Source organism: Oncorhynchus keta, chromosome 35, assembly GCF_023373465.1.
Source record: "Oncorhynchus keta strain PuntledgeMale-10-30-2019 chromosome 35, Oket_V2, whole genome shotgun sequence".
In the NCBI taxonomy this organism is placed as follows: domain Eukaryota; kingdom Metazoa; phylum Chordata; class Actinopteri; order Salmoniformes; family Salmonidae; genus Oncorhynchus; species Oncorhynchus keta.
Window position 1 is genome coordinate 37,462,922 of NC_068455.1, and position 210,432 is coordinate 37,673,353.

At 43.7% G+C, this 210,432-nt stretch overlaps 4 protein-coding genes and 5 long non-coding RNA genes across 12 annotated transcripts; 4 read left to right on the top strand and 5 right to left on the bottom strand.

Moving 5' to 3' along the window:
* Nucleotides 1–6,664: 6,664 nt before the first annotated feature.
* On the bottom strand, nt 6,665–8,221 carry LOC118369265 (uncharacterized). The gene is made up of 2 exons (XR_004822535.2): nt 8,073–8,221; nt 6,665–7,441 (listed from the first exon to the last, which is right to left on the bottom strand). It is a non-coding gene; the product is annotated as an uncharacterized LOC118369265 (long non-coding RNA).
* Nucleotides 8,222–34,119: 25,898 nt separating this feature from the next.
* Nucleotides 34,120–35,639, bottom strand: LOC118369266 (uncharacterized). Its single transcript, XR_004822536.2, has 2 exons — nt 35,491–35,639; nt 34,120–34,890 (listed from the first exon to the last, which is right to left on the bottom strand). It is a non-coding gene; the product is annotated as an uncharacterized LOC118369266 (long non-coding RNA).
* Nucleotides 35,640–55,021: 19,382 nt separating this feature from the next.
* LOC118368465 (uncharacterized) lies at nt 55,022–56,639 on the bottom strand. The gene is made up of 2 exons (XR_004822340.2): nt 56,477–56,639; nt 55,022–55,858 (listed from the first exon to the last, which is right to left on the bottom strand). It is a non-coding gene; the product is annotated as an uncharacterized LOC118368465 (long non-coding RNA).
* Nucleotides 56,640–58,408: 1,769 nt separating this feature from the next.
* Nucleotides 58,409–59,589, top strand: LOC118368466 (uncharacterized). Its single transcript, XR_004822341.2, has 3 exons — nt 58,409–58,892; nt 59,098–59,203; nt 59,324–59,589. It is a non-coding gene; the product is annotated as an uncharacterized LOC118368466 (long non-coding RNA).
* Nucleotides 59,590–61,715: 2,126 nt separating this feature from the next.
* Nucleotides 61,716–91,019, bottom strand: LOC118368464 (rab3 GTPase-activating protein non-catalytic subunit). The gene is made up of 34 exons (XM_035752587.2): nt 90,605–91,019; nt 89,653–89,735; nt 85,522–85,642; nt 85,307–85,388; nt 84,727–84,774; nt 84,554–84,629; nt 84,361–84,462; nt 84,154–84,253; nt 83,086–83,184; nt 81,942–82,090; nt 81,697–81,776; nt 81,317–81,406; nt 81,003–81,142; nt 80,644–80,833; nt 80,413–80,556; nt 80,197–80,279; nt 80,023–80,087; nt 79,835–79,925; nt 79,625–79,752; nt 77,108–77,321; nt 76,582–76,679; nt 76,242–76,347; nt 75,771–75,931; nt 75,515–75,689; nt 70,853–71,020; nt 70,657–70,763; nt 70,413–70,479; nt 70,264–70,334; nt 69,874–69,909; nt 69,673–69,747; nt 68,363–68,578; nt 67,975–68,277; nt 66,055–66,219; nt 61,716–65,883 (listed from the first exon to the last, which is right to left on the bottom strand). The coding sequence occupies exons 1-34, from the start codon at nt 90,711–90,713 to the stop codon at nt 65,731–65,733; spliced, it is 4,095 nt and encodes a 1,364-aa protein (XP_035608480.1). The 5' UTR covers nt 90,714–91,019; the 3' UTR covers nt 61,716–65,730.
* On the top strand, nt 85,659–89,606 carry LOC127915964 (uncharacterized). Its single transcript, XR_008093149.1, has 3 exons — nt 85,659–88,700; nt 88,793–89,045; nt 89,299–89,606. It is a non-coding gene; the product is annotated as an uncharacterized LOC127915964 (long non-coding RNA).
* Nucleotides 91,020–98,040: 7,021 nt separating the features above from the next.
* On the top strand, nt 98,041–117,246 carry LOC118368467 (mitogen-activated protein kinase kinase kinase 7-like). The gene is made up of 15 exons (XM_052496945.1): nt 98,041–98,314; nt 98,421–98,515; nt 98,924–99,034; nt 99,299–99,364; nt 99,598–99,643; nt 103,782–103,920; nt 104,195–104,323; nt 104,490–104,614; nt 106,340–106,470; nt 111,641–111,728; nt 111,918–112,045; nt 113,570–113,720; nt 113,887–113,948; nt 114,192–114,307; nt 114,627–117,246. The coding sequence occupies exons 2-15, from the start codon at nt 98,450–98,452 to the stop codon at nt 114,796–114,798; spliced, it is 1,530 nt and encodes a 509-aa protein (XP_052352905.1). The 5' UTR covers nt 98,041–98,314; nt 98,421–98,449; the 3' UTR covers nt 114,799–117,246.
* A 6,613-nt stretch (nt 117,247–123,859) lies between these two features.
* LOC118368468 (transcription regulator protein BACH2-like) lies at nt 123,860–174,800 on the top strand. 4 transcript variants are annotated; one of them, XM_035752589.2, is made up of 5 exons: nt 123,860–124,131; nt 154,013–154,294; nt 165,127–166,677; nt 170,336–170,542; nt 170,781–174,800. In XM_035752589.2, the coding sequence occupies exons 2-5, from the start codon at nt 154,025–154,027 to the stop codon at nt 171,282–171,284; spliced, it is 2,532 nt and encodes an 843-aa protein (XP_035608482.1). In that variant the 5' UTR covers nt 123,860–124,131; nt 154,013–154,024; the 3' UTR covers nt 171,285–174,800. The 4 variants fall into 4 exon arrangements, with proteins under 4 accessions (XP_035608482.1, XP_052352903.1, XP_035608483.1 ...); XM_052496943.1 differs by lacking the exon at nt 123,860–124,131 and adding an exon at nt 126,821–126,948; XM_035752590.2 differs by lacking the exon at nt 123,860–124,131 and adding an exon at nt 144,418–144,736.
* A 1,908-nt stretch (nt 174,801–176,708) lies between these two features.
* LOC118369102 (gap junction alpha-10 protein-like) lies at nt 176,709–179,171 on the bottom strand. Its single transcript, XM_035753586.2, has 2 exons — nt 177,607–179,171; nt 176,709–177,228 (listed from the first exon to the last, which is right to left on the bottom strand). Exons 1-2 carry the CDS (start codon nt 179,128–179,130, stop codon nt 177,190–177,192), a joined length of 1,563 nt encoding a protein of 520 aa, XP_035609479.1. The 5' UTR covers nt 179,131–179,171; the 3' UTR covers nt 176,709–177,189.
* Between the last annotated feature and the right edge of the window lie 31,261 nt (nt 179,172–210,432).

Consider the following 210,432-nt stretch of genomic DNA (forward strand, 5'->3'; position numbering starts at 1 on the left):
CGAAACAAACATGTTAAAGAGTAAGTCATCTTAAAACAGTTCTTACGTGTGATAAAAATTGAACGGCAAGGAGAAGGAATCCAATATAAGCCATAACAATTTTAGTCATTTTGTTAATGTTTTTTTTTTCTCAACCTCAATTACGCGTAGTGTGACTGTCCTGTCTTTTCTCACCTCGAATGTCAAGAGGACAAATCCAGGGGATTTTATACCCCCATATAGTGTGACGTCAGGTCAAAGGGCACATCCCCAAAACCAACTGTCTGGCCTACCCCTCAAATAGAAACCTACAGTTTATCAGAAGCCTCCCATAAACCAAAGGGCTGAGACCTCTTCCTATATATATCATCTTAGGGGGTGACTGTCAGCAATACAAAATATCCTTTGTGTTTTTAATTATTGTCTTTCTTTATATAATGTCAGTGAATATTAGGCAAATTCACAGGCAAATCATTTGAAGTTCGAGACTATTTTTCTCTAAACCTTCCTCAGAGAAGGTGGACCTCAATGAGCATGATGGGGACATCTACAATACTACTCCTATAGGTAGTTTAGTTTATGGTGCTCAACATATATTTATGGAAGATGTTTTGCCTGGTAAATGGCAAAGAAAAGTTTTACACGTAAACCGGTTTTATAGCGACCTCTTGAGGTAAATCAAATTAAATCAAAGTTTATTTGTCACGTGCACCGAAAACAACAGGTGTAGGTAGACCTTACAGTGAAATGCTTACTTACAGGCTCTAACCAATAGTGAAAAAAAGGTATTAGGTGAACAATAGGTAAGTAAAGAAATAAAAACAATAGAAACTACTTACCACAATACAATTCGATTCATACATTATGTCCCTTCCCCATCCGTAATAGTAGGCATACTGGTCTCACATGGTAGCAGTGGCGGTTCCAGCTTGTATGGCTCCCTGGGCGAACCCCACCTTAAAATGGCAAAAATATGTCTGTGAAACTATATATTCACAGTAAAATGAATGAATTGTGGTTTAATTTGGTAGCATTTCATAGTGTGACTGATTTTACTAATTGCATTAGTCATGTACAAAGTTAGAGGTGCACTATTTGATAGATTCCCCGCTCCCCCTACCTCGGGCTTCCAGTGGGGAGACCTGAGGTCAACCCATTTTGTACTTCTGAGTGCGAGACCTTCCCAAGCAGTAGCCTGCCCAGCTCACAAACTAGAATCAGGGCGCCCACTGTTAATTGACCAACAGTCCCACACGGTTACATGATATCATTGACGTAACGTGCAAATGAGCGATAGAAAATCAATTGTGCAAATGTCACAATTCCACATTTTTTTTTGCGTGGGCGCCCGTGCCGCCCCCAGCAAGATGACGCCCTGGGCAGCTGCTCATGTCGCCTATACCTAAATCTGCCACTGCATGGAAGCAACACTTCACTGGTGGGAACTAAGGTCAAGTAAAATCAGTTGAAGAGCATGTATTTAGTTTGACTTGCATTTAAGAGCATTTGTAGGCCACGGAATGAGAGTTGTATGGCATTGAAGCTCGTCTGGAGGTTAGTTAACACAGTGTCCAACGGGCCAGAAGTATACAGAATGGTGTCGTCTGCGTAGAGGTGGATCAGAGAATCACCCACAGAAAGAGCGACAACATTGATGTATACAGAGAAAAGTCGGCCCGAGAATTGAACCCTGTGGCACCCCCATAGAGACTGCCAGAGGTCCGTGCAACAGGCCCTCCGATTTGATACACTGAACTCTGTCTGAGAAGTAGTTGGTGAACTAGGCAAAGCAGTCATTTGAGAAACCAAGGCTATTGAGTCTGCCGATAAGAATGTGTTGATTGACAGAGTCAAAAGCCTTGGCCGGGTCATTGAATACGGCTGCACAGTATTGTCTTTTAACGATGGCAGTTATGATATCGTTTAGGACCTTGAGCATGGCTGAGGTGCACCCATGACCAGCTCGAAACCAGATTGCATAGCGGAGAAGGTACGGTGGGATTTGAAATGGTTGGTGATCTGTTTGTTAACTTGGCTTTCGAAGACTTTGGAAAGGCAGGGTAGGGTAGATATAGGTCTGTAACAGTTTGCGTCTAGAGTGTCTCCCCTTTGAAGAAGGGGATGACCGCGGCAGCTTTCAATCTTTGGGGATCTCAGGTGATATGAAAGAGAGGTTGAACAAGACTTGTAATAGGGGTTGCAACAATTGCGGCAGATAATTTTAGAAAGAGAGGGTCCAGATTGTCTAGCCCAGCTGATTTGTAGGGGTCCAGATTTTGCAACTCTTTCAGAACATCAGCTATCTGGATTTGGGTGAAGGAGAAATGGGGGAGGCTTTGGCTAGTTGCTGTGGGGGTGCATGGCTGTTGACCGGGGTAGGGGTAGCCAGGTGGAAAGCATGGCCAGCCTTAGAAAAATGCTTATTGAAATTCTCAATTATCGTGGATTTATCGGTGGTGACAGTGTTTCCTATCCTCAGTGCAGTGGACAGCTGGGAGGAGGTGCTTTTATTCTCCATGGGCTTTACAGTGTCCCAGAACTTTTGGGAGTATGTGATACAGGATGCAAATTTATGTTTGAAAAAGCTAGCCTTTGCTTTCCTAACTGCCTGTGTATATTGGTTCCTAACTTCCCTGAAAAGTTGCATATTGCGGGGGCTATTCGATGCTAATGCTGTACGCCACAGGATGTTTTGGGGAGTGGAGCTAGGCGCTGCAGGGCCTGGATTAATCCCCACATCACCAGAGGAGCAGAGAAGGAGTAGGGTAAGGGTACAGCTAAAGGCTATAAGAACTGGTTGTCTCGTGCGTTCGGAACAGAGAGCAAAAGTAGCGGGATTCTGGGTGCGGAAGAATAGATTCAAGGCATAATGTACAGACAAGGGTATGGTAGGATGTGAATACAGTGGAGCTAACCTAGGCATTGAGTGACGATGAGAGAGGTTTTGTCTCTAGAGACATCATTTAGACCAGGTGAGGTCACTGCATGTGTGGGGGGTGAAACAAAAGGGCTAGCTAGCTAAGGCATATTGAGCAGGGCTGGAGGCTCTACAGTGAAATAAGACAACAATCACTAACCAAAACAGCAATGGACAATGCATTTAGACTGCAGTGATACTGCTACCGAATCTTGTCCCAAGCTTAAGCTACTCATCACATAAGGAATTGGATTTTGTTAGACTGCACAGATGCATCATGCATGCAGTGCTTTATTATAAAGGTGATCCTTTTTTCAGTCAGCACCCCTGCTCAAAACTACTTCCCGCGGCTATGCCACCTTCTCCTTGACTCTGTCCTCTGTCCTTGACCGGGAGGATAGAATCCTCCCAGCGTCTAGCATGGACAGTGGCGTCATGCTCATAGGGGCACAAGGGCATGTGCCCACTCAGATTTGTCCTGTTTATGTTAAAATAATTACTAAACTAAATTTTTAAGTTTATAATAATTCATCAGAATTATTGTGGAGGGGGCACACTAACTGGACCCCCTATTCTCCCTAGTAAGTGATATTTCCAAGTTGCACTGAGCAAAGAAATGCTAGGCAGACCATTGGATAGACTCTAGTGTGTGCAGTATCATCAGTGGAGGAGGAGAGGGAGTGTAATGTCGCGACTTCCGCCAAAGTTGGTCCCTCTCCTTGTTCGGGCGGCATTCGGCAGTCGACGTCACCGGTTTTCTAGCCGCCACCGATCCACTTTTCATTTTCCATTTGTTTTGTCTTCATTGTACACACCTGGTTTCTCTTCCCATAATTATATTCCTTATTTTACCCTCTAGTTCCCCATGGTTTTGTGTGTGTTTGTTCATTGTAAGTTGGTCTCATTTGTGATCTTGTTTATTTTTCCTTCTTGGAATATTCGTTGTTTTGAGTAAAGGTACGTTTATTACTCATCTCTGTGTGCTGCGCCTGACTCCGCCTTACCTGCTACACCTAGACGCCTTACAGTAGAGTGTCACACACAGCGTTTGATTTGATTTTAGCTGCCGGTGATGGGAAGGACTTTGCAGGAGGTATGTTTGTAAATTGATTTGATTAAGCTATTGATTTCTTCTTGATGAATAAATACAACAAAAAAAGTGTTTCTCTGTAATACCAGCCGCATAGCAATTTCATGAAGTTGGCTTTAGCTAGCCAGCTAGATAATTTGTTTGGAAGATTGGGAACCTTTGGATCTAATAAAACTCAAAAGGAAACTCAAAAGGTTTTCATTAATGGAAGCTTCTCTAACGCAGACATGTAAAGCGTGGTGTACCACAGCTCTCTAGGCCCTGTACTCTTTTTACTAATGACCTGCCACTGGCATTAAACAAAGCATATGTGTCCATGTATGCTGATGATTCAGTTATTAACTGACTTGCCTAATTAAATAAAGGTTAAATAAATGTAAAAAAAATCCACTATATACACATCAGCAACCACAGCTATTGAAGTCAAATGAAACCCTTAAGAGTTGCAGTCTGTTTAGGAATGGGTGGCCAATAATTAACTGGCGCTGAACATCTCTAAGAGCATTGTATTTGGTATAAATAATTCCCTAAGTTCTAGACCCCAGCTGAATCTGGTAATGAATGTGTAATGGGTGCGTGCTGGTGGCAGGGAAGTCAGACGCAGGAGAACAAACTTGGTATAAACGGAGTCGTTTAATAAGTGCTCACAAAACTCAGAATACCAAAATATACATAATTAAAGCGGGTACAAAACCCGTCGCGCACTAGAACATAACTTACACATGACATACAATCAAACAATCACCGACAAGGACATGAGGGGAAACAGAGGATTAAATACACATGTAATTTATGGAATTGGAACCAGGTGTGAAGGAAGACAAGACCAATGAAAAATTAAAAATGGATCCGCGATGGCTAGATGGTCGGTGACGTCGACCTCCGAACACCGCCCGAACAAGGAGGGACAGACTTCGGCGGAAGTCGTGACAGAATGGTGTACCTGTTGAACAAGTTGAGACTAAATTACTTACCTTAGATTGTCATGGTCAAAACATCTTAGATTCAATGGTTGTAAAGATGGGGAGAGGTCTGTCCATAATAAAGAGATGCTCTGCTTCTTTGACACCACACTCCCAAAAGCATGTCCTGCAGGTTCTAGTTTTGTCTTATCTTGATTATTGTCCAGTCGTGTGGTCGAGTGCTTCAAGGAAAGACCAAGTTAAGCTGCAGCTGGCCCAGAACTGAGCAGTACGTCTTGCTCTTCATTGTTAGAGAGCTGATATAAATACTATGCATGCCAGTCTCTCTTGGATAAGACTTGACTGCCTTATTTTTACAAGAAACAGTGTTGAAAATTACAAATAGTTTGTATAGTCAACTTACATACAGCTCTGACACACACTTATCCAACCAAACATGCCTCCAGGGGTATTTTCAATGTCCCCAAATTTAGAAGAAATTCAAGTGTACAGTATTATATAGAGCCATTATTGCATGGAACTCAGTTTCATCTCATATTGTTCAAATGAACAAACATGGTTTAAAAACAGATTAACACTTCATAACAATGCCTCTCCCCTATTTGACCTAGATAGTTTGTATGTATTGATGTGTAGGCTTTTGCAACAGATAATGGGGATCCTAATACAATACCGCAACTAGCTACCAAGCCATTTCAGGCTATCAAGTTAGAGTAGGTTGTCTAACTATTTTAGTTGGTATGCCTGCTGGCAAGGTTGCTTGACTAAACAGAGCAAGCAATTAAATGTTCCGAGTCACACTCAATATTTTACCAGATGCAGAGAAGCATATTTAGTATGAACCACCAGTCAGACAGCTAGCGCAAGGTGAATGCTTAAATAGGTGGAAAGATACTTGGTTTAAAATGGAATCTGGCATCTGATGAGTATCCTAGCAACAGTTCCATTTTGGAATCTCAATGACAGGTGTTTGAAGATAAAGGGAAACGGGTTACTAAAACAGCGCTATCTTGAGATTGGTACATATGATACAAAGCATGGGAATGTTTTGTATCTTTGAAAATGTCTAACTTGTTGCGTTAGTGGTCAAAACGGCAGTTGTTCAGGAAAAGTTGGAAGATGTGGTAATGCAGTTACTAAAACAGCTGTGCTGCAAGTTCCATGGTTAATATTGAGAGTCGGTGAACAGACAAAGTAGACAATTACATACCCTGTAACTTTGTCTAACTTGAGGTAGTGGTCAAAACAGCAGCTGTTTGCAAAAATTAGAGATTGATGCTGTTACTTTATCAAAATACATTTTCTTCCAACAGCAGATTTGAGTAGTGGAGAATTAGACTGTAATGAGCTGATGTGAAACACCGTACAAAACACAGCACCCCCACAGTGAAACACCAATTAGTGACAGCAGAAAGGGTTCAAGCACAGCGTGACACTACCACAGTTGACTTTTACAATGTGTGAATAAAAATAGATATAATTCTACAAATGTATTGTTGTAAAAGCCCATCAATGTGTGCAAAACTGAGGCAAGAACAAGAAGTCATCTGCGAAGACGGTTTAAAGTTCAGTAGCCTAGTCAAGGATGCGTCATGAAATATTGGGACACTACACCTTGTATTTTAGGTAATCATTTAGCACTGGAGGAAGTGGAATAAGTATTACAGAGCAGCAAAGCTTTAAAATACTAAGGACTATGTTCATTTCAAATGTTATTGTAGCCTATGAGAAAGTGGAAACATACATTGACACAAGTACAAGTCAAAACTTTATTGAACAATCTATGAGCATATTAGGCTGCAACAGTTATATGATGTTTTTACAATAAACGTTATACTACACTAAAATCACAAGTGTACATGAACCCTATGACAAAGTATCCTTTGCAGTTGCAGGAATAGAAATACCACTGTATGGACACATGCAACAGGTCAGATAAATGGATGCGTAAGCATCAACCAAAATTGTCCCCTAAGCACAACAAAAATGTACACTGCATAAACTGCAAAACAATCACTAACGACCCCTGTCGTCTGTACACAGGAACCAAACAAGTAAGGAGTTTCGTACATCCTCAGCCTGCCTCCACAGAGTGGACCACACGTTAGGCCATATGTGCTTGGGGCCAGTGTCCACGGAATGGGTAGGCCTACTGGTTTAAGCGCAAATATGAATTCCCATGCGTGAAGTAGAGAGGTGTTCTCGTCCAGTACTTCCCAATTTGACAGTCCAACGAAATTGTTTAAATTAGTTTGTGAAACAGTTTGCCCAGCTTGGCCGCCGATGTTAATCCTGGCTGTGTGTTCAGTGCACATGAGTACTCTAGAAACGGCCCTGTATGAGCGAACCCACCACCGCAATGTGGATGAGGAGCGTGACGGGGCTGTACTGCAAGGACGCACTGGCTCCTTTGGGAATGGTGATGTTCTTGGTAGTGACATCGGGCATCTTGGTAATGTTAGAACTCACGTCGCCAGGTTTGATCGGAGCAGTCATGGCAGTGGACTGTGTGGTAGCGTTTTGCGCGTGGACCTAAAACAGGAGAACAGAGGGTCGCGTCATTGAGGATTGGCGACAAACTTCACATGTTACAAACAAGTCAAGCATAAGCAATTGACGAATCAGGACAATTCTCAATAGGCCTACATAACTTCCGACTATTTCCAAGCGGCAAAAACATGGCAATATGTTCTCCGAACATAATGCACATGCGCCTTACAAAACTTGACATGTCATAAGTGCCATCATCTTGTGGGAATGTTAATTGCCAATACCCTGCATTTGAATTGTGCAGCAGAAAAACCGTCGCGCTCAAGTTACATTAGCCTATGCATATTGAAGTAACTTTATAGTAAGGATTCAGTATTTGATGGGAGGCGTCACCGTTTCATATCGCGCTCGCACCCTAGTTTTCGCCAGTCAGACAGGAAACATCCGATACCAATTATACGCGACATCATTAGCTTGTCAATGAGAAAACCCGTCGATAGTCTAAATAAATCCTACATTGATTCATTTATGGTTCATCAAAAATAACCCATATTGAATGTTGCAGCTGTACTGTTGAAATGCCTTTACTCTACAGAATGGATAGCCTAATTAAATACTTTGTTCAACCGAAACAAACATGTTAAAGAGTAAGTCATCTTAAAACAGTTCTTACGTGTGATGAAAACTGAACGAGAAGGAATCCAATATAAGCCATCACAATTTTAGTCATTTTGTTAATGTTTTTTTTCTCAACCTCAATTTACGCGTGGTGTGACTGTCCTGTCTTTTCTCACTGCGAATGACAAGAGGACAAATCCAGGGGATTTTATACCCCCATAGAGTGTGACGTCAGGTCAAAAGGGCACATCCCCAAAACCAACTGTCTGGCCTACCCCTCAAATAGAAACCTACAGTTTATCAGAAACCTCCCATAAACCACAGGGCTGAGACCTCTTCCTATATATATAATCTTAGGGGGTGACTGTCAGCAATACAAATATCCTTTGCGTTTTTAATTATTGTCTTTCTTTATATAATGTCAGTGAATATTAGGCAAATTCACAGGCAAATCATTTGAAGTTCGAGACTATTTTTCTCTAAACCTTCCTCAGAGAAGGTGGACCTCAATGAGCATGATGGGGACATCTACAATACTACTCCTATAGGTAGTTTAGTTTATGGTGCTCAACATATATTTATGGAAGATGTTTTGCCTGGTAAATGGCAAAGAAAAGTTTTACACGTAAACAGGTCTTATAGCGACCTCTTGAGGTAAATCAAATTAAAGTTTATTTGTCACGTGCACCGAAAACAACAGGTGTAGGTAGACCTTACAGTGAAATGCTTACTTACAGGCTCTAACCAATAGTGAAAAAAAGGTATTAGGTGAACAATAGGTAAGTAAAGAAATAAAAACAATAGAAACTACTTACCACAATACAATTCGATTCATACATTATGTCCCTTCCCCATCCGTAATAGTAGGCATACTGGTCTCACATGGTAGCAGTGGCGGTTCCAGCTTGTATGGCTCCCTGGGCGAACCCCACCTTAAAATGGCAAAAATATGTCTGTGAAACTATATATTCACAGTAAAATGAATGAATTGTGGTTTAATTTGGTAGCATTTCATAGTGTGACTGATTTTACTAATTGCATTAGTCATGTACAAAGTTAGAGGTGCACTATTTGATAGATTCCCCCACTCCCCCTACCTCGGGCTTCCAGTGGGGAGACCTGAGGTCAACCCATTTTGTACTTCTGAGTGCGAGACCTTCCCAAGCAGTAGCCTGCCCAGCTCACAAACTAGAATCAGGGCGCCCACGGTTAATTGACCAACAGTCCCACACGGTTACATGATATCATTGACGTAACGTGCAAATGAGCGATAGAAAATCAATCGTGCAAATGTCACAATTCCACATTGTTTTTGCGTGGGCGCCCCGTGCCGCCCCCAGCAAGATGACGCCCTGGGCAGCTGCTCATGTCGCCTATACCTAAATCTGCCACTGCATGGAAGCAACACTTCACTGGTGGGAACTAACTTCAAGTAAAATCAGTTGAAGAGCATGCATTTAGTTTGACTTGCATTTAAGAGCAGTTGGAGGCCACGGAATGAGAGTTGTATGGCATTGAAGCTCGTCTGGAGGTTAGTTAACACAGTGTCCAAAGGGCCAGAAGTATACAGAATGGTGTCGTCTGCGTAGAGGTGGATCAGAGAATCACCCACAGAAAGAGCGACAACATTGATGTATACAGAGAAAAGTCGGCCCGAGAATTGAACCCTGTGGCACCCCCATAGAGACTGCCAGAGGTCCGTGCAACAGGCCCTCCGATTTGATACACTGAACTCTGTCTGAGAAGTAGTTGGTGAACTAGGCAAGGCAGTCATTTGAGAAACCAAAGCTATTGAGTCTGCCGATAAGAATGTGGTGATTGACAGAGTCAAAAGCCTTGGCCAGGTCGTTGAATACGGCTGCACAGTATTGTCTTTTAACGATGGCAGTTATGATATCGTTTTTATTTTTTATTTTTTTTATTTCACCTTTATTTAACCAGGTAGGCTAGTTGAGAACAAGTTCTCATTTGCAACTGCGACCTGGCCAAGATAAAGCATAGCAGTGTGAACAGACAACACAGAGTTACACATGGAGTAAACAATTAGCAAGTCAATAACACAGTAGAAAAAAATGGGCAGTCTATATACAATGTGTGCAAAAGGCATGAGGAGGTAGGCGAATAATACAATTTTTGCAGATTAACACTGGAGTGATAAATGATCAGATGGGCATGTACAGGTAGAGATATTGGTGTGCAAAAGAGCAGAAAAGTAAATAAATAAAAACAGTATAAAAACAGTATGGGAATGAGGTAGGTGAAAATGGGTGAGCTATTTACCTATAGACTATGTACAGCTGCAGCGATCGGTTAGCTGCTCGGATAGCTGATGTTTGAAGTTGGTGAGGGAGATAAAAGTCTCCAACTTCAGCGATTTTTGCATTCGTTCCAGTCACAGGCAGCAGAGTACTGGAACGAAAGGCGGCCAAATGAGGTGTTGGCTTTAGGGATGATCAGTGAGATACACCTGCTGGAGCGCGTGCTACGGATGGGTGTTGCCATCGTGACCAGTGAACTGAGATAAGGCGGAGCTTTACCTAGCATGGACTTGTAGATGACCTGAGCCAGTGGGTCTGGCGACGAATATGTAGTGAGGGCCAGCCGACTAGAGCATACAAGTCGCAGTGGTGGGTGGTATAAGGTGCTTTAGTGACAAAACGGATGGCACTGTGATAGACTGCATCCAGTTTGCTGAGTAGAGTGTTGGAAGCCATTTTGTAGATGACATCAAGCCAAAGTCGAGGATAGTCAGTTTTATAGGTAGGATAGTCAGTTTTACTAGGGGTAAGTTAGGTCGACACAGTAGAAAAAATGGGCAGTCTATTACAATGTGTGCAAAAGGCATGAGGAGGTAGGCGAATAATACAATTTTTGCAGATTAACACTGAGTGATAAATGATCAGATGGGCATGTACAGGTAGAGATATTGGTGTGCAAAAGAGCAGAAAAGTAAATAAATAAAAACAGTATAAAAACAGTATGGGAATGAGGTAGGTGAAAATGGGTGAGCTATTTACCTATAGCTATGTACAGCTGCAGCGATCGGTTAGCTGCTCGGATAGCTGATGTTTGAAGTTGGTGAGGGAGAAAAGTCTCCAACTTCAGGTTTTACAAGTTCCAGTCACAGGCAGCAGAGTACTGGAAAGGCGGCCAAATGAGGTGTTGGCTTTAGGGATGATCAGTGAGATACACCTGCTGGAGCGCGTGCTACGGATGGGTGTTGCCATCGTGACCAGTGAACTGAGATAAGGCGGAGCTTTACCTAGCATGGACTTGTAGATGACCTGGAGCCAGTGGGTCTGGCGACGAATATGTAGTGAGGGCCAGCCGACTAGAGCATACAAGTCGCAGTGGTGGGTGGTATAAGGTGCTTTAGTGACAAAACGGATGGCACTGTGATAGACTGCATCCAGTTTGCTGAGTAGAGTGTTGGAAGCCATTTTGTAGATGACATCGCCAAAGTCGAGGATCGGTAGGATAGTCAGTTTTACTAGGGTAAGTTTGGCGGCGTGAGAGAAGGAGGCTTTGTTACGGAATAGATAGCCGACTCTAGATTTGATTTTCGATTGGAGATGTTTGGTATGAGTCTGGAAGGAGAGTTTACAGTCTAGCCAGACACCTAGGTACTTATAGATGTCCACATATTCAAGGTCGGAACCATCCAGGGTGGTGATGCTAGTTGGGCGTGCGGGTGCAGGCAGCGAACGGTTGAAAAGCATGCATTTGGTTTTACTAGCATTTAAGAGCAGTTGGAGGCCACAGAAGGAGTGTTGTATGGCATTGAAGCTCGTTTGGAGGTTAGATAGCACAGTGTCCAAGGACGGGCCGGAAGTATACATAATGGTGTCGTCTGCGTAGAGGTGGATAAGGGAATTGCCCGCAGCAAGGGCAACATCATTGATATATACAGAGAAAAGAGTCGGCCCGAGAATTGAACCCTGTGGCACCCCCATAGAGAATGCCAGAGGACCGGACAGCATGCCCTCCGATTTGACACACTATCATTTAGTACCTTGAGCGTGGCTGAGGTGCACCCGTGACCGGCTCGGAAACCAGATTGCACAGTGGAGAAGGCATGGTGGGATTCGAGATGGTCAGTGACATGTTTGTTGACTTGGCTTTCGAAGACCTTAGATAGGCAGGACAGGATGGATATAGGTCTGTAACAGTTTGGGTCCAGGGTGTCTCCCCCTTTGAAGAGGGGGATGACTGCGGCAGCTTTCCAATCCTTGGGGATCTCAGACGATATGAAAGAGAGGTTGAACAGGCTGGTAATAGGGGTTGCGACAATGGTGGCGGATAGTTTCAGAAATAGAGGGTCCAGATTGTCAAGCCCAGCTGATTTGTACGAGTCCAGGTTTTGCAGCTCTTTCAGAACATCTGCTATCTGGATTTGGGTAAAGGAGAACCTGGAGAGGCTTGGGCGAGTAGCTGCGGGGGGGGGGCGGAGCTGTTGGCCGAGGTTGGAGTAGCCAGGCGGAAGGCATGGCCAGCCGTTGAGAAATGCTTGTTGAAGTTTTCGATAATCATGGATTTATCGGTGGTGACCGTGTTACCTAGACTCAGTGCAGGGGACAGCTGGGAGGACGTGCTCTTGTTCTCCATGGACTTCACAGTGTCCCAGAACTTTTTGGAGTTGGAGCTACAGGATGCAAATTTCTGCCTGAAGAAGCTGTCCTTAGCTTTCCTGACTGACTGCGTGTATTGGTTCCTGACTTCCCTGAACAGTTGCATATCGCGGGGACTATTCGATGCTATTGCAGTCCGCCACAGGATGTTTTTGTGCTGGTCGAGGGCAGTCAGGTCTGGAGTGAACCAAGGGCTATATCTGTTCTTAGTTCTGCATTCTTCGGTAGAAGGTGGCAACAGTGAGAGACTTATTTCTGGAGAGAGTAATTTTTAAAATTAGTAGTTCGAACTGTTTGGGTATGGACCTGGAAAGTATGACATTACTTTGCAGGCTATCTCTGCAGTAGACTCCAACTCCTCCCCCTTTGGCAGTTCTATCTTGACGGAAAATGTTATAGTTGGGTATGGAAATCTCCAAATTTTTGGTGGCCTTCCTGAGCCAGGATTCAGACACGGCAAGGACATCAGGGTTAGCAGAGTGTGCTAAAGCAGTGAGTAAAACAAACTTAGGGAGGAGGCTTCTGATGTTGACATGCATGAAACCAAGGCTTTTTCGATCACAGAAGTCAACAAATGAGGATGCCTGGGGACATGCAGGGCCTGGGTTTACCTCCACATCACCTGGGGAACAGAGGAGGAGTAGTATGAGGGTGTGCGGCTAAAGGCTATCAAAACTGGTCGCCTAGAGCGTTGGGGACAAAGAATAAAAGGAGCAGATTTCTGGGCATGGTAGGGGTATGGTGGGGTGCGGGTACAGCGGAGGTAAGCCCAGGCACTGGGGTGATGATAAGAGAGGTTGTATCTCTGGACATGCTGGTTGTAATGGGTGAGGTCACCGCATATGTGTGGGAGGTGGGACAAAGGAGGTATCAGGGGTATGAAGAGTGGAACTAGGGGCTCCATTGTAAACTAAAACAATGATAACAAACCTGAACAACAGTATACAAGGCATATTGACATTTGAGAGAGACATAGAGCGAGGCATACAATAATCACAGGTGTTGATTGGGAGAGCTAGCTAAAACAGTAGGTGAGACAACAACAGCTAATCAGCTAGCACAACAACAGCAGGTAAAATGGCGTTGACTAGGCGGGTCGGATTAACTAAAACACAGAGCCTGAGTGCGGCTGGGGCAGACAGATAAAACATAAACAAGCAGAATGGAGTACCGTGACTAATGGACAGTCCAGCATGCATCAGCTATGTAGCCAAGTGATCAGTGTCCAGGGGGCAGCGGTGGATGGGACAGGGAAGCTAGACTGGTGAGTATTATCCAGGTTTTAAAAAACTGGCTGGCTGTACAGAAGGTAAAAGCCGCTAGCAGTGGCTAACAATGACTAAATAGCTTGTAGCTAGTTAGCTGGTTAGCTTTTGGAGGTTCTTGAATGTGTTCTAAAAATTAAAAATAATAGCGATTCCATATCACATTGGGTGAGGCAGGTTACTGGAAGGTATAATCGAATTAAAAATCGAAAAGAGATTGAAAGTAAATATGGGTCCAGTGAGTGGTTGGGCTGACTGGGGACGCGGCGATTCAGACAGTTAGCAGGCCTGTGCTAACAAGCTAACGGTTAGTAGGCCGGGGCTAAACAAGCTAGCAGTTAGCAGACCTGGGCTAAACAAGCTAGCAGTTAGCAGGCCGAATTAGCAAGCAAGCAGATAGCAAGGGCTAGAAAGTTAGCCTTTGGGGGACGTCGCGATGGGGTTAAGTCTGTTTATGCCTCTTCATGCGGTGATATCGATAGACCGGTCGTGGGTCCGGATATCCTCATAGAACTCCCCATCCCGGATCCGGGATCGTGACTACTGCTCAAGCTCATTACCATAACGCAACGTTAACGATTTCTGAAAATCGCAAATGAAATGAAATAAATATGCCTGTTCTCAAGCTTAGCCTTTTCTTAACAACACTGTCATCTCAGATTTTCAAAATATGCTTTTGAACCATAGAAAATCAATAATTTGTGTAAGAGTGTTGATAGCTAGCTTAGCATTTAGCGTAGCATTTAGCACGCAACATATTCACAAAAACCAGCAAAGCAATCAAATTAAATAATTTACCTTTGAAGAACTTCAGATGTTTCAATGAGGAGACTCTCAGTTACATAGCAGATGTCCAGTTTTTCCTGAAAGATTCTTTGTGTAGGACAAATCGCTCCGTTTTGTTACTACACATTTGGCTACCGAAACGAACCGAAAATTCAGTCACCTACACATCGAACTTTTTTCCGAATTAACTCCATAATATCGACCGAAACAATGGCAAACGTTGTTTGAATCAATCCTCAAGGTGTTTTGTCAAATATCTCTTCATTGATATGCCGTTCGTGGAAGCATGGTTTTTCTCAGAATCCCATGGAAAAATACCAGCAGCTGAGTTTTGCGCACCAATTTCCACGCAGGACACCGTGCGGACACTTGGCAAATGTAGTCTCTTATGGTCAATCTTCCAATGATATGCCTGCAAATACGTCACAATGCTGCAGACCCCTTGGGGAAACGATAGAAAGGGTAGGCTCATTCCTGGGGCATTCACAGCCATATAAGGAGACAATGCAAAACGTAGCTTCAGAAATCCTGTTCATTTCCTGGTTGCAGTAACATCTTGGTTTTGCCTAAAGCTTGTGTTCTAGGGCACTCACAGTGAAAATCTTTGCAGTTCTGGAAACGTCAGAGTGTTTTCTTTCCAAAGCTATCAATTCCATGCATAGTCGAGCATCTTTTCGTGACAAAATATCGCGCTTAAAACGGGCACGTCTTTTTATCCAAAAATGAAATACTGCCCCTAGAGTCTTAAGAGGATATTGTAGCCCAGGAGTATGCTTCGGTGGTAGCACAGGAGCTCTGGACGGGCTAGCTTCAAGCTAAGTGGATGGAAAAACTAGCCAGGAGTAATCATCCGGGGTTGCGGTTAGATAGTTAGCTAGTTGTGAAGATCCAGATGAAAATGTTCAGTTTGCGGTGGGAATCCGGGGATAAAAATAATAGGTCCGTTATGCTCTGGTTAGAGTCGCGTTGTTCTACCTGGCGAGAGCTTTCCGAGCTAAAGGTTAGCTGATGACCGCTAGCAATGGTTTGCTGCCTGATAGCTGGTAGTAAGCTGGCTAGCTTCAGTTGAGGGGTTCCGGATCCGAAGTAAATATAAATACTTTAGAAAAAAAAAGCAGATCCACGCTACATTGGGTGAGGCGGGTTGCAGGAAAGTATTTAGATTATGAGGTTTAGCTAAATGTTTTTTTAAAGATATGCGAAGAAAAATATGGGGAAAAAACCATATATACAAGGGACACGACAAGACGTCTGACTGCTACGCCATCTTGGAAAGAAATGGTGGTATAGAAATGTTTAAACATATGAAATGAGTAATGTACGATATGTAAACATTATTAAAGTGGCGTTATTTAAGGTGACTAGTGATACCTTTATTAAGTCCATTTGTTAAAGTGGCCAGAGATGTGAGTCTGTATGTTGACAGCAGTCTCTCTATGTTTATGGTGGCTGTTTAACACTCTGAAGGCCTTGAGATAGAAGCTGTTTTTCAGTCTCTCGTTCCCAGCTTTGATGCACCTGTACTGATGCACCTGTACTGACCTCGCCTTCTGGATGATAGTGGGGTGAACAGGCAGTGTCTCGGGTGGTTGTTGTCCTTGATGATCTTTTAGGCCTTCCTGTGACATCGGGGCTGTAGGTGTCCTGGAGGGCAGATAGTTTACAACCGGTAATGTGTTGTGCAGACTGCACTACCCTCTGGAGAGCCTTGCGGTTGAGGGCGGTGCAGTTGCCATACCAGGCGGTGATACAGCCCGACAGGATGCTCTCGATTGTGCATCTGTAAAAGTTTGATTAATATAATATATAATAATAAATAATAATAATAATAATAATAATATAATAATAATAATAATAATATAATATTATATTATTATTATTATTATATATTATTTGATTAATGAATGATTAATACAAATTGGGGGCATATTTCTTGGCAATCCCAAAAATATTGCTATCAGGTTGTAAATCACAGATGGCCTGGTACATTGTTTGCTGCCTCCATTCAGGTTACACTGTTTCAATTTCAATTACAGAATATTCTGGACAAAAATGTCAATACAATCAAACTAGCAAGGGCAATTATCACAAGTCAGTCATAATGTGGCTAATAGGCTAGCATATCTATTTATGTAGCAAGCTAAAAACAGCATAATGTTAGCTAGCTAGCTAATAGGAGGATATCATGTCATACCATTGGAGGAGTGGGTGAGGATCCGACGCAAGTACACAGGACACAGAGCAGAGTGCCTAGTAAGGATCCGCAGAATGCGAGTGAGAAAGCTGCCATCACCGTCAATATTACTCACCAAAGTGCAATCATTGGACATTAAATTAGATGAGGTACAATCATGAATATACTTCCAACGGGACATAAAAAACTGTAACATCTTATGTTTCACGGAATCGTGTCTGAATGATGACATTGATATTGGGCTAGCGGGATATATGCTGCACTGGCTAGATAGAACAGCACACTCCGGAAAAATGAGGGGCGACGGTCTGTGCATATTTGTAAACAACAGCTGGTGCACGAAATGTCTAGATTGCCTAAAGTACAGTGCCTTTTTTAAATTTAATTTTTCACCCCAATTTCGTGGTATCCAATTGTTTTTTTAGGAGCTACTATCTTGTCTCATCGCTACAACTCCCTTACGGGCTCGGGAGAGACAAAGGTTGAAAGTCATGCGTCCTCCGATACACAACCCAACCAAGCCGCACTACTTCTTAACATCCATCCAACCCGGAAGCCAGCCGCATCAATGTGTCGGAGGAAACACTGTGCACCTGGCAACCTTGTGTTAGCGCGCACTGCTCCCGGCCCGCCACAGGAGTCGCTGGTGCGCGATGAGACAAGGACATCCCTACCGGCCAACCCCTCCCTAACCCGTACGACGCTAAGCGAACCCAGAGTCTCTGGTACAGCTGGCGCTGCAGTACAGCGCCCTTAACCACTGTGCCACCCGGGAGGCCTACAGTACCTTATGATAAACTGCAGACCACACTATTTGCCAAGAGAGTTTTCATCTATACTTTTCTTGGCTGTTTATTTACCACCATAGACGTATGCTGGCACGAAGACCGCACTCAGTCAGCTGTACAAGGAAATAAGCAAACCGGAAACCGCTCACCCAGAGGCAGCGCCCCTAGTGGCCGGAGACTTTAATGCAGGGAAACTTAAATCAGTTCTGCCTAATTTCTATCAACATGTTAAATGTGCAACCAGAGAGAAAAAATCTAGATCACCTGTACTCCACACACAGAGACACATACAAAGCTCTCCCTCACCCTCCATTTGGTAATATGACCACAATTATATCCTCCTGATTCCTGCTTGCAAGCAAACATTAAAGCAGGAAGCACCAGTGACTCGGTCTATAAAGAAATTGGTCAGATGAAACTGATGCTAAACTACAGGACTGTTTTGCTATCACAGACTGGAACATGTTCTGGGATTCTTCCGATGGCATTGAGGAGTACACCACATCAGTCACTGGCTTTATTAATAAGTACATCGAGGACGTCGTCACCACAGTGACTGTACGTACATATCCCAACCCGAAGCCATGGATGATAGGCAACATTCGCACTGAGCTAAAGGCTAGAGCTGCCGCTTTCAAGGTGCAGGACTCTAACCCGGAAGCTTATAAGAAATCATGCTATGCCCACCGACGAACCATCAAACAGGCAAAGCATCAATACAGGGCTAAGATTGAATTGTACTACACCGGCTCCGACGCTCGTCTTATGTGACAGGGCTTGCAAACTATTACAGACTATAAAGGGAAGCACAGCCACAAGCTGCCCAGTGACACGAGCCTACCAGACGTGAGTAAGACCTTCATGGCTTCAAAGGTCTTACTCACGTCGGCCATGGAAAGCGTGATCACACAGTCGTCCGGAACAGCTGATGCTCTCATGCATGCCTCAGTGTTGCTTGCCTCGAAGCAAGCATAGAATAGGACGTGTGCTCCGGGCATGTGCTGACCAACTGGCAGGTGTCTTCACGGACATTTTCAACATGCCCCTGATTGAGTCTGTAATACCAACATGTTTCAAGCAGACCACCATAGTCCCAGTGCCCAAGAACACGAAGGCAACTTGCTCTAATGACTACAGACCCGTAGCACTCACGTCCGTAGCCATGAAGTGCTTTGAAAGGCTGGTATTGGCTCACATCAACACCATTATCCCAGGAACCCTAGAACCACTCCAATTTGCATACCGCCCAAACAGATCCACAGATGGTGCAATCTCTATTGCACTCCACACTATCCTTTCCCACCTGGACAAAAGAAACACCTATGTGAGAATGCTATTCATTGACTCCAGCTCAGCATTCAACACCATAGTACCCTCAATGCTCATCACTAAAGATCATCACTAAGGATCCTGGAACTAAACACCTCCCTCTGCAACTGGATCCTGTACTTCCTGACGGGCCGCTCCCAGATGGTGAGGGTAGGTAGCAACACATCTGCCACACTGATCCTCAACACTGGAGCCCATCAGGGGTGCGTGCTCAGTCCCCTCCTGTACTCCCTGTTCACCCACGACTAAGTGGCCAGGCACGACTCCAACACCATTATTAAGTTTGCAGACGACACAACAGCGATAGACCTGATCACCGACAACGACAAAACAGCCCATAGTGAGGAGGTCAGAGACCTGGCCGGGTGGTGCCAGAATAACAACCTATCCCTCAACGTAAACAAGACTAAGGAGATGATTGTGGACTACAGCAAAAGGAGACCCGAGCACGCCCTCATTCTCATCGACTGAGCTGTGGTGGAACAGGTTGAGAGCTTCAAGTTACTTGGTGTCCACATCACCAACAAACTAGAATGATCCAAACACACCAAGACAGTCGTGAAGAGGGCACGGCAAAACCTAGTCCCCCTGAGGAAACTATAAAGATTTGGCATGGGCCCACAGATCCTCAAGGGGGTCGACAGCTGCAACATCGAGAGCATCCTGACTGGTTGCATCACTGCCTGGTACTGCAAATGCTCGGCCTCCGACCACAAGGCACCACAGAGGGTAGTGCGTACGGCCCAGTATATCACGGTCAAAGACCCCAGCCACCCCAGTCATAGAGAGAAATTCCTACTACCGCATGGCAAGCGGTACCAGAGCACCAAGTCTGGACCAAAAGGCTTCTCAACAGTTTTTACCCCCAAGCCATAAGACTCCTGAACAGGTAATCAAATGGCTACCCGGACTATTTGCATTGTGTGTGTCCCCCAACCCCTCTTTTATGCTGCTGCTACTCTCTGTCTATTATATATGCATAGTCACTTTAACTATACATTAATGTACATACTACCTCAATTAGCTTGACTAACCAGTGCCCCCACACATTGGCTACCCGGACTATCTGCATTGTGTCCCGTTTCCCGCCACCCCCTCTTAATATCATATATGCATAGTCAATTTAACCATACCTACATGTACATACTACCTCAATTAGCCTGACTAACCAGTGCCTGTATATAGCCTCGCTACTGTATATAGCCTATAGCCTCACTACTGTATATAGCCTATAGCCTCACTACTGTATATAGCCTATAGCCTCACTACTGTATATAGCCTATAGCCTCACTACTGTATATAGCCTATAGCCTCACTACTGTATATAGCCTATAGCCTCACTACTGTATATAGCCTATAGCCTCACTACTGTATATAGCCTATAGCCTCACTACTGTATATAGCCTATAGCCTCACTACTGTATATAGCCTCACTACTGTATATAGCCTATAGCCTCACTACTGTATATAGCCTATAGCCTCACTACTGTATATAGCCTATAGCCTCACTACTGTATATAGCCTATAGCCTCACTACTGTTATTTTCCACTGTCTTTTTTTACTGATGTTTTTATTTCTTTGCTAATCTATTGTTCACCTAATACATTTTTTTACTTAAAAATTGCACTATTGGTTAGAACCTGTAAGTAAGAATTTCATTGTAAGGTCTACTACACCTGTTGTTTTGGGGGCACGTGACAAATAAACTTTGATTTGATTTGACTGACTTTTTCCCCTCGTATCGTTTTTCTAGGAAGGAAGTACAGTGGGTCAAAAAAGTATTGTCAGCCACCTCTCAGATGGACACTACTAATGCAACTATGGCAGCACCAAAGGTGCTTTAATTTTCAAGGTCTCCCCTCCCCACGAGTGACAGAGCAGAGATAATCATGGTGCAACTAGAGAACATTTCCGACACGCACTACATATTTCCGCTGGCTACCCCACCACAGAAAGCACTGAGCTAGGCTGAAACACCTGCGTTTTGGATCTGCCTTACTCAAGAAAGCAAAAGAGACAGTTTGTATGCAGCTTATTTAAATATTTATTTTTACAAACCGACACAATGACCGACATGCAAAATAGGTAAGCCCAAAAAAACAAATTGAAAACAACCAATCTACAACATCGTTTCAAACCCCCTAACGTCAATTAGTATTAAATTCCCAAACTCAGTTTAGGATGTTTTTTTGCATTGAATGCATCTCAGTCCACCGCATCTGCCTGTGTGTAAGGTGTGTTAGTAAGACCATGAGACGCCCCAAAAACCAGTCTACTCGCTTCACTAGCAAACACATTCATTTTCTCTACAACCATCTTGGGACTAGTCTGAAATTCCTAACTTGTCTGTAGCGTATGAACAGTCTACACACTACAACTCCTCTGGAAAGGACATCGCTTGAAGGTCCCACAGATTCAGTTGAATAGACTTATGACAGAAAAGTATCCTGATCTCTCAGATCTAGCTAGGACAGACAGAACAAACTATGGGCTAATCGTAAATAATTAGTTGAGTCAAGGGAGGTGAGAAAATTGATAAATATCATTGGTATGACCTTATTAAAACCACACAATATAGCTTAGAAACCCCTGGTTTATATTTACGGGATTATCAGTCTAAAAAGTTAAGCATCCCTTTGGCTGAGAGCCAACTAGCAAGACCCAGTGTCAAGAAACTAGTGTTAGTTCAAATATGCTTTACAGCCAGCCTTCCCCTGAACATCTTTGTAGGCTAGTTAGTAAATGACTGGTCACAGGTCAATGTAGCTAGGGTAAAGTAAATCTAATTAAAGCAGCCTGCAAGTGAGCCAACTGTTTTGGCCACAAGGAATTAAAGACAAGACATGTCCTAGTTGACATGGCATAAATGCTACAACTCAAAGGTGAACATTCCTATACCCCATTCTAAAATAAGGATTTAATTTGTGGCACATCAAACCTAGTCTTCCTTAAGAAATCCCTGGGTTTAGCAATGTGATCAATGAAGGGGCTGGACACAAGTGGAACAGAGCAAATTACTTGTCAGGTCAAGCTTTAGAATTTAGAGACAGGAGAAGAAACATGTTAAAGTATTTTTATTATACAAGAAAATTGTCACAAGTATGCTACATTTTAAAGTTTAATTGAACCTGACCTTAAAAACACATCTAAGCAGATCACATCATGATTTAAACAATTAAATCTCACATGCTAACCCATACAATTCCATATTCTATAAATAAATCACAAGTGTACATCAAGCCTCTGACAAAGTACTCACTGCAGGTGCAGAAATGCCACTATTCATGCATGTGCCACAGATTCATTTATACCTTATTTTCAAAGTGCCTCAACCAACATTTCTTTAGATATTTTAACTTCTTAACAAATGACTAAACTACCGCCTGGTGTCTTACACAGGAACAACGGGACCAAACGGTTTGACCGTACCGTTCGGTCTATGGGCATGGGGCCAGTGTGCGAGGTGTGAAGGCCTACTGGTTTGAAGTGAGTTCTCGTCCAGCACGGAACTCCATCGAATCTCTTCGGTTAGGTGCGCACATGACTGCCTTTCTGAAAAGTATATACAAAATGTGCTCTTAGTAAAAAAGTTCGCCCCATCTTAGCCGCTGAGGTTCAGTCTTGCCGGTGTCAGTTCACTGCGTAACAGCCCTCTAGAAGCGCCCCTGTAGTGAGCCCCCCACCATGATGGGTATGATGAGCGCAACCGAGCTGGACTGCAAGGATGCACTGGCTCCTTTGGGAATGTTGTTGTTCTTGGTGACATCGGGCATCTTTGTCATGTTGGAACTCGCACCGCCAGCTCTGGTCGTAGCATTCATGGCAGGGGACTGTGTTGTAGCATTTTGCGCGTGGACCTGAAACGGGAGAGCAGAGAGGCTTGTCACATGTGAAACCGGTAAACCTGAAACATTTGACGAATCGGGACAATTATCAATAGGACTTCACTTTCGTCCGACTAATTTTTAAAAGGGCAAACGTTCATCTAGGCACACAGTAGCCTAGGTAGTAAAAACACAATAGCTCTTTGGAAATATATTCCAATAATATGCACCTTAATTTAAGACAGGTTGTAAGTGCCATCACCTTGTGGACAACGGTTTCCATAGCCTATAGGATAATGGGCAACGTCCTGCATTTGAATTGCGCAGGGTAGAATTTTAAAAAAATACCGTCGCGCTTAAAATACAATTAGCCAGCCTACCCATGACGTAGTAACGTCAGATCAAGGACTCAGTATCTGAAGAGGCGTCACCGTTCCACATTGCGCTGGCACACTAGATTTTGCCAACATGTTGGTAATCATACTGACTGAAAACATCTGCGGTCAATTATACGCGCCATCATTCGATTGTCAATGTCGAAAATCATACATTTATGGTAAATGCCTGATTAATAAGCCACAATGAAAGTTGCACTGGTCCTGTTGAAATACATTTGCTCTCCAGAATAATGGGTAGTCTAATGAAAATCTGGGTTAATCTGAAACAAAACATGGTAAAAAAAAAGTACATATTAGAAGACAAATTCCTACCTGTGATGAAAAATGCATGGCAAGGAGAAGAAATCCAATGTAAGCCATCAACATTTTAGTCATCTTGTCCCAGCAACAATTGCTCGTAATGTAGTTATCCTGTCTCAGGCTTTTCTCAAGATAAATGACTGGAGGACAAACCCAGGGGGTTTTATACCACCACCGAGTGTGACGTCGGGCAACACTGCGCATCTCCCAAACCACCTGTACAGCCTTCCAATCAAATGGAAACCTACAGTTTATCAGAAACATCCCATAAACTACACCTCTGAGACCTCTTCTTATACGATTTTGGGGTGTGACTGTCAGCAATACAAATAGCCTTTGTGTTTATAATCAGTGTCTTTTGATATGAATTCACTGTGGTTTACAATTTGAAGAGTTTGAGACAATTATTCTCTCTACCTTCCTCCTCAGAGAAGGTTGATTCCATGAGCACGATGGGGACATTTTTCAAACAATAATAATTATACAGTTAGTCTAGTTTATGTTGTTCAGAATATATTTACGGGGATATTTTGCCTGGTAAATGGCAAAGAAAAGTTTTACAGATAAGCAGCTCTTATAGCGACCTCTTGCGGTAAATATAAGCTTTTAACCACAACGCAATTCGGTTCAAATGTCCATTCCCCGTCCGTAGTAGTAGACCTATTGGTCTTACAGGGAAGCTATAATTCACCCGCGGTGACTAAGGTCAACTGAATACTCGAAAAGTACATTTCCTAAAGAAAATATGTGTGCTTGCTAGCTTGTCTTGAAGTAATATGGTTGATAGAAAGGATAGCTGGAACTGGTGAAATTTGGTTGGGTTTCTCTAGCTTGAACGGTTCTAGAGTTAGGCCTAATTCTGCTAATTCATGAAAATTTAAATAGTTATCATTTTTGAAAATGTTGAAGTTGTTTTAATGTTTGTAGCTGAAATGGTGAAAGAGCAGTAGCATTTAAAATGTCTATCACTGTGTTCTTATGGTTGGCATTGGGAGATTCTCTATTGGTCTAAAGCCCATCCTTCATAGCCGCAGGAAGTAGGGGTGCTGGTGCTGCGGTGGAGATGGAGTTGAAATCAAATCAAATTTTATTAATCACATGCTTCGTAAACAACAGGTGTAAACTGACAGTGGAATGCTAACTTACGGGCCATTCCCAACAATGCAGAGAGAAAGAAAATAGAGAAATATTGGAAAAGTAGTAACTTTATTATAAAGGTGATTTTTTTTCAGTCAGCACGCCCTACTCAAAACATCTTCCCACAGCTATGACATCCTCTCCTTGACTCCTCCGTGCTCCTCTCTTCCGTAACTCGTAAACCACTAAGTAGTCAAGGGGTCTAGGATAGTGTAAATGATTGTAGGTGAACAGAGGAGTGTCCTCCTCCCATTAATGACCTACTTCAGCAGAGGATGCACAAGAGCATCCTCCCAGTGGCTAGAGTGGACAGTGGCATCATGCCCATATGGGGCACAAGGGTATGTGCCCCCTCAGATTTGTATATTTTTTCTACCAAATCTCTTCAGAACGGCTTACTATGTCACCTAAAAAAAACGTCCCTTCACTGACCATCCTGGGCTGATAGACCTAGAGAGGGTCAACGGTGGTAACATGGGTCGAGTCCTACATTCAAACGTGACATGTTCAGACAATATACATTTCATTTCAAAAGAGATGAGACAGGCTTTGGTGGCCAGTATCAAAAGCACTAGGCCAAAACTCACTGTTCTCATCAATGAGAGCACTTATCTTAGCAAGAGGTCTTGTTTGGTTGTCTACCTTAGAACATCCACACACAACTCAGAACCACTGACCTTTTTCCCAGATGTTCTGGAACTGGAGAGTCACAAATGCAACGCTCAACTGGAAACTGATATATGGCCAGTTTCCACATCTGATTGGCTGGCATTGTTTAAATTGTCGAAAGAGTTGTCTGTTAGGGATGCAGTGAAGTGTTGTACAGAAATCAATCACTTAACATGTTTTATTGACAAGTTGTAATGTCTTTATACAGTGTTTAATGTCAAGTATAATGTCTTAGGGGTACGATGGGTGGCGTCATCATATAGAACTGCTAAAGCAGTCTGGTCGATGCATGGTGCACTTTACAATGACTTGTGTACTGCCAGTGAAGATCAACACTGCTGCTACTCGCTGTTTATTATCTATGCATAGTCACTTTACAAATTACCTTGACTAACCTGTACCCGCCGGCATTGACTCGGTACCGGTATCCCCTGTATAGAGCCTCGCTATTGTTATGTAAATATCTTGTGTTACTTTTTGATTTTTTTAACTAGTTTATTTTGTCAATATTTTATTAACTCTGTTTCTTGAACTGCATTGTTGGTTAAGGGCTTGTAAGTAAGCATTTGTATTCGGCGCATGTGACAAGTAACATTTTATTTTATTTGGTCATTTTATGAAGAATATGGGTCTCATGATGGATGTGTGAAAGGAGTTGAAAGAGTTATCAGACACTTTACGGTCAAGAGACATTTGTTTGACAAACACGGTGAGTCCCACAATAAAATAACAATAATTAGATGATGTACAGGGGGTACTGGTACCGAGTCAACGCGCAGGGGTACAGGTTAGTCGAGGTTATTTGTACATGTAGGTAGGGGTAAAGTGACTATGCAAAGATATTTATGCTCTTATCTATTCAGTTGTGGGGGTTTGAGTTGAGTCATGTCTCTTTCTCACCCTCCTCTCTCTCTTTTCTCTTCTCTCCCCAGTGCTCGCAATAGTCTCACTTTGATTTTCTATGAATTTACTATTCTAAACTTGGAGAAAAGGGAATGGGAATAATATCAAGTAAGGAACATGGCATTCTCTTGCCCTCAGCTCTCCATGCATTTAGACTGCAGTGATACTGCTACCGAATCTTGTCCCATGCTTAAGCTACTCATCACATGAGGAATTGGATTTTGTTAGCCGGCATAGATGCATCATGCATGCAGTGCTTTATTATAAAGGTGATCATTTTTTTCAGTCAGCACCCCCTGCTCAAAACTACTTCCCGTGGCTATGCCACCTTCTCCTTCACTCTGTCCTCTGTCCTTGACCGGGAGGATAGAATCCTCCCAGCGTCTAGCATGGACAGTGGCGTCATGCCCATAGGGGGCACAAGGGCATGTGCCCACTCAGATTTGTCCTGTTTATGTTAAAATAATTACTAAACTACATTTTTAAGTTCACGTTTTATCATAATTCATCAGAATTATTGTGGAGGGGCACACTAACTGGACCCCCCTATTCACCCTAGTAAGTGATTATTTCCAAGTTGCACTGAGCAAAGAAATGCTAGGCAGACCATTGGATAGACTCTAGTGTGTGCAGTATCATCAGTGGAGGAGGAGAGGGAGTGTAATGTCACAACTTCCGCCAAAGTTGGTCCATCTCCTTGTTCGGGCGGCATTCGGCAGTCGACGTCACCGGTTTTCTAGCCGCCACCGATCCACTTTTCATTTTCCATTTGTTTTGTCTTCATTGTACACACCTGGTTTCTCCTCCCATAATTATGTTCCTTATTTTACCCTCTAGTTCCCCCATGGTTTTGTGTGTGTTTGTTCATTGTAAGTTGGTCTCATTTGTGAGCTTGTTTATTTTTCCTTCTTGGAATATTCGTTGTTTTGAGTAAAGTTACGTTTATTACTCATCTCTGTGTGCTGCGCCTTACCTGCTACACCTAGACGCCTTACAGTAGAGTGTCACACACAACGTTTGATTTGATTTTAGCTGCCGGTGATGGGAAGGACCTTGCAGGAGGTATGTTTGTAAATTGATTTGATTAAGCTATTGATTTCTTCTTGATGAATAAATAAAAAAAAAATGTTTTTTTGTTTCTCAGTAATACCAGCCGCCTAGCAATTTCATGAAGTTGGCTTTAGCTAGCCAGGTAGATAATTCGGTTGGAAGATTGGGAACCTTTCGATCTAATAAAACTCAAAGGAAACTCAAAAGGTTTTCTTTAATGGAAGCTTCTCTAATGTTAAACATGTAAAGCGTGGTGTACCGCAGCTCTCTCGGCCCTGTACTCTTTTTACTAATGACCTGCCACTGGCATTAAACAAAGCATATGTGTCCATGTATGCTGATGATTCAGTTCTTAACTGACTTGCCTAGTTAAATAAAGGTTAAATAAACGTAAAAAATTCCACTATATACACATCAGCAACCACAGGTATTGAAGTCAAATGAAACCCTTAAGAGTTGCAGTCTGTTTAGGAATGGGTGGCCAATAATTAACTGGCACTGAACATCTCTAAGAGCATTGTATTTGGTATAAATAATTCCCTAAGTTCTAGACCCCAGCTGAATCTGGTAATTAATGTGTAATGGGTGCGTGCTGGTGGCAGGGAAGTCAGACGCAGGAGAACAAACTTGGTATAAACGGAGTCGTTTAATAAGTGCTCACAAGACTCAGAATACCAAAATATACATAATTAAAGTGGATACAAAACGCGTCGCACACTAGATTCCAAGAACACAGGATGAGATGTTACTATCCTTTGTGCAAGCACTTCCAAGAGTTAATGAACAGTGAGCGTGGTGAAATTTGGGGAGCGCATCGTCAGTAGTGTACCTTTGGTTCCTAGGGTGTTTCGGCCTTTCACACTATACACCCTCCCCAAAGGCGGCCAGTGACAGGGGGATCAATCCTACGCTTGCGTCCCATTCCCAATTAGTCATAGGAGTTGCCTTGTTGTTGATAGCCAACATCCCATGGGACTATGCATCGCAGGGGCGTCCTCCTCCCTGAGTCAAGCATTGTTGACCGCATACCTCCTGGCCCTCTCACTTCGGGGCCCAGCTGGGGTCTTTCCTCTTCATCCAGAGCCACTGACTGCTGCCTTCTGCCGCCTCTGATACAGCTTTGATTGCCGAACGCTGGCTCTGGCCCTTAATTCCCAGGTCTCTAAGCAGTCTGGTTGTAGATGTTGCCACAACACCTCTGCAGCCCACCTCCACTGGTCGGACTTCTGTGTTCCAGCCATGATGCCGTGCTTCGGCAGCTAGATCAGCATAGCGCAGATGTTTTCACTCATAAGCCTCATCTACTGAGTTTTCCCAGGGTACTGTGAGCTCAATGATGAAGACCTTATTGAGTGAACGGGACCAGAGCACCATGTCAGGTCTTAGGGTGGTGGTTGCGATCTCCGGAGGAAACACAAGTTGCCGGCCAATGTCAGCTAGCATTTTCCAGTCGCGGGCCAAGCGCAGCTGGTCTCGCTCTAATGGTGTAGAGCCGCTCTTCGGTGGCTTAGCCCCTTCGCGGACAAAGTTTGTCCGTAAGGAGTGTGATGCTGCTGTGGGTGGTAGGGAGTTGGTGGCAGCTCGCTTGTCCTCCAGGGCGGGCGCAAGGTTTTTAAGGACTTGGTTGTGACGCCAAGTGTAGCGTCCTTGGGTGAGGCTTGTTTTACACCCTGTGAGAATGTGCCTGAGGTTGGCTGGCATGGAACAGAGGGCACAGTCCGGATCTTCACCATACCATTGGTGAAGATTAACTGGTGTTGGAAGGACGTCATATGTTGCTCTGATGGAAAAGCTCAACCGCCTCGCTTCCATGGCCCACAGATCCTTCCAGCTGATCTTCCTCTTCTCCACACTGTCCCATCGAGTCCACTGTCCCTGTTTGGCAAGAGAGACTGCCTTGGCCCACCTTGCAGCCTCCTCCTGATGGCGTACTTCCTGCACTACCATCTTCCGCCGCTCTGGTGCAGTGGCCTTACTCCAAGCAGCACGGCTAGTTAGCCCAAGTCCTCCTCTCCCTTGCTGAACATGACCCACAATGTCAGCATGTCTGAGGGTTGCTGTTGCCTCCTGGACTGCTTTTCCTGGCCTCCATTTGCGCCCAGTTGCCAAGGTCGGCGCGTTGTTGCTCACCACTGGGTCTCGAGATTCATTCAGTGTCATCTGGAGCCTGGTTTTTGCACACTTGAATTCCTCTGTTAGACTGGTGAAGGGCAGCTTGAGGACACCATCTCCATAGAGGCCTATGGTGGTAAGGCATCGTGGAACTCTGAGCCACTTCTTTAATTTGCCTGTGACTCCTCTTTCCATCTTCTCCACTGTTGAGATTGGAACCTCATACAGTGCTAGGGGCCACAACACCCGGGGTAGGAGACCAAACTGCAGACACCATGCCTTTAACTTTCCAGGTAGCTGGGTGTTGTCGATGGACTGTAGACTACTACTGATGTCTTTGCGCAGCTGTTGCACCTGGTCTTCGTCCTTCAGGCTTGCATCATACCACCTTCCAAGGCTTTTTACCGGCTGCTCAGACACTGTTGGGATTTGGTCATCTCCGATGAAGAATTTCAGGTCAGAGAGTACTCCCTTCACAATCGAGATGCTTCGTGACTTGGATGGTTTAATCTTCATACGGGCCCAGCTGATGTTCTCCTCGAGTTTTCTGAGCAGTCTCCTGGTGCATGGGACAGTGGTGGTCAATGTTGTAATGTCGTCCATGTAGGCTCTGAGTGGAGGGAGGCGGAAACCAGAGTCGACTCGCTGTCCACCAGCAACCCATTTTGAGGATCTGATGATAACCTCCATTGCCATTGTGAATGCCAACGGAGAAATGGTACATCCCGCCATTATACCTACATTCAGGCACTGCCATGAGGTGGTGAACTCTGTGAGGTGGTGAAGCAGAACTGCAGATCCTGGAAGTACGACTTCACCAGGTTTGTGATGGTGTCCGGTATGTGGAAAAATCTGAAGGCAGACCACAGGAGTTCATGGGGCACAGAGCCAAATGCATTGGCGAGGTCGAGGAAGACTACATGGAGGTCCCTTTTCTCCACCTTGGCCATTTGGATCTGGTGCCAGATCATGCTGGAATGTTCCAAGCAGCCAGAGAACCCTGATATTCCTGCCTTCTGTACAGATGTATCGACGTACGCATTCCTTTGCAGGTACTCGGCCATCCTCTGGGCAATGACCCTAAAGAAGATTTTACCCTCGACATTCAGTAAGGAAATTGGGCGGAATTGGCTGATGTTCACAGCATCCTTCTCCTTAGGGATCAGGACCCCGCCTGCCCTACGCCACACTTTGGGTATTATCTTCTTCTGCCAAGCTGTTCTCATAAGACTCCAGAGGAACCTCAGGACGTCTGGTGTGTTCTTATACACTTTGTACGGGACTCCATTTGGCCCCGGGGCTGATGCTGTTCTTGCCCGTCGAACTGTGTTTTCCACCTCTTTCCATGTCGGAGGGCTGGTCTCAATATGATGTTCCGGGGGTTCAATGGGTGGGATATCTGATGGGATGGCCAGATGTTCATGTCGCTTTGAGTCAAAGTTTGTTGTTCTCAGGTGCTCCTCTAGGTCTTTCTTTGTTGTTTTTAGAGCTCCACTTTTTTCCTTTGTGAAGAGACTTTTAAGGAACTTGAAGGGATTTTTATAGAATCGAGTTCTAGTTTGTTCTTTCTTCCTTCTGCGTTTCCGTAGGTCCTCTGCTCTACGGAGGGATGCCAACCGGGTTTTGATGTCAGCCTGAAGTGCCTCTATGCCCTCCTTTTCCACTTCCGAGGCCTTCTTCCACTGTTTCTTAAGCTGCCACCTTTCTTGAACGAGGCGCTTGATTTCTTGTTGCCTCCTGGAAACTGGTGAGGTTGGAACCTTTCTCCCGCCTTTTGCCTCTTCCACTCCAAATCTTTCTGTCCCGTACTCATAGATGATGTCCCCCATCCTCTCCAACTTCTTCTCCACTGTGCCTCGATGTTTCTCGAGGGTCAAGGTAAGGTCAGTATTCACTGTTTCCCACAACTTCTTGTCACTGGCGCCAGGCCACTTCACATACGGTCTGTGCCCTGGTAGTCTCCTCTCGACTGCAGGTCTGGGAGGCTGGGTGAGTTCCACTCCTGTTGTTGGTTCCACCTCAGTTGCTACTTCGGTGCTTGAGTTTACGTCCTCCATGACAGTGGTACTGATGCACTGCAAACTATGGTTTGCGTCCAGTTGCTGTGCTTCATTAGCCTGATTTGATCGCTTTCGCAGAAAGTAATCAATGCGAGTTCTCTGTCTCTCTTTACCCAAACACCCCTTCTTCCCCTGGTGGATCCTCAACCCATGGTGTGATGTAACTTTCCTCCAACCACAGACACATACCTGCATCTGTTTGTGGCCCACTGTTGCAGCAGAACTTGTGACAGTTGCTGTGGTGTTCTCTTGTGCTGTGCTCTCATTACTCGTAGTCGTTTCCAGTCCAGTCGTTACCATGTTGTCAGCTGATGAGTCATCTTCCGCCCCCGCTCTCGCAGACTCTAGGGGTATTCTCGTATGTTGACTTTCTGTAGCTAAAACGGGTGTTTCCAACATACTGCGAAGCATGGGAAACTACAGAAATGGGAAGCTACCCCATGACTGTCCCAGTGGGGTGTATTCCCTCCTGTCAGCCGTCTCTCCGTGCCGCCACAAGGACTTTCCCCTGTTGTCAGCTGATCTTTCTCAGCAGTCACTGGACAAGTCCAGATATTCAGATTCCAAGAACACAGGATGAGATGTTACTATCCTTTGTGCAAGCATTTCCAAGAGTTAATGAACAGTGAGCGTGGTGAAATTTGGGGAGCGCATCGTCAGTAGTGTACTAGAACATAACTTGCACATAACATACAATCAAACAATCACCGACAAGGACATGAGGGGAAACAGAGGATTAAATACACATGTAATTGATGGAATTGGAACCAGGTGTGAAGGAAGACAAGACCAATTAAAAATGGATCAGCGATGGCTAGAAGGTCAGTGACGTCGACCTCCGAACACCGCCCGAACAAGGAGGGACCGACTTTGGCGGAAGTCGTGACAGAATGGTGTACCTGTTGAACAAGTTGAGACTAAATTACTTAGCTTAGATTGTCATGGTCAAAACATATAGATTCAATGGTTGTAAAGATGGGGAGAGGTCTGTCCGTAATAAAGAGATGCTCTGCTTCTTTGACACCACACTCCCAAAAGCAAGTCTTGCAGGTTCTAGTTTTGTATTATCTTGATTATTGTCCAGTCGTGTGGTCGAGTGCTTCAAGGAAAGACCAAGTTAAGCTGCAGCTGGCCCAGAACTGAGCAGCACGTCTTGCACTTCATTGTAATCAGAGAGCTGACATAAATACTACGCATGCCAGTCTCTCTTGGATAAGACTTGAGACTGACTGCCTTATTTTTATAAACATTGTTGAATATTCCAAATAGTTTGTATAGTCAACTTACATACAGCTCTGACACACACTTACCCAACCAAACATGCCTCCAGGGGTATTTTCACTGGCCCCAAATTTAGAAGAAATTCAAGTGTACAGTATTATATACTGTACTATATACTATTATATTATTGCATGGAACTCAGTTTCATCTCATTGTTCAAATGAACAAACATGGTTTAAAAACAGATTAACACTTCATAACAATGCCTCTCCCCTATTTGACCTAGATAGTTTGTATGTATTGATGTGTAGGCTTTTGCAACAGATAATGGGGATCCTAATACAATACCGCAACTAGCTACCAAGCCATTTCAGGCTATCAAGTTAGAGTAGGTTGTCTAACTATTTTAGTTGGTGTGCCTGCTGGCAAGGTTGCTTGACTAAACAGAGCAAGCAATTAAATGTTCTAAGAGTAACATTCTCAATATTTTACCAGAGATGCAGAGAAGCATATTTAGTATGAACCACCAGTCAGACAGCTGGCGCAAGGTGAATGTTTAAATAGGTGGAAAGATACTTGGTTTAAAATGGAATTTGATGAGTATCCTAGCAACAGTTCCATTTTGGAATCTCAATGACAGGTGTTTGAAGATAACAGGAAATGGGTTACTAAAACAGCGCCATCTAGAGATTGGTACATATGATTCCAAATCCAGATATGAAAAGCATGGGAATGTTTCTTTGAAAATGTCTAACTTGTTGCGTTAGTAGTCAAAACGGCAGATCAGGAAAAGTTGGATGTGGTAATGCAGTTACTAAAACAGCTGTACTGCAAATTCCATGGTCAATATTTTGAGTCGGTGAACAGACAAAGTAGACAATTACATACCCTGTAACTTTGTCTAACTTGAGGTTAGTGGTCAAAACAGCAGCTGTGTGCAAAAAAATATTAGCTTGATGCTGTTACTTTATCTAAATACATTTTCTTCCAACGGCAGATTTGAGTAGTGGAGAATTTGACTAATTAGCTGGATTGAAACACCGCACCCCCACAGCTATGCTTCCGCCATAGTGAAACACCAATTGACAGCAGAAAAGGTTCAAGCACAGCTTTGACACAACCACGGTTGACTTTTACAATGTGTGAGAAAAAGTAGATATAATTCTACAAATGTATTGTTGTAAAAGCCCATCAATGTGTGCGAAACTGAGGCAAAAACAAGAAGTCATCTGCGAAGACGGTTTAAAGTTTAGTAGCCTAGTCAAGGATGCATCATGAAATATTGGGACACTACACCTTGTATTTTAGGTAATCATTTAGCACTGGAGGAAGTGGAATAAGTATTACTGGGCAGCTAAGCTTTAAAATACTAAGGACTATGTTCATTTCAAATGTTATTGTAGCCTATGAGAAAGTGAAAACATACATTGTCACAAGTAAATGTCAAAACTTTATTGAACAAGCTATGAGCATATTAGGCTGCAAGTTATATCATGATGTTTTTACAATAAACATTATACTACACTAAAATCACAAGTGTACATCAACCCTATGACAAAGTATCCTTTGCAGGAATAGAAATAACACTGTATGGACACATGCAACAGGTCAGATAAATGGATGTGTAAGTATCAACCAACATTGTCCCCTAGCACAACAAAAATGTACACTGCATAAACTGCAAAACAATCACTAACGACCCCTGTCGTCTGTACACAGGAACCAAACAAGTAAAGAGTTTCGTACATCCTCAGCCTGCCTCCACAGAGTGGACCACACGTTAGGCCATATGTGCTTGGGGCCAGTGTCCACGGAATGGGTAGGCCTACTGGTTTATGCGCAAATATGAATTCCCATGCGTGAAGTAGAAAGGGTTTCTCGTCCGGTACTTCCCAATTTGACAGTCCAACGAAATTGTTAAAATTGGTTTGTGAACCAGTTTGCCCAGCTAGGCCGCCGATGTGAATCCTGGCTGTGTGTTCAGTGCACATGAGTGCTCTAGAAACGGCCCTGTATGAGCGAACCCACCACCGCAATGTGGATGAGGAGCGTGACGGGGCTGTACTGCAAGGACGCACTGGCTCCTTTGGGAATGGTGATGTTCTTGGTAGTGACATCGGGCATCTTGGTCATGTTAGAACTCACGTCGCCAGCTTTGATCGGAGCAGTCATGGCAGTGGACTGTGTGGTAGCGGTTTGCGCGTGGACCTAAAACAGGAGAGCAGAGGGTCGCGTCATTGAGGATTGGCGACAAACTTCGCATGTTACAAACAAGTCAAGCTTAAGCAATTGACGAATCAGGACAATTCTCAATAGGGCAAAAACATGTGCATTATGTTCGGAGAAGATATTGCCATGCGCCTTACAAAACTTGACATGTCATAAGTGCCATCATCTTGTGGGAATGTTAACTGCCAACACCCTGCATTTGAATTGCGCAGCAGAAAGATACCGTCGCTCTCAAGTTACATTAGCCTATGCATCTTGAAGTAACTATAGTAAGTATTCAGTATTTGATGGGAGGCGTCACCGTTTCATATCGCGCTCGCACGCTAGATTTCGCCAGTCAGACAAAACAGCGGATACCAATTATACTCGCAATCATTAGCTTGTCAATGAGAAAACCCGTCGATAGTCTAAATAAATCCTACACTGATTCATTTATAGTTTATCAACAATAATCCATATTGAATGTCGTAGCTGTACTGTTGAAATGCCTTTACTCTACAGAATGGATAGCCTAATTAAATACTTTGTTCAACCGAAACAAACATGTTAAAGAGTAAGTCATTTTAGAAAAGTTCTTACGTGTGATGAAAACGGAATGGCAAGGAGAAGGAATCCAATATAAGCCATCACAATTTTAGTCATTTTGTTATTGATTTCTTTCTCAACCTCAATTACGCGTAGTGTGACTGTCCTGTCTTTTCTCACCGCGGAGGACAAATCCAGGGGATTTTATACCCCCATAGAGTGTGACGTCAGGTCAAAAGGGCACATCCCCAAAACCAACTGGCCTACCCCTCAAATAGAAACCTACAGTTTATCAGAAACCTCCCATTAAACCAAAGGGCTGAGACCTCTTCCTATATATATCATCTTAGGGGGTGACTGTCAGCAATACACATATCCTTTGTGTTTTTAATTATTGTCTTTCTTTATATAATGTCAGTGAATATTAGGCAAATTCACAGGCAAATAATTTGAAGTTCGAGACTATTTTTCTCTAAACCTTCCTCAGAGAAGGTGGACCTCAATGAGCATGATGGGGACATCTACAATACTACTCCTATAGGTAGTTTAGTTTATGGTGCTCAACATATATTTATGGAAGATATTTTGCCTGGTAAATGGCAAAGAAAAGTTTTACACGTAAACAGGTCTTATAGCGACCTCTTGAGGTAAATCAAATTAAATCAAAGTGTATTTGTCACGTGCATCGAAAACAACAGGTGTAGGTAGACCTTACAGTGAAATGCTTACTTACAGGCTCTAACCAATAGTGCAAAAAAGGTATTAGGTGAACAATAGGTAAGTAAAGAAATAAAAACAATAGAAACTACTTACCACAATACAATTCGATTCATACATTATGTCCCTTCCCCATCCGTAATAGTAGGCATACTGGTCTCACATGGTAGCAGTGGCGGTTTTAGCTTGTATGGCTCCCTGGGCGAACACCCACTTCAAAAATGCAACAGTATGTCTGTGAAACTATATATTCACAGTAAAATGAATGAATTGTGGTTTAATTTGGTAGCATTTCGTAGTGTGACTGATTTAACTAATTGCATTAGTAGTGTACAAAGTTAGAGGTGCGCTATTTGATAGATTCCCCCGCTCCCCCTACCTCGGGCTTCCAGTGGGGAGACCTGAGGTCAACCTACCGCTGCCCCCCTCCCCATCTCGTACTTCTGAGTGCGAGACCTTCCCAAGCAGTAGCCTGCCTAGCTCACAAACTAGAATCAGGGCGCCCACGGTTAATTGACCTTCAGTCCCACACGGTTACATGATATCATTGACGTAACGTGCAAATGAGCGATAGAAAACTAATCGTGCAAATGTCACAATTCCCCCCAAAAATGTGTGGGCGCCCTGTACCGCCCCCAGCAAGATGACGCCCTGGGCAGCTGCTCATGTCGCTTATACCTAAATCTGCCACTGCATGGAAGCAACACTTCACTGGTGGGAACTAAGGTCAAGTAAAAACTCATAGTACATTTCCTGAACTAAATGTGTGTGCTTGCTAGCTTGTCTTGAGGTAATATGATCGATAGAATAGGATAGCTGGAACAGGTCAAAGTTGGTTGGGTGTCTCTAGCTTGAACGGTTCTGGAGTTCGGCCTATAATATTACTGTGTGTTATTTTATGCTAATTCATGCAAATTTGAATAGTTCTAATTTATAGAAGTTTATCAATTGTTTATGTTGTTTTAATGATTGTACCTGAAATGTTAAAGAGCAGTAGCATTTAAAATGCCTATCACTGTGTTCTTGAAATTGGCATTGGGATAAAGTCCATCCTCCAATACCCTCTGTGGTGACTTGACAAAACGCCAGCACCCCCTGCAGAAGAGGTAAGAATTTGTGTTGTTACATTAAAAAACATTGTAACTATTTTTCTGTTGCATATTTGATATAAATAATAATGAGATTGGAGTAGGGGAGAGAGAAAAACATGGGAGTTCTTTGAAGCAGTGGATGTGGTGCAATCAGAAGCGGAGAGAAGATTCGACCAGGAAAGGCTTGGGATATACTCAAAATAAGAGACAACCATAATTGCCGCAGCAAAAGGACGCACAACTCAACTGCATGCACAGTCCCTTGACTCCCTTCACCTCCCCATGCAGCTAGACATAGGGCGCCTGCTGCTCCAACTCCACATGTTGGGAGAAATTACAAAAAATATCCCTTGCAGCACTGTCCCATGGGTTACTTCAACTCGCCCAACTTCACCCACAAACAAGAGGTCTCTTCAGAGAAGTAGAAACCCTAATTAAACTTTGCCTCCATATCCTGATCTCTGTCGTGTCCTCAGAGAGGACGTTCTCCACCTTTCGCCGCCTAAAGGCGTGGATGGTCTGCTTAGTTCATTGACTGTATATGAACCACAAAAAGGAGGGACTGGGATGTCTCGCTTCCTATTCAGTATCTGGATGGACATGTTCAAAAACTTTTCCATGAGAGCAGAAGTCATGTTCTGATAATCACGCCAACTAGTAGGGAGTTTCAATACAACTCTGAAACTCTGAGTTAAAATGTACATACGTTTTTTGCGTATTGCTTCCTATTGGTCGATTGTGATATTTTCCAAGTAGGATATTTCAGAGTTTCTGAGTTCTGGGTTGTCTTGAAAAGGGCGTTAATCACGTGTTTGACTGGATGATCATATACAGTTGAAGTCGGAAGTTTACATACACGTTAGCCAAACACATTTAAACTCAGTTTTTCACAATTCCTGACATTTAATCCTTAATTCCCTGTCTTGGGTCAGTTAGTATCACCATTTTATTTTAAGAATGTGAAATGTCAAAATAATAGTAGAGAGAATGATTTGTTTCAGCTTTTATTTCTTTCATCACATTCACAGTGGGTCAGAAGTTTACATACACTCAATTAGTATTTGGTAGCAATGCCTTTAAATTCTTTAACTTGGGTCAAATGTTTTGGGTAGCCTTCCACAAGCTTCCCACAATAAGTTGGGTGGATTTTGGCCCATTCCTCCTGACAGAGCTGGTGTAACTGATTTAGGTGCTTTTTCAGTTCTGCCCACAAATTGTCTATAGGATTGAGGTTAGGGCTTTCTGATGGCCACTCTAATACCTTGACTTTGTTGTCCTTAAAGCCATTTTGCCACAATTTTGAAAAGTGCTTGGGGTCATTGTCCATGTGGAAGACTGATTTGCGACCAAGCTTTAACTTCCTGACTGATGTCTTGAGATGTTGCTTCAATATATCCACATAATTTTCCTACCTCATGATGCCATCTTTTTTGTGAAGTACACCAGTCTCTCCTGCAGCAAAGCACCCCCACAACATGGTGCTGCCACCCCATGCTTATATGGTGTTTTTCGACTTGCAAGCCACCCCCTTTCCCTTCAAACATAACAATGGTCATTATGGCAAAACAGTTCTATTTTTGTTTCATTAGACCAGAGGACATTTCTACAGAAAGTACGATCTTTGTCCCCATGTGCAGTTGCAAACCGTAGTCTGGCTTTTTTATGGCGGTTTTGGAGCAGTGGCTTCTTCCTTGCTGAGTGGCCTTTCAGGTTATGTCGATATAGGACTCATTTTACTGTGGATATAGATACTTTTGTACCCGTTTCCTCCAACATCTTCACAAGGTCCTTTGCTTTTGTTCTGGGATTGATTTGCACTTTTCGCACCAAAGTACGTTCTCTAGGAGACAGAACAAGTCTCCTTCCTGAGCGGTATGATGGCTGTGTGGTCCCATGGTGTTTGTAGTTGCGTACTATTGTTTGTACAGATGAATGTGGTACCTTCAGGTGTTTGGAAATTGCTCTCAAGGATGAACCAGACTTGTGGAGGTCTACAATTATTTTTGGCTGATTTCTTTTGATTTTCCAATGATATCAAGCATTGAGGCACTGAGTTTGAAGGTAGGGCTTGAAATACATCCACAGGTACACCTCCAATTGACTCAAATGATGTCAATTAGCCTACCAGAAGCTTCTAAAGCTCATCATTTTCTGGATTTTCCAAACTGTTTAAAGGCACAGTCAACTTAGTGTATGTAAACTTCTGACCCACTGTAATTGTGATTACAGTGAATTATAAGTCAAATAATCTGTCTGTAAACAATTGTTGGAAAATTACTTGTGTCATGCACAAAGTAGATGCCATAACCGACTTACCAAAACTATAATTTGTTAACATGAAATTTGTGGAGTGGTTGAAAAACGGATTTTAATGACTCCAAGTGTATGTAAACTTCCGACTTCAACTGTCGCTCACTGTGTAGAGCACCGAGCTCCTCATAATTGTTACAGATTGTGGCAAAGGTCCCAGTTATTATGTCTATCTCTGATAAGCTAATCAGGAAAGGGCTGAAAATAGACAATATGTAGCCATAGATTTTTTTTATTTTATTTTTATTTCACCTTTATTTAACCAGGTAGGCCAGTTGAGAACAAGTTCTCATTTTCAACTGCAACATGGCAAAGATAAAGCAAAGTAGTGCGACACAAACAACAACACAGAGTTACACATGGAATAAACAAACGTACAGTCAATAACACAATAGAAAAAAATCTATATACAGTGTGTGCAAATGAGGTAACATTAGGGAGGTAAGGCAATAAATAGGCTATAGTGACAAAGTAATTACAATTGAGCAATTAAACACTGGAGTGATAGATGTGCAGAAGTTGAATGTGCAAGTAGAGATACTGGGGTACAAAGGAGCAAAATAATAAATAACAATATGGGGATGAGGTAGTTGGATGGGCTATTTACAGATGGCTATGTACAGGTGCAATGATCTGGAAGCTGCTCTGACAGCTGATGCTTAAAGTTAGTGAGGGAGATATGAGTCTCCAGCTTCAGTGATTTTTGCAATTCGTTCCAGTCATTGGCAGCAGAGAACTGGAAGGAGAGGCGGCCTAAGGAGGAATTGGCTTTGGGGGTGACCAGTGAGATATACCTGCTGGAGCGCGTGCTACGGGTGGGTGCTGCTACGGTGACCAGTGAACTGAGATAAGGTGGGGCTTTACCTAGCAAAGACTACGATGACCTGGAGGCAGTGGGTTTGGCGATGAATATGAAGCGAGGGTCAGCCAACGAGAGCATACAGGTCGCAGTGGTGGGTAGTATATGGGGCTTTGGTGACAAAACGGATGGCACTGTGATAGACTGCATCCAATTTGCTGAGTAGAGTGTTGGAGGCTATTTTGTAAATGACATTGCCGAAGTCAAGGATTGGTAGGATAGGCAGTTTTACAAGGGCATGGTTTGGCAGCATGAGTGAAGGAGGCTTTGTTGCGAAATGGGAAGCCGTTTCTATATTTAATTTTGGATTGGAGATGCTTAATGTGAGTCTGGAAGGACAGTTTACAGTCTAACCAGACACCTAGGTATTTGAAATTGTCCACATATTCAAAGTCAGAACCGATGGACGGGCGGGCGGGTGCGGGCAGCGATCAGTTGAAGAGCATGCATTTAGTTTGACTTGCATTTAAGAGCAGTTGGAGGCCACGGAATGAGTGTTGTATGGCATTGAAGCTCGTCTGGAGGTTAGTTAACACAGTGTCCAAAGGGCCAGAAGTATACAGAATGGTGTCGTCTGCATAGAGGTGGATCAGAGAATCACCCGCAGTAAGAGCGACATCATTGATGTATACAGAGAAAAGTCGGCCAGAGAATTGAACCCTGTGGTACCCCCATAGAGACTGCCAGAGGTCCGTGCAACAGGCCCTCCGATTTGATACACTGAACTCTGTCTGAGAAGTAGTTGGTGAACTTGGCAAGGCAGTCCTTTGAGAAACTAAGGCTATTGAGTCTGCCGATAAGAATGTGGTGATTGACAGAGTCAAATGCCTTGGCCAGGTCGTTGAATACGGCTGCACAGTATTGTCTTTTAACGATGGCAGTTATGATATTGTTTAGGACCTTGAGCATGGCTGAGGTGCACCCATAACCAGCTCGGAAACCAGATTGCATAGCGGAGAAGGTACGGTGGGATTTCAAATGGTTGGTGATCTGTTTGTTAACTTGGCTTTCGAAGACTTTGGAAAGGCAGGGTAGGGTAGATATAGGTCTGTAACAGTTTGCGTCTAGAGTGTCTCCCCCTTTGAAGAAGGGGATGACCGTGGCAGCTTTCCAATCTTTGGGGATCTCAGGTGATATGAAAGAGAGGTTGAACAAGACTAGTAATAGGGGTTGCAACAATTGTGGCAGATAATTTTAGAAAGAGAGGGTCCAGATTGTCTAGCCCAGCTGATTTTTGGGGTCCAGATTTTGCAACTCTTTCAGAACATCAGCTATCTGGATTTGGGTGAAGGATAAATGGGGGAGGCTTGGGCTAGTTGCTGTGGGGGGTGCATGGCTGTTGACCGGGGTAGGGGTAGCCAGGTGGAAAGTATGGCCAGCCTTAGAAAAATGCTTATTGAAATTCTCAATTATCGTGGATTTATCGGTGGTGACAGTGTTTCCTATCCTCAGTGCAGTGGGCAGCTGGGAGGAGGTGCTCTTATTCTCCATGGACTTTACAGTGTCCCAGAACTTTTGGGAGTTTGTGATACAGGATGCAAATTTATGTTTGGAAAAGCTAGCCTTTGCTTTCCTAACTGCCTGTGTATATTGGTTCCTAACTTCCCTGAAAAGTTGCATATTGTGGGGGCTATTCGATGCTAATGCTGTACGCCACAGGATGTTTTGGGGAGTGGAGCTAGGCGCTGCAGGGCCTGGATTAATCCCCACATCACCAGAGGAGCAGAGGAGGAGTACGGTAAGGGTACAGCTAAAGGCTATAAGAACTGGTTGTCTAGTGCGATCGGAACAGAGAGCAAAAGTAGCGGGATTCTGGGCGCGGAAGAATAGATTCAAGGCATAATGTACAGACAAGGGTATGGTAGGATGTGAATACAGTGGAGCTAACCTAGGCATTGAGTGACGATGAGAGAGGTTTTGTTTCTAGAGACATCATTTAGACCAGGTGAGGTCACTGCATGTGTGGGGGGTGAAACAAAAGGGCTAGCTAAGGCATATTGAGCAGGGCTGGAGGCTCTACAGTGAAATAAGACAACAATCACTAGCCAAAACAGCAATGGACAAGGCATATTGACATTAGAGAGAGGCATGCGTATCCGAGTGATCATAGGGACCAGTGGGTAGCTAGGCGAGCTGGAGACACGGCGATTCAGACAGCTAGCGGGCCGGGGCTAGCAGAAGGGCCTTAGGGGGACGTCGCGATGGAAGACTCTGTTGTAGCCCCCTCGGACGGTTACGTTGGCAGACCAGTCGTGTTGGATTGGCAGGGCTCCGTGTAGGCAGTAAAAGGGTCCAGGCCAATTGGCAAAATAGGTATTGTAGCCCAAGAAATTGTCTGATGGTCCTTTTCAGCTAGCAGTCCGATATGCTCTAGACAGCTAGCCGGCCGCGACTAGTAGGCTTGCGGATGGGCCTTCATGGAAAGTCGCAACGGAGGAGCCTGTTGAAACCCCTCGGGCAGATTACGTCAGTAGACCAGTCGTGATGGATCGGCGGGGCTCCATGTCGGCAGTAAAAGCGGTCCAGGCCAATTGGCAAAATAGGTATTGTAGCCCAAGGCGTGGCTGATGGACCTCTTCAGCTAGCCGGGAGATGGTCCTAGCACGAGGCTAGTTCCAGGCTCACTGGTGGTTGCTTAGGGACAGAGACGTTAGCCAGGGGGTAGCCACTTGAATAGCAGCTAGCTAGCTGTGATGATCCAGGCAAAAAGATTCAGAGCTTGCAATAGGAATCCGGAGCTGTGTAGACTGCCAGGGTTGACCGAGCTAAGGTTAGCTGATGTCAGCTAGCAGTGGCTAATTGACTACTAGCTAGTTAGCTGGCTAGGTTCTGTTGGGGGTTCCGGTGCTAAAGTATAGAAAATAGCAGATCCATACCACATTGGGTGAGGCGGGTTGCAGGAGAGTATGTTGAAACTGAGGTTAAAAATATTTGTAAAATATATAGAAACTTTACGCATTCAAGCGCCTGTCTCCCGAATGTCTTCATACCAATGTGACAACAATTCCTTAATAATCTTGACACAGGTCAGTGACCTCCTGCCTATATGTTGTCTCATCGTCGTTGGTGATCAGGCCAACCACCGTCGTGCCGCCAGTAAACTTCATGATGGTGTAGGAGTAGCGCGTGGCCACGCAAAAATGGGTGAACAGGGAGTACAGGAGTGGACTAAGAGCGCACCCCTTAGGAGCCCCCATGTTGAGTGTCAGCTTGGCGGATGTGTTGTTGCCTACCCTCACCATTTGGGGGCGGCATGTCAGGAAGTTGAGGATTCAGTTGCAGGGGGAGTACCAGGGTCCTGAACTTAGTGATGAGCTTGGAGGGTGTGGGGGAAATTCTAAAGAAGAGAGAGAATGTAGACTCTTCCAACACACTTAATTATAAGATTAGCAAAAATGGAGTAACCAGCATCACTCAAGTAGTTCAATGCTGAAAGCCCATCGAACAAGAGTTGGGTCTCAGCTTTTATAGAAAAGTACATCCTCTTTTGTCTACGTGGCAGTTTAGCAGATGTGTGGAAACAGGTTCAAAACATAGTTTCAACAGCGATTGGCTTGTCTGTGCACATCAAGATAGAATGAGGTTGATAGCACGAGAGCTCAACAGTATAACTGCGTTTTGTCACAGTTCACACTAGTCAGTGCTCTTTCCTGCAAGGTTCCATACAGCTGACCTGCAGATAATAAACCCATGGGATGTCACAACTTTGCTAAATTAAATCAATTAACTTTCTGATTAATCCACATCTCTGTTTCCTTAACTCAGAAGCCCTCTCAATCACCATAACCCGGTACATGTCGTTTCCACTCTAACACTTGTTTCCCTCTACAATCTCTACTATACTCTAACTCTGGCTTTCCGTCTATCGTTACTTAACCATGTGAACAAAAAGTTTTAAAATGACAGACAAAACATGATCATTTCTGTTCACATGGATTCCACTGTCCTCCCTCCACTCATTAATCATTTTGGTCTAAAATGTAAAAGGTCATTTTAGGCTTGGCAACCCCAATGCTGGAGCCTGACCCAATTGCTCCTTTAGTTTGACAAAACGCTTCCTCACACTATTAACTCCACTCTAACGTCTCGTGACCCCTCCTCCCTTTCGTCAATTCTATAAAGCTATTTCAGAATAATGAATAAAGTGTCTCATAAGATTTTTAAAAAACCTAGGGTTTTCCTGAGTCTGCAAGGATTGTTCGTAGGTCCAAAGAATACATTGTTCCTACTCGATCACTTGTAATGTGCTTCGTGACGTCCAAAATCGAAACCCCCAAATATGTTCTCTTCTTTCGCTGGTTGTACTTTCCCATATGATGCCTTGTGACCCTGCTCTGCCAAATAGTTTACTAATGTGGTGACATCTGGCATATGACTTTCTTTGTCTGTTATTGCCAATAACCAATTAACTACATACTGATCCAACACAGAACTCTCAAATTTTCCCCCTTTAGCGATTGGACTATTTGTAAACATCATTCGTGCTCTCGCGCCCATGTATACTGCCAATGTTTACTTGTTGCCTTTTAGAATCCCCTTTCTTTGATTCTGGCAAGGATTATCAAAGCCCAAAATTGTCTCCACCTCCGTCATCGTGTAAAATGATCTGGGTTTTGGACCTATGTTCAAAGATATAGGTAGTAGCTGTATCGCTTTTGATTCTTCCTGTAACCCCACTAAATATAATACTTATCCTGTCGTAATTTAAGCCAATTTCGAGCTCTACTGCCACTACACTCATTTTTGCAATGACCAACGGCTCCACACCTAAAACAAGGTGACTTTCATTGTGGCTGTATTTGATTCCATTCTCAAAACCTCCTTTACTATTTCATCCCAATGAAAAATGTTGGTCCACTAACCCCGCAATATCCATTTTGATAACAGGTTTCAAACCTGCAATCAAAGCATATGTACACATTTTATCAACATACTCAAATCAAATTGTATTAGTCACATGCGCAAAATGCAACAGGTGTAGGTAGGCCTTACAGTGAAATGCTTACCTACAAGCCCCTAACCAACAATGCAGTTTAAAAAATAAAAGGAACAAGTAATTGAAGAGCAACAGTAAAAAGCAGCAGTAAAATAACAATAGGGAGACCATATACAGGGGGTACCGGTACAGAGTCAATGTGCAGGGGCACCGGTTAGTTGAGGTAATTGAGATAATATGTACATATAGGTAGTGACTATGCATAGATAATAACAGAGAGTAGCGGCGTCATAAAAGAGGGGGTGGGGGGGAGCAATGCAAATAGTCTGGGTAGCCATTTGATTAGATGTTCAGGAGTCATATGGCCTGGCGGTAGAAGCTGTTTAGAGGCCTCTTGGACCTAGACTTGGCACTGTTACCACTTGCCGTGTGGTAGCAGCGAGAACAGTCTATGACTAGGATGGCTGGAGTCTATGACAATTTTTAGGGCCTTCCTCTGACACCGCCTAGTATAGAGGTCCTGGATGGCAGGAAGCTTGGCCCCATAGATGTACTGGGCCGTCCGCACTACCCTCTGTAGTGCCTTGCGGTCGGAGGCCAAGCAGTTGCCATAACAGTCAGGATGCTCTCGATGGTGCAGCGTTGGAACCTTTTGAGGATCTGAGGACCCATGACAAATCTTTTCAGTCTCCTGAGGGCAAATAGGTTTTGTTGTGCCCTCTTCACGACTGTCTTGGTGTGCTTGGACCATGTTAGTTTGTTGGTGATGTGGACACCAAGGAACTTGAATCTCTCAACCTGCTCCACTACAGCCCCGTCGATGAGAATGGGGGAGTACTCAGTCCTCCTTTTCTTGTAGTCCACAATCATCTCCTTTGTCTTGATCACGTTGAGAGAGAGCTTGTTGTCCTGGCACCACACGGCCAGGTCTCTGACCTCCTCTCTATAAGCTGTCTCATCGTTGTCTGTGATCAGGCCTACCACTGTTGTGTCATCGGCAAACTTAATGATGGTGTTGGAGTCATGCCTGGCTGTGCTGTCATGAGTGAACAGGGAGCACAGGAGGACACTGAGCACACTTTTGTCCAGGTGAGAAAGGGAATTTTTATCAATGATGACTAATTATGTATACATTTCAATCAGGACTGACTAATCAGAATACTATTATGTTACTGTATATGTATGAAATTTCTTTTTAATCCTAGTACTGAATATAATGTGTGTAAATATAATCAAGAATTAGAACAATGACAGTCTGTACCATGGTAGAAATGAATGAACTTATAGCCAGACTGGCTAGAAGGCTTATCTACACAAGCTGGCCTTGGCTCTGTCATATATTATCTTAATAGGGAGAGACATGTGAAAACCATATAGCCATTGTACTATAGCGGAGATGACACGGGCTAGTACTAAAACTAATGACGTCATTTTCAGTTTATAACCTGTGTTAAAATGTGTAATGGGCAGTACTCTCGTGAATAAAAGCTGCTGGTTGACTTTAAGACTGGGCTCTGTCCATTTTATACAAATAAGGGTCATACAAATTCTTATGAATTGACAGAGTGTTTGATTTTAATTGGGTATTAAAAACAGAGGAATTTAATTCCTTTAACAAAAGGGCAGTGTGGATACAATTGAGATTGCATCATCTGTGGATGTGTTAGGGCGGTATGCAAATTGGAGTGGGTCTAGTGTTTCTGGGATGATGGTGTTGATGTGAGCCATGACCAGCCTTTCAAAGCACTTCATGGCTACAGATGTGAGTGTTACGGGTCGGTAGTCATTTAGGCAGGTTATGTTGGTGTTCTTGGGCACAGGGAATATGGTGGTCTGCTTAAAACATGTTGGTATTACAGACTCGGACAGGGAAAGGTTGAAAATGTCAGTGAAGACACTTGCCAGTTGGTCAGCGCAGGCTCGCAGTACATGTCCTGGTAATCCGTCTGGCCCTGCGGCTTTGTGAATGGTGACCTGTTTAAAGGTCTTACTCACATCGGCTGCAGAGAGCGTGATCACACAGTCGTCCGGAACAGCTGGTGCTCTCATGCATGTGTCAGTGTTATTTGCCTCGAAGCGAGCATAGAAGTAGTTCAGCTCGTCCGGTAGACTCGTTTCACTGGGCAGCTCTCAGCTGTGCTTCCCTTTGTAGTCTGTAATGGTTTGCAAGCCCTGCCACATCCGATGAGCATCTGAGCCGGTGTAGTACGATTCGATCTTAGTCCTGTATTGACGCTTTGCCTGTTGGATGGTTCGTCGGAGGGCATAGCGGGATTTCTTATAAGCTTCCGGGTTAGAGTCCCGCTCCTTGAATGCGGCAGCTCTAGCCTTTAGCTCAGTGCAGATGTTGCCTGTAATCCATGGCTTCTGGTTGGGGTATGTAATAACTGTCACTGTTGGGACGACGTCATCGATGCACTTATTGATTAAGCCAATGACTGATGTGGTGTACTCCTCAATGCCATCGGAAGAATACTGTAACATATTCCAGTCTGTGCTAGCAAAAACAGTCCTGTAGCTTAGCATCTGCTTCATCTGATCACTTTTTATTGACAAAGTCACTGGTGCTTCCTGCTTTCATTTTTGCTTGTAATCAGGAGTCAGGAGGATAGAATTATGGTCAGATTTGCCAAATGGAGGGCGACGTCTCTGTGTGTGGACGACACGTGGTCGAGTTTTTATCCCCTCTGGTTGCACATTTAACATGTTGATAGAAATTTGGTAAAACGGATTTAAGTTTCCCTGCATTAAAGTCCCCGGTCACTAGAGCGCCGCCTCTGTATTAGCTTTTTCCTCTTTGCTTATGGCGGAATACAGCTCATTGAGTGCGTTCTTCGTGCCAGCAACTTTTTGCTAGCATAATCAATTAATAAAATGTATTTATAAAGCCCTTTTTACACCAGCCTGTGTCACAAAGTGCTATACAGAAACCCAGCCTAAAACCCCAAACAGCAAGCAATGTAGATGTAGAAGCATGGTGGCTAGGAAAAACTCCCTAGAAAGGCAGGAACCTAGGAAGAAACCTAGAGAGGACTCAGGCTCTGAGGGGTGGCCAGTCCTCTTCTGGCTGTGCCGGGTGGAGATTATAACAGTACATGGCCAAGATGACTTAAATGTAAATGTAAATGTAATGTTCAAACGTTCATAGATGACCAGCAGGGTCAAATAATAATAATCACAGTGGTTGTAGTGGGTGCAACAGGCCAGCACCTCAGGAGTAAATGTCAGTTGGCTTTTCATAACCGAGCATCCAGAGTTCGAGACAGCAGGTGCAGTAGAGAGAGAAAGCCGAAAACAGCAGGTCCGGGACAAGGTAGCATGTCCAGTGAACGGGTCAGTGTTCCATAGCCACAGGCAGAACAGTTGAAATTGGAGCAGCAGCACGACCTGGTGGACTGGGGACAGCAAGGAGTCATCAGGCCAGGTAGTCTTGAGGCATGGTCCCAGGCTCAGGTTCTCCTGGAGGGGAGGGAGAGAGAGAGAGAATTAGAGGGAGCATACTTAAATTCACACAGGATACTGGATAAGACAGGAGAATTACACCAGATATAACAGACTGACCCTCGCCCCCCCAACACAAACTATTACAGCATAGATACTGGAGGTTGAGACAGGAGGGGTCAGGAGACACTGTGGCCCCATCCGACGGTAACCCCGGACAGGGCCAACCAGCCAGGATATAACCCTACCAACTTTGCCAAAGCACAGCCCCCACACCACTGGAGGGATATCCGCAAACCACCAACTTACTACCCTGAGACAAGGCTGAGTATAGTCCACGAAGATCTCCCCCACGGCACAAACCCAAGGAAGATCACAGGAAGATCACGTTAGTGACTCAACCCACTCAAGTGGCGCACCCCTCCTAGGGATGGTATGGTCTGCAGCTTATCATGAGGTATTCTAACTCAGGCGAGCAAAACCTTGAGACTTCCTTAAATTAGAGATCACGCACTAGCTGTTGTTAAGCGACACACACCTCCCCCCATAACTTAACCTTACACAAAGCTGCCGTTCGGTTTTTACGATGCATATAAAACCAACTAGATATATATTATCCATGTCCTTGCTCAGCCACGACTCTGAAAAACACAAGACATTACATTTCTTCAGGTCCCATTGATAGTCTCGAACGGAGCTTGACCTGATTGTTCTCAGTGGTTGTACGTTCACCAACAGAATGGAGGGTAGAGGCGGTTTATTTTCTCACCTGTGTATTCTCGTCAGGGAGCCCACTCTTGCAGCGATTAAAATAATGTTTGTGAGTATAACAGAACTCATATTGCAGGTGAAAACCTGAGAAAAATCCAACCAGGAAGTGGGAATTCTGAGATTTGTAGTTCTCAAGTGAATGCCTATCGAATATCCAGTGTCTGTGGGGTCAGATTACACTTCCTAAGGCTTCTACTATGAAAGGGGAGCGAATAAGAGCTGTTTGAACCAGTGGTCTGGCTGAAAGCCTTTAGCTAAGTCTCGAGAGTGGCCGTGAGCCCGAGCTCCGTTCCTTTTCCTTTCTAAAAAGACAAAGGCATTGTCTGGTTGGAATATTATTGAAAATGTATGTTAAAAAACATCCTACGAACTGTAATGGAACTTTTTAAACTTTTCGTCTGGACTTTGTGCCCGCGCTTTGTGCATTTGGATTACTGGACTATACGCACAAACAAAAAGGAGGTATTTGGACATTAAGATGAACTTTATCGAACAAAACAAACTTTTGTCTAACATGGAGACCTGGGAGTGCTACCAGATGAAGATTATCAAAGATTAAAATTAATCACTAACGCTATTTTTGACACCTCTCCTTCTTTGGAAAATGGCTGTATGGTTTTTGTGGCTAGGCGCTGTCCTAACATAATAGCATGCATGGTGTGCTTTTGCCGTAAAGCCTTTTTGAAATCGGACACTGGTTGGATTAACAAGAAGTTTCTTTAAAATGGTGTATAATACTTGTATGTTTGAGGAATTTTAATTATAAGATATCTGTTTGAATTTCGCGCACTGTAATTTCACTGGCTGTAGGCCAGGTATTCCGCTAGCGGAACCCCCTTCCCAGAAAGGTTAATGAGCCATTTGGGACAGGCACTACAAAGTCAGCCCAATTCCCTTTGCTCAGGTCCTTATCCAGCATACCCTGGAAGCTGCAGATATGGAGAGAGAGAGAGAGAGAGAGGAACAGAACAAACACGCTCATCCATAACATCGATAAGTAAATACACATTGCCTATATTAACTATGAACATTGACATAAGTGTGAAATGTATGTACTAAGACAGAGAAGTTAACTTGTGTCGACCCACATTGTTACCTTGTCTGATAATGGAGCAAGGAGGAGTGATGAATGTGCGTGCGTTAAGGAACCAAATGCTGCCCGCAGCCAGTGACAGACTTCTACGTCACATTACCTTCCTCCTCTCCTGAAGTGACCAGGTTCGGATATATATATATATATATAAATATAGGTAGTCCGCCGTGACGTTCATCATTTTCATGCCTTGAACATTGACGGACACAGAACCTGAAGGGCTGGAGCTCCAGATACCACCTGGTCACACAAGAATTCCGGTCCTTCATGTTCTGGATCCAGGTCAGGGCTCTGTGGTCTGTGTGCAGGTCAAATTCACTCCCAAGAAGATAGTCTCCTTTACTATCTAGGGCCCACTTTATAGCCAGGCACTCCTTCTCGATTGTAGAATATCTGGTTTCCCTGGGCAACAGCTTCCGACTCCAGTACAGCCCAGGAAGCTCTTCTCCTGGCTCCCCTTTGGCCAGTACAGCTCCAATTCCCACAGCCGAAGTGTCCACCTGCACGAGAAATCTCTCGGCCACTCACACTTCAGGAGGTTAAGCGTGAGGCCTGCATCATGGATCTTCCCCAGGACTCTGCTAAGATGCTGTATGTGCTCCTACCAGGGGTGGCTGTAGATCACCACGTCGTCCAAGTAAGCAGCACAGTAATCATCACAGTCCTGGAGGACCTTGTCCATCAGCCTCTGGAAAGTCGCAGGGGCCCCATGAAGGCCAAACGGCATGACCTTGAACTGGCTCAATGGCGTCTGGAATGCAGTGTAGGCCTTGGCTTGTTCATCCAGGGGCACCTGCCAGTATCCTTTGCAGAGATCCAATGTGGTGATGTAATGAGCTCTACCTATTCTCTCCAGTAAGTCATCAATGCGGGGCATGGGGTAGGCATCAAACTGGGAGATGGTATTCACCTTACGGAAGTCCATGCAGACGTGCAATGATGGGACAATGACAATAGGGCTGCTCCATTCACTTGAAGATGGCTCGACAACATACCTTTCTATCATGGTGTGGACCTCTTCCTTGATGGCTACCACCAGCCTCTCAGGCACACGGTAAGGATGCTGGGGAACAGGGTTCTGGCCAGGCTTCAAACGAATGATGTGTTTTAGGACTTTGGTTCTTCCTGGTCTCTGACTGAAGGGGGCCGGATACTTGCCAAACAGCTGCTTCAGCTCATCTTGCTTGTTTTCTTCTAGGTGAGCCAGTATGGCTTCTGCTCGTCCTTTCCATGCCTCTGTGACACCATCCGACTCGTCCTCTGTGGACCTTCTTCTTACCCTTGTCCGGGTGCAGCACCTCGTAGGTCACCAGGCCCATCTTCCTCCCGATTAGGTACAGTCCTTGCCATTGCGCAAGGAGCTTGCTGGTAGATGAGGGAAGGAGGAGCAGGACTTTCTGTCTTGGCTCAAACTCTCTGTGGCGAGCGTGCTGGTCATACCCTCTCTTCTGGGCTTGCTGAAGATTTGCCCTAGCTTCCTCTCGGTACCACTCCAACCTGTCTAGCATCTGAAGGAAGTACGGGACAATCCCCTGTCCTGGGGTAGCTACTGGGGAACCTTCTCAGCACTTCTTCAGCAGGTCCAGTGGTCCCTGCACAGGCCATCCATAGAGGAGTTCGAATGGTGAGAAACCTGTCGATGCCTGAGGCAAGCAAAAAGCAGAAAGGGTAACCACTTAACCCAGTCTTTACCAGTGTCAGCCACAAACTTCCTCAGCATGTTCTTGGTTGAATCTCTCTACGAGCCTATCAGTTTGGGGACGATAGGGAGTGGTCCTGAAGCCTTTAATGCCCAGCTGTCGGTGGAGTTGAACCATCAGTCGCGAGGTAAAGTTTGTCCCTTGGTCCGTCAGGATTTCATCTGGGATTCCTACACGAGAGAAGAGCTGAACAAGAGCACTGATTATTTTTTGAGTGGTTATGGAACAGAGTGGGAAGGCTTCTGGGAACCGGGTGGCATAGTCACAGATCACCAATACATACTTGTAACCTGCGCTACTCTTCTCCAAGGGTCCAACCATGTCCATTGCAATTCTCTTGAATGGGGTAGAGATAACTGGCAGTGAACATAGAGGAGCCCGGTCAGACAGCACTGACACATGGGGCATGATTTGCAGTAGGTTTTTACATCAGTATACATGGAGGGCCAAAAGGAACAGGAGCCTAAGATGGGTCTTATGTTGCCCTAGATGACCTGCCCATGGAACTGTATGTGCAAGGTTGAGAACAAGTAGTCTACAGGTAGATGGCACCACCAACTTCTTGCTATCTGCCTCTGACCCAAGGTAGAGTATGTGGTTGTCTACCATGTAAATCCCCCCACATGAAGATTGACTGTCCCCAGCTAAGGCCTTGTCAAACATTTCAAGGTTGCGTCAGACTTCTGCAGCGTAGCAAAATTTTGCTGAACATTCCATTGCACCTCTAACCCAGACACATCAGCAACAGGTACAGGGGTTCCCACATTCTTCAAGACACCGCTGGTGGCGTGACTTTCTGGACCATTTGGTTCCCCCCTCACACAGACTATCACACAAGTCAGGCAGAGGTTGTAAACCAGCTTTGGCCTGGGCACGAGTGACAACTGAACATGACATTTGAACATCAGACTGGCAAACTGACTGCTCACATAGCTGACCCCCCACACTTCCCAACAGATCAGAGAGTGCAGGCACATCCATCCCCAAAATCATCTCAAAAGGCAGTCCGCTGTGCTGCTGTTCCAGTTTCAACTGTTCTGCCTGCAGCTATGGAACCCTGACCTGTTCACCGGATGTGCTACCTGTCCCAGACCTGCTGTTTTCAACTCTAGAGACAGGAGAGGTAGAGCTGACCTGTTGCACCCTTGACAACTACTGTGATTATTAATTGACTATGCTGGTAATTTATGAACATTTGAACATCTCGGCCATGTTCTGTTATAATCTCTACCCGGTACAGACAAGAGGATTGGCCACCCCTCAGAGCCTGGTTCCTCTAGGTTTCGGCCTTTCTAAGGAGTTTTTCCTAGCCACCTTGCTTCTACACCTGCATTGCTTACCGTTTGGGGTTTTAGACTGGGTTTCTGTACAGCACTTTGAGAAATCAGCTGATCTAAGGGCTATATAAATCAATTTGATGATTGTATCACCATCATATACAGTTACTGCTAATATGACCCCATTTTCTCCAAAACAAGGCAGGATACTTGTCCACATGATTAAGCAAGTATTTAATGTAGCATTTGACCAAATGAGCAGTTACTGCCTTTTTGATTGGCAGGGCAGTATATGCATCTAAATAAATGTCTTCACAAAAATGAGTCACAATTGGGTTAAATGTCAAGGTTACCTTTTGTATTTGTACAAATGAGCCTGTGAAAGCAGTTGCCCGTGACAGGTGAAGGTTGCTGGTCAACATGTGGCAGATTGTTCCATTCACAGGAATGCTCACAGCGAAGGCATGTCTGCATGATGCTGATAAGGGCCCCCTTGCAGCCTAGAGAAGACCAGCATGTTGGGCTGCAAACTGGACATTTTGAATAACTGCAGCAGGCAATCTGGTAGGTCCCGGCCTCCGTTCAGAAATAGGGGGATCAGACTGGCACCCAACTGTGCACTAACAGAAACAATGGTCATCACTCAATTATAAAAATAGCTCAAGAAACAATTGTTTGGAAGCCAATGTGACACTTTACAGATGTAGACTGGTTCCTGATTGGATTAGATTCAGGCCAGTGACCATCTGACATATTTGCTATGGCCCTGGGTTGGTTTTAGTTTTGCTTCTCAGTACACTTCTCGGCCATGAGTACCACAACTGCATTCAATTTGTGCCCTAGACATTGTTGCACCCCAGGCTAATGTGACAGTTGTCAAATTACACATAGTGGCATGGAAACACAGTACGATGACATTGCTAAAAGCAAGTTAGGAAACTGCCATGTGATTTTCTGGAGATGGCAATGTTAATTACTAGCAAATTGTCTTAACTAGCAATGCTAATAGTCACTAGCTAAAATAATTCCAATCTTAAGGTTGTGTTCAAGCCTCACGGTACCCGTTTGTTTTAACCCCACCAAACCTTATCCGTTTAACATTTAAAATTAATACCCAAGTGTTACAACCACATCCAAAGCCTTAACTTCAAAAGGTGACAGAAACTGAATACTGCACAGGAGTGAACCCAGGGTGTCAAACACTGACATTGAAAAATGTGGCACAACGTCAGTCAAATTGGTGAAACCAAGAGATCGTTGCATAAAGTATCAAACGAGGTGTTCAGTATGCACCGTTCCTACTAGGCCACGATAGCCTAGCCAGGTTTGGAGACAAATGAAACAGAGCCAATTAGTTGGCACGTCAAGCTTTAGACTACAGAGACACAAATCAGTTAGGCCCATGTCATTTTATTGTAGCCTACAAGAACAAATACATTTTGTCACAAGTACATCTCAAATAATTAGTTAACACATGACAATTTAAACTAAAAATGATACTTCAAATAGTCAAGCTTCAGTGTCCTTTGCAGTTGCCGGTTTAGAAACACTTCAGCTATGCATGCCAAAGATCAGACTAATGGATACATTATGTTCCACAATGCACCCCAACTTCCTTATATTAGTAGACTACCCAAACACTGCGCAAATTTACACTTCATACATTTAAAAACACAACCCTGCCATCTAAACAAGACCAGTGGGACCAAACGAGTCAAAGAGTCCAGTTTCACACATCCTCGTCATGGCCTGCCGCCATGGAGGGGTCCACACCATAGACCCGATGGCCAGTGCACAAGTTGTATAGGCCTACTGGTTTGAAGTGGCCAGGGAGGTGTGAGCCCAAATAAGAAATCCCATCAGTGAATTAGTAAGGTGTTCTGCAGCACTGCAACAGCCCAATTGCACTCAATCTATGGTTAGGTGAACACAACTGCCTTTAAGTTATAAAAGTGTGCTCTTCCTAAAAATATTTCCACATCTAGGCCGCTAATGCTGTTCCGTGCACAGGAGCCTTCTAGAAGCGGCCGTGTAGGAGAGCGCCCGTCAACGCAATGGAAAAGAGCGTGACCGAGCTGGACAGCAAGGACACACTGGCTCCTTTGGGAATGGTGATGTTCTTGGTAGCGACAACATCGGGCATCTTGGTCATGTTAGAACTCACGCCGCCAGCTTCGGTCATAGCAGTCATGGCAGGGGACTTTGTGGTAGTGTTTTGCGCGTGGACCTAAAACAAGCATGGGAGCGTTACTGACTGAGCATTGGCAACAAAGTTCACATGTGAAACTATTTAAAAATGAAATATGAAACATTTGACAAATCCGCACAACTCCCAATACATCATACTTTCGTCAGACTAATTTCAAGCTGCAAAAAACGCATGCGTAAAGTTAAGATCTAGCCTACATAGGGTGTAGGTAGTCCTGTGCCTAAGAAAATAACCAAGGAAAATATGTTTCCCAAACAAAATGCACTTCAAATAAAATGTCATTAAATTAAGTCGAGCCCTCACCTTGTGGGAAATGTGTTCATAGCATAGAGGTCAATTGTCATTCCTGGATTCAAAATTGCGCCTGCTAAGGCACGTTAGATTTCGAATACATTTTGGCGTTCTCCTCAGATGAGTCTTATTATAAAGTATCCACGCCATCATTAGGTTCTCAATGAGAAAACCCACCAATTGCCAATAACCCCTAAATTGAGATTCAGTATGATCCATTTATGGTTTCAAAAGCCAATGTTACACCTGTTAAATGCATTTATTATACAAAATGGACACCCTAATTAAAACAGATTAGAAAAAAACATGGTAAAGAGTAAGTCAATTTATAAGATATTAATCTACCTGTGATGGCATGGCAAGGAGAACGAATCCAATGTAAGCCGTCAACATTTTAGCCATGCTGTTGTCGGGTTCTTTCTCAGCCGCGTAGTGTCACTGTCCTGTCGATGGCTTTTTCACAGTGAATGACTGGAGGACAAATCTAAGGGATTTTATACCCACACCATGTGACGTCAGGTCATAAAAGGCGCATCCCCAAAACCACCTGTCTTATCCTCCAATGGAAACCTACACTTTATCCAAAACCTCATGATAAACCACACCACTAAGTCCTCTTCTTTGACAAAATATAAGAGTGTGACTTTCAGCAATACAAATACTTGCCTATGTTTTATTAATAATGGGCTTTTTTTTAGGCCTATATGCCTGTAACGGTCAATGAATATCCCTATTAATTCACAGGTTTATAATTTGAAGATCTTGACATATTAGGCTCGGGTCTCCCTTCCTTCTAAGATGTATCACGGTTGTTCTCCCTGAACATGATGGGGGAATTTTCTACAATACTATTATAGGTTATAGCCTATGGTTTTCAAATTGTTGGCTATTATGAAAGACATTCTGCCTTAAATGGCAAATAAATGTTTTTAAACATAAACAGTTCTTATGGCCACCTCTTACGCTAAAAAATAAACAAATTACCACAACGCAATTCAATTAATTTGTCCCTTCATAGTGTCCGTAGAATTCTCTTCTGGAGGACCTTATCACAACAACAAACCAACCAAACAGTCTCTTTTTTAAAATGTTGGTAGCTAGATCTGAATATTACAAAGTGCTTGCCTCTCCATGCTGCGGTGCCGCATCTTATCAGTGAGCCTGACCGTAGTGAGATGGTGACCAAGTGCTCGGAGAGGCGCCCTACTCCACGCACCGTTCAGTCTGCAGCCGCCGTTCATCTCAGGATCGGACTGTTTGTTCTTGTGTTGTCATTTCCAGGGGCTGATCGACCGGGACTATACACCAGTGTTCTGGTCTCCTTCCTCCCCGTAGGCAGCACTGTAGGCAGCACAGCACAAGTCTTTGCTACACACCTTTGGTGGCTTTCTCTGTCCCTCCTCATTCTTAGCCCCCCTCTCACCCCTCCCTCCATTCTCCACCTCCATTTCTTCCTCTACCTTCTATCTCTCCAGGATGGCTCTTTCGGAGGCAGAACTAGAGTATAACCCCCAGCATGTGAGCAAGGCAATCTACACCACCTTCGCCCTGGTCAACCTGCCCCCTAAGATGGCAGAAGCTGAGGGGGAGTTGGGCAACATTTCTGTGTTGGTGTGGACCACCCAACCATGGACCATCCCAGCCAACCAGGCTATCTGCCATTGTCAACAGACTACCTCCAGACTGCACGTTCACTAGAATCACTAACATGATACGGTATATCTCCTATCTGTTGTAAATGTTGGGGCTCCCAAGTGGCGCAGCGGTCTAAGGCACTGCATCTCAGTGCTAGAGTTGTCAACACATACCTGGTTCAATTCCAGGCTGCATCACAACTGGCTGTGATTGGAAGTCCCATAGGATGTCCCAGCGCACAATTGGCTCGGTGTTGTCCAGGTTAGAGTTTGGTCGGGGTAGGCCTTCAATGTAAATAAGAATTTGTTATTTTAACTGACTTGGCCACAGAGTGCGTTTCGAGCCTGGCAACTGCTGGGCACAGAGCTGGAGAGTGTTGGCACCTTCACAGGTAAACTATACAAATACTCACCTGTCATTGTAAAACGTTTTCTTCCCATCCCCACCTCTAGGTGCAGAACTTGAGGGCACAGTCTGTCAGCATCCCACCATCCCACCTTTTGACCATGGGAAAAGGAACAGGATTGGTCCACACAGCTCCTGCCCATGGGATGGAGAACTACAGTGTAGTCTCACAATTTGAACTAACAATGGTGCGTTCTTTTAGTTGACTGATATAGCAGCTAGATTGACAGAGCTGAGTGAGTTCACCAGCTTGGATGCCAGTTAGTTTCTGATGAGTCTCCTCCTGAAACAGTCTGGCGTCCAGGCTAATACAGTAGGTTGTAAGTCTTTATGAACTTCCAATGATATATGTACGGCTGTGTGTTTTTCTCCTGTTCCAGGAGTGTATGGCGGATGAGGAAGGTAGGTTCAATGAGCTAGCTGGGCCTGAGCTACAGAATCTGTCTGTGATGGGGGAGGGAAACGACACGGGTAGGAAGAAACTATGTGTGTGAGCGACAAAGAGTTCTAGTTCAGCTTCTGCTACTCTGTACACGCTTTTGTTTGTTTTCTCTGTGTGTGTGTGTCAGTGATTTCCATGCTGAAGGCGGTCGGTGCTCTACTGAAGGAGGAGGAGTGTGTCCACAGCTATCCGGATGCCCGGGGGAGTAAACAGCCTGTCGTCATCAGACCCAGCAAATAGTGGTTCATCAACACCGCCAGCCTCGAAGACAATGCCAAGGTAGGAGTCGCACACTGGGAGTAACTCTTATAAACAGCGAATGATTCTCAGTTCTCTGGGATATATTTAAGAAATATTATTTCAAACAGGCGATGACTCTAACTCACATAACTTAGAACAAGTCCCACACAGTTAGTTGGACTCTTAGAAATTGATAATGTGTCTTTCTCTAGGATTAAGAAACTCTTTCTGACTGTGTGTGTAGGACGGGCTGGCAAAGATGCGTGTAATGCCAGAGTCAGCGAGGGGCCGTCTGTTTGCCCAGCTGGACAGGAGACCGTCCTGGTGTATCTCTCACCAGAGAAGCTGGGGTATGCCCATACCTGTTTTCTACCACATAGAAACAGGAGAGCCTCTCATGAACAAGTAATTACATACACACACAAACCACGACCCCACTCTGACCCCTGCACTCTCCCCATGTGGCCCAGTTGTTCTCAGAGAAGGGAAGTGAATGCTGGTGGGAGCTGCCCCTGGAATCTCTACTGCCCCCTGAGGAGCTCAAGAAGGTGAATCACTGCAGTGCAGTGCAGAGCAGGGAACAGTATATATACAGTGCTTTCGGAAGGTATTCACACCCCTTGACCTTTTCCACATTTTGTTGTGTTAAAAAGTGGGATTAAAATTGATTGAATTGTAATTTTTCTGTCAACGATTAACCCAAAAGTAAAAAAAAAAAAGAATGCATGAATTGAAAAAAAAAAAAACACTTATATATCTTGATTATATAAGTGTTCAACCCAGTGAGTTAGAATCACCTTTGCAGTGATTACAGCTGAGAGTCTTTCTGGTTAAGGCTAAGAGCTTTGCAGACCTGGATTGTACAATATTTGCCCATTACTCTTGAAAAAATGTGTCAAGCTCTGTCAAGTTGTTGATCATTGCTCGACAGACATTTTCAAGTCTTGCAATAGATTTTCAAGCCGATTTCAGTCAAAACTATAACGAGGCCACTCAGGAACATTCAATGTTGTCTTGGTAAGTAACTCCAGTGTATATTTGGCCTTGTATTTTAGATTTGTTTTCCTACTGAAAGGTTCATTTGTCTCCTAGTGTCTGTTGGAAAGCAGATTGAACAAGAATACCGTCCAGGATTTTGCCTGTACTTAGCTCTATTCTGTTGACTTTGTCCTAAAAAACTGCCTAGTCCTTGCTGATTACAAGCATACCCACCACCATTCTTGAAAATATGAAAATACCCAGTGATGTGTTGTGTTGAATTTGCCCCAAACATAATGCATTCTGTTCAGGATAAAAAAGTGATTTTCTTTGCCATATTATTTACAGTATTACTTTTGTGCCTTATTGCAAACAGGATGTATGTTTGGGAATATGTTCCTTCTTTTCACTCTGTCATTTATTTTAGCATTGTGGAGTAACTTCAATGTTGTTGAGCCATCCTCCGTTACCTCCTATCACATCCATTAAACTCTGTAACTGTCTTTAAAGGTCCCAAACAGTCATTCTGATTCCCATGTAAAATAGCCTTTTTAAATGACTAAAATATCACCCATAATATTTTGGGGGGATGTAAATGCTCAACATTTTTGAAAAAGTACTCTTTTTATCTCATGGCTAACTACCAGGAAGTATGAAAAGACAGGCTGAGTGGGAGGGGAGCTTATTTTCATGAGCTCGCCTTGACTGACAGATCTTTGAAACGCCTATGTTAAGAAACGTGGATGCAGTGAGCAGTGTTGCAGTAATATCATCTCAAGCATATTTGGTGATGAACAAAGCAACTCAAACCAAATTGATGGCTTTTTTTGTTGTTGCACAAAGCAACTCAAACAAAATTGATAGCTTTTTTTTGTTGCACAAAGCAACTCAAACAATATTGATTGCATTTAAAAAAATATACATCTCCCATTTGGCATGTCTCTTGATAGCACTGACGGGTGTGTTGGCATGACAACTGCGTCAGAGTTTTGAATGACCCTCCCCCTATTGTTCCATGCCGACTGAAGACCTAGCTCGCCAATAACTAGCTAACACCAGACACAGACAAAAGTATATTTGCCAAAGATGAATAGTGTAAACGTAATTATATTTGCTAACATCCTAAAGTAACATTTTGGCACCAGTAGAGTAGATATCTAGCTATAAAAACCATGCACATCCAAACACACCTTTTCCACTGTTGGTTACAAGGGGGTACTTATTGAGATTAGGTAAGAGAATATCATGTTACCATTGGTGTATTAAAATGAGAGTTAGGGTGATGTCACCCTGTCCCCTTAAAAATCCTGCCTCCTAAATCCAAATGTTTGAAATGAGAGAGTGAACCAGTAACTTTATCATTGTAGAAGCCAGTAATGTTTAATATTTTGATATGGTTTCATCCAAATATCACCCAATTTCATGAAAAACAGGATTTTGACTGTTCATGACCTTTTAAATCGCCACTGGCCTCATAGTTTAATCCCTGAGCTGTTTCATTGCTCTCTGGCAACTGATTTAAGAAGGGCGCCTGTGTCTTTGTAGTGACTGGGTCTATTGATACACCATCCAAAGTGTCAAATTAATAACTGCAACATGCTATAAGGGTATTCATTGTCTGCTTTTTTTATACCCATCTACCCTTTGCAAAACATAGGAACACTTCCCTGGTCTTTGAGGTTGAATCTGTGTTTGAAATTCACTGCTCGACTTAGGGACCTTACAATTATCTGTATGTGTGGGGTAGTAGATTTAATCATGTTAAACACTATTATTGCACACAGTGAGTCCATGCAACTTATTATGTGACCTGTTAAGCACATTTTTACTCCCAAACCTATTTAGGCCATAACACAAGGGTTAAATACTTATTGACTCAAGGCATTTCAGCATTTAATTTTTAATTCATTTGTAAACATTTGTAAAAACATAATTCCACTTGGATGTTATAGGGTATTGTATGTAGATCAGTGACACAATCTTAATTTAAGCCATTTTAAGTTCAGGCTGTATAACACAACAAATGTGGAAAAAGTCAAAGGGTTATGAATACTTTGAAGGCACTGTAACGGCTGCATTCACTCACAAGTCAGTGATACGGTTGTATCATTCGGAGATGATTTTAGCGCCGTGTGTGAAGGTTAACATGTTGTGTGTTTATCAGAGTAAAGCAGGAGTAGGTAACAGACTATGAGCGTGGAGAAAATGTGTTGGACATCTGGTTTGACAGTGGAACCTCCTGGGCTGCTGTTTTTGAAGGTGTTAGCAACCCTGGAAAAGCTACGTACTACTGCTGCCAAGTATTCTTACACTAGCGATTACTTTAATTTCTTAGAATTCAAGGTTGTTTCTGAAGGTTGCGTCATCTTAGCTAGGGCTAGCTAAATCCCAATTTGGTAAGTGCCTACCTATACTCACACAGCCAGTAATGCTAAGTCTCCTTACTGCACTACGCAGTTACTGAAGACTTACAAACTGCCTGGTAATGCTCTCTCTATTTGCCACATTGATCATTGTGAATAGCAATTACTTAAACTCTATCTCTACATAGTATGTAGCAGCTTAGTCCTCTTACGTCAACAACTAGCTTAGTCTCCCTGTGGAACACAAACTGTGACACCGTACATAAGTATTTATTGTTGATGGTGAGGATGATTGTACAAAACATGAGGAACTGCTCTTTCCATTACAAAAATGTGTATATATTAGTAATTTCTCTCTCTCAGGGCTCTAGTGGTACATGACTTTGTGGTCAGTGAGAAAGGAGAGAAGGTTTTAGGCAACTTAGTAGACCCAGATTCAGCCATCCACGTTGGGAAGGTGAGAGGCAGTGGATATTATTATTATTTTCTTTTCACCTTTATTTAACCAGGTATGCCAGTTGAGAACAAGTTCTCATTTACAACTGCGACCTGGCCAAGATAAAGCAAAGCAGTGCGACACAAACAACAACAGTGTTACACATGGGATAAACAAACGTACAGTCAATAAAGTTGGGTAGCTGATATTCAGAGCTTAAATAGGCAAATTGATTAGTCACAGGAATCAGGACTAATGCCAATGCAACGGCCTGTTTAACAAATGGTGGGCCTACCACATGGATGGGCATTCGTAAAATTCCATTGGGTGTCGACATAGTAGGCTACACCCCAGTAAGCATGAGCCAACGTCTTTTTTGGGGGCCCTGTCCAGACCAGACGTCTTTTTTGTTTGTTTTACAAATGGCAGGCTTACCACAGATGGGCATTCATAAAATTCAATTTCAGGCAACACTATAGGCTACACCTCAGTGGGCACAGGCAGGTCAACCTGCAAATGACCCTCTGATCCGGTCAATCTGCTTGAACTTAGCCAGGACAACCAGGGGTCAACAAAGAAACACACCCTGCTTAGCAACAGTACTGAGAGGGGTAACAGAGCGACAGCCACTGTCTAGCAGTGCCAAAACTACATTACCCACAATACTATAAGTGACATTGACTCTGGCATGTTGTTGCTGCATGCAGAGTGAGGATGGCTGGTTCAGCAATCATTTTGTGTTATTTATTTTAGAAAGGAGAGAATTATCATCTGGTGTAAGGGCTATGTAGTCCTTTTGGGTTGATACACGACACCTCTCCCAAAAAAGGGCACATGTCAGTGATATTCAAGGAAAGGGAAACGTATTTACTTCTGAATCACTCCTATGGAGGCACACAGTACAGTAAGATACCTACTGAGAGAATCAAGTCAAAGGGCAGACATGAAGTCAGATTCAAGTTTGTGTGTGCGTTGAGAGGATATATAGGGGATGGTACAATTCTGAGTGCTTTGGTTTTTATTCCAAGTTTAATGTTGAAATGGAAGTCATAATGTAACTCATCTTATGTGACAAGTAAAGAAGAGATGTTTGAGTTCATTAAAACTTCTTATGACTGGAGGGCAGTATTGAGTAGCTTGGATGAATAAGTTGCCCAAAGTAAACAGCCTGGTCCTCAGTCTCAGTTGCTAATATATGCATATTATTATTAGTATTGGATAGAAAACACAAAAGTTTCTAAAACTGTTTGAATGATGTCTGTGAGTATAACAGAACTCATATGGCAGGCAAAATCCTGATCCTTTTGTCTGGTCGTAACTCTGACCAGAATGAGCGTTTGGATATGTATACCAAACGGAGGTATTTGGACGTAAATAACGGGCATTATCGAACAAAACAAATATTTATTGTGGACCTGGGATTCCTGGAGTGCTTTCTGATGAAGATCATCAAAGGTAAGGGAATATTTATCATGTCATTTCCTGTTTATGTTGACGCCAACATAGCGGCTATTGTGACTATTTATTCTGAGCGCCGTCTCAGATTATTGCATGGTTTGCTTATTCCGTAAAGTTTTTTTGAAATCGGACACAGTCGTTTCATTAAAGAGAGGTATATCTATAATTCCATGTGTATAACTTGTATTATCAACTACATTTATGATGAGTATTTCTGTTGAATGATGTGGCTATGCAAAATCATTGGATGTTTTTGGAACTAGTGAATGTAACGTGCCAATGTAAACCCATATTTTGATAAATATGAACTTTATCAAACAAAACATAAATGTATTGTGTAACATGAAGTCCTATGAGTGTCATCTGCTGAATATTATCAAAGGTTAGTGATTAATTTTATCTCTTTGACTTTTTGTAATCGCTTGTGGTGCTTTCGCCGTAAAGCCTATTTGAAATCGGATACTGTGCTGGGATTAACAACAAGACTACCTTGAAAACCGTATAAGATATACATGTATGTTTGAGGACTTTTAATTATGAGATTGATGTTTTGAATTTGTCGCCCTGCACTTTCACTGGCTGTTGTCATATCGATCCCGTTAACGGGGTTTCAGCCCTAAGACGTTTTCAACAAACTATGATGATTGTGGTTTTGGGTAATTGTTCTTCCATATTTTTACTTGTAAATGCAAACCTCTGTATAATACTCCTATACCAAACTCATTAAATAATTATTTACTTTAGTTTGAATATTGACCAACATAATACACATGGAAGCCAGATATGGTATGTTGGGAATTGCGCTACCTTACAGTAATCAAATAGTCAGTGATTCCCATCACCCTCTGGATGTGGTCAGTGAGCTACTGTACAAAACGTTATAAACAGTCTGTCTACCTGAATGGTCCGGAAAGAATACGGAATGGAAAGTACCACCATGACCAGCGTTGACTGCTCTTACCCCAGACCCAGAGAGAAAGAGACCAAAGCTAGACCATGCTGAGCATTTAGTCTGTTCTGTCTGCCCCCAGTGGGGTTCCTCAGCCAGGGTGTAGAACAGTACAGAGGGTACAGGCACAGCTAGTACAGTACTGCAGCATGTATAAATAACCAGATTATCCATTCTATCTAAACATACATCATCATTACTCATCTGAGGGACAGGTGAAGAGAAAGGGATGCTTACTAAACAATGATATGGCACACAAACACACCCTGCAACCCCCTTTGATTGGATTGTTAAGTCTGTTAGAATGGGCAGTACAGGGGCTGCTAGGTATAGCTGACAGACAAAGTTTAAAAAAATAATAAGTAGGAAGTGACAAAAACAAATGGATATATAACACCATGCTCATATAGCATATCCCCTTCAGAAATGCAGACTTCAAACAAAACAATTATCCCTCCATCTTTCATTTACAATTACATTTTTTCAACTGAACACATGAGCCTCCTCTCAAACAGGGTGGCCATTTCCCTGACATCTCCTTCCTGTACATGATAGTTGTATAATCCTATATATTTCCTACTTCAACAGTTTACTCTCTCACTCCTATCCTGGATGCTAGCAATGACAGCAGGAACGGAATTGCACACAGGCCATCTCTCTTCCTGAGCCTCTTGCTCTCCTCCCCCCTCTCACTCAATCCTCTCCCTGCAGGACCTCCACAGCCTCCAGTAGGTGTAGTGCCAGGCTGTACTGGCCGTGGTTCTCAGGTAGGATCTCTATGAGGCGGCTCACCAGCCTGCTGGTCTGGCTCAGGGGCACCGACAGGCACCCCAGCTCACTAGGATCCTGGGGATAACACACACAGATAAACACACACACACACACACACACACACACACACACACGCAGAGATAAATACAAAACACCATCAGTAAACCAGGCAACACTAGGGGGTTGAATTAGGCTAATTCAGGCTAATTAAATCACCCTGTAAGGTAACACAGAGGTTGGTCTCACCATAGCCTTGAGCCAGGTGCAGAGTGTGGGGGGGAGGCGTGCCAGCAGCTCCATGGCGGGCTTGGTCTGGGTCTGGGTGTGAAGCAGGGAGTAGCTCAGCCTCTGGCCTGTTAGAACCAACAGCTGAGAACCCAACACGTCCTTATCCTCCACCTCCAACATCACCTGACAGATAACACACACACACACACACACACAGGCTAGCTTCCGCTTTTTTAATATACAGTGCCTTGCGAAAGTATTCGGTCCCCTTGAACTTTGCTACCTTTTGCCACATTTCAGGCTTCAAACATAAAGATATAAAACTGTATTTTTTTGTGAAGAATCAACAACAAGTGGGACACAATCATCATTTATTGGATATTTCAAACTTTTTTAACAAATCAAAAACTGAAAAATTGGGCGTGCAAAATTATTCAGCCCCCTTAAGTTAATACTTTGTAGCGCCACCTTTTGCTGCGATTTCAGCTGTAAGTCGCTTGGGGTAAGTCTATCAGTTTTGCACATCGAGAGACTGACATTTTTTCCCATTCCTCCTTGCAAAACAGCTCAAGCTCAGTGAGGTTGGATGGAGAGCATTTGTGAACAGCAGTTTTCAATTCTTTCCACAGATTCTCGATTGGATTCAGATCTGGACTTTGACTTGGCCCGTTCTAACACCTGGATATGTTTATTTTTGAACCATTCCATTGTAGATTTTGCTTTATGTTTTGGATCATTGTCTTGTTGGAAGACAAATCTCTGTCCCAGTCTCAGGTCTCCATCAGGTTTTCTTCCAGAATGGTCCTGTATTTGGCTCCATCCATCTTCCCATCAATTTTAACCATCTTCCCTGTCCCTGCTGAAGAAAAGCAGGCCCAAACCATGATGCTGCCACCACCATGTTTGACAGTGGGGATGGTATGTTCAGGGTGATGAGCTGTGTTGCTTTTACGCCAAACATAACGTTTTGCATTGTTGCCAAAAAGTTCAATTTTGGTTTCATCTGACCAGAGCACCTTCTTCCACATGTTTGGTGTGTCTCCCAGGTGGCTTGTGGCAAACTTTAAACAACACTTTTTATGAATATCTTTAAGAAATGGCTTTCTTCTTGCCACTCTTCCATAAAAGGCCAGATTAGTGCAATATACGACTGATTGTTGTCCTATGGACAGAGTCTCCCACCTCAGCTGTAGATCTCTGCAGTTCATCCAGAGTGATCATGGGCCTCTTGGCTGCATCTCTGATCAGTCTTCTCCTTGTATGAGCTGAAAGTTTAGAGGGACGGCCAGGTCTTGGTAGAGTTGCAGTGGTCTGATACTCCTTCCATTTCAATATTATCGCTTGCACAGTGCTCCTTGGGATGTTTAAAGCTTGGGAAATCTTTTGTATCCAAATCCGGCTTTAAACTTCTTCACAACAGTATCTCGGACCTGCCTGGTGTGTTCCTTGTTCTTCATGATGCTCTCTGCGCTTTTAACAGACCTCTGAGACTATCACAGTGCAGGTGTATTTATACGGAGACTTGATTACACACAGGTGGATTGTATTTATCATCATTAGTCATTTAGGTCAACATTGGATCATTCAGAGATCCTCACTGAACTTCTGGAGAGAGTTTGCTGCACTGAAAGTAAAGGGGCTGAATAATTTTGCACGCCCAATTTTTCAGTTTTTGATTTGTTAAAAAAGTTTGAAATATCCAATAAATGTCGTTCCACTTCATGATTGTGTCCCACTTGTTGATTCTTCACAAAAAAAATACAGTTTTATATCTTTATGTTTGAAGCCTGAAATGTAGCAAAAGGTCGCAAAGTTCAAGGGGGCCGAATACTTTCGCACGGCACTGTACTTTGAGTGATCATATTCATTTGATTAATGTGTGTATAATGTAACATGTATTTTGTATTGAGGGAGTTGTTGGTGTTTATGACTACCTACCTGCTCTGCCCGGGGGTCCAGGCCGTGGTTGTACAGCTCACACACCAGGTGTCTGCGCAGGATGTCTGGGTTGACTTGCAGCAGGGTCCCCAGGTCCAGACACAGAGAGGGCCACGTCTCGTCCCCTGAGTCAAGGTCCAGCCGGGTGGATGCAGGAACCATCCCTCCCTCACTCTGGGTCTTCACCCAGCCTGTCAACACCCTGAGAAGGAACTCCTGTCTAAGAGAGACCAGTCCAGGGTCCATATCTCCGCTGGGCATCAGCTGGATGGACACCAACTCTCTGAAGAAGGCACTCTTACCCTGGAAGGAAAGACTTGCAGTGAGTATACTGTAGGTGTTATGCATGTGTGTACTCTCTGGTTTACGCCACATGTGTTTGTCTCACCTTGCTGTCGAACAGACTGAGTGGTTTGACCCGGAGGTTGAAGGTCATAGCAGTGTGTAGTAGAGTGGCCAGGAGACAGTGGTGTTGTACAAGGGGGTAGTGGATTCCCCTCTGCTCCAGGGCTAACTCTACTATGGAGGCAGGACCCTCCGCTCCCCCCCACACCTCCTCCACACACAGCTCTGGAGGGGTCACCTCTTCTATCCCAGAGTCTGCCTGGATGAGAGGGGGGGGAAGGGGTTCAGAGTTACCAAGGAAAAGCCTCACTTGCCACTATCAATCTACCACTATCAAGCTTTAGTTCAAAAGTCATTTTTCAATGCTGCAGCAACGGTACCAGGGCTCGCGACTAACTTGTTTCCTCGTCCCGAAGTGCAATTTCAACTGTCCCAAACTGAAGTTGAACTTTCCCAAAATTAAAATACTATTTTTTTATTTTTATGTTTTTGATATGCCAACATTGGTCTAGGTCATTTGCAATGATTTTGTTGTGTGTGTGTATTTCCGAGACAGATACAGTCTATATTATTTATTTAAGAAAAAAATGTTGAGCATCTTATCTAAGAGAGAACTATGTTATTGTGAACTGGTAACTGAATAAACTTAAGTTAGTGACATTACATTCCACCACCAGCTGCCCCATTAAAACAACAATAGCCTATACAATAAAGAATGTGTGTGTTCCCAGCCTTCACTTTCTCTGCTTCACCTTCCCTCTTCAGTCACTGAAGAATGGTGGCCTTGACCGTTCTGAACACCACCACTTACATAGCTTTTTGTACATTTTAGTAGGTTAAATAAAAAAGGTTAAATAAATCAAATATCCATCGCATTTTAAAAACCTCTCGCATCAGTTGCACGTTTGAGAATGCTGTTCTCCCGTAATGACATTTTGGAACATTCATGCATATGGCTGAGAGGAGTGAACACATTGCTGCTCTTGTAATGTGAATTATTCATAGCTTAGCAACTTTTAAGCTAAATGTTGTGATCCGTTTCAGCAGCCTCGTCTTTGTGCTTAAACATTTTAGTATGGAACCACTGTTGTATTTTATATTTTTCTGGCCTATGGTCCCCCAACTTCTATTTAGAACCGTCCCAACGTCTGTTTTGAACTATCACAGAATTTATTTGTATTTTTATTGTGCCCGGGAAGACGGGAAGCCCTTAATTTCGAGCCCTGAATGGTACATCATTGCTGTGACAAATCCTCTTGTACTTACATCCACTTTGCATGCAGCACATGCTTTTTACCTGTGCTGCAGTTAATCTGCCTAACTGTATGCATCCATCCATCTATTTGTGTGTACCTCCATCAGAATCTGTAGCAGCGCAACACAGGAGCCCAGGAATGATGTCGTGGCACCGTCTCCCATTCCCACATCCTGAATACACACAGAGACACCACCAATGTTATATACCGTTATGTGCACGTCTATTCACAGCCCAAGCTCAACAAGTCCGAATCAGAGAGGTAGATGTGTAGCTGAATAGAGCAGGGCTCTGCTCACCCGTCGACACAGGCGGTCTTTAGGGGCCTTCCCCACCTGTGGAGAGGAAACACAAACAATCTTTCATGAAACAAAAATATAGGACACCAGTTTTCTGGTGAAAACAGAACCCATTTGAGTCCCACTATGAAATACTAATCTTGTGACAGTTGTAATAGCGTGAGAATGTTCAGCTATGCAAATATATTGGTACATTTCAGCTGATGTCTGCAGAAAACCCTACAACTTCGACCAAACTAAATGTAAAATCATATTTCTACACAAGTGAAATGTCAGTTTTATCGCCTTCAGTTGAAAAGTGAAGAGCATTATAAAAAATAATTATGATCGTGACGTTTCATGCATCAGAACTCTCTCACATACACACACAAAAAAGAAATTGCTGCTCACCTTCTCCATAAGGAAAGCAGCAGCTGAGAAACGTTTAATGATGAACGTGTTCCACATCATTGAGGAGATGCCTGCAGGAGAAAGACTCTTATAGTACAACCCAAGGGACACACAGCGTGAATATTAAATATGATTCCGTATTGTCTGACCCAGCTGGATGTGAGGACTAGAGACGAGCTTCAGGTGTTCCACTGCACAACACAGATACCGCCCCTCCTTCAGGGAGAGAGGAAAACATTCGATTTTTACACCTTAAACTGTGTGTGTGTGTATATATAGATGTGAGTGTCTGTAAGGGAAAGGGGGATAACCTAGTCAGTTGTACAACAATGCATTCAACTGAAATGTGTATAGATGTGAGTGTCTGTGTGCTGGTACTGTTTGGAGCCAAACCTCTGGGTATTTGTTCCACTGCACCACGTACTCCCAGCAGCAGTGGGCAAAGAGCAGGTCAGGAGAGAGGGAGTCTGGGAAACGCTGACACACAGACACCAGCAGCTCTGGAGGAACACAGAAAACACACTCTTTAATACAACAACCGCACTTCCTATAGAGGAATCAGTTTAGCGACCATAGAATACCCACTCACCTGCTGCCCTATTGAAGTCTGCATCCTCCTGGCTTTTCTCCCTCAGCACTGGCTGGGAGGGCTGTTCTGTTCTCTGGGCCTCCCCCCTCCTCTGCAGCATGTCCTTCAGCTGCTCAGGGGCCAAGTCCTGCCTGAACACCCACTTAGCCACACTGTCTGCTATACCACCTTAGAGAGAAAAAGGGATCTACTGTTCATGTGATTGGATTGGTGAAACCAAAGTTTCACTTTACCACTCTCACCAATCCCAAGCCTCTCAGATCTGAGATTCCTTCAAGGATTTAATGTAAGGATTATGGGCTTTTTATTCAAAGTGGCTGCGGATCTGACTTTTCTAGATCTTTCTTCCTGGGGGTTAAAGGTCTAGAAGCTTCTGCGCATGTGTGGGATTCTGTACTTTACACAGTCTCTGCTCTACTCGTAGAGAACAGGCTACTCTGGCAAATGGTGCTTGTTTAATAGTTACCGGTAGATCAAAGCTGAATCAATGTCTGCAAGATCACAGTGACAATTTATAATAGCATAGTATAACGTTATTGGAATGAAGCTGAAATGGTCTAACCACAAGGACACCGTAGTGAAGGCACGACAGCGACTCTTCAACCTCAGGATGCTGAAAAAAAATTCAGCCTGTCCCCGTGGGCCCTCTCAGTGTTCTACAGGAGCACCATTGAGAGCATACTGTCGTGCTGCGTCACAGCCTGGTACGGCAACTCCACCGCCGTCGACCGCACGGCTTTTCAGAGGGTGATACGTGCAGCCGAATGCACCATTGGGCACACACTACATACCCTACAGGACACCTACAACACCAGGTGCTGCAGGAACGCCAAGAGGATCATCAGGGACCCCCAGCCACGCCCTGTTCTCCCCGATTCAATCACTCAGAAGCGGGTAGTACATGGCAAAAAACTGAGACTGGCCAATAGTTTCTACCGTCAGACCACCCCCACACCCTCAACTCTCACTTACCTGCTATTCCCCCTACGGACATTGTTTCTCCGGCCAGTTCTTATGAGATCTCAGGATGACGTGTGAATGGTGGCATTTCTCTCTCATGCGGCCACAGCGCGCGCCACTGGGCAAAAATACGCTATATATATATATATATATATATATTTTTCTTCTTAAATTGGACAACCCGTTGCTGACAGGTGTTTAAAATCAAACACACAAGCCATGCAATCTCCATGGACAAACATTGACAGTAGAATGGCTCAGTGACTTTCAACGTGGCACCGTCATAGGATGTCACCTTAGTTCGTCAAATTTCTTTCCTGCTAAAGCTGCCCCGGTCAACTGTAAGTGCTGTTGTTGTGAAGTGGAAATGTCTAGGAGCAACAACAGCTAAGCCACGAAGTGGTAGGCCACACAAGCTCACAGAATAGGACCACCAAGTGCTGAACGCATAGCGAAGTAAAAATAGTCTGTCCTCGGCTGGAACACTCACTACCGAGTTCCAAACTGTCTCTGGAAGCAACGTCAGCACAATAACTGTTCGTCAGGAGCCTAAGATCACCATGCGCAATGCCAAGCGTCAGCTAGAGTGGTGTAAAGCTCGCCACTATTGGACTCTGGAGCAGTGGAAACATGTTCCTGGAGTGATGACTCACCCTTCACCATTTGGAAGTACAAAAGACGAACCTTGGTTTGGCAGATGCCAGGAGAACGCTAACTGCCCCAGTGCATAGTGCCAACGGTAATGTTTGGTGGAGGAGGAACAATGGCCTGGGGCTATTTTTCATGGTTCAGGCTAGGCCCTTAGTTCCAGTGAAGGGAAATCTTATCGCTACAGCATACGATGACATTCTAGACGATTCTGTGCTTCCAACTTTGTGGCAAAAGTTTGGGGAAGGCCTTTTCTTTTTTCAGCATGACAATGCCCCTGTGCACAAAGCGAGGTGCATACAGAAATGATTTCTTAAGATCGGTGTGGAAGAACTTGACTGGCCTGCACAGAGCCCTGATCTCAACCCCATCGAACACCTTTGAGATTAATTGGAACGCAGATTGCGAGCAAGGCCTAATCGCCCAACATCAGTGCCCGACCTCACTAATGCTCTTGCGGCTGAATGGAAGCAAGTCCCCACATCTAGTGGAAAGCCTTCCCAGAAGAGTGGAGGCTGCTATAGCTGCAAAGGGGGGACAAACTCCATAATAATGCCCATGATTTTTGGAATGAAATGTCACGTAATGCATGTGCTTTGATTGAATCAAAACACAGGTATGCTGCAGTTTGTTAACACCAACTGCTCAAAAATTCGCTCCAAAAAATAATTATCATTCACGATTGACAGTGAGAAAAGTGAACACACAAATTTGTGCGCCAAGTAACACATGCGCAGAACGTGATCCGGATCTTTCCATTGGGTTCTAGGGAGACGGGGCGGAAAGGGGCGTTTACCTACGGATTCGCAGCCACAGCCTGTTTTATTTCTTATAGTATTTCTTAACTTCTTGGTGACTGGGGGGGGGGGCAGTATTGAGTAGCTTGGATGAATAAGGTGCCCAGAGTAAACTGCCTGCTACACAGCCATAAAAGCAAGAAAATGCATATAACTTGTATATTTGGATAGAAAACACTGACGTTTCTAAAATTGTTTGAATGATGTCTGTGAGTATAACAGAACTCATTTGGCAGGCGAAAACCTGAGAAAAATCCAACCAGGAAGTGGGAAATCTGAGGTTTATAGGTTTTCAACTCATAGCCTATCAAATATACAGTGGGATATTAGTCATGTTGCACTTCCTAAGGCATCCACTAGATGTCAACAGTCTTAAGAACTTTGTTTGATGCTTCTACTGTGAAGTGGGGCCGAATGAGAGGGGATTGAGCCAGGTGTCTAGCAGATTTTCACCAGCTCGTGACGAGCGGTCACGTGAAAGTTAGCTTGCATTCCATTGCTTTTCAACAGACAAAGGAATTCTCCTGTTGGTACATTATTGAAGATTTATGATTAAAAATAACCTAAAGATTGATTCTATACTTCGTTTGACATGTTTCTACGACATGTAATATAACTTTTTGGACTTTTCGTCAGACCTTTCTTTCGTCTGGACTTGCACGTGCGTTTGGATTTGTTTACCAAACGCCCTAACAAAAGGAGGTATTTGTACATAAATTCGGAACTTTATCGAACAAATCAAACATTTATTGTGGAACTGGGATTCCTGGGAGTACATTCTGCTAATATATGCATATTATTATTAGTATTGGATAGAAAACACCCTGAAGTTTCCAAAACTGTCAAAATATTGTCTGTGAGTATAACAGAACTGATTTATCAGGCAAAACCCTGAGGAAAATCAAAACAGGAAGTGGCTTCTATTTTGAAAACTCCATGTTCCATAGCCTCCCTTTGCTGGATTTAAAGGGATATGAACCAGATTCCTTTTCCTATCGCTTCCTCAAGGTGTCAGTCTTCAGACATAGTTTCAGGCTTTTATTTTGAAAATTGAACCAGAACGATAACATTGCGTTAAGTGGTCACATGAGTTTTGCTCACGCAACAGAGTTTGGATAGGTATTGCTTTTCCCTCTCCTACTGTGAAAGACATTTGCGGTTGATATATTATCGATTATATATTTTTTAAACAACCCGAGGATTGATTATAAAAAAACGTTTGACATGTTTCTGTGGACATTATGGAAACTATTTGGAATTTTCGTCTGCGTTGTTGTGACCGCTCTTTCCTGTGGATTTCTGAACATAACGCGACAAACGGAGGTATTTTGGATATAAAAATAATCTTTATGGAACAAAAGGAACATTTGTTGTGTAACTGCGAGTCTCGTGAGTGAAAACATTCAAAGATCGAAGGTAAACGATTAATTTGATTGCTTTTCTGATTTTCGTGACCAAGCTTCCTGATGCTAAATGTACTTAATGTTTTATCGTGCGATCGATAAACTTACACAAACGCTTGGATTGCTTTCGCTGTAAAGCATCACGACAGGTGGATTAACAAAAGGCTAAACTGTGTTTTCCTATATTGCACTTGTGATTTCATGAATATAAATATTTGTAGTAATATTTATTGAATGCAGCGCTATGCTATTCAGCGGTTGTTGATGACACTTATCCCGATAGGGGGATTGCAGCCATAACAAGTTAAGGAGAAGTTTATCTAAAGTTCCATGTATAATAGTTGTATGTTTTATCAATGTTTATTATGAGTATTTCTGTAAATTGATGTGGCTCTCTGCAAAATCACCACATGTTTTGGAACTACTGAACATAACACGCCAATGTAAACTGATTTTTGGATATAAATATGCACTTTATCGAACAAAACATACATGTATTGTGTAACATTAAGTCCTATGAGTGTCATCTGATTAAGATCATCAAAGGTCAGTGATCAATTTTATCTATATTTCTGATTTTTGTGACTCCTCTCTTTGGCTGGAAAAATTGCTGTTTTTCTGTGACTTGGTGGTGACCTAACAATCGTTTGTGGTGCTTTCGCTGTAATCAGACACTGTGGCTGGCTTAACAAGAATTGTATCTTTAAAATGGTGTAAAATACTTGTATGCTTGGATTTTTAATTATGAGATTTTTGTTGTTTTGAATTTGGCGCCCTGCACTTTCACTGGCTGTTGACGGGGTGGGACGCTACCGTCCTGAATATCCCAGAGAGGTTAAGTATTCGTTCAGTACCTCGGCCCCCCTCCAGCAGGGCTTTGACTGAGCAGTGTGGTGTGGCGCCCCCTGGTGTTCCTTTAAGAGGCGCCACACACAGCAGCGTCTGCAGGGCCAGCACGTCCTCCAGCTGTCTCACACACACCGCCCACTGCTCCAGCTCCAACGACACCGCCTCCCACTCTGACTGAAACTGACACACACACACACACACAGAGTCAGTGATGAAGCACACATACATCAGTGTGTGTGTGTGTGTGTGTGTGTGTGTTACCTTAGTCTCGGCCAGGCTGGTGATGTTATCCTTGGCAGCGCGGTGAGCCACTATTGCAGCCAGCAGGGCAGCAGCAGCACTGTGTGACTGGACACACGCAGACCGCACCTGCTGCCACCAGGGGGAGACACACTGCATGTCCCACGACGACTCCACCGCACCTAAGGAGAGGAGGAAACAGAGACGTCTCTGAAAGTCAATGGAAGTCCACCACAGGAGGCTGCTGAGGAGAGGATGGCTCATAATAATGACCGGAACAGAACAAATGGAATGGCATCAAACACTTCGAAACCATACGTGTGATACCATTCCACAATTCTGCTCCAGCCATTACTACAAACCTGTCCACCCCAAAGAAGGTGCCACTAGCCTCCTGTGGACTCCACTACCTATTATCTAACCACAACCCAAATGCTAACTCAATTGTATCACAGCACAGACCACCTTACAAAATACGATGTGATTGCACACCTTTCATGGAGCTGAGGGCAGTGAGGAGTGTGTGTAGGTGTCTGACGGCCTTTGGTTTCTTCAATACTTCCTTCTCTCTGTGCAGCCATACACTCAGCAGCAGAGACTGAGGGAAAGAACAACACACACATAAGGAAATGTAACTCATCCATGTTGTCTATTTGAGTCTATTCTTCCTCCCATACCCAAATCTCCCCTTCCTTGAATCTGAGGTACGGATCAAAAAAGATGGATGAATACATACAGTTGGGCAGATGAAGAAATGTCCCTGCACTGAAGCACAGGTAAAAAGCATCGTCACACTCCCATCCTTTTGCCGTACCACCCTCCCTCTCCTCACCAGTAAATGCTGTGGGCTGATGCCTGTCTCCTGTAGTGTGTCACAGACTTTCTGTAGAGGGCTCTCGCCTATCAGACAGCCCCAGAACAGAAAGCTCCCTACAGGGTAAACAACAACACAGTCTTACCCTTTATACTCATAGGTTTCAAGTTTCACGTTTTAATGTCACGGGCACAATTACACATTTTGCCATGGAGCGAATGGAAAATGTAGCAGTTTTAATTAAAGCTAATTTCCTGCAATTTTACACATTTTCAATGTCATGTGCACAAGTACAGTGAAATGCCTTTCTTGCAAGCTCTAACCCCAACAATGCAGTAATCAATAACAATGTAATACTACAAATAATAAGGTATAACAAAAACACAAGATACAAAAATAACACGAGAAAGCAAGAATACATTTTATAGGGTCAGTCAGTTCCAATATCATATTTACAATGTGCAAGAGATACTGGAGTGATAGAGGTAGATTTGTATAGGGGTAATGTGACTTGTGTGTGTGTGTGTGCGTGCGTTCCTCCTACCCAGTTGTGTCCAGTCTGCGTCAGGCCCTGGGACCACCCTGATCTCCTCTCCTTCACACTCCATCTGGGACAGGAAGCCGCGTACAGGAAGTGATGCGTCAGGGGAGTCCTGGGCAAATGAGACGGAGGGGCGGGAGCCGGAGGTGAGCTCGGTGTAGCGCTGCAGGATGAGGGAGACACGGGCTAGCTCCTCCTCTACACCGGCAACCTCCGTCTGGATAGGAAGAGGAAGAAAAGAGAGAAAAGAAGAGTAGTTCAGAATGCTGTGCTCACAGGTTTAGGGTGTGTATGGGCTGGTTCTTCTATCCTTGTGGGGACCCACATTTTTTTCATTGACACGATTAGCAAACATATTGTAGGTATGACATGCCAGAAACAAACGCTGACACTACACATCCTAGTATATCTGACCAAATTATGAAAGACAAGAATTGTAATTTTGAATTTCGTAAAGTGAGTGTGGAAGAGGTGAAAAAAAATGATTGACAAGACAAGCCACCGGGGTCAGACAACTTGGATGGAAAATTACTGAGGATAATAGCAGATGATATTGCCACATCTTCCATTTAAGCCTACTAGAAAGTGTGTGCCCTCATGCCTGGAGGGAAGCTAAAGTAATTCCGCTACCTAAGAATAGTAAAGCCCCCTTTACTGCCTCAAAAAAAAAAAGAATTGTTTGACCAGATACAAAGCTATTTCACAGTAAACAAATTAACAACAGACTTTCAGCATGCAGCACTGATGAGTGGCTGAGAGAAATTTATAATAAAAATATTTGGGGGACTGTTTAGTTAGACTTCAGTGTGGGTTTTGACATTATCGATCATAGTCTGCGTTATGGCTGCTATATTGTGGATAAAGAGTTACCTGTCTAACAGAACATAGAGGGTGTTCTTTAATGTAAGCCTCTCCAACATAATCCAGGTAGAAATCAGGAATTCCCCAAGGCTGCTATCTAGGCCCATTTCAAATCTTTACTAGCGACATACCTCTGGCTTTGAGTAAAGCCAGTGTGTCTATGTATGTGGATGACTAAACACTATACACATCAGCTACTACAGTGACTGAAACACTTAACAAAGAGCTGCAGTTGGTGTCCGACTGGGTGGCAAGGAATAAGTTAAATATTTCTAAAACTCAAAGCATTGTATTTGGGATAAATCAATCACTCAACCCTAAACCTCAACTAAATCTTGTAATAAATAAAATGGAAATTGAGCAAGGTGAGGTGACTAAACTGCTCAGAGTAACCCTGGATTGTAAACTGTGATGGTAAAAACATTGATACAACAGAGACAACAGTCTGTCCATAATAAAGCGCTACTCTATCTTCTTTGCAACACTATCAACAAGGCAGGTCCTACAGGCTCTAGTTTTGTCGCACCAGGACTACTGTTCATTCGTGTAGACAGGTGCCACAAAGAGGGACTGTCAAGGCTGGCCCTTGGATGTACACAGAGGAAACATTAATAATATGCATGTCAATCTCTCCTGGCTCAAAGTGGAGGAGAGATTGACTTCATCACTTCTTGTATTTGTGAGAGGTATTGACATGTTGAAAGCACTGAGCTGTCTGTTTAAATGACTAGCACAAAGCTCAGACACCCATGCATACCCCACAAGACATGCCACCAGATGTCTCTTCACAGTCCCCAAGTCCAGAACAAACTACGGGAGGAGCACAGTACTACATAGAGCCACGACTACATGGAACACTATTCCACATCAGGTAACTCACGCCAGCAGTAGAATCAGATTTTAAAAAACATTAAAAAATATACCTTATGGAACAGTGGGGACTGTGAAGCAACACAAACATAGGCACAAACACATAGGCACAAACACATGCACGATAACATAGGCACTATACACCCACGTACACATGGATTTTGTGATGTAGATATATTGTAGTGGAGTAAGTGCCAGAGGGCACACAGCGTGTTGTGAAATCTGTTATGAATGCATTGTATTGTTTTTAAAATGGTATAACTGCCTTAATTTTGCCAGACCCCAGAAAGAGGAGCTGCTGCCTTTATGGGGATCCATAATAAATACAAAATCCCCAAAAGTCCCCACAAGAATAGTAAAACAAGGAAAATTCTCCCTCATGGGGACATTTTCCACATCCCCACAAGGGCAAGGCTATTTTAAACTTAGGGGGTAGGGTTAAGTTTAGAATTAAATTAAGGCTAAGTGGTTCTTGATTCAATTTAATTTATTTAACCTTTGTTTAACTTGGCAAGTCATTTCAGAACAAATTCTTATTTACAATGAAGGCCTACCGGGGAACAGTGGGTTAACTGCCTTGTTCAGGGGCAGAACGACAGATTTTTACCTTGTCAGCTCGGGGATTCGATCCAGCATTTCTGTTACTAGCCCAACGCTCTAACCAATAGGCTACCTGCCGGGATAGGGTTATGGGAAGGGTAAATTTGATTTTGAATGGAAATGAATTTTAGATCCCAACGAGGATAGAAGAACAAAATGCGTGTGAATGCGTAGTGGTTCTGCCCTCACAGGTTTAGTGTGTGCATCTGTGCTAGCCTCCACAGTAGAGTGCAGCTGTTGGATGTCAGTGTAGAGCTGGAGCAGTTTCAGCTGGGAGGAACACAACTGGAGCAATGCTTCATCTACCGCCTCAGGGTCTGCAGGGACAACGCACACACATTTGTACAAAAACATGGTTTTGATATTAATTCTCAATGAATGTCCAGAAACGCACAGTACCTTTCCCCCTGAGACTGGCCAGTAAGAGTCGGGTGATGTTTGTCAGACAGGAGACTGGAGCATTTTTATTGGCTAGCAGACACTCCAGGGCCTAAAGGGCAGGACAGAGAGCAGCAAGTAATAAGAAACGACATTCCGTGGGTGTGCTGACCCCCCCCATCTGTGTCTGGGTGTGTGTGCTCGTTGACCTGTTTCTTAATGGCAGGGTGTTTGATGTCCAGCAGTACACGCTGGGCCTCGCTCTCCAGGTAATCTGAGGAGAGAAGGTCAAAGGTAAGAAAGAGCTCGTCGTTTGCCCTGTCAAAATATTTCTGTAAAGGGCTTCCTTCATTCAACCTTTTCATGTTCCCCCTCCATCTCACCTGGTTCCAACTCTCTGCTCTTCAGTAGTGTGGTCAGTCTCTTCAGCAGGTGCAGATCCTTTGCTCTCTCACTCTTCTTATCACTGAAACAGGAGTCAACGCTGTTTTGCGTGTGTATCTTTGCCATGTATGACAATTGAGAGACCACGATGTTCGAAATAGCTTTTCACATTCAAATAATTGTACCCCTGATACAAAGTGTGTGTATGTACTCACCTGAGGGCCAGATGGAAGGGGACAGTGACAGTGCGTAGTGCTCCAGTAGCAGGGTCGAACAGACACACCTGCTGTGTGTGGAGCTGCCAGCCTTGACTGGTCACACTGTTCACCCCCATCAGCCGGAAGCCTGCATACAGCAACCTGACACACACACAAGAGAAGGGAATGGTTACTGGTTACAACTGCTGTAAATCAGAACTGTGTGTGTGTGTGTGTGTGTGTGTGTACCTGCAGTGTTTCCCGACAGTGAAGGCTCCTACTCGGGGGCCCTGCTGTGTGCCCCACACCTCCAGGATGCCTCTCCTGGGGGCGTAGATGACCAGAAACTGAGCATGGCGCCGTGGGAGGGGCGCGGACGGGGAGGACTCGCCCCTCCCCTCAGACACCTGTACCCAACCCAGCTGGGCGTCCCGGTAGCCTGGGGCAGGAGACAGTCAGAATTAGATTATAACTAGATGTATAACCAGGGCCTTTATCCAATTCAACAAAAACTAAACCCTACACAATGTTTGCGGTCTTTATAATAAACCAAAAAAAACTATTGTTACTGTTGAGTGTCAAAGGGAAACTATTTCTCTCCCTCTCACCCTTCCACATGCGGATGGCGATGCCTCTCCCCACGTCGAGCAGCATGACCCTGCCAAAGTCGTCCGTGACCCCAGCCAGAGTGTTACAGGGGGACAGACAGATGGACTCCCCATGACGCCGTGAGTCTGGGAGACCAAACCTGGGGCCGGGACAGAGAGGAAGGACAGGGTGAGGATGGGCTAGGTAAATCAGTTCACTTAGAAATGGAAAACATGTGAAAGTGGTAAGGTAACTAGGCAAGTTGACTGTGTCAGAGTAAATGTGCAGAAGAAACTATTTCCTAGTTCTTCTAATAAAAGGGACGTGTTGTCACCTGACTGCCAGGGGCGTGGCCGGTTCCACCTTGGGCTTCTGTTTCTGAGTTGGCTCCTCCTCATTCTGTTTCTTCCACCCGAGCCACCCACTGAGAGACAGCGAGAGAAAATTAGATGGAAGAGGAGGGGTACAGAGGCAATGCAGAAGAAAGAGTGAGAAGAGACAGAAGGGAAAGGAGAGGAAAAATACACGGCAAACCAAATGCATAGACGGAGCCCTGAGCTGGAGGAAATCGTAGATATTTAAACTCATGGTTATAAGCAGAATCATAGCACCCACCCCCCGTGAGGGTATTGACAATCATACCGTGGGTATTTCAAAATACCCCGGTATACATGGTATACCGCCCGAGCCTAACATTCACTGAGAAATACACACCTGGCGGCGGTGAATAAGGCCGATGTGAGTTTGCTGGCCACAGCCAGAGCAACGTGGGAGAGGAGAGGCTGAGAGCTGCCCTAGAGGGAGGGAGAGAGAATAGGAGAGTCAGGAATCCCAGCAACTGGTCTGAACAAATGCTGACTGTTTTCTTAGCCGATAATAAACTACAACTTTCTCTCAGATATAAATAAACATGTGTGAGGTGAGAAAATGATGGACATCAGCCAGACACAAACACACACCTCTATGGCATAGTAAAAGCCTGTGTAGGGTCCTCCCCCCACAGTTATGTACTGACTCATGGCGGGGAGGCTTCCCTTCACAGAGGCATGGAAACCCCCCAGGATAGACGCATTCCTCATCTGGTCAAACACACACAGGGTCATTATACCTGTGTAGTGAGGTACAGAAAGAGAGCACAGTTAGACTGGAGAACATAGCTACACTTTCACTCAACCAGTATCCATCCAATTGATTCTTCATGATCTTCTCCCCCTTTCATCTCCACTCCCGGTCCTCCTTCCCCCTCCAGCCCCCCCCCACACACACTCCCTGTCCGTCCCCCTATCCTCCTTCCCCCTCCACCCCCCCACTCCCTGTCCGTCCCCCTATCCTCCTTCCCCCTCCAGCCCCCCCCACTCCCTGTCCGTCCCCTATCCTCCTTCCCCCTCAGCCCCTTCCCTCCGTCCGTCCCCCTATCCTCCTTCCCCCTCCAGCCCCCCACTCCCTGTCCCCCCCCGTCCTCCTTCCCCCTCCCACTCCCTGTCCGTCCCCCTGTCCTCCTTCCCCCTCCAGCCCTCCCACTCCCTGTCCGTCCCCCTTCCCCCTCCAGCCCTCCCACTTCCCCGTCCCCCTGTCCTCCTTCCCCCTCCAGCCCTCCCCTCCCTGTCCGTCCTCCTTCCCCCTCCAGCCCTCCCACTCCCTGTCCGTCCTCCTTCCCCCTCCAGCCCTCCCACTCCCTGTCCGTCCCCCTGTCCTCCTTCCCCCTCCAGCCCTCCCACCCCCTGCCCGTCCCCCTGTCCTCCTTCCCCCTCCAGCCCTCCCACTCCCTGTCCGTCCCCCTGTCCTCCTTCCCCCTCCAGCCCTCCCACTCCCTGTCAGTCCCCCTGTCCTCCTTCCCCCTCCAGCCCTCCCACTCCCCTCCGGCCTCCTTCCCCCTCCAGCCCTCCCACTCCCTGTCCGTCCCCCTGTCCTCCTTCCCCCTCCAGCCCTCCCACTCCCTGTCCGTCCCCCTGTCCCCCTGTCCTCCTTCCCCCTCCAGCCCTCCCACTCCCTGTCCATCCTCCTTCCCCCTCCAGCCCTCCCACTCCCTGTCCTCCTTCCCCCCTCCAGCCCTCCCACTGCCTGTAGCCATCCATCCATCCAACCCTCCCTCCTGTCTCTCACCCACGCTGCTGTGGTCTACGATAGCATCCATGTCCTGTAGACCCCACTTTTTATAGGCCAGAGGAGGAGGCTGGACCACCTCACTGCCTGCTGCCGCCGCTGGGGAGGGGAGGAAGAAGACATGCACATAGAAAGTTAAGAATAATGACAAAGGGAAGGGTTTTGGAGGAAGAGAGGGTAGACAGAGAGAAAGAGGAGATGAGGAAAAAAGTAAATGGTATGGAATTCCAGTATACTGTATATCACCTCAAGCTACAATACACACTACAGGTACTATGCTAAGTGTCAAAGACTAGCTTGTGTGCGCGTGTCAGTACCTGCATCCTTTCTGGCGAACCCAGCCAACAAATAGAGAAAATGGTTCTATTAAAACATAGGACTTCTTTGAATTTCTGCATTAAAATTTCAGAATAAAAAATAAAAAATCTAAATAACAAATAATTAAAGAGCAACAATAAAATAACAGTAACGGTATAGAGGTCCTGGATGGCAGGAAGCTTGGCCCCAGTGATGTACTGGGCCGTACGCACTACCCTCTGTACAGCTGTTTGAAGCTAGTGGACCAAAACCGAAAGTAACTTAACATGAGCTTTAAAAAATTATATATTTTTTTTATTGAAAATATATTTCAGAGATTTACATGGCACAATGATAAACTGAAATTGATCGAACAGTGTAGAATTTTTGCAACCAGGAAATGACTTAGCGATTTCCACTAGATAACAGTCTCAAAGTCAGAACAGCTTTCCCAATTTGACAACAAATGCCTCTCCGGCGGCAGAAATCAATAGGCGAATACCACAGCCAATCACAACACTGGGGGGGTAAGTAATACTGTGAAACACTATCATTACACTACTAGCGACAGATATATTATGGATATTTTCTGAAATGACAATGCAAAAACTGTTAAAAAAATTACATTTTAGTCATTTAATAGACGCTCTTATCCACAGCACCATTAATGCATTACTAAAACTAGTTTTACAACTACTACTACCATACCTGTCCTGCTACTATAGTACTTCAACAAAACAGACACAAAAACACACACACATGCAGCAGTACCTCGAGCCACCTGGTTTCTGCAGGCCCGTAGAGACTGGAAGAGACTGAAGCCGTCGATGGTGACCAGGGCTGCTGGGTAAAGGATACTCAGCTCCTCATGCTGACACAGAGACAGAGAGAGACTCACAAATACAAAGTGTCACCAAGAGAACCTTGGTCTCCAGGCCCAGAGAGCAGTCAGTGTTTCGACGTGTGCCATAGTCGTACCTGCTCGGTGACACCGGGGTGGCGGGGGATCTCATAAGTGCGACACTTGAGCCTCAGGACAGGGTCCTCATTCAACAGCTGGGCTAGGAGTAGGACCCCACTCTGACAAAACACACACCACCGTTAGATTAACACCAGCCAGACTCCTGATGATATTCTGCCTTCCAGGTCACGGAAGTAAATGCTGCTATACCTCGGTGTAGAAGCGTACATAGCCAGATGAGAAGCCCACGACAATACATGTCCAGTCTGGTCGACCCGTGGAACTCCTGAACGCAGACGGAGAGAAGGTTAATACTCAGCAATAGAACAAACTTAAGATACACACTGATATGTGCACAGAAGTGAACACATTAGGTGGCTTACCTCTTCTGGCTGGCCAAAGGTATACAGATGACGTTGCTCACACTCTCCCTGTAGAGAGACGCACAGTGAATCTGAAATCACGTCTTCTTTCTGTGTCCTTTCCTCTCCTCACATTCCTCTCATCCGCCCGTGTTTCTTCCCCACCTCCCTCATCCCTCTGTTCTCCCACCCCTCCTCCCCCTGTTCTCTCCCCCTGTCTCATCCATCCACCCCCATGTTTCTTCCCCTCCTCCCTCTCGTCCCCCGGGTTCTCCCACCCCTCCTCCCCCTGTTCTCTCCCCCTGTCTCATCCATCCACCCCCATGTTTCTTCCCCTCCTCCCTCTCGTCCCACCCCTCCCCCCCGGGTTCTCCCATGTTTCTTCCCCTCCTCCCCCTGTTTCTCTCCCCTGTCTCATCCATCCACCCCCATGTTTCTTCCTCCCTCCTCCCAGGTTCTCCCACCCCTCGTCCCCCCCGGGTTCTCCCACCCCTCCTCCCCCTGTTCTCTCCCCCTGTCTCATCCATCCACGCCCATGTTTCTTCCCCTCCTCCCTCTCATCCCCCGGATTCTACCACCCCTCCTCGCACTGTTCTCTCACCCCTCGTTGGTGCTGAGAGTTCCACTCCAGGACACAGCCAGCGTCATCCCCTCTCTGCCTCCGTCATCTGTTTGCCACCTCGCTGTCGGAGACGAGAGAAAAAGGCAACACACATCCCCCTCACAATCAACAGCAGTGTGTCTGTGTCATGTCTGTGCATGTGCGTGCGTGTGTGTGTACATTAAACGTGAGCGTCTGTGTTTTGGGAGACATACCTGAGAGAAACACAGCCTTGCTGCCTTTGGCGACGACCATCAGGTCTGAGCAGGGAGACAGAGACACCACACAGTCCTGCAGCCAGAGGGCGCTGACTGCTGCAGTGTCCTCCTCCACCCCCTGAGGAACACACCACAACAGGACCAATCCTCAGAGATCACAGACGGCTATGGAAGAGTGCCATCTGATTTTTGTGCACAGGACAAAAAGGCATAATGAAGGATTTTTAGGGATTTTTCTGCCATTGTAATCCTTGGGCGGGCCGCCTAAACATTTTTTTGTTTGTTTTTTTCCAAACAGTGAAATAATAAAACATTTGGGATTGAAAAACGCTTTCAGTGTAAACTTAAACAACTAAAACCAGATATAAACTATGTACACCCATCTAGTACTGGGTCAGACCACCCTTTTGCAGCCAGAACATAATTAATTATTTGGGGCTTGGAAACATTGCTCAATTGGTATCAAGGGGCCTAACGTGTGCCAGGAAAACATTCCCCACATTATTACACCCCCGAGTACCATTGACACCAGACAGGATGGGTCCATGGACTCATGATGCTTACTTCAAATCCTGACTGCCATCAGCATGACACAACAGGAAATAGGATTTGCCAGACCAGGCAATGTTTTTCCACTCCTAAATTGTCCAGTCTTGGTGATCGGGTGCCCACTGAAGCTAGTTCTTCTTGTTTTTAGCAGATAGAAGTGGAACCCAGTGTAGTCGTTTGCCCATCTGTGACAAGGACTGACGAGTTCCGAGATGCCGTTCTGCACACCACTGTTGTTCCGCACCGTTATTTGCCTGTTTGTGGCCCGCCTGTTAGCTTGCACAATTCTTGCCATTCTCCTTTGACCTTTCATCAACAAGCCGTTTTCACCCCCACAAGACTGCCGTGGGCCGGCTGTTTTTTGTTTCATGCACCATTCTCGGTAAACCCTAGACAACGGTCGTGCGTGACAAGCCCGGGAGGCCAGACAATTCTGAGATATCGTTCTGCCCCTGAACAGGCAGTTAACCCACTGTTCCTAGGCCGTCATTGAAAATAAGAATTTGTTCTTAACTGACTTGCCTAGTTAAATAAAGGAAAAATAAAATAAAAATATCGGTGCTGCCTTGCACAGACGATCATACCATACTCAAAGCCGCTTAGGTCACTTGTTTTGCCCATTCTAATGTCAATCAAAAAGTAACTGAATGCCTGTCTGCCTGCTTTATATAGCAAGCCACAGCCACGTGACTCACTGTCTGTAGGAGTGAAACGTTTTTCGTGAACAGGGTGGTGTACCTAATAAACCACTTAAGGGAGTGTATTATTTAAAATAATATAATCTTCGAGAACTAACAATCACCAAAATAAAATCTAGACAGGCAGTGAAAATGCCCAAAGCAATACATTTAGTAGTATTGCTTTTGTTATTATGTTTGAGTAAATGAACAGCCTTCTCTGTTATAAAATGCATAGAATTGCAGGAAATTAGCTTTAAAACTGCAACATTTTCTCTCAGTTCCATGGCAAAGTGTGTAGAATTGCAGGAAATTTGCTTTAAAACTGCTAAACTGTCTCTACACCGCCAAGATGGGGGCTTCTAAAATCTTCCCTACAATTTAGCTGCGCCACCTGGCAGACCAAGGCCATTGCCCTTTTTGATCCAGAACAACCCTGACGTTATTTTATAAGAAAGACTACTGGGAGAGAGCTGGACAGAAGGAGTGTTGGAGACGGTTTGGCCTGTTTATGTGTTGTGTATACAGTTGAAGTCAGAAGTTTACATACACCTCAGCAAAATACATTTAAATTCACAATATTCACAATTCCTGACATTTAATCCTAATAAAAATTCCCTGTCAAAGGTCAGTTAGGATCACCACTTTATTTTAAGAATGTGAAATGTCAGAATAATAGTAGAGAGAATGATTTATTTCAGCTTTTATTTTTTTCATCACATTCCCAGTGGGTCAGAAGTTTTCATACACTCAATTAGTATTTGATAGCAACGCCTTTAAATTGTTTAACATGGGTCAAACGTTTTGGGAAGCCTTCCACAATCTTCCCACAATAAGTTGGGTGGATTTTGGCCCATTCCTCCTGACAGAGCTAGTGTAACTGAGTCAGGTTTGTAGGCCTCCTTGCTCGCACACACTTTTTCAGTTCTGCCCATAAATGTTCTATAGGATTGAGGTCAAACACTGGTGATGGCCACTCCAATACTTTGACTTTGTTGTCATTAAGCCATTTTGCCACTACTTTGGAAGTATGCTTGGGGTCATTGTCCATTTGGAAGACCCATTTGCAACCAAGCTTTAACTTCCTGACTGATGTCTTGAGATGTTGCTTCAATATATCCACATAATTTTCCTACCTCATGATGCCATCTATTTTGTGAAGTGCACCAGTCCCTTCTGCAGCAAAGCACCCCCACAACATGATGCTGCCACCCCTGAGCTTCACGGTTGGGATGGTGTTCTTCTGCTTGCAAGCCTCCCTCTTTTTCCTCCAAACATAACGATGGTCATTATGACCAAACAGTTCCATTTTTGTTTCATCTGACTAGAGGACTTTTCTCCATGTGCAGTTGCAAACCATAGTCTGGCTTTTTTATGGCGGTTTTGGAGCAGTGGCTTCTTCCTTGCTGAGCAGCCTTTCAGGTTATGTCGATATAGGACTTGTTTACTGTGGATATAGATACTTTCGTACCTGTTTCCTCCAGCATCTTCACAAGGTCCTTTGCTATTGTTCTGGGATTGATTTGCACTTTCGCACCAATGTACATTCATCTCTAGGAGACAGAATGTGCCTCCTTCCTGAGCGGTATGACGGCTGCGTGGTCCCATGGTGTTTATACTTGCGTACTATTGTTTGTAGAGATGAACGTGGTACTTTCAGGTGTTTGGAAAGCGCATGTGATCTGGAAGGGTAAGCGCAGGTCACCTGGAAGGGCCTGGAAGGGTGAGCGCAGGTAGCCTGGAAGGGTTAGCTCAGGTGACCTGGAAGGGTTAGCGCAGGTGACCTAGAAGGGCCTGGAAGGGTTAGCACAGGTGACCGGGAAGGGATAGCGCAGGTGACCGGGAAGGGATAGCGCAGGTGACCGGGAAGGGATAGCGCAGGTGACCGGGAAGGGATAGCGCAGGTGACCGGGAAGGGATAGCGCAGGTGACCGGGAAGGGATAGCGCAGGTGGCCGGGAAGGGATAGCGCAGGTGGCCGGGAAGGGATAGCGCAGGTGGCCGGGAAGGGATAGCGCAGGTGGCCGGGAAGGGATAGCGCAGGTGACCGGGAAGGGATAGCGCAGGTGACCGGGAAGGGATAGCGCAGGTGACCGGGAAGGGATAGCGCAGGTGACCGGGAAGGGATAGCGCAGGTGACCGGGAAGGGATAGCGCAGGTGACCGGGAAGGGATAGCGCAGGTGACCGGGAAGGGATAGCGCAGGTGACCGGGAAGGGATAGCGCAGGTGACCGGGAAGGGATAGCGCAGGTGACCGGGAAGGGATAGCGCAGGTGACCGGGAAGGGATAGCGCAGGTGGCCTGGAAGGGATAGCGCAGGTGACCTGGAAGGGATAGCGCAGGTGGCCGGGAAGGGATAGCGCAGGTGGCCGGGAAGGGATAGCGCAGGTGGCCGGGAAGGGATAGCGCAGGTGGCCGGGAAGGGATAGCGCAGGTGGCCGGGAAGGGATAGCGCAGGTGACCGGGAAGGGATAGCGCAGGTGACCGGGAAGGGATAGCGCAGGTAGCCGGGAAGGGATAGCGCAGGTAGCCGGGAAGGGATAGCGCAGGTGACCGGGAAGGGATAGCGCAGGTGACCGGGAAGGGATAGCGCAGGTGACCGGGAAGGGATAGCGCAGGTGACCGGGAAGGGATAGCGCAGGGTTAGCAGAGGTGAGAGGAGAGCACGTACAGTTGTTACCGGATCACAGATACAGCTTATAGAATGCATCTCTGCACCTTTAGTATAGGAATGTGTTTAAGCTATTTATATATGCGCAATAAATTGGAACTTCAGCCAAAAAGCTCAACGTTTGGAAACCTGATTTGAGGACATGTTATGGATAGCTCTCTCCTGTGCCAGTGGCTTCTCATAGGGAATCGCCACTACAGAGAACAAGAGTGTAAGAGACAGACAAACTGACCGTGGTTTCCCCACTTCCAACTTCTTTGGCCTCAGGGTTATCCCATGACCCCCAGTTGGAGTCATCCCAGGCCAGCTCATTCTCTGAGGGGTAGAAAGGAAATCACAAATTATTTGAAGGTGCAATACAGAATCAATTGTCAGTTTTAAAAGCTATAACGTTGAACATTTATTCAGACCAGGTGATGACACACACACACACACACACACACACTTGTACAACATTTACATTTAAGTCATTTAGCAGACGCTCTTATTTCAAACTAACAGAGAAAGCAGAGAGAGAGAGAGAAGAGCATGAAGGACAAGAGAATTCCCTTGACCCAAGAGAGAAAATGGATGAAGTTAGAGATGCTATAAATATCAATGAGTGGGAGGAGAGCTATTGACAGAACTCCTATTGACGGCCAAGGAGACGCCTGTTGCTATGGTCTTACTGAAACATGCATGCACACAGGCTCAGGGTTAAGAGCATGCATGTGGATTGTGTGCGTGTCTTCTTTTGTCCAGTATCATGCAGTAATCTGTTAAAATGCCCTCCTGTAGGATGACTCATTGCATACGACAAAGGGCAAAACTCCCCTCCTCCCCCCTATTTCTTTCCATCCCTGTCTGCATCCCGCTGTCACTGCGGAGCGAAGCAACTCTCCGGCTCACAATCACTACACCTTGCGCATATTAACTGCTATAATCTCGAATTATATTATTCATTATGTGACAGGCCAAGGATTTAAAGAGATGCATTGTTTACATTCCGTGCCCCTGGCATTTCTAACATCTAGAACACGAACAAAAAGTGCGACTTCGAGAGCTGGCAAATTCTGCAGACACGAGACGATAGGTGACTTCGCCCATAGCTAAAACATTAACGTTTGCAGTCTCTTTTTGAAAAGCAAGCACACAAGTTGGTTATAAACAGCAACTTCTCTCTCCCAGAGCTGAGCGTTAGCTACCTCCTTTCTTGTCCGCCGACGAATGGTTGTTTTGCTGGCTCTGGAACAAGAACTCCCGGACTGCTTTGAGTTCTTGGACCCGACAGTACTCGAACAGGCAGCAGGACATTTCGATGCAGTCCCGACCAGAACGGATACAGGGAATTAGCCAGCTAGGCTAGCTAGCAGCTACAGTCCAACAGGGGGGGAAACAACGTTGCAGTACGATTAAGTTTTCACTAATCTATACAATAGACAAGACTAGAGTCCTCGGCGAAACGTTGTGTTGATATCTGTAACGTTCCCAGGAATATCGGTAGAAAATGAAGTGTACAGGCTGTTGCTGTCAGTGGTTTTCGTTACTATTTGCACCGTTTCCACTCTTTACTTGAAGTGTTTTGGTGACGACATATATCGTTGTGAAACAGGCAAGAATAACTTTCAGGTCACTGATTTTTGGAATAGGCTACTTCAGAATAAGAGTCCCGTCCTGCATGCTTTGTAAATTGATAATACGTTTTTTTTTTAAATGATGGAAAATGTGCACAATTATCATAATACATTTTGTACACGTTATCATACAAACAATAATGTAAAGTATTTCTATAAGATATTTTGTGAGTTTTCTTCTTCTTTTCAAGCCTAAATGGTCAATAATGTTTTGTTGTGTGTGTAGGTCTACTCCTATAATTTATTATTTTATAAAAACATTGAAGTTTTGAAACTGCAGTAAACGTGTAGTAACTGCAGTCAACTGTGGTATTTTGGATGCAGTAATTGCAGAATAACTGCAGTTATACTGCAAAATTACTCTAGTAAAAAAACTGTGTTATTTTGGATGCAGTATTTGCAGCATACTGCAGTTAAACGGCACTCTGATTTCAATTTGTTTTGTGGGGGATCAGCTTTAATGCAGTATGTTTTTCATATTGGATATACATGGCCTTTGGCACCGTACACAATTTCCTGTACATTGTGTTAAATTAAAAAGGGTGATCCATTCTACTCAGGAGCCCAATCAGAATTTTTGTTTTTCATATGAGACCGATTAGGTTATATTTACACAAATACATGGGCCACGATGGACAACTTTTCAATTGAAGTGCAGTTTTCATAAGATGGGAAGGAAAGGAAATAAGGAAGGAAATAAACATGATTAAAAGATAAATATATTACCATTTTGTTTTATGAAGTTAGAGCAATGTCCTCAAGTATGTGGTACATTTACACAAGTCTAAGCACAGAAATCTAAACAGATCATTAAAATGGCTCATTTTTCAAAAGTTTAAGCAAACGTTAAGCACAACAATTCACTTATCACTGATCATTTTGTGGCCATTAAAGAGTAGCAACTCAGTTGAAATGCAGTACATTTTGCATATTTAACTCTGGACTTATGGTTTGTTGCTCTGTTGCATTGTATTGTGATGTAACATACAGTTAGATACCTGCAATGACTGGGAAGGTATAAGAGAGTTGGGTGTGTGTGATATATGTAGGTCTCTGTATTATAGCCTATTGCTAGTGCCTTCAGATGTATTCAGACCCCTTGACTTTTTCCACATTTTGTTATGTTACAGCCTTATTCTAAAGTGGATTTAAAAAATAAATCCTCAGCCATCTACAGACAATACCATATAACGACAAAGCGAAAACCGCTTTTTAGAAATGTTTGCAAATTTATTTCAAAATATAAAACAGAAATAAGTACTCAGACTCTTTGCTATGAGACTCATTTTTTTTTTATTTTACCTTTATTTAACCAGGTAGGCCAGTTGAGAACAAGTTCTCATTTACAACTGTGACCTGGCCAAGATAAAGTGAAGCAGTGTGACAAAAACAACAACACAGAGTTACACATAAACAAACGTAATGTCAATAACACAAAATAAAAATAGAAAAATCTATGTACAGTGTGTGCAAATGTAGAAGAGTAGGGAGGTAGGCAAGAAATAGGCCATAGAGGCAAAAATAATTACAATTTAGCATTAACACTGGAGTGATAGATGTGCAGATGATGATGTGCAAGTAGAGATACTGGGGTGCAAAAGAGCAAGAGTGTAAGTAATAATATGGGGATGAGGTAGTTGGGTGTGCTATTTACAGATTGGCTGTGTACAGGAGCAGTGATCAGTAAGGTGCTTTGACAGTTGATGCTTAAAGTTAGAGAGGGAGAAATAAGACTCCAGCTTCAGAGATTTTTGCAATTCATTCCTGTCATTGGCAGCAGAGAACTGGAAGGAAAGTTGGCCAAAGTAAGTTTTGGCTTTGGGGATGACCAGTGAAATATACCTGCTAGAGCTCGTGCTATGGGTGGGTGTTGCTATGGTGACCAGTGAGCTGAGATAAGGTGGGGCTTTACCTAGCAAAGACTTATAGATTACCTGGAGCCAGTAGGTTTGGCGACGGATATGTAGTAAGGGCCAGCCAACGAGAGCATACAGGTAGGTCGCAGTGGTGGGTAGTATATGGGGCTTTGGTGATAAAACAGATGGCACTGTGGTAGACTACATCCAGTTTGCTGAGTAGGGTGTTGGGCGCTATTTTGTAAATGACATCGCCGAAGTCAAGGATCGGTAGCATAGACAGTTTTACGAGGGTATATTTGGTGGCATGAGTGAAGGAGGCTTTGTTGCGAAATAGGAAACCGATTCTAGATGTAATTTTGGATTGGAGATGCTGAAATTGAGCTCAGGTGCATCCTGTTTCCATTGATCATCCTTGAGATGTTTCTATAAATTGATTGGAGTCCACCTGTGGTAAATTATATTGAATGAACATGATTTGGAAAGGCTGTATATACAAGGTCTATATACCAAGCGATGAGGTCAAAGCAATTGTCCGTAGAGCTCCGAGACAGGATTGTGTCGAGAAACAGATCTAGGGAAGGGTATCAAAACATTAACGCAGCATTGAAGGTCCCCAAGAACGCAGTGGCCTCCATTCTTACATGGAATACGTTTGGAACCACCAAGACTCTTCCTACAGCTGGCCATCCGGCCAAACAGAGCAATTGGAGAGAAGGGCTTTGGTCAGGGAGATGACCAAGTACCTGATGGTCACTATGACAGAGCTCTAGAGTTCCTCTGTGGAGATGGGAGAACCTTCCAGAAGGACAACCATCTTTGCAGCACTCTACCAATCAGGCCTTAGAGTGACCAGATGGAAGCCACTCCTCAGTAAAATGCACATGACAGCCCGCTTGGAGTTTGCAAAAAAGACACCTAAACGACTCAAAGACCATAAGAAAAAAGATTCTCTGATCTGATGAAACCAAGTTTGAACTCTTTGGCTTGAATGCAAAGAGTCACTCACGTCTGGAGGAAACCTGGCACCATCCCTAAGGTGAAGCATGGTGTTGGCAGCATCATGCTGTGGGGATGTTTTTCAGCGACAGGGACTGGGAGACTAGTCAGGATTGAGGGAAAGATGAACGAAGCAAAGTACAGAGAGATCCTTGATGAAAACCTGCTCCAGAGCACACAGGACCTCAGATTAGGGCGAAGGTTCACCTTCCAACAGGACAACAACCCATAGCACACAGCCAAGACAACGCATAAGTGGCTTCGGGACAGGCCTCTTCATGTCCTCGAGTGGCCGAGCCAGAGCCAGAGCCAGAGCCAGAGCCAGAGCCAGAGCCAGAGCCAGAGCCAGAGCCAGAGCCAGAGCCAGAACTTGAACCGATCAAACATCTCTGGAGAGACCTGAAAATAGCTGTGCGGCGACGCTCCCCATCCAACCTGACTGAGCTTGAAAGGATCTGCAGAGAAGAATGGGAGAAACTCCCCACTCTGTAATCACTGCCAAAGATACTTCAACAAAGTACTGAGTAAAGGGTCTGAATACTTATTTAAATGTGACATTTAAGTTTTTTAATAAGCAAAAATTTCTAAAAACCTGTTTTTGCTTTGTCATTATAGGGTATTGTGTGTAGATTGATGAGGAAAAAAACATTGTAATACATTTTTAAATAAGGCTGTAACGTAGCAAAATGTGAAAAAAGTAAAGGGGCCTGAATTTTCCAGGAAAACTCCAGGGCTGGATGGCATACCAGTTGAGGTATATCAAACCTTGTTTGATGTACTCAGAGGACCATTATTACTGTAGCATGTTTTAACCACTCCTATAAAAATGGTAGATTATCAGATACGCCAGAAGGTCTGATTTTACTATTACTGAAACAAACCCCAGGTGCTAAATATAAAGATCCAGTCCATTTAAAAAAAAAAACAGAGGTCCCTTGCACTTCAGTGTTGTGACACAAAAATTCAAGAAAAATGCATAGCGCATAGAATTAAAAAGGTATTGTTGGATATTTATAATCGTAATCAGACAGGTTTTTTACATGGATGATACATTGGAGATAATGTAAGACAAGTACTGGAAACAATAGAACACTATGACCAATCTGGGAAACCAGACCTGGTATTCAAAGCTGACTTTGATAAAGTGTGACTGGAATGTATATATAAATGCCTGAAATATGTCAGTATTAGAGAATCTCTTATACAATGGGTTAAAGTTATGTATAGTAACCCAAGGTGTAAAATAGTAAATTATGTCTACTTCTCAGAAAGTATTAAACTGTCAAGAGGGGTAAAACAAGGTTGTCCGCTACCGGCACACCAATATATTATTAAGGCCATCGAAATGTTTGCTATTAATATCAAGGGGCTAGAAATCCAGGGTTTAAAAACAAAGGTGTCATTGTACGTTGATGATTCCAGTTTCTTCTAAATACACCATTTGGATCCCTCCATAGCCTCATAGAGGATCTAGATCATTTTTCTAACCTCTTGTTTTGCTTAAGGCCCTGCCTACACCTAACGACTTGTTTTTTAAATGATATGAGCAAAAAATATTCAATTTTATTTGGAATGGCGAGAGGACAGATATTATTCAATATTAAAGTATTAGACCTCTCACTAAAGGCTTCCGTCAAGAAAAGCTATACTTAAATCCAAATTGGTTCTATAGCAGATTAGTAAGAATGGCTCATCCCATGTTCAAGAATGGCCTTTTTCCCTTTATTCAGATTACAACCTCTAACTTTCGGTTGTTTGAAAATGAAATAGTCTCCAAAATTTTGCCATTTTTTTTAAACAAGCCAGAAAAAGTTGGTTGCAATTTCAGTTTAATCCACCAGAAAAGACAGAACAAATATTACAACAAATATTATGGTTAAACTCAAATATAATAATTGATCAAAACAATGTTTTATAATGGTATAGTCTTTGTAAATGATATTATAAAAAGGAGTGTTGGAGTTATGTCACACATGTAGCAAATATATGTAAATGTCTGCTCTATCCAAAATGACATCCAACGAATTGCAGCATTACCACAAAAATGGAAGAGGCAAGAGGAAGGGGGAGAAAGTCAGGAACTTGTCTTTCGGCCCTGCATTAAAGACCAAAATTGTTTAAAGAAAATTGTGATAAATAAGAATGTATACTAGTTTAATTTTAGGACCAACATTTTTACAGCTGTGCTATACAGATTGAAAAATGGCTGTGAAGAGATTTTCGACATAGCGAAAATCCACAGCTTTTAGTTATTTGACTGTATTTTGTATTTGTTTTGCTTTCAATCTTCAGTAGCTCAATCTTCAAGTCCATGGCTTATTTTTGTGTGAAATGTCGTAATATTGTTTTTGTTTTGATTACATTTTAAAATAGCTCTTACATAAAGCATGCCATGACTATGAAAATTATGTTTTCTGAATCAGGGGAGGATGGACAAAAATCCATGGCTTTAGTTTATTGGAGTCATTTTTGTTTTGGGGGGATTTCAATTTTCAATAGCTCTTACACAAAGCGTGCCATGAATATGAAAATTATACAATCTGAATTGGGGGAAGATGGACAAAATGCCACAGCTTTTATGTGTGAAATGTCATATATCTAAATATATATTATTTTTTTGTGCTTGCTTTCAATTTGTAATAGCTCTTACACAAAGTGTGCCATGACTATGAAAAGTATATATTCTGAATTGGGGGAGGATGATCAAAAACCCACAGCTTTTTGTGTCAAATTCTGTATATATATTTTTTCTTGTGTTTTCAATCTTCAATAGCACTTGCACAAGCCTACCATGACTATGAAAATTATATATCCTGAATCAGGGGAGCATGGAGACAAATCCACTGCTATTTTCTGTTGTTAAAATATCTTGAATTGTTTTATTTTTTTGCTTTCAATCTTCAATCGCTCTTACACAAAGCGTGCCATTACTATGAACATGATACATTCAGAATCAGGAGAGGATGGACAAAAATCCACAACATTAGTTTAAAAAAAATATTTCGTCATTTTCAAAAAATATTTTGTGCTTTTAATCTTCAATAGCATGCCATGACTATGAAAATTATATAATCTGAATTGGGGCGGATGGACCTTATATAGATAGACAGGTGTGTGCCTTTCCTAATCATGCCCAATCAATTTAATTTACCACAGGTGGGCTCCAATGGAGTTGTAGAAACACTTTAAGGATGATCAATGGAAACAGGATGCTCCGGAGCTCAATTTCGAGTCTCATAGCAAAGGGTCTGAATACTTATGTAAATTAGGTATTTCCGTGTTTTATTTTTAATATATTTGCAAAAATATCTAAAAACCTGTTTTTGCTTTGTCATTATGGGGTATTGTGTGTAGATTGATGAGAGAAAAAAATGAAATCAATTTTTAGAATAAGGCTGTAACGCAACAAAATTTGGAAAAAGGGAAGGGGTCTGAATACTTTCCAAACGCACTATGTCCAATATGAAGAGTGTACGTAACCTTGTGCAATACAAATGTGTTAATTAACAATGTGATTTAAATTATAAATATAATATAATAACTACTAATATATATATATAATTATTTCTATATTAAAATTGCTATTGCAATTTGTTACCATAATAACTATCTAGTAATCATTCATTTTAATGCTATTATGTGTTCTTTTAAAGCCATTAACTTTTGACCTTTTGTGATCAATTCGAAGTCTGCTAACATTTCCTAATAACATTTTACGAATTCCGACCATTTGTATAATTTCATATCGTCATTTCGCGGAACTTTTATTTTGAATCGAAATCGTCGAGGTCACGTCGTTATTTATTGCTAGGTCTTGCTTATTCTTGGTCACTTCTCAGCGGTATGACACGTACTTTGACACATCGCTAACCATTAAAAAAAAACAGGCACGTATATTCAGAGGCGCTCTCGTGTATGTCGCCCTCTATCGCCCAGGAAGGCAGATGCAACAATAAAAGTGAGCTTTGTTTAAGATCAGCAAAGGTTGACAACCCAATAAATACGCTCACGCACTACAATAATAATCTGTTATATCTATCAGATCTTTGTTGGAGGTGCTCCTCTTTTCAATCTGGGGTTGAGCCTGGGATGTATTTTGAGAGTTCCGCACCGACTGTTGATAATATGTAAGAGTTTACTGTTCTTGAATGCACCCCAAGGCTGGGAACATTCACTGCGCAAACCATGGAACAAACGGCATTTGTTTGGACTCTTCTCTGACATTAAACCTATAAAACTCGTACTAATTTGCTATTCACTCCATTGGGTTTTCCACTTCGGTTGTAACAAACTTACTCAGACATAATGCTGATAAACAGCTGTTCATAGTTTATCACTTTTAATAAAATGTAACTCTTCGTCCTGAGTGTTCGAAACAGCGGCTTGGTCTAGGAACGGACAACCAACTCATACTTCCTGTTCTGATGTATGTTTCAACAGCGAATGGAAACGATTACGGAGGGGTTATGACATGAAATAACTAGGTTTTAACGACAGACAGTACGCTAATACAATATGTTGTTGTTTTCTAGCTTATTGTAAGGAGTCTAAAGGCGTCAAGATGCTTGAGACACCTCCTGGGTATCCATTTGAAGAGATAGAATATGAGGATATAGAAGTTGAAGAGGTAAGTAAGTGTCTTATGATAGCTATACATACCAAACCATCAGCCTTCAATGAGTGAGAAAATGAAGACAGGCAGGGGTGAGAGAAATCACACTAGCTAGCCTTGTTGAATAGTAGAGAAGTTTAGTTTTGTGTTCATCCATGTAACTTCTGAATGCCCATTTCAACTATGGAGCCAAGATACCTATTTCAAAACACCAGCTACAGTATCAAGAATGATTTGTAGACGATACAGAAAAGAACGAGACAGACCACCACTCTGAAACATGTCAAATTATAGCCTAGAGGGGAGCCTGTCTGTCCAAGACTCACAGAAGGGACAGAAATGAAAATGCAAGGTCTTCCTTGAAAACATGCTACAAGACTAGAGTTGCAGGGTTTTATAGATGTGTGACATTTGTTTCTCCAGGTTGTTGGCAGAGGAACATTTGGAGTTGTCTTCAAGGCCAAATGGAAAGGCAAAGATGTGGCCATAAAGACCATAGAGAGTGAATCTGAGAGGAAAGCTTTTGTAGTAGAGGTACAAGAACATCCTTGCCTGAAAAATCACTTTTTTTTCTGTGTGTGTAAGCCTGGTTTTGGGTATAGTGTATTGTTGAAATGTGTTTCTCTTGTTATCACAATAATATCCATCCTTTAAAAAAAATACCACTAACATTTATTGACACATTTTATGTTAGGTAGCAGCAGTCAAATGATATCCAATTACAATGGAAAGGAAATTGTGCGTGCGTGTTTAGATGGTGAGGTCCATTTCACTTATCCATGTCTCTTCTTCATTCAGCTCCGCCAGCTTTCCAGAGTAAATCACCCAAATATTGTCAAGCTCTATGGTTCATGTCATAATCCAGTAAGTACATTCAGGAAAGTTGTCTTCTTAGTGTGATTAGCCTGGTGTTCAACAATATACTGTAGTGTCATTATTCCTTTATTAGTTGTTATTATTAGTAGTTATTATTCATTTATTAGGTCTACACTTTTTTTGTCTACATTAATTTGACACCAGATTTGCAATCCCATACAGTATGCCTAGTGTAAGTGTTTTCCCCTTTTGATCACAATGATTGAAACATTCACACACAGGTCTGTCTTGTTATGGAATACGCTGAAGGTGGCTCTTTATACAATGGTAAGAAATGACTCTTTAACTCTCCACTGACGACATATCTATTTATTATGGCCATCGAAATGTTAGCTATTAAAATCAGATCCAACAATAATACATATAGGGGTGTCATTGTATGCTGACGACTCACACGTCCTCTTAAATCTACAATCTGGATCCCTCCACAACCTCAGAGGATCTAGATCATTTTTCTGACCTCGAACTAGGATAAGTGTACCATATTACATATTGGATTTTTAAAAAATGCAACTTTTACATTACCGTGTAGTTTACCAATGAAATTGTCTGACGGGGATGTGGACACAATCAGTATTCATATCCCTAAAGAAATAAAGGAGCTGCAACGCATTTTAACAGAAAGTTAGCAAAAATAGATAAGATCTTGCTACCATGGAATGGTAAATACCTATTTGTGGAAAAATTATTAAATTCTTTAGTCATATCCCAGTTTACCTATTTACAGTGGTGTAAAAAGTGCCCAATTGTCATACTTGAGTAAAAGTAAAGATACGTTAATAGGAAATTACTCAAGTAAAAGTGAAAGTCACCCAGTAAAATACTACTTGAGTAAAAGTCTAAAAGTATTTGGTTTTAAATATACTTAAGTATCAAAAGTAAATGTATTTGCTAAAATGTACTTAAGTATCAAAAGTAAAAGTATAAATCATTTCAAATTCCTTATATTAAGCAAACCAGATGTCACCATTTTTTATTTACGGATAGCCAGGGGCACACTCCAACACTCAGACATAATTTACAAACGAAGCATTTGTGTTTAGTGAGTCCTCCAGATCAGAGGCAGTACAAGTGCGTGAATTGGACCATTTTCATGCCCTGCTCAGCATTCAAAATGTAACAAGTACTTTTGGGTGTCAGGGAAAATGCATGGAGTAAAAAGTACAGTATTTTCTTTAGGAATGTAGTGAAGTAAAAAAAATGGTATAGATACAAAAAAAACGACTTAAGTAGTACTTGAAAGTATTTTTACTCAAGTACTTTACACCACTGTTCAATATGGGCAAATCATATAGGACTTATTTTTAACCAAATGTTGCAATTGCGATTTGGCTTGCCAATTAGAGCAAAACTGTTGGAATCATGGAAATATGACTATTCTAATTTTACATTTACATTTAAGTCATTTAGCAGACGCTCTTATCCAGAGCGACTTACAAATTGGTGCATTCACCTTATGACATCCAGTAGAACAGTCACTTTACAATAGTGCATCTAAATCTTAAAGGGGGGTGAGAAGGATTACTTATCCTATCCTAGGTATTCCTTAAAGAGGTGGGGTTTCAGGTGTCTCCGGAAGGTGGTGATTGACTCCGCTGTCCTGGCGTCGTGAGGGAGTTTGTTCCACCATTGGGGGCCAGAGCAGCGAACAGTTTTGACTGGGCTGAGCGGGAACTGTACTTCCTCAGTGGTAGGGAGGCGAGCAGGCCAGAGGTGGATGAACGCAGTGCCCTTGTTTGGGTGTAGGGCCTGATCAGAGCCTGGAGGTACTGAGGTGCCGTTCCCCTCACAGCTCCGTAGGCAAGCACCATGGTCTTGTAGCGGATGCGAGCTTCAACTGGAAGCCAGTGGAGAGAGCGGAGGAGCGGGGTGACGTGAGAGAACTTGGGAAGGTTGAACACCAGACGGGCTGCAGCGTTCTGGATGAGTTGTAGGGGTTTAATGGCACAGGCAGGGAGCCCAGCCAACAGCGAGTTGCAGTAATCCAGACGGGAGATGACAAGTGCCTGGATTAGGACCTGCGCCGCTTCCTGTGTGAGGCAGGGTCGTACTCTGCGGATGTTGTAGAGCATGAACCTACAGGAACGGGCCACCGCCTTGATTTTAGTTGAGAACGACAGGGTGTTGTCCAGGATCACGCCAAGGTTCTTAGCGCTCTGGGAGGAGGACACAATGGAGTTGTCAACCGTGATGGCGAGATCATGGAACGGGCAGTCCTTCCCCGGGAGGAAGAGCAGCTCCGTCTTGCCGAGGTTCAGCTTGAGGTGGTGATCCGTCATCCACACTGATATGTCTGCCAGACATGCAGAGATGCGATTCGCCACCTGGTCATCAGAAGGGGGAAAGGAGAAGATTAATTGTGTGTTGTCTGCATAGCAATGATAGGAGAGACCATGTGAGGTTATGACAGAGCCAAGTGACTTGGTGTATAGCGAGAATAGGAGAGGGCCTAGAACAGAGCCCTGGGGGACACCAGTGGTGAGAGCGCGTGGTGAGGAGACAGATTCTCGCCACGCCACCTGGTAGGAGCGACCTGTCAGGTAGGACGCAATCCAAGCGTGGGCCGCGCCGGAGATGCCCAACTCGGAGAGGGTGGAGAGGAGGATCTGATGGTTCACAGTATCGAAGGCAGCCGATAGGTCTAGAAGGATGAGAGCAGAGGAGAGAGAGTTAGCTTTAGCGGTGCGGAGCGCCTCCGTGATACAGAGAAGAGCAGTCTCAGTTGAATGACTAGTCTTGAAACCTGACTGATTTGGATCGAGAAGGTCATTCAGAGAGAGATAGCGGGAGAGCTGGCCAAGGACGGCACGTTCAAGAGTTTTGGAGAGAAAAGAAAGAAGGGATACTGGTCTGTAGTTGTTGACATCGATAATTCTACAGTTAGAATATAATAGTGGGCACTTTGAATAACGTGTTGTTTGAGATGACAACAAATTAAAATGCCAGGGAGGAGTTATTGCGACAGGGTAGGAATTAAATTGTTGATAAGTGTTTCCTAGGGGACCATAAAGGTTTTGGCTACATTGCATGGTTTCTCTTAACTACTTCATGTTGCTAAAATATAATATTGCTTTGCATATTCCTCTTTGATATAGAATATACTGTTGCACAAACAACATGCTGATTTAGGTACACACCATCGCTGGTAATCAGTCTCTATTAGCTAGCTACGTTTGCTCTTTAGATTTAGGGCAACTTGCTAAGAAAAGACAAACTAGCTGTTTGCTGATGTAAGAAACACAAGCTAATAGTGTCATTATAGAACGATAGTGGGTTTATATTAAGAAGAAAAGTGAAAACAGCATTGTTGTCAACATTGTTGTATGTGCTGCATTGACCATGCAGACTGAACGAAAGTGTCGTGGTTGAGGAACATCAAATGCGCTCCTTGAGTGACAGGGGGCGTGGCTTGGTCTGTGTGGAAAGTGGCATGGATCGAGAGAGAGTGGAGAGAGAGATGAGAAGTAAACTATAAAAATGGACATTACACACGGCGTATCACATTTAACAAACCAAACATTCAAATACCGGTATAGAAAGTAAAGTAAAAACCCAAATCAGTACCTGCATCAATTACCTGTACATTATTTTCTTTAGGAATGTAGTGAAGTAAAAGTTGTCAAAAATAGTAAAGTAAAGCACAGATTCCTCAAAAAACAACTTAAGTAGTACTTTCAAGTACTTTTACTTGAGTACTTTACACCACTGCCTATTTTCTATTGGCCCTGCCTATGCCAAACAATTTGTCTTTTAAATTATTTTAACAAAACTTATATCATTTTATTTGGAATGGCAAGCCAGACAAAATTAAACGTGCATATTTATATAATGAATATGAGTTCAGTGGGGGCTAAAATGATTAAATATTAAAGCATTAAACCTCTCACTAAAATGATCAGTATTACAGAAGTTATACTTAAACCCAAACTGGATCTCCAGTAGATTAGTTAGAATGGCTCATCCCTTGTTCAAAAATAGCATTTTCCCATTTATCCAGATTACAACCTCTCACTTTCAGTTCAATGAAAATGGACCCTCTTTGAAAATATCGCCCTTTCCAAAACAAGCCATACAAAGCTGGTTGCAATTTCAGTTTTATCCTCCAGAAAAAGACAGAACAAATATTCCAATAAATAATGTGGTTAGATTCAAAAATACGGTGTAGTTATGCCACATGTGCAGCTAACAAACATATACGGGAATGTTTACTCTGTCCAAAATTACAACCAACTGATAAAAGCAGTACTACAAAAATGGAGGAGGCAAGTGGAAGGGGGAGAAGGTGGGGAACTTGTTTTTCTTTTTGCCCTTTATTGAAGAACATAATTTGCCCCAAAAAAAGTGTCATAAATAAGACAGAATACATACATGTTTTTTTGACTGTGTTGTGTCTGTCCATTCCCAGTGCTGCATGGAGCTGAGCCCCTGCCCCAGTACAGTGCATCCCATGCTATGAGCTGGTGTCTGCAGTGTGCTCAGGGGGTCTCCTATCTCCATGGCATGAAACCCAAGGCCCTCATTCACAGAGACCTCAAACCACCCAAGTATGACCCTTTTGTGTGTGCTATTCCTAAACTGTCTGTTTTAGGGTTACAAAATTCTGGAAACTTTCCCAAATGTTCCCAGTTTTCCTGAATATTCCTGGAAGTACGGGGCAATAAGCAGGAACTTTGGGAATCCTCCAACCAGGATTTCTGGAAAATGGGGAAATTGTGGGAAAGTTACCAGAATTTCATGAACACAAGTCTGTTTACAGTACTTACATATTTAATGAAGTTGTTGCACTCTCTGAACCTAAACCATAGACATTTGTTTCAGTCTGCTACTTGTACAGGGGGGCACAGTGTTGAAGATCTGTGACTTTGGGACAGCCTGTGACATTCAGACACACATGACCAACAACAAAGGAAGCGCAGCCTGGATGGCACCAGAAGTGTTTGAAGGCATGTATCCTATAGCAAGGCGCTTTCCTCCCCTCATTCAAAAGCAAAAGACTAAAATGGTCTGAGCACCAATTCTCTCTGTTTCACCAATAGAACAATCTAGGGTCTCAGTCTAACCTGTATTCCTTCACTCACCTATATCTCTCTCTGTGACTCTGTTGTCCAGGCAGTAACTACAGTGAAAAGTGTGATGTGTTCAGCTGGGGTATCATCCTGTGGGAGGTGATCACTCGCAGGAAGCCCTTTGACGAGATCGGAGGATCGGCCTTCTGCATCATGTGGGCCGTGCACAGAGGTGAGAGGTCACAGAGCCATAGACTCTTAGTTACATACATACACACACACAGGAATAAAGAGAAAAATGTACAGCACCAGTCAAAAGTTTGGACACACCTACTCATTCAAGGGTTTTTCTTTATTGTTTACAATTTTCTACATTGTAAAATAATAGTGAAGACATCAAAACTATGAAATAACACATATGGAATCATGTAGTAACCAAAAATAGTGTTAAATCAAAATATATTTTATATTTGAGATTCATTAAAGTAGCCACCCTTTGCCTTGATGACATCTTTGCACACTCTTGGCATTCTCTCAACCAGCTTCATGAGGTAGTCACCTGGAATGCATTTCAATTAACAGGTGTGGAATTTCTTTCCTTCTTAAGGCGTTTGAGCCAATCAGTTGTGTTGTGACAAGATAGGGGTGGTATACAGAAGATAGCCCTATTTGGTAAAATACCATAGTCTTTTACCAAATAGTAAAAGACCAAGACCAAGTCCATATTATGGCAAGAACAGCTCAAATAAGCAAATAGAAACGACAGTCCATCATTACTTTAAGACATGAAGGTCAGTCAATCCGGAAAATGTAAATAACTTTAAAAAAGGGAACTTCTTTGGTTCCTACATGATTCTATATGTGTTATTTCATAGTTTTTATGTCTTCACTACTATTCTACAATGTAGAAGGAAAAACCCTTGAATGAGTAGGTATGTCCAAACTTTTGACTGGTACTCATTCAAAAGTTTGGGGTCACAAATTTGTTGTCCATTAAAATAACATAACATTGATAAGAAATACAGTGTAGACATTGTTAATGTTGTAAATGAATATTATAGCTGGAAATGGCTGATTATTTTTAATGGGATATCTACATAGGTGTACAGAGTTTATTATCAGCAACCATCACTCCTGTGTTCCAATTGCACATTGTGTTAGCTAATCCGAGTGTATCATTTTAAAAGGCTAATTGATCATTAGAAAACTCTTTTGCAACATGTTAGCACAGCTGAAAACTGTTCTGATTAAAGAAGCAACAAAAGTGTCTTTCTTTAGACTAGTTGAGTATCTGGAGCATCAGCATTTATGGGTTCGATGCAACACCGTACAACGCCATGCCATACCCTGTGGATGGCGCTTAATTGGAGCTAATTTCCTCCTACAACAGAACAATGACCCAAAGCACAGCTCCAAACTATGCAAGAACTATTTAGGGAAGAAGCAGTCAGCTGGTATTCTGTCTATAATGGAGTGGCCAGCACAGTCACCGGATCTCAACACTATTGAGTTTGACTGTATGGTACGTAAGAAGTGCCCATCAAGCCAATCCAACTTGTGAGAGGTGCTTCAGGAAGCATGGGGTGAAATCTTTTCAGATTTCCTCAACAAATTGACATCGAGAATGCAAAAGGTCTGCAAGGCTGTAATTTCTGAAAATGGAGGATTCTTTGACGAAAGAAAAGTTTGAAGGACACAATTATTATTCCAATTAAAAATCATTATTTATAACCTTGTCAACATCTTCACTATATTTACTATTCATTTTGACACTCATTTTATGTATATTTTCATGGAAAACAAGGACATTTCTAAGTGACCCCAAACTTTTGAACGATTGCGTAAGTTTGAAGAAAACCTCACCTATTTGTTAAATGACGGAAAGAAGGTGAGTAGAGGAAGCCACTTTAGACTGACATTACCCACTGACACGTTAGTCTCCTGTATGTGTTCTCAGGTACTCGCCCACCCCTGATAAAGGACCTCCCGGAGCCCATTGAGGGCCTGATGACACACTGCTGGGACAAAGACCCTGCCCAGAGGCCCTCCATGGAGGAGGTCAGAAACACCATGGCAAGCCTCATGAAGGTACAGTACTGGAAAACCTCACAGACCCATGTTCTCAGAACTTCACACTCACAACTCTAATAATAACCCATATATGTTAGTAATACCTGCAATTTCAAGACTTCACTCTTAGAGGGGAATGCAGACCCAAGTTACATGCGGAAATTGAACTTTATTCCCTTTTCTCTGAGTATTCTGACCTTGAACTTAAGTATGAGGAAACACAGCCAGCTATTTGTTTGGGGCGTAGGTCATAGAAATGTAGGTGTGGCAGAGGTGTGTCTACAGGAAATCATGAATAAGGTCGAGCACCTGTCGTTTCCAAGCAGAAAAGTATGAACTATTTCCAATAGAAATAACACCATTCTACATGCACTGAAATGTATAAATTGATAAGAGCTTGGTTAATTATTTATCCTTTTGGAGAAAGGGATTATAATTAGGCCTACAAATGGCAATTGTTTAAAAATATTTTTCCTTATGATTGCTGGAGACGAATGTAAAACCAGTCATATAGAAGCAAACTGAAAATCATTTCAACAAGACATATATTTCGGACCCTTCTCCACAGTGAAGTAGGCTGTAAATAGCTGTGCCTTTATTCATAATTGTTATTGTATGTCCTCGTAATTTGAGGGGATGAAATTTGATTTGGAGACCCAAACTATAGGCTTATTTAGCGCCTAACCTACCAAGTAGATTTATGCACTCTAGAATGTTTTAATTATATGCCCTGGCTTTTCTCAGTTTAAAAAAAAACAATTTGTATCATATACAGTGCCTTCAGACAGTATTCACACCCCTTGACTTTCCACATTTTGTGTTACAGCCTGAATTTAAATGGATTAAATTGAGATTTTTTTGACACTGGCCTACACACAATTATGTTTTTCGAAATGTTTACCAATTAGTTACAAATGAAAAGCTGAAACATATTGAGCCAATAAGTATTCAACCCCTTTGTTATAGCAAGACTGACATTCTGACAAGACTGACAAGTCACATAATAAGTTGCAATGTGTACAATAATAGTGTTTAACATGATTTTAGAAAGACTATGTTATCTTTGTTCCCCACACGTACTGTAAGGTAAGGTCCCTCAGTCGTGCAGTGATTTCAAACACAAATTCAAGCACAAAGACCAGGGAGGTTTTCCAATGCCTCACAAAGAAGGGCACCTATAGGTAGATGGGTAAAAAAGCGTTATGTTTGGGGCAAATCCAATACAACACATTACTGAGTACGACTATATTTTCAAGCTGCATCATGTTATGAGTATGCTTGTAATCGTCAAGGACTGGGGAGTTTTCAGGATAAATGTAAGGGTTGTCGTCGGGAGAAAGAGAGGACCATGGTGCAGTGTGGTAAGTATTCATTGTAACTTAATAAAGAATGAATACTGAAACAAAAAAAACAATACACGACAAACGAACAGTCCTGAACGGTGCAACAAAACACAGAACAGAAAATAAACACCCACAACCAAAATGGGGAAAACAGGCTACCTAAGTATGATTCTCAATCAGAGACAACGAACGACACCTGCCTCTGATTGAGAACCATACTAGGCCAAACACATAGAAATATAACAACCTAGAAAAACAAACATAGACTGCCCACCCCAACTTACGCCCTGACCAATTTGACAGAGCTTAAAGAATTTTGAAAAGAATAATGGGCAAATTTTGCACAACACAATCCAGGTTTGGAAAGAGCTTAGAGCCTTACACAGAAAGAGTCACAGTTTTAATCGCTGTCAACGGTGATTCTAACACGTATTGACTCAGGGGGTTGAATATTTATCCAATCAAGATATATTAGTGTTTATTTCTTGTATTTTTAATTACAAATGTTAGAATTTTTCTTCCAGTTTGGCATTAGAGTATTTTGTGTAGGTCGCTGACAAAAAATAACAATTGTAACACAACAAAATGTGGAAAAAGTCACGGGGTGTGAATACTTTCTGAAGCCACTGTATATAGATGGCTTTCTTTAATTGATCCCTAACGTTCTGAACCCGTTCTCCCTATATATTATATTGAGTCTGTCGAAAAAAATCTTATGAAAGATGCACTGTATTTAAAGGGATGGCTTTAGATAAATGTAATAAAGTCCTTGAGGAAATCTGTTGTACAGCAAGTGGGAGGGTTTTTCAGCGATTTAATTGCATTTATTCAGAGCACATTGTGTTCCGCACCTGCATAAGGTTAAGTCGGAATAACAAATACTGAGAAGTGCTTCATTCAAAATGTGTTGAAAAGGCGCATACATTTCTGACCGAAGTCTGAATCGGGCCCTTAGTTATTAAGAAATGGTGTCTTTGTTCCACAGTTTGAGTGTTTGATTTTATATCTACATTGAACAAAAATATACAGTTGAAGTCAGAAGTTTACATACACTTAGGTTGGAGTCATTAAAACTAGTTTTTCAACCACTCCACAAATTTCTTGTTAACAAACTATAGTTTTAGCAAGACGGTTAGGACACTTACTTTGTGCATGACACAAGTAATTTTTCCAACAATTGTTTACAGACAGATTATTTCACTTAATTCACTGTATCACAATTCCAGTGGGTCAGAAATTTGCATACACTAAGTTGGCTGTACCTTTAAACAGCTTGGAAAATCCAAGAAAATGATGTCATGGCTTTAGAATCTTCTGATAGGCTAATTTACATAATTTGAGTCAATTGGAGGTGTACCTGTGGATGTATTTCAAGGCCTACCTTCAAACTCAGTGCCTCTTTGCTTGATATCATGGGAAACTCAAAAGAAATCAGCCAAGACCTCAGAAAATAATTGTAGACCTCCACAAGTCTGGTTCATCCTTGGGAGCAATTACCAAACACCTGAAGGTACCACGTTCATCTGTACAAACAATAGGATGCAAATATAAACACCATGGGACCATGCAGCCGTCATATCGCTCAGGAAGGAGATCTCTAGAGATGAACCTACTTTGGTGTGAAAAGTACAAATCAATACCAGAACAACAGAAAAGGACCTTGTGAAGATGCTGGAGGAAACAGGTACAAAAGTATCTATATCCACAGTAAAAACGAGTTCTATATCGATATAACCTGAAAGGTCGCTCAGTAAGGAAGAAGCCCCTGGTCCAAACCGCCATAAAAAAATACAGACTACAGTTTGCAACTGCACATGGAGACAAATATCGTACTTTTTGGAGAAATGTCCTCTGGTCTGATGAAACAAAAATAGAACTGTTTGGCCATAATGACCATCGTTATGTTTGGAGGAAAAGGGGGAGGCTTGCAACCCGAAGAACACTATCCCAACCGTGAAGCGCGGGGATGGCAGCATCATATTGTGTGGGTGATTTGCTGCAGGAGGGACTGGTGCACTTCACAAAATAGATGGCATCATGAGGGAGGAAAATTATATGGATATATTGAAGCAACATCTCAAGACATCAGTCAGGAAGTTAAAGCTTGGTTTGCAAATGGGTCTTCCAAATGGACAATGACCCCAAGTATACTTCCAAAGTTGTGGCAAAATGGCTTAAGGGCAACAAAGTCAAGGTATTGCATTGGCCATCACAAAGCCCTGACTTCAATCCCATAGAAAATTTGGGGGCAGAACTGAAAAAGCGTGTGCTAGCAAGGAGGCCTACAAACCTGAGTCATTTACACCAGCTCTGTCAGGAGGAATGGGCCAAAATTCACCCCACTTATTGTGGGAAGCCTGTGGAAGGCTACCTGAAACGTTGACCCAAGTTAAACAATTTAAAGGCAATGCTACCAAATACTAATTGAGTGTATGTAAACTTCTGACCCACTGGGAATGTAATGAAAGAAATAAAATATGAATAAATCATTCTCTCTACTATTAATCTGACATTTCACATTCTTAAAATAAAGTGGTGATCCTAACTGACCTAAGACAGGGAATTTTTACTAGGATTAAATGTCATGAATTGTGAAACTGAGTTTAAATGTATTTGGCTATGGTGTATGTAAACTTCCGACTTCAATTGTAAATGCAACATTGAAGGAGTTGGTCCCATATTTTATGAGCTGAAATAAAAGATCCCAGAAATATTCCATATGCACCAAAAGCTTCTTTCTCTTAAATTTTGTGCACACATTTGTTTACATCCCTGTTGGTGAGAGTTCACCTTTGCCAATCCATCCACCTGACAGGTGTGGCATATAAAGAAGCTGATTAAACAGCATGATCTTTAAACATGTGCACCTTGTGATGGGGACGATAAAAGGCCTCTAAAATATGCAATTTTGTCACACAACACAATCCCACAGATGTCTCAAGTTTTGAGGGAGTGTGCAATTGGCATGCTAACTGCAGGAATGTACACCAGAGCTTTTGCCAGAGAATTGAATGTTCATTTCTCTACAATAAGCCGCCTCCAACGTTGTTTTGAATAATTTGGCAGTAAATCCAACTGGCCTCACAACCGCAGACCAAGTGTAACCATGCCAGCCCAGGATCTCTACATCCAGCTTATTCACCTGCGGGATTGTCTGGGACCGGCATAAGCTATGGATAATGAACACAATTGCATTTTATCGATGGCAATTTGAATGCACAGAGATACCATGACGAGATCCTGAGGCCCATTGTTGTGCCATTCATCCGCCGCCATCACCTCTTGTTTCAGCATGATAATGCACGGCCCCATGTCGCTAGGATCTGTACACAATTCCTGGAAGGTGAACATGTCCCAGTTCTTCCATGGCCTGCATACTCACCAGACATGTCGCCAATTGAGCATTTTTGGGATGCTCTGGATCGACGTCTATGACAGCGTATTCCAGTTCCCGTCAATATCCAGCATCTTCGCACAGCCATTGAAGAGGAGTGGGACAACATTCCACAGGCCACAATCAACAGTCTGAACAACTCAATGCGAAGGAGACGTGTCGCGCTGCATGAGGAAACTGGTGGTCACACCAGATAGACTGGTTTTCTGATCCACGCCCCTACTTTATTTATTTTTTATAAAGGTATCTGTGACCAACAGATGCATATCTGTTTTCCCAGTTAAACACATAGATTAGGGCCAAATTAATTAATTAAAATTGTCTGATTTCCTTATATGAACTGTAACCCAGTAAAATCTTAGAAATTGTTGCATGTTGAGTTTTATATTTTGTTCAGTATACATTTCCTGTAAACATTGTTCATTACACTCTTCCTCCCATGTGTCTGCAGTACTTCCCAGGGTCTGATGAGCCTCTTCAGTACCCCCACCAGTGTCCAAGCAACAGCAGGAGTGGCTCCTCATCAGCCACAAGCACAGGTGAGTTCCATAGATTTAGATACGCTTTGAAAGTTTATGGATTATATAAACATTTGGAGACAAGTAACACTATATCTTGTATAAAATTTAGTCAAAACTTTGGAAATGCATATTAATGAAGTTCAGAAGTTGCTGTTATTACAGAAGTTTCTGGAAAAACATTTTAAAAAGCCATCTTCTCTTCTGTAGGTTCCAATGCAGACAACACTATCAACAGCTACAGATCAGAAGGCAACATGGAGCATGGAACAAACTGTCAAGAGAGAGATGACACCCTGAAAAACGAAAAATTTCCACTTCAGTTCAAACCTTTAAAGGTGATGCATTTGTCAACTGCGTTTATTTTCAGCAAAGTTAACATGTGTAAATATTTGAATGAACATAAGATTCAACAACTGAGACATAAACTGAACAAGTTCCACAGACATGTGACAAACAGAAATGGAATAATGTGTCCCTGAACAAAGGGGGGTCAAAATCAAAGGTAATAGTCAGTATCTGGTGAGGCCACCAGCTGCATTAAGTACTGCAGTGCATCTCCTCATGGACTGCACCAGATTTGCCAGTTCTTGCTGTGAGATGTTTCTCCAATCTTCCACCAAGGCTCGCAAGTTCCCGGACATTTGGCCCTAGCCCTCACCCTCCGATCCAACAGGTCCCAGACGTGCTCAATGGGATTGAGATCTGGGCTCTTCGCTGGCCATGGCAGAACACTAACATTCCTGTCTTGCAGGAAATCACGCACAGAACGAGCAGTATGGCTGGTGGCATTGTCATGCTGGAGGGTCATGTCAGGATGAGCCTGCAGGAAGGGTATCACATGAGGGAGGAGGATGTCTTCCCTGTAACGCACAGCGTTGAGATTGCCTGCAATGACAACAAGCTCAGTCCGATGATGCTGTGATACACTGCCCCAGACCATGATGGACCCTCCACCTCCAAATCAATCCCGCTCCAGAGTACAGGCCTCGGTGTAACGCTATTTTTTTTGGACGATAAACACAAAGCCAACCATCACCCCTGGTGAGACCAAACCGTGACTCGTCAGTGAAGAGCACTTTTTGCCAGTCCTGTCTGGTCCAGCGACAGTGGATTTGTGCCCATGGGCGACGTTGTTGCCGGTGATGTCTGGTGAGGACCTTTCTTACAACAGGCCTACAAGCCCTCAGTCCAGCCTCTCTCAGCCTATTGCGGACAGTCTGAGCACTGATGGAGGGATTGTGCATTCCTGGTGTAACTCGGGCAGTTGTTGTTGCCATCCTGTACCTGTCCCGCAGGTGTGATGTTTGGATGTACTGATCCTGTGCAGGTGTTGTTACACGTAGTCTGCCACTGCGAGGACGATCAGATGTCCGTCCTGTCTCCCTGTAGCATTGTCTTAGACTACTCACAGTACGGACATTGCAATTTATTGCCCTGGCCACATCTGCAGTCCTCATGCCTCCTTGCAGCATGCCTAAGGCACGTTCACGCATATGAGCAGGGACCCTGGGCATCTTTCTTTTGGTGTTTTTCAGAGTCAGTAGAAAGGCCTCTTTAGTGTCCTAAGTTTTCATAACTATGACCTTGATTGCTTACCGTCTGAAAGCTGTTAGTGTCTTAACGACCGTTCCACGGGTGCATGTTCATTAATTGTTTATGGTTCATTGAACAAACATGGGAAACAGTGTTTCCCCTTCCCACAAGGAAGATCTGTGAAGTTATTTGGATTTTTACAAATTATCTTTATAAGACAGGCTCCTGAAAAAGGGACGTTTCTTTTTTTGCTGAGTTTAGTTGTCGCAAAAGCTAAAGTAATAACTCATCCCGTCCATGTTCATGCTGTTCATGTTCTTTCTCAGGGGGGAACATTACGCCACAGCCTGCCCCTATCCAGAGGGCCTAGTATGGAGAGCCTGCCTGAGCGTACCCAGAGCCCTGCCCCCACTGAGGTCAAAGGGCAATGTGCTGGTCAGTCAGGGCCAGAGCTGAGAGCACCTGTCAGTCCCACAGGTATGGGCCCTATTTAGTATTGGTTGAAACAATAGAGCTAGTTTACCAAAGATTGTATATGCATGGAACCTACTGAATATCTGACACTGTCACTACAGTGTTCACCAGGGGGCAGTACCATACTACATACAGTATATGCTCACCGTTATGTTTTCTATGTCCTCAGATATTAATGGTTTGGACAGCTCCATCCCCATGGCTTATCTGACACTAGATCACCAGCTGCAGGTACTGTTCTTTCTCTATTCATCCTCAGTCCTGACAGATACTAAATCCTAATACTGATAACCAACTAGCAATGTTTTACATTCTTACATCTCCATAGCCTACTCACTGCCCTGTTTGGATTTCATGTGTCCTCCACTTGAAATATTACATTTGTTTAAGAAGTCAAGTACTGTTCATTATAAGAATGTGTGTGTAAATTGTAAGTGCATGATGGTGGTGTGTGTATTCCTGGGTCGGGTTTAGCCCCTGGCCCCATTCTCAAACTCCAACGAGTCCATGGCTGTGTTTGAGCAGCACTGCAGAATGGCCCAGGAGTACCTGAAAGTGGAGACTGAAATTGCCCTACTCACCCAGAGAAAGTAAGTCACATATGAGCCCAGTATTCCCTATGCAGAAGATGTTTGTCCAATATGTACAAACTGTACTGAAGATGGCACCGTAATCTGGTGTTATGTCTAATTAATTACTGTCGAAGATGTTTTGCTAACTTCTATTTGTTGTAATACCAGTTACTCTTAACGTGAATACATTCATTAGAATTGAATCTAATAACATTGTTTCCTGTACAGAATATTGTAGTATTTTACTGTATGTAGTAATTAGTTGTAGAGTGACAGTGAATGCAGGCTACCTAAATGCTAAACATGTTCTCTCTCCCTTTGTCGTGGGGATGTGTAGGAAGGAGTTAATCTCTGAGCTGGACCAGGATGAAAGGGAGCAGCAAAATACTTCCCGTCTGGTTCAGGAGCACAACAAACTGTTGGACGAGAACAAGAGCCTCTCCACCTACTTCCACATCTGTAAGAACAAGCTGGAGCGGATTCAGAGTCAGCAACAACAGAAGAGTTAGAATACCTCTTGATGTGTGCTTGCTGCCCCAGAACTGTCCTCAGATCATCAGCAGCCAAATAGACTGTCAAGGGGCCATTTTGTGTGGTCTCCTCTGTAGACCCTCAACTGTTTTGGGATTTGCAGCCAAATATACCTGCCATATTTGTGATGACTGCTTCATATTTCTCATCAACTGTTTTCAGATGAGCAACCCAAGAGACTGGCCATTTAGTGAATTCTTCCCTGTTGCTCTTAAGCTGTTCCTGGATCAGTGGCCAAAGCGGAAGGCCATGTCATTATGAATGCTTTGTTGATCCCCAACTGATCCAGTCAGCAGCGGACTGCACAAAGCATGTCTCCCCTCAGATCCTTGCTCCCCAATATGCTGTACAGTAACAACATACTCCACCTGTCTCAATCCAGAGCTGCGTTCAGTACAACAATGTTGCGAAATGTTGTGCAAGACCTATTAAGAACAGCAAAGTTAATTTAACATGCATGTTTTCGGAAAGATGTCATTCTATTCTGCCAGAGGTACACTGGACTAGTTGAACAAGGAAAGTCTGGAGGCCCTGTAAAGTCATCTCCTACTGTAGCTATTGACATCAAGAGGAAAATGCAGTTGCCCCTAGAGACTGATCTTGGGTCAGTTTAGTACCCCCCCCCTCACCATTGTGCCTAAGGGCAACTTCTGTCCATAGCTCGACATCCAGGAATTATCAGAAAGGCTTTGTAGAAAATGATTGATGATGTGAAGGGGGGTGACTTGCAGTAACACCTCAGATGACTTGAGGTGTTTCCTGTCTTGTAGCAGATGACTGTCACTATACCCTCCCCAGGACTGTTCTAGAGGTGCTGGTTGTAAAAGAAGTGACTCAGCTTGTTTTCACTGTCTGACTCTGACCTCTCTGTGACAGCTAGCTTGGTATGGAGATGACAAATAGATGACTAAGTTGTGTTTTTAAATGTTTATACTCATTCTTATATCTGTATTCCCTTTTTACGTACACAGAGTAAACAAAACATTAGGAACACCTTCATAATATTGCATTGCACACCCTTAGAACAGAACAGCCTCAGTTTGTCAGGGCATGCACTCTACAAGGTGTCGAAGGTGTTCCACTGGGATGCTGGCCCATGTTGATTCCAATGTTGGCTGGATGTCCTTTGAGTGGTGGACCATTTTTGATATACACAGGAAACTGTTGAGTGTGAAAAACTCAGCAGCGTTGCAGTTCTTGACACACTCAAACCGGTGCACCTGGCACCTATTACCATACCCCGTTCAATGGCACTTAAATATTTTGTCTTGCCCATTCACCCTCTGAGTGGCAAACATACACAATCCATGTCTCAATTGTCTTTTCTGCTTAAAAATCCTTCTTTAACCTGTCTCCTCCCCTTCCTCTACACTGACTGAAGTGGATTTAACAGGTGACAACAATAAGGGATCATAGCTTTCACCTGGATTCACCTGGTCAGTCTACGCCATGGAAAGGGCAGGTGTTCCTAATGTTTTGTACTCTCAATGTATATGCAATGGCTCCTTGAGAAGCAATGACAATATTTCAAAAGGATCTTTGTTTTTAGTAATTTTATGTAGCCTATATTTTGAGGTCTTTCTCAAGTCTTATCTGCCTTAGATGTTTTCGATATATATTTTCTCATAGAATACCACCACCACACCACGTAGTCCACTCAGTATTTGTGTTTATATTTTGTTCATTTTGTCAAATATTTCACTTTTGTATTCACTCCTAAAATGTGTATGTGCTGGTTGTGGACTTTGAGTTTGGTCTTGTTCCAGTACTTCCACAAATGTGTTATACACTTGTTTGCTTGATTTGCCCTCGGTGTGTGCGTGTGTGTTCACAAGTTGCCTTAGGTTGTATCTCACTATGTATTGTATTTTTCTAAATAGCGCTTTGACTTGCAAAATCGGAAAGGTTGTCAATGCACTTTTGAATGTATATCTCAAGAACTTCAAAAGTACTGAAATAAAAAAGTGAATGCACACAAGAAAAGGCTGCTTTTACATTCTTGGTATTAAGGCATTCGTGATTGAATATAATATAATCTGTTGCCCTAGCATATCTTTTTGATTTCATCTGCACTTTGTGTGTCACTTGGCAGTTCTGAAACACCTGTATGCTTGAGTGCATAAAACATTTCCTATTATCTATGTTTTCAATGGTTTGATATATTCTTAGAAAAATATTTATTCAGATAGTGTTTTGGGGAAGTAGAATAATATCAGCATAAATGTCCTTTATTTCAACTGACTTATTCCCCCCTTTTTGTAAATTGGTGACACCCTTTGCGCACTATTTTGTTGTTGTATATCCTCTATTTAAACATTGTGCTTGGTCATGCGTTTATGCATACCAAATCATTTTGGTAGCCCCTCTTCAAAATAAACTTATGTGCATATAGCCATTTGCATTCTCATCGAACATACTGAATAAAGTCATGAACTCCTTTACATGTAAATTAAGTATATGAGTAAGGTATGGAACAAATTTGAAACAATTTGTATGTCTCTGAAGTATGTTTTGTCTCGCGGTTGAAACAGTGTGATGACAAAGGGCTTGCACAGTCCTGACAGAGGGGGTTTGCTTTGTCTGCAGTGCAGTGGGGATATGACGGCTAAATCACTGGCTAGTGATAAACATGACTGGCTTGTGTTGGCGAAAAAGACTGATGATCTCACTCTCTCTGTCATTCCTGGCATTCCTGTTTCAAGCTGCTCAGCTAATGTGAAAATGCTGGTCTTCATACAGTTGTTTTCCCTGCATGTTGAGTATGCTTTGCCTTTGACCCTTACATTGACTTGTTCTGAGTATGAAGTTCTTTCCAAAAATGTAAATGTTATTTTGCGCAGTACAGATGTGGGATCTTAATTTGAGCCAGTTTGCTACAGCAGGAAAATAATCCTGCAGCAACAGGAAAGGTAAATGATTATGTGGATTGTAATTATTATTATTTTTTGTAGGGTTGATACATTTTTCATAAGAGAAAATCAATTCAAATTTCAAAGTAGAAATTATTTCGGAAGCCTTTTTAAACCTCAAATACACTACAAGTTCTCCTGCACCAGGGTGATCAAATTAAGATCCTTCATCTGTATGTATGATAGATATTGTGTTCATAATGTTTGCGAAACCAATTTACTTGAAAGTGTTTCCATAGTTACCAAAGTAGGCTATTTCAGTAGCTTAATTAGGTCAAAAGGAGTATGATAATCTTGGCTGCAATAAGACTGTGATTCCTGGCAATTTGATAAGGTTGTTCGATTTCATGTTTTGTGTATGAATGCTTCCATACAACCCTCAGTCTTAAACAAAACATTTGGACTGAGTTTGAACCCAGTTACCCACCCACCAACCTGCCCACGCAGGAATGTAGCCTACATGTTTTCATCAAGAAAAATAACAAGCTGATCTGTCACTGCTGTGTCATCTTTAATCTCCCCTTTAAAAGAAAGTAGAGGAAATTAGAGAATTGACTGCAGAATTTTGTTCCAATTTCAGGTCATGTTCAAGTGTAGGCCATGGCCTCCTGGGGGACCTGTCAGTTTGGCATTTGAAGCAAGTGTAAAATGTGTGATTCTTCCCATCACTGGCTCATTGCATTACCACTTAGTACACCATGTCCAGCTGTTGAACATATAGATCTGCAGTGAGAATCAGCTTTGGTTATTTATACCACTTGACATTGAAAATGTGGGCCAATCTGAATACCACACATCAGGGGTGGATTGTCCATCTGGCAATTCTGGCAAATTCCAGATGGGCTGGTAAAATTGACATACACTAAAAACATATATTTTTTTAAATATAAAAATAAATAAATGACAAGGTGACATAGCCGGCAGCCCATGGGCCTGTTAAGATGTATTTTGATTTTTGGGGGGCTGGCCCAACTTGGTAGGGTGGCGGCCGTTGTGCTCTGATCAACCAAAGACTCATTATACATTAGTATAACAGAGAAATTGTGCAAAAATCTCAAAACTATCAGCAAAGAGACCTGGTCCGACTCTGTCATCAGCTAGACAGCAAAGGGTTCATGGGTTGCATATTTCGTCACAATGTTGTTTTGAACATTAGTTTTGGACTGATGCCCGACAAAGCATTCTACTCAATGCATCGTCAATGACAGAGGTGCAACCTATGAATACAGAAACAGCACATTCTACATTGTCACCTCACACAAAACATCCTATTTTTGGATGGCTAAAACCACGGATGGCTAAAACCATGATTTGGTCAAACAGTAAAGCATTATTCGCATGATTTCTGTCATGAAAGTGTGTGCCCTGCCCCTGTTCCTGTTTTGTGGGGCTTGCTGCTATAATGAGCGAGCCACTCTCCTCTCCCCCATGCGCTCGAGAGATAAGTGTGTTCTGATCATATAACATTTCAAACTTCGTTCCCTTGTCCCTAGTGAAGTGCCTCAGCTTTCTGTAGGTACAATAACTGATTTCTTAATATTCAGCTCAATAGCAACTATTTTACAACCAAGATATTTGAGATATGGAGCAGCACGCACACGAAATGGCCCTCACAGACCACTGTGAGGGCATAGGCCTATAGGTCTCATGGGTAGTAGCCTACAACTGCAATGCTTTTTAAAGACATTACATTTACTGTTGGATAAATACAAGCCTACTAGCAGTGAGTAGTATATTTAGAGTTAGCGATCTAGTTAATGTGTAACCCCAAATTAATACGCCTATGATATTAGTTAGTGCACAAAGATGTATGGAATTAATCTCTGTTGAACAAAAGAATCTGGAAATTGACAGTAAAATATAGCAACTACAGTCTAATTGTCAACCCAAAAGTCATGACAATTTCTGGTCATGCATTCCTGCTTTGACATGTTATATGAAATAACTTATTTCCTGAATACATCAGTAGTCTATTTATTACACTTCTTAATAAAGAACTGTGAATGACTTTATAAGATGATAACTTGTGATTTGGGTCCAACTAAATCCTGGCCTGGTGCCACCAACTGTAAAAGTTAGTGGCACCAGTGACACCAGGGGAAAATGTTAGTCTGCAGCCCTGTAATAGTAATGAACACTGAGGGTTGGTGATGATTCAGGCAATGATTCGGGGGATCACATATGACAGGCACTAATTTGAAATGTAGCCTAAGCCGTTTGCTTGGGTTTTATAATGTATAAGGATGAAGCAGACAGACAGACTTGTTTTTTTTAATTATTATTTTATTTCACCTTTATTTAACCAGGTAGGCTAGTTGAGAACAAGTTCTCATTTACAACTGCGACCTGGCCAAGATAAAGCAAAGCAATGCGACAAAAAGAACAACACAAAGTTAGACATAAACAAACGTACACTCAATAACACAAAAGAAAAGAAAAAATCTATGTAGTGTGTGAAAATGTACTGTAGAAGAGTAGGGAGGTAGGCAATAAATAGGCCATATAGGTGAAATAATTACAATTTAGCATTAATACTGGAGTAATAGATGTGCAGATGATGATGTGCAAGTAGAGATACTGGGGTGCAAAAGAGCAAGAGGATAAATAACAATATGGGGATGAGGTAGTTGGGTGTGCTATTTACAGATGGGCTGTGTACAGGTACAGTTGCTAAGCTGCTCTGACAGCTGGTGTTTAAAGTTAGAGAGGGAGATATAAGACTCCAGCTTCAGTGATTTTTGCAATTCGTTCCAGTCATTGACAGCAGAGAACTGGAAGGAAAGGCGACCAAAGTAAGTGTTGGCTTTGGGGATGACCAGTGAACTATACCTGCTGGAGCGCGTGCTACGGGTGGGTGTTGCTATGGTGACCAATGAGCTGAGATAAGGCGGGGCTTTACCTAGCAAAGACTTATAGATTACCTGGAGCCAGTGGGTTTGGCAACGAATATGTAGTGAGGGTCAGTCAACGAGAGCATACAGGTCGCAGTGGTGGGTAGTACTGTATATGGGGCTTTGGTGACAAAACGGATGGCACTGTGATAGTCTACATCCAGTTTGCTGAGTAGTGTGCTGGAGGCTATTTTGTAAATGACATTGCCGAAGTCAAGGATCGGTAGGATAGTCAGCTTTACGAAGGTATGTTTGGCAGCATGAGTGAAGGAGGCTTTGTTGCAAAATAGGTAGCCAACAGACACAGAGAAGAAAAGAAGCACAGAGTGACAGCAGAGAAGATGCTGAGACAGACAGACAGCCCAACAGGGAGTTAAACAAAATGGCTAGAACAGAGGCCCAGTTATAGTGATGAGTTGTATCTCCAGCGTGTTACAAATTTGCATTGGTTTTAAACATGAGCTGGTTAAACAAGAGGAGGACCATGTCTCGCCAGTCACTGGTACAAGAAAGGTTGAGAAATGCTGTACTGTCCTGCCAATGTTATGGGTCAGCACGACTGCCTGTGTCTAAGTAGGGTGTGTAGGGTCTCTCCAGTCTGCTTTCCGCCCCCTCAAAAGTTGTCAATGACCTCCTCACCTCTGCTGATGCTGGCGCCGTAAACATTCTGATTCTCCTCGACCTGAGTACCGCGTTTGACACAGTGAGCGATCAGATCCTCCTCATCAGGCTTGAGGGTCTAGGTGTTGAGGGACCTGTACTGTCCTGGCTACAATCATACCTCACAAACCGGACCCACTACATGTCCCTCAATGTCCCACCTTAGATTCAGCTGTAGTTACACAGGGTGTTCCCAAGGGCTCTGTGCTAAGTCCCTTACTCTTCATCATCTACATCAGCCCCCTTGGTCAGATCCTCCGTCACTTCAACCTTGACTTCCACTACTATGCCGATGACACCCAGTTCTACAACAGCACCAAATCCCTTCTCAACCCACCTCTGACCCACACTGAATCCTGCCTCTCTACAATAAAAACATGGATGCAACAAAACTTACTCAAGGTCTCAGTGATAAAACAGAACTCCTCCTCATAGGCACCAAATCCAACCTCCCCAAAACTGGCAACCTCAGCATTGACACCCCTGTCTCTTCCTCTCCCCAAGTCTCTTCCTCTCCCCACACACACAACCCTGGTGTCATCCTGGACTCCACCCTCTCCTTTGACCACCACACAAGACAGACTGTCTTCTTCATTCTTCCACGTCTGCAACATTGCCAAAGTCAGGTCCTCCCTCTCCCATCCTCTCCCATCCTGTCGCTGAAACCCTCATATATGCACTCATCTCTTCCCGTCTTATTGACCACTGCAACTCAGTTCTCTCCGGCAAACAACTCAAGCTCTCTCCATAAGATCCAAATGGTTCAAAACTCTGCAGCCCGACTCCTCACCCACGCTAAGACCTGGCAGCACATCACCCCTTTCCTTTGTGAACTCCACTGGCTCTCTGTCTCCCAACACATTGATTACAATACCCTCCTTCTGACCTACAAAGCCCTTCACGATCTTGCCCCCCTTTTACCTCTCAGACATTTTTCTCCCCTACCAACCCACACGTGCACTCTGTTCCACCACAGCAGGCCACCTTGTCATCCTCAGGACGAAGCTCCAGAGCTTCGGCGACATGGCCTTCTCCAGGGTTGCTCCTAGGCTCCGGAACTTCCTCCCTCTGTGACTCTTGAGTCCATCCCCAACTTTCAGTCCTTTCTAAAGCCAGCCCAATCTCTTTGACAAGGCCTACCCTTAAGCCCCCCCCCCCTGCCACACACACACACATACAAGCAAAGAAATACACTACAAAGACACTCCTCTTTCCCCCATACTGAGCATATGAGTTGGCAGCGTGCGCATTGATGTGGGCTGGTGTGGATAAAATGCCTGGGCCGAATTCTTGTCCTAGCCAGCCCATACCACACAGGGAAAATAAATGGGCTCCAGGAGCAGCAAGTCTGTGACAACCTGATAAAACGTTATAGCGTGCAAAGCTCCTTGGGGATCCGCTGTCTCTATATTAGAAAACACACTCTCTCTGCCTGACTATTGCTGCCTTGTTCAACCTATATTAGAGTGGCCTCCATACTGAACCAATATGTTTCTGCATAATGCAGAGGAGTGGACAGTCTCGTGTCTGCTGTAACCTCTGAATTGTATTTGTCTAATTATGTAACAAATGGCTGTTGATGATTATTGTCTAGAATTGATCATTCAAATGAAATGTAGGTTTTTCTTTTTTTGGCCAGTGGAGAGATTTGCCATGATATTTCACACACATTCTGTGTTACAGCCTGAAACAATGATCTTGAAATAGGATTTCTGTGTAGGCGACTAACAAGCATGTATCATGTCAAAGCCCACTGTTTCCTGCCTGTGGCATTCTCACCTTTAGCTGCATGCTCAAACAGACACATAGAGGGTCATATGCCTTCCGTAAATATGCTTTGAAACTTGAAACTCATAGGCCATAATATGATTCATTTTAGAAAAATATACTATCAGTAGCATTACCATTATATAGCCTATGTCATCATCACTTGATGGTGATTGTGTAGGGTTTTAGTAGCATAATGGGGAAAGGGGTTGTGAACACGGCTGATGCTGGCTATTGTTCAGTCAGTCAGTCATGGATCTGTAGCAGGATGAGATCATGTTTTCTGTGTCCTGAGGTCTAACAGTGATGTGAATAGAGTCTGACAAGAATCTCTGCTACTCAAGGAGAGACTGGTGATGTGCAATAAGGGGATTGTTTGCTCTGAGTGATGACAATCAGTTAATGGGGGGTTGGTCATAAATGTGTTTAAATGTGTCATCAATGAGATGCATTATTATTATTATTAATTATTTTAATTGTTATTGTAGCTTTTTTATGGCTTCGGGCTGATATGACGATGGGATGTTATTTTGTCCTTTATTAATGGTTGATCATCATAGGATTATCGTCATTGTATGCTGTTTTCATTCATAGCCATCCCCCTGTGCCTCGCTCCTTGCTGAATTAAACACTTCTATAGGCAAACGGGGATTTACGTTGACATGATTGTAAGGCCAATTCACCAACCCCAAGTGCGTCCCGCTATTTTGAGTAAAATGTCAAAGCGACCGGGGCTGTAGCGTAATTTCTGCACAGCGCATTGTTGTGAATGAGGGACAGGGTGACGTCAGCGCTCGAATGTCAACAATGTAGCTCCTGGGAGAAGGCGTTTCATAAGCGATACAAACAGCAGAGGAGGCTGCACGCTGTTTTTCAAAGGGACAAAACCCGTAACATTCACTGAATAGCAATTGTAATAGTGTAACCACACTTTTACACGTTATAAAACAAAATATTGATGACTATTGAAAAACACGCGGTTTCAGCAGTTTGGAGGGGGTGCTGCTGAAGTCACCATGTGGAACCATTCTAATTTGTAAGAGACCAACGGAGCGCTGACGTGCAAGAAAACGGGAAAGTTACGGTGAGCTTATTACTGCTTATTACCTATAACTAATTACATTATGGCTTTGGTTTAAAGTGCGTTCCTTTTCCCGATTGCATTGTTCAATTTGCAGTGATTGTTTTATACTGATGTTGCCGCGCATTGCATTACATTTCCCACAAGTTCTTTGTTGACATCCAATCGTATGCATACGTAAATGCATAGAGACGCGTGTGTATTTTTTATTTTTTTACTTTGTTAATCAGCATAGCGAACGAATATCCTTCATTTGGCTGTACCTTGAAGTGCTCGTCCCATTGTGCAGAGCGGTGACAGTGCGCTTTGTTGTGGGGGGCATGTTTTCGAACGGTCAAAGCGCAGAGGCTGGGTGGTCGCTGCCTGGTCAACATGACTCGAGCTTCCATAACGATGAGGGCACTGTCATTTTGCGGAAAGGGGGGGCAGAGAGGGACAAAGGATCACATCTCGTAGCTCCTATTCCCGCCCTTGGCCGCGCTAGAAGGACATTTTATTAACGTTTTTCAACGAATTAGTGACTTGCAATCATGCAATATAGATTTTTACTCACAAAAACACGGGAAATAAATTGCACATTGACAATTTTTGTTTCACGGCTAGATGTCACTTTGCTCCCCACGTGTTAGGCTACAAACACCAATTACAGTTGACAATAAATCTTAACATATGTAGATGAATGTCTGAAATTATTATTTTTTAATGATCAATGATTGAATGTCCTAATCTTATTTTTTGGATTAATTGCATTGATTGATTATTTTGATTTAATATAACGGATTTCGCTTCAGTGCCATGCATGAATCTCGTATACCCCTTCTGGCCATCTAATAATATTGTAATCTTTCAATCTGGAATGTGGTGTCACTCGCACTCCCTGACCTGTTACTTGAGCAGTCTTTGAACAGCTGCCTCTTTGTTTTAATGTAATCATACTAAGGTCATTTGCTTTCCCTTATCTTTCCTTGTTTATGGTCTCACATGACCGGGAAAGGCGGATTTGGGTGCAATAGCAACTCAAGCACTTGAGAGTGGAACATTTTTAGCACAGCATCTGATTCCGAGGAAGCGGATTTGCATCATTGTTTTGAAATGAAAGGATAGAGTGAGGGAGAGGGGGCAAGGAGAAGGTGGACTTGGACGACCCTGAGTTGTTGTCAGTCTGCCAGAGCCAGTCAATGAACACATTCAACCATGCATGGGGAATCTAGCTACATGCACACAACCACGCACCAGGATCATGTCCTAAATTGAATAGAACGTGGCATGTGAGAGATGACTTGTGAACAGTGGCGTGTATTCATGGATGCCAATTGAAGCCAGGTTTCCCCCAAAAATGTACCAATAAAATAATGTATATTTGATCACTCTGTGTTTCATGATGTATAATCAATTCGCAAGCGGCTGAATGTATCTCACCGGAGAAAGCATTCGAGCGAGCGAAACAGCGCCCCTCGGTCTTTGTATGTGCACCATTTCGTATTATTCTGTAGATAATCCGAGACACTACATTTAGTATATGTTACGTTTTGTATGGTATGGTATGTATTAATTTGTGGATTTTCATGGCCCATTTCGTATGATAAATTACAATTAGTATTATATGTTTCGAATTTGCGAAATGTACAACATGTTACAAATTTGCAAAACGTATGATATGTAACGATCTTTGCTCAATGTATGATATGTTACGAATTCTAGCTAGGTGGCCCGCTAACGTTAGCTATGGGTCAGGGTTAAGTTTAGGATTTAAGTTAAATGGTTAAGGTTAGCTAAAATACTAAGTAGTTGCAAAGTAGCAAGTAGTTGAAAAGCTGCTAATTAGCTAAAGTTGTTCGTGATGAGATTCGAACTTTCAACTTTTGGGTTGCTATATGTTCACGTATACACCCACTCGTGGTGCTGTAATAGTGGTGCCAGCTCCTGTTTTCTTTGCGACTTGCAGTAACTCCATGGTTCTAAATCAATAGTTGTTTAGTAGCCCGAAAATGTCGAAAACATTAACTTGTTGACCATGCTCTAGGTCATTTAACTGTTTGTTACATGCAATATGCTCTAAACCTTTGTGATGAAACAAAGGTGTGGTTGAATTTATTATGCCATTGTGTCTTGTTATTGTCTCGCCCTGAGACCGAATGTCAGCAAAAAGTAAACTGGACCACTGCCTCTGCTATTCCAGCACCATTTCAACTTAAAAATGTAAGCTTTATTAAATCAACTAGGTCTAATACAGTGAAAACAAACATAAAGATACCATTAAATGATTTAGTGCACTCAATGTTGCTAAATAACATGTGGCTGTCCATGGTAGCCTAACTCCTCACGTGAGCAACAATGAACAAGTTAAGTTAGCTAGCTAATTAAAGGTGCAATGTGCAGAAATTGCTCTGCCATTTCCTGGTTGCAAAAATTCAAACTGTTCGCTTAATTTCAGTTTATGTGACAAAACGTGGCTGAACGACGACATTATCAACATACAGCTAGCTGGCTGGTTATACGCTGTATCGGCAGGATAGAACAGCGGAGTCTGGTATGCCAAGGGGTGGCGGACAATGCAAATATGTAAGCAACAGCTGGTGCACGATATCTAAGGAAGTCTCAAAGTTTTGCTCGCCTGAGGTAGAGTATCACATGATAAGCTGTAGACCACACTATTTACCTAGAGGGTTTTCATCTGTATTTTTTTGTAGCTGTCTACATACCACCCCAGACCAATGCTGGCACGAAGACCGTACTCAATGAGCTGTATTCTGCCATAAGCAAACAGGAAAATGCTCACCCAGAGGCGGCGCTCCTAGTGGCCCGGGGACTTTAATGCAGGTAAACTTAAATCTGTTTTACCACATTTCTATCAGCATGTTAAAAAACTCTAGACCACCTTTATTCCACACACAGAGACGTGTACAAAGCTCTCGCTCGCCCTCCATTTGGTAAATCATAATTCTATCCTTCTGATTCCTGCTTACAAGCAAAAAGTAAAGCAGAAAGCACCAGTGACTCGGTCAATAACAAAGTAGTCAGATGAAGCAGATGCTAAGCTACAGGACTGTTTTGCTAGCACAGACTGGAATATGTTCCGGGATTCTTCCTATGGCATTGAGGAGTACCCCACATCAGTCATTGGCTTCTTCAATAAGTGCATCAATGACGTCGGCCCCACAGTGACCGCACATACATACCCCAACCCGAAGCCATGGATTACAGACAACATCTGCCCTAAGCTAAAGGCTAGAGCTGCCACTTTCAAGGAGCGGGACTCTAACCCGGAAGCTTATAAGAAATCCCGCTATGCCCTCCAACGAACCATCAAACAGGCAAAGTGTCAATACAGCACTGGCTCCGATGTTCATTGGATGTGGCAGGGCTTGCAAACCATTACAGACAACAAAGGGAAGCACAGCCAAGAGCTGCCCAGTGACACAAGCCTACCAGATGAGCTAAACTACTTCTATGCTCTCTTCGAGGCAAATAACACTGAAACATACATGAGAGCACCAACTGTTTGATCACGCTCTCCGCTGCAGATGTGAGTAAGACATTTAAACAGGTCAACATTCACAAGGCCGTAGGGCCAGACGGATTACCAGGATGTGTACTGTGAGCATGCGCTGACCAACTGGTAAGTGTCTTCACTGGCATTTTCAACCTCTCCCTGTCCAAGTCTGTAATACCAACATGTTTTAAGCAGACCACCATATTCCCTTTGCCCAAGAACACTAAGGTAACCTGCCTAAATGACTACAGACCCGTAGCACTCACATCTGTAGCCGTGAGGTGATTTGAAAGGCTGGTCATGGCTCACATCAACACCATTATCCCAGAAACCCTAGACCCACTCCAATTTGCATACCACCCTAAAAGATCCACAGGTGATGCAATCTCTATTGCACTCCACACTGCCCTTTCCTACCTGGACAAAAGGAGAATGCAAAAGTGAGAATGCTATTTATTGCTCAAAGTTCAAAGCTCATCAATAAGCTAAGGACCCTTGGGCTAAACACCTCCATTTGCAACTGGATCGTAGATTTCCTGACGGTCTGCCCTCAGGTGGTAAGGGTAGGTAGCAGCACATCCACCACACTGATCCTCAACACAGGGGCCCCTCAGGGGTGTGTGCTCAGTCCCCTCCTGTACTCCCTGTTCACTCATGACTGCACGGCCAGGCACGACTGCAACACCATCATTAAGTTTGCCGATGACACAACAGTGGTTGGCCTGATCACCGACAAAAACGAGACAGCCTATAGGGAGGAGGTCAGAGACCTGGCCGTGTGGTGCCAGGACAACAACCTGTCTCTCAACATGATAAAGACAAAGGAGATGATCGTGGACTACAGGGAAAGGAGGACCGAGCATGCCCCCATTCTCATCAACGGGGCTGTAGTGGAGCAGGTTGAGAGCTTCAAGTTCCTTGGTGTCCACATCACCAACAAACTAACACCGTCCAAGAACACCAAGACAGTCATGAAGAGGGCACGACAAAACCTATTCCCCCTCAGGAGACTGAAAAGATTTGGCATGGGTACTCAGATCCTCAAAAGGTTCTACAGCTGCACCATCACTGCCTGGAATGGCAACTGCTCGGCCTCCGACCGCAAGGTACTACAGAGTGTAGTGCGCACAGCCCAGTACATCACTGGGGCCAAGCTTCCTGCCATCCAGGATCTCTATACCAGGCGGTGTCAGAGGAAGGCCCTAAAAATTGTCAAGACTCCAGCCACCCTATTCATAAGTCTCTCCACTGTTCTCTCTGCTACCGCACGGCAAGCGGTACCGGAGGGCCAAGTCTAGGTCCAAGAGGCTTCTAAACAGCTTCTACCCCCAAGCCATAAGACTCCTGAACATCTAATCAAATGGCTACCCAGACTATTTGCATCCCCCCCTTTTTACGCCACTGCTACTCTCTGTTATTATCTATGCATAGTCACTTCAATAACACTACCTACATGTACATATTACCTCAATTACCTTGACTAACCGGTGCCCCCGCACATTGACTCTGTACCGGTACCCCCTGTAAATAGTCTTACTTTTATTTATTATTATTATTCATATTTTTTAAACTGCATTGTTGGTTAGGGGCTTGTTAGTTAGCATTTCACTGTAAGGTCTAAACCTGTTGTATTCAGCGCATGTGACTAATACAATTAGATTTGATTTGATTTGAAACAGGCAATGTGTAGAGAATCATTGTAATCTAAACCGCTGTGAAATATATTTTCAATAACCAAAAATATTGTATTTTCAGCTGGTTGAAGCTGGTGTACAAAACCGAAAGTAAAAGACACAAAAACTAAACTTAAGAACGGGAAGCATAGAAATAGCACACATAGAAAATATCTATCGCTTCTTAGAATTGCTTTCAATGACAGATCTGTTACTCACATTTCTATATGAATTTGGTTGGGTTGCCCAAAAATGTACATATATCAGCTTTAAACTGAGCACACTATGCAACATCTAAGCTAGGGTTATATATTGAACTTTAGTTGAGCTCAGCTCAACGCTGATTGGCTAATTATTTTATATTTTGTTTATCAAGGGAAATCAAATGCTTGCAAAACAGCAATCAATCTAAGGGTATGGTGGCAACATGTCATACTCTTTTTGTCCAGACAGCATCATATACATCGGCTACACATACTGAAACAGAGGGGCGCTGTTTCCCTCACTCGGATGATTTCTCTGGTGAGATAGATTCAGCGAATTGAAGGAAAATTATTAAAACACAGAGAGACGAAAGATAATACTATTTTTTAAAAGTATGTATGGCATCCATGAATACACAACACTGCAAGTGTGGCTTGTCTTCTACTTCAGTAACTTTGAATGAGTGAGTGTGTGGTGGGCAGGTTCAGGTTGGCGATTTGCATCCTGTGACAGACATACATGTGGTTGGGAGGAGAGTGAAACACACTTCCTGTGCTGTGTATGTACGGAGGCGTATTGTTACTGTCACTCGCTTAAATAACAGGATTTGCTTGTGGTAACTTCTCACTGCCTTGTCATATCAGCAACACATCCAAGATATGTGGACATGCACTGTACAAAAAAGCAAAATCAGTAGCGTTTTGACAGTCACATTTATAGTGGAAATTGTAGATTGTGTCTAAATTCAAATTAAAAATGCACTATGCAGAAATTGCTCCGCCATTTCCTGGTTGCTAAAATTCTAATAGTTCCCCTAATTTCAGTTTATGTGACAAAATAAGCAGGTGCAATGTAGAGAATCATTGTATCATCTAAACTGCTGTGAAATATATTTTCCATCACCAAAAATATTGTATTTTCAGCTGTTTGAAGCTGATGTACCAAACCGAAAGTTAAAGACTCAAAAACTAAACTTAAGAACGGGAAGCATAGAAATAATGCACATAGAACAGATATACCGCTTCTTAGACTTGCTTTCAATGAGAATGACAGATCTGTAAATCACATTTCTATATGAATTTGGTTGGGTCGCCCCAAAAATTGCATCTTGCAGATTAAAGATTAAGATCACTTTATTTGTCCAATTGTATCAAGGTCAAACAGAAATTTGACTTCCGCTTTGGGGTGGCAGATAACCTAGTGGTTAGAGCATTGGGGCAGTAACTGAAAGGTTGCTAGATTGAATCCCTGAGCTGACAAGGTAAAAATTTGTTGTTCTATCCCTGTACAAGGCAGTTACCCATTGTAAATAATAATTTGTTCTTAACTGACTTACCTAGTTAAATAAAGGTTTAAAAAAAATCTAATATCCCAGACTCTCAGAAAGATACACATGGAACAGGGTCCCACTATATTATGGAGCCATTGGAGTAGTTGTTTTCGGGGGTTTAAGTGCCTTGCTCAAGTCTACAACAGCAGGCGATGGTATCTAAGATTTGATACCAGCAACCCTCCGGTTGCCAGCTCACTTCCTGCCAGATTTGTCTTGTAAGACCTGGCATTTGAACTGGCAACCCTCCGGTTGCCTCTCAAACCACTATGCTCTCTGCCGGCTGCCGACCCGTATTTTGTCACATCGTAATAAGAATAAATAGGACTAGCTGAACTGAATGCGGGTCTATTTTCATCTTAGATTCGTCATGTGAGGACATTGCCAGAGGGTGTTTTGTGTGTGTTTGTCCACCTTTGTGTCTGTATACGCCTGTGTGTCTGTGTCCGCTTGTGTGTGTGTGTGTGTGTGTGTGTCTGCTGCGTCTTTGTGTGTGCGTGTGTGCCTGTCATATTCCACTCATAGTGTTTCCCTTAGGGTTTATTTCAGCAGTGGTGGCAAATTTAGCGTGGGGGGGGATTAATCACTTAATCAGTAAAAACACTATAACTAATTGAGAGGTGTTCCATTACTTGTTTACTTTTGTGAATTTTCATTATCCTCTCCTCATGAGCGAGAGAAATTAGAAAATATCTTAAAGACCTGTGGGTTTTTGGTAACGGAATTTCAAGGCACAAGGCAATGTTTCTTAAACTTATAGAAGGCAGAAACATTTATCCTAAACTAAATATAAGTGTTGATATTAGTTGGAAGGGGTCTTTACTTCAACATTATTCTGTTTTGATGTATTTCTAAAACCTTTTAAGACTTTTTCCGGTAGATGTTTTCTAAGACTCTTTTCCTTCTGTTTGACCAGAATCAAAGCCTTTGATTATTTCTAATTTATAGGATGGAAAATTGTTGAAAAATGTATACAGTATATGCCTTAATTAAAAAAAAATATTGACTCTTCGCTTGCATTTGACAGCCAATTGGACATGCTCCTATGCACTTGACATGTTGGCGCTCATTGGCCCTTTTACATGGAAATAGACAATTACATTATGTATGGTGAAGCACTGCGAGGCATTTCTCGGTGCTGTCACACAGAGGGAGAACGAACGTCTGTATGATAGACAGACAGTGGTACCAATGCATTGGATTCAACTCCACTGGAGAAAGACATAGGACAGAATGTACCGTTACCCATGCGGAATCTATCCATATGAGACATCAACTCGTATGTTATTCTTCCACACACTTTCTGGCAGGCAGTATTGAAGCACAGACCCCTAGTATGTACAGAGTACAGATAGTGCTGTGAGGTACATGTATAATTTACAGTGTAGAGCGCAGTGAAAGTCAAGTGCGGGTATGACTGAGTGTATCAGGATTCCTGTCTCTCTGAGAGGTTTGCTGAGGTGCAGGAAAAGCAGTCGGAGCGACGCCTCGCCACCTCCTCTCCTCTCCCCATTATCACTCCCATCAATCCGTCCAAGGTGATAAGGACAGACTGTCTCTGGGGACGCCTGAGTGCCAGAGCGCTCCAGGGCAGACAGACCAAACCGTGGAGAGAGGCTGTAGATGAATATCCCTCTCTTTCTATCTATCACTTTCATTGTCTTTTTCTTTCTGTATTCTCCATCTTTAGCTTTCCCTCCTTTATGTACCTTTATTATGCGTTTATATCTCTGTCTCTCTCTCTCTTTCTCTCTGGCTTTCTCCGCCATTAACATATTGTCTGCGAATGCAGTAGAGGGTTTAATGGTGCTCAAGTAGCGGTGTCTGTCATGTGATTCTATTTCACGCCTGGATCCCGTGATTTTTCACCATGACTGTCAGCAAACCTGCATCGAAACCGATATTCCATCAAATTCCTATATGAAATAAAATGTTTTTTTTTTTTTAATGCAAAATGTATGAAAGTGCACACATTTATAAAAACGTATTGACCTTTTGTGCTATTTCTTATGAAATGTGAATCGCCCATAAGTTTGGGAAAAAAAAAACGAGATATGATTTGTAGGCCATATCCCCCAGCCCTGCTAGCACAGCAGAAATGTGTATTTTTTATCAGTGTGAAAGGATGTGTACATCCTATGTCCTGATGCATGCAGTTCCCTCCCACTGGGCACAGACTGGGTGAATCAACATTGTTTCAATGTAATTTGTCAACGTAATTGTGATGTGGAATTTGTGTGTAAAATACATTGGATTTGAAAAAAGTCATCAATGTATCAATTATTAATTTGTATAAAAAACTGGCCTTAAAGCCAGACTAAGTCAGCGGGACAGATGGAACTATCTAAGCAGAAGATACATCAAGAGTTGATATTTGGTTGTGTTGACAACCAAACAATTCAATATCACGTTTGAAATGTAATAAATAGTCTAATAAGTTGCCGACAAGTTAACAAATTATATGTTTGATTCACGTCTCCAACTCAATCACAAATAAAAGTTAAGGAATGGGATTAAGCCAGTGGCTCAGATGGAATTAACCAAGCAGTAGATACATCTTTTAAAAAATGTTTATAGTTGGTTGCCTTGTCAACCAAACACAATTCAATATTACTTTTGTAATACAGCAAATAACCTAAGTTAAGGTTATCTTACAAACGAATGTAACATTGGGTCAGTAACAGAAAGGTTGCTGGCTGGAGTCCCCGAGCTGACAAGGTAAAAATCAGTTGTTCTGCCCCTGAGCAAGGCATTAACCCAATGTTCCCTGGGCACCGAAGACGTGGATGTTGATTAAGGCAGCCCTCCTCACCTCTCTGATTCAGAGAAACATGTGTAACAAACATTTCAGTTATACAACTGACTAGGTATCCCCCTTTCCCTAACACATCCATGGCCACATTTTGAGCTTACTGTAACTATACATTTCTTCTTATGTAATCATATAAGGCGTGCATGTTCAACATAGCATGCATAGGTCTTCGCAGGTCTGTGGAGATCTTCACAATTTCTGTAATAATCTACGCAGAAACTGAAATGGCATTGATCATTTGCACCATGTACTTTTAATGTAATCACATCTCCAGTCCAGACCATTTGTTTCTGCTATTAGATGAAGCACATTGATAACCCATTAATTACATTTACATTTAAGTCATTTAGCAGACGCTCTTATCCAGAGCGACTTACAAATTGGTGCATTCACCTTATGACATCCAGTGGAACAGCCACTTTACAATAGTGCATCTAAATCTTTTAGGGGGGGTGAGAAGGATTACTTATCCTATCCTAGGTATTCCTTAAAGAGGTGGGGTTTCAGGTGTCTCCGGAAGGTGGTGATTGACTCCGCTGTCCTGGCGTCGTGAGGGAGTTTGTTCCACCATTGGGGGGCCAGAGCAGCGAACAGTTTTGACTGGGCTGAGCGGGAACTGTACTTCCTCAGTGGTAGGGAGGCGAGCAGGCCAGAGGTGGATGAACGCAGTGCCCTTGTTTGGGTGTAGGGCCTGATCAGAGCCTGGAGGTACTGAGGTGCCGTTCCCCTCACAGCTCCGTAGGCAAGCACCATGGTCTTGTAGCGGATGCGAGCTTCAACTGGAAGCCAGTGGAGAGAGCGGAGGAGCGGGGTGACGTGAGAGAACTTGGGAAGGTTGAACACCAGACGGGCTGCGGCGTTCTGGATGAGTTGTAGGGGTTTAATGGCACAGGCAGGGAGCCCAGCCAACAGTGAGTTGCAGTAATCCAGATGGGAGATGACAAGTGCCTGGATTAGGACCTGCGCCGCTTCCTGTGTGAGGCAGGGTCGTACTCTGCGGATGTTGTAGAGCATGAACCTACAGGAACGGGCCACCGCCTTGATGTTAGTTGAGAACGACAGGGTGTTGTCCAGGATCACGCCAAGGTTCTTAGCGCTCTGGGAGGAGGACACAATGGAGTTGTCAACCGTGATGGCGAGATCATGGAACGGGTAGTCCTTCCCCGGGAGGAAGAGCAGCTCCGTCTTGCCGAGGTTCAGCTTGAGGTGGTGATCCGTCATCCACACTGATATGTCTGCCAGACATGCAGAGATGCGATTCGCCACCTGGTCATCAGAAGGGGGAAAGGAGAAGATTAATTGTGTGTCGTCTGCATAGCAATGATAGGAGAGACCATGTGAGGTTATGACAGAGCCAAGTGACTTGGTGTATAGCGAGAATAGGAGAGGGCCTAGAACAGAGCCCTGGGGGACACCAGTGGTGAGAGCGCGTGGTGAGGAGACAGATTCTCGCCACGCCACCTGGTAGGAGCGACCTGTCAGGTAGGACGCAATCCAAGCGTGGGCCGCGCCGGAGATGCCCAACTCGGAGAGGGTGGAGAGGAGGATCTGATGGTTCACAGTATCGAAGGCAGCCGATAGGTCTAGAAGGATGAGAGCAGAGGAGAGAGAGTTAGCTTTAGCAGTGCGGAGCGCCTCCGTGATACAGAGAAGAGCAGTCTCAGTTGAATGACTAGTCTTGAAACCTGACTGATTTGGATCAAGAAGGTCATTCTGAGAGAGATAGCGGGAGAGCTGGCCAAGGACGGCACGTTCAAGAGTTTTGGAGAGAAAAGAAAGAAGGGATACTGGTCTGTAGTTGTTGACATCGGAGGGATCGAGTGTAGGTTTTTTCAGAAGGGGTGCAACTCTCGCTCTCTTGAAGACGGAAGGGACGTAGCCAGCGGTCAGGGATGAGTTGATGAGCGAGGTGAGGTAAGGGAGAAGGTCTCCGGAAATGGTCTGGAGAAGAGAGGAGGGGATAGGGTCAAGCGGGCAGGTTGTTGGGCGGCCGGCCGTCACAAGACGCGAGATTTCATCTGGAGAGAGAGGTGAGAAAGAGGTCAGAGCACAGGGTAGGGCAGTGTGAGCAGAACCAGCAGTGTCGTTTGACTTAGCAAACGAGGATCGGATGTCGTCGACCTTCTTTTCAAAATGGTTGACGAAGTCATCTGCAGAGAGGGAGGAGGGGGGAGGGGGAGGAGGATTCAGGAGGGAGGAGAAGGTGGCAAAGAGCTTCCTAGGGTTAGAGGCAGATGCTTGGAATTTAGAGTGGTAGAAAGTGGCTTTAGCAGCAGAGACAGAGGAGGAAAATGTAGAGAGGAGGGAGTGAAAGGATGCCAGGTCCGCAGGGAGGCGAGTTTTCCTCCATTTCCGCTCGGCTGCCCGGAGCCGAGCGGAAATAAACAAAATATCCCATTTGAACTTTGTTGTGCTTTTAAATGGTTGAATGTGCAATGATAGACATTTGGGTGGCGACTAAACCGAAAATGAGTCATTGTTTTTCCATTGGAACTTGGTTGTGCTTTTAGACAGGGATGGGAGGTTCAGCTCTTTTAACCAACTCTGATCTTTTCAACTCTGTCAGTCAAAAGAAGAAATCTTTTGACTCATTTTGTTCATTTGAGTCAGTCATGCCCAGAGCACGAACGAACGATGAACTGAAAATTCGAAAGAGTCATGATTTGACAAGCTTCTCGTTCACGTCGTTCACAATAGGTGTCTTATTGGAGCTGTCATTTGTGACTGAGACTGTCATTTGTGACTGTGCTTTTAACAATGTACATTTGTTGATCGCTAGGCATACAAATGTGTTGATACATTTGAAATGAGGTCTAGTTGGGGCCGCAACCGGGCTAGATTGTGAATGACTCTTGACAGAGTGCATTGCTTGACTGCCGTGAGGGTGATAAGAGCAATGTCGTTCGGCAAACTGCAGACCCCCAACGATTCTTTCCTCGAGTTCGTGTTTGTGGACGTTCTAGAGCTCGAGTGTGTTGAGGTTCTAGAAAGCTCTGTCCGTCATAATATTCCATCATCATTGAATTGCATTCACTCTTGCACCATGCACAATCAATGATCAATTCTTAACATGTCTTTTTCCTCTATGCTCAGGATCTATTGTCCTGTGCACATATGACAGACAGTTGGTGGTCGGAGCACATCTCTGGAGCCGCTGAGCAGGAGTAGTATGTATTAGTCCTGCTGTAAGACTCATTGCGGCCAGCACTAGCAGGTCAAACGAATGACTAAAATGAACAAGTCTCCCATAAAAACAAGTCATAACTCACAAGTCAGTAAAAGGAGTCATTCAAGAAGCACAAATTGTTCGCAAACTGCACATCACTAGAAACCACCATAGTGATAACACATTCAACAAACTTTTGGCTGTCTTTTTGAGTGGGTGAATATAGTTTGTAATCTCATTGATCAACATCTCAATCAAATATTACCCAATTATCCATGTTGATATGATGTGGTGTGCCCAGTGGGCTGTGCTCGTATCTGTGCCACCAGTACATCATGTTTAATAGGCATGGAATTGACAATTCATGTTCACAGCATGACAGTTGTTTTCACATTGTGGTTGAATTTTGGGCGTTTCTTGACAGATTCCACATTCATGTATTCATCCGGACCTACCGCTGGTAAGAATTGTGCTCGCCGGATTGTAGGATTTTGACAGCATATTAGGGGATGCTTATACATTTTGGCAGCATAGTTTGACACAGACCACCATTGTCATATATTTCATACAGTCCAGAGGCTGTATGTATATGCTCTAATGTGTATGCATTGATTTAACAGAAAAGCCCTCTTGATTGCCCAATACCAGGCTAGTCTGCTTTATAGAAACTAGAATGTCCCCAGTCCGGGCATTCTGGCCCAGTATTGGCACAGCTGATGGATGGCTGGGTTGGGGTTGGATAACCTTGCCATATATCTGGCAGCCCATCTGGCATGGCAGGGCATGATTAGTGGAGCATGGGCAGATGGTGACAATATCATACCCTGGCCTGGGTCTTTGTTGTTTAGGGGGGTGCATTAATCCATGGATTCCATGGGTGTGCCCACCAGATAAGCCAAAGCCCATGTTGTTTATTCCCATTCTCTCTTGCTTGTTTATAGGCCTCCAGATACATATAGGTCATATTTGATTTGAGTCATGGCACCACTGGGCAAAACAATGGCAAAGGCCTTGCAGTCGAAGAGCCAGTGTGAAGCCAGTGAACAAGTCAGTAGGAAAAAGGCCTGTAGAACTCATCAAGCTCGGTGTGAGTGTGTGAGCGAGAGAAAGAGAGAGAGAGAGAGAGAGAGAGGAAACCCTTGAGAAGCTTCATGCAGAGAGAGGAGTTAGACAGGAAGGCAGGCATGGAATCCTCACGAACCACAGGAAGAAACATAGGCAGGGCGAGAGAGAATGAGCTGGATTCTTGGAATGCACTTTAGCTGGGACTACATTCTACAGGCTGTCAGTCATTAACCAGCTGAACCCAGTGAACCTGAGTGGGGCTCTAAGGTTCTTCCTGGGAGCTAAGTTACACCGGCCAGCCGGCCAGTCAGACTCTATGACAGAGTCATGTGCTCCACGAGGAACGAGGGGTCATTGAGGGGGAAAACCACTCCAATCAAGGGAACAAAAACAAACACAGGTCATTGCTCTGGTCTGTTTGTTATGTTTGATCACTTAGTCAGCGGTTCGACCTCTTTCATTTTAATGTGGAAAGAACAGGGTTGTGCATTTCTCCTCACGCATTCTTATTCTAAAAATAATGTTATTGCAGCATCTGTGGTAAATGTTGATAGGTTATTGAGTATTATAAACTGGGTGGTTCGAGCCCTGAATGCTGATTGGGCTGAAAGCCGTGGTATATCAGACCGTATGTCACGTTCTGACCTTAGTTTGTTTTAGTATGGTCAGGGCGTGAGTTGGGGTGAGCAGTCTATGTTTGTTTTTCTATGTTGGGTTTTGAGTTCGGCCTAGTATGGTTCTCAATCAGAGGCAGCTGTCAATTGTTGTCCCTGATTGAGAATCATACTTAGGTAGCCTGGGTTTCACTTTTGGATTGTGGGTGTTTGTTTTCCGTTCCTTCGTTCACTTTATTGTTTTGTATTTCAGTGTTCAGTTCGTTTCATTAAATATGTCATCATGAACACTTACCACGCCACGCTTTGGTCCGATCCTTCTTCCACCTCTGAATGCCGTTACAGAAACACCCACCACAAAAGGACCAAGCAGCGTGGTAACGGGCAGCAGCAGCAGCAGCGATGTCAGGACTCCTGGACATGGGAGGACGTTTTGGACGGCAAGGGTTGCTACACATGGGAGGAGATCCTGGCTTGAAGGGATCGTCTCCCATGGGAACAGGTGGAGGCAGCTAGGAGAGCAGAGGCAGCCGGAGAGAGGAGCCAGCGATTTGAGGGAACACGGCTGGCAAGGAGGCCCGAGAGGCAGCCCCAAAAATGTATTGGGGGGGCACACAGGGAGTGTGGCTAAGGCAGGTAGGAGACCTGCGCCAACTCCCCGTGCTTAACGTGGAGAGAGAGGGCGTCGTACTGGTCAGGCACCGTGTTATGCAGTGGAGCGCACGGTGTCCCCAGTATGCGTGCTTAGCCCGGTGCGCTACATCCCAGCTCCTCGTATCGGCCGGGCTAGAGTGGGCATCGAGCCAGGTGCCATGAAGCCGGCTCTGCATATCTGGTCTCCAGTGCATCTCCTTGGGCCGGCGTACATGGCACCAGCCTTACGCATGGTGTCCCCGGTTTGCCAGCACAGCCTAGTGCGGGCTATTCCACCTCGCTGCACTGGCCTGGCTACGGGGAGCATTCAACCAGGTAAGGTTGGGCAGGCTCGGTGCTCAAGAGCTCCAGTGCGCCTCCACGCACCAGCCCTCTGGTGGCAGCCCCCCGCACCAGGCTGTCTCTCCGTCTCCTCCCTGCAGGTGCTTCCGCCTGTCCAGCGCCGCCAGAGCCTTCCTCTTGCCTAGCACCGCCAGAGTCTCCCATCTGTCCTGAGCCGCCAGAGTCTCCCGTCTGTCCTGAGCCGCCAGAGTCTCCCATCCGTCCTGAGCCATCAGAGTCTCCCGTCTGTCCTGAGCCGCTAGAGTCTCCCGTCTGTCCTGAGCCGCCAGAGCCGCCAGTCTGTCCTGAGCCGCCAGTCAGCCAGGAGCCGCCAGTCTGTCCTGAGCCGCCAGTCAGCCAGGAGCTGCCAGTCTGTCCTGAGCCACCAGGAGCCACCAGTCAGCCAGGAGCCGCCAGGAGCCGCCAGTCAGCCAGGAGCCGCCAGTCAGCCAGGAGCCTCCAGAGCCGTCAGTCAGCCAGGCGATGCCAGAATCGACCTTCAATCCGGAGCAGCCGGAGTCTCCCGCCTGTCCGGCGCTGCCGGAATCCCCTGTCCATTCGGGACCCGTGGCTGGGGTCTCCAGTCCAAGGTCGGCGGTGATTGTCGCCGCTCTAAAGAGGCCACGGAGGCGGGCTAAGAGGCGGACAAAAACTATGGTGAAGTGGGGTCCACGTCCCGCACCAGAGCCACCACTGTGGACTGACGCCCACCCAGACCCTCCTCCCCTATAGGTTTAGGTTTTGCGGCCGGAATCCGCACCTTTGGGGGGGGGGGTACTGTCACGTTCTTTGTTTTTGTCTTTGCTTTAGTATGGTCAGGGCGTAAGTTGGGGTGGGCAGTCTATGTTTGTTTTTCTATGTTGGGTTTTGAGTTCGGCCTAGTATGGTTCTCAATCAGAGGCAGCTGTCAATTGTTGTCCCTGATTGAGAATCATACTTAGGTAGCCTGGGTTTCACTTTTGGATTGTGGGTGTTTGTTTTCCGTGTGATTGTTTGGTCCACACGGTACTGTTTCGGTTTTCGTTCGTTCACTTGATTGTTTCGTTTTTCAGTGTTCAGTTCGTTTCATTAAATATGTCATCATGAACACTTACCACGCTGCGCTTTGGTCCGATCCTTCTTCCACCTCTGAATGCCGTTACACCATATACCACGGGTATGACAAAACATTTATTTTACTGCTCTAATTAGGTTGGTAACCAGTTTCTAATAGCAATAAGGCACCTCTGGGGTTTGTGATATTTGGCCAATATACCACGGCTAAGGGCTGTGTACGAGCACTCCGCGTTGCGTTATTGCTTAAGAACAGCCCTTAGCCGGTTACACTGGCCATATACCCCCCCCCCCAGGCCTTATTGCTTAAATAACCTCATGTTAATACAGTGCAATGCAATACAACATTGGATGTGAGATTGTGCCCTATGTGGTGGATATTACACCTGTCTTTTTACATGATAATGCTTCCTCATTCATTTCCATGTTTATGGCTGAAAGAAGACATAGTTTGGTCTTTGATGTGAGGGGATTAGTGTTTGTAAGCCTCAACGGTTCTGGGACAGTTTATATAGTACAGTAGGAGGTAAATAAAGTGGTCCTTCGCTCAGTTGGTCATGGCGCTTGTAACGCCAGGAAGTGACGCGTAGAATGTATGCACACATGACTGTAAGTGCTTTTAAAAGCGTCCTAAATGGCATATATTATTATTATTATTATTAAGTGACGCACCACCTTGCTTTTACCCTCCAATACGAAAACAAGCTTAGGTTCAAAATGCTACATCCTTCTACAACATGACTGAAATAGACATTTCAAGAATTATTTGTAATCCTTTACTTGGAATGTTCACTGCAACACTGCAACAGACCCCATTGTCTTTTTTAAAAGTTTCTTTGTCAGGTTAGAACTCTCACAAGCCCCTGCAGTACTGTCATACACATCCGATATGACAGATAATCCCAATAGAGATTGCCGTTACACATGCCTCTCTATGAATGTCTGACATATCTTAGGCAGCTGTGAATGTATTACAGATAATGATGAAGAAATGGCTGCTGTGTCACGTTAATTGGCTGCTGTGTCGTGGTAATTGCGATGTGAGAGGGGCACAATCTGCTCATTTTGCGATGGCACGAGACAGTGGTCTTTTGGGCTTGTATTAATATTCCCCATCATGTACCATTAACACTGATGGAGCTGTGGAGGCCCTGAGATCAGCTTCTTTTGGCGTAGTCTGATGACTTTGGTAGAGACAGCGATCATAGGGACCGTACCATATTTTGACGCGTAGGGTAGATGGATGCGAGATGTTGAAGATAGGGTTGTTAGTTTGATTGATGTCGGACATTTTTGGGGAAGTACATTGGTCCACAACCTTTCTTTCTTACTTGTTTATATCACCCATGTCTCATTTTGGGTGGATTCCCAGCCTCTATCATTTGTGTTGGCACTAGATGCTCTACCATTGCATGACTCTACAGATGTGAGACATCCAAATCATTTTTTGGGGGGGTAACACCTGAGTTGATCAGAAACCCTAGAGTGTGTAAGATATGGAGACTGAAGCAAAAGACCCCAGGCCATAAATGATGTCAGCCACAGACAGAGCAGAAAGAAGAGGAGAGTGGATGACTTCAATCAGGACATGGACTGACATACAATAAAATGTCCCCACAGATGGAAAGTCCCTTGCTTGAGTGAGGACAGGTGTAATCTATACACACACCTTGTCACAGAAGCTGCTCTGTTTTTTTATTAGGGCCAGTTGTTATCAACACTGTTCCTGTGAGAAGGGAGGATGAGACTATGGGGGGTATTCTCTGCTTCTGCTGAAGCTAACGGGGATCCCAATATACGAATAAAACAAGATGCCACTGAATATCTTTTCTTAATAATATCTCTTCCCAGCTGCATCCTGACATCCAGTAACCAGGCCACAGTGACTCCGTTTCTGGATAAAATTACAGCAATGGATTACGCTCGGATTTCATCAATACATTTTCTCTTTGCAGGGCTAAAGTGTATCTTGAGTTCACATGTGTAACCTGAATGTTCTGTTGACCTCAATGCATGATTTGACACAAACATCTGAGTTAGGATTTGGTCCTTAGAGAATACATTTCCAGAATCTGACAGAATATCTGCTGCGCTGTAAATAACAAACGTTCTGAGTAACAATTCAGATCGTGTCATTGTGTGCTGTATTATCTTGCTTTTTAAACAGGTAGATTTTCCTTTATGGAAACACTGTAGGTGTGGAACGACCCACACATGTGCTTTAGTTTTTCAGCTGCAGAGGATGTTAGTGTTAGCCAGTGAATGAAATATCCCACATGAAAGTGGTTGTCACAATTTTCCTCTCTTTGTGACTCATTTGTCAACAGAGAGGTTTCACACCCTCATGGTTATCAGTCAATCTCTTTTTACATGCATGTGGATTTTGTCCCCATACATCAATATCAGTTATCGTAAATTGCATATAAGCAAAATTATTAAATACCCAGAGATATTTTGCCACGACAAGTCTTCAAGGATACAATTTTGGAATGTATTGATTATTGATTAATGCTGGTTGTTTGAGTGATGTTGTGTTTTCCATGTATGTTTTAGAGGAAGTGGAAACGGTGGCTGTTGGCCATCTCCATCCTTGTCTGACCTCTCAGAGGTGCCGGAGAGTCAAGTTCCATGTTTTTCATCTTCCTCTATGAAAGTACCTCAAAACCAGAATGTATTTAACTGAAAGTCACCCTGTGGTCTTGTCGCACACCTTCTCTCACTTCCGTCACAATTTTGGTCATTCATATCCTCCTGACTTTCACTGCTGTGATATTTCGCTAGGTCCTCCCTCACATTGACATTAAGGTATCATGGCTCCAAACCACATTTCCTCCCCCAGACTATTTCCACTTGATCTGAAAAGGAATGCTATACTATGGAGGCGTGATACACTGTGAAAGCATGTCACTGTTGTTCCTGACCTGTACTGTTTTGAGCTTGTTAACCACAGGACGTTGCAGATATGAGTGGACCCCTGATGGCATTTCAATCATTTTGGGGGGGGGATGACAAATATTTGGTGTTTGACGTTTTCATATTTGTAAGTTACATTCCCCCACTTCCTCACCCCCTTTCTCTTTCGCTCATCTTTCTCTCCCACACACACACACACACACACACACACACACACACACACACACCGGCTGTTGTGAGGTCGTCACCCAGCTCTGGGGTGAAACGTGATCAGCCACAGTTCTCCTGGTTTGCCGCCCGCACCAGCTTTCTCGCTCTCTTTCTACTAATCAGGCCTCTGTGTCTGAGGATCCAGCCTGTCGTTAATGGTCGGAGGCGGTATGGCGGGCGCTGAGGCTGCTGCCAAATTACCACCAGGGGGTATCACATGGCAGGGGGTCAGCCTTGATACAGACCCCGAGGAGACATGTAGTTCTTAGGGTTCACACAAAGCCTTTACAATCACTCCTGGATCACTTTGGTCATTTAAGCCACTCTGATGTTTTAGGAACCGTTGAATCTGAGATGTTTTTCATGTTTTCTCTGTTTGAGGAATTTTTCAACTGAAATCCTTGTGTGGTTACTGATACATTCTGAGAATGATCTGTTTGTACTGACATGGCTATTGTCAAGCATTAAGCAGCCATGCAGACCCCCCCCCCACACACACACACACACACGTGCGCACACACGCACACACACACGAACACACACATATATACACACACTCATCCATTCAACAGCCTGTCCATGTTTGACCATGAATGAATGCTGGGCAGCCGTGTTAGTTCTCTACACACACTGACTGACTGCTGGGGGTTATTCCTGGCCAGAGCAACAGTGTACGTTTCTGTCACATGGCCGCTCAGCTAGCTCTAAGCTGTGTGTTACCATTCTAAACTGGGCTGTGGTGGTGACTCACCCTGGGCTGGCTGGGCTCCGACCAACAAAGCGCTGAGCTGTGGGAAGTCATGATTCACTCCTCCTGCTCCCTCCGCTTAGTTCACTTTAGTTTAGTTACCACCACACGCCCAAAATACTCTCCAGGCTACTACGACGTGACCGCGCTCCCCACTGACTGGCTGGCTAGCATGGACAGACTGCTTTTCTCCACCACCACCATGCATTTCTGCTGTTACCTATGGGGAATATCTGCTCTGGCCCACTGAGAGAAAGGGTTTACTAGGCCTAGGGTGCATTTAACTGGAGTCACTGACCCTGACATGGACTAAAGAGAGACATTACGCCATTGCTCTGTAAAGGTTTCTGAGGTATGCACTGCATGACTCATGGTTGTGGTGGATGATAACTCTTTAGTGAGTGTGTTGTCCTTTCATGGAGTGTCCACCATTACAAAGAAGTTGTTTTTGGGGAGAAATAATGTGTGCAACCTTAGTCGAATACAGCTGTGGAGTGGAGACCCAGCTATCTTGGGCTGACTAAGTTTGTGACCCACATTGTGGGTCCATTGTTTGTGCATGACTTTCCCTCAGAAAATGTATGCGTGTGCATGTCTGTGTGCTGAGGTAGCGAGCAAGGTGAAAGTGACTATTGATAGTCAATGGCCAGAGATGGGAGCCAAAGTTCAATGTATCATGTCAGCGTCTCGAGGGGAGTAGATTCTAAGTTACACCACTACTACTACTGCACACACACACACACACACACACACACACACACACACACACACACACACACACACACACACACACACACACACACACACACACACACACACACACACACACACACACACACACACACACACACACAGTCTCCCTCTTTTTCCTTTCTCTCGCTGGTTCTTTCTCTCTATTCTGTAGTTAAATCATGAACTACTCATAATGAAGGATCTCTCCTCTCCGTGATGAATGAATTTCAGATGCAGTGTGCTCTAACCTAGTTCATCTGAACTGAAACAGGCCCTTTATTAAACAGGCTGGCTGTGCACAGGTCGACTCGCCCTTCAGTTGTGTCTCGAGTAACCCTTGAATATGCCATTTTCCTGTCTGGAGGGCCAGTGGGGAGCTCGTTTGCAGTAAATCCATTTTCACTTCACAATGCCTGGGTGACTTAGCCGTAAAGAAGATTGAGACTCGCACAAACAGTGTTAGGTATGACCTCAGATGACATACTGTATGTCATGGGTTTCACTGACCTTCTGAAAGTGAGATCTCCTAACCCTGATTCTAGAACAAAGAGGTTTTGTTAAACGCAGATGATGATGTGACTGGTGCATTTCCGTCCCAGCAGCCCTCAGGGGAAGGCCCCTGGTAATGGACCCTGTTGCCCAATTCCTTTTGCTTTGGTCTTATGATGTTTCACCTAATGCCCCTTTTGATGACTAATTATAAAAACAAATGTGTTTATATTCTCTTCCCCAATATGTGTTGGAACGAAAGAAGTCTGACATTGTTTTATTGATTTCACACACTGCCGTCGAGCTTGGCTTTGTGTGTTTTGGTCGAGGTCAACCTCACGCAAAACCCACTTTCATCACCTTCCTTTTATTATTCTCTCTTACACACACTCCCAACGCACACACACGCCACACACACACACGCCACACACACACACGCCACACACATACACGCACACATTGTCGTGAGTTGAAAATAAGACATAATCAGGGCAGGAAGAACACAGGGTGGAGGGAAGTAGGGCATAGCAGTTGTCAGTGGTGTATAGTGTACTGTACATCACCACCAACATCGGCCTTCAAGTGGGAAGCCCTGAATTATTACTGTTTGTTAATTAATATTTCTCTGCCAGCCCAGAGGAAGACTGGGGCCCCACTCTCTGTGCTCTGTGCTAAATAATTCACAGCTAGTTGCTGATAATCCTGCTGGTTTACTTTCGATCACAAGGTTGTTTTCTTCCTCCTTCTCACTCAGGGGGCAGCCTTAGATGTGTTTTGATAGATGCAAATGGATTGAATATAGGCTAGCCTCACTTTAAACTACAAATGCCATGTTATAATATTGCACTAAATTACTCAAAAGTTTATGTGTATTCCCTGTGGAAACTCCAGGTCGAAACAGGGATAATATATAATAAAATTTGTTTTGTAAGTTATCCTAGAAAAATAAATGCACTGTAAAAACTGTATTTTATTTCTTCTTTTGATTTGGTACTATGGGTAGGGTTGCAAAGCCACTGGTAATTTACTAAAATTACTGGAATCTTCACTAATTTTGCTAATTAGCAGAAAATCTATGGCAATCTATCATAACTTTGGTAATTTATACTTGAATAACTTTTAAAATATATATTCATATATAGTATTCATTTTTTTATCAGTGTCTATATTGTCCACGAGTTTCTAGTAGATAGACCACATGGTTCAAGAGAAAATAGCCTAATTAATAAAAAAACATCAACAATGGAATTATTTTGCAACTCTTTCAACTATTGACTTTTTTCACAACTCTCACCATTTTGATGCCAAAACATTGACAACAAATACATATTGACATAGTAAAATAAATAAAAGTGTGTAAAACATTTTTTAAAGGATATTTAATGCTGAAACCCTCATATTGTGAAATTGTTAGATGACTTGTTAGATATTACTGCATGGTCGGAACTAGAAGCACAAGCATTTTGCTACACTTGCATTAACATCTGCTAATTAATTTGTATGTGACAAATAAAATTTGATTTGATTAAATACCAATGGTATTCACTAAGTTTATGGTTCATATTTAGGATAATGTTTAACAGCTTTGTCATTAAATTTGTGATATTTTTATATTATTTTTTAATCATTTAATGTGATAAGGCCACACAGAGGGCCAGAGATAATTACAGACACCTGTGATAATCTGAAGGACCCAAAAGGGCCACTAAATGTCTTGTGATAGATTACATCAACTGGGCTAGACAATCTGGACCCTCTCTTTCTAAAAGTATCCGTTGCCATTGTTGCAGCCCCTATTACTCTCTTTTGTATCGTCTGAGATTCCTAAAGATTGGAAAGCTGCCGCGGTCATCCCCCTCTTCAAAGGGGGTGACACTCTAGACCCAAACTGTTACATACCTATATCTATCCTACCCTGCCTTTCTAAAGTCTTCGAAAGCCAAGTTAACAAACAGATCACTGACCATTTCGAACCCTACCGTACCTTCTTCGCTGTGCAATCCGGTTTCCGAGCCGGTCATGGGTGCACTTCAGAAACGCTCAAGGTACTAAATGATATCATAACCTCCATCGATAAAAAACAGTACTGTGCAGCCGTCTTCATCGACCTGGCCAAGGCTTTCGACTCTGTCAATCACCGTATTCTTATCGGCAGACTCAACAGCCTTTCTCAAATGACTGCCTCGCCTGGTTCACCAACTACTTCTCAGATAGAGTTCAGTGTGTTAAATCGGAGGGCCTGTTGTCTGGACCTCTGTCAGTCTCTATGGGGGTACCATAGGGTTCAATTCTCGGGCCGACTCTTTTCTCTGTATATACAGTGCCTTGCACTGTATTCAGCCCCCTTTTGCCACATTTCAGGCTTCAAACATAAAGATATAAAACTGTATTTTTTTGTGAAGAATCAACAACAAGTGGGACACAATCATGAAGTGGAACGACATTTATTGTAAAAATGTACATTTATTGGATATTTCAAACTTTTTAACAAATCAAAAACTGAAAATTTGGGCGTGCAAAATTGTTCAGCCCCCTTAAGTTAATACTTTGTAGTGCCACCTTTTGCTGCGATTACAGCTGTAAGTCGCTTGGGGTATGTCTCTATCAGTTTTGCACATCGAGAGACTGAAATGTTTTCCCATTCCTCCTTGCAAAACAGCTCGAGCTCAGTGAGGTTGGATGGAGAGCATTTGTGAACAGCAGTTTTCAGTTCTTTCCACAGATTCTCGATTGGATTCAGGTCTGGACTTTGACTTGGCCATTCTAACACCTGGATATGTTTATTTTTTAACCATTCCATTGTAGATTTTGCTTTATGTTTTGGATCATTGTCTTGTTGGAAGACAAATCTCTTTCCCAGGCTCAGGTCTTTTGCAGACTCCATCAGGTTTTCTTCCAGAATGGTCCTGTATTTGGCTCCATCCATCTTCCCATCAATTTGAACCATCTTCCCTGTCCCTGCTGAAGAAAAGCAGGCCCAAACCATGATGCTGCCACCACCATGTTTGACAGTGGGGATGGTGTGTTCAGGGTGCTGCTTTTACGCCAAACATAACGTTTTGCATTGTTGCCAAAAAGTTCAATTTTGGTTTCATCTGACCAGAGCACCTTCTTCCACATGTTTGGTGTGTCTCCCAGGTGGCTTGTGGCAAACTTTAAACAACACTTTTTATGGATATCTTTAAGAAATGGCTTTCTTCTTGACACTCTTCCATAAAGGCCAGATTTGTGCAATATACGACTGATTGTTGTCCTATGGACACAGTCTCCCACCTCAGCTGTAGATCTCTGCAGTTCATCCAGAGTGATCATGGGCCTCTTGGCTGCATCTCTGATCAGTCTTCTCCTTGTATGATCTGAAAGTTTAGAAGGACGGCCAGTTCTTGGTAGATTTGCAGTGGTCTGATACTCCTTCCATTTCAATATTATCGCTTGCACAGTGCTCCTTGGGATGTTTAAAGCTTTGGAAATCTTTTTGTATCCAAATCCGGCTTTAAACTTCTTCACAACAGTATCTCGGACCTGCCTGGTGTGTTCCTTGTTCTTCACGATGCTCTCTGCGCTTTTAACGGACCTCTGAGACTATCACAGTGCAGGTGCATTTATACGGAGACTTGATTACACACAGGTGGATTGTATTTATCATCATTAGTCATTTAGGTCAACATTGGATCATTCAGAGATCCTCGCTGAACTTCTGGAGAGAGTTTGCTGCACTGAAAGTAAAGGGGCTGAATAATTTTGCACGCCCAATTTTTCAGTTTTTGATTTGTTAAAAAAGTTTGAAATATCCAATAAATGTCGTTCCACTTCATGATTGTGTCCCACTTGTTGTTGATTCTTCACAAAAATATACAGTTTTATATCTTTATGTTTGAAGCCTGAAATGTGGCAAAAGGTCGCAAAGTTCAAGGGGGCTGAATACTTTCGCAAGGCACTGTATCAATGATGTCGCTCTTGCTGCTGGTGATTCCTTGATCCACCTCTACTCAGACAACACCATTATGTATACATCTGGCCCTTCTTTGGATACTGTGTTAACAAACCTCCAAACAAGCTTCAATGCCATACAACACTCCTTCCGTGGCCTCCAACTGCTCTTCAACGCTTAAATGTAAAACTAAATGCATGCTCTTCAACCGATCGCTGCCCGCACATGCCCGCCCGACTAGCATCACTACTCTGGACAGTTCTGACTTAGAATATGTGGACAACCTCAAATATCTAGGTATCTGGTTAGACTGTAAACTCTCCTTCCAGGCTCATATTAAGCATCTCCAATCCAAAATTAAATCTAGAATCAACGTCCTATTTCATCACAAAGCCTCCTCCACTCACACTGCCAAACATACCCTCGTAAAACGGACTATCCTACCAATCCTAGACTTCGGCGATGTCATTTACAAAATAGTCTCCAACACTATACTCAGCAAACTGGATGCAGTCTATCACAGTGCCATCCGTTTTGTCACCAAAGCCCCATATACTCCCCACCACTGCGACCTGTGTGCTCTCGTCGGCTGGCCCTCGCTACATATTCGTCCCCAGACCCACTGACTCCAGGTCATCTCTAAGTCTTTGCTAGATAAAGCTCCCACTTATCTCAGATCACAGGTCACCATAACGACATAACACCATAGCACACGCTCCAGCAGGTATATCTCACTGGTCGTCCCCAAAGCCAACACCCCCTTTGGCCGCCTTTCCTTCCAGTTCTCTGCTGCCAATGACTGGAATGAATTGCAAAAATCGCTGAAGTTGGAGACTTATATCTCCCTCACTAACTTTAAGCATCAGCTATCTGAGCAGCTTACCGATCTCTGCAGCTGTACTGTACATAGCCCATCTGCAAATAGCCCATCCAACAAAACACCGATCAATACAATGTACAATTTTATAAGAAAAGCAATGACATTTCTCAGCTACAAGGACCTCAATCAATACTTTAGTTTGCCCTAGTGGCAATTGTAATGAGTTTTGTAAATCGTTCCATCAGTGAGGTGCGTTAAAACTTAATTTACTTAATTCGGTGGACACCCGAGGAAGCTCAGGAGTTAACCAACACTGTGAACGGGTTTGGTAACTAATGTTTTTTATACTTCAACAATGAAGTTAGGTAAGTGCCTATCACAGCTGTGCTATCTAGTGCTGAGCTTGTTCATTTGAACAGAAGGCAGAGACAGTGAGACCCAGAGGAGCTGTTCAATATTTAATTGTTAATTGTTTGTCACTGATACTGTACAGCTTCATAAAGTCATCTACAAAGGAGACTTAGGGAGACCCTCCCACTGTGCCCTTTGTTAATGTGTTTGTTTATTGCCTTTATAATGTCACACTCACACACACACATGCACATACACACACACTCCTCATGAGTCGTTGCTCATAATAATAGTGTTGTATCACCAGCTGATTATTTCATTCTGAAAGACGAATTCTCTTCCTCTTTGTTAGTCTGTTGCACTCTAAAATGACAACTGATATTTATCTCTGAGTTGATGTCTGATTTTGCCTACGCAACCTCCGTGTACACTGTAGCCTATCACAATGTAGTCACCTACGGGCACAACAAGGCAAAACAGTCCTACAGCACTTTCTATACTGTGTATACCCCGCCAACCTCAATTCACGTCCTGTTTGTTTCACCCAACTAGCTCTACCCTCAGTCTGAACCAGTCAAAACTCAATTATTTCCAATATGATCCCAGAACTGTGACATGCTGAAAGTGGAACGAGAAGGGATGAGAAGGAGGGGTAAGCAGGGGGATATGCTCTCCTCCCCTGGCTCTCGTCAAGCATTAACAGTTGGACTCCCAGAAGCCTGGAGTAATGATTATACAGTTAGCTGCTTGTCTGTCTAGAAGCTGTCTGTCTGGCAGACAAATATGATGTCGAAATATGTCATCCACACACAACAGACAACATGATGAAACGACCTGCAACGGCTTGTTTACAGAAACAGACTGTTTTTTTAAATATTCATCTGGTGTTATTGGTGAGTTAATGAATTGGACTTTGAAGATCAAGTGTCAAACATAAGAACGATAGCTCGTCTAATTTACAAAGGTATGTCATGTGGTTGCTAGTCTAATTCGCAAGGTATTGTAAGTGTATTGACACTGGTTTGAAGTTATGGCTCATTTCCATAGACATATCGGTGTATTAAAGATAACGAGGGAAGGTTGTGGTTGTCCTGTAGATGCAGCAGAGAGAGATGGAAGGTGTGGAAGATTAGGCCATGGAAAGGGAACAAGCTCTTTGTCTGTTTCTGTCCTCCTTGTTTTTGTCCTCCTTGTTGTTTTGTCCTCCTTGTTGTTTTGTCCTCTTTGTTTTTGTCCTCCTTGTTGTTTTGTCCTCTTTGTTTTTGTCCTCCTTGTTGTTTTGTCCTCCTTGTTGTTTTTGTCCTCCTTGTTGTTTTGTCCTCTTTGTTTTTGTCCTCCTTGTTGTTTTGTCCTCCTTGTTGTTTTTGTCCTCCTTGTTGTTTTGTCCTCTTTGTTGTTTTTGTCATCCTTGTTGTTTTGTCCTCCTTGTTGTTTTGTCCTCCTTGTTGTTTTTGTCCTCCTTGTTGTTTTGTCCTCTTTGTTTTTGTCCTCCTTGTTGTTTTGTCCTCCTTGTTGTTTTTGTCCTCCTTGTTGTTTTGTCCTCTTTGTTGTTTTTGTCATCCTTGTTGTTTTGTCCTCCTTGTTGTTTTTGTCCTCCTTGTTGTTTTGTCCTCCTTGTTGTTTTGTCCTCCTTGTTGTTTTGTCCTCCTTGTTGTTTTTGTCCTCCTTGTTGTTTTGTCCTCTTTGTTGTTTTTGTCATCCTTGTTGTTTTGTCCTCCTTGTTGTTTTGTCCTCCTTGTTGTTTTGTCCTCTTTGTTTTTGTCCTCCTTGTTGTTTTGTCCTCTTTGTTTTTGTCCTCCTTGTTGTTTTGTCCTCTTTGTTTTTGTCCTCCTTGTTGTTTTGTCCTCCTTGTTGTTTTGTCCTCCTTGTTGTTTTGTCATCCTTGTTTTTGTCCTCCTTGTTGTTTTGTCCTCCTTGTTGTTTTGTCCTCCTTGTTGTTTTGTCATCCTTGTTTTTGTCCTCCTTGTTGTTTTGTCCTCTACATTGTTCAAACCGTTAAAAAGAGAACATGGTTCTGTTCTACTGCTGGCCTGCTTAGCTCACAGAGACTACGAATGAAATCATCTATGGACTAGGGCAATCAATCTGTTCAATCAAGACCAATTAATGGCATCACGCGTATTACTGTAATAGTACTAGTCAACACGGCTCTAGAAAAATACAGTATTTTGACAAGGGGGAAAACATCAATGTATATTCTGTAATAACTAAAATATTATGAGGAGAGGGACACCAACGTGGCTTATTAACAGTGTTTGCAAGCATCACCGTTTATTTATCGAGCTACAAAGAAAGGGAATATTATGATGCTACTGTGAGCCTTTTCTCCCCTAGTCATAAAGGTAACCTGAGGGCAAATAGTAGACGATTTAGAATTCGGAGAAGATTCCCCCCCTGGAGTCTGTTCCTCTGCAGCAGGCCCCTGGCTCCAGGCTCTGCACATTAAAACACTGTGACTCAGCAGAAAGAAACCCCTCCAAGCATGATGAGTCCACACACACACCACACACTCCTGGGCTCAAATAGACAGACTGCAGCCTCAGCTGTCTGTAGGGCTGCAGGAGCTTTAAGTGCTCCAGTGTTGAGATGAGCACAATGAAAAATGCCTCCGCATTGAACCACTTTGAATCAATGTGGAACCATACTGAGTGACGCTCCCTTAGACTTCCTGCACATAACGTATTTATTTTCGATGCTTTTATTGTCACATCATATGATTTCCAATGTGCTTTACATTTTATTTTAATTTTTACATTTAACGCTCAATCATTGTTGTCTGTAGGGCGCTAAGAGCCCTTAACTAATGTCATCGCTGTCCTTTCCTAGGTATCAGCACAACAAGATAATGCTGTTTGTGCTGTAGGCTAGTAATCTCAAATCGCCATGACCGTCTGAGCTATGAATGTGGGTCAAGAGAGACTAGTCCAGAGACGACATGTGTATCCTATTAGGAAAATCACGGGATGTATGTCAGGTTTGTCTTGCAGAGGTGTTGAATCCAGGATTTTCTGTTGAAGCTAGTGGCGAAGAGGTGATAAAAACACATTTGAGGTATGTCATTACTGTGGTATGTCCCCCGTCTAACTGAACACCTGAACAGAATGAAAGTTTGTGCGCTTGTGCGTGCATGCACGTGGGCACGTTTGTACGTGTATGGAGGAGAGAGACAGCGTTTTCTGTTCTCCATATTTGTAGAAGAAAGAAAGAAAAAAAGAAACCTCCGAGAAATGAGGTCCTTTGCATCCTTTGGGTCCATTGACTGTGTATCCAACAAACATCTTGTCTGTGTGTTGTGTTCTCTGCAGGACGTGAGCAGGATGTCTGCGGATGAGGGGGCTCATGCCCACGTCAGGTCCGGGGATGCTCCCATGTACGTGTATGAGTCGACGGTGCACTGTGCCAACGTGCTGCTGAGTCTGGAGGACCAGCGGCGGCAGGACATCCTGTGTGATGTGACGGTGGTGGTGGAGGGGACGGAGATCAGGGCCCACAGGGCCGTCCTGGCAGCCAGCAGCAGATACTTCCTACAGGTGCTGCTGGGACACACACACCCCGAGCAGGAGCCAATCATCAGCCTGTCTGACAAGGTGGGTAATGACCAATCATGTACATGTATATGTATGTCTAACAGCCCTTAGAAAGCGCTAATAACTTGACTTGAAAGACTTGGGCGTGGCCGTTTTATACTGTTACAATGTATTATTACACTGCCCTTCCATTACATTCAGATACCTGCAATAGAGTGGTAAAAAGGAAGTGTCAGTCAAGAGAGAGAGAGAGAGAGAGAGAGAGAGAGAGAATCTAGGCTTATTGAGTACTCAAAATTCATGATCTTTTGTGTCTGTGTGAGTCAGAGAGAGAGAGAGAGTCAGATAGAGACAGGGAGGCGGCCGAGTAGCTTGCTCAGGTGTCACACTGAAGCATTCCAATAGCTTGTTTACCTAGTGTTGGAAGGATTCCTGAAAACCCTGTGTGAATTTTTTGGAATCAGTGATACGTTATCTTTCCGCCGCTATATCTAATTGCGGGCGGAACAGCCCCGACCCACATCCCAGTGGCTTCCATTAGCATATAATGTCCTAGATCTGTCAATTTGATTATCTATTTGACTCTACCTCATACAGTAATCACTATCAACGACTGAACCACTTCACATGTCAAAATCCATCCTCTAATGACTAGAAAGCATGGCTTATTTCAGTTTTGGTTTGTTTAAAAAATATATATCTTTATTCAAGTTTTTACACATGTTGCAATCATAAATAATTCACCTGAATACAAATCAACATTCACATCAATACATTTAAGTTCATAATTACATAGCACGGTTTACAGATGTAATAGTTTCCACAGAGATTTTTCTTCTTCTTGTTTTTAGTTTAATTTTGGTTTGTAAAATAAATAAATAGTGTTTGAACAATAATGTTGTTTTATAGTCTCATAGACATCTTGTCTTCCACATTGTACTGTTCATAATGCATGTTATTGTCCAGAATATTTGTTAAGTAATGTCAATGCATAATATTCTCCACCATACTTCTTTAGTAAAGTAATCCACGTAAATATCGAAGACACCTTGACTTGGGATTTATACATACATCAAACACGATCATTCTCATTAGATCCTCTATTTCTTTACTTCTATAGTATTTCACTTAAAGGTTTTCTAAATTCTCTTCATCATGACAATTAGGCATAGGACACAGTTAACTTTTGACAAAACAACTCCACTTTACTGCAGCACGCACTGGTCATTGTTTTCAAAGGAAAGAGGGCAAATTAAGTCATACAATTAAAATGTTGACACACAGGTCCATATATGCACACATGCAAATTAACATGTGCACACACGCAACACACAAACACACAGCACACACAATTCCTAACTCTGGCACTCATTGTTCTAAACTGACCTGCCTAATTGGCCTCCCATCCTATTCTAACCACCTCTCACCTTCTTTGTGAACATGTTAGCTGATGAAATTGCTGTACAATAGGAACTTGTTGCCATCTGAGGCACATTCAGATGTCATAAATTAGCACTGCAGATCTATCCCTGTCCTCTGCCGTGCCTTGATTGTATTACTGTTGATGATATCTGGAAATGTGGATGTACATCTACTGTTGCTAGCCCCAATTCTGACTTGTGCTCTGATATCTGCTTCACTGATTTCTGCTCTCATAAAAGCCTGGGTTTTCTGCACGTTACCTAAAATGGATCAATTGAAAGTGTGGATTCACAGCTCCAATTCAGATGTGTTGGTCATTACTGAGACATGGTTAAGGAAGAGTGTTTTGAAAACTGATGTTAACTTTTCTGGTTATAACCTTTTTCGGCAAGACAGATCTTCCAAAGGTGGGGGAGTGGCAATATTTACCAAGGATCACCTTCAGTCCCCAAACAATTTGATTTGCTGGTTTTAAGCATTAAACTTTCAAATAGCTCTTTGTTGACTGTTGCTGGGTGCCATCGTCCTCCATCAGCTTGTACCCTACCTGCCCTAAGCTCTCTCCTGACCCCTTACACTAAGTCTGAATTTGTCCTGCTTGTTGACTTAAATTGGGACATGTTTAAACCACCTGACCAAGTCCTGAAGCAATGGGACTCCCTAAATCTTTCTTAAATTATTACCAATCCCGCAAGGTATGACACCAAACACCCAGACCTAAATCTTTCTTAAATTATTACCAATCCCGCAAGGTATGACACCAAACACCCAGAAAAGGCTACTCTCCCCGAAGTTATCCTCACAAATAATCCTGATAGGTATCAGTTTGTTGTTTTTTGTAGTGATCACTGTTTTACAGCCTGTGTTCGTAATGGCTGCTCAGTGAAACAACCTGTCCTGATTAGTCATAGACGATTGCTAAAAAAATAAATAATGAGCAAGCCTTCCTTCATGAACTGGCCTATGTTAAATGGTATAGAATCAGCTTGACCCCCCTCCGTCGAAGACGCTTGAACCTTCTTTTTTGATATTTTCAGTGGTATTGTTCACAGACACGCCCCCATAAAGAAAATTTGAATTAAAAACAGGTTCATCCCCCGGTTCGACCATGATCTTGCAGATGTCACGTATACTCCCTCTCCAGCCTCTTGGTCATCAGGCTACTGATTATCCCGCACACCTATCACCATCGTCTCGCTTGCCTGCGCCTCATGACACTCACCTGGACTCCATCACCTCCTTGATTATATTACCTATATTTGTCACACCCCTTGGTTCTTTCCTCAGGTGTTATTGACTCTGTTTTCATGTCGGTGCGTTGTTTGCGTTTCGTGTTTATTTTATTTATTTAAACACTCCCTGAACTTGCTTCCTGACTCTCAGCGCATTCGTTACAGCAGAGTTACTCCACCTCAATAATTGCATTTGTTGAAAGACCCAGCACACGCATACTCAGGCTGACTGACTATCGTTCAGGCAAATGAGAAATAAGTGCACTCAGGCTATCCGGAAGGCCAAAGTTAGTTTAAGGAGCAGGTCTAACCCCAAGAAGTTCTGGAAAACGGTTAAAAACCTGTAGAATAAACCCTCCTCCTCACAGCTGCCCGTGTCTCTTAATGTTGATGATGTGGTTGTTACTGACAACAAGCATATGGCTAAGCTCTTTAATCACCACTTCATTAAGTCAGGATTCCTATTTGACCCAGCCATGCCTTCTTGCCCGTCCAACATTTCCTCATTTCCCACCCCTTCTAATGTGACTATCCCCGATGCTTCTCCCTCTTTTTCCCCTGCCCCGCTACAAAGTTTCTCCCTGCAGGCAGTCACTCAGTCTGAGGTGCTAAAGGAGCTCCTTAAACTTGACCCCAAAAAAACATATAGGTCAGATGGTTCAGACCCTTTCTTCTTTAAGGTTGCTGCCCCTCTCATCGCCAAGCCTATCTCTGACCTTTTTAACCTGTCTCTCCTTTCTGGGGAGGTTCCCATTGCTTGGAAGGCAGCCACGGTGGGTCATTTATTTAAAGGGGGAGATCAAGCTGATCCTAACTGTTATAGGCCTATTTCTATTTTACCCTGTTTATCAAAAGTGTTGGAAAACCTTGTCAATAATCAACTGACTGGCTTTCTTGATGTCTATAGTATTCTCTCAGGTATGCAATCTTTTTTCCGGTCAGGTTATGGATGTGTCACTGCAACCTTAAAGGTCCTCAATGATGTCACCATTGCACTTGATTCTAAGCAATATTGTGCTGCTATTTTTATAGACTTGGCCAAGGATTTTGATACGGTAGACCATTCCATTCTTGTGGGCCAGCTAAGGAGTATTGGTGTCTCTGAGGGGCCTTTGGCCTTGTTTGCTAACTAGTGGAGTGTAGAAAGTCAGAAATTCTGCTGTCTCAGCCACTGCCTGTCACCAAGGGAGTACCCCAAGGCTCAATCCTAGGCCGCACGCTCTTCTAAATTTACGTCAACAACATAGTTCAGGCAGTAGGAAGCTCTCCAATCCATTTATATGCAGGTGAGATGGGTTTATACTCAGCTGGCCCCTCCCCAGATTTTGTGTTAAATGCTCTACCACAAAGCATTCTTAATGTCCAACAAGCTTTCTCTACCCTTAACCTTGTTCTGAACACCTCCAAAACAATGGTCATGTGGTTTGGTAAGAAGAATGCCCCTCTTCCCACAGGTGTTATTACTACCTCTGAGAGTTTAGAGCTTGAGGTAGTCACCTCATACAAGTACTTGGGAGTGTGGCGAGACGGTGCACTGTCCTTCTCTCAGCACATAACAAAGCTGCAGGCTAAAGTTAAATCTAGACTTGATTTCCTACTATTGTAATTGCTCCTCTTTCGCCCCAGCTGCCCAACTAACCCTAATTCAGATGACCATCCTACCCATGCTAGATTACGGAGACGTAATTTATAGATCGACAGGTAAAGGTGCTCTCGAGCAGCTAGATGTTCTTTAACATTCGGCTGTCAGATTTGCCACCAATGCTCCTTATAGGACACATCACTGCACCTATACTCCTCTGTAAACTGGTCATCTCTCTATACCCGTCGCAATGCCCACTGGTTGATGCTTATTTATAAAACCCTCTTAGGCCCCACTTCCCTCTATCTGAGATATCTACTGCAGCCCACATCATCCACATACAACAGCCATTCTGCCAGTCACATTCTGTGAAAGGTTCCCAAAGCACACACATTCCTGGGTCGCTTCTCTTTTCAGTTCGCTGCAGCTAGCTACTGGAACGAGCTGGAGCAAACACTCAAACTGGACAGTTTTATCTCAATCTCTTCATTCAAAGACTCAATCATGGACACACTTACTGACAGGTGTGGCTGCTTTTTGTGATGTATTGTTGTCTCTACCTTCTTGCCCTTTGTGCTGTTGTCTGTACCCAATAAAGTTTGTACCGTGTTTTGTGCTGCTACCATGTTGTTGTTGTGTTGCAACCCATGCTGTGTTGTCATGTGTTGCTGCCTTGCTATGTTGTTGTCTTAGCTCTCTCTTTATGTAGTGTTGTCTCTCTTTTGTGATGTGTGTTTTGTCCTATATTTATATTGTATTTAATTAATTTTTTAAATCCCAGGCCCCCGCCCCAGCAGGAGGCCTTTTGCCTTTTGGTAGCCCGTCATTGTAAATAAGAATTTGTTGTTAACTGGCTAGCCTAGTTAAATAAAGGTTAAATAAAATAAATAAATTAAGGTTAAATAAAACCATTTAGCAGCCTACACAATAAATAACTAATATTGATAACTATCTGTCGTACTGAAATCACCCAGGCATTATCTCTGAAATGTTTTGACAGTAGTGCACAGAGTAGAATTGTTAATAAATTATTTTGTTTTTGCAGGTCAGGTTGCGTTATGCCACTTCACCACTATATAATTAATCAGAAATCACTTTTTTGATAGGTTTGTTCAAAAGACTGTTCCAGTTAATATTTAAGTGTAAAGTAGTAGTCCAATATTAAATAATCAATGTTTGCAAAGTCTGGTATTCTTTTAGATTATTTGCTTACCTTCTACTGGGGACTTCGTTTCTCATCTTTATTTTTAACCTGCTTGAGTGGTGGGGGGAACCAACTCTGGCGGGGAAGGGAGCAGAGAGAATGGGGGGGACGGGATTCATTGTCATCTCTCTCTCTCTCTCTCTCTCTCTTTCGGGGGTCGCAGAATTAATACTAAAGTCTGACTCGCTCATCTCCTCAAAGGACTCTTCTTCCTCACTCTCACTGCAGCTGGACTTGGGGATTGGATACTCTCGTTTACACTTTCAGCTCCCTCTACACCTACACCTCTGAGATCTGGCCGCCCTAACTTTTGGATTCAGCTCCCTCTGCTTCTCTCTCATTCACTAGCATCTGCCTCTAAGCTGCGCTTGAACCTGTAGTGGTGACCTCGCGCTCTGTCGTAGTGTGGGGAATGGAACTCACTGTTGGGGTCGGTGGCCCTGTCTCTCGCTCTCTCCTCTCCCGGCTCTTCCCCTGGGCTATATTGGGGACAATAGCAAGATGGCGCCGACAGACAGGGTCGCCTCGCTTCTAGGCCTTAGGAAACTATGCAGTATTTTGTTTTTTTAATGTATTATCTCTTACATTGTTAGCCCAGAAAATCTTAAGTGTTATTACAAACAGCCTGGAAGAACTATTGGATATCAGAGCGAAGTCAACTTACCAGCACTACGACCAGGAATATGACTTTCCCGAAGCGGATCCTTTGCTCGAACAACCTAAGGCATTCAAACTGATTCCAGAGGCTAACCCGAAACAAAGTTGCCACAGAAGAGGTAGATGGAGCAGCCTTCTGGTCAGACTTCGGAGGCTCACCCCCCCCCACCGCATCCAAGTATATTGCTCGCCTATGTCCAGTCTCTAGATAACAAGGTAGATTAAATTAGGGCAAGGGTTACTTTCCAGAGAGGCATCCGGGATTGTAACATACTCTGTTTCACGGAAACATTGCTCTCTGGGGACATGCTGTCAGAGTCTGTACAGCCACCGGGATTCTTTGTGCATTGCGCCAACTGGAATAAACATCTCTCCGGGAAGAACAAGGGCGTGTACGTTTCATGATTAACGACTCATGGTGTAATTGTAACAACATAAAGGAACTCAAGTCCTTCTGTTCACCTCACCTAGAATTCCTTACAATCAAATGCCGACCATATTATCTCCTAAGAGAATTATTGTCGGTTATTGTCACAACCCTGTATATCCCCCTCAAGCCAATACCACGACGGACCTCAAGGAACTCCGCTGGACTATATGCAAACTGGAAACCATATATCCTGAGGCTGCATTTATTGTAGCTGGGGATTTTAACAAAGCAAATTTGAGAACACCGCTACCTAAATTCTATCAGCATATTGATTGTAGTACCTGGGCTGGCAAAACACTGGATCACTGTTTCTCTAACTTCCGTGATGCATACAAGGTCCTCCTCCACCCTCTGTTTGGCAAATCTGACCACGACTCCATTTTGCTTCTCCCCTCCTATAGGCAGAAACTCAAACAGGATGTACCCGTGACAAGGACCATTCAATGCTGGTCTGACCAATCGGAATCCACGCTTCGAGATTGTTTTAATCACGAGGACTGGGATATGTAATATAAATTTATACACTGATTCGGTGAGTGAGTTTATAAGGAAGTGCATAGCATATGTTCTACCCACTGTGACTATTAAAACCTACCATAACCAGAAACTGTGGATAGATGGTGGAATTCATGCAAAACTGAAAGCGCAAACTACCGCATTTACCAATGGAAAGATGACCGGGAATATGGCCAGATACAAACAGTGTAGTTATTCCCTCCGCAAGGCAATCAAAGAAGCGAAATGTCAGTATAGGGACAAAGTGGAGTCGCAATTCAATGGCTTAGACATGAGACGTATGTGGCAGGGTCTACAGACAATCATGGACTACAAAAAGAAAACCAGCCACATCACGGACACCAACGTCTTGCTTCCAGATAAACTAAACACCTTCTTTGCCCGCTTTGAGGATAACACAGTGCCACTGATGCGGCCCGCTACCAAGGACTGCGGGCTCTCCTTCTCCATGGTCGATGTGAGTAAGACAACAGGTTAACCCTCACAAGGCTACCGGCCCAGACGGCATCCCTAGCCGCGTCCTTAGAGGATGTGCAGACCAGCTGGCTGGTGTGTTTACGGACATATTCAATCGCTCGCTATCCCAGTCTGCTGTCCCCAAGTGCTTGAAGATGGCCACCATTTTTCCAAAGGTAACTGAACTGAATGACTATCGCCCCATAGCACTCACTTCTGTCATAAAGTGCTTAGAGACTAGTCAAGGATCATATCACCTCCACCTTACCTGTCACCCTAGACCCACTGCAATATGCATATTGCCCCAATAGTTCCACAGACGATGCAATCGTCATCACACTGCACACTGCCCTATCCCATCTGGATAGGAATACCTATGTAAGAATGCTGTTAATTGACTACAGCTCAGCATTTAACACCATAGTACCCTCCAAGCTCATCATTAAGCTTGAGGCCCTGGGTCTCAACCCTGCCCTGTGCAATTGGACTTCCTGACGGGCCGCCCCCAGGTGGTGAAGGTAGGAAACAACATCTCCACTTTGCTGATCCTCAATACTGGGGCCCCACAAGGGTACGTGCTCAGCCCCCTCCTGTACTCCCTGTTCACCCATGACTGCATGGCCATGCACTCCTCCAACTCGATCATCAAGTTTGCAGACGACAAAACAGTAGTAGGCTTGATCACTAACAATGACGAGACAGCCAATAGGGAGGAGGTGAGGGAACTCGGAGTGTGGTGTCAGGAAAACAACCTCTCACGCAAAGTCAACAAAACAAAGGAGATGATCGGCAGGAAACAGCAGAAGAAGCACCCCGCTATCCACATCGACGGGACAACAGTGGAGAAGATGGAACGTTTTAGATTCCTCAGCTTACACATCACGGACAAACTGAAATGGTCCACCCACACATGCAGTACCTCAGGAGGCTGAAGACATTTGTCTCGTCAGCTAAAACCCTCACAAACCTTTACAGATGCACAATCGAGAGCATCCTGTCGGGCTGTATCACCGCCTGGTACGGCAACTTCACCGCCTACAACCACATGGCTCTCCAGAGGGTGGTGCAGTCTGCACAACGCATCATCCGGTACAAACTACCTGCCCTCCAGGACAACAACAGCACCCGATGTCACAGGAAGGCCAAAAACAATCACCTGAGCCACTGCCTGTTCACCCCGCTACCATCCAGACGGCCAGGTCAGTACAGGTGCGTCAAAGCTGGGACCGAGAGACGGAAAAACAGCTTCTATCTCAAGGCCAACAGACATCACTAACACATAGAGGCTGCTGCCTACATACAGACTTGAAATCATTGGCCACTCTTAACAAATGGATCACTAGTCACTTTATTAATGCCACTTTAATAATGATGTTTACATATATTGCATTACTCATCGCATATGTATATACTGTATTTTATACCATCTATTGCGTTTTGCCTATGCCACTCTGTCATAGCTCATCCATACATTTATATGTACATTTTCTTATTCCATCCCTTTACTCAGATTTGTATGTATTAGGTAGTTGTTGTGGAATTGTTAGATTGATGATTTTACTGCACTGTCGGAACTAGAAACACAAGCATTTCGCTACACTCGCATTAACATCTGCTGTGTGTATGTCACCAATACCATTTGATTTGATTTGATTTGTAGACATAAGACTGGGGGACACATGAAGAAGTCGTGGGCCTCGTTTGCACACAGGGTGCACATGCTTGGAGACTCAGGGTCTCCACGTCTCCAACACTTCTGGGCACTGACCTGATGGTCCAGCCTCTGGGAGATGTAACATCGAGGGGTCTGTCTAGGGTAGGGGATCTTCCCGTTGTACGGGCCCAGGAAGATTGAGTTTGGGATTGTTATCAACTGCCCACTTGTGGTTTTGCGCATGCACACTTTGTACTTGCATACCCCATACCATATCCCGAACTTCTGCACAGGTTTCACTACAGGTTTTAAAATAGTGCAATTATTGGACCATTATTATTGAAGATAATTGATATATACTTTGGTTCGTCATGTACAACCGCGAGGTCGGCCAGACAGCTTTTGCTCAAGCGACCGAATGGCTTATTTTCCACATCTCTCTCTTTTCTTTCTCACCAGACATCCTCTCTCTCCCTCTCTCGTCTCCTTTATCCTTTGTAGTGTGAATTTTCTATTTTTCTCACTCACAGTAATTTTCTCTCTATCCATCCTTTCCCTTGCCTCCTTTTTGCTTTGTAGTGTCTCTCTCTATCTCTTCCTCTCTCTCGCTCTCTCCGTTGTCTCTCATTTAGTTTTCCCTCTTTCTTTCCCTGCCTTTATTAGGAAGGATGGTAGTAACATTAAGGGTAACTCGCCTGGCTTCTGTGTGTTCATAAAGACATGATTCTGTGTGTTCATAAAGACATGCTTCTGTGTGTTCATGAAGACATGCTTCTGTGTGTTCATAAAGACATGCTTCTGTGTGTTCATGAAGACATGCTTCTGTGTGTTCATAAAGACATGCTTCTGTGTGTTCATGAAGACATGCTTCTGTGTGTTCATAAAGACATGCCTATGCAGGCATAGGAGGCAGCTGCTGACGCTAGCTGAAAACAGAGCCTCAGAACACTCAGCACTCTACCCCCCACACACACACACACACATAAACAGGCACAGACACACACACACACACACACACACAGGCACACTCAGACACACACACATATTCAGGTACGCACACGCTGCACTCACACACACACCAGGCCTGCTGGCTATCAGCTACTATGAGAGAGAACAAGAGATGATGAGGGGCAGATAGGGGGAGCTAGGAGGGGGAAAAGATTGGAAGAGGAAGGTGCTAGGAGGTGCTAAAGTGGAGGGGAGAGATAGCAATGCTGAAGGGGGAGAAGACAACAAGGGAGGAAGAGACATATTTTAAGGTTGGGTGACGTTCACCTTCAGACACGGACGAGCCCCCAGGAATTTTTTGGGATGATGGTGGAGTAGTGGGGTGGTGTGGAGGTAAAGACATGCTGGTGATGTGCTCCAGTTAGTTCTCTCTCTCTCAATTCAATTCAAGGGCTTTATTGGTGTGGAAAATGTATGTTAACATTGCCAAAGCATGTGAAGTCGATAATAAACAAAAGTGACACTCACAGAAGTTCCAAAATAATAAAGACATTTAAAATGTCATATTATGTCTATATACAGTGTTGTAACGATGTTCTCTCTCTCTATCTCTTTCTCTCTCTCGTAAAAATGTTTAAATAAAAACATGAATGGGTAGTCCACACTGCAGGGTTTGTTTGCCTGTGTGTAAGCATTGTAAGAAGCAGCTTTCTCCCCACACAAAATCCCCAGGACCAATAACAACACAATAGATGTTAACACTGCGTTTCCTCTTTTCCTCCCCTAACCAGGTCACAGCCAGGGGGTTTGCCCCGTTGCTACAGTTTGCCTACACAGCCAAGCTGGTTCTGAGCAAAGAGAACATCCATGAGGTGATCCGCTGTGCTGACTTCCTGGGCGTTCACAACCTAGAGGACTCCTGCTTCCGCTTTCTGCAGGCCCAGCTGCACAGCGACACCGATGATCACAACAATGGCCTTCTCTGCCGCAAGGAGCACACAGTTGACCTCATCACAGAGATGGACGGTAGTGGTGGTTCCGCATCGTCGGAGAAGCTCAGGGTGACGTCATCCTCAGCGACGAGGCGGCGGCCCAATCACTCAACCCTCACGTCCCTCACCAGCAGCCTGACCTCTGACCTCCCACGATGCCCCAAATACAGGAAGTACCAGCAGGCCTGCGCCAAGCACAGCGGAGAGAATGACGACGATGACAGCGTCACCTCAGCCGCCTCGTCACACTGCCATACCTCAACCTCCCCAGGCCCTCTCTCAGAGACCAGCAGCACCCATCAAGGGGGACAACCTCACCCCCTCTCCCCCTCCAGAATCAAAGAGGAACCCCGCTCCTGGGGTGAGGGAGAGGGGAGTCCCCCAGGACTGTCAGAGGATAGCCAGGATGTCCTGGAGATGGAGATGTGGCCGGAGCCCTCAGAGCGTCCCCCCAGCAGAGGCTCACCATCCTGCCTGAGCTCCTACCTCCAGAGGGGCCTCCTGGATCTCAGTAACCCAGACAGCACTCTACCTACCACTCCTCTCACCCAGCAGCTACTGAACAACGAACTCTCATTAGCCCATAACAGGGATAGGGACAGGAACAGGGGGGCATTTCAAGGTGAGGGTGGAAGGGACCTCAGGGCGGGGTCTGCAGGGACAGTGCATTTGTCTGTGGATGGTGTGACTATGCAACCTCTGCCCTCAGACGGTCTCAGCAAGCAGGAAGTAGAGTTGGATCGCCGTAGCAGCGTCATCTTCTCCTCTGGAGTGTGCGACCGCCGAGGAACACCGTCTCAATCCTACTGCGACCGGAAGTCTCTGGAAAAAGATCTGTTGGAGATCACATCAAAATCCCTGTGGACAGGTGTTAGTCAGTCCTTCCCCTGCCGCCAGCCTTACTCTCCCCTATCCTCCTCCACCACCCTCACCACGGTCCTCCAGGACCCCCTGCCGACAGTGGCCTGCCGAGCGCAACCCACGACCAGCTGTCCTCTGCCCATAAAGATTTCCCCCCGCTCCCCTCCATGCGAGCCCCGCACACGCACCTCCAGCTCCTGCTCATCTTTCTCTTACCTGGAGGACGTGGGCAGCGGGGACTCGCCCTCCAACATGCCCCAGTTTGAGTTCTCCTCCTCCCCATGCTCTGTGTCGGGCTCTGGCCTGGCTCGCTGTTTGGTGGGGGAGCAGAGGGAGCACGGTGGGATGGTGGTGGGGGAAGCCATCTTCTCTCAGGGCCGTGCCAAGATCAAGTGTGAACGTTCGTACGGGGCCAACTCCAGTGATGAATCTGGGTCCTTCTCAGAGGGAGACAGTGAGTCCGGCCCTGCCAGAGAGCCAGGCCCTGAGGTCAGAATACTTAATCTACACTCTATATTACAATTGCAATCTGTGTGATGGGTTTCGAAATTGGTTTGCTCTGTCAAGATATTACTAGTGTTATGGCTAAAATGATGAACTACACCCTTAGAAAAAAGGGTTCCAAAAGGGTTCTTCGGCTGTCCCCATAGGAGAACCCCTTTTGGTTCCAGGTAGAACCATTTTTGGTTCCAGGTAGAACCGTTTTGGGTTCCATGTAGACCCCTCTGTCGAAAAGGGTTCTACCTGCAACCAAAAAGAGTTCTTCAAAGGGTTCTCATATGGGGACAGCCGAAGAACCCTTTAAGGTTCTAGATAGCACCTTTTTACTAAGAGTGTAGGTTGTGATAAATATGTTCTGATGGTTGGAAATATACTTTTTTAAACCAAAAGGGCAACATTTCTGAACAAGTTGCTACGATCACTCCACTTTATGAACTGCTATGAAAGCAGTGATGGAGACAAAAGACAGAAAGAGACAGAGAGACAGTGGTAAATGAATGGACTGGTTATTGGTATGACAACCATTGTTCTGCGGAAGAAGAGCCTGGAGAGTTTAGAACAGTACTAGTCATCTGTGATGCTATTCATCTCTAAAGCTATAGTCATGGCCCATCCATACACACACACACACACCGTCCATACTGGTACACACCATCCATCCACACAGCCTAGCCTCTTGAGGATAAGACCTTGACTGCCTTGACTTCACACTGCCTTGATATCAAGAGAACCGCAGGGGTTGCCATGGCAATGTTTAAGCTCACACTCAGTCTCTCATGTTGCTGTGTGGAGAGAAATGTGATGATTCCTCCTGTGCTGCACTGTGGGCTGAAGCCTGTCATTCAGCTTCTCTCTGAGAGACACACACACAGCAGCTTCTTCTATTAACTCATCTGTATCAGCGTCCTCGTTTGATTCAAGTCCCTATTTCAGGACCAGTGATGAGTCAGTCAGTCAGAGGCTGTTGGAACCGGTGTGTGTGGGAAAGAGATTTATGTAATACAATGAATGTCTGCTGAAAATACACCAACAGGGATAGAATTATTCAACTTTTTAGGCACTGTTTTTGTTTTGTTTTTGATGAACGGAAGGAAATTGAAGTAACTCTCAGTCACATAGCTCCGTAGAGGTGTCGTTTTTTAATTAGTGCAATAAAATATTATTCTGTTCATAGTGAGGGTGGATGCTTTAGCGATTTTTCTCACTCAAGTCTGAAAGGGAGGTGAGGAGTGTGTGTGTGTGTGTGTCCATATGCTCATACCAGTTCTCAGCGCTGACACACTTAGCTCAGACAGAACAGACACACACACACCCCAGGATCCACAGTGGCCAGGTACAAGGTGTTGTGTCCCTGTACCCTCTACCATCTGGCACCCTCCCCCAGTTTAGACACTCCTAACTAGGACAGTCCACTATGTGAGCCCCCTACCTGGAGACAGAGCACCAGGCCCAGAACCTGGCCCATATAATACAGACACACACCAGTTGAAACAGATGAGGCCTACTTCTTCGCGCTGACCCACTCACAGAGCGGTGTAATGAACTGAATAGAGGGAGGCAGAGTTAAAAATGGAAACCAGAACAAGAGAGAGAGAAGGACAGGATTTACGGCTGTGTCTGAAGCTCACTCTGTCATCCTAACCTTGTTATGGGACTGGTGTGAGTGGAGGGGCTATATATAGATGTCTATCCAGCTCTGGGAGATAGAGAGAACCCCCCTCCCCCAAGGTCACAGCTGAAACCGAGCACTCCCTAAGTCCCCTGCCTCTCCCCAGCTCTCTCTGAGACATGACAAAACGTCACACAGCATATACTGACCCATTAAACACTGAATACTAGGACTTTCAATTGGGAACATCATGCAGACAACTATTTACATTGGAGGAGTTCCTTATGACGTTAACAGAGAGAACTTTATGCTATCTTAAACATCAGTTTGAGAACATCCGCTAATCTGTATTTTTCAAAGTACTTTCTGTCAATTGGAAGTAAATTAATATCTTCCTCCCACTGTTTTTGACTAATATAAACGATTGATTTATATCTGCGCTTCAAATACACTATATAAGTATGCGGACACCCCTTCAAATTAGTGGATTCGGGTATTTCAGCTACACCCGTTGCTGACAGGTGTATAAAATCGAGCACACAGCCATGCAATCTCCATAGACAAACATTGACAGTAGAATGGCCTTGCTGAAGTGTTCAGTGACTTTAAACGTGGCATCGTCATAGGATGCCACCTTTACAACAAGTCAATTCATCAAATTTCTGCCCTGCTAGAGCTGCCCCGTTCAACTGTAAATGCTGTTATTGTGAAGTGGAAAAGTCTAACAGCAACGACGGCTCAGCCACACAAGCTCACAGAACGGGACCGCCTAGTACTGAAGTGCCTTGCATGTAAAATCGTCTGTCAGTTGCAACACTCACTACAGAGTTCCAAACTGTCTCTGGAAGCAAAGTCAGCATAAGAACTGTTCATCGGGAGCTTCATGAAATGGGTTTCCATGGCAGAGCAGCCGCACAAGGTCACCATGCGCAATGCCAAAGCTTGCCACTATTGGACCCTGGAGCAGTGAAACGCGATCTCTGGATTGATGAATCATGCTTCACCATTTAGCAGTCCGATAGACGAATCTGGGTTTGGCAGGTGCCGGGAGAACACTTCCTGCCCGAATGGATAGTGTCAACTGTAAAGTTTGGTGGAGGCAGAATAATGGGCCGGGCTGTTTTTCATGGTTCGGGCTAGGCCCTTTAGTTCCAGTGAAGGGAAATCTTTACGCTACAACATACAATGACATTCTAGGCGATTCTGTGCTTACAACTTTGTGGCAACAGTTTGGGGAAGGCCCTTTCCTGTGTCAGCATGAACATGCCCCCGTGCACAAAGCGAGGTCCATACAGAAATGGTTTGTTGAGATCGTTGTGTAAGAACTTGACTGGCCTGCACAGATCCCTGACCTCAACCCCATCAAACACCTTTGGGATGAATTGGAATGCTGACTGCAAGCCTAATTTCCAACATCAGTGCTCAACCTCACGAATGCTCTTGTGGCTGAATGGAAGCAAGTCCTTGCAGCAAGGTTCCTGCATCTAGTGGAAAGCCTTCCCAGAAGAATGTAGGCTGTTAAAGCAGCAAAGGTCGGGACCAAACACCATGTTAATGCCCATGATTTTGGAATAAGATGTTCGACAAGCAGGTGTCCATATACTTTTGGTCATGTAGTGTATGTAGTGGAACATCATGGACAGGCTACGACCATCTACGATAGGTAGAATGACAGTGTCACCTAGTGGACTGAGTGGGTACACCCTGGGCTTCTTTCAACTGTGTGTGTGTGTGTGTGTGTGTGTGTGTGTGTGTGTGTGTGTGTGTGTGTGTGTGTGTGTGTGTGTGTGTGTGTGTGTGTGTGTGTGTGTGTGTGTGTGTGTGTGTGTGTGTGTGTGTGTGTGTGTGTGTGTGTGTGCTGGTGTGTGTGTGTGTGTGTGTTATCTGGGGGAGTTGAGTAATTAGAGCAGAGGACACATTACAGTTGTTCACTGTAACATGCACAATAAAGTTGTGTTGTATTGTACATCAGAGAAGATAGAAACTGCTGTATATCCCCAATGCATTCTTCTTTGTATTTTGTTATTTGTCTGCCAGGTCAAACTTCCATTCCCGGTGGATCAGATCACCAACCTTCCCCGTAATGACTTCCAGATCATGATAAAGATGCACAAACTGACCTCAGAGCAGCTGGAGTTCATTCACGACATCCGGCGGCGCAGTAAGAATCGCATCGCCGCCCAGCGCTGCCGCAAGAGGAAGCTAGACTGCATCCAGAACCTGGAGGTGGAGATACGCAAATTGGTACGTACATTGTTTTAACATGAAGGTCTATTTATCATAAAAAGGTTCATCTTTACGGTTAGCATTTGTAGGACTGTCAGTTTTTTAAATATTTTGAGAGCAGGTTTTGGTAAACTGGTTATGCACTGTATACATATGGATTTTCTATATGTTTGTATTCCATGAGAGTAAGCTGTGTGTCTATTCTCTATGTACTCATAACATACATGTACTGTACTGTATGTGTGTTTCCTTGCAGGTGCATGAGAAGGAGAAGCTACTGAGTGAGAGGAACCAGCTGAAGGTGTGTATGGGTGAGCTGTGGCAGAACCTCTCCTACCTGTCCCAGGCTGTGTCCCAGGAGGTGTGCAGGGAGGTGCAGGGGAACCCCGAGAAGACCAAAGCCCTGCTCCCTACACATAGGCCCAGCGATCCCACCGCTGCCACCAACAGCATCTCCATCATGGCCAGCATCGACCTCACTTCCAACCCAAGCTCCCCAACCTCAGAGGGCAGCCTGGCCAAGTCACCCTGCTCCTATGAAAGCCCTGTGGAGAGAGATGTTGGCTCTGGGCAGAGGCTTAGGAGGGGGCAGGGCGGTGTGGAGACAGAGGTGTCTGTCCTGGGGCAGGAGGACCCGGAGTCTTCCCTAGAGCCTGGAGCATCTCCGGGTGTGTGTAGCCCCACTGTTTCGGTGGATTTCTGTCAAGAGATGACTGAGAAATGCACGACAGAAGAACAGCCCGGACAGGCCTGTACCTAGCTAGCAACGACTGAATAGCTAGCAACCATTAGTGTTTTTATTGTTATTATGACACACATCTCTACCTTGATATGTATAAAATTTGAAATACATTTGTTATGCGTGTTTTTTAAAGGATGACACTACAGTTGTCTTATCAGCAATACTGTTAAAACAGGTATTTGGAGTTATCAAACTCCTTAAGACATAGCACTGGCAGCTTCCCCCTCTCTCTTTATCTCTCCACCCAGCTAGCACATTTAATTCCTTGGAAGTTGTGGCAATGTATGTTTTTGGTTTCACATTCATTGTGGGAACGAAGCCATACGTTTCCTGACTGGTAAAACTTAACGTTTTTTAAATGAGAATAGAAGGGAACATTTTGCCTGTTCTGGGAATGTTTATTTTTAGGTTGCAGGGAAGTTATGATAACGTCTTACTATGGTTCCTAGAACGTTTTCCTGGGAAATTTTATTAACGCTCTGAGAGCAGAAATTATAGGTTATTTGGAGGTTTTTGAATGACTTCCTTAAAACTTTCATTAAGATGTTTAATAACACTGCTAGCTTATTTTGTGTTAACTTTTTTGAACTCCAAGCACAGATAAGAGACATGGAAATGTATTTCCTTAGGCATTAATCATGCAAACGCAATTATATTTTATTGTGACACGGCATCAGTGAGATTCAAACCTTCAGTCTTCTGTTCTCTATGCAGTGGACTAATTCGTCCACTGCACCACCAGGATGGAGCAAGCATGCCATGTTTTTTACGCATTCAAAACTGTTCATTTTTGTCTATTCAAACAGACCCCATTTCAAGGAAAACAAGCACTCATTAAGATCAGGTGTGGCCGATAAGTGGGTGGGGTTAACACACCTGAACAAGCTTAACAAGATAGAGGATAGAGAGAGTTTTGTTGTTGCTGAGAACGGAATGTATATGTTAACATGTATATGTTACTAAAGTTTTCTTGTGATTTTTATGGAAAGTTTTTTCACCTTCTGAGAATGGAATGTATGTTTTTAAATAACATTCTTAGAACGTTCTCTGAACGTTACTAAAGTTTTCTTGTGTTTTTTTTACGGAAAGTTTTCTTAACGTTCTCTGAACAATTTGAGAACATTCCCAATGTCAAACCAGTTGGAAAATGTTCCTAGAACATTACCAAAATTGGAATTAAATGTAACCACGTTGAACTTTTAGGAAACATTCTCTTAAAAGTAATGAAATACCAACAAAATAACTTATTGTCAAGTTCCTTAAATGTGCTGAGAATGTTCCAAAACCAAGCAACTATTATGCACCATAATAGTACAAAGTACATAATAGTTACAACCTTTGGAAAGGTTGTAAGCAAAATAACCATAGGACAACCACACTCTCACCAAGCTCTAAGAAACATATGGTTCTCAGAACATTATGTGCTAGCTGGGTATATATTTCTCTCTCTCTCTTTCTCTCTCTCTCTCCCTTACTCACTCCCTGGCTCTCATCATGGGAGGTTAAACTCAGGAATTCCTCTGAATGTTCAATAATGTCTCTGTAAAAAGCTATTTCATTACAAATTGTACATCTGAAGAGTTCTTCTGTACAGCTGAGAGTAGAATTAACTCTCATATGCAAAGTTTCCTTCAGTTCTTATTTCTCACTTTCTTTTCCCTGCATACGTGTTTTTTATGAACATTCCTCTTTTGCCTGTGACACACAGTAGCATCTTTTGTGAAAGAAAGAATGAAAGAAAGAAAGAAATGCAGGAATCAACATACCGTAGGTAAAGATGGAAATGGAAATAGATGAAAATGACCTGCACCATTCAGCACCTCAAAGAGGTAACATATCCCTACCAAATGCATTGAAATTGGCACTTAGAAATGAAAACTCCCAAGCCAAGTACTTACTTAACTTATATTCAACAAATATTAATGGTGTCAAAGACTATCATACTTGTCTGAAACATATTGCGCTTTTAGGGGTAGAAATGTCCCACATGTAGTGAAAATGCAGTATTTCGTCCTGAGGTATTTCCACGTACATTTAGTGTAAATCAGATGTATTAAAGTATTGGGACATAAGTGGAAGGCACCACATATTCCTTGTTTGATAATCCATATAAATTCTTAGATATAAGAGTGCAATTTATCCTCTAAACTTGTCCAGTATTCCTAATGGTGTATTATCAAGTGAAATGTTAAAAAACGAATTCAAAGAGATGCTTAGATAGTTGTTGATCCATGGTAATGCCAAATGATTCCATTGTGGAAGATAGTTCTGTAGCATGTGTCAGGGTTAGCTTAGTGGTTTCTTTGTTGATTTCTCTAGGAACTTTCAAATGTCACATTCGGGGAACCTCATTGACATCTGTTAGTTTTCCTCACAGTACAAAGTACAAATGACAGAGCTCCACAGAATGTACTGTTACTCTAACTACATTGAATATACTTAGCACCCCATTTTGATATTTTTGAATTTAGAAAAAGAAATATGAACATGTTGTTAAATTAATTCATTTTAACAATGTTTCCTATGAGGATTATTTGTTGGTACAAATGTAAACTTCCTAATATTGATTCTAGTGATTTGTAATGGTTGTTGTTTTTACTGACAATTTGGATGAAAGAGAAGTCTTTAGCGTGTTGTATAATTCACAATGTCCTTATTTAGTACAAATGAAGCGATGGTTTAAAAGAGGTGAAAGTGTTTACAAATGTCTTTGTTACATGTTTTCGTTTTTTAAGGATTTTTCCATGACAAGAGACTTTGTGTAATTGGTTCGATAAGTTCGATTTTTTTTAAAAACTGTTTTTAAAATGGAACATAAAATTGTACGTGGATGATGTGTTCACACAAGATTTTAAAAGTACATGTTTGACAAATGCAGCTCCAAGTCTTGCCTTAGAGGTTTCAGAGGCCAAACTCATACGGAAGGGCCCGGAAGATGTCAAGATAAAACCATACTGTAGGAAACTAACATTCTGTCCGTACCATGAAAAATGATTGATTTGAGTGCAAACAAATCGTTTACTTGTTGGGGAAAAACATAATTGCATTTTTTCTTTTAATGTACATTAACAATGTTATTTTTTTCCACAGTAAAGGTTTGATTGAATCCCAACACTGGGAATCCCATCCCAGTGTATGCGGAGGTCATGCCTCGTTGGAACATCATGGACTCTCACACTTATCTACCTGTAAAATTCGGCATACCTCTCGTTTTGGGTCTAGGACTGTATTGTAGGAATAAGTTGTATGTGGTGTTGTTTCTATTTTTACACACACAGTGGTTATTATTGTATTTGTAGATTTCTGGTGATCCATTTTTTTATGTGTAATTTGAGTAAACTGCAAAACTGCAGATTCAGCTGTTTCCCTTTTCCCATTTTATCTTTGAATGTTCAAATTGCCTGAGTTTGCTATTGTAAATAGGGTGTAACTGTGTTTTTTGTTCATTTGATATCCAAGTGTTTTGGAAGAAGAAACAATGTTTTGTAAAGACAACATTTCTGTTTATGGATTAAAACAAATAGCATGTGTCAATTCTTTGGTTGTTTTTTCTTCTGTGAAATGATGATACATCTAAGATAATACTTTTAACCCATCAAAGAGGATGACAAAAAGTGATTTTCAGTTTTAGTAAATAAGCATTTAATGTCACGAATTAAGATTGTATATCAAACAACTAAAGACACATTCCTCAGCATAACAGTCTCTTGATGAATGTTTGAGGCCTGGATTCAATGTGGGCTGTGAAAGATCCGCTTTATAGCTCCATTAACACATTTTTGATTGAGCCGACATATCAAGCATTTATCATGAATGCAGTCTTCACTAACGTGGGAAAATTGCTTTTAATACAGTGTATTCGGAAAGTGTTCAGACCTCTTGACTTTTTCCACATTTTGTTACGTTACAGCGTTATTCTAAAAAAAAATTTTTTTTCTCCAGACAATAACTCGTAATGACAAAGCAAAAACAGTTTTTTAGAAATGTTTGCAAATTTTGTATAGAAAAAAAGAAGGAAATATCACATTTACATAAGTGTTCAGGCCCTTTACTCTACTTTGTTGAAGAACCTTTGGCAGCGATTACAGCCTCAAGGGTTCTTGGATATGACACTACGAGCTTGGCACACCTGTATTTGGGGAGTTTCTCCAATTCTTCTCTGTAGATCATCTCAAGCTCTGTCAGGTTGGATGGGGAGCATCGCTGCACAGCTATTTTCATGTCCCTCCAGAGATGTTAGATCGGGTTCAAGCCCGGGCTCTAGTTGGGCCACTCAAGGACATGAAGAGACCTGTCCCGAAGCCACTCCTGCGTTGTCTTGGCTGTGTGCTTAGGGTCTTTGTCCTGTTGAAAGGTGAACCTTCATGAGGTCCTGAGCGCTCTGGAGCAGGTTTTCATCAAGGATCTCTCTGTACTTTGCTCCCTTCATCTATTCCTCAATCCTGACTAGTCTCCCAGTCCCTGCCGCTGAAAAACATCCCCACAGCATGATGCTGTCACCCCCATGCTTTACCATAGGGATGGTGCCAGGTTCCTCCAGACGTAACAATTGGCATTCAGGCCAAAGAGTTCAATCTTGGTTTCATCAGATCAGAGAATCTTGTTTCTCATGGTCTGGGAGTCCTTTAGGTGCCTTTTGGAAAACTCCAAGCGGGCTGACATGTGCCTTTTACTGAGGAGTGGCTTCCGTCTGGCCACTACCACAAAGGCCTGATTGGTGGAGTGCTGCAGAGATGTTTGTCCTTCTGGAAGGTTGTCCCATCTCCAAACTCTGGAGCTCTGTCAGAGTGACCATCGGGTTCTTGGCCACCTCCCTGACCAAGGCCCTTCTACCCCGATTACTCAGTTTGGCCGGGCGGCCAGCTCTAAGAAGAGTCTTGGTGGTTCTAACTTCTTCCATTTGGGAATGATGGAGGCCACTGTGTTCTTGGGAACGTTCAATGCTGCAGAAATTTTTGGTACCCTTCCCCAGATCTGTGCCTCAACACAATCCTGTCTCGGAGCTCTACGGACAATTCCTTCGACCTCATTGCTCTGACACGCACTGTCAACTGTGGGAACTTATATAGACAGGTGTGTGCCTTTCCAAATCATGTCCAATCAATTGAATGTACCACAGGTGGACGTCAATCTAGTTGTAGAAACATCTGAATGGATGATCAATGGAAACAGGATACACCTGAGCTCAATTTCGAGTCTCATAGCAAAAGGTCTGAGTACTTATGTTGTTGTTTATTTTATCCATTTGCAAAGATTTCTAAAAACCTTTTTTCGCTTTGTCATCATCGGGTATTGTGTGTAGATTGATAAGGAAAATAATATATTTAATCCATTTGAGAATAAAACGGGGGCGCAGCTGTCTAAGGCACTGCATTTCAGTACTAGAGGCATCACTACAGACCCTGGTTCGATTCCAGGCTGTTTCACAACCTGCCGTGATTGGGAGCCCCATAGGGCAGCGCACAATTGGCCCAACGTTGTCTTTGTTAGGGTTAAAAAAAGTTCAAGCAAAATAATACTTTTATAAAAGTGAATGCTCTATATAAGCATACAAAAGTTTTTCAAGGGATATCGTTGCATTTTCCAAGCTTTTGCATGCTCACCAACATTATTTTATCACAATCAACACATTTCTGTTGATGTGCACAATCCTTTTCCTTTTCTGCCACGATCAACCACATAAAAAGTAACTCATTTGGAGATACTGAGCATTTTTAGGTGCTTTGAATTGAAAACACATTGGGGAACAGCACTGCGTATGGCTTATACCCACACATGGCACTACGTACGCCCACGCACGGCCTGGCATGGGATGGTGGCTGTTTTTGGCTCAATCAATGATGAGTGCAGTGTTATTGATATCTTCTGTGTGTTGCTTCACTCGTAGGCAACTCCTGGGTCCTATTTTTGCTCTCTTCCCTCTTCACTTTTTCATGATAGAGGAGATGTCCAAGAATACACTCTGAAAGAGAGAGAACATTTAGGATTGAGAGAGGCTAGATAACACATTGACACTTGTCATCATGACTTACTTCCTGGAAGATTTCAACATTACATTTACAACATTACAAATCTATTGCAGCTTTAACAGTCAAATCTAGACATCTCTCTCTATCTCTCTCTCTCTCTCTCTCTCTCTCTCTCTCTCTCTCTCTCTCTCTCTCTCTCTCTCTCTCTCTCTCTCTCTTTTTCTGTCCCACTACCTTCCTGTCTTATGCTTTGAGTCATGCTCTCATGCTCTGTTGTTATCATGCTCTGTTGTAATAAGCTCACATTACAGAGTGTTTATGGCTCTCTAAACCACTAGGTCAGAGGCTGCCTGTCTCTTGGCTCTACTTGCCATTGACATTCTCCTTCCAGGGGGTGGCATCATGGGCATGTCCCCCATGTCGCCCAGTTCAGAGTCAGATGTCCGTAGAGAGTTGCTGCTGCAGTCACTGATGGTGGACATGCTCTCAGAGGGCATACGTGTCATGAAGCTTTGCTTCCTTCCTGGGTTAGGCAAGAGGAAGTCGCTGCCCATTGATTTCCTCCTATCTGCCTCCAGGTCTATGTCCCTTGGAGCCAAGCTTGGTCTGTGTGTTGTCATGATGCTGGGTCTGTGTGTTGCAATAGGCACAGGTACTACTTCCATGTGGCTGGGCTGGTAGTGGTCTTGAGGGTGTAAATTGGGGTCCTTATGGTTCGGCTGACCCTGCAGGTTCCTGGGCCCACTGTCTCCATTCAAGAAAACTCCTCCGTAGGCTGGAGGGTGCTGGTCTACCATGGTGGTGGTGTGGTTCTCTGGGGCTCCCTGGAGGTGCAGGGTCTGGATCATCCCTTGGCTGGGCTGACGTTGCTGGAGCTGCTGCTGCTGCTGCTGCTGCTGGTAGTGCTGATGGGGCTGGAGGCCAGTGCAGTTGGCCAGGTACTGGCCTGGAGCCACGCTGTTGTGCCTGGGCACCTCGTGGTTAGGTATGTAGTGGGGAGGTGGGTCCATTGGGTTCAGATCCTCCTCAGGAATGACTTTGAAGATGGTCTGAGTCAGCGGCCCGTTGTGAGAAGACAGTTTCCTCATCACACACAGTTGCTGTATCATCGCTTTCTTCTTCGGCTTATAAATCAAACTGTCGTTGTCTGCTGGGTACTTGTCTCCCTTCAGAGTCTGTTTGATTTTCTTGATGCCCAGGTGGGAAATCTCCATTAGGTTCAGGAAGAGAGACACCCCGGCAATGACGATCATGAACACCATGAACACTGTTTTCTCCGTGGGCCTGGACACGTAACAGTCCACGCTGTTGGGGCAAGGCATCCTCTCGCATTTATAAAGAGGTTCCAGTCCAATGCCATACAGGATATACTGGCCCATGATGAAGCCCACCTCCACCACGGAGCGTGTTAGGATATGGATGACGTACGTCCGCAGCAGGGACCCTCTCAGTGGAGCCTTCTTCACCTTCCTCTGCTCCTCCAGCCTCTTCAACTCCTTCTCAATGCGCTTGTGCTCCTCCACCAGCGCCTCCGTCTCCCCCAGCTCTGCCTTCAGCTGGACCCTCCTCCGGTGCCTCTCCTTCTCCAGGGCACGCAGGCGGTAGAGCGCGTGGCCCATGTAGACGAGGGAGGGCGAGGACACGAAGATGACCTGCAGGACCCAGAAGCGGATGAGGGAGATGGGGAAGGCCTGGTCGTAACAGACGGTCTTGCAGCCCGGCTGATCCGTGTTGCAGATGAACTCGCTCTGCTCATCGTCCCACACGTCCTCGGCCGCCACTCCCAGCACCAGCATGCGGAAGATAAAGAGGATGGTGAGCCAGATCTTTCCTACAATGGTGGAGTGGACATGTACTTCCTCCAAGATGCTGCCCAGCAGGTTCCAGTCCCCCATAGTCTCTCCTCAAGGCTCACTGGTCTCTACTGCCACATGTCCTCACACTGGAGAGAAAGAGACCAGAGGGATATCCCATCTATTTTCTTTTAACAGTTTGATTGTAGCTCTAGTTTAAAACATGTAATGTTTATGATTATCATGCAATGAATGGACTTAATAATCGAGACAAGCGCAGTGGAAGGAAGCCACCTCAATGGAAGATAATCCATGAAAGAAAACAAGTAGGGGGCCGGTAGGATGCAGAAAAGTTTAGTGAACTAATGATACATATAGTAGGAACAGATCGATCTATAGTTTACATCAGGACACACAACTGCAACATGTTTTGACTACAAAAGTCTTGTTCAGGCAGCATTGAAGAAGACTTTTGTAGTCGAAACGCAGTGAAGAATTTCACCTAAGAATTTCACTTAGTTGTTGTCATTTCAGAAATGCATTCCTTGTTTTCCTCTCTTTAACTTTTATGTTGGTGAGACAACTGCATTACAAATCAGCATCATGATGCAGACAGTAAGAGCAGTAGGGGAGAGTGGGGTAAGTTGAGCCATTTTAACATTTAGCATTCCTCGTCAAGGGAAATATGGTATTCTTTCTAACAAAGATATCTACATATATTTCAGGATGTTGTGTATCCCTGTCAATAATCAGAGGTCATTGTAAACATTACATGTAAACATTGTTTTTCCCAAAAAAGTGGTCTCTTCCCCCAGGTATGGGGTAAGTTGAGCCGCGGGCAGGGTAATTTAAGCCGCCTTCAAATTTCTGTCCTGAATGAAACGTTATCACTAACTTTTTAAAACCATGTCTATCTAACACTTTTAACATAGGCCCTGTTGTTTGCTCATATACTAGCAATAATGCCTTGCATTACGCCTGGGAAGACAACACTTCAATTTGTTCAACTTGCCATTGGCTCAACTTACCCCAAGGCAAACATTTTGACTATATTAGCCCACAAGGCTACAATGACGCACTTTCATGCTAGGTTTAGGACCTCATATTGAAGCTTATAGAGACCCCAACTGATGTATAGAATCATCTTAAAATGATCTTCTTTGGTATAGATACAAGTATCATGGAACCTCTAAAACAATACATTCATTTGATTTGGTGAAAATCAGTTTTCTGAACCTAACTTCCTTACCACTCTTTCCATGTGTTTTTTTTCCATCACAGACTCCATGAAATTGTAACTTCTTCCTAAATATTGAGTTGAATGGTTGTGAATGGAGTGTTGATCAACTTACCCCTTTACACCTACTCTCCCCTACATGTTGTTTTTACAGAATTCAATACATAATTTCAATGCAAATATGAACAAGCACTTACATATCAATGGTATGGGTACTTTCTTTGCCTCTCGAAGCAAAACATGTTTCCCACTCGCCAAAATCACATGCTTGGTATGGTTACCCCATGGAGAAGTTGGTTTCCTTTGCAAAAGCACATATATCCCTCAGTCAGTCAGTCCGGCAACACAGAGTGACTGTTCTGTGTCCTACTGTGCTGCTGTTGCACACAGGGTTCACAGGATGTGAGGATTGATCTGCAACCAACGGGAGGGACAATGCCCCATGGCACATCTTGCCAGGCAATTGTTGAATCCTGCTTGCAACGGCCTGCTCTCACACCAACCAACAGTGCCAACCCAGCTAGTGCCCGCTAACCCCCATTAATACCCCGCTCGCTGGAAGAGAGGGTATATTTGTGTATTGTTTTACATTCCCACAATGCTCCCATTTCGGCCCTTTAGTTAGAATAGGAACCCTCCTAAGTAGAAGCTTCAGATATTGACATTTTGAGGCAAAGGTATGTAATCCCTCATATTGGATTAATGTAATGCATAATCTATAATGCCAGACACACTGGTTCAATGAATCATGTCCAGTTTCATAGTTAGCTGCATGGGGAGTTATTGTTTTTTGGAGTGTGTGTGTGTTCTAACCCCTTGATGGTTTGTCTGCCGAAAGAGAACACCATAGTGCAAAATATACTCAATCTATCCAATCCAACGACTGAGTACTGTAGGGATAGGTCATATAGTGGGTTAGTCAAATTTGGTGTGAGTCGGTTGGTGTGATCTCTATTTTGCTTTGCATTTCAAAGTATTTCAAAGTATTGGTTATGTCCTGAGTATTGTTTATCAAAAACAACACACCATGCAAACTGAATTGTATGCTCACTTTGGTTTGCAGTGCAATATTCCAGAACTGGTTTTATCCACTGAAAATGTATATTGAACTCCCCTTCTACCTGTGGGACTAAAGGCATACCACACTGCATAGCCATGAAGATTAGCAGAAAAATCACATAACCTTGTCGAGAAGTGGAATTGTGTGGTTCTGAAGTTATTCTACACAACACAAACCCCCCCATACCCCATGCTAAGTAATAGTACACAATAGTAGTTGAGCTGCTGCTGTATAAAAAAGACCAGCCAAGCCTCAGGGCTTTAATTAGCTTTCCATTGCACGCTGACAGAGTCAATGGAGGATTGATTTGATTTTCCCTTGCAGAAGCTTCAACAGCAAATGCCAGATGTCACATCGGGACGTTGCATTACATAACGAGTTCATCGAGTACTTAGCTAGCGATCCATAGGGGCTGGGGCCTGGATTTTTTGTTGTCTATCTGTGTTGCTGATGCCCAGACCTGCACCCATATGTTTTCATCTGATTAGCTTCTCCTTTTTCTGTTCTGACTGAACGACATGCATTTAGTCATTTGTTCTATTGCTCACTGTTAATGTTATTGATTCAATAGAGATGTCAATAACATGCGTTCATCAAAAAGTTACAAGACAAGGGTATTTGGCCATTGAGTATATTGTTGCAGTTCGCAGGTACAGGTTGACCTTTAAACTTTAACAAGGTCATACATTTGGATGGTGACATGCAATATTTTATATCAGTAGTTGCTACATTAATTTTTTGACTTATACATGATTGATTATTGAAGAATGTAACTTATAAATGCCTCATGAGCTCAGTTCAAATGTACTACCCCATCAGAACCCAAAATATAAGCTTGGTTTACTCCAATGTTTGTAAACAACTACTGTACTACTGGCTGCACATGGCTCTAACACCACGTTGTTAAGTTTGCTGACGAGACAATGGATTTAGGCCTGATCACCAACGGCAATGAGACTATAGGGAGGAGGTCCGAGACCTGGCAGTGTGGTGCCAGGACAACAACCTCTCCCTCAACGTCAGCAAGACAAATTATCTGATTGTGGACTACAGGAAACGGAGGGTCGGGATCGCCCCCATTCACATTGACGGGGCTGTAGTGTCCACATCACTAAGGACCTATCATGGTCCAAACACACCAACAGTCATGAAGAGGGCACGGCAATGCCTCTTCCGCCTCAGGAGGCTGAAAAGATTTGGCATGAGCCCTGAGATCCTAAAAAAGTTCTACAGCTGCACCATTGAGAGCATCTTGACTCGCTGCATCACAGCTTGGTATGGCTACTGCTTGGCATCTGACTGCGAGGCGCTGCAGAGAGTAATGCGTACAGCCCAGTATATCACTGGGGCAGAGCTGCCTGTCATCCAGGATCTCTATACCAGGCGGTTTCAGAGGAAGGCCCTAAAAATTGTCAAAGACTCGAGCCACCCAGGTTACAGTCTGTTCTCTCTGCTACCGCATGGCAAGTGATACCGGAGCACCAAGTCTGGGACCAAAAGGCTCCTTAACAGCTTCTACGCCAAAGCCATAAGACTGCTGAACCGTTGATGAAATTGCTACCCAGACTTTCAGTTTTTCACCCACTACCTACTTGTATGTAGTACTTCAATCATTCACCTAACCAAACCGACATGTACACTACCGTTCAAAAATGTGGGGTCAGTTAGAAATGTCCTTGTTTTTGAAAGAAAAGCAAATGTTTTGTCCATTAAAATAACATCAAATTTATCAGAAATACAGTGTAGACATAGTTAATGTTGTAAATGACTATTGTAGCTGGAAACGGCAGATTATTTAATGGAATAGCTACATAGGCGTACAGAGGCTCATTACCAGCAACCATCACTCCTGTGTTCCAATGGCAAATTGTGTTAGCTAATCCAAGTTTATCATTTTAAAAGGCTAATTGATCATTAGAAAACGCTTTTGCAATTATTTAGCACAGCTGAAAACTGTTGTTCTGATTAAAGAAGCAATAACACTGGCCATCTTTAGACTAGTTGAGTATTTGGAGTATGAGCATTTGTGGGTTTGATTTCAGGCTCAAAATGGCCAGAAACAAATAACTTTCTTCTGAAACTCATCAGTCTATTCTTGTTCTGAGAAATGAAGGACATTCCATGCGAGAAACTTCCAAGAAACTGAAGATCTCGTACAACGCTGTGTACTACTCCCTTCACAGAACAGCGCAAACTAGCTCTAACCAGAATAGAAAGAGTTTCTGAGGCCCCGGTGCACAACTGAGCAAGAGGACAAGTACATTAGAGTGTCTAGTTTGAGAAACAGACGCCTCACAAATCCTCAACTGGCAGCTTCATTAAATAGTACCCGCAAAACATTAGTCTCAACGTCAACACCGAAGAGGCGACTCCGGGATGCAGGCCTTCTATCTTCTATGTATTTATATGTGTATGTACATGTGTGTATGTATATGTACAGTATATACGCCACCGGTCAAAAGTTTTAGAACACCTACTAATTCAAGGGTTTTTCTTAATTTTTTATATTTTCTATGTTGTAGAATAATAGTGAAGACATCAAAACTATGAAATAACACATATGAAATCATGTAGTAAGCAAAAAAGAAAAAACAAATGAAAATATATTTTATATTTGAGATTCTTCAAAAAGCATTGATGACAGCTTTGCACACTCTTGGCATTCTCTCAACCAGCTTCATGAGGTAGTCACTTGGAATGCATGTCAATTAACAGGTGTGCCTTCTTAAAATGTGTGGAATTACTTTCCTTCTTAATGCGTTTGAGCCAATCAGTTGTGTTGTGACAAGGTAGTGGGGGTATACAGAAGATATCCCTATTTGGTAAAATACCAAGTTCATATTATGGCAAGAACAGCTCAAATAAACAAAGAGAAATGACAGTCCATCATTACTTTAAGACATGAAGGTCAGTCAATATGGAAAACGTCAAGAACTTTGAAAGTTTCTTCAAGTGCAGTCGCAAAAACCATCAAGCGATAATGTCACACCCTGATCAGTTTCACCTGTCCTTGTTATTGTCTCCACCCCCTCCAGGTGTCGCTTGTTTTCCCCAGTGTATTTATCCCTGTGTTTCCTGTCTCTCTGTGCCAGTTCGTCTTGTATGTTAGGCAAGTCAACCAGCGTGTTTTTCCCGTACTCCTTTTGCTATTCTCTTTTTGCTAGGCCTCTAGGTTTGGACTCCTGCCTGACTCTGGACTTCTTTCCCACCTGCCTGATCATCCTGCCTGGCCTGACTTTGATTCTGCCTGCCCTTTGGTACCTTTTGGACTCTTAACCTCTTTTGACACTTTTGCCTGTCCACAACCATTCTCTTGCATTCCCCTGTTGGATTAATAAATATAGTAAGACTCCAACGATCTGCCTCCTGTGTCTGCATCTGGATCTCGCCTTGTGTCATGATAGCTATGATGAAACTGGCTCTCATGAGGACCGCCACAGGAAAGGGAGACCCAGAGTTACCTCTGCTGCAGAGGATACGTTCATTAGATTTACAAGAATCGGAAATTGTAGCCCAAATAAATGCTTCACAGAGTTCAAGTAACAGACACATCTCAACATCAACTGTTCAGAGGAGACTGTGTGAATCAGGCCTTCATGGTTGAATTGCTGCAAAGAAACAACTACTAAAGGACATCAATAAGAAGAAGAGACTTGCTTGGGCTAAGAAACACGAGCAATGGACATTAGACCCGTGGAAACTTGTCGTTTGGTCTGGAGTCCAAATTGTAGATTTTTGGTTCCAACCACTGTGTCTTTGTGAGACGCTGTGTGGGTGTACGGATGATCTCCACATGTGTATTTACCACTGTAAAGGATGGAGGAGGAGGTGTTATGGTGTGGTGATGCTTTGCTGGTGACACTGTCTGTGATTTATTTAGAATTCAAAGCACACTTAACCAGCATGGCTACCACAGCATTCTGCAGCGTTACGCCATCCCATCTGGTTTGGACTTAGCGGGACTATCACTTGTTTTTCAACAGGACAATGACCCAACACACCTCCAGGCGGTGTAAGGGCTATTTTAACAAGAAGGAGAGTGATGGAGTGCTGCATCAGATGACCTGGCCTCCACAATCCCCAGACCTCAACCAACGCACAACAAAGAGCTGCAGTTAGTTTCAGAGTGAGTGGCAAGGAATAAGTTGGCCCTAAATATCTCTAAAACTAAAAGCATTGTATTTGGAACAAAACACTAACTAAACCCTAAACCTCAACTAAATCTTGTAATAAATTAAGTGAAACTGCTTGGAGTAACCCTAAATTGTAAACATATTGATGCAGTTGTAACTAAGCTGGGGAGAAGTCTGTCTATAATAAAGCGATGCTCTGCCTTCTTTAACAACACTATCAACAAGGCAGGTCCTACAGGCCCGAGTTTTGTGGCACCTTGACTACTGTTCAGTCGTGTGGTCAGGTGCCACAAAAAATGACTTAGGAAAATTGCAATTGGCTCAGAACAGGGCAGCACGGCTGGCCCTTTGATGTACACAGAGGGCTAATATTAATGATATGCATGTCAATCTCTCCTGGCTCAAAGTGTAGGAGAGATTGACTTCATTGCTACTTTTGTTTATGAGAGGTTGAATGCACCGAACTGTCTGTCTAAACTACTGGCACACAGCTCGGACACCTATGTATACCCTACAAAACATGCCACAAGAGGTCTCTTCACAGTCCCAAAGTCCAGAACAGACTATGGGAGGCACACAGTACTACATCGAGCCATGACTCCATGGAACTCTATTCCACATCAAGTAACTCATGCCAGCAGTAAAATTAGATTTAAAAACAGATAAAAAAAACACCTTATGGAGCAGCGGGGATTATGAACACACACACACACACACACACACACACACACACACACACACACACACACACACACACACACACACACACACACACACACACACACACACACACACACACACACACACACACACACACTATGCATACACATGGATTTAGTACTGTAGATTGGGAGTATGGGCCTGAGGGCACGCAGTGTGCTGGGAAATCTGTGATTGTATTGTAATGTTTTTAAAAATGTATAAACTGCCTTAATTTTGTTGGACCCCAGGAAGTGTAGCTGCTGCTTTGGCAGCTGCTATTGGGCATCCATAATAAATACAAAAAATACAAATACAAATACAAAGTGAGATGGTTTGGGATGAGTCAGACCACAGAGTGAAGGAAAAGCAGCCAACAAGTGCTCAGCATATGTGGGAACTCCTTAAAGACTGTTGAAAAAGCATTCCAGGTGAAGCTGGTTGAGAGAATGCCAAGAGTGTCTAAAGCTGTCATCAAGGCTATTTGAACAATCTCAAATATAACATATATTTGTTTAACACTTGTTTGGTTAGTACATGATTCCACATGAGTACATTAGTTATTTCATAGTTTTGATGTCTTCACCATTATCCTACAATGTAGAAAATATTCAAAATGAAGAAAAACCCTTGTAAGAGTAGGTGTTCTAAAACTTTTGACCGGTAGTGTATTTATATTTGCAAAACAATATGTGGGGGATTGGAAGTGATGCAGACAATTACATTGATGGAAGCCACAATCTATCTGAAATATTAAAGCTGATCTGCCCCCTAAAAATAATACAAATAAACAGTGGCGGGGAAGCCACTTTGTTATTGTTTCAACTGCTGGTTGGCCCTTTAAGCACATTGTTGTGATAATACTCAGAAACAACATCCACACTAACGCCCGTTAGTGCCACTCAATGTATTAACTTAACTCTTACACCTCTTGTGTACTTACAATCTCCCTACTGTAGTCTGCTACCTTTGTACTCACACACAGGATATGGGCCTTTCTAGTAGAATAGTGTATAAGAGTTGTCAGCTTTAAATCTGAATACTTTTAGGTTCTGCGTCAAAGTCTTGATTATGCGACCGTGCCACATAAAGTGTTACTAAAACAGTCCACTACCACTTTGCTACCTTCAGGATATTCACACAGAGTAGACCCTGATTGGCCGTACTATCTCTGACGGTGGCGCTCCTAAAGGTTGAGGTCACGTAAGGTTGTTCTATGTTGTGCCGTAGCAATCCGTCAATACTTGTGGAGAACACATGATGTACTGTGGGATCACAGAGTGGTTTATAAAAAGTTAACAATACCAAGGGCCATAGCAGCCCTCATTAAACCCTGTGATCATAGACAGGATCAATAAAGAAAACACACAAGGCAGGCAGCACTCATAGATACAGCAGATACACTACATGATACACTACACGACCAAAAATTTGTGGACACATCTCATTCCCAAATCATGGGCATTAATATGGTGTTGGTCCCCCCTTTTGCTGCTATAACAGCGTCCACTCTTCTGGGAAGGCTTTCCACTAGATGTTGGGACATTGCTACTGGACTTGCTTCCATTCATTCACAAGAGCATTAGTGAGGTCGGGCACTGATTTTGGGGGATTAGGCCTTGCTCGCAGTCGGCGTTCCAATTAATCTCAAAGGTGTTCGATGGGATTGAGGTCAGAGCTCTGTGCAGGCCAGTGAAGTTCTTCCACACCGATCTCGACAAACCATTTTTGTATAGACTTCGCTTTGTTGCTCAGGGCCATTGTCATGCTGAAATAGGAAAAGACTTTGCTCAAACTGTTGTCCTAATGTTTGAAGCGCAGAATCGTCTAGAATGTCATTGTATGCTGTAGTAATAAGATTTCCCTTCACTGGAACTAAGGGTCCTAGCCGTAACCATGAAAAACAGCCCAAGATCATTATTCTTCCTCCGTCAAACCTTACAGTTGTCAGTATGCATTGGGGCAGGTAGCCTTTTCCTGGCATTTGTCAAACCCAGATTTGTCCGTTGGACTGCCAGATGGTGAAGCGAGATGGTGCGGCTGCTCGGCCACGGAAACCCATCTCATAAAGCTCCTGATGTTGCAGTTTGGAGTGTTGCAACTGAGGACAGATGATTTTTACGTGCTACGAGCTTCTGCACTTGGTCCTGTTCTGTGAGCTTGGGTGGCCAACCACTTCGCAGCTGAGCCGTTGTTGCTCCTAGACGTTTCCACTTATCAACAAGGGCACTTACAGTTGTCGGCTTCTGAGAATATGAAACATACTTATTCATGTCACTGAGGGAGAGAGGTGAATGTATAACGTTTACATTCTGTCGGGATATGTTATTGTTAGCCATCAGGGATCCTATGGGAGGAAGAAAGACACTGACACGAGTCAACATGACAGCAGTGAGTTGGGCAGCAGTGAGCACTTTGGGGCAGAGGTCAGGTCAGATGAAGTGAGGAAGAACAGATATCACTAAGGTTCTGTCTCGCAACAGAGATGCATTGCATGTTCAGATGTGTAGGAGGAGACTGCATAGGAGAAAGGATTAAATATCCGTGTTTGTGTGAATATGTCTTTGTCTGTTTAGCTGTTCGATGATGAATAAATGAATGAAATTGGTTTAAGCTTGCATAGTGTTCGTCGAGTTCTTACTCTGATATTTAGAACCTGACACAGTTGACTGGGGAAGCTCTAGCAGGGCAGACATTTGACACACTGACTTGTTGGGAAGTTGGCATCCTGTGACGGTGACACGTTGAAAGTCACTGAGCTCTTCAGTAAGACCATTCCACTGCCAATGTTTGTCAATGGAGATTGCATGGCTGTGTGCTTGATTTTATACACCTGTCATCAACGGGTGTGGCTGAAATAGCTGAATCCAAGGGGTGTCCACATACACATTAATTACCAATTGATTACCAGTACTTTTCACACCCATTACTTACAGTATATCACACAAGGTGTAGAAAGCAAACACAATTCAGAGTGAGAGAGTAAAACAGCGAGAGATAGAGATTCAGAGTGTTTAATAGTGACATGAACAGGGTTGCAGGTGTGACTGCAGGGTATAAGTGAAAATATTAGGTTTCGAGCTCCCAAATACAGGACTAACTGAGAGCGCAAGAGAGGGGCCACAGTGCATCATTACAGATATAGACAGATCATTCTCGATCCATACCACACTGTACAGTAAGATCTAATTTGCTGCTTATTGGCACGTGCCCTGTGCTCTGGCACGAGAAGGCTGGGTGGCAGTTTGGCGGGGGCTGTTCCCATAGTAACTGAGGGGATTTGATTATAAGTCCCGGGTAACCCCGGTGGGAGGAGTTTGTGTAAAGTATATGTCACACTGCTTGCTTAGTGAATACTACTTCCTCCTGATTCAGCTCACATTGAGTTTTGAACCTAGGACCTCTGCTTTGCTAGAACACATGACCACCATCCTGAAGCATCTTACCAGTCACGCCTGGCAGAAATCTAGCTATTTGCTGGCACAAGTGGGAACACTTCAGTCTGAGGATTAAGGTTCACATCCCGAATTGCAACATTCCCCTCTCAAACTTACTCAATAGCGATCTCCACACAACTGTTGATTCAAGTCACTAGGCACCACTGTAAAGGACATCACACTGCTTGCTTAGCAAGTACCACTTCTTCCTGGTTTAGCTCACACTAGCCTCAAACCCAGGACCTCTGCTTTGCTAGCACACATGACCACCCTCCTGAAGCATCTTACCAGTCACGCCACGTGAAAAGCTAGCTATTGGTTCAGACTGAGGAGTATGTTTCATACATCTGAGCTACATTTTCACCGGGTGAACAGTGATTGCATTCGTTTTGGAACCCGAGCTGCATCTCAGGTGTGAGCCAGGTGCCCTGTTTAAAGCCCATGGCGAAGTTGACTCAAAACAAAAGTGACATAGCCTAAGATAGATTAAGCATGTGGAGTAATGTGTAGGACTTTGTTTTCACATGCAAAGGTGATTGCCTTTGATAAAAATGCTTTATCTGGTGAGCCACGGCTCAGGTTAATAAAACTCCCTCAATGTCAGAATTCATGTTGTCAACCATGGTTGGCATCAGTTCTCTGTGCTCCCATTGGTCCTGAGCAGTTCCAACCCCCTCCTCCAGGCTAGTGATTCTCTGCATTACAGTTTGGCCCTGTCCTGCTGTGCACTGAGCCCCGCCTGCATGCTGCTTGGCCCCCTGGGACTTTAATCCAGTACCAGCACTCCTGCTGGGTGGAAATTGTCAGTCACCAAGAAGAGAAGTACAGGTTGAAAAATAGTTGGGAAGAGATGTTCGATGTGCCAATTCCATAGCACATGATATATGAACTGATACACAAAACAAAACGGGATTCAAAACATGTAAATTATTGTACAAAATTCTTGCAACCATCCCAGCTCTTTAGATTTTGCTGCGAAGAGACAGAATCATTAGATCACTTGTTTGGTGCTGCCCATACGTAGCTTGTTTCTGGTCACAGGTTCATGAATGTCTGAAGAATTTAAACATTTAGCACTGCTGGGTGACTTGAAAATCAAGGACTAATATAATAATACTCTTAGTAAAAATCTTTAATTTATGATCTGTAGAAATGATGAGAATAGAAAGGTTCAGAACTTTTGGGAAACATCAATTCGAAATCAAAACTGGATGGTTTTCAGAGATGGATGGGAAGAGTTGAGGGTAGCTGAAGGATGGGACTAAAAACAAAAACTAAAAGATAACTAATGTCAAGTATACCGTGTCTGTAAAATGTATATATTTAGTATGTATAAGCTGGAAGTTGAAGGCTATGTTTTGTTGTCCATTAGTTTACTCCAAGTAGGGGTGGGGTGGCGTGATAAAGGGGAGGGGTGGTGGGGTAAAGGGGAGGGGTGATGGGGTAAAGGGGAGGGGTGGTGGGATAAAGGGGAGGGGTGGTGGGGTAAAGAGGAGGGGTGGTGGGGTAAAGAGGAGGGGTGGTGGGGTAAAGGGGAGGGGTGGTGGGGTAAAGGGATGGGGTGGTGGGATAAAGGGGAGGGGTGGTGGGGTAAAGGGGAGGGGTGGTGGGGTAAAGGGGAGGGGTGGTGGGATAAAGGGGAGGGGTGGTGGGGTAAAGGGGAGGGGTGGTGGGATAAAGGGGAGGGGTGGTGGGGTAAAGGGGAGGGGTGGTGGGGTAAAGGGGAGGGGTGGTGGGATAAAGAGGAGGGGTGGTGGGATAAAGGGGAGGGGTGGTGGTGTAAAGGGGAGGGGTGGTGGGGTAAAGGGGAGGGGTGGTGGGGTAAAAGGGGAGAAGTGGTGGGGTAAAGGGGAGGGGTGGTGGTGTAAAGGGGAGGGGTGGTGGGGTAAAGGGGAGGGGTGGTGGTGTAAAGGGGAGGGTGGTGGGGTAAAGGGGAGGGGTGGTGGGGTAAAGGGGAGGGGTGGTGGTGTAAAGGGGAGGGGTGGTGGTGTAAAGGGGAGGGGTGGTGGGGTAAAGGGGAGGGGTGGTGGTGTAAAGGGGAGGGGTGGTGGGTTAAAGGGGAGGGGTGGTGGGGTAAAGGGGAGGGGTGGTGGTGTAAAGGGAAGGGGTGGTGGGGTAAGGGGGAGAGGTGGTGGGGTAAAGGGGAGGGGTGGTGGGGTAAAGAGGAGGGGTGGTGGGGTAAAGAGGAGGGGTGGTGGGGTAAAGAGGAGGGGTGGTGGGGTAAAGAGGAGGGGTGGTGGGGTAAAGAGGAGGGGTGGTGGGGTAAAGGGGAGAGGTGGTGGGGTAAAGGGGAGGGGTGGTGGGATAAAGGGGAGGGGTGGTGGGGTAAAGGGGAGAAGTGGTGGGGTAAAGGGGAGGGGTGGTGGTGTAAAGGGGAGGGGTGGTGGGGTAAAGGGGAGGGGTGGTGATGTAAAGGGGAGGGTGGTGGGGTAAAGGGGAGGGGTGGTGGGGTAAAGGGGAGGGGTGGTGGTGTAAAGGGGAGGGGTGGTGGTGTAAAGGGGAGGGGTGGTGGGGTAAAGGGGAGGGGTGGTGGGGTAAAGGGGAGGGGTGGTGGTGTAAAGGGGAGGGGTGGTGGGTTAAAGGGGAGGGGTGGTGGGGTAAAGGGGAGGGGTGGTGGTGTAAAGGGGAGGGGTGGTGGGGTAAAGGGGAGGGGTGGTGGGGTAAAGGGGAGGGGTGGTGGGGTAAAGGGGAGGGGTGGTGGGATAAAGGGAACATAATAAAGAAGGAAAATATATATATGGGGGATTGGAAATCATGCAGAGAATTACATTGATAGAACCCACAATCTATCCGCAATATTGAAGCAGTTTTTTCTTGTTAATTTTTCAACTTTTTATCTTGATATTATTTTATATGGACAAAACATAATTTGTAAATTATTCTGTTGTTTTTTAATCTACTGAGTTCACATGGTATTTCAATTCAGTAAATTCATGTGGTATGATAATACATATACACATGATTTTATCCCCCAAATCAGTCATCTCCACAGCATGTAAATTACTCATCTTCATACTGAATTGGGGCTCAGGACTGGTTCCGAAGATTAGCCTCCTGTGGCCCTGGCCGTGGTCCCAGTTCCTTGGGGGGGACAGGGTGCTGATGACACTGCTGGAGCAGCCCTCTCCACTCTGCCACAGAATAGCAGACACAATGTGATTCTGGATGCCAGAAGAGCTCAGGAGCCCTGAGAATGGAGCCTCTCCATTGGTCGCCATTAATTTAGCAATTACTCTATGTGTGCCCTCTGCTGGAAGTAATCTCCGGAGAAAATGGATGAACCCAATGGGAGGCTCTGCTGTGCAGGAGCTGCCTTAAAGTTAGGATGCACTTTTTAGGATCTTAACCAGTTAGGACGCCTCAGATATCTAAAGGATCCTATGCATCTGGCATAGGATACAATAAAGGGGCGGCTGGGTAGCCTAGTAGTTAGAGCGTTGGACTAGTAACCGGAAGGTTGCAAGTTCAAACCCCCGAGCTGACAAGGTACAAATCTGTCGTTCTGCCCCTGAACAGGCAGTTAACCCACTGTTCCCAGGCCGTCATTGAAAATAAGAATTTGTTCTTAACTGACTTGATTGGTTAAATAAAGGTAAAATATTTTTTTTTAGAGAACCCTTGTTCTGTAGTAGTTGAATTCCTAGCTGCGTGTTCAGCGTGTTTTTATGGGTTTTGGCATGCCTGGTGATCAGTGGTGACCCATCATTCAGGGCAAGTGAGGCAGAGCCCCACTTGTTTAGCTAAATAAAATATGTAGTATCACATTTCAGGGAAGACCCAGATGCAGACAGTGTCGAAGTAACAAAAGTTTATTACTAGAACCGGGGGCAGGCAAAACGACAGGTCAAGGGCAGGCAGAGGTCAATAATCCAGGGTGGTGTGACAAGCACAAAGACAGGTGAAACAGATCAGGGTGTGACTTGTAGCTGTTATTTTGCCATTAATTTGTGCCACATCAATTTGCAAACAATGTAAAAACACATTTATTGAGTGAATGAAGGCGCATACAAATGTGCTTTCTTGAGTAAAGCAGTTCCAACATGCAGGTGTTTCAGCCTAGCTCATTGGTTCCTGTGGTGGATGGGCAGCCAGCGGAAAATATAGAGAGTACGCATTGGTAATATTCTCTCGTTGTTCTGTCGTCACCGCAGAATCTACAGGGAGAGCTAGGCAGTTCAAGCCCCCTTGGGTGCTGCCATAGATTTACATTAGAAGTGCCTTGATTGGACTGATCATGTCAACATCATACTTTCAAGCTAGACAAAGTCATCATCAGGAATCACGACGACAATCTACTGGAAAATACTATTCAACCCTTGCAAAGCACTCACTATTTTGCTTCCCCTGCCTGCTATTTGGGGAGACGGGTGTGTGGTCCAAGTCTGGGTTTAAAGATTTAAAACATCTGTCTGAAAGGGTCTCTATTCCAAGCTTAAAAGGATGAACAAACATTCACATTAAACACCATGGGCCAGAAAAGGTTAAATACATTGGCCATTCTGTCACGTTCAAAACTCAGAACTGGGAAATCTCAGACTTTAGTTAGTTCAAGTCAACTGCTCTGAATGGGAAAATACTGTCATCCAACTCAGAATTCCAAATAGGGAACTCTGGCCTCTTTCAACCTTGTTTTTTTCAGAGTTCCCAGTTTTCTTGATAGCACCATAAATCCAGAGAACGCCAGACTCTGATGACACAATTTGATGACAACATCTGTGGACCAAAGCGCGGCGTGGTAAGTGTTCATGATAAATGTATTACTCAAAACACTCGAACAAACTAACAAAGCGGGAAAACCAAAACAATCCTGTCAGGTGCAGACACTAAACAGAAAACAACTACCCACAAAACCCAAAAGAAAAATTACAACTTATATATGATCCCCAATCAGAGACAATGATAGACAGCTGCCTCTGATTTGGAACCATACCACATAGAAATAAAGAAATTAGAATGCCCACCCGAGTCACACACTGGCCCAACCAAAATAGAGAATAAAAACCTCTCTATGGCCAGGGCGTGACAGTATGCCACTGCTTAAATTATGTCATATGCCAGGGAGATATGTATACTATAGCTAAGAAAGTAATACTTAGTGTATGTTGTATAGTAAGTTGTTAGAACTTAGCCTACTGTTCTGACTTGGTGGTGCACATGTAGCCTATAGTCTGTTTTAGAGAAATGTCATCATCTAAAATTGTAAGAGCTTTCTTTGTCTGCTTATATGCCCCCTTTTTTTATCCTAGGGTTCTGACTTGGTGTACAGGGAGAATACTGTAAGAATGTCCCATGTTCTGAATTATGTCGCTGTACATTTCAAAAGTGCTGAACAAAGAGTTATATTGACTACATCCATCTTAGCTCGCTCATTAATGTCTTAATTGAAATTACTGACTGCCTGTTATCCACTCATCATTAATTTATGCTATAGATTGTACATCTAAATTGTTATAAGGTTATTGCTTATACAAGTCTATCTCATGAGTATCTTATTCATCATTTTGGCAATGTTGGAATGATTTCATTATTTTGCTTACTTTGTGTATTATAATTAGCTCATATGCTTTTCTTAATGAGGAAGAGATGCTACATAATGTTGTTGGGTGTCACGAGTTCCGCCGAAGTAGGTCCCTCTCCTTGTTCGGGCGACGTTCGGTGGTCGACGTCACCGGCCTTCTAGCCATCGCCGATCCACTTTTCATTTTCCATTTGTTTTTTCTTTGTCTTAATTCCCCAATTACTTGTTCATTATTTAACCCTCTGTTCCCCCATGTTTGTTTGTGAGTAATTGTGAGTAATTGTTGTTGTTTGTGAGTGATTGTTTATTGTATTGCAGTCCGTTATAGTGGCCTTGGTTTATTTGACGTGTATTGTTTGATTTTGTTGAGTAAATTGCTGTCATTACTCATATCTGCTGTCCTGCGCCTGACTCATCTGCACCAGCTACACACAGACTCATTACATTGGGTCTGTAACCATGTCTGCCAGTGACAGTCTCTATCCATTCACATATTTGTTTTGAACAAAAGGTTCAGTAATAGACCCAAGTAATTCCAGTTGGTATTACGATGGTTGTTGTGTTTGCGCAATGTGCTGTCTGTGTGTCATTACATTGTATATAAAAGTGGATCCTCATGATTGTATTTTCTTTCCTTTTTTCGAACACATAGGCCAAATAAAATACTTAATGGTAGGCTAACTGAGTCTCTCTCTCTCCCCCTCTCTCTCTCTCTCTGCAGACTTAAAGAAGAGTAAAGTTAAGGCCTCAACATCTTGTTGAATTTATTTGAACTCATTATATTATTTGAATTTCTGTCTGTGTCCATGTTGAAAGTCCTGAACGAATAGGCCTACCTCGTCACAGCTCGTTTGCTTGCACTTACTTATAATTAGAGCTAAGGGTTAATGATATAAGAATAAACATTGTGAATTTACCGAACATAAATGTAATCATATTTGAGTATGCTTCAAACCTCATTTTAGCGTTCGTTATTATTGAAGGAGAATGCGGTTCTTATTGACTTACACAAATCCACAAGTAGTCAGTAGTAACCACATTTGTTAAAGCAAGTCAGACATATCGGCTATTTGTTTTTGAAAAGGTAGGAAATGAGGCTGCCAGACAAGGTTCCGCTGATAGCCAGGTGTAGCGGTGGTAAGGATTCACTCCATGATACTGAAAGGAAAGCTCTGCTGTTGGGACAGCTTTCTGTAGGCCCTAACAGTTTTGGTCACTGTTATAGTGCAATTAATATATTGTTCAGTGTTGTGTAGTGACTTTGCTGGCATGCATCTAAAAAAAACTATTTTTGAGTTTGCCTCACCTACATGCTAAAATCGTCACTGCTAGTGACATCACCAGGCAGTAAATTAGTTAATAGACCAATGAGAATGTGAGGCTCTGACCTTAGAGATCCTTATTATTCTCTATGTTTGGTTTGGTCAGGGTGTGACTCGGGTGGAAAAATCTATGTTTTCTATTTCTTTGTGTTTTTGGCTGAGTATGGTTCCCAATCAGAGGCAGCTGTCTATCGTTGTCTCTGATTGGGGATCATATATAGGTTGTCATTTTCCTTTTGGGTTTTGTGGGATCTTGTTTTCTGTACAGTTTATTTTGCCTTGCAGAACTGTGCCCTTTCGTTTTTGTCGTTGTTATTTTGCTTTTAGTGTCATCAATAAAAAGAACGATGTACGCCTACCACGCTACACCTTGGTCCGGTCATTCCACAAACGGAAGCCGTAACAGAGAAAGAGAGTTCCAAACCTCTCTGCCAATAACAGCTAGATTTCCTTTTCCCCCTTCGTACTCAGACCACTCCGAGACAGTCTTAGCAAAATTCTTGCTTGAGAAATTGCTCTTCGCTGAGAAGCTTTTTTTTATCAGTTTAATTGAAAACAATCACATTTAGGTACTTAATTGTCACCAAGAAATGATTTGATATTAAGATCAAAACAGCTGAATTGGGCCATTAATTGAGAGGTTTGAACCACTCTTGATTTTGTTCATCATAACAGAAATGATGAGCTTGTTCAGTTCACAACTACAACAACTGGAACTGGTTCTGGCTCTCTACTGCTCATGCACAGTCAGGTCTGGGCAGTAATAGATTACATGTAACAGGGATGACGGAATCTGATAAAAAAAATGAAGTAGCCTGGAATCAGCCCTGACTACTTTAAAAAAATGTGCAATCGGATTACAGTTACATCATTAAAAAACGCTAATTACATTTTGGATTACTTCATCTAATATCAGAAGGAACATATTTTACAATTTTGTCAGCAACGCTGTCGGCACCCTCAAGACTTCACACACTAAGGGTGGATGGCTTCTATTATATTCAAACTGGTTGAATGAATAGGTAGGGCGGAACATTTACACCTGGCCCACTGAACAATCAGATCATTAATCAATTACACAACTATCAGCAATATAATATTTAGAATTACAATCTAACTAGCCACTTCCTCTGGTGGTCAATTGTGCTGCATTCATAACCAAGTGGGAAGTGGGAATATACCACCACTCTCCAAGGGTGTCTGAGGGGGAGTTGGGATATGCAAAAAAAAACATGACCATTTCACACTTCACACTTGTACAGGTTAGTCACTTGTACATGCAGTGAAACAGGATAGATATAAGCACCCCCTCTTTGACCTTTTGCATGGGCATTGCCATTAAGGTCTTCACCAAATTAAAGTAGTCAACTGGGTTGGACTTCCTATGGGTGAAGGAAAGATCACATGAGGGATTAGCTAAGGAATTATAATCGCGAGCAAACATTTCATAACTGTAGGTAGCAGTAAATTGCCATCCTTGGCTTTATACCTGTTCAAACAACACTCTCTAGATGGCAGTATGCTCCATTTCAGTGTGTTTGCTAACTCATAGTAGTAGTAGAAGAAGAAAATTGACTACTTCAAAATGGAGATGACATCAATGCTGCTCCCTATGCTCTTACAGACGTCATAATATACACTGAGTGAACGAAACATTAGGAACTGCTCTTTCTATGACAGTCTGACCAGGTGAATCCAGGTGAAAGCTCTGATCCCTTATTGATCAGAGCTTTCACCTGTTAAAGCCACTTCTATCCACGTCACCTGTTAAATCCACTTCAATCAGTTAAAGAAGGATTTTAAACCTTGAGACAAGTAAGACATTAATTGTGTATGTGTGCCATTCAGAGGGTGAATAGGCAAGACAAAATATTTTAAGTGCCTTTGAATGGGGTATGGTAGTATGTGCCAGGCAACCCGGTTTGAGTGTGTCAAGAACTGCAACATTGCTGGGTTTTTCAAGCTCAACAGTTTCCTGTGGTCTAGCACCCAAAGAATGGTTCACCACCCAAAGAACATGCAGCCACCTTGACACAACTGTGGGAAGCATTGAAGTCAACATCGGCCAGCATCCATGTGGAACGCATTCGACCACTTGTAGAGTCCATGCCCACTATGAATTGAGGCTGTTCTGAGGACAGAATATTAGGAAGGTGTTCGTAATGTTTTGCGTCCTCAGTCTGTAAAGATGATATCTTGATCATTCTCTTTGTTTACCATATATGACTGGGGAAAATATATTTGAACAGCCCTCCAACTGGGAGTTGCTAGTGGGAAACTCGTCTATTGAGTGAGAATTTATCAGTTGTGAAGTCGTAAATACCAGTTGGATGCATTCACGTGCTTTGAAGATGTTGAGAAACGCACAATTGGCTAATGGCCAATAAGCTGTGTCAACCATAAACTAAAAGTACAGCTATCAAGCAAGTAAAGAAATGATGGTGTTCAAAAACTATATTAATAGATAGTTTAAAAAAAAGTAATTTCATTTAACATCTGAAAATGTCACACCCTGATCTGTTTCACCTGTCCTTGTGCTTGTCTCCACCCCCTTCCAGGTGTCGCCCATCTTCCCCATTATCCCCTGTGTAGTTATACCTGGGTTGTCTGTCTGTTGCCAGTTTGTCTTGTTTGTTCAAGCCTACCAGTGGTTTGTTTCAGTTCCTGATTTTCCCTAGTCTCTCTTTTTCCTCGGCCTGCTGGTCTTAGACCTTTACCTGTCCTGAACCTGTACCCGCCCGCCTGACCACTGCCTGTCTCTGAGCCTGCCTGCCATCCTGTACCTTGGCCTCTGCTCTGGATTATCGACCTCTGCCTGCCTTGACCTGTCGTTTGCCTGCCCCTGTTGTTACAATAAACATTGTTACTTAACACAGTCTGCACTTGGGTATTACCTTGATTCCTGATGTACGAAAATGCTGTTATCGAGGCCATTTTCCTTTGTAGGTGACATCAGAGATCACCATGTGGGAGAAGTCAAATAGATTTTTCCCAGTCTAGATTAAATTAAAACAAGTATTTCTTGAATCATACCATTCAAGTAGCCTACACTTCTTAAAAGCACTTTGAATTACTTTAAAACATGAGAACACATATTTTATAATGTGTGAAAACATTAGTAGGCTATGAATCCATGTATATGCTATGCTTTCTCACTGAATATAAAACGGGATTTATAGGCTCTTTATGCTCTCACACTCAAAATGGAAATAGTCATGTTACGAAATGAAATAATGCTATATTTGGTGTATTTATAACAAGTCTGGGGGACTGAAGTGTTTTAAATTGGATTGTTTTCCTGGGGCCCAGAATGATTTATTTCCATGTTCTCAAAACTCTCCTCGGGGACCCACACCTGGTTCATGTATTTGACCTATTCCAGAACTAGCACACCTAAGTCAAATAACCCTTGATTAGGTGAATCAGGTGAACTAGTTCAGGACGAAAACAAAATTGTAAAACGTCTGGGAGAGGTTTAAATACCACTGGACTAAGCTAACCAGGTAAAATTCCGGACCCTAGTTAGAGGGTATAGCATAGTAATAAATCAGCTGTAAAACAGTTTTCATATGGGCTATGATGGGAACAGATTGTTCTAATCAGGTCATATGGTTTAAAAATAACTACCTCGATTGGGCAATGGAACTAACAGGGCTGAGTTGCACGTGTAGGCCTTCGCATCTGTAATTAAAATGTTACTTACACAGTTTGTCTTCACTATTGTGTTGATTGATTCATTACAGTCAAAGCGTTTGGCCTGATAAGGTCTTGGTAGCCTAGTCACCCGAATTTGGAATATAAACCAAATTTGATCACATTCACATTTTATCTTAATACAAATTAAGAATTTAAGCTATAAATACATAGGTTAGGCAATACATGCATGACGTTACCACTTCGTTTCCGCTGGCCAGATGGGATCAGAGCGCTTAGGCTTCTCTAGGATATTTGCAGCTGTGGTTATCAGTTGGCTACAGCTGATCAGACTGAAGCGCAGATTAATTGTGCACTCGTTGACAAATTAATCATGAGGCAAGTCAGTGCAAACAACAGTACATTGTCCCTCATTTCAACGCTTTTGCGTCAATATTTTTTTTATGAAACCGAATCAGAAATGTTGGGGCAAATGCCAGCCCACCACACGTTTGATGGTGGCCCTGCTGTGCTGATCTCTGCCACGTGAATAGATGGAAATCGACATATAATGCTACAAATTAAGAAACATATCCTATATGTATATTCTATTATCTGGAAATGTTGAGTTAATATCCATTTTTATTTACATAGCATCTTGAACTGTTTATATATATATAGTACATTAACATTTTGAAATAATATCTCAACATTTTTAGATATTATTTTGAAATTTTTAGATAGTATCTCGACATTTTTAGATACTATCTCAAAATGTTGACTTAGTATCTAAAAATGTTGAGATACTATCGAAAAATGTTGAAATCATTTCTAAAAATGTTGAGATACTGTAGAGTCGTTTACCTGTAATAAAGCTACTGCTGATAGCAGTGCTGATCCTAATCACAAGAATTCATTCAATACATTTTGAATGGGTCAAATTACATACTGTACTTATACAGTTGAAGTCGTAAGTTTACATACACCTTAGCCAAATACATTTAAACTCCATTTTTCATAATTCCTGACATTTAATCAGAGTAAAAATTCCCTGTCTTAGGTCAGTTAGGATCACTGCTTCATTTTATGAATGTGAAATGTCAGAATAATAGTGGAGAGAATGATTTATTTCAGCTTTTATTTCTTTCATCACATTCCTAGTTTACATACACTCAATTAGTATTTGGTAGCATTGCCTTTAAATTGTTTAACTTAGGTCAAACGTTTCGGGTAGCCTTCCACAGGCTTCCCACAATAAGTTGGGTACATTTTGGCCCATTCCTCCTGACAGAGCTGATGAGGGCTTTGTGATGGCGACTCCAATACCTTGACTTTGCTGTCCATTTTGCCACAACTTTGGAAGTGTGCTTGGGGTCATTGTCCATTTGGAAGACCCATGTGCGACCAAGCTTTAAATTCAATATATCCACATAATTGTCTTTCCTCATGATGCCATCTATTTTGTGAAGTGCAAGTCAAATCAAATATATTTATATCACCCTTTGTACATTAGCTGACATCTCAAAGCGCTGTACAGAAACCCAGCCTAAAACCCCAAACAGCAAGCAATGCAGGTGTAGAAGCACGGCGGCTAGGAAAAACTCCCTAGAAAGGACAAAACCTAGGAAGAAACCTAGAGAGGAACCAGGCTATGAGGGGTGGCCAGTCCTCTTCTGGCTGTGCCGGATGGAGATTATAACAGAACATGGCCAAGATGGTCAAATAATAATAATTACAGACAGAACAGTTGAAACTGGAGCAGCAGCATGGCCAGGTGGACTGGGGACAGAAAGGAGTCATCATGCCAGGTAGTTCTGAGGCATGGTCCTAGGGCTCAGGTTCTCAGAGAGAGAGAAAGAAAGAGAGAAAGAGAGAATTAGAGAGAGCATACTTAAATTCACACAGGACACCGGATAAGACAGGAGAAGTACTCCAGATATAACAAACTGACCCTAGCCCCCGACACATAAACTACTGCATCATAAATACTAGAGGCAGTCCCTCCTGCAGCAAAGCACCCCCCACAACATGACGCTGCCATGTAAAATGGGTTTTCAAATAATCAATTTTAATGGATTATCAAGGATCCTTTTGAAGAAACTTTTCGTATTCATTTTTCAACTACCGCCCCTCCCCTATTATTATTATTAATAGGATGGTACAGATTATTAATAATAATATGCATAACAATAACAACAATAACACAATATTTTAGTTGTCAGTGTTAATCATGATTTTAGTAGCAAAGCAGAATAAAAAAAAATTGAAATATGAGGTAAACTCCCAGCAGAGCCCAAGTACAATGGATATATCCTCTGGCGTGTTGATGTTAATGTCTTGATGTTCTCCGTATCAACTTGTTAGCCAGGGGTTGTGAAGATAACCAAGAATTTACAACTTTCAGATGAGACTGAATAAAGTGAATATTAAATATTGACTGCTACTGATGTAAAAGATTACTAGGTCTTTAAGAGTCTTTAAACATTCTTTCGTGGTGCCCCGACTTTCTAGTTAATGACATTTACCTGATTAGCTTAATCAGGTAATATTAATTACAGAGAAATTATTTTATAGAATAGCATGTCATATCACTTAATCCGGCATAGCCAAAGACACTACACTACCATCCCACCCCCTCCCTTCAAGATACAATCAAGATACAATGTTGAAATTTAAATAATTAATTTGTTTTGCTTGCATTTCAGAACATACATCAGGTCAGAGAATTGTCCACAACGTACAAGAATATATGCTTTTTTTGAATAGCACATTTAAACAAAGCCCTATTGTCTAAGTATGTGCTTTCTCATAAAATAATGAATCCTATTTCATGAAATCAGCTTCCCTAGGGTCCACACATTGTAAGTGGTTTTGGGCTCAGTACAGGTTGGGAAAAGCATACATCCTTATTGGCTGACCATTGGGAGACCGAGCGTTGTGGGATGGCCTTATTCAGTGGTTGTTCCATGCATAAACCACCTGATCCAGGTCCTCCTTGAGACAAAGGACATAATATTACTCAATGGAAAATATTCCACAGAGCTTGCATATTAGTGGACACTGACTTGACACATTTCTTAAGAGAGCTTAAAAAGTTGCTTACCAGGAGACAATATTATTGACACATAAAATTGGGAAAAAAGTATACTCAAATTCAATTAGAGTATCAGACCTCAGGATAAGACCCAGATGCAGACAGTTTGAAGTAACACAAGTTTATTACAAGAACAGGTGGCAGGCAAACAACAGGTCAAGCGTGTCACAAGTGTCACAAGGTACAGAACGGCAGGCAGGCTCAGGGTCAGGGCAGGCAGAATGGTCAAAAACCGGGAAAGCTAGAAAACAGGGACCAGAGAGAAAAACAGCAATACGGGAAAACCGCAGGTAGGCTTGATGAGACGAACTGGCAACAGACAAACGGAAAACACAGGTATAAATGCACAGGGGATAATGGGGAAAATGTGCTACCACTAGAGGGAGTGGAGACAAACACAAGACATGTGAAACAGGTCAGGGTGTGACACTGAGTTTATTTGCACATGCACTGGAATACACACAGTACAATGACAAGCTTACTATGTCCAGACTACTCAACTCAATATATATGATAGATGATTTTATCTGTATTGTGTTTTGGAAAAAACACTAGATGAGAAATGTGTCCAGGAAAGTGTCTGCAAACTGCCCATCTCCTCTTTTTCATTTCCAGTGCTGGGGCCCAAAGTGACACAGTCTGTTCCAACCTCATCCACAGAGTGACACAGTCTGTTCCAACCTCATCCACAGAGTGACACAGTCTGTTCCAACCTTCATCCACAGAGTGACACAGTCTGTTCCAACCTTCATCCACAGAGTGACACAGTCTGTTCCAACCTCATCCACAGAGTGACACAGTCTGTTCCAACCTTCATCCACAGAGTGACACAGTCTGTTCCAACCTTCATCCACAGAGTGACACAGTCTGTTCCAACCTCATCCACAGAGTGACACAGTCTGTTCCAACCTCATCCACAGAGTGACACAGTCTGTTCCAACCTCATCCACAAAGTGACACAGTCTGTTCCAACCTTCATCCACAGAGTGACACAGACATGGGTGTTTCCAGTTCCATGATCAATCCTCAATCGTTACTGTCGCTCACAGCATCCTTGAAATACCCAGCGATGATCCAAGGGTCATTGTTTTGTCTTGCAGGCTTCTAAGCAATATCATTTTATGTGAAAACCCTTCAATGCATCCACTGATACTGTACATATTCTGTAAGGTTTTAACTTGTCATAACCATCCCCGTGCCAAACATAATTTGTGCCACGACCGTTAAATACTCGCTTTCTTAGGCGCTTCCTTGGTCGCTGGTTGACACCGACGTATCACCAACGACACACACACATGCGCGCACGAGCGGACGCACGAATACACACACACACACGGAGAAACATTTTCTAGCCTAATTGACTATAGCAGTGGTTCCCAAACTTTACATAGTCCCTTACCCCTTCAAACATTCAACCTCTAGCTGCGTACCCCATCTAGCACCAGGGTCAGCGCACTCTCAAATGTTGTTTTTTGCCATCATTGTAAGCTTGCCACACACACACGATACGATACATTTATTAAACATAAGATTGAGTGTGAGTTTTTGTCACAATCCGGCTCATGGGAAGTGACAAAGAGCTCTTATAGGACCAGGGCACAAATAATTATATAATAATAATAAATAATTTTGCTCTTTATTTAACCATCTTACATAGAAAATCTTATTTGTTAATTGAAAATTGTGAATAACTCACCACAGGTTAATGAGAAGGGTGTGCTTGAAAGGATGCACATAACTTTGCAATGTTGGGTTGTACATTTACATTACATTTAAGTCATTCAGCAGATGCTCTTATCCAGAGCGACTTACAAATTGGTGCATACACCTTATGACACCCAGTGGAACAGCCACTTTACAATAGTGCATCTAAATCTTTTAGGGGGGTGAGAAGGATTACTTATCCTATCCTAGGTATTCCTTAAAGAGGTGGGGTTTCAGGTGTCTCCGGAAGGTGGTGATTGACTCCGCTGTCCTGGCGTCGTGAGGGAGTTTGTTCCACCATTGGGGGGCCAGAGCAGCGAACAGTTTTGACTGGGCTGAGCGGGAACTGTACTTCCTCAGTGGTAGGGAGGCGAGCAGGCCAGAGGTGGATGAACGCAGTGCCCTTGTTTGGGTGTAGGGCCTGATCAGAGCCTGGAGGTACTGAGGTGCCGTTCCCCTCACAGCTCCGTAGGCAAGCACCTTGGTCTTGTAGCGGATGCGAGCTTCAACTGGAAGCCAGTGGAGAGAGCGGAGGAGCGGGGTGACGTGAGAGAACTTGGGAAGGTTGAACACCAGACGGGCTGCGGCGTTCTGGATGAGTTGTAGGGGTTTAATGGCACAGGCAGGGAGCCCAGCCAACAGCGAGTTGCAGTAATCCAGACGGGAGATGACAAGTGCCTGGATTAGGACCTGCGCCGCTTCCTGTGTGAGGCAGGGTCGTACTCTGCGGATGTTGTAGAGCATGAACCTACAGGAACGGGCCACCTCCTTGATGTTAGTTGAGAACGACAGGGTGTTGTCCAGGATCACGCCAAGGTTCTTAGCGCTCTGGGAGGAGGACACAATGGAGTTGTAAACCGTGATGGCGAGATCATGGAACGGGCAGTCCTTCCCCGGGAGGAAGAGGAGCTCCGTCTTGCCGAGGTTCAGCTTGAGGTGGTGATCCGTCATCCACACTGATATGTCTGCCAGACATGCAGAGATGTGATTCGCCACCTGGTCATCAGAAGGGGGAAAGGAGAAGATTAATTGTGTGTCGTCTGCATAGCAATGATAGGAGAGACCATGTGAGGTTATGACAGAGCCAAGTGACTTGGTGTATAGCGAGAATAGGAGAGGGCCTAGAACAGAGCCCTGGGGGACACCAGTGGTGAGAGCGCGTGGTGAGGAGACAGATTCTCGCCACGCCACCTGGTAGGAGCGACCTGTCAGGTAGGACGCAATCCAAGCGTGGGCCGCGCCGGAGATGCCCAACTCGGAGAGGGTGGAGAGGAGGATCTGATGGTTCACAGTATCGAAGGCAGCCGATAGGTCTAGAAGGATGAGAGCAGAGGAGAGAGAGTTAGCTTTAGCAGTGCGGAGCGCCTCCGTGATGCAGAGAAGAGCAGTCTCAGTTGAATGACTAGTCTTGAAACCTGACTGATTTGGATCAAGAAGGTCATTCTGAGAGAGATAGCGGTAGAGCTGGCCAAGGACGGCACGCTCAAGAGTTTTGGAGAGAAAAGAGAGAAGGGATACTGGTCTGTAGTTGTTGACATCGGAGGGATCGAGTGTAGGTTTTTTCAGAAGGGGTGCAACTCTCGCTCTCTTGAAGACGGAAGGGACGTAGCCAGCGGTCAGGGATGAGTTGATGAGCGAGGTGAGGTAAGGGAGAAGGTCTCCAGAAATGGTCTGGAGAAGAGAGGAGGGGATAGGGTCAAGCGGGCAGGTTGTTGGGCGGCCGGCCGTCACAAGACGCGAGATTTCATCTGGAGAGAGAGGGGAGAAAGAGGTCAGAGCACAGGGTAGGGCAGTGTGAGCAGAACCAGCGGTGTCGTTTGACTTAGCAAACGAGGATCGGATGTCGTCGACCTTCTTTTCAAAATGGTTGACGAAGTCATCTGCAGAGAGGGAGGAGGGGGAGGAGGATTCAGGAGGGAGGAGAAGGTGGCAAAGAGCTTCCTAGGGTTAGAGGCAGATGCTTGGAATTTAGAGTGGTAGAAAGTGGCTTTAGCAGCAGAGACAGAGGAGGAAAATGTAGAGAGGAGGGAGTGAAAGGATGCCAGGTCCGCAGGGAGGCGAGTTTTCCTCCATTTCCGCTCGGCTGCCCGGAGCCCTGTTCTGTGAGCTCGCAATGAGTCGTCGAGCCACGGAGCGGGAGGGGAGGACCGAGCCGGCCTGGAGGATAGGGGACATAGAGAGTCAAAGGATGCAGAAAGGGAGGAGAGGAGGGTTGAGGAGGCAGAATCAGGAGATAGGTTGGAGAAGGTTTGAGCAGAGGGAAGAGATGATAGGATGGAAGAGGAGAGAGTAGCGGGGAGAGAGAGCGAAGGTTGGGACGGCGCGATACCATCCGAGTAGGGGCAGTGTGGGAGGTGTTGGATGAGAGCGAGAGGGAAAAGGATACAAGGTAGTGGTCGGAGACTTGGAGGGGAGTTGCAATGAGGTTAGTGGAAGAACAGCATCTAGTAAGGATGAGGTCGAGCGTATTGCCTGCCTTGTGAGTAGGGGGAAGGTGAGAGGGTGAGGTCAAAAGAGGAGAGGAGTGGAAAGAAGGAGGCAGAGAGGAATGAGTCAAAGGTAGACGTGGGGAGGTTAAAGTCGCCCAGAACTGTGAGAGGTGAGCCGTCCTCAGGAAAGGAGCTTATCAAGGCATCAAGCTCATTGATGAACTCTCCGAGGGAACCTGGAGGGCGATAAATGATAAGGATGTTAAGCTTGAAAGGGCTGGTAACTGTGACAGCATGGAATTCAAAGGAGGCGATAGACAGATGGGTAAGGGGAGAAAGAGAGAATGACCACTTGGGAGAGATGAGGATCCCGGTGCCACCACCCCGCTGACCAGAAGCTCTCGGGGTGTGCGAGAACACGTGGGCGGACGAGGAGAGAGCAGTAGGAGTAGCAGTGTTATCTGTGGTGATCCATGTTTCCGTCAGTGCCAAGAAGTCGAGGGACTGGAGGGAGGCATAGGCTGAGATGAACTCTGCCTTGTTGGCCGCAGATCGGCAGTTCCAGAGGCTACCGGAGACCTGGAACTCCACGTGGGTCGTGCGCGCTGGGACCACCAGATTAGGGTGGCCGCGGCCACGCGGTGTGGAGCGTTTGTATGGTCTGTGCAGAGAGGAGAGAACAGGGATAGACAGACACATAGTTGACAGGCTGCAGAAGAGGCTACGCTAATGCAAGGAGATTGGAATGACAAGTGGACTACACGTCTCGAATGTTCAAAAAGTTAAGCTTACGTAGCAAGAATCTTATTGACTAAAATGATTAAAATGATACAGTACTGCTGAAGTAGGCTAGCTGGCAGTGGCTGCGTTGTTGACACTACACTAATCAAGTCGTTCCGTTGAGTGTAATAGTTTCTAAGGTGCAGTTATTCGGGGGCTAGCTGGCTAGCTAGCAGTGTTGATTACGTTACGTTGCGTTAAAAGAACGACAATAGCTGGCTAGCTAACCTAGAAAATCGCTCTAGACTACACAATTATCTTTGATACAAAGACGGCTATGTAGCTAGCTATGTAGCTAGCTACGATCAAGCAAATCAAACCGTTGTGCTGTAATGAAATGAAAATGTGATACTACCTGTGGAGCGAAGCGGAATGCGACCGGGTTGTTGAGTGCAGAAGTTATATTCGGTAGACGTTGGCTAGCTGTTAGCTGTTAGCTAGCTAGCAGTGTCTCCTACGTTAAGGACGACAAATAGCTGGCTAGCTGTTAGCTGTTAGCTGTTAGCTAGCTAGCAGTGTCTCCTACGTTAAGGACGACAAATAGCTGGCTAGCTAACCTCAGTAAATTAAGATAATCACTCTAAGACTACACACTCTAAACTACACAATTATCTTGGATACGAAGACAGCAAAGACAACTATGTAGCTAGCTAACACTACACTAATCAAGTCGTTCAGTTGAGTGTAATAGTTTCTACAGTGGTGCTATACGGTGGACGTTAGCTATGTGGCTAGCTGCTGGGCAGTAGACTACGTTAGGACGACGAAATACGATAATTACGCAATTATCTTTGATACAAAGACGGCTATGTAGCTAGCTAAGAAGAAATTGCTAAGATTAGACAAATCAAACCGTTGTACTATAATGAAACTATAATGTACTATAATGAAATGTAATGAAAAGTAATGAAAAGTAATACTACCTGCGGACCGAAGTGCGAATGCGACCGCTCGCTCCAACCCTCCGTGTATTGGAGAGAGTCACAGTCTTAAATAATTTTCCATACACAGTCTATGCCTGTATTTAGTTTTCATTCTAGTTAGGGCCGAGAATCCACTCTCACATAGGTACGTGTTTGCAAAAGGCATCAGTGTCTTAACAGCGCGATTCGCCAAGGCAGGATACTCTGAGTGCAGCCCTATCCAGAAATATGTCAGTGGCTTCTGATTCAATTCAATTTTCACAGAACCGCTTGTTGCAATTTCGATGAGACTCTCTTGTTCAGATATCGGCAAGTGGACTGGAGGCAGGGCATGAAAGGGATAATGAATCCAGTTGTTTGTGTCATCTCTTTACGGAAAGTACCTGCGTAATTGGTCACCCAACTCACTCAGGTGCTTCTCTATATCACATTTGACATTGTCCGTAAGCTTGAATTCATTTGCACACAACAAAAAACATACAATGATGGAAAGACCTGTGTGTTGTCCTTGTTAATGCAGACAGAGAAGAGCTCCAACTTCTTAATCATAGCCTCAATTTTGTCCCGCACATGAATATAGTTGCGGAGACTATAGTTGCGGAGACTCCCTGTAATCCTAGATTCAGATCATTCCGGTGAGAAAAAACATCACCCAGATAGGCCAGTCGTGTGAGAAACTCGTCATCATGCAATCGGTCAGACAAGTGAAAATTGTGGTCAGTAAAGAAAACTTTAAGCTTGTCTCTCAACTTAAAAAAAAATGTGTCAATACTTTGCCCCTTGATAACCAGCGCAGTTCTGTATGTTGTAAAAGCGCTTCATGGTCGCTGCCCATATAATTGCATTGTGCAGAAAATACACAATAGTTCAGTGGCCTTGCTTTAACAAAGTTAACCATTTTCACTGTAGTGTCCAAAATGTCTTTCAAGCTGTCAGGCATTCCCTTGGCAGCAAGAGCCTCTCAGTGGATGCTGCAGCGTACCCAAGTGGCGTCGGGTGCAACTGCTTGCACGCGCGTTTCCACTCCACTGTCTCCCTGTCATGGCTTTTGCGACATCAGTACAGATACCAACATGAGCAGCAGCTATGTTTGGCTACATACGGACCGTTAGTGGAATTCCCGCAAGAGAGTAACATTTAATGAGAGTAATTAGGCTACCTGTATTTGACCTTTTGTTGTTATTTCGCTGAACACTAGATGGTTTCATTTTATTTTTGACAGTGATACAAGGCTACTCATGTGAGAACCTCACCCAAATGTATAGCCCCGTTGGAAAATATAAATGGACTGTTTGAAAATGTGAAGAAAAAGTGTTAAAAAATATATATATATTTGTATTCATCACATTTTTATATGGCGTACCCCCGACGGCATTGCGCGTACCCCAGTTTGGGAATACCTGGACTATAGCATGTCTTACCTGGAAGGTTTTCG

What these genes read in the sequence shown, in the direction of transcription:
- LOC118368468 (XM_052496943.1), top strand. An exon ending in CCAGAGAGCCAGGCCCTGAG is followed by an intron (nt 166,678 to 170,335) that starts GTCAGAATACTT and finishes TTTGTCTGCCAG; the next exon opens with GTCAAACTTCCATTCCCGGT. An exon ending in AGGTGGAGATACGCAAATTG is followed by an intron (nt 170,543 to 170,780) that starts GTACGTACATTG and finishes GTTTCCTTGCAG; the next exon opens with GTGCATGAGAAGGAGAAGCT.
- LOC118369102 (XM_035753586.2), bottom strand. Translation starts at nt 179,130, where the DNA reads ATGGGGGACTGGAACCTGCTGGGCAGCATCTTGGAGGAAGTACATGTC. An exon ending in CTGGAAGGAGAATGTCAATG is followed by an intron (nt 177,229 to 177,606) that starts GCAAGTAGAGCC and finishes TCTCTCTTTCAG; the next exon opens with AGTGTATTCTTGGACATCTC.
- LOC118368464 (XM_035752587.2), bottom strand. Translation starts at nt 90,713, where the DNA reads ATGTCCTGCTGCCTGTTCGAGTACTGTCGGGTCCAAGAACTCAAAGCA. An exon ending in ATGTACGCTTCTACACCGAG is followed by an intron (nt 84,463 to 84,553) that starts GTATAGCAGCAT and finishes GTGTTTTGTCAG; the next exon opens with AGTGGGGTCCTACTCCTAGC. An exon ending in CGCAGACTGGACACAACTGG is followed by an intron (nt 76,680 to 77,107) that starts GTAGGAGGAACG and finishes TTTACCCTGTAG; the next exon opens with GGAGCTTTCTGTTCTGGGGC.
- LOC118368467 (XM_052496945.1), top strand. Translation starts at nt 98,450, where the DNA reads ATGCTTGAGACACCTCCTGGGTATCCATTTGAAGAGATAGAATATGAG. An exon ending in AGCACCTGTCAGTCCCACAG is followed by an intron (nt 113,721 to 113,886) that starts GTATGGGCCCTA and finishes CTATGTCCTCAG; the next exon opens with ATATTAATGGTTTGGACAGC. An exon ending in CACTAGATCACCAGCTGCAG is followed by an intron (nt 113,949 to 114,191) that starts GTACTGTTCTTT and finishes GGTCGGGTTTAG; the next exon opens with CCCCTGGCCCCATTCTCAAA.